This window comes from Ceratotherium simum, chromosome 33, assembly GCF_057802395.1.
Source record: "Ceratotherium simum simum isolate JZ-2026a chromosome 33, ASM5780239v1, whole genome shotgun sequence".
NCBI lineage: Eukaryota > Metazoa > Chordata > Mammalia > Perissodactyla > Rhinocerotidae > Ceratotherium > Ceratotherium simum.
In genome coordinates, this window is record NC_141932.1 from 15,125,700 (window position 1) to 15,407,672 (window position 281,973).

At 51.7% G+C, this 281,973-nt stretch overlaps 10 protein-coding genes, 1 non-coding gene and 2 pseudogenes across 15 annotated transcripts; 9 read left to right on the forward strand and 4 right to left on the reverse strand.

Annotated features, from left to right (window-relative positions):
• The first annotated feature begins 13,820 nt into the window (after nt 1-13,820).
• Nucleotides 13,821-13,882, forward strand: LOC147912838 (U7 small nuclear RNA). Its single transcript, XR_015549651.1, has one exon. It is a non-coding gene; the product is annotated as a U7 small nuclear RNA (small nuclear RNA).
• Nucleotides 13,883-29,557: 15,675 nt separating this feature from the next.
• On the reverse strand, nt 29,558-29,875 carry LOC147912839 (small ribosomal subunit protein uS8-like). The gene has a single exon (XM_087421919.1). The coding sequence runs from the start codon at nt 29,873-29,875 to the stop codon at nt 29,558-29,560; it is 318 nt and encodes a 105-aa protein (XP_087278045.1).
• A 16,196-nt stretch (nt 29,876-46,071) lies between these two features.
• Nucleotides 46,072-56,508, forward strand: SLC1A5 (solute carrier family 1 member 5). The gene is made up of 8 exons (XM_004440183.3): nt 46,072-47,262; nt 49,580-49,622; nt 50,046-50,093; nt 50,901-51,067; nt 52,874-53,107; nt 53,718-53,912; nt 54,039-54,173; nt 55,679-56,508. The coding sequence occupies exons 1-8, from the start codon at nt 46,700-46,702 to the stop codon at nt 55,911-55,913; spliced, it is 1,620 nt and encodes a 539-aa protein (XP_004440240.1). The 5' UTR covers nt 46,072-46,699; the 3' UTR covers nt 55,914-56,508.
• A 5,328-nt stretch (nt 56,509-61,836) lies between these two features.
• Nucleotides 61,837-70,069, reverse strand: FKRP (fukutin related protein). Of its 4 annotated transcripts, none has more exons than XM_087421480.1 (3): nt 69,526-69,889; nt 68,661-68,722; nt 61,837-64,573 (listed from the first exon to the last, which is right to left on the reverse strand). In XM_087421480.1, exon 3 carries the CDS (start codon nt 64,532-64,534, stop codon nt 63,047-63,049), a length of 1,488 nt encoding a protein of 495 aa, XP_087277606.1. In that variant the 5' UTR covers nt 64,535-64,573; nt 68,661-68,722; nt 69,526-69,889; the 3' UTR covers nt 61,837-63,046. The 4 variants fall into 4 exon arrangements, 3 of the variants coding, with proteins under 3 accessions (XP_087277606.1, XP_087277605.1, XP_087277604.1); XM_087421479.1 differs by having other exon boundaries at nt 69,033-69,889; XM_087421478.1 differs by having other exon boundaries at nt 68,661-69,889.
• STRN4 (striatin 4) lies at nt 69,962-95,163 on the forward strand. Of its 2 annotated transcripts, none has more exons than XM_087421476.1 (18): nt 69,962-70,270; nt 77,421-77,524; nt 78,082-78,155; nt 79,135-79,213; nt 81,071-81,268; nt 83,076-83,217; nt 86,043-86,202; nt 86,815-86,928; nt 87,266-87,381; nt 89,215-89,390; nt 89,473-89,520; nt 89,891-90,012; nt 91,159-91,326; nt 91,474-91,614; nt 92,043-92,141; nt 92,321-92,407; nt 93,722-93,956; nt 94,225-95,163. In XM_087421476.1, the coding sequence occupies exons 1-17, from the start codon at nt 69,977-69,979 to the stop codon at nt 93,889-93,891; spliced, it is 2,292 nt and encodes a 763-aa protein (XP_087277602.1). In that variant the 5' UTR covers nt 69,962-69,976; the 3' UTR covers nt 93,892-93,956; nt 94,225-95,163. The 2 variants fall into 2 exon arrangements, with proteins under 2 accessions (XP_087277602.1, XP_087277603.1); XM_087421477.1 differs by having other exon boundaries at nt 87,287-87,381.
• Nucleotides 95,164-97,704: 2,541 nt separating this feature from the next.
• On the forward strand, nt 97,705-130,863 carry PRKD2 (protein kinase D2). The gene is made up of 19 exons (XM_087421475.1): nt 97,705-97,941; nt 98,224-98,630; nt 100,741-100,879; nt 104,828-104,959; nt 108,430-108,584; nt 108,687-108,906; nt 110,166-110,243; nt 110,322-110,475; nt 113,673-113,790; nt 114,540-114,617; nt 115,906-116,164; nt 117,762-117,814; nt 117,948-118,020; nt 118,685-118,791; nt 119,630-119,791; nt 123,281-123,379; nt 126,952-127,219; nt 130,033-130,118; nt 130,453-130,863. The coding sequence occupies exons 2-19, from the start codon at nt 98,391-98,393 to the stop codon at nt 130,648-130,650; spliced, it is 2,619 nt and encodes an 872-aa protein (XP_087277601.1). The 5' UTR covers nt 97,705-97,941; nt 98,224-98,390; the 3' UTR covers nt 130,651-130,863.
• A 6,351-nt stretch (nt 130,864-137,214) lies between these two features.
• On the forward strand, nt 137,215-146,128 carry DACT3 (dishevelled binding antagonist of beta catenin 3). Its single transcript, XM_087422285.1, has 4 exons — nt 137,215-137,487; nt 142,539-142,635; nt 142,776-142,928; nt 143,867-146,128. The coding sequence occupies exons 1-4, from the start codon at nt 137,239-137,241 to the stop codon at nt 145,261-145,263; spliced, it is 1,896 nt and encodes a 631-aa protein (XP_087278411.1). The 5' UTR covers nt 137,215-137,238; the 3' UTR covers nt 145,264-146,128.
• A 7,124-nt stretch (nt 146,129-153,252) lies between these two features.
• LOC147912840 (uncharacterized) lies at nt 153,253-156,129 on the forward strand (annotated as a pseudogene).
• Nucleotides 156,130-156,148: 19 nt separating this feature from the next.
• GNG8 (G protein subunit gamma 8) lies at nt 156,149-157,001 on the forward strand. Its single transcript, XM_014795126.2, has 2 exons — nt 156,149-156,232; nt 156,799-157,001. Exons 1-2 carry the CDS (start codon nt 156,149-156,151, stop codon nt 156,925-156,927), a joined length of 213 nt encoding a protein of 70 aa, XP_014650612.1. The 3' UTR covers nt 156,928-157,001.
• A 6,680-nt stretch (nt 157,002-163,681) lies between these two features.
• On the forward strand, nt 163,682-165,833 carry PTGIR (prostaglandin I2 receptor). Its single transcript, XM_004440181.3, has 2 exons — nt 163,682-164,449; nt 165,444-165,833. Exons 1-2 carry the CDS (start codon nt 163,682-163,684, stop codon nt 165,828-165,830), a joined length of 1,155 nt encoding a protein of 384 aa, XP_004440238.1. The 3' UTR covers nt 165,831-165,833.
• Nucleotides 165,834-172,699: 6,866 nt separating this feature from the next.
• Nucleotides 172,700-182,188, reverse strand: CALM3 (calmodulin 3). The gene is made up of 6 exons (XM_004440399.3): nt 182,032-182,188; nt 177,649-177,679; nt 175,165-175,308; nt 174,923-175,029; nt 174,569-174,704; nt 172,700-174,448 (listed from the first exon to the last, which is right to left on the reverse strand). Exons 1-6 carry the CDS (start codon nt 182,032-182,034, stop codon nt 174,420-174,422), a joined length of 450 nt encoding a protein of 149 aa, XP_004440456.2. The 5' UTR covers nt 182,035-182,188; the 3' UTR covers nt 172,700-174,419.
• A 76,492-nt stretch (nt 182,189-258,680) lies between these two features.
• Nucleotides 258,681-260,625, reverse strand: LOC101403531 (paraneoplastic antigen-like protein 8B; annotated as a pseudogene).
• A 16,427-nt stretch (nt 260,626-277,052) lies between these two features.
• Nucleotides 277,053-279,849, forward strand: LOC101393496 (paraneoplastic antigen-like protein 8B). The gene has a single exon (XM_004440398.2). The coding sequence runs from the start codon at nt 277,396-277,398 to the stop codon at nt 279,280-279,282; it is 1,887 nt and encodes a 628-aa protein (XP_004440455.2). The 5' UTR covers nt 277,053-277,395; the 3' UTR covers nt 279,283-279,849.
• The last annotated feature ends 2,124 nt before the right edge of the window (nt 279,850-281,973 follow it).

Below are 281,973 nucleotides of genomic sequence, written 5' to 3' on the forward strand. Positions count from 1 at the left end.
GTGACGAGTGGTGTAGGTCCATGCCTGGGATCTGAACCCATGAACCGGGGCTGCCAAAGCGGAGTGTGCCATACTTAACCACTGTGCCACAGGGCCAGCCCCCAGAATCCTCGTTTTTAAGCAGCAGACCAGAGGTGGTTGCAGGGCTGGCGCTGGGCCTAGTTTGGTGGCCCTCAGCCACAGCGCTGCTGGCCGCGGGTGGGACAAGTCTTCATTGTGTGAGACTGCCCCAGGGTGGCCGGACTGTCAGCCTCAACCCACCCTCCAGCCATTGTGACAAGAGAAAACACCCTGCGTGTTTCTAGTGCGCTCTGGGGGGGCCGTGTCCCCCTCCCCCTGTGCCCACTGAGAGCAGAGTGATGGCTGCCGGCCGCACCCGTGACCCGCACCCTTGGCAAGCCGAGAACACGCCCAGCACGGCGTGTCAGCACTTGTTACACAGCCTCGCCTCGGTCTCCACCTGCGGGAAGTGGGAGCAGCCCAGCTCGGCCACACACACGCTGTGTGACCTTGGGTAAGTCGCTTAACCTCTCCTGCCTCTGTTACTTCATCTGGAAAATGGGTTGGTAATCATTCTGTCTCACAGGGTGTGCTTGAAGATTAAACGAGTTAATCATGGGAAGGTTCAGGAGGGTCCCTCCACAGACATTAAGTGCCTGCTGGGTGCAGGGCCCTGTCGGAGACACTGGAGATGTCTCCAGAAGGGGACGGTGAGTGCCGGCTATCACGATCGTTGCTTTGCACGTGGGCAGCAGGCTTGACGAGGTGAGTTCCTCCCTAATCGTTATAACAGTGTCGTTTCTTGTTGCTGCTGTAACAGGTCGCCACAAACTCGGACTTAAAACAGCAGGCTCTGAGCCTGACCGCCCGTGGAGGGTGAGGGTGGGGGGCGGCCGGGCGATGGTGGGGGGGTGAGGTCATCCGGAGATGGGGCCCAGGACAGAACAGGTCTGAGGAGTGCGCTCGGGTTGTCGGGACGTGGAGGGCGTTGGTCTCCTGTGGCGGCCGTAACGAACCTCCACACACCGGGCGGCTTAAAACAGAAGAGACGATTCCTTCCCAGGTCTGGAGGCCAGAAGTCTGAAGTCGAGGTGCGGGCAGGGCCGCGTTCCCTCCGCAGGCTGCAGGGGAGGGGCCTTCCCTGCCTCTTCCAGCTTCTCGTGGCTTCTGATGATCCTTGGCTCGTGGCTACATCTCTCCAGTCTCTGCCCCCATCTTCACGTGGCCGTTTCTTCTATGTCTGCGTCTTCTCTCTCTCTCTCTCTTTTTTTTTTTTTTGTGAGGAAGATCAGCCCTGAGCTAACATCCATGCTAATCCTCCTCTTTTTGCTGAGGAAGAATGGCCCTGGGCTAACATCCGTGCCCATCTTCCTCCACTTTATGTGGGACGCGGCCTCAGCATGGCCTGACAAGCGGTGCGTCGGTGCGCGCCCGGGATCCGAACCCGGGCCACCAGCAGCGGAGCACGCACTTAACCACTACGTCACGGGGCCGGCCCCTTCTCTATCTTTTATAGGGACACTTGTCACTGTATTTGGGGTCCACCAGGGTGATCTCATCTCAAGGTCCCTAATTACATCTGCAAAGACCCTTTTTCTGCATAAGGTCCCATTCACAGGCTACAGGATGTGGACGTTCCTTTTGCGGGGCTGCCATCAACGCACTAGAGTGAGTGAGCTCTCGGGGGTCACCCAGGAGGCCATGGGACCCGCGGACCTGAGGCCCCGAGAGGGAAGACGCAGGGAGCACTTGTTTATTGGTGTTTTCAACAGATGTCGCTTGGGCACCTGCGGTGTGCCAGGCATTGGGTTAGTACCGGGGTGCAGCAGTGAGGGGCAAATAAACCCCTGCCCTCAGGGAGCTCACATTCTCCTGAGGGTGCCGGGCACCGCGTCAGTCAGCAGTCCACATCTGGCGTGTGGGAAAGTGAGGAGTGCGTGGAGGCGGATAAAGCAGACTGAGCGGGGAGGGCAGCCTGGCAGAGGTGCTGCTGTTCGGGACGGGTGGTCAGGAAGGCCTCTCAGAGGAGGTGACATCTGAGCTGAGACTGAAGGAGCATGAGCCATGGGTAATTTTAGGGGAAGAGGATTCCAAGCAGAGGGAATAGCAAGTGCAAAGGCCCTGAGGCAGAACAGGCAAGGAAGCCAGTATGGCAGGAACAGAGTAGGCGAGAGGGAGAATGGAGGGGATGTGTTCAGAAAATAGTGGGATGGAGGGGGCGGGGAGGGCAGATCATTCAGGGCCTGACCACCTGTGCTGAGGACATTGGGTTCATTCTGTGTGAGATGAGAGCCAGGGGAAGGATTTTCTGTTGGGAAGGTTTGAGGGAGGATGGTAACAGCTTTATTTATTTTTTGCTGAGGAAGATTCGCCCTGAGCTAACATCTGTGCCAGTCTTCCTCTATTTGGTATGTGGGATGCCGCCACAGCATGGCTGACGAGTGGAGTAGGTCCACGCCCAGGATCTAAACCTGCAAACCCAGGCCGCCTAGGCGGGGCGCACTGAACTTAACCACTATGCCACGGGGCCGGCCCCGGCAACAGCTTTATTGAGACATAACTCACCATATAACTTACCCATTTAAAGTGTACAATTCATGGGGGAGGGTAGAGGGAAAAAGAAGTGACAGGGCACATGTGTATGGTGATGGATGGTAATTATTCTTTGGGTGGTGCACATGATGTAATCTACCCAGAAATCAAAATATAACAGTGTACACTTGAAATGTATATAATGCTATAAACCAATGTTACCTCAATAAAAAAAACCATACTACATGCATAGGCAGGAATTATATGCAGGCATATAATGAGATATACTAGTATGTTTATTAATCTAGCAAAAATGATTTATAAAGTATTAAGGCAAATTAAAAACTAAAAAAAGTAAAAATAAGAAAATAAACTATATAATTTGGTAGTTTTTAATATATTCACAGAATTGTGTTACCCTCATCACAATCAATTTTAGAACATTTTCATCACCCCAAAAAGAAACCCATGCCCTTAGCCCTAGGTAATCTACTAATCCACTAATCTGCTTTCCGTCTCTGTGGACTTCTGGACATTTCACAGAAATGGAATCATACTGTACGTGGGGCACAGGAATGTGTGAGCTGAGGAGGGACGATGATTTGCCACATCCGATACGAGGAAGTCAAGAGTGGGAGTGGGGAGGCCCTCGAGGAGGTGATGCCGGCTTGGGCCAAGGTAGAGGCAAGGCGATGGAAGGAGAGAGAAGCGACCAGATTCTGGGCACATTTTGAAGGTGGACTCAGTAGGATTTGCTGACAGTTGGGTGTGGGGTGGGAGTGAAGTCGAGGATCACTGCCCACTCTGCAACCTGAGTGTCTGGAGGACTGGAATCTCCTTTTCCAGAAGCAAGAAGACAGTGGGAGGAATATGTCATTCGGAAGTGGCCAGAACACTGACGGTATTTACCGCCATGAGGTCAGCTGAGGTCACCAAGGGAGCGGGCATGAAGAGAGAGAAGAGATCTGCAGACTGAGATCGGGGAAAAGAGGAGAAATGAGAAAATGAGACAGAGAAGGAGCAGCCAATGAGAAAGAAGGAAAACAATCTAGGGGCTGCCCGGCGGCGTGGTGGTTAAGTTCGGTGCGCTCTGCTCGGCGGCCGGGGGTTCACAGGGTCGGATCCAGGGCGTGGACCTACACCACTCATCAAACCATGCTGTGGTGGCGACCCACAGACAAACTAGAGGAAGATGGGCACAGATGTTAGCTCAGGGCCAATCTTCCTCACCACAAAATAAGAGTGAAAAAAAAAATCAAAAAATAAAATAAAAAAGGAAACAATCTAGTGCAACATCCTTGAATCGAGTGAGGGAAGTGTGCTCAGAGGTGAGAGCGTTCACATGTTAAATGCTGTCGCAATCACTACAACTCTGTGGCTGATTGAACAAGCACGCAGAGCAACTGGAACTCTCGTGCGTTGCTGGTGGGAACGCCAAATGGTGCAGCCTCTCCGGAAAACTCCTCTCTGGCAGGTTCTTACAAAGTTAAACATTACACTGACTGTGTGACTCAGCAATTCCTCTCCTCCTTGTTGACCCAAGAGAAAGGAAGACGTGTTCACGCAAAAACTTGTCCATGAACGTTCGTAGCAGCATTATTCACGTAGCCTAGAGGTGGAGACAGCCCAGATGCCCATCAGCCGATGAATGGGTAAATAAGATAGGCTATGTCCACACAATGGAATATTTTTCAACCATAAAAAGGAATGAAGCACTGACACGAGCTACGACATGGATGAACCTTGAAAACATATGCTAAGTGAAAGAAGCCAGTCACAAAAGACCACGTATCGTATGATTCCATTTATATGAAATGTCGGAACAGGCAAATCCATATTGACAGAAAGTGGATTAGTGGTTTCCTAGGGTTGAAGGGAATGGGATTTGGGCGTTGATAGCTAAAGGGTACAGATTTTTTTTTTTTTTTTTGCTGAGGAAGATTGGCCCTGAGCTGACAGCTGTGCCCATCTTCCTCTATTTTGTATGTGGGATGCTGCCACAGCATGGCTGACAAGTGGTATAGGTCTCCGCCTGCGATCTGAACCCATGAACCTGGGCTTCGGAGGAGGAGCACGCAAACCCAACCACCCACGGGGCCGGCCCCAGAGCTTCTTTTTGAGATGATGAAAATGTTCTGAAACTGTTTGTGGTGATGGTTGCACACTGTGAATATACTAAAAATCATTGAATTGTATACTTTAAATGGATGTATTGAATTGTATGTGAGTTATATCTCAATAGAGCTGTTACAAAATAAATCAATAAATGAAATTTACCTTGCGGTTGCAAACAGAAAAAAAAAAAAATCCCTGCATGTGACTGTTTATAGTGGCTTTATTCAAAATTACCCCAAACTGGAAACAACCCAACGTCCTTCAGCAGGTGATGGATAAACAAACTGTGGTCCATCCAGACAGTGGAATACTCCTCAGCACTGAAAAGGAACGAACCACTGACACAGGCAACCACATGGCGCGATCTCAAATTGCAGATCATTATGCTGAGGGAAAGAAGCCAGACCCAAAAGGCTACATGCTGTATAATTCCGTCTCTACAGCATTGTTGCAAAGGCAAAGCGACGGAGAACAGATCGGAGGTTGTGGGAGGCTGGGGGTGAGCTGGGGGGTCGACTACAGAGGACCACGAGGGAATTTTTGGGGGGGGCGATGGAATTCTTCTGTAGCTGTATTTGATGATGGTTACCTGAGCACACACATTTGTCAAAGCTCATAGAACTGTCTCCACTAAAAAGGGTGCATTGTAGTGTATGCAAATTATACGTCAATACTCTGACTTTTAATAATCCTTCTGAAGCCCGAACGTTCATCCACTGATGGCTGGGTAAACAAAACACGGTAGTTCCAGTCGATGGAATATTCTTCGGCCGTAGAAAGGAATGAAGTTCTGATCCAGGCTACAACACGGAGGAACCTTGAAAACAGGCTGAGTGAAAGAAGCCAGACATAAAAGGTCACATATTGTAGGATTCCATTTATATGAAATGTCCAGAATAGGCAAATCCGTAGAGACAGAAAGTAGATTAGAGGTTACCAGGGGCTGGAGAGGGGAGGAATGGGGAGTCACTGCTTAACACATATGGGGTTTCCCTTTTGGGTGATGAGAATGTTCTGGAGCTAGATAGTGATAATGGTTGCACAATCCAGAGAATATATGAAAAACGACTGAATCACGTGCGTTAAAAAGGTGAATCTAGGGGCCGCCCTGGTGGCACAGCGGTGAAGTTCGCGCGTCCTGCTTCGGCGGCCCGAGGTTCGCGGGTTCGGATCCTGGGTGTGGACCTACTCACCGCTCATAAAGCCATGCTGAGGCGGCGTCCCACATAGAAGAGCCGCAACCCTACAGCTGTGGTACACAACTATATATTGGGGCGTTGGGGAGAAAAAAGAGGAAGATTGGCAACAGATGTTAGCACAAGGCCAATCTTCCTTAAAAAGAAACAAAAAAAGGTGAATCTTATGAGAAGTGAATATATCTCAATTTAAAAAAGAAGAAACAAACGCTTCTGAGTGGTCAGAGAAGGGCTGAGAACCGGCCACTGGATGTGGAGAGCTGGGGATCAGCCGGGGGCAATGCAGGGCTGGCAGAGTGGTGAAACCACGGGAGCGGCTTCTGGAGATTCTGGGGGAGCGGAATGGGGCACAGCCCTGATAAACCCCGCGGAGGCGGTGTTGCTAGAAAAGGCAGAGGAGTGGAGCGGTACCTGGAGGAGGACGTGGGATCAAGGAGACCGGGATCGCTTTTTAGAATGGACAACATTGCGGCCTGTTTCATGTAGGTGGGGACGGTGCAATAGACAAGGGGGACCCTGAAGATGCGGGAAAGTTGGGGGCGAGGATGGAAGGGGGGATCTGGGCTCACTCCTAGGAACAGTTGGGAAGGCAGGATGGGGGGCACTGGGGCGGGTGGGGGTGGGGTGGTGATGGGAGCTCACAGTGGTTCTTCCGTCTTCTGGGTGACGCGGGAAGCAAGGCCACTGGCTGAGAGGGAGAAGGGTGGCTGCCACCGGGGCTGGTGCCGCTTCTGCTCGGCCTCAGGTGCTGGTGGCCATGGGAAAGTGTGGGCCCCGTGTGGCTGGATCTGATTTTTCAAGAGCTGTTGACAACTTCGAGTTTTGTGAATGTGAAGTCTTCTCATATTTTAAACACTTGCTTTAAAAAAATTTTTTTAACACTCTGGAGGGTCAAAGAAAACATTTCCAGCGGCCAGATTGAGCCCTCGAGGCACATGTTTGCAGCCCCTGCAGCAAGTGGACTGAAGCTCAGGTCAGAGTCAGTTGTGGGCTTTTCCAGAACTCCAGTGTTTAAGGGGGGGATGGAGAGGGGCCTGAGGCAGCAGCGACCACACAAGGAGACTTCTGAAATGTTATTGGAGAGCCTGCTTGAGGCTCAGCCATTCTAAGGGTTTTAAAGGTATAATTCCACTTAATCTTCATAGTGATGCTGTGGAGAAGCTACTGGCATCATCATGCAGACAGAGAGGGAAGACCATTTGCCCAAGGACTCAACAATGAGAAGCTGAGACTAGAACCTCGGTTTCTAGAATGCTGCAGCCAGGATGTTCCCATTCACTTTAAAGGGACAGATGTTAGAGAAGGGTCCCTCCAAAAGTAAGAAAGGAAGCAGGGAAGGATTTCAGAGATGGAGGGCGAGTTATCTTCTGTTTAGTGCAAGTCCACTCAGTATCCAGCCCCCACCCTGTCCCCTAAAGAAGTTCTTTCCGAGCAGAACAAGCTGATTGTCAAGCTGATGTGGCGTTATGGGTTGAATTGTGTCCCTCCAAAAACAGTCCTAAGCCTCAGGACCTCAGAATGAGACCTCATTTGGAGATCGGGTCTTTACAGAGGTGATTAGGTTAAAATGAGATCATTAGGGTGGGCCCTAATCCAGTGGTGTCCTTTAAGAAGGGGAATTCAGGGCCAGCCCCGTGGCTTAGCGGTTAAGTGCTCGCGCTCCACTACTGGCGGCCCGGGTTCAGATCCCCGGCGCGCACTGACGCACTGCTTCTCCGGCCATGCTGAGGCCGCGTCCCACATACAGCAACTAGAAGGATGTGCAGCTATGACATACAACTATCTACTGGGGCTTTGGGGAGAAAAAGGAGGAGGATTGGCAACAGATGTTAGCTCAGAGCCGGTCTTCCTCAGCAAAAAAGAGGAGGATTCGCATGGATGTTAGCTCAGGGCTGATCTTCCTCACACACAAAAAATAAATAAATAAGAAGGGGACTTCAATAGCACTTAGAGACAGACAGGCTCAGAGGAAAGATGAAGTGAAGAGACACAGGGAGAAGACAGCCATCTGCGAGCCAAGGAGAAAAGTCTGGAACAGATTCTCCCTCACAGCCCTCAGAAGGAATCAACCCCACGGCACCTTGATCTTGGTCTTCTGGCCTCCAGAACTACGAGACAGTCAATTTCTGTTTTTCATTTTTTTGATGAAGAAGATTCGCCCTGAGCTAACATTGATGCCAATCTCTCTCTATTTTGCATGTGGGATGCTGTCACAGCATGGCTGATGAGCAGTGTAGGTCTGCGCCTGGGATCCAATCCCGCAAACCCAGGCTGCCCAAGTGTAGTGTGCGACCTTAACCACTACACTGTGGGGCCAGCCCTAAATTTCTGTTGTTTAAGCCACCCAGTTTGTGGGACTTGCTTAAAGCAGCCCTAGGAAACTAATACACATGGGAAAACAAACCTACAAGAAAAGGCAAGATAAATTTGAGGAGGAATATGAGAGGGCTTCCCTAACCAGAATCCACATCATTATTATTCAGCCTTCACAACCAAGAGACCAGGTATTTGCATAAGATTAGAGGAGTAGACTAACAAAAAAAGAACGGAGAGCCCAGAAAGAGACCCAGACATCCATGGAGATTTGACGCAAGACAGAAGTTGCCTTTCAGATCATGGGGGAGGAATGTGGGTTATCCACATGGGATGGGAGATCAGATCCCTACCTCACACCATACACAAAAGTCATCCCCAGAGGATCAAAGCTGTAATGTTGCAAAACAAAATGTTTCAAAGAAAATGCAGGAGAATAGTTTTATGACCTTGGGGGCAAGAAGGATTGTTGCATTAAAAAAAATCTTAGTTCAGTTTTGAAAGAATACATTCCTATGTTTCAAAATTTGATAGGTACAAAAGTGGATACAGTGAAAAAAATTGTGCCCCTCAATCTTTACCCCCCAGCCACTTAGTTCTCCTCCTTGGAGTCAATTGGTGTAACCAATTTCTTGTTATCCTTCCAGAGATATATTATGCATAGAGAAGCAATATGAACACACACACACTCTCTCTCTCACACACACACAATCTCCCCCTCCCCCACTGTTGTAATTCAACGATGGCATATGGATCACACAATTTCCTCATTTTGGAGAGGATTCCAAAAGAGTACTTAAAGAACTTCCTTATTCCTTTTTTTTTTATTGTGAAATTTTTGTTGTACATTATTGTTTGTCAGTCACCATATAAATGCATCCCTCCACCCCTTGTGCCCACCCCCCACCCCCCTTGCCCCTGGTAACCACCAAACGGTTCTATCTGTCCGTGTGTTGGTTTATCTTCCACATATGAGTGAAATCATGCAGTGTTTGTCTTTCTCTTTCTGGCTTATTTCGCTTAACATAATACCCTCCAGGTCCATCCATGTTGTTGCAAATGGGACAATTTTGTCTTTTTTTCTGACTGAGTAGTATTCCATGGTATATATATACCACATTTTCTTTATCCAATCATCAGTTGAAGGACACTTGGGTTGCTTTCATGTCTTGGCTATAGTGAATAATGCCTCGATGAACATAGGGGTGCATAAGCCTCTTTGGATTGTTGATTTCAAGTTCTTTGGATAAATACCCAGTAGTGGGATAGCTGGATCATAACATATTCCTATTTTTAATTTTTTGAGGAATCCCCATACTGTTTTCCATAGAGGTTGTGCCAGTTTTCATTCCCAACAGCAGTGGATTAGGGTTCCCGTTTCTCCACAGCCTCCCCAGCATTTGTTGTTTGTTGTCTTGGTGATTATAGCCATACTAACAGACGTAAGATGATATCTTAGTGTGGTTTTGATTTGCATTTCCCTGACGATTAGTGATGTTGAACATCTTTTCATGGGCCTATTGGCCATCTGTATATCTTCCTTGCAAAGTTGTCTGTTCATTTCCTCTGCCCATTTTTTGATCAGGTTGTTTGTTTTTTTGTTGTTCAGTTGTGTGAGTTCTTTATATATTATGGACATTAATCCCTTGTCGGATATATGGTTTGCAAATATTTTCTCCCAGCTGGTGGGTTGCCTGTTCATTTTGATCCTGGTTTCATTTACCTTGTAGAAGCTCTTTAATCTGATGAAGTCCCACTTGTTTATTTTTTCTTTTGTTTTCTTTGTCTGAGTAGACAAGGGAATTCGAGAAGATCCCTTTATGGCCAATGACACATAGTGTACTACCTATATTTTCCTCCAGGAGTTTCATAGTTTCAGGTCTCACCTTCAGGTCTTTGATCCATTTTGAGTTAATTTTTGTGTATGGCGAAAGAATATGGTCTACTTTCATTCTTTTGCATGTGGCTGTCTAGTTTTCCCAGCACCATTTATTGAAGAGGCTTTCCTTTCTCCATTGTATGTTCTTAGCTCCTTTGTCAAAGATTAGCTGCCTGTAGATGTGAGGTTTTATCTCTGGGCTTTCAATTCTGTTCCACTGATCTGTGTGTCTGTTGTACCAGTACCATGCTGTTTTAATTACTATCGCTTTGTAGTATGTTTTGAAGTCAGGGATTGTGATGCCTCCAGCTTTGTTCTTTTTTCTCAGGATTGTTTTAGCTATTTGGTGTCTTTTGTCGCCCCATGTGAATGTTAGTATTCTTTGTTCTATTTCTGTGAAGAACGTCCTTGGGATTCTGATTGGGATTGCATTGAATCTGTAGATTGCTTTAGGTAGTATAGACACTTTAACTATGTTTATTCTTCCAATCCAAGTGTATGGGATATGGATATTTTTCCATTTCTTTATGTCATCGTTGATTTCACTCAATAATGTCTTAGAGAAGAACTTCCTTATTCCTTTTTATGGTGGTATTATGGGGTAGGATTTCTTACAATACAAAAAGTACTAACCATAAAGGAAAAGACTGCATTGAAAGTAAAACCTGTGGGCATCAAAAGACATCATAAAAAAAATGAAAAGAGCCACAAGTTGTGAGCAGATATTCGCAACATGTGTAACTGACAGAGGGATCCATATCCACAATATATAAAGAACTCCTACAAATCAATAAGAAAAAGACAACCGAATAAGAAAATGGGCAAGAGAGGGAGGGAAAACAGCTTCAGAAGTCCTGGAAGATGGGGAAAGGAGGCAGGTTATGCACATGGGGTGGAGATTGGATCTCTCCCTCGCCCCATACGCAAAGTAGCTGAGATGTAGCCTCTTAGCTGTTTCAGCAATCTGAGTGAAGACGGGCCTGGCAGGAGGGTGTGGGAGCCTCATTACCCTGGTTGAAAGTGAATTCAAGGTAGAGATGGGAGAGAGAATTTTTTTCTGGCCCGAGGAAGGGAGAGGCCGGCCCAGCCCAAAGCGGGAATGTGAGGTGGAAGACAACGCTGGCTCCGTGCCCTACACCTGCCTAAGTCTTGTCAAGGTTAGCCTGCGGGCTCGGCCTGGCCTTTCCTTCCCTGTGGTGCAACCCTGCACTGGGCTGACAACATCCTCCTTAACTGACATAGCACGGGGCAGGTACTTCTGTGTGCCGTTCCACGCCAAACGCTTTGAGTAGCCTATTTCTTTGAGCAGCATGGAAACCTTCTAGGCACTCAGGCTGTGGCTCTTATCTGCTTCTCACACCCCACATCCCAGCCTGCAGGAAATCCTGTTGGCCTGACCTTTGCAATGGATCCAAAGTCCGACCCCCGACAGCTCCCACCCTGGTCCACCTGCCGTCGTTTCCCACCTGGACTATTGCAGTCACCTCCTTGTTGCTTCTGCCCTTGTCCCTAACAGAAGTTCCCGACGTGGCAGCAGAATCCTTTTACGATAAGTGAATGCTGTTACTTCCCTCTTCAAATCCCTCCTGTGGCTCCCATCTCACTCAGCAGGATGCCCGAGGTCCCCGTCCCCTCTCTAACCTCATCTCCCACCCTCTCCCCCTCGCTCACTCCATTCCACACACACTAGCCTCTTTGCTGTCCCTTGATCTTACCAGGCACAGTCCTGCCTCAGGGCCTTTGCACTTCTGTTCCCTCTACACTCTTCCCTCAGATATTTGGTGGCTGACTCTCTCACCTCCTTCAGGTCTCTGCTCAAACGTCACTTCTTCAGTGGGCCTTCCTGACCTCACCATATAAACTAGTTGTCCTTCTCTTCATACACCACATCACCATATTTCTCAGAACCCTACTTATTTCTTGATTTCTTCCCAGTGCATTAACACCACTTGACATGTTATATGTATGTGTGTATATCTATGGCCTCGTTACTAGAATGTCGGCTCCATAGGGCAAGGGTAGCTGTCTTGGTCCCTGCTGTGCTTTCGTGCCTAAAAGACCAAATGCTCATTAATTATGCTTAGTAGATGCTCAATAAATATTAAATGAATGAATAAATCAATCCTCTCAATAACCCTAAAAGGTAGGTACTGTGACTATCCCATTTCACAGATGAGGAGACTGAGGCACACAGATCCCGAGGCCATCTCATTTGGACGTACAAGCTCTCACACAAGGTCAGGATTGTCTCCCGCACTGGGCAGGTGAGGGGCCTGAGGATCAGAGAGGTGAAGCCTCTTAGCTGGGGCCACATGGTCAGGAAGATGTAGGTAGATCCAGGACCAAAGCAAGTCTGTCTGTGGCCAGGGCCATCCTGTTGCCTTTAGTTGCTGGAGTCTCAGTGTGAAAGCCTTAGTCAAAAGATTGGGCATCTTCATTTCATTTGTTGTTGTTTTGAGCATATGTTTGTTTGTTTTTTCATTATCAACTCATTGGCTGACCCTGGGCCCTCTCTACCCCATCCAGTGCCCACCCCTGCGTTTATTCTGAAGCAAATCCAGGAGTCGTTTCACACGTCCACATGTTCCTTGGTCTCCAGGGAGCTTTAGAATTGCTGAATCTTTGAACCTTTTTTTTTTTTTTTTTGCTGAGGAAGATTGGCCCTAAGCTAACGTCAGTGCCAATCTTCCTCTATTTTGTGTGTGGGACGCCACCACAGCATGGCTTGATGAGCGGCGTGTAGGTCTGTGCCTGGGATCTGAAACCGTGAACCCCAAGCTGCCGAAGCAGAGCGTGCGAACTTAACCACTACACCACCAGGCCGGCCCTTCTTCGAACGTTAGAATCATGAAATTACAGACTTGTTGACCCCTGGAGGTGATGCCGTGGCTTCCGCGATGCTGACTCACTTTGTGGGATTTATTAGAGCTGTGACGAACAGTGAGGCTGCCAAGCTAGACGGCCTGGGTTCAGACCCACTTCCCCACTCACTGGCTGCACAGCTTCAGGAGACAGCTTCAGTTTTCCCATCTGTCAAGTGGGGGCGATAGTAACAGTCCCCGCCCCACAGGGCTGTTGGGAGGTTTAAATGAGTTAATGGGCATTGAGCACTTAGCATATGCACTTAATGAGAGTTAGCGAGTATTTGTCTTTGAGATTTCAAATATTCCTCTCTTTGAGCTGTAAAACTCCCAGCCGTCATGCAGTACAGACAGCAGAGCACCACTGGCAGCGGCACTGTGACAAAGATGACTAAACCAGTATTTTGGTACATATTTTGAAAAGGGCCAAAAAGGCATTATTGATACAAATATTGTATTTTAGTATGAATAAAAGAAAGATGGTGTTTGATCTCTATCTTCTCTGCTTTGTTTCAGACCTTAAGAGTCAAACCTGATCTATCAACTGATGAATGGGTAAACAAAATCTGGTATATCCATTCAGTGGAATATTATTCAGCCTTGAAAAGGAGTGAAGCACTGATCCAGGCTACAATGTGCATGAACTGTGAAAACATTATGCTGAGTGAGAGAAGCTAGACACAAGGGGCCACGCAGGGCGTGATTCCATTTACATGAAATGTCCAGAATAGGCAAGTCGATAGAGACAGAAAGTAGATTAGTTGCCAACGGCTGAGAAGGATGGAGAGATTGGGGAGTGAGGGCAAAGGGGTGTGGGGTTTCTTTTGGGGTGATGAAAATGTCTAAAATTGGTTGTGGTGATGGTTGCACAACTCTGTGAATATGTTAAAAACCATTGAATTGTACACTTTAAGCGGATCCCCCAAGTGTTACAGCTCTTTTAGAATTTGTCTAGCAGGTTTTCCGGTCCTTGCCGGAAGACCCCATGGCAACAATAAATAAATAAATAAATAAATCCCCCAAAGTTAAATGCTATGTGATTTCATTTGTATAACATTCTTGATATGACAAAATTCTAGAAATGGAGAACAGATTAATGGTCACCAGGGGTTAAGGAGGGAGTGGGAGTAGAGTGAGGGTGGTTATAAAATGGCAATGAGAGGGATCCTTGTGGTGGAAATGTCCTGTGTCTTGACCTTATCAATGTCAATATCCTGGTTGTGATATCGGACAGCCCCTCCTCATTATTTGTGGGTTCCAAATACAAAATAACCCCAAAATCGATCCTGGCGGCACTTTGTCGTTCTTCCCTGACGTGTACAGAGTGATGAAGTATTTGAGTCACACAGGTTCCCCGCGGAGATCAAACAAGGTGACGCTCTGCCATCTTCTTTCAACTCTCACGCTCTAAACAAGTGTCCTTTTTCTGGTCTGTTTAGTGCCGTGTTTTCCACACTCTTGTTCCCTTTTTGGTGATTTTGCTTTTTAAAATGCGCCCCCCACCCCCAGCATAGTGCTGAAGAGCTGTCTAGTGTGCTTAAGTGCAAGAAGGCTGTGATGTGCCTTATGGAGAAAATACAGAAAATATGTAGAATTTCTATGTGTTAGATGAACTTTGTTCAGGCGGGAGTTATAGCGCTGTTGGCTGCAAGGTCAATGCGAGCGAATCAACAGTGTATATGATACAAAGTGTCTTTAAATAGAAACGCCCATAAAACAAAGTGACATATTGATGGGTTCATGACAATGTCGCAACCAAAAGCTTGCAGGAACCTAGCCCCGTACTTCCTCAAGAGCTGTGGTTCAGTATTCACTAATTCAGTGTTCGCGGGGAATTTATAGAACATAACTGTCGGGAATAAGGAGAATCAACTGTATTATAGTTTTATAAGATGTTCCCATTGGGGGAAACTGGGCAAAAGGCACATAAGATCTCTGTATTATTTCTTAAAACTGCATGAGATAATCCACAATTATCTCAAAATAAAAAGTTTAATTAAAAAAAAAAAAAAGGAAGCAATGCTGGGCGCCCCTGGGGAGCCAGGAAAGGAGATATTGTTCATCAGTAAGATGCTTGTAAGGTTTCCAACAGGGGACAGCTGTGGTCAGAAGGCTTTCTGAATGAGTGAGCCTGGTTCCAAAGGAAATTACGAGGTAGCTGGCAGCCCTCTGGGTGCAGCTCAAGACGTAAATGATTCAAATGTCACATTACCAAAAAAATATCGCAGCACAAAAAATACCAGTATTTTGGTGATGAAAAATAGCACGCTATCCGGAATGCTGAAAACAGCTTTTGTAATCACTATACCACACACATACACACATATCCTGATTTTGGAGAATTATCTGTTTTTTCAACCAACACTCCCTGAGTACCTGCCATGTGCTCACCCTGTGCTGGGCAGTGCTGGGGACACAGAGGTGACCAAGACACTCCTGGCCCTGCCCTCATGGGGCTCACAGTCCAGTGGTCTAGACAGACCCATCCACAGACAGAGACAACCCAGACTGGGCAGGACTGGGAGAGGAGAGCCCAGGAGGCTGGGGGATCCCAGAGTGGGCATCGGACCCAGCCTGGAGGGAGAAATCAGATAGGGCTTCCTGGAGGAGGGGACATTTGAGCTGTATTATAAAAGGTGAATAAACACAAAATAAAGGCAAAAGGAAGAGGGGTAAGGGTAGAGTTCCAGGAGAGGGAGGCAGATGTGCGAAGGCCAGGAAGACAAGGATGTGCAGGTCAATCAGGGGAAATGACTGGATCTCTTTGGGGCTGCAATGTTATGAGGATAATAACAGCAAAGATTTTAAAAACATCTCCTTTGTTCCAGGCCTTGTTCTAAGCACTTTGTGTGAGCTAGCTCCTTCATGCCTTACCACCACACTCTGAGGAGGGCCCAATTCATAGATGAAACTACAGAGGCACATGAAGGGCAAATGACTCCACCAAGGTCACACCACCAGTAAGCAGTGGATCTAGGAATTACTTCCAGGCTGTCTGAGTCTGGCCTTTAACAGTGATGCTATACTTCAGAAAGTGCAAAGGGCATGGGGAGAGGACGGTTTACAGGGGTGCCTGGGGAGAAGGGGAGTCATAGGCCATCGTGGACAGTTTGAGCTTTGTCCCAAGGGTACTGGGGAGCCATGGAAGGTTTATTTTTTCTCAATAAACTTTATTGAGGTAGGGGCCGGCCCCGTGGCTTAGCAGTTAAGTGCACGCGCTCCGCTACTGGCGGCCCAGGTTCGGATCCTGGGCGCGCACCGACGCACCACTTCTCTGGCCATGCTGAGGCCGCGTCCCACATACAGCAACTAGAAGGATGTGCAACTATGACATACAACTATCTACTGGGGCTTTGGGGAAAAAAAAAAAAAAGGAGGAGGATTGGCAATAGATGTTAGCTCAGAGCTGATCTTCCTCACACACAAAAAAAACTTTATTGAGATATGTATTAGTTATCTGTTGATTTCCCCCAAATTTAGCAACTTAAAACAACAAATATTCATGATCTCACACAGTTTCTAGGGGTAAGGAGCCCAGGAGTGACTTAGGTGGGCACTTGCGGCTTCGGGTTTCTCGTGAGGTTGTGGTCAAGCTGTTTGCTGGGACCACAGTCATTGGAAGACTCAACTTGGGCTGGAGATCGGCTCCCACGGTGGCTCAGACGATTAATGGGAGGAGACCTCAGTTCCTCAGTGGCTGTTGGCTGGACCTGTGGGCCTCTCCTGAGGGTCCTCACGATATGTGTTAAATTAATTAAAAGAGAAAGCCATTAGACTGAGGTGGCTTTAATGCCTTAGCAGCCTGATAAGCAAACCCAAACCTAAGCCTGTAAATGCCTCAAGGTTAAGAAATCAAAAACTAAGGACCACCCATCACAGCCAATTAGACTTTCCCAAAAGAGGCAAATGCTTAAGCTACAGACAATCAAATACTCTCCTTGCTTTGCTTCCGTGTCTTCTCTACAAAGTCTTTCCCCTAGCCCCTGTTGGTGGAAGACTCCTCACCACTTCCGGTTTCGTGCTGCTGATTGGAATTGATTTTTGCTCCAATAAACTCTTGAAATTTTTAGTATACCTCAGTTTATCTGTTAACACATGGCAACTGGAGTCCTCCAGAGCAAGTGATGAGAGAGAGAGAGAGAGAGAGAGATCCCAGGACGGAAACCGCAATCTTTTTATAACCCAACCCAGGAAGTGACACACCTTAGTTTTGCTACATTCTAGTCATTGCAAATGAATAACTAAGTCCAGCCCACCCTCAAAGACCAGAGAATTGAGCTCCACGTCTTGGAGGGAGGGGGATTGCGGTCTAATAAGAAATACATTTGGGGGCCGGCCCCGTGGCTTAGCGGTTAAGTGCACACGCTCCGCTGCTGGAGGCCCGGGTTCGGCTCCCGAGCGCGCACCGACGCACCGCTTCTCCGGCCATGCTGAGGCCGTGTCCCACATACAGCAACTAGAAGGATGTGCAACTATGACATACAACTATCTACTGGGGCTTTGGGGGGAAAAATAAATAAATAAAGTTTAAGAAAAAAGAAATACATTTGGTCTTAGTCCCCTTTCCTGGCACGGAGCTCCTAAAACTCTTGGAATTTCCTGAATGATAGGAATATCTTTGCTTACTCATAAGGAGCCCTTTGGATCACCCCTGAGCTTGTACTAATGAGGTGACAGTGTGCAGTCCCTCGTGTCCACCAAGGGAAAAAATCGCTATAATTTAAACAGCAGATGTTTATTTGGGCAATTAGAATTGCAATTCGGGAGACAGATTCAGGCAGAAACCCAACACACAGTCTGAGGAAGACAAAAGATGCAAAGTCTATAAAGGCAAAAGGAGATACATTACACAGGCTGGGCTGCAAAATTTGTGACTGGTGCTGGCAACAATTGTTACTTCTTGGCTAGATGTGATTGGTTGCTAAGGCCATCTCTAAGGCAGAAAGTTCTTATCGAGGGAAGTAAGCAGATTGCTTGAAAGAAGGTCAAGACAGCAGAGCTCAAAAGTGACACTCCATCTGGGTAGAGAAGTGGTGGCTGGATAACCCCATTTCCTCAATAGCCTCCCAGCTCCATGTGAGAAGCTTTGACACGTCACTCCATTTTGTTAGTGCTGTCCACACTAGTAGCCTCGGGATGGAGCTGGTCGCCAGAAAGACCAAGTGATGAGAGGGTTGGAACTGTCGGCCCCGCTCACCCACCTCCAGGAAGAGGAGGAGGAGGGCACTGGAGATTAAACCTCCCCCTAATTTCCTTCCCATTCTAATTTAAGCGAATTTTACGTCAGTTAGTTTTTTCTTTTTAATCACAAATAAAACAGATTTAAAGTATTATATTGAGGATTTGGGAAAAGAAAGCCAACAGGACTCTCATGACTAAAATTGTGAATCCATTGTCATTTTCACTCTCTGGGAGAAATGAGTAATTTCAATATCAGTGGGGCATTATGTGGAGTTTAAAACAGTAATGAAGTTTTCTGTGATTTTGGTTATTTGGTTCAATTTTAATTGTTCTATCTTTGTGTATCTGTAGGTGCGTCTTCTGAAAGATTTCTATTTTGTTTGCAATGGGACCAAAGACGGGGCTGAAGGTTAAATTGTTAACTTTTGCCTTTTGGGGGCTTTTCTTTCTGGAATAGAAAAGTAGTTGCCATTCATTATGTCACAGTGCTCTTTACACAAGAGCCGTGTAATGCATTGCCTCTTGAATTTAGATTCTGAAATTCTCAGTGAGGACTTTTGCTTGTTGAATTTTGTTGGGCAGTAGATGTGTAACCCTGTGTATTGCCATCTGTGACTTTCCTTTTACAACAATTTAGTGTCTAACTGTAGCAGTTTATTCATCTGAGGTACATGGTGACATCTTACCCCAAGGCTCCTTTTAGATGTTCTATTTTCTTCATCCCCAATTAATCCTCTTTTCTATAAAAACTCCTGAACGACAGGATTTGATGAGCTTCCAGGTTGGCGAACGTATCCACGTGCCAGGAGGGTGGCGCATCCTAGTTCCACAGGGACAGAAGTGTGGGGAGTTTTCCGGACTTCACCCTATGTACCTCTTCATCTGGCTGTTCATCTGTGTCCTTTATAATAATCTGGTAAATGCTAGTAACTATTTCCCTGAGTTTTGTGAGTCATTCTAACAAATGATCCAACCAAGGACGGGGTTGTGGGAACCTCTGATTTAGAGCCTGTGGGTCAGAAGCCCAGGTGACAACCTGGACTTGTGATTGGCGTCTGAAGTGGGGACAGTCTTATGGGACTGAGCCCTTAATCTGTGGGTTCTGAGGCTATCTCCAGGTAGATAGTGTCAGAATTGGGCTGAATTTGTAGGTCACCCTACAAAGGGGTGAGAAAGTGAGGGGGGAAGGCCAGGAAACTCTCTCAGTCCAAGGGGGCCCGGAGGCCCGGAGTGGGGGGCCTTGGAAGGGATTTGAGCAGGGGAGGAACGTGAGCCCAGGAAAGAATACTGGCTGCCTTGCTGTTCCTTGACACAGCAGACATGCTCCTACCTCAGGGCCTTTGTACATGCTGCCCCACTGCCTGTACGTCTGTTCCCCTAGACAGCATCATATCTCGCCCTCTCACTTCCTTCAGGTCATCCTTCAAGGGTGCCCTTCTCCCCAGGCCTTCCCCAACCTGCCTTTCAGAATTGCACCTGCCCCACCCCAGCACTGCTCCCTTCCCTGCCTCCTCCCCCCTGCCTGGCACTTATGCCCATGTGGCTCACTCTGTATTTCACCTGTGGATTTCATCTCTGCCGGTCACCGTCCACTGCTCCCCAGGGCAGGGGTTCAGTCTGCTCACCGAGGCCTCCCCAGTGCCTGGAAGGGGTCTGGCCCATAGTAAGCACTGGGGAAATAGTGGCTGAATGAATGAATGAGCAAATGAATGAGTGAGAGAACTGGGGGCCAAGGCAAGGGAGCCTAGAAGGGAAATTAAAGAAAAACCTTTTCACTTAAAGGAAGTTTAGTTTACTGAACATAGTTACTCTGCGCCCAGAGGCAAAGGCAGTATATGGAGTCCTGGTAGTGGCCCCCAGTTCGCCCTCCCCGAGGAGTGGGAGGAGCCACTCGGTGGTCTGGGAGGTGCTGGGCAGCTCTGGGCCCTCCCAGGAGCCCCAGCGGGGCCTGCCCTCCCCTTGGGCTGGGAGAGGTTCCAGACCCTCCCCTCACGTTCTCTCATCTGGTGTTGTTTCTCCTCTCCCATCTTCTCTCTCCGTCTGACACCGCGTACCCCGCCCCAAACCTGGGGGGCTTCCTCCAGCCCATGCAATCATGGTTTGAACCATATGGAAGGTCCATTTTTAGTCGAAAAAGGGTTATATACATAATATATATGAATATTATTTAAGTGGAAGTATTATATATAAGAACACGAAAGAATACTATACATAGGATTATTGTATATAAGAACACTGTATATATATAGGAATGTCATATATATAAGAATATGTATGGAAATGTTTGTATAGGAATATTATATACAAAAACATATGGAGGAATAGTATATAAATGAGTATATTTTATTATGAATGCTATGTAAAGGAATACCACATATATAGACATATATAAATATATTTAGGAATATTTTATATAGCAATATTATATATGAGTGCATAGGAGTATCACACATATAAGAATAGGAATATTACACATAGGAATATAATATACGTATAATATACATGTATTATAGTAACATGTACAAATATTACATATAAATATACATGATATGTAAATAAATATATCATATGTAAATACTATATCTAGAAACGTATATAGGAGCATTATATATATATAAGAAGACTAACTATATAGGAATATAGACATAGGAATATTACATATATGACTATACATTTGAATACATATATATATTTGAATACATATAAATGTATATAAAGTAGCAATTAAGAACACAGCATAGTTTCTGGAACCAAATGGCCTGGGTTCAAATCCCAACTCTGCCACTTAATAGCCTGTGGCTTTGGGCAAGTGCCCGAACCATCTGTGGCTCAGTTTTTCTGTCTGTAACGTGGGGATGATAACAGTCTCACATCCTGGAGTTGGTTAGAGGATTAAATGCTTGAAAGAGTGCCTGGCACGTTGCTTGATAAACCAAGACAGAGGGGCTGTTGTTCCTTTGGGCTTGCGGTTCTCACACCTCTGCATCTTCCTTTTCTTTCTTTCTTTCTTTCTTTTTTTTTTTTTTGCTGAGGAAGATTGGCCCTGAACTAACATCCATGCCCATCCTCCTCTATTTTGTATGTGGGACGCTGCCACAGCACGGCTTGATGAGTGATGTGTAGGTCCACGCCTGGATTTGAACCTGTGAACCCTGGGCTGCGAAGTGGAACACATGAACTTAACCATTACGCCACCAGGCTGGCCCCCCTTTTCTTTCTTTATGTCACATAAATTCCTCAGTCAGTGGTTCCCACTCTGGGTGTGCTTTGGAGTCACTTGGGGGAGTCTTACACAGTACTGATGCCCTGGCCCCAGGACTCTGATCTGGCTGCTCTGGGGTATGGCTTGAAGGTCAAGATTTTTAAACACCCAAAGATTTTTAACATGCAGCCGAGGCTGAGGACCGCCAGACCAAGCCCTCCAGAAGGGATTCTAGCTTGCTCTTTGGAAAGGCTGCCTAAGAGTTCACAAAGTGGGTGGACCATCACTTATTCAACCCAGAGATAGGCTTTCGTCTTTGATTCCCAGCTTCTTGCGTCTCTAGTCCCCCACTGAGCAACCTTCCTTGGATGGCTTTACTTCCTTCTGTAGATTTGATTTCTATGGGCTGCATTCCCAGCAGTGGTGTTGCTGAGTCAAGGATAAAATGCATTTCTGATTGGAGTAGATGTTGCCAGATTCCCTTTCAAAAAGGCTGTAACAGGGGCCGGCCCCGTGGCTTAGCGGTTAAGTGCGCATGCTCCGCTGCTGGCAGCTCGGGTTCGGATCCTGGGCGCGCACCGACGCACCGCTTCTCTGGCCATGCTGAGGCCGTGTCCCACATACAGCAACTGGATGGATGTGCAGCTGTGACATACAACTATCTACTGGGGCTTTGGGGGAAAAAAAAAAAAAAAAGGAAGAGGATTGGCAATAGATGTTAGCTCAGAGCCGGTCTTCCTCAGCAAAAAGAGGAGGATTGGCATGGATGTTAGCTCAGGGCTGATCTTCCTCACACACACAAAAAAAGGCTGTAACAATTCTTATTGCCATTGGAGACATATGGGCGTGCACTTTTCCACAGATCCCACCCAACCGCAAGTGTGTGCCCCTCTGTAATTTGTGCCATTTGGTGGGTATAAAGAGATACTTCCATGTTATTTGAATATGCTTAGCCCTGCTTCCTGCAGAGGCTGTGTATCTTTTCATATACGTATTACCTGGTTCATTTTACTGCTCTGAAAATTATCTATTCAAATCCTTTGTCCATGTTTCTTTTGGAGTGTTCAGCTTATTGATTTACAAAAACTCATTACGTATGTTAAACCTTTATGCATCATCTGCATTGCAAGTATTTTCTCCCCATTTGTCATTTGCCTATAGGCTTTGTTTGTGTTTATGTTTTTGTTTTTTGCCACACAAATGTTTTTCGTTTTAATGTGGCCAAACACGTCTATCTTTTCTTTTAACTTCTGGCTTTCCCGTCTTAATTAAGAAGCTACGCTTGACGGAGGCTGTATTTTCTTGTAAGGCTTTACTCTCATGTTGTTTTACATTTAAATCTTTGATCTTTCTGGAATCTATCTTTTAATGTGGTGTGCGATAGAGGAACAACATTACTTTACCAGTTGTGTCACTACCATTTATTAAATAAATTATTTTCTCACTGAACTGAAACACCACTTTTATCATACATTAAATTCCTATAGAGGTGGGCTCCACTTGTGGACACTCTATTCTGTTCCCTCATCTTGTCCCTTCCTTTGCTCAAACCCTTCTGATTTGATTATTGTAGCTTCTTCGTTTGCTTTAAAATCTAGTAAATCCAGTCAGCACACACACCTCTTTTTTTATGATTACCATTCTTAGACATATCTCTCTCTCTAGGAACTTGACATTCATCTTGTTGAATTCCAAAATGAAATTCCATTAAGATAGATTGAACCCTACGGTTGCCGATATTTTGAGGTTTTTGACACAAAAATGGCAATGTTTGCATTTAATTTCCATATTACAGGTTGAGAGAATTAACATTTTAATTCTATTAATTCTTCCCATCCTAGATCATGGTAGTTTGTCCATTTCTCCAGATCTTGTTTTATGACAGAAGGGCAATTCTAACCTCTCTCCCTGCCCTCCCACCCTACTGCTAGTAAAATCTTAGAAATCTCGTTGTCTAACTCCCTCCATGTACACCTGGGGAAACTGAGTGTAGAAAGGGGATGCGACATACTAGAAGTCACACAGGGAGGTGGCAGAATGGAGCTCAAACCCAAGACTTGTACCTCCCATACATATTCATTCATTCTTTCATTCATTCATTCCATAAATCCGAATTAGGCACCTACCACGTGCAGAGCCCTGCCCTTGTGGAAACAGTGGACGAGAGATAAGGGCTCTGCCTTTGGCGTAATACACAGAAAACAACAGAGCAGCGCTGGAGATGAAAGATGCGAGGGCTCTCTGAGAAGCTGGCGTTTGCACGGAGGCCCTATGAAAGACATGAAAACAGCCATGGGAGGAGTGGGGGAAGGGTGTTCCAGCTTGGGGCCGGCCCGGTAGCGTAGCGATTAAGTGCGAGCGCTCTACTTCAGGGGGCTGGAGTTCACAGATTCGCATCCCGGGCACGCACCGATGCACTGCTTGTCGAGCCATGCTGTGACGGCGTCCCATATAAAGTAGAGGAAGATGGGCATGGACGTTAGCCCAGGGCCAATCTTCCTTGGCAAAAAGAGGAGGATTGGCATCGGATGTTAGCTCAGGGCTGATCTTCCTCACAAAGAAAAACAAAAAAAGAGTGTTCCAGCAGAAGGCACAGCAAGTGCAAAGGCCCTGAAGCAGGAGCAAGCTTGGATGGTTTGAGGAACCTAGAGAAAATGGTAGGGCTTGAGTGAGAGAGAGCATTGAGGTCTGCCCCACTCACTTTTTCCAGAAAACTTGACCCCTAAAACTTAGCCCACGTGGGGCCAGTTTGCTGCTGTGGGCATAAGTGGGTGGATCTGCCTCCCTCCTCAGATTGTGAGATCCCCAAGGTGGTGAAGCCGGGTACCTGAGGTCACTGTAAATATTAACATGATTACCCTTCGACACAGACTGTGTTCCCAACACAGACACAGATGGAAAGCAGTTAATTTTGTTAATCTGTATTTTCTTGTTTAACCTTGTGAGTTAAACAAGACTCAAGGGTCACAAGGATTTATGAGCTTGTTTTGCAGAAGAAAAAGAACACCTTTAAGGAAGTTACGACCACCAGATAACCAGCTCCCACCTGCTGTTGACACTCAGAAGTCTGATTGCCCAAGAGCTTATCTGGAGCGAAAGAAACACATATTTCCCCTTTGTTTCTCCTCAACTCCTCCTGCCAAGCCCCTTAGCTCTACAAAACCCCTGCTTTCTTCTCTTGTGAAGGTAATTTGAGAGAACATATCCTCCCACCTTCTCATTTTGGCCAATTTGAATAAACCTTTCTCCATCTCCACGCACTGATGTCTCAGTGATTGGCTTACTGTGCATCAGGCACACGAATTTGAAATTAAGAGGTTCGGCATCAGTGGGGTCCTTATCTCATCATCAGACAAAAGGCTTCCTAGTTTTTCTGGAATTTTCCTCAATGGGTCAAAGCAGCCTGTGGTAGACTGATTGCAAAAATGTTCTCAATTCTCCTCTCCATCAAGAGGGAGTGCCTCTTTCTTACCCTCGACTCTGGGCTGACCACGTAATTGACTTTGGCCAACGGAACGCAGTGTAAGTGACCATGGATGAGCCGCCTCTCAAGACGCCCCACGTGTTTCCTCTTGCTCTGTCTTGCTCCTCCCTTATGAGAACATGTTCAGGCTAGCCTGCTGGAGGATGAGAGACATTGAGGGCTGGCTGAGACCCACTGAAGCCCCAGACATGGGACAGCAGAGTTAGCAGGGCTACCCAGCTGACCCACAGACTCAGGGGCAAAAATAAATATATACTGTTATAAGCCACTGAGGATTTGTGGTCATTAGTTACTCAGCACTGTGGTGGCAGTAGGTAGCGACATGTGGACTTTCATAGTAATTAAGTAGGGACATCACTAGTCCTTGGAGCATCTTTGAGCAAATTAGCAAAGGGGTCCCTTCTTCGAGACACCTTACTTCCATTTCTCAGAAAATTGTCATAATTAGACCAAACCTCTTAATCTCAAGTGCCTGTGCCCAATGCACAATAAGCCGATCACTGAGACATTGGTGCTTGGAGATGGAGAAAGTTTTATTCTGAGTTGGCCAAAATGAGAAGGTGGGAGGATAGGTTCTCTCAAATCTGCCTTCACGAGAGAAGAAAGCAGGGTTCTTTATAGAGCTAAGGGGCTTGGGAGGAGGAGTTTCAGAGAAATAAAGGGGAAATCTGTGTTTCTTTCACTCCAGATAAGCCCCTGGGCAATCAGACTTCTGGGCATCAACAGCAGCTGGGGGCTGGTGATCAGGGGGTCATAACTTCCTTGAAGGTGTTCTTTTTCTTCTGCAAAACAAGCTCATAAATCCTTATGACCCTTGAGTCACCCCTCAGGTTAAACAAGAAAACACAAATTAACAGGATTAACTGCTTTTCATCTGTGTCTGTGTTGGGGACAAGGTCTAAGGGTAATCATGTTAATATTTATAGTGACATCAGGTACCCGGCTTCATTAATATAATAATTTTGTTAGCAGAAGACATTTTATTGTCATTTTACATACACGATGTCTACCCTGTGAATGTTGCCCTCTAGAGTTGTTCAGTGTCCAACCTGAACAACCATACATGGAGACCCTGGGAAAGCAGGAGCTTTGGAGTCAGACAGCCCTGGGTTCAAACCCCAGCTCTGGCATTAAGGGCTGAATGAACATAGTTCAATGACTTTATCTCTTTGAGTCTTGGTTTGTCCATCTGTAAAACTAGATCCAAGTAATATGAGGAATTTGACGAGCCCAAGCACCAAATGCATTTAGCACAGTGCTTGGTGCATAACGACCCCTCAATAAATATCAGTTACTAGTCACGGTAAGGGTTCTACGACTGTAATAGTTCTCGTGATTGTGGTTTTGCCTTCACAGTCTGTCCCCCACCCAGCAGTCACAATGATCCCTGTTAAGACCTAGGTTGATTATGTCTCTTCTCTGCTCAAAACCCTCCTGTGACTCCCGTGTCACTCAAAGCAAAAGTCAGTCCTTGCAGTGGCCCACAAGGCCCCACAAAGTCTGTCCCCTGCCTCGCGTCCCTGTTTCATTAACTGCCACTCTTGCCCTACTCACTCTGCTGCACCTGTTCGCTTCTTGTAGTGTAATCCTGCTTCAGGGTCTTTGCTCTGGCTGCCCCCCACCCCCCGCCTGGAATGCCCTTTCCTCAGCTGCTCCCACGGCTGGCTCCTCCTCACATTTTAGGTGTCTTCCCGAATGTCATCTTCCCTAACCGCCCAATTTATTTATTTTTTAAAAATTTTATTTATTTTTTTCCCCCAAAGCCCCAGTAGATAGTTGTATGTCATAGCTGCACATCCTTCTAGTTGCTGTATGTGGGACGCGGCCTCAGCATGGCCGGAGAAGTGGTGCGTCGGTGCACGCCTGGGATCCGAGCCCGGGGCCGCCAGCAGCGGAGCGCGCGCACTTAACCGCTAAGCCACGGGGCCGGCCCCCTAACCGCCCAATTTAAAATTCCAAACTATTCCCCTTCCCATCTACTCCCAGCCCTTCCTAACCTTCTCCCCCGCATTTCTCACCATCTGACATTCTGGGCCTGTGCTGTCAAATACGGGGGCCACTGAGTACCCGAAACGTGGTGAATCCAAGTTGAGATGTACTATACGTACAAGATACACATTGGACTTTGAAGATCTCACATGAAAAAGCATGCAAAATATCTCAATACTTTTTATGCTGGTTACACGTTGGAATGATAATATTTTGGATGTGTGAGTGTATTAGTTTCTTATTGCTGCTGTAACAAATTACCGCAAACCTAATGGCTCCATAGAAGTCGAATTTATTGTCTTACAGCTCTGGAGGTCCACAATGAGCCTTACAGCGCTAACAGCAAGGTGTTGGCAAAGCTGTCTTGCTTCTGGAGGGTCTAGGGAGGAGTCTGTTCCTTTGCCTTTCTCAGCTTCTAGAAGGTGCCCACGTTCCACGGCTTACGACCTCCATCGCCTCACTCCAATCTCTGCTTCTGTCATCACGTCTCCCTCTCTGGCACACCTGCCTCCCTCTTCCCTTATAAGGACCCCCATGATTGCGGTGGACCCACCCAGATGATCCAGGGTGATTTCCCCACCTCAAGCTTCTGAATCACATCTACAGTCCCTCTTTTTGTTTTTTGTGAGGAAGACCAGCCCTGAGCTAACATCCATGCCAATCCTCCTCTTTTTTTTGCTGAAGAAGATTGGCCCTGGGCTAACAGCCATGTCTGTCTTCCTCTACTTTATATGGGACGCTGCCACAGCATGGCTAAACCAGTGGTGCGTTGGTGCGCGCCCGGGATCCGAACCTGCAAACCCTGGGCCGCCACAGCGGAGCACGTGCGCTTAACTGATGTGCCCCCTGGCCGGCCCCTACAGTCTCTCTTGTCATGTTAGGTAACACATTCACAGGTCCAGGGAATTAGGACGAGGACATCATTGGGGACCATTATTCTGTTTACCATAATTGGGTTAAATAAAATGTATTATTAAAATTAATTTCACCTTTTTTTTTTTATTGTTTTTAGTGTGGCTCCCAGAAAATTAAAGATTGCCTATGTGGCTTCTATTCTATTTCTATTGGACAGCACTGTTCTATACGTTTTCCTTTATTATGTGTCTCCTTCCTAGTAATAGAATGTATGCTCTAAAAAGACTGGGATTTTGTTTTATTTACCACTATATCCCTGGTGTTAGTGCAGTTCCTGGCACATAGTAGGTCTTCAATAAATATTTGTTGAGTAAATAAATATGGCTGTTTTTCCTGATGATCTATCTCTCTCACAAACTCACAGACACCCCCTATTCCCAGCCCACCCCCGTGGCTTCCTCCTCCTCTCCCAAGATCAGGGATCTAGAGTAGAAGCCAGATTGGGCGGGGGAGGAGAGATTTGGAACAATCCTGGAAGGCTTCCTAGAGGAGGGAGTGAGGCTGGTAAGACGAGGAGTCCCAGGTCAGTAAAGGTCTTCCAGAGGATGACACTTTCCCTCTGGGATGTGGGCCTGGCTGTTTCCATGGAGATGGATGCCAGGCCCCCACGTCCTGGTCCAAAGTGCTGGAGATGTGGTTGCCATGACGACCCACATCCTCAGGATGGCAAGGTCTGTTCCGGCCAGATGCCCTTTGGGTGGAATTAGAGTGATGTGGGTAAAAATAGCAGCTCAGGGAAGAGCTAAGCCTTCCATTTTGAAACTCAGGGATCACTTTCTACCACCCACTGCACTGGCCCGTGACAATCAATGGCAGACCCTCAGCTCTCTGGCCCTTCATCCTCCAGCTTCCGTCACTCTTTCCTGCCCTGATTATTAGGCATGTCAAAACGCACAGAGATGATTGTTCCAGGGGCCTGGCTCCTCAGTGCTTTGACCTCGTCTCCTCCAAAGACCTTGCTGCCCATCCTCCTTCAGTCTCTCCCTCCCTCCCGTGATCAGAGCAGACATCTTGTCACAACCAACAACCACACTCGCTCCCTCCACAATCTCAGCTTCAAGCATCCCACACCAGCGCCACCATTTGGACCTTTCCAGCTCATTCTATCTGGAGTCCTCACTTCAAAACTCCTTCAACCCCACCAGGACCTCCATTCCATTCATCGGACCCCTTTCCACAGTCTCTGCCCCCCTCATGATCACGCTGCCTCACCCAGCTTAGAGCCCGTGGCTGATTATCGCTATCCTTTCCTTGCACCCGTCCTCAGCTCCCTTGATCCCTCTCACTCTTCGGTCTCAGAGGGAAGACCCCCAACTATCATTCTACGGTGGGCTGCACCTGCTCTGCTAAGTGGAAAAATCTATAACCATGTTGACAAGTCTCACTTTAACTATAGGACCTTGACCTTCAGGGGGCGCTGTGTTGTCTGGGAATTCACTCAGAACCCTGGCTCATTCGTTCTACCAATACCCCTAAATTTTTAAAAAATTGTGGTAAAATATCCATGGCATAAAATTTACCATTTTGACCATTTTAAAATGTACACTTCAGTGTCATTAAGCACATTCACAATGTTGTGCAACTGTCACCACTATCCTTTCCCAGAACTTTTTCGTCATCCCCAGCAGAAACTCTGTCCCCATTAAACACAGTTCTCCATTTCCTCCTCCCTCCAGTCCCTGGCAACCACTGATCTACTTTCAGTCTCTACAGATTGGTCTATTCCGGATATTTCATATAAACGGAAACATATAATATTTGTCCTTTTGTGTCTGGCTTATGTCACTTAGTAAAATATTTTCAAGGTTCGTCTATGTTGTAGCATGTGTCAGAATTTTATTTCATTTTTTTCCCATTGACGCATTTTATTTGTATGTATGTGTTACATCCCTAGAAAAAGAATCCCAGTACTTTCCTTCTTGTGTGTCTTTGTCTTGCTTCCTCTTGGTCCGCGATGCCACCTGCGGTCGTCAGTACAACGAGACCAAACGAATGGGACAGGCCTGTGAGGTTCATAACGATTTTCCCAGCTCTGTGGTCATTAATGATTTCAAATTCTGCGATGTAATCGTGCTCCATCATCACAATTAGAAACTGGAAAATGACTTTGGAGCACAGCCTAATAAGAACTTGGCACATGCCTCTCTTTTTAGCATTGTTGAGGCTCTTGAGCTCTTGAGAGCAGCGGCCAGGACATTCAAGCAGCATTGCGGTGATGCAGAAAGATGGTGGCTGAATAACGTTCCATTGTCTGGGTATACTGCATTTTGTTTATCCATTCATTCGTTGATGGACACTGGGTTGTTTCCTAGACTTTTTTTTTTTTTTTTTTTTTGGTGAGGAAGATTAGCTCTGAGCTAACATCCGTTGCCAATCCTCCTCTTATTGCTGAGGAAGATGGGCTAACATCTGTGCCCATCTTCCTCTACTTTATATGGGATGCTGCCACAGCACGGCTTGATGAGCAGTGCTTAGGTCCACAACCAGGATCTGAACCTGTGAACCCTGGGCCACTGAAGCAGAGCATGTGAACTTAACCACTACGCCACCAGGCCGGCCCTCTAGACTTTCCAACAACTTCTCCTCTCCCTTCGAAATCCTCCCTTCCTGCGCACTCTCCTTGGGGACCTTGCTTCCTACTTCACTGAGAAAAGAGAACCCATCAGAAGAAAACATCCCTGGACTCCTACCATCCATCTACCTACCTTTCCTCCTATTACTTGGTGTATCAGTTAGCTGCTGCTGCGTAACAAACAGCCCCAAAACTTAGTGGTGTAAGACAGCCCTTGGGTTATAGTTATGGATGCTGTAGCTCAGGAACTTGAACAAGGCCCAGCAAGGACAGCTTGTCTCTGCTGCCTGATGTCTGGAGCCTCAGCTGGCAAGACTCACAGACCAGGGGTGACTCGATGGCTGGGCACTAGATCAGCTGGAGGAGTCTTCACTCGTGTCCAGCAGTTGGTGTTGGTGGTTGCTGGCTGGGACCTCGGCTGAACTGATGAGACCTCTCCGTGTGGTGTCTCAGCGGGGGCTAGTTGAGCTTCCTCACAGCATGGTGGCTGGGTCCAAGCGTGAACGCCCCAAGAGAGCAAGTGGGAAGTGCCCGGCATTTGACGATGGAGCCTTGGAAGCCCCATCTTGACCATACTCTATTGGTCGAGGCAGTCACAAAATTCTGCCCAAGTTCAAGGGAAGGGAACATGACCTCACACAAAACACACTCAACGGGAGGAATACCAAGGTCACACTGTGTATGTGGGACGGGAGAGACTGTTGGGGCCATCCTTGGAAGACACACCTTCCCTACTAAAGACGAGTGATGCTCTTGAGCCTGGGGACTCTTTCCCTCTCGCCTCCTCAGTGACAACATTCCAGCCATCCTCCCCTGTCTCCTCTGCTTCTCCTCTAGAATTGAAGAATCTAGATGATCAGCAGCAGCACACACACTGCTGTTCAGTCTTCTCTGACCTTTTCTATCACAAAACTGGACTCCCCAGCCCCTATCTCGCACCCGCACTATATTTTTCTCTGCAGAAGTCTCACCATTTGACACACTCAGTATTCTCCTCGTCTCTGTCCATCATCCATCTCTTCCGTGAGAATATCATCTCCCTGAGCACTGGCTCTTTCAGCCCCTGTAGTTCACCATTTATCCTCAGCACCGTAACTTACCCATTCAAACTCATCCATTATATTATTTTAAAAAACTAGCCAGGGCCGGCCCCGTGGCTTAGCGGTTAAGTGCGCGTGCTCCACTGCTGGCGGCCCGGGTTCGGATCCCGGGCGTGCACCGATGCACCGCTTCTCCGGCCATGCTGAGGTCGCGTTCCACATACAGCAACTAGAAGGATGTGCAGCTATGACATACAACTATCTACTGGGGCTTTGGGGAAAAATAAATAAATAAAATTATAAAAAACTAGCCGGCACCTGGCGTGAAATGAGTCAGCAACTGGAGGTTGTGTTATTGTGAGGATGGGGAAGCATATGGGCCCCGAGGCTGGTTCCATGCCCCGCCCGTCTCCCCTCCATCCTGCGCCCCTGAAGGCTCGTGCAGGAACCTGCGTCTCCTCTGGGCCTCCCCGACGCTGGCCCGGCCCCAGGCCAGCCCTGTGGTGTTTGATCTGACCACTTCAGAGCCTTCACCTCGGGCCTGCCGCCCATCCCAGGCGGCTGGGGTTGGGAGTCCTCCCCAGATGCGCCTTTGAGGATGGGATGACAGAAGCTGACCAGAAGCCATGTGAGTGACCAGGTGGGGAGCTCAGGAATGCGGGGGCTGGGCCAGGAAGAGGTGTAGGTGAGCGGAGGCAGGGAGGCAGAGAATGCGAGCCTTCCTGGGGTAGCCAGAGTGTTTACCGAGCACCTGCTGTGTACCCAGGCACGTGATGGGCAGTTCTGGGGGCATAGTTGTGACTGGCTTTGCCCTCACAGGGCAATGGAGGAGACAGGCAAGTGACTACAGAGTGACAACCTAGAATGAACAGAATTGGGATGGAGTGCTTGATGCAGTCAAGGAGGGCTTCCTGGAGGAAGGGATGTTGAGCTCCTTACAGAGTCTATGACGCCCATGGAAACCTGCTTTTTTTGGCCACATCTGATGACGCTTTGCCTCGCTCCCTTGAATCTAGCCCTAGCCGCCCTGGGCTTTTCTCTGATTCCTGAATTCTCCAAGCTCATTCTCCCTTTCTGAGCCATCGCACTTGCTGTTCCCTCCGCCTGGTTCTCTCTTCTCAGTTCCTCCCCAGGCAGGCTCCTCCTTATTCAAACTGCAGACCACTTCCTGCAGCATGGAACTCTTTTGAAAAATGTCCTTGTTTCTAGTTTCTGTTGACGCCTTCATTTTCTGCCTTCGCAGCTGGGATGTGGCCTCCCCTCACCCCTGCCCCCTCACCCCTGGCAGGGTGCCTGGCAGAGAGCCGGTGCCCGGCAAATCTCTGTGTGGCCGTGAAGGAAGGAAGCAAGCCAAGATCTGCGGGGTAAACCGTGAAGAGGTGGGGGAAGGGCGTTCCAGGCAGAGGGAACGGCATGGACCAAGGTGCGGAGCAGAGAGAGAGCCGGTGTTTCAGAGGCGCTGGGGGAGGCGGCGCCTGGCTGGAAGGAGGAGGAGGAGGGGAAGGAGGAGGGAGGAGGGAAGAAGGAGGAAGGAAGAGGAGGTGGAAAGAGGAGAGAGGGGGCCCAGGGAGGAGGAGGGAAGAAGAGGCAGGAATATTGAGTGGGAAGGAAAAAGGAGAGGAGGAGGGAGGGAGGGGGGGAGAGGAGGAGGGAGAGGAGGAGGGAGGGGAGGGGGAGGGGAGGGGAAAGGGAGGAGGGGGGAGGTAGGGCAGGACGTGAGTCAGCTGTACCCTTACAGATGGGGTATGAGGGACCGCGAGCTTTGATCCACCGGCCAGCTGGAGGCTGCGGGATCTTACTGGGATCCTTCCACGCAGGGGCCAAGGTGGCCACAGTGTCTTTCTGGGCGACTCGTCTGGCTGGCTCGCAGAGCCCAGGCCCGAGGCACAGGCCTCGCCTCACAGCGCCTTCTAAGGGCTTCGTGCAGAACATTCCGTGGCGGAACTTTCTGGAACAGTCCATGATGGCTTGGCAGGCCCATCCGGTCCCTGCTCCCAGGTCACTGCCCCCAGGCTCACCCTCCTCCCTGTCCCTGCTCCCCACAGCAGCCCGAGGCAGTACTTTTTATAGAACACTTGAAAAACGGCTAATAGGAAATTAAAGGCACATGGCCCATTGCTGAAGTTGCAGGAGGGGACACAAAGAACGCTTTCTCTCCTCCCTTCCCTCTAGAGTCCTCTTGGGAGGCTCTGGGGCCACTGTTTTCTTGGATTTTCTCCCACATATTCTATCAGCTGTAAGCACAGAGGGTGAAATGCTCTTCAGGTTATTCACAGGATTCTGCACCTTATTTTTTCACTGAAGAGTAGATTCATTTATCCGACGCAGGTTTATTGAGCACTTATGGGATGCCAGACACTGAGGATACAGCAGAGAAGACAACAGACAAAATTCCATGCCCTCATGGAGCTGACGTTCTAGTGGGGGACACAGAGACATAAAATGACAAGTGCATTTTAACGTTACCCAGTAGGTCAGATGGCACAGTAAGTGCTAGTGATCAAATATAAAGCAGGCAAAGATGTTGGGGTGTCAGAGAAGCAGGTTTCTATTTTTTTACAGGCTGGTCAGAGATAAAAGGGGATATTTGCACAAAGGCCTGAAGGAGGGAAGGAAGTGAGTTATATGCTTATCTGGGGATAAGAGTGGAAACAGCTGGGGGAACAGCAAGTGCAAAGGCCCTGGGGTGGGAGTGAGTCTGAAGTGTTCCGGATCCAGGAAGGAGAGCAGTGCGGCTGGAGAGGAGTGAGCAAGGGAGAGAGTGGGGCAGGGCGAGATGCAGTCCTGGAGAGCCTTGTCCAAAAGTTGGCTTTTACTTTCTCATCTTGGAGACGTCTCAGGGGCTGGCTTGTGACAGTTTGTAAGAGCTGATGCCACACTTTTGGGAATTGTGCAAGCCAGTTGTTAAATATAGCCGTTACTACAAGTTACGTTACACAAATACAATTAAATAAATGATATTAAACACAAAGATAATAAGCAGTTAAAATTTTTCACTTCCGAATTATTATACTACATGTTACTGCTATCTCTGCTCTAGAAGTTATTTGTGTCTGTGTATGACACAATGGTGGGCTACTGTGGGTCTCTCCAGAACGCTGCCCTGAATGATGTCACATTGGTAGCTTAAAATCAGCCAAGATGGGAGTACAGGCAGATCTCAGAGGTATTGAGGGTTCAGTTCCAGACCGCCACAAAAAAGCAAATATCGCAATCAAGTGAGTACATGAATTTTTTGGTTTCCCGGTGCATATAAAAGTTATCTTTACACTATACTGTAGTCTATTAAGTGTGCAATAGTATTACGTCTAAAAAAACATTGTACATATCTTAATTAAAAAATATTTTATTGCTGGGCCAGCCCCGGTGGCCTAGTGGTTAAGTTCGGCGCCCTCCACTTCCGTGGCCCAGGGTTTGCAGGTTTGGATCCTGGGTGCGGACCTACACACCGCTCATCAGCCACGCTGTGGAGGCATCCCACATACAAAATAGAGGAAGATGGGCACAGATGTTAGCTCAGGGCCATTCTTCTTCAACAACAACAACAACAACAACAACAACAACAAAAACAGTATCTGTGAAGCGCAATAAAGCAAATCAAGATAAAGTGAGGTAGGCCTGTATTTACACCACAGACGTTGGCAGATGTGACAAATCAAGGCTATTTTGTCCTCCAGAGAGCCAGTGGTTAGACTGGTTTACCAGCACCCCGCCAGAATGCATATAGATCTGGCTCATTCTTTTGTAGCACTTCCTAGTACTCTGATGCGTGAACGGGCCAGAATGTATTTTGCTGGTGGGTGCTTAGCTTTTGTCCAGTCTCTCGCTACCACAAACAGGGCTGTGGGGATCCCCCCACCCCGCCCGTGTGTGACTATAGCTGTAAAATAAATCTCTCAAAGAAAAACTGCTGTGTCTGATGGTGTGGGAGTTCTAATGTTCGTGCCTGTTGCCCAATGCCTGTCCGTGCAGGCTGTACCAATTTCCACGCCCACCAGCTAGGGCGCAGAGTGCAGAGGCTGCGTCTAAAGGCACACTTTGTTCGTGATGCTCTGCTGATTAAACCCTTTGACAGCTCCCACTGCCCCCAGGACGAAGCCTTCAGATTCCCCCAAGCCCTAGGCCCCTCATAGTCAGCCCTTGTCTCTTCGTCGTGCACCAGGACCCCACCACGACCCCTCATAAACTCCATATTACAGCCGCCTTGATAATCTGCCCTCTGTCCCCTGAAATGAACCGAGTTCCCAGACATCCTTGTGTGCTCGTGGCTGTCCCTTCTCTGGGAGCTCACTTCCCAGCGTCTTATCACCAGGCTAACTCCCACTCTGTCAGTTCAGCCCCTGTCTGTGTCAAGCAGCTGAAATCCCCACTGTCACTGTCTTCAGCAAAGTCTGGAATTGACTGGCTCATCCGAGTGAAGTAGTCGAGTTGGCTGGCTTCAGGCATAGCTGGCTTCAGGAGCTTGCAAGACGCCACGAGGCCAGTCCTAGCCTGTCAGTTCTGTTCTCTTCCACATCGGCAGCGTTTGGCAGCCTCTGCCTTTAGAAATCCCCCTCGCGGTCACAGGAGGCAAACAGCTGGAGGTGGAGGGAAGGTTCCAGGCGGAGAAAACAGCCTGCTGTCTGCCAGACTGGTGTTAGAACCCAGATCCTGGCTGGGGCTTGTGAACAACCCAGTATCATCATCCTGCAGGCCTGACTCCAGAGAGAGGACAAGTTCTTGCCCACTCGCTAAATCCTTCAAGTGAGAGGCGGGGTAGGAATAGCTGTTTGAGCTCAAGAGGTGAACAATCTGGGTTCAAATCCCGCCTCTGCACCTTGGGGCAATGAAAAAGATTTGGAACCAGATGGTGGTGATGGTTACTCAACACCGTGAATGTGCTGAATGCCACTGAATCATATACTTTAAAATGGTTAAAACGGTCAACGTCGTGTTATGTATATTTTACCACAGTGCAAAAATAATGAGGCTGATGATGCTAAAAAAATAATAATAATAAAATAAAAATAAAAAGGAGAAAGAGGGGCCTGTCCCGTGGGGTAGTGGTTAAGTTCGGCACACTCCACTTCAGCAGCTGGTGTTCGTGGGTTCAGATCCTGGGCACGGACCTATGCCACTCATCAGCAGCCGTGCTGTGGCGCCGACCCACATTCAAAATAGAGACAGACTGGCCACAGATGTTAGCTCAGGGCAAATTGTCCTCAAGCGGGGTGGGGGGGTACGGGGTGGGGAGAGGAAGATTGGCAACAGATGTTAGCTCAGGGCAACACTTCCTCAGCAAAAAAAAAAGGAGAAAGACAAAGATCCTGGCTCTACCACTTGTCGCAGCTGTGCGACCTTGGGCAGGTCAGGCCACCTCTCTCTATCTCTCTTTACTGGGCTGTAAAATGGGGATAATAATAGGACTGCCCCCCCACCAGCTTGTTGAGAGGCTCAAACAGGTTAATACATGCACAGGGCTGGGAGCAGCACCGGGGGTATAGTAAGTGTTCAATAAATGTTAGCTACTATTATTGAATCAAAATGTTGGGTAGATCGCTAAGTGAAAGAAGCCAGATGCAAAAGGTCACTGCCTTAGTCCGTCTAGGCTGCTATAAGAGAACTCTGTAGATGGGGTGGCTTATACACAACAGAAATTTCTTTCTAGTTCTGGAGGCGGGAAGTCTGAGATCAGGTCCCAGTGTGGTCGGTGAGGGCCCTCTTCTGGGTCACAGACTTCTCACTGTGTCCTCACATGGCAGGAGGGGTGAGGGATCTCTCTGGGGTCCCTTCGTAAGAGCACTAATCCCATTCGTGAAGGCCCCACCCTCATGACTTAATCACCTCCCACAGGCCCCACCTCTCAAGGGCATCATCTTGGGGGTTAGGTTTCAACATATGCATTTTGGGAGGACACAGATATTCACATCATTGCAATCACATATCGTATGATTCCGTTGATATGAACTGTCCAGAATGGGCAAATCTATACAGACAGGAAGCAGATGAGAGCTCACCAGGATCTGAGGGGAGGGGATGGGGAATGACGGTTAATGGCTACGGGGTCTCCTTTGGGGGGTGATGAAAATGATTCGGGTAGAGGTGATGGTGCCCAGCATTATAAATGTATTAGATGTCACTGAACTGTACACTTTAAAATGGCTAATCTTTATGCTATGTGAATTTCACCTCAAAACAATTTTTTAAATTTGTACTTTGGAAAAACCCAAATTGGGTGGGATGTATCTTGCTCTCCTTTTCAGGCCGTGAGACCTGTGGCTTTGTTGTTCTGGATGGTTTGTGCCATTCTCTCTTCCAGGCCTGATACCCCACCCACACCCCGGGCCTTAGCTGGCATTGTTCACAGTTTCTCCCCTGGGTCTTTTGATAATTTGCTGTGGGACTTTGGGACTCAGTTTCCTTGTCTGTACCAAGAGAGGATAGGATCCATTTGTTTCTAATGTGTCCTCGAATTCCAGGGGCCTAGGCCTTACTTGAGCCCAAGTTGGCAAACCCCTTCACCCTCCTCTTCCCACCCCAAAATGCTGACCCTCTCCCTCGGCCCTGGCAAGACTTTGCCCAGGGCCTGTTAATCAGCCTCAGAGTGTCCCCCTCATCCTGGGCTGAAGTGCAAATTCTAACACCTCTCAAAGCCAGCCTGTGGCCCCACATTCCTCTCAGAAATCCAGACAGTCGGGCCTGGCCCCGTGGCATAGTGGTTGAGTTCGCACGCTCCGCTTTGGCAGCCTGGGGTTTGTGGGTTCGGATCCCGGGCACGGACTTACACCATTTGTCAAGCCATGCTGTGGTGGTGTCCCACATACAAAATAGAGGAGGATTGGCACAGATGATAGCTCTGGGCGAATCTTCCTCGAGCAAAAAGAGGAAGATTGGCAACAGTTGTTAGCTCAGGGCCACTCTTCTCACTGAAAAAAAAAAACAAAAAGAAAGAAATTCAGACAGTGGTTCTTTGGATCTTTTGCCCCGGATCTAACCGGATGCACACAGTGAGCAGAATTACTCAACACTCAAGGGCATCTCTAGCCCCGGGCCATCTGAAGTGGCAATGTCTCCAGACTCGCAACGTCCTGGTCCTTCAGGCCAGCTGCCCTCAGAGATGACACCCACAGAGTCACATGAACAGGCCGTGTGGTTATCTACCCTCAGAACTGGCTCCTGACAGGGCTGCGTCCCTTCAGACCACCAGGGCAGCCTGTGTCCCCTCAGATCCCCCAGCGTGTTGCCCGGCTCACTTCAGGCCAGGGCTCCCTGAAGGGAGAAGCTAATAATCACAGTAATAAACCGCCCCCATATTCTGATCTCCTATTACATTGCCCAGGCCGATGCTAAGGGCTTTTGTTACGTGCTTTTGTTTAATTCTGCCGTGCCTCTGGGGTAAACACTACTTTCATCGTGTTTCAGACATGAGGACACGAGACTTAAGTGGAATCCCCTTTTTTTTTTTTTGTGAGGAAGATCAGCCCTGAGCTAACATCCGATGCCAATCCTCTTCTTTTTTGCAAAGGAAGATTGGCCCTGGGCTAACATCTGTGCCCATCTTCCTCTACTTTATATGGGACGCCGCCACAGCATGGCTCGACTAGCGGTGCGTTGGTGCGCGCCCGGGATCCGAACCTGCGAACCCCATGCCGCCAAAGTGGAGCACGCGCACTTAACAGCTGTGCCACTGGGCCAGCCCCTTAAGTGGAATCCTGTGCCAAGGTCAGCTAAGAAGTGTGAGGGCTCATCTCTCTGCCCCTGCTCCCCATGCCCTGGACCATTATCCTCTCCCGCCTCCCGGGAGCATCAGATGTCTTTCTCTCCAGGTCACCCGAGTCCTGGACACCTGTGGGGTTCCAGGGCAGGGCCTGGAGTGGTAGCAGGGGCAGCTGCCCTGGAAAACGGCTCCCATGGCCTTGGCTGGAGCTGGGGGACAGTGAGGAGGGCAGCGCCTGACACCCCCCGCTAGGGGCCTCAAGGCCCAGAAGCTCGAGTTACTGTTGTCCCACAAGCCCCAGGGGCCTGCCAGCCTGCAGCTGAGGGAGGCGGTGCAGAGAGGCCCAGACAAGCCGGCTCTTAAATAAATAATTAGGAAGATAGGAAGGGAAGAGCTGGGCCGTCTCCAGTCCTCCAGTCCCCAGATTGCAGCCAGGCCAGAAGCTCCCCTGCTCCTTCTCCCAGATGTCCCCAAGCGTCCCACTACCTCCTTTCCTTTCTGTTTCTAAGAGTCAACCCACATTACCAGACTCCCCACTGCGTGCCTAGCCCCGAGCAGGGCGGTACTGGGGACACAGCGGTGGTCGAGATAGTCGACCCCCAGCCCAATGGAGCAGACAGATCCATCCCCAGACAGTGACCACCCAGAGTGGGCAGGACTCCAGGGGCGGGAGGAGCCTGGAGGGAGACCTGAGCCAGCCTGGGGGTCTGGAAGACTCAGGGGTTCCCTGAGTGGAAATCGAAGATCTTGCTCAAGTCAAGAGAAAGACCAGGGCTTTTCAAACTGTTTTGAACTTGAGACACTCGATACACAAGAGAATATACATTTTACTTGCAACACAGTCTGTACAGGTGTGCACAGACACATGTAAATTAAAGTTTCACAAAATAACTGCTTTTACAATATGCTCTGACATTTAATATTTTTTTAATTAACTGGTTGAGAGTCACTAGTTCATTTCACACCCTACTAATAGGTGGACACCTGAGGTTTGAAAATGGAGATGTATGGACCGTGCTAAAAACCCCCGGACTCCAGTCAAAAGAGTGGAATTCTAGAATCAGCAAGGGCGATGGTCTTCAGGGCTGTTCACTGATATTCCCGTTCTCCTCTCCTTCCGGGCATGTGGTCGGATTTTACTTCCCTCTCTTCTGAAGTTAGCCTTGGAGCCCAGGAATCTGCATTTTAACACGGGCAGGGAACCGTTAGATGGGAAGTTTAAGAAACAGTGACGTAGGGGGTAAACTCCACGAGGACAGGCCAGAGTCCTCCTTGGCCACCACTGTGACCCCTGCAGGACCCAGCACAGAGCTGGGTGCTTAGGTAAAGTGTGTTAAATGAATGATTTTAACTTCAGCCTTTTATTTCTATTTACCTGATCTGGCTCCTGCCCACTGCTCCCCTTGAATTTTCCCTTCTAACCAAAAGGAACAACTCTTGGTTTCCTAAATTTCTCACCTCCAGGTGTACCCTCTGCCTGTACCCTTTTCCTCTTCCCTTCACTGGTCAACTCTGACATCCTTCAAAATTCAGCTCAGATGCCCCCTCCTCCAGGAAGCCCTCCCTGACTCCACTTCCCAGGCTGGGTTTCCCCCCTGGGCTCCCCCATCCCAGCCCTGCTCACTCTGGGTCATCACTGTCTGTCTCCCGCACTGGACTACGAGCCCAGGAGGGCAGGAGCTGGGCCTGTCTCAGTCACGGCTGGGTCCCTGTACCACCCGCCGCAGGGCCAGGCACACAGGAGGTGCTCAGAAAAAGACTGCTGAACATGTGAATGCGAATCTGAGGGAGGAGGAGAGGCTGGATCTTCTGGGAGCTCCTAACCACAGGTCTGATGGAGGAGGCTGAAGCCCTGGAGTGTACTCCATCCCTCCCACTGACGGACTCCTGGTCCTCAGGGAGGTCACCATGCAGAACAATACCCATTTCTCAGGTGGCAGACTGAGGCCAGGAAGGGTCCAGATTCCCCACCACTCAGCCCAGCCTCCTCCTGGCCCCTCTCACCTCCTTCCCAGAGCCCCAGGCCTTTTTATTTTCCCCAATGACGAAATCTGAATCTGGGTGGGAGGTTTGGCCGAGCGGGAAGACAGCTGGCCGAGACCAGTTGGTGTATTTTCCTCTCCAGGCCTGAGAGGGCAGGGGGTGGGACACTTCCGGCCAATCCTGGACCAAACCCTCCAACCTTCCCCTCTTGGCCCAGACCCACCACGTTCCCCAACGGCCCTGGGATTCCAGGGTCCCCGTGAGTCCTGGAGGCCCCTTCCTCCCTCCTGTCTCCCCGTCTGGCCCCCCTGCACTCAGAGTGGGTGGGCAGGGACCAGGCTGAGCCCGGCCTACACTCGTGTTGCCCAACTGGCCTGGGCCACTTCTCCGTACCCAGGGCCCCGATTACCAGGAGGGCTGCCAGAAGCTTCCCCGCCCCCAGCCTAGCCACCAGAGGCCACAGCACCTGAAGCCCCACTACCAGATCCCACCTGGAGCCTCTCAGGCTCCTTCGCTCCGTGGGCCCCAGGGCCTGAACTCTGCCGGGGGAAGCATCAGCCCGTGAGTCTGTGTCTGGGGCGCGCACGCAGGAGGCCTTTTTCCCTTTTGCCTTAGATGTAACATAGATGTCCCAGGGTCACGACAGCCTAACGTACCAGGTACCCCGAGGCTGTGGTTCGCCGGGGCTTGGTGCACATGAACTTGACCCGCCCCTCCGTGATCACTGACGTGGATGCTCCGGTTCCTCGCCTTTCACAGCCCAGCCGACTGAGGCTGGAGGACTGGAGTGACTTGCCCGGGGCCATTTAGCCGATATGCAGTGAGACAGGAAGACGGATTCCGTGGCGCCTGTGCCGAACCGCAAAGCCACTGCTTTCCTTCCGGAAGGCAACCATGCCGGGCAGTTTCTCTGAATTCGTGCAAAGAGTCCAGACGCCGTTTTATCTTCACCTGTCTTCCCCCCAGATGTTATGGTGCCCCACCGTCTACACCCTGTGTTTTCCTCCTTCACAATATTTCTTGGCGACCTGATTTATTACTGAAACTTGCCTCCGCCCAGTTCTGCATTGTCTCATTCTTGTTGACGTTTCTGGGTGTTGTGTTTTGTGGATGTGGTTTGTTGAGTGATTGAAGGAATGAATTATTGAATAGACAGATGCTCAGCTGCGGAGTCTGGACTTTATCCCGAGGGAAGCCACTGGGGCCACTCAGAGGGTGGAGTGACTAGGTTAGATCTGTTTTGGGGAACATTCCAGGCTCTTCTCAACTCTGGGGCTTTGCATGTACTGTTCCCTTCGCCTGGAATACTCTTTCCCTGGGCTTGGTCCAACCTCTTCCTATCTTAGCTGCGAGGCCTCCTCCTCCAGGAAGCCCTCCTTGACCCCCAGGCCAGGTCAAGCATCCCTTCTGGGCTCCTCCATCCCAGCCCTGCTCACTCTGTGTGGTCACTGTCTGGGGATGGGTCTGTCTCCCCCTCTAGACTGTGAGTCCCCAGGGGACAGGGCCAGCTGTCTTGGTCATCACTGGGTCCCTGACACCGCCCATCACAGGGCCCAATAAATGATGGTCCCTTGAAGGAAATGTCTCTGGGGAGGAGCCGTGTGCAGGGCTAGCTGTGGGGTCTGATAGAGGTTGAGGGAGCAGGCCGGGGTCAGAGATGCCTGAGTTCAAATCCCCTGCCCAGGTGGGGGATTTGGATCACAACAAACCTCATTACCCCCATCTGCTTCTAAATCAGTAAAACGGAAGAGTGAGGTCTCAAAAATCAGCAGAGATAAGATAACTGCTGACGGCACTTCAAACAAGGCCGGAAGCCTCTCCTCCAGCTGCCTCAGGGCTCTGCACCTGCTTTTCTCTTTCACTAGAACGTTCTGCCCATACTGTCCCAGGGAGCTCCTTCTTGTCATTTAGGTCTCACCACAAATGTCCCCTCCTGAGAGTGGCCCACCCTGACCACCGCATCTCTCTCTGCCTGACAGCACTTTCTCTCTCTCCAGCGCTGATCCCCCTCTGAATGCCCAGGGTGACTTCCTCGTCCTCCCCTCACTAGAATGCTGGCAAGGAGTTTTGTCTGTTTTTTTCTTGCAGCTGAATCCCCAGCACCTTAAACAAGTGCTTGTCCCTTAGCAAGTGCTCAGGGAATGTTTGTAGAATGCATGGAGGGCTCAGGAATTGTCCCCTCGTGTTTTGTATCGAGGGTCACTGTGTGCACGATTGAATTTACGCTCACATTGACTCTAGGGCGACTGAGGAAACCGAGGCTCAGCTGGTAAGTGGTGGAGCCAGGATTCGAACCCAGGTCTGTGCCGCTTGAGGCCCACACTCTCAGCATCTAGCACGGAACCAAGCAGACCGGAGTTTAATATGAGTTTGTTGAGCGAATATGACTTCAGACTAGGAGGTTGGGATAGGGGATGGGGCTTTCTGAAGTAGCTGGTGTCAGGCTGGGAGGATTTGGGAGGGGGGAGTCTCCGAGAGACACGGGAAGGAGGGCCGCAAGGCCACATGTGCCTGAGTGGGGGGTCCTTTGGAATCTGGGCAGGCTCAGCTCGGCCTGGCCCCGCTGCCTCAGATCCTGCAGGATGTCACCACAAGATCTCAAAGCTGGGCCAGCCCCGTGGCTTAGCTGTTAAGTGCACGCGCTCCGCTGCTGGCGGCCCGGGTTGGGATCCCGGGCGCGCACCGCCGCACCACTTCTCCGGCCATGCTGAGGCCGCGTCCCACATACAGCAACTAGATGCAACTATGACATACAACTATCTACTGGGGCTTTGGGGGAAAAAAGGAGGAGGATTGGCAATAGATGTTAGCTCAGAGCCGGTCTTCCTCAGCAAAAAGAGGAGGATTAGCATGGCTGTTAGCTCAGGGCTGATCTTCCTCACACACACACACAAAAAGATCTCAAAGCTTCTTCCCAAGCGTGTCTAGGTCTGGGGTTGGCGGTGACCAGAAGGGAGAGCTCACCACTAGGGCCCAGGAGCCTCTGGAGCTGGTCTGGGCCCAAACCATGTTCTTCAATAATAACAATAAGAGTATGAGTTAACTTTATTAAGGGCTAGACTGTACCTTATCTAAATGCTTTGCACATATGATCTCATTTGGTCCTCAAGGAGGCATGAGCTATTATTCTTCTTCCCACTTTACAGATGTGGAGACTGAGGTTGATAGAGGTTGTGACTTGCCTGAGGCCCCATGGCTGCTAGAGGAGGAAGCTTCTGAGGTTATTGCTATCTAGAGTCTTCGAGCAAGTGTGAATACCTGAAGTGTTATCAGAGAACAGGACAGGTGGGGAAGGACTTAGGATTTCGACACAGCCAGGAGGCGTAGGGAATCATGACCGATTTGCTGGAAACCATCCAACTGACCACCAAGAGGGAATTTAGGGAAGTGGCAGAGCGGGCATGGTTAGAGCCTCCCCAGGTGTGGCCTCAAGGCGAGAGACTTCCTCTGGCCATCAGCCCCAGTTTTGCCCATCTGGAGAATGGGTATAATAGTGAGACCAAGCTCACCAAGCCATTATGAACATTCCAGTGAACCCAGGTATATGCATTGGTCAAAAATCAGCAAATGTCACTTAAGATTTGTGCATTTCATTGTATATAAACTTTACCTAAAAAGAAAAAAATGACTGTGTGCAAATATTGAACTCTGCTTAATGAATGCACACTGAAGTGTTTAGAAGGAAAGTGTACTAGGTCAACTTAAAGACAAATTCGCCAGTTATATTACTCTCAAAGTGAGTTTATTTGGGAATAGCCAAAGGAATTGCAATTCAGGACTTGCATGCTATGGCAAACCATAGGCAAATCCAGCAAACAAAGGAGGGGAGCTGCTTTTATAGAGAAAAAGGGGGAGTAGGGAGGGGCTGTTCTAAACCAAAGTCCATTGGGAGAAAGTGACAGTTCAGGGCCTCAATGGCTTCTCATTGGCTGAGGTGCAGCATTTCTCATTGGCCGAGCTGCGGCATTTCTCATGGGCTGAGCTGTGGCATTTCTCATTGGCTGAGCTGTGGTGTTTCTCATTGGCTGAGCTACAGCGATTCTCATTGGCTGGGCTGTTGCTGGGTGGGGAGAGAAATCTTCCTCCGGTAGTAAAGTAGTTTTACTTCCTGTCCAAGATGCAACTGACCGTCTCTTCCTGGTTGGTGTAATTAACGATGAATGATAGGGCGTGAGGCTCCCCCTACAGGCCTTCCTGACTCCAATTTAGTTAAGATTTCTTTCATTAATTTCCACAACTGATATCTGCAACTTATTTCAGCATGTATCAAAAAAAGATAGTGAACGGATGGGTGGATAGAGAGAAAATGGATAGAAATATGATAATGAAATATGGTGAAACAGTTGTAGACGCTAGGTGGTGGGTATATGGGCGATCGCTGTAAAATCCTTTAAACTTTTTTGTACGTCTGAAAATTTTCATAATAAAATATGGGGGAAAATATGTGGCGAAAGCATTTGTAAAAGCATTAGCACTGTCATTAAATTGAATTATAATTTTTAATGGATGAATTGGAAATGTTTACCTAGGGGGGAGTGGATTACAATCCTAATGTAATAACTGCCATTAATTGAAAAGTGTGGGGCTCTGACCCGGGAACACTTGTTTTAAAAATTATTAACACTATTAAATAAATAACTCCATCGCATTTAAATCTTACACCAATCACGCGAGGGATCTGCATTTTACATTGCAGGAACTCAAGTTCGGGGAGGCGACGAAAGAGCGAATTCAGGGCGGAGGAGGAGTTCCAGGCTGAGTCGATTTGCAAATGAGCCACCGCTGCAACACCTGCACTTTCCGGAGATCTTCGTGCCAGGGGACCGTGGCGGCTTAACGGCTCCAACCCACAGTCCCATTGCTTTGGCGGGAAAAAAAAAGCATCCTCTAACGCCCCGCCCCCTTGGGGCCCCGCCCACAAGGCCCCGCCCCCGGACAGAGCCATTGTTGCTCTGCCTTCTGTGGGCGACCTGGCGGCGCTCCGGCCGCAGCCCCGCCCCGCGCGCGCAGGAGGGCTCCGAGCGCCCCGCAGCCAATCGGCGGCCGCGGTGGGTCCCCGCCTTCTCGAGCCGCGCTCCCCGCCTTAATCCGCGCAGCTTCCGCCGAGCCGGCTCAGAGCCACGCGGCGGCCGCGAGGTCTGCTCGGGGAAAACTGCCGTCACCTCCCGGAATCCCAGACCGCGCTTTCCCCCCCAGGGACCTGGATCTCCTTTCTCGGACCCAAGAGCCTGGCTCTCCTCTTCCCGGAGCTCCGCCTTCCGGCCCCCCAGACTCAGGCTCCCCAGCCCTCCGTTTCCAGGACCCAGGCTCTCCGGGTCGCCGCCTCCCGGATCCAGGCGTCCTGGATCTGCGCCACCAGACTAGCCTCTTGAAGACCTCCGCCGCCTGGGCGCCTTCGGCCTTCCGGAGCCAAGGACCCCGGGTCCCAGCCTGAGAGACTCGCGTATTCCCAACACTCAGGGCCAAGAAACCCAGGTGCCCCCGACTCGCAGCCCTCGGGCGCCGGACACCACCTAGAAGAGCGGAGGAGCCCCAGCGCCCAGCCTCGGGATCTGGGACGCTCCGCTTCCAGGAGCCAAGGAGCCGAGGCGCGGTGACCTCAGAACTCCGAGGAACCCTGCAAAGTTCCAGCCTCCAGGCTCTGTTACTCAACTCCCAGTTCTAAGGAGCGTGCGCGCCCTGGGAAGGAGCCTCAAGGGCTCCCAGCTTCCAGGCGCCAAGGAACCCCCGGGGCGTTCGTCATGGTGGCCGATCCGCCGAAGGGGGACCCCAAGGGGTTCGCGGCGGCGGAGCCCACCGCGAACGGTGCCCTGGCGTTGGTCCCTCTAGAGGACCCAGGCGCGACAGGCGGCAGTTCCCGGGACAAGGTGCGCCGCTGCCTTCGTGCCAACCTGCTGGTGCTGCTGACGGTGGCGGCCGTGGTGGCGGGCGTGGCGCTGGGGCTGGGGGTCTCCGGGGCCGGGGGCGCGGGAGCGCTGGGCCCCGCGCGCCTGGCGGCCTTCGCCTTCCCCGGCGAGCTGCTGTTGCGCCTGCTCAAGATGATCATCCTGCCGCTGGTGGTGTGCAGCCTGGTCGGCGGCGCCGCCAGCCTGGACCCGAGCGCGCTCGGCCGCCTGGGCGCCTGGGCGCTGCTCTTTTTCCTGGTCACCACGCTGCTGGCGTCGGCGCTCGGCGTGGGCTTGGCGCTGGCCCTGAAGCCGGGCGCCGCCTTCGCCGCCATCAACGCCTCGGTCGGGGCCACGGGCGCTACGGAAGAGGCCCCCCCCAGCAAGGAGGTGCGCGATTCGTTCCTGGATCTTGTGAGGTCAGACACCGCCCGCCCGTGGAGAGGGGGGACGGGGATGCGTGTTAGCGGTGGCGGGAGTGGCCACGTGGACAGGAGGGGGTCTTTGGGTCTTCCAGGGCCGGGACATCCCCAGGGCCTCAGGAAGACGGCGACGGGATGGTGAGGGAAGCCCTGGCCCCTTAGGGGTCAGGGTACAGAAGGGTGAGGGCAGACTTCTGGGGAAGGAGGCTTCTAAATGTGGGGACCTGGGGACATAAGTGGGACCCCATGTGAAGGGGATAAGCAAGGAAGTCTTATAGAGCGAGAAGAAAGAGTAATGCTTTGCGGTTTTGGGACACATAAGAGGGTCTCTCCTGTGAGGGGTGGGGATTTTTGGACAGCTAAGGGCCCAGGATGGGGCTTCTGGATAAAGATTTGAGTCCAGGGCCAGAGGGCTTGAGACCTCTGGGTAAGGAGCCCCTGGAGGACCTGGGGAGATCCCAGGGACCCCCACCGAGCCCGCTTCCCAGTGCCAGGCTCCCCACACCATGCATCACCCTGATGCAGCCAGGTTCTTTCTCAGCCTCCCTTCCCCGCCCAGGTCAGCGGGGCTCTGGTGGCTTTCCCTTTTTATATGTTCCTGGTAAATCCTGCCGCCTCCACTGACTCTCCATCCCATTTCCTCTCTCTGTCTGGGCTTCCCCCAACTAGGCTGCCCAGAAGGGGGCTGGTTAGAAAAGGTGCAGATTCTTTTCCTTCTGGCCTCTGCTCTCCCCTCACCCCCCCGAGAATGGCTCTCCCCACTTTTAGGGAGGGCAGACTGCGGTGTCCACGTGGCCTTGCCTCGGGGGCTTGCTGATTCAGTGTATCCAGGTTGGTCGGGGACTTCCTGGAAGTGGGAGGAGGAAATGATGAGTCAGGGAACCGGGTTCCCCCAGCCTCCCGGCACATCAGTGCCGCAGAGGTGTGAGACTGGGGCAGGCTTGGTGTCTAGAAGTGGCAGTGGGTGGGCGCCTCCTGGCTGGGGGAGATTAGCTGGGTCGTGGCCCAGCCCTGGCTGGCCCGGGTGGGTCCAGGCCAGCCTGCAGACAGGCACACCCACTCAAAGGCTGTTTGTGTATACAGGCTTCCCCCGTGTGGTGCCAAAACAGACGTACACAACTCACGCTCAGCTAGCCGCTGGGAGACTTAGCTGGGAATCTCAGAGCCGCACAACCTTACAACTGACACAGCCGGACACAGGCACACAGACAGTCACGGCTGGGACATGTCACACAGACACATCGGTGTGCATCCACTGTCACACACACCCCACTGGATACTAACACCGCTTTAGCACAAACAGTCACTCACTGATACCACCGACCACACCAACACACTGAGCACTGCCTAAACACACGCTCAAGAGCACGTACAACCTCACACACCTGCGTGGCTGCACACCAACAGTTTTCCACTTCTCTGAAGACTAACCCACCACCCCCAAGCGGATACCAACACTTGACACCCTGTGTACGGACCCACGGCAACAGCTGTATACCCACATCTGTGGTGGGAGGGAGCATGCTCAGTGGTTAGGACTAGGCAGCCAGATGGCTGGGTTCAAATCCCAGCTCTGCCACTCCCTGGCCAGGCAAGCTTCTGTACCTTTTTGTGCCTCAGTTTCCTTTTCTGGAAATAGGATAATAGTGTGTACCCCTGAGGGCTGTTGTGAGCATTCAACGAGTGGATTTATGAAAAGCATTTACCACAGCGCCTGTAGGCGTGTTTGATGTTATTTTCATCTCACTCTGAGACACACGAGGCACTTGTTGACTCCCTCCCAGGCTCTGGGGTATAATGCATGCTGCTGCTCACTGAAGATGCACATTCATGACACACACAGCCATCCCTTGTCGCCCTCTCTCACCACCGCTTTCCAACACACCCACACCCTCCCACCCCCCAGCCAGCCCCCAGCCAGCCCTCTTCTCGGGCCACAGCCCTCCAGGAGGAAGTGGCTGATGCAAGACGGCCACAGTATTAAGTTTGCTGCTTGGGGTGGAGCTGAGGCCCCGGCTGACCCTGCCCTGGGCCGCCTTGGGAACCAGCACACCTCACCCCTGCTCTGCAATCCCCCGGGGCCAGAATGCCAGCCCGGGAGACAGCTCAGACCCCCCACACCCTGGAAAGGTGTGCGGGCCCAGGGCCAACACTGCGTGACTGAACCTGGCTGGGGCACAGGTGGGGGCCACATTTGGGTGCAAACCGTGCCTCCAAGGTTCTCCCTACCCCAGGAGGCCAACCCAGCCCCCCAGCATCCCCCATCTCCTCCCTCTGTGGTATCTAATAAACCCCCCTATGTCTGTCTCTGCAGAAATATCTTCCCCTCCAACCTGGTGTCCGCGGCCTTCCGCTCAGTGAGTCCTCAAGGGGTGTCCTAAGGGGGTGGGCAGGGAGGGAGACAGCCTGTTGCAGCCTCTTGGTGCCTGATTTTGGGGTGATACTGGAAAAACGCACATGCCCACATATTTACAGGCCATGATATTACAGGGTTCTTGGGTGACCTCTGAAACCCATCCATGCCCCTCATCGAGAACGGAGAATATGGGTTCCAAGTCCCCTCTGGGTTCTAATTCTAGCTGTGTGACCCTGGGCAAGTGCCTTTACCTCTCTGAGCCTTGGGGGTCTGAATAGTCCTGCCTCAGCAGGCCTGCTGGCCAGATGAAATGAGATTGTGTTTAAGGGATGCTTAGGGCCGGCTTTGAGCATTGTTAGTGCCAGCATGGGGTGGGGGAACCTTGATGACAATTGACACTGACTCTTCCCAACCCCACCCACAGTATGCCACCTCCTATGAACAGATATGGATCAACGGAACCCAGGTGAAGGTGAGAGCAGGAAAGGGCAGGGTGGGGCCCCACCCCTTGGCCCACTGTTGTGGTGTTTCCATTTGGTTCCTACCCCAGCCTTTTGGGCCCTCTGGGTCTTATAACATTTGCTGTGCAATGTGTTTTAAAACTCGCTGCAGCCCCTCCCTGATTTCTGTCTTCTCTGCCTTTCTGGAATCTTCATTTTGCCCCCTCTTCTCCCTACCCCACTTACACTCAGCCTGGCAGCCCAAGTGGTTTTTCCAAAGCGTGACCTGAGCCTGCCTCTCCCCTGCCTCAAGGCCTGTCATGCTCCCTAGTGCCCTCGGAAGAAAGCCCAGGCCCCTGCCCAGCCACCCGCCCAGCCTCATCTTCTGACTCTGCCTGGCTCGTTCCACTGCAGCCACAGTGGATTTCTTTGTGTTGTTTGAATGCCCAAGTTGCTCTCATTTCTAGGCTGTTGCACATTGTTTCCTCTTTCTAGAACCTTCTACCACCCCTTTTTACCTGGTTTACCCCTCCTGTTCTTCGGGTCTCAGTCTCTTCCTCCAGGGAGCTCTCCCTGGTTCCCTCTTACCCCCCAAGGTGGCATCCACCTTTTGGTTCCCACACTCCCCTGGGGCCCCCATTCCAGCCCTGCCCACTCTGGGTGGTCCCTGGCCACAGGCCTGTTTCCCCTGGGCCTGGACTGTGAGCCGTGGGAGGAAGGGGCCTGAGGAGCCGTCTTGTCTCTGCTGGGTCCCAGCAGTGCCCAGGACAGGCCCCCTCAGTGACTGTGCAGGGTGACTGAGCACGCCCCTCCCGGCGCCATCTGTTCCCTGCCCCAAGGTGCCCGTGGGAGGTGAGGTGGAGGGCATGAACATCCTGGGCCTGGTGGTGTTTGCCATCGTCTTTGGCGTGGCCCTGCGGAAGCTGGGACCCGAGGGAGAGCTGCTCATCCGCTTCTTCAACTCCTTCAACGATGCCACCATGGTGCTGGTCTCCTGGATCATGTGGTAGGTGATGGAGAGGGGCCGGGGCTGTGGGATAGGGCTCCATCCACTCCTTGGAGCCAGATGGCCTGGATTCAAATCCAACATCGACCATTCCCTCGCTGTGTGACTTTGGACAAGCGACTTACCCTCTCTGTGCCTCAATCTATAAAACGAGGACGATGCTGTATTCCGTGAGAGCTAAGACTGATACCAGCACCTTCTTGATCTTACTGGAAGGTGACAAAAAGACAGCCGAGCTGTGGCCACAGCCTGGCTAACCCATCTCAGTTTTAGAGATTTAAATGGAATCAAGCGTTTGCCTTTGGGTCAGTGATCTAAAATAGTGCTGCTTTATCGAGTTATCATGAAGATGAAATGAGTGACTGAGGTATAGGTAAGGTACTTAGAAAAGGCTTTAAATATCTGACACCTACTGGAATTTACTTAATGGTGGCTACGATTATTATTGTTATGAGCTTTGTTAAATGACCCCTGATGATCAGGGGGAAAAACCTGTGCAGAGGCCGCCACCGTTGTCCCCTCCCCCAGTCTCATCTCCACACCATCTCACACAGATGCTCGGGACCTACCTGGATCTAGAGGGTCAGAAATCAGGAGAAGGGTCAGGGTTGCTGCATTTTTAACGAATCCCACACCCCCACCCACCCCGATTCCAGGGCAGCCGACATCTAAGAGGCTGCTGTATGGGAATGGAATGCGCCTTGACTAATAAAAACTCTTTGATGCACAGGTAGGTGTGTGGGCACTTCCAGTCGTGTGCCCTACAACAAGTTACTTATCCCTCCGTGCCTCAGTTTCCCTATCTGGAAAATGGGGTTGGCAGTACCAGGCACAAATGAGTTCATACGTGTCAAGTTCTTGGGACAGTGGCTGCCCTATTGCATGCCTACAGTCAACAATGTTAGCTAATATTTATCAAGTACTTTCTTTGTATAACTTCTGGGCATGTCTGACTGGCCAGAACTCGGGCATTTGGCCAAAGCTAGCTGCACAGGTGGCTGGGGAATGGCGCCTTTCTTCTGTTGCTAAAGAGGAGAAGGAGTTGGGGGACAACTAGCCATAGCGAGCAAGCAGACAAGGAGGTGATCTTGGGGTGCCTCCTGGCTGGGAGACACGAGCACCCCGGGATCTTCCCTCCAGGAGAAGGCGCCAGTAACCCCAGCTGAAGTTTATAGATCACTTATTGTGTACAGAAAGCTCTCAAGTCACTTCAACTGGAGTCTCATGTCATCCTCCCCACATTCCTGTGAGGTTGGTGGCATTATCGTCCGTGGTTTACAGACCTATTAGGTTTTGTCTGATTCCATGATAGCTGCAGGAGATTCAAAATAGGAGCTCCCTCGTGGGTTTGTGGGGAAGATTCAGTCACGTTCAAGGGCACATAAATGGTTCACACCTGGGAGTTGTTAAGACATGAGCCACGGTCTTTTTATTTTTCAGGACGTGGTGAGAGGTTATTAGTTTAAGTCATACCAGCTGCTATAACAAACGAGCCCAGAAAATGTAAATGACTTATGCATGGTGGATGTTTCTTTCTCGCCCGTGTGTTAAGTCCAAATCTGATTGGTGACTCTACTCCAAGGGGCAGTGGATGAATCTCAGCTTCTTTGATCTCCCGGCTGCATTATCTTCAAGAGGAGAGAGCACGGGGGATGGCAGGGGAGGTGCCCAAACCTCAGCACGCACTGCTCTGGGCACCTCCTGACCGCGAGGGAGGCTGGGAAATGGTCAGGCCGTGTGCCAAGCGCAGTGCCCGGCCCTGAGGGGGCACGTGGGCAGTCAGCCATCTGTCTCCTGGGTAATTAGGTACGCCCCTGTGGGCATCTTGTTCCTGGTGGCTGGCAAGATCGTGGAGATGGAGGACGTGGGGCTGCTGTTCGCCAGTCTCGGCAAATACATCCTGTGCTGTCTGCTGGGCCACGCCATCCACGGGCTCCTGGTGCTGCCCCTCATCTACTTTATCTTCACGCGCAAAAACCCTTACCGCTTCCTGTGGGGCATCATGACGCCGCTGGCCACTGCCTTCGGGACCTCCTCCAGGTGCGGCCTTGGGGCAGACCCGGGTTTTTAAGCTAAGGGGCCTGGAGCGGGCATCAGATGTCTGAAGACCCCTGGAATTTTGTGTTGGGGACATTGGATCTGGGTACAGGGGCCCTGCTGTCATAAGTTTCTCATGAGGTCTTGGACCCCACCCACCAACTTAGGAAACCACTGCCTTCGAGATTTCTTCTTTCCCTTCCTGAGAACCCCTCCTCCCCCCAAGGCCCTGCCCTGGGGACTCTAGTGCTCCAGCCCTGATCCAACCTCTGGGAGCACCTCCCACCTCTCCTAGGTATTTCGTCCGTCTCTACGGGCCCTGTCCCCTCAGAACCCCACCCTCCCTGCAGCAGCATCCCCAAAAGAGCATAGTAATTCTTAGTCGAGGTCTCTTATTGGTGGATAATGGGAGGGGGTGTGGTCAGTGAGGGGATGCTGGGGGCAGGGCTCTAGGCTGGTGGGCGGAGCTTGGACCAGGGATGCTGGGCTGTGTGGGCGGGGCCTGGGCCAAGGACCAGGGAGGCAGGGCGGGGTGCTGTGGGCGGGGCTTGAACGGTGGGCGGGGCCAGGCCCGGGCGGCCTCTCGAGTTAACCCAGCTCTGGTCCCTCACAGCTCCGCTACGCTGCCGCTGATGATGAAGTGCGTGGAGGAGAGGAACGGCGTGTCCAAGCACATCAGCCGCTTCATCCTGCCCATCGGGGCCACTGTCAACATGGACGGTGCCGCCCTCTTCCAGTGCGTGGCCACGGTGTTCATTGCTCAGCTCAACAAGCGATCCTTGGACTTCGTGCAGATCATCACCATCCTGTGAGTGCGGGGTGGCTGCGGCTAGGACCTCCGACCCACCAGACCCTTCCCCTGAGAAGAGACACAGGTTGGGGGGAGCAGCGACCCCGTGGCAGCCTCTCCCTGACCTCCCCTCCCCTCCACCAGGGTCACTGCCACAGCGTCCAGTGTGGGTGCGGCCGGCATCCCGGCTGGAGGGGTCCTCACTCTGGCCATCATCCTCGAAGCTGTCAGTCTCCCGGTTCACGACATCTCCTTGATCCTGGCTGTGGACTGGCTGGTGTGAGTGCGGGTTTGGGGTTCAGGGGGGCTCCTGGGAAAGAGGATGAGCAAGAGGGTCATGGAAAGCCCCTGGGCAGAAGAGAAGAGGAAGGAAGGAATTCTAGAGGAAGGGGGATGGCACCTGGAACGTTCCAGTAAGAGGGCAGGAAGGGATCTTTGGGGTTCTACGAGGAACCCCAGGAAGGTAGCATGCCGGAGTGGTTAAGAGAGCAGACTTTGTCCAGGCTACTTGTGTTTAAATCCCAGAGCCACCATTACCAGCTATTATGACCTTGGGCACCTAATCCCTCTGTGTCTCAGTTTCTCTGTCTGTAAAATGGAGAGAATAGTTAGATGACTTAATACATGCAACCCCCTTAGAAAAACTACTCAGAACAGTAGTAAATGCTACATCATTGTTAGCTATTACGGTAAAGCTATTAAGAGCAGAAAAGATCAGAAAACAGTTTGGTTTCAAAAGTTACACATGGAGTTACCGTACGTCTCAACAATCCCACTCCTAGGCATATACCCAAGAGAATTGAAAACATGTCCACAGAAACTTGTACACGAATGTTCATGGTGGCATTATTCGTAATATGGAACAGGTGGAAACCACCCAAATGTCCATCAATTGATGAATGGATAAACAAAATGTCAAATATCCATAGAATGGGATGTTATTCAGCCGTAAAATGGAATGAAGCACTGATACATACATACACACTACAGCATCTATGACCCTTGAAAACATGCTGAGTGAAAGAAGCCAGACACAAGGGACCACATAGTGTAGGATTCCATTTCTATGAAATGTCCAGAATGGGGAAATCTGGAGACAGGAAGTAGATGAGTGGTTGCCTAGGGCTAGGGGAGGGGGGAATGGGGGCTGACTGCTTAATGGGTGTGGGGGTTTCCTTTTGGAGTGATGAAAATATTCCGGAACTAAAAAGTGGTGATGGTTGCACAACTCTGAATATACGAAGAACCACTGGATTGTATACTTTTAAAGGGTGAATTTTATGGTGTGTGAATTATAGCTCAGTTTTCTAAAATGGCACACAGACACACAGAAGTATGAAGGGAGAGGAAGATCCTTAAGATTCTGAGGAGGAGAATTTAGTATTTCAGGGAGAAGGGGAGGGCTGGATGGGTCTTTTTGGTCTCCAAGTAAAGGGAGGGATGACTTTTTGAGGTTCCAGAAGAAACGGATCTTGTGTTTTGTTGGAAGAAGGATGACTGGGGTCCAGGGATGGTGGCGGAGGAGGTCTCTGGGGTTCACAGGCAGAGGAAGTATGATGGGACACTTTGGGATTCCGGGGGAACGAAGGGAGGTAAGGAGCCTCTGGGGTTCTAGATGAAAAGATCTTTGAGGTTCTAGGAGGAAAGGCTATTTGGGACCCTGGGAGGAGGGAGGCGTGAGCTACTGGGTCTCCGAGGGTTCCGTGAAGAAGGCGTGATGGGGACTTCAGGATTCCAGGGTTGGGCCCTGACCCCTCCCCCTCCCTTCCTCGTCACTCCTGCAGGGACCGGACCTGCACCATCCTCAACGTGGAAGGTGACGCCTTTGGGGCGGGCCTCCTGCAGAGTTATGTGGATCGTACAGATTCGCAGAGCTCGGTCCCGGAGCTGATCCAGGTGAAGAGTGAGGCGCCCCTGGCTCCACTGCCGGTCCCCACCGAGGAGGGGAACCCCCTCCTCAAACACAGCCCGGGACCCGCTGGCGATGCTGACACTTGCGAGAAGGAATCAGTCATGTAAACCCCAGAAGGGACCTTCCCTGCCCGGATAGGGGGCACCCGAGAGACATTGGCATCAGGAGACACGGATAAACGGACAAACTGGGCCTCTGGGGGCCCTGCCCACACACTCCGGAGAGCCTCCCTCCTGGATGTCAGATCTGAGAGGCCTTGCTCCTGGGTGTATGTGTCTGTGTGTGTGAGTGTGTCTCCCCAGTCCTCCCAGTCCTCAAATCCTGTCCCTGTGCAAGGCTCGGAAACAGCAAGATGGAGAAATAGCGTCCTCCACGCCCCATCCCGGGAGCCTGCCTGGCCTCCCCGTCTCAGGACGTGGCACAGGTCACCGCGCGGAATTCTGCTCTCTTTAGAGGAAGGATGTTCTGACAGGTTGCCAGCTCTTTTGCTGGTTTTCTGGCGGCTGTGGCTCTAGTTGTGTGTGCGTGCGTGCGTGCGTGTGTGCGCTATGACTCCATGGTACCTCGCACCTGGTCCCCAGGCCCTCTGTTCCCTCCACAGTAACAGAAACGCTCCCAGAAACCCTGGGGGGAGACTGAGGACAAATATTACAGTCACTCCAGAGGATATTTTTTAGCAATAAAATTGTCAAGTATATCTAATCAGATGTTTGTAAGAATTTGACTGAAAGCACTAACCACACAGAAAAAAACAAAAAACAGATAAACTGGACTTCATTGAAATCTGTGTGTTCATCAACACCATTGGAAACCACAGTGAGATACCGTTACACACACCTGTTGGCCTGGCAACAACAAAAACAGTACCGAGTGCTGATGAGGCTGGAGCCAACTGGACAGAGCCCCTGCAGTGCCAGTGGGGATGCAAAATGGTCCAGTCACTTGGGAAATTGCTGGGCAGTTGCTTATCAAGTTAAAATATATACTTCCCTTGCAGCTCATGAGTCCCACTCCTCGTATTTACCCAGGAGGAATAAAAACTTCTGGTCACACAAAAACTGGTACATAAATGTTTATAGCTGCTCTTTGTGTAATTGCTAAAATTTGGAAACGAATCAATTGGATAAATTGGTATAATCATTCATGTGATGGACAGTTAGCCAAACAAGCAAGTGTTGGCATGCTCAACTTGGATCCATCTCGCAGATAATATTTTGAGTGAAAGAAGCTGGAAACAGTACATACTTTATAGCTCCGTTTATGTGAAGGTCTAGAACAGGCTGAATTGGTCTATGGTGAGAAAAATCAGAACGGTGGTGACTCAAGAGGGTGATTTATTAACTGGGAGAGGGCACAAGGGAACCTTCCATGATACAGCAAATGTTCTCTGTCTTGATATGGGTGATGCTTCCACAGATGTAAACACTTGGAATATGTAATTAACCTGTACACTTAAGATGTGTGCATTTTATCTTATGTATATTACCTTCAAGTTAAAAATATTTTACAACTCCAGATAAATCCATTTTCCACTGTAACCACCTCCATAGGAAGGTATTCCTTGATATCTTAACTCTCACAATTCAAATAGTCCCAAAAATGACTTGCTCTTTTTTTTTTAACCCAAAATTTGTTACTTCAATCCAAAACCTGCTGTGCAACTGTTTTAAGTCCTGTGGGAGTCCTGGATGTGGATGGCACCCGTGGCAGCTCCCCTGTTCTCGCAGGATCCTGTCTTGTGCATTGTTGAAGCATGTTAAACATAGCTGATATTATGTCCTGCACCCTAGGTCCCTGTGTAGACCTCTGCCAGGTGCCTGGAGGCTCCACCGATCCAGGGCCAATTATAGATGGTATCAAGTATGTTTAGCATCTTTTTTCAGTTTATTTAGTTACATCTCATGATCGTTGCAATTTGCAAGGAAAATATAATTTATATCTTGATTCTGCAAAATTGTTGTGTATGGCACACAGACATAGCCACTAATGAGTTCGTGAAGTGTTGAATAATTAAGTAATTGGTGTTTTCAATGCTTCTTATGCCAAAATCCTTGGGGGGTGTGTGTGATATAAGTGTTTAATAAGAGTGTTTAATGATATTTGGGGAAATCGGTTGGGGTTTTTGGTTGAAGCTGGGAGTGCACTATTTTCCCCACTTAAAGTAGTTTATCCCCAAATTTTCTATCTAATGCTTTGTGGGGAATGGATTAGATTTAGGTTATGAGGGAAGCCTGTTTAAAGAGATACATACCTACATATGTAATATACTGCATATACCATCTATATATACAATATGTGTATATACAAAGAATGTGTACGTGGGCCAATTTCCACCAAAAAATACTTACCCATTTTTTTCTATTCCATTTTTTAAATTTGTTGGGCACATGCCACTAATTTGCCTAAAACGCTGATCCGGGTCATATAGAAAGACTGGAACCATCTCAAGCCGCCTCGGTGTGGCCAGGGGCTTAAGTGGCTCCCAGACCTGGTCCCCACGGGGATGTGCACTCCACAAGGCCACCTTTGTCCCCTTCACTGCCGCATGCCCAGAGCACAGCAGAGGGCCTGGCGCTTAGTAGGTCCTCAATAAATATCTGCAGTGAATGCACTGGGTTCCAGCCGCAGAGCTGCTGGGCCGTAAGAGCCTGTTACCCTGTGTCAGGTCTCGCTTCTGCTACCTGCCAGCTATGTGACCTTGGCAGGCGCTGCCAAGTCTCACCCTCTGGTGACAATGGCCCTGACATGCCTCACCCAGAGGCCACTATGATGGTTTACATCAGAGCAGAAGAAAAAGCGCCTGGATGGCCACTCCCTGGGGCCTAGTTTCCACTTCCCTCTCCTTTCCCCACTGCCCCACCCGCGCCTATTATTGGGACGCCCCTTTTGCTCCTTCCAAGGAGGCTGGCTTGCAAGGGGGACGGCTCCGGCTGGCCCAGGATGGGGCTTGCGCCTGAGTTCCGCCGCTATGGGGTGGGGGGACGGGGGGCAGGTAATGACTCAGATTGTCTCTCCTGGAGACAGATCAACGTTCTAGGCCTGTTGGACTCCCCCCCACACCTGCCGTTTTGGGGTCAACCTTATTGAGGTATCATTTACACACAATACACTGCATCCATGAATCATTTACCAACAGATTAATAATCCACAGGTTCATGTTTTCATGTTTTAACCACCCGCATGGCCACGCCAGCGCACGTGCTGGCTTGAATGTCAGCTCTGGGAAAGTCCTCTTGGCTCTCCTGAAACGAAGTTCACAGATAATATAACCCACCTGCATGCGATTTTATTTATTTATTTTTGCAGGGGAAGATTCGCCCTAAACGTCTGTTGCCAATCTTCCTCCTTTTTTCTTCCTTTCCCCCCCAAAAGCTCCAGTACATAGTTGTGTGTAGTTGTAAGTTCTTCTGGTTCTTCTGTGTGAGCCGCCGCCACAGCACGGCTACCCACAGACGAGTGGTGCGGTTCCGTGCCCAGGAACCGGACCTGGACCGCCGAAGTGGGGTGCCCCGAACTGGAAATGGTAGGCCCTCAGGGCTGGCTCCTGCACGTGATTTTAAAAACAATCTCTAGGGCCGGCCCCATGGCTTAGTGGTTAAGCGCGTGTGCTCTGCTGCTGGGGCCCCGGCGCGCACCGACGCACCGTTTCTCCGGCCATGCTGAGGCCGCGTCCCACATACAGCAACTAGAAGGATGTACAACTATCTACTGGGGCTTTGGGGGAAAAGATAAATAAATAAATAAATTAATTAATTAATTAAAAAAAATAAGTGAAAATTATCCATTTAAAAAAAAAATAAAAAAAATAAAAACAATCTCTATATTGCCCTAACTGTAATAAAAAGGAAAAGTAAAAGGATAATAATTTATAACATGCACTTCAACATGCTAATACGTGGGGCCACCTCCCCAGAACCCACGGAGAAAGCCAGACCTTTACACCTGTACCATCAGCAGCTCCCAGCACGGATGGAGACCCACGTCTAGTTACCAAGAGCCGTACAGAATGTGGTTTTCTAAAATTGTTGACGATCCTTGGCCAAGTTTTGAACAAAACATACCAGCTCCCCTCATTTTGCATGGTAGTGGCACTTCCTGGAAAATTCAGAACCTAGTAAAACCTCATCAAAAGGACTTTGTGTTTGCATGACGAGAGAGCTAGGTTGTGGGTTCAGATAATTCTTAACCAGGTTTTTCCAAGTAAGGCTGAAATTGAGTTAGTATGCCCTAGTATGGATGTATTTCAAAATATTGAAATACTTCTCTTCTGGCTGGTGAATAGTACAAGAGTAATTGAGAAAGCAGTAAGCGGGTGGGGAGGGGGGAGGGCCGGCCCAGTGGCGTAGTGGGTAAGTTCGCATGCTCCACCTTGGCGGCCTGGGGTTCACAGGTTCGGATCCCAGGGGGGAACATACACACCGCTCATCAAGCCATGCTGAGGAGGCGTCCCACATACAACATAGAGGAAGATGGGTACGGATGTTAGCTCAGTGACAATCTTCCTCAAGCAAAAAGAGGAGGATTGGTAACAGACATTAGCTCAGGGCCAATCTTCCTCACCAAAAAAAAAAAAAAAGAGAGAGAGACAGAAAGCAGTAAAATTCAATAATATGTATTCTAATATAAACTCATTCATTCAAGTTAATTGTAGTGATGGGTTTTCTGTCGTATCATTACTTAGTCAATAATGAAGATATCGAATATACCAAATCGTCAGACAGTATAAAAGCTAGGCAAGTTCTTAAAGTAATTGCTGTTAGCTCAAGAACAGCAAAGAGAGGAGAAAATAAAACACCGTGGTCGATGCTAAGAGAAGTTATCTATTAGTGGAGGAAGATGGGCACGGTTGTTAGCTCAGGGCCAGTCTTCTTCAGCAAAAAGAGGAGGATTGGCAACGGATGTTAGCTCAGGGCTGATCTTCCTCACCAAAAAAAACAAGAGAGAAGTTATCTATTGAGATCCCAAGCCATCTAATGATTCTCAATTTAATGGGAAGTTGCTAGAAGTGTTTGGGTGGTTCTCGTATCAAATCACAGCTAAGGCATGGTTATTTTAAATAAATTAATATATATATATCATGTTATTTTATCTATATATATACACATACATGTATATACAGCTGTGTCAATCAAGAAATCACACAATTTCTAAATAAAACAAAATCATTCCAATAACCTGAGAATAATTTGAGCTCCAGCTTCTGTTCTTGGCAAATGATTTAAAGAAATATGTCTATGTAGATAGATCATTTCAATTATTTGGAGAATAAAAAGAGAAATATTTTCAAAATTTGATGAATATATTGATTTATATATTAATTTCTATGACTGTACCAGTTGCAAAATATTTTGGATGTCACCTGTCCTTCATGAATGTCCAATGGGACATTTTAAAACTGCATGTGACACGGGACAGGGCATATATTATAAGACATCTCCATCCCTGGGCCATGCCTTCCAAGAGCCAAGAGCACCGTCTGATCACAGCGATAACCCAAACTGTCCCCATATGTTTCCAGAATGCTCTATGGGAACCCAACAGTCTCTTTGGAAGCCATTCACGGGTTCAGGTGTTAAAAACAGAGGCTGGGTTACAAGAGGTCAGGACGTGGAGTCTCAGGAGATTGGGCCCAAATTTGCATTTATCTCGCCCTGCTGGTCTGTGAAGCCTCCTCCACGGGCTTTCCCCTTCTGCAATATTGCCTGGCCCCCCACCCAATCTATAGGTCCAGAGAGGCAGCCACTTGCCTAAGGTCACAAGGCAAGTTAGTGGCAAAGCCAGGAGGCAAGCCAGCCCTGACTTCCGGCCTCTCTACCACCCAAGTGCCTCCCAGCACCCTGGGGCTGAGGGCCATCGTTACCCCCATTTCCCAGGTGCAAAGCGGCAGAGTCATGCCGCCCCAGTTCACCCCGAGGGAGGAAGCAGCCGGCTGCGGTCTAAACCCGGGCCTCACCCACCACGGAGCCTGTGGTCTCAACAGACAGGTGCACACAGCCGGGGGTGTGGGACAAGTCACTGGGACGAGGCAAGTAAACGAAACCTCTATATTTATCTTTATTTTTAAAATGGAATAATTTAAGCCTGATTACTAATATACAGAATGATAGTAGTAACTGGATATAATTTCTAAATAAATACATATATTGAGGGCGCATGCACAAAGGGTATTTACTCTTAGGTGCATGATCACAAAAGGAAGGCTGCCATTGCTTTAGCTGCTCCGTGGTATGTACCGCCCCCCAAAAGCCCCTCTTTATATGGTTATTAGAGAGGGGCATAGTGGGCGACTCCAGTGTGGGCTCCAGACTGACCACCTGGGTTCAAGTCCCTGCTCTGCCACTTCCTAAGCTGTCTGACCTTCGGCAAGTGACTTTACCATTCTGGCCTCAGTTTCCTCATCTGTGAAATGGAAATAATAGCAGCTGTCACCTTGGAGGGTCGAGGTGAGGGATCAATCAGTGAATCCGTGTGAAACACAGAATGTTGCCTGGTATACAGTAGGTGCTCAGTAAATGTGAGCTATGATTATTGTGCACCCCGCTTTGCAAGTGGGGAAACGGGTGCAGAGCTAAAATAAGGAGGTTACACAGTTAATAAGAAGTGGAGCCGGGATCCGAACCCAGTTTCTAACCACCGCTGCCCCGCAGAGCTCTGAGCCTCCTTCCTCCTCTGCAGGACGGGGTTAAGAGCAGCATGCAGGTCACGGGGCTCTCCCAGAAGGGAAGGAGGTCGCAATCTGGAAGAGCGGCAGATCGTCAGCCTGTCCTAGACCACGCGCAAGCTACAGAGGTCCTGGCTTCCCGTCGCCTCGGCCCCACGGTAGGACAAGGGCGCCCTCTAGTGGCAGAAGCAACGCCAGCCGCCAAGCGTCCTGAGGCTCTTCATGTGCTAGACACAGGTACTCAGCGAATCCTGGAGGAAACTGAGGCACAGAGAAACCGGGACCCCTCGCGCAGGCCCACCTACCTAGTGAGAGGTAGAGCCGGGGTCTGAATCGCGACAGGCAAGCCCCAGAACCTACACCCTTCCTCCCTCTTGTTCCAAAACTCTGGCCCAGCCCTGGAGCCCGGGTTCTTGGAAATCTTGGGGTGGGGGGCGTCGTTGATGGCTGGGACTGTGCTGGGCCCTGCAGGGCGGCTTGGCATCCTCGGTCCGCCCACCAAATGCCGGTGGCACCAAGACGAAGGCCAGCTCCCCGTGCACGAATGTTCCCCTGGGGGCAGGCGCGGGCGCCAGGGCTTCAGCCGCCTCTCGCCAAACTCAGGAGCGCGGGGTTGGGGTACTCGGGGTTCTCGATGACCCCGGGGCCGAACTTGAGCTCCAGGAAGCGGCGGTAGTCGTTCGGCGCCTGCGCTACGAAGCCGGCGAAGGGCAAGGGCACGAGAGGCTGCAGGAAGTGCTCGGGGAACTCGACGTCCTGCCGGTGGTCCAGCCACGTGTCCTTGGTCATGACGCCGTTGCGGGGGTAGAAGGGCCACAGGTCCACGTGCAGGTGGTTGCTCTCGCTGTACTGCACGCGGAAGAAGTCGCCCTCCACGGCCTTCTCCCACACGAAGCCGCGCTCGTCCACCACCGAGCCCGCCTCGGCCCCGCGCAGCTGCTCGCAGTTGCCCACGTCCTCCAGGTAGATGCCCAGGTCCACGTCGTAGTCCCACGGGATGATGTCGCCGTGCCGGGCCGCCCCCAGCAGCGAGCCGCCCTCCAGCCAGTAGCGCACGCCGGCCGCCTCCAGCACGCCCACCACGTAGCGGGCGGTCTCCCGGAGCGCGCGCAGGCAGCACGGGGGCGTCCAGCGCTCCTCGTACAGGTAGGCCGGCGTGTCGCCCACCACGGTCCCGAAGCAGCGCGGGCTCTCCTTGCTGCAGCCGAACCACTCGAGCCGCCCGCCCTCCCAGCTCACCAGGCGGATGCCCAGCGCCCGCAGGAGCGCCGCCCGCCGCGCGCGCCCCTCGCGCTCCGCCTTCCAGCGCGCGTGGGCCGTGGCCAGCGGGGGCTGGTGCGCCGCGGGGAAGGGCGCGTCCAGCAGCTGCACGGCCCAGCCCCGGAGCGCAGTCTGCAGGAAGAGGCCGGTGCCCACGGGCCGGGCCAGGGGCGCCGAGAGGTTGAAGAGGTCGCGGGCGCGCAGCAGCACCACGGCATCCCCGTCCAGGGCATCGCAGTGGGGCGCGGCGGGTGCCGGGCCGTAGCGGGCCGTCCACTCCCGCAGGCTGACGTTCAGGGCCAGGCACCGGGCAGGGTTGGCCGAGGCGACCGGGGCGGCCACCAGGCGTGCGCCTCCCGCCCGGAGCACCTCCACCATGCGCTCCAGCTGGCCCCGAGCCTCGGCCCTCGCGCCGTCGGGCACCAGCGCCACGAACTCGGTGGCCACGTAGGTCTCGGGGCGCGAGGCCGCGGCCGGCCGGTCCAGGGCGGGCTGGAGCAGCGCCAGGCGAACATTGGGGATGCGGGGCAGGGCCAGGGGCGGATAGGGGAGGGTGTCGGCGGCCACCACCACCGGCTGGGCTGGGTCCTGCTGCAGAAAGGAGTCCACCAGCTCGGGCACCGCGTTGTCGAAGGCCTCGAACTCCCGCACCAGGACGGTGACGCGGGGGCCGGCGGCAGATCCACGGCGGGGGCCCCGGGCCCGGGAGCTCCTGGGCTGGTGCTGCAGCCACGAGACGTAGAACAGGACCAGGAGGTTGAGGGTGATGGCGGCTGCCAGGGCAGCCTGGCAGCGCGTGAGCCGCATGGGGCCGAAGTCAGGCCCTAGCTGGACCTCCAGGGTATCCTGGGGAGGGGGGAATGAAAGGGGAGGTTGGAGCTGGTTGCATCCTCAGCCTTGCCTTTCTCTCCCAGCCCTTTCCCTATTTGGTTTCAGCTCAGACCTCCCCTCCTCCAGGAAGCCCTCCCTGATCTCCCAGGTGGGGTCATGCACCGGCTCTGGGCTCCTTTAACCCTCTGGGTTCCCCCTGCTTGGCCCAACCACTCTAAGTCATTACTGAGTAGGGACCAGTCTGTGTCCTCACACTGGATTGTGAGACCCATGAGGGCAAGTCCTGAGCCTGTCTTGGTCACTGCTGGGTCCCCAATGGCACCCAGCACAGAGCCAGGGACACACTAAGTGTTCAGTAAGTTTTAATCAAATGAACCACCTTCCCTTCTTCCTTGTAGAGTCCCGCCCTTCTATTCACTGTCAACTTATGCAGATGCCGGGTCAGTTATAAACGCCCTGGACCCCATCCCCAAGCCCAATTTCCACCCTTTTCTCTTCCATTCTCTGCCCCAGGGAGCCACCCCTGATCTCTCCTTCCTTCCCTCCCACCCTGGCCCCGCTCCAGGGTGAGCCTGATGCTGCAGCCTCCCGCCTCGGCTCCCAAGCCCCTCCCGCACCGCCCCTCTCACTTCCTCAAATCCCGTGCCAGCTGGTCATCTCTTTCCTGACGGTCAGCCAAATCACTCTGGTTTTGCAAGAAAAGCCAGAAATGTTTTCTCACATCAGAATTATCCCAACTCTTAATGTTGGCCACTAATTAATTTTTTTTAATGGAATGGGTCAAATTCATAGCAACAGAAAGTAGAAAGGTGGTTGCCAGGGCTGTGGGGAGAGAGAAATGGGGAGTTTAATAGGTACAGAGTTCCAGTTTTGCAAGATGAAAAAGTCCTGGAGATTGGTTGCACAATAACGTGAATATACTTAACGCTACTGAACTATATACTTAAAAACTGTTAGGATGATAAATTTTATTATTGTGTATTTTAGCACAATTAAAAAAAATTTTTTTCAGTGGAGTGGCTGAATCAAGAGAGGCTGCCCGCCATAGGACACGCCCCTATTCATTGGCCACACTCCTAAGCAACCCCCAGGTGGCGCTGTCTCCCTGTCCCCATCAGGACGGGAAGATTTGGCTGGTCTCCAGCACGGGAAGTGTAATTAACTCTCTCTGGGTTCTGAGCAGATACTCAAAAAGTTTCCCCACGAGGGATTCTCATAGGTTTCTATCCCAACGGGGAGGGGAGCATCAGAGCCCCAGCTAATCTTCCTACCTCCTAAATACTTCTGACCCCTCCTCCCCATTCCCACAGCTCCCCTCCCTCAGCCTGGGTCCACCCACAGCCCCACTCAGCCTCCTCCTGCTCTCCTGACCAAGTCCCCTCCTCATGGCAGCCAGAGGAGTCTTCATAAAGCACAAATCTGACCTCTCCTCCCTGCTCAGAACCTGCCATGGCTCCCCAGTGCCCTGGGGAGAAACTTTAAGTATCTTACAACATCCCACAAGGCCTTGTGTGACCTGGCCCTGACCCCCCCATCATCCCAGCCCCATCTCCTGCCATGGCTCCTCAAACTCTATGCCTAAGCCACCTTGGACTTCTCCTCCAACACGTCTTATTTCTAAGCCTTTGTACATTTTGTTCCTTCTGCCTAGCAGAGTCTCCTCTTGAACATCCCTTCTCCCCATTCCTCTTTTCTCCTGGAAAGCTCCTACTCATGCTTCAGGCTTCAGCTCAGATGGCCCCTCCTCCAGGAAGTCCTCCCTGAACCCCTGGCTGGGTCAGAAGTCCCCTCTGGGCTCTCGCAGCCCCTGGGGTCCCCCCGTTCCAGGCCTGCCTATTCTGGTTCAGCACCATCTGGGGATGGGTCTGTCTGCTCCACTAGACTGTGAGACCTGGGAGGGTACAGCCAGGGCCATTCGATCACCGCTGTGTTCCTAGCACACGGCTGGGCACTGAAAATGCACTTGGCAAAAAACTGATGGCGAGGGTCAGGGTTTCTGTGTGTCTGTGAAGCCCACTCAGGTCCCCGGAGCCACACTCCACACTGTGGCCATGGGCCTGGGGCCCTGCCCTGGCCTTCCTGCCTCCTCTCTCTCCCACCCCTCTTCACCCATCCCAGTCCCGCATGCCCTTCTCTGCCCCAGCTCGGCTGGTACTTAAGAACCTGAGTTGTAGGGGCCGGCCCCGTGGCTTAGCGGTTAAGTGCGCGTGCTCCGCTGCTGGCGGCCCGGGTTCGGATCCCGGGCGCGCACCGACGCACCGCTTCTCCGGCCATGCTGAGGCGGCGTCCCATATAAAGTGGAGGAAGACGGGCACGGATGTTAGCCCAGGGCCAGTCTTCCTCAGCAAAAAGAGGAGGATTGGCAGATGTTAGCTCAGGGCTGATGTTACACACACACACACAAGAATCTGAGTTGCACCTTGAGAGTGACTTCTTAATCCTCAGAACCTTGGAATTGCCTTCTGGCCCTTAGCCTGATCCCTCCTTCCTTCCGTCCTCCAATGTCTATTTGTGGAGCTACTACAGCACGCCAGCACTGTTCTAGGCCCTGGGGACACGGCGGTGGACACGCAACACACAGAGACAGACAACACCCCTGACCTCACGGAACTCACATTATTACGGGGGAGGGGCCTTTGGAACCACAGAGTCTTCGAGGTCTTAAAAACCTCAGAATCTCAGAGCTTAGGTACACAGAAGCACAGAAGAGGGCCTTAGATAGTTTTAGAATTTTCTAAAGATTCTAAAGTGACCATCTTCTTGCTCTACTCTCATCCCCTATAACCTGTTCCCCACTCAGCACCAGAGGGATCTGGTTAAAACTCGAATTAGATCTTGTTCTGCATCTGCTCAAATCCTTTTGTGGCTCACAACTCACTCCGAGGAAAAGCCAAAGTCTTCACGGTGGCCCATAAAGCCCCGCATGATCCCCCGTCTTCTCTCACTCGTTCACTCAGCTCCAGCCACACACACCGGCCACCAAACGCATAATTTGTGTGGAATGAAGGAGGGACTCCCGTTCCTCAGATGGGGAAGCTGTGGCTCAGAGGCAGAAAGGAGGCAGGTGGCAGAAGCCGGGTCTCCACTTCCAGGCCCTGGCTCCTGCTGTGCTCTGTCTGGCTGACTCCGGGCCAGGAGGTGCCCAGCAGGACAAAGGACAGAAACCAGGTCCTTGGAGAGCAGCGGGTATGAGAGCCAGATGAGGAGGGGAGCGGACCAGAGAAGAGAGAGCAAGGAATCATCTAGTACCCCGACAAGGTCCGTCTCAGCTTCCCCAACTGTAAGGGCTCAAAACCCCTTCACTGGGGCAAAGTGGATGAAACGATGATTTTGAAGGTCCGAACGTTCGACATCTTTCTGAATCATGATAGGATGATAACAATATCAACAATTCTAGCCACTCATGACATGCCAGACTCAGTTCTAAGCACTTTATGCTATTAACTTGTTTCATCTTCATGTTACGATCACATTTAAAGATGAGGAAACTGAGGCACAGAGAGGTGAAGTCACTTGCTCAGGGTCACACAGCTGGGAAGAAGACCCAAGAAGCTGCTTCCAGAGTGGTGCTTTCAACCAATGAACTGCTGTCTCTCTTGGGTCCACTCAGACGGTCCAATTCTCGGTCCATCTTCAGTGAGCTTTCCCCCGCCCTAACCGGACAGGGGCTTTCAAAGCTGAAGATAGCACATTAAATAATTCATTCAACTCATTCACTCAACAAACAGATGTTTATTGAGTGCCCTCTGAGCCAGACCCTGTGATGAAGGAGGCAGTCATGGGGCAGGCCCTCCAGGGGTAGGAAGACAGACAGAACCACACAAACAACTTACAGATAGGGCAGGAAACCAGCAGGGGGCGTGACAGAGAAAAGGTGGTAAGTTAAGGACGGTTAAGCTATGTCTCTCCACTCCCCCCAAAACAATCTAAGTGGATCCAGATTCACTTCAGGCCTGGGTTCACCTGGCCTGAGCCTCAGTTATTGCATCTGTAGAATGGGTATGTGATGGGCAGAGAAAATAAGCGACATGTGGGAAAGCCTTTGGGGACAAGGAAAGGGCAGTTTCCATGTGACTGCTGGTGACACTGGGGGACTTCTTACCTCCTAGGTTGCAGGCTGGGGGAGCTCCAGGCAGGTGGTTCCAGCCCAGCTCAGCTGCACTGCTGAGGGAAGGAGAACCAGAAAACCTCAAATCAGCCAATTTCGCACAATAGAGCACAATTTCATCTTATCTACAAAAGTGGCAGTGAGAAGGTCAGGGAATCATTTCTTTTGAAGTCGCACAAGCTCGGGCACCACCTGGAGCATCTTAGGAGTGGGAGGGAAGGATGTTAGTTATCATAGCAACCTCTAAGCATCCCTCTCATGAATGTGTCCAGAAAGGTAGGACTGGAAGTGACAGAAGGTGTTACCATGACAACTCCTCCCCTAGACACACTCCATGCTGAGAGACAATCATAAAACATCCCGTACCTTAGTGGGCCTGGTTCCAAGGGTCACAGGAAGGGGGACTGCCCCCGTTACCATAGTAACCAGGGCTTGGCTTTGCCTGCTTCTCACGTCTCTGGGGATGGGCCAGGCTCTGTAACCATAGCAACTACTGCTCAGCAGAGCATCTTCTCTAAATAAAAACACCTGTTGGGTTTGGTCCATGGACCTCCCACGATGGGGAAGGGGGGAGATGGTTACCATGGTAATGCCAACTGAGTAGCTGGGGGGAGGGGTTAGGAAAGAAGTGTTTCCCTCAGCCATCAGTGTCCTTGGGGCTGGGGCCCTTTATACCTGAATGCTAGGTGAGGTTGTCATAGTAACCAATGAGGGTAGGGAAAGAAGGACCACAAGGGACTTAGGTTACCTTAGCAACCTCCTCCTGGTGCAGGTACAGGAAAGGTTTGGGACTCCATAACCACAAAAGTGGAGGGGAAGGGAGGGGAGGCTGGGGTGTTCCAGGCTGGGGAAAGGTTACCTTGACAACCGCCCCTGGCCAGGAATGAGAGAGGATGGTGGTCGCCCTTTCTCTCAAAGAGTGACAGACATTGACTGTCGACGAGAGTGGGATTTGGGTCTGGAGAGGGTTTGAATCTTTCTTTGGGGTGAAGAAGGAGGAGGGGGGCACATAGCGGCCCCTCCCCTAGTCCCGCTCTTCCCAGGGGCGACCCCCGCGCGGCGCCTGGGTCGCGTTTGCCCCCCTCGGGGCGCGCGCCCCCTTCCCGCCCCCCCCGCGCGCGCACGCGCGCCGTCGGGGTCGACCCGGGTGGGCGAGGCGCGCGCCGGGCCTCGTTCCCGTCTCCGCCCCCCCCACCCGGCCCCGGCGAGCGCGCGCGGAGGGCCGGGGGGCGGGGGGCGGGGTCGGGAGGTTGGCGCGGCCGCGCAGGCGCGCGAGGCACGGCGGGCGCGCGGGCCGGCCCAGGGCCTCCATGATGGAGGAGCGAGCGGCCGCCGCGGTCGCCGCCGCCGCCTCCTCCTGCCGCCCGCTCGGCTCCGCCGCGGGCCCCGGCCCGACGGGCGCGGCCCCGGCCCCGGCCCCGGCCCCTGCCCCGTCCCCCGGGCCCGGCCCGGCCGCTAAGGGAGGCGGCGGCGGAGGCAGCCCCGGGCCCACGGCGGGGCCGGAGCCCCTGAGCCTGCCCGGGATCCTGCACTTTATCCAGCACGAGTGGGCGCGCTTCGAAGCGGAGAAGGCCCGCTGGGAGGCCGAGCGCGCCGAGCTGCAGGTGAGCGCCGCCCCGGGACCCCCGGCCCCCCGCCCGGCCCGTCCCGGCCCGGCCTCACCCGCCGCCGCCGCCGCCGCCATCTTGGAGCAATGGCCGCCGGGACGGCCGGGGGGGCGGGGGGCCGCGGCGGCCCGAGAGGAGTGAGGGGCCGGCCCAGGGGGGTCCCGGGGGCCCCGGGCGGCTCGCGGCCGAGGGGACCCCGGGGCGGGAGGGTCCGGCCGGGTCCGGCGAGAGAAGGCCGGGGGACCGGAGCCGGCTGGAGTGGGAGTGGGAGTGGGCTGGCCGGTCGGGGGGTGCCGGGACGGGGGCCCCCCAGGGCAGCCTCAGAGAACTCAGCCCAGAGTGATGGAGGAGTTGGGGGCTGATGGAGGAGTTAGGGAGCGAAAGCTCAGAGGGTGCGGGGGTCTCCCAGCCCCGGCCCACCAGGTGCGCTTGGAGGTGGAGCCTGATGGGCTCCAGGTGGGAGAGACGGGGCGTCGGGGACCCGCCGGGTCCGGGGTAGGGGAACCGGCCTGAGTCGGGAGAGGAAGTCGGGGAGCCTGGGAGGGGGTGTGTTTCGGAGCGTCTGGAGACGGGAACTGAAAGACGGCTGTGGGAGGACTCGGGAGGAGCGGAGGCTCTCGAGGAGTCCCGGGATGGAGGTGTGTGTCTTCCTCTCCGAGGAGGGAGCTTTGGGGAGCCCTGGCATGTGTGCGTACCGAGGGCAGGGAAGGGTCCCTGCGGTGGAAGCACGGACGGGGCCAGGACTTGCCCTGGGAGCCTGTGTGGGAGAGCTTGAGAGCCGAAACTCCAGTTTGGGGGTGTGGAAGAGTGGGGGCTGCAGCCCCGAGATGGAGGAGTGTGTAGATGTCAGGTGGGGCTCTGAACTGGAGTGAGAGGGGTCAGGCTTGTCCACCGTGGGATGGAGACACTGAGGAGGAATCCGGGGGCCCCTGGAGGATGGCAGGGGGAGCGTGTTGCAGAGCAGGAAGGCAGCGTGAGGAAGCATGTCAGAACGACCGTGGGGGGCGGGGGTGTGGGTGGGAAGGATGTGTTTGTGGAAGTTTCCGGGAAAGGACCTCATGATTTGTGGAGTAGCTTGGGAGAGGGATGTGCACTGGGATGGAGTTTGGAAGAGCCTGAAGAGCTGGGCTGGGTTTTGTGACCTTGAGAAGTGTGGGTCCCTTTGCAGAGAGTGTCCCAAAGAGCCTGGGCATCAGCGTTCTGAGAGTTTGAAGGGGTCCAGGGACGGGCTGCCAGGAGTCTGAGCGTTCCTGGGCTGGCGTGTTATTAGCAGCAGTCAGCACTTGCTTCTAGCAGCCCATCTTTCCCTTTCTGATTTGAGGTTTCCTATCTGGTTGAGTTGGGGACTCAAATAAATAACTGATTAGAATTTTGTGAATAGGATGAATAAAGAGAGCATTCTACAGTTCTCCCAGCCCCACTAAGGATCTTAGCCGTCTGGCCATCTGAGGGTTGGGGTGGGAGAGGAATCCTTATGTAAGTGCTCCTCGCCTTTGCGTCCCGCTCTACTTCCGGAGCTCTTTCCCAGGGTACAGCTCATTAGATCTTCTCAATACCCCTTTATGTGGGCAGCACCAGTGCCATTGCCCTCTCAGCAAAAATGCCAGCAGCTGCTGTTTATTGAGCTCATGTTATGGGCCAGGGCCTGGACTGAGTTTTTTAGATACATGGTATCATTTAATCCTTGGAACATTCTGGAAAGGTGAGTGATATTACCGCCCCACCCCCCGGCCCCCATTTTTAAAAAATAATCGGAAGACGGAGATGGAGGCTTTGAGAGGGTCAGTGATTTGCCTAGGATCACAGCCCATGGGTGGCAGGGCTAGTCTGAGGGCTTTCAAGCTCATGCTCTGTAGCTCTCTGCCGCCCAGTTCAGATGAGCAAACTGCTCCCAGGAAGCTCGGCAGCCTCCCCAGGGTCATCCACGCAGTCGCAGCAGACCCGGGAGTGAACCCGAGGCTCTGGGACTTCACGCCGGTGCACCCTACAGCACCCACCACACCACCTTCTCATCTTTGAGACTGATGAGAGAAAAGGTGTGTGTTATTCCCTCCCTTAGTGGCCCTTCTGGGAGTCTGAGTGGAACTCGTGGATGGCACCCAGAAGGCTCTTCCTTTTCTAGGCTCCACATCATCACCGTCTCTGTACTTTTGTTTTTTTTTGTTCTGTGACATTAGTGAACATTCAGAGGTCTCAGAAATGTGTGTGTATGTAAGTATACATATATGTGTGTGTGTGTGTCTGTGTGTGAAAAAGGAAGTCCCCCTCCGTCCCTTTCTTCCTCTTCTCTCCAGCTCTCCTCTCCAACTTCATTGCTATAAAAGTATAAAAGTAGTGCAGCTTTGTTGTGTAACGTATGAGATCATATTATATGTATCCTTTTGTGACTTTTTCACATACTCGTGGGTCTTGGTGTCCTTTTCACGTTAGCACAGAGAGCTCTTCCTCTTTTTTTTTTTGGTGAGGAAGATTGTTGCTGGGCTAACATCCGTGCCCATCTTGCTCTATTTTGTATGTGGGACGCCACCACAGCATGGCTTGATGAACGGTGTGTAGGTCTGCCCCTGGGATCCGAACCCACGAACCTGGTCTGCAGAAGCGGAGTGGGCGAACTTAACCACTACGCCACAGGGCTGGCCCCTCTCTCTCATTTTTGATGACTATGTTCCGCTGGATGTTTGTGCCATAGCTCATTTAGTTGGACCCCTGTTCGTGGACGTTTAGGTAGTTTCCAGTTTTCCTCTGTCAGAAACGGCTGCCTTGAGTATCCTTACGTTCCGTGTGAGGATACGGCAGAACAGATGGGTGGAATAGTGGACGAGGTGTGTTTATGAACGGTGATTGGGTCTGCCGAGTTGCCCACGTTTACACCCCCATCAGCAGCACCTCTTTTTGCACACTTTTGCTCGAGCACTTAGTGCTGACAGAGGTGTGACTTCTCCTGCGGGATCCTTTAAGGGCCAGACTGTGTCAGATTTTCCTGATGATCTCTGAGTACCTTTTTTCCAAACCGCTGAGTGCAGCTGCTCCTGGCACAGGACCCGCTCTGCGGTCGGTGCTCAGAAAGTGTGTGTGGAATGGCGGAAAGGCAGCCCCTTGTGAGGTCCCACCAGGAGGCACCCGAAGATTGGAGCGGGGTGGGAATATAAGTATGGTCTGATGAAAGCAGGACTCTGTCAGGTGGGGGGATTCGGAGAAGTAGGCGATGTGGTCTCTGCCCTTCAGAAACTTCCAGGCTAACAGAGGAGGCTGGTTTGCACGGGAGGCTACAGAGAACTCTACACATTCGCACCCAATGTGTGTAGTTGATTGTGTGGCTCTGCCCGTGATCTGTGGCACTTCGGGGAAGGCGAGCTCTCTGAGGGCAGGAGGAACCTCTTGGGGGAATCTCTGGACATTCACGTGGGGGCAGTGACAGGGAGATGTGACGAGTATGAAGGCAACAGAGAAGGAGTGGAACCGGCCCCTCCCCACTTCCGGCCTCACAAGGGGCTCTGAGGGGTCTGTGGGGACTCACCCCTGCCAGGAGCTGCTGCGCTTGGGAAGGAGGAGTGTAGGAGACGCAGGGCTAGATGGGGCTGAATGGGAGCCCTTCCCTGGGGGCTGGGATGGAAAGGTGGGCAGCGGGATACAGAGAGACATCAGCTCCTGGGAGGACCGAGATGCTGAGGCTCCTCGGGAGGCCTTGTAGAGGTGCCTGGCTGGAGAGCGAACAGCTGGAGGAGAGGCGGCAGCCATGTCTCAGAACGTTCTGGAGGCGTGTGTGTTCTAACAGTCTGGCCAGGGGGAGTGGCAGTGGGTAGATAGGGTGCGGAGAGAACTTCCAGATCCCAAACATACCTGCCAGCCCACCCCGGCACTTTCAGATCAGGCAGTAGGGCTGACCCCCACACTTCCCCTCGAGGTGGGATTCCACCGACGTGGGGCACTCAACCACATGTTTCTGCTTCTCTTTTCTCTCTTTGCCGGAGGAACTGGGAAGGGGACATCAGAGCAGAGTGGACCGAGTGAGATTCTGGCATCATAATTCGGAGAAGGGAGACCAGGGCTCGGTGTGTCGGCAGATGGAGGGGAGGCTGAGCAAATGTGGGGGTGGGCGTGATTCTTGACGCTGCTTTCGTCCCCCTCAAGGAAGGTCATGGGTCCTGCCTCTTTCTTCCCTCATATCCACTCTTCCCTGTCCTAGTCTGGGCCTCTGTTGTTTCTCCTGGGATTTCTGGGGCTCTTCTTGTGGCCTTAGCTTTGTCCCGCTCCTCTCCAGCCACCAGTTCTCCACATCGTAGCTGGAATTACCTTTGTAACATGCAAAGCTCGTTACATCTCTCCTTTGCTTGAAACCATTCCATGGCTTCCCCTATGCTCTCAGGATAAAATAAACCCATTCACGTGGTCTGCGATCCTTCGTCGGGCCTGCGAGCTTCTTGAACTTTCCTCAGTAACCCTTTTGCACATTCTGATGTGGCCGTACTTTTTAGAGTTCTTTAAGCCGCCATGCAGCCCTTGTCTCTGTCCTGTGCCAGCAGCGCTCTCCACTCCCCTGGCTGCCTTCTAATCAGCCGTCAGTCTCAGCTGAACTGTCCCTTCTTAACCTCAAAAGTGGGTTGCCTGTCCCTCCTCCCATAGCATCCTTTGCTCCAGTCACATCGTACGTTAGTTGTCACAGCCCGTGCCTGTCTCCTGCACTGCACTGAGAGCCCTGTGGGGACAGGAACTGCTCATCTTCTCCATTCTCCTGCCAGAGCCTCTCACGGTCCCCAGCCCCTCATGGGCGGTCCCCACTGTTGGGTGTTGAACGACTGTGGGCCCTCAGTGGGCTGTGCTGGCGCCAGGAAGGAGAAACTCGCTAGTGGAGGCCAGGGAGGACCGTGAGGAGGTAACCAGGGCTTGTGTCTGGTGGCTGACCTTCTCTTCTCCACCTGTCCCCCCACCTTCTAAATGACTCATGGACAGAGTAGATTTGGGTGACTGAGAAGATACACAAAGGACAGAAACTCAGACTTCGGAGTTGTTGATCCCATGTGAGTCCACCTGGCTGGCCTCAGATGCTTCTGTACATACGTGTTGATTTAAAGTGTAGAGAGGGCCGGCCCCAGGGCTTAGCGGTTAAGTGCGCGTGCTCCGCTGCTGGCGGCCCGGGTTCGGATCCCGGGCGCGCACCAACGCACCGCTTCTCCAGCCGTGCTGAGGCCGCGTCCCACATACAGCAACTAGAAGGATGTGCAGCTATGACATACAACTATCTACTGGGCCTTTGGGGGGGGGGGGGGAAAGGAGGAGGATTGGCAGTAGATGTTAGCTCAGAGCCGGTCTTCCTCAGCAAAAAGAGGAGGATTAGCACGGATGTTAGCTCAGGGCTGATCTTCCTCACACACACACACACAAAAAGTGTAGAGAGAAAAACGTGTTAAGAACGGGAAAGAACCTGCCTCTAGAATGTAAACCTCATCCTGTGCAGTGCTGTATCCTCTGTCTGCAACTGTACTTCATACGTAGTTGGGGCTCAGTAAATATTTGTGGAGTAAATGAATGAACGAATGATACTTTCGTCATGCATTGGTGCGTGTGTATTTCTTTTTATTTTTTCAAAAGGAAGCCTACTATTACAGTTATGCCTGTAGGATAAATTCCTAGAAGTGGACCTGCTACGACAAAAGGAATGTGCATTTAGCATTTTTATAGATATGGCCAGATTGCCCTCCAGGAAGGATGTATTATTTTATGCCCCCACTAACAGTGTATGAGTGTGCCTGCTTCCCCGGTCCCCGGCCCATCCTGGGTATTACTTAGTGTGTGCTTGGTTCTCTGCTAACCTGAGGGAAGGACCTGGTCCCTGGTCCCCGGTCCCCAAGGAGAGGGAGAGCAGTGTAGGTGGCATCTGAGAGGCGAGAGTCCTGGAGCGAGGCTTTGAGAATGGGTGCAGCCGGGAAAGGTATCTGGGGCCAGACTGGGGCCTTCTGGTGGAACCGCTGAAGTTCTTCAGCAACATGTGATGTGCGGGGATCGGCTCCAGGAAGAAGCGGCCGCTGTGGGGGCAGCAGGCCTGTGAGCCACAGACATCCCTGCCTGGTGGGTCTCGGGTCTCAGGGGGATCCCAGCTCCCTTGAAGAACAGGGCCCATTGCAGCATTGTGGAAGAATGGACAGGGAGAAGAAAAACAGTCAGAAGTAGGAGCTGGCATTTATTAGCCTTTCTGTGCTAGGCCTTGGACTGAGAAGGACTTATACACGAGGGGCAAGCACTCTCATGAGCCCTGATTTCTAGAAGGAGAAAGGGCTAGGAGGCTCAGAGAAGGCCGATGACCTGCCTCAGATCATTGTAGCGAGTCAGTGGCCGAGCCGGTCCTGGAGCTCGAGTCCAGCCTGGAACAGTGGAGAACTTGGGGAGAAGCTGGGGACGAGCCCTGCACCCTGCTTTGGCACAGGGCTTCTGGAACATGGCCAGGGGCCAGGATCCTGCCTCGAAGGCCATTGGCCCCATGTCTCCAAAAGACCTGTTGACAGGCCAGAGCAGACGGCGGCAGCCCATGCCAGCAGACGGTGTGAAGTGGTTGGCGGGGGCCCTGGGTCGTGTCTGTGGCACGTCTCCCTCACCCTGGGCAGACTCCCGTGGGACGGCTGGTCCCCACGGAAGGGGTCGGGTGGTAAAGCTTTTGCAGTGGAGCGGGAGCCAAGCCAAGCCACCCACTCTTGTCCCCATGCTCCAGAAGAAGCTTCCTCCACCTGCCAGGGACAGATGCTCTGGTAGGAATAGTGAGACGCCACCTCCACCAGCAGCCTAGGACAGCACCTGCCTTGGGGGGGAGGAGGAGCCCAGGGCTGTTCATGCCTGCCTCCCCCACCTTCGTCCCCAATCCGACTTCTCCCCGAAAGGCTGGGACCAACTTAGTCCCAAGCGGGCCACGTTTTAATTTCAGGGGTTAAGGAGTCCCCTTCAGCTCTTCCATTGTGGGTGACATGGCAGGGGACTCTGGAAACAGACCAGTGTGCCCTGTCGGTGCTCCACTGGGCCCCGGTCTTCATGCCTGAAGAAATGGCTATTGCATGTCACTGTGGGCGTGGGGGCTGGAGCTGATTGTCCCTGAGTGAGGGAGGGACACACGTCAGTGAGCCTGAGCCCTGCTGTCTTCCTGTTCCCTCTGTCCCCCCAGGCGCAGGTGGCCTTCCTCCAGGGAGAAAGGAAAGGGCAAGAGAATCTGAAGACAGACCTGGTGCGGCGGATCAAGATGCTGGAGTACGCGCTGAAGCAGGAGAGGTGAGCGTGCGGGCCCCGCTCCTGCCCTCCGAGGAGTCGGTCTGAGCAGGGAGGTCGGGAGGCCGGTGCCCTCCCTGCCAGCCGAGGGAGGTTTGGGGTCAGGCCTTCTCGTCTCCATCACCCAATACTGTGTGGTTCTAGGAGAGGGGAACAGAATAGGACAGAGTAGGTGGGATTCAGGATAAGTACTGGTGAAAGTGTTCATAATGATGGTGGCCCCCTGGGCGGCAGACACCGCATATGCGTTGGCTCATTTATCCCTTCCAATAGCCTCCTGGGTACCAGTGAGGCTTCCCGAGGTGAGGACTCCTTCAGGGGCTCCTGGAGTTGGGATAGCAGCCATTCTCCCTGACTCCCAAGAGTGGGGTCCTCACGGTGCCGTCGGTGGCGCCTTCTCCTCCAGGGCTGCTTCCTGATGGGGGCGGGGCAGCTCAGCCTCGGGTGGGAGAGTGGAACGGGGGCCGGGGGAGTGGCGGTGCCCTGGGATTTGGACTTCCTGAGATGAGCGCTGGCCCTGTCTACTCCTCTGCATCTCTCATTTGTTCATCATTTTTTAGGGCCAAATATCACAAATTGAAGTTTGGGACAGACCTGAACCAGGGGGAGAAGAAACTAGAACTGTCAGAACAAGGTACCCACCCTCTGATGCTCCTCACCGGCCCCCTCCCAACAAAACTGACGTTGAGGGTGGAGTGCAGAGATGGGCCACCTCTCTCATACTTTGCTCCATGGAAAGCAGAATTGGCTGGGGAGGGGGCTGAATCTCACTCTCGGCACCCGTCCCCATGGGCTGCTCTGCCAGGTGTGGTGCTGGGTCCCTGGGGAGGGGTGATGGTGAAGGAGGCCGGTGAAGTAGAGACACACACACAAGGCCCTTATAGTCTAAGCTCCTTGAAGAGGGATCAGTTCACCAGCGGGACACCAGGGCAGGTGTTCCGGGCAGAGGAAGTCTGTGGTGTGTTAGAGGACAGGCCGTGAGGGGGTGGGACTGGCACCCGTGGTGTTGGTGGCTGGGTGACCCGTCGAGGCCTTCAGTGCTGGCCTGATGGTGAGTGTTGTTCTGTATGTCACGCTCCTCTACCGGAATGGGAGTCCCGCAGGGCAGGGGGCGTTGTTTACCGAGGGAGCCCAGGCGCCCTGTAGATGCCAGGTAAATATTTGATGGATAGAATAAACAGGTGATCTCATTTAATCCTCACAGCAGTCCCGAGAGGGAGGTGCTGCTATTATTAACTTCATTTCTCAGAGGAGGAAACAGGCTCGGATGGGTAAAGTAACGTGCGCAAGGTCATGCAGCTGGGAAGTGGCAGAGCCGGCCTTGAACCCAGTCGATCGAGTCTGCCCATTCTCTCAGAACTGGGCCGGCTTCCTCTGTGGGAAAATGACACAGCCAGATCCGAGTCTGAAGAGAGTCTGGAGGGTGGTTTGAGGAATGACAGGTCAGGAGACTAGGGATGAGCGCGCAGGGGAGAGGGTGGGCTTCAAACACTCTCCATCAGACCCGGGACGGTGACCGATTTGGGTTCGAGGGTGAGGGAGATGGAGGGGGTGATGGGTGTGGGGCGGCGCGCTGACTGAGCCAGCCTGCCTCCTTCCTCTCCGCCCTCCAGTCTCCAATGGCCCTGTGGAGTCCGTCACCCTGGAGAACAGCCCGCTGGTGTGGAAGGAGGGGCGGCAGCTTCTCCGACAGTGAGTGTGTGGAGGGACAGAGGGATGTGCGGGGGAAGGGGGACACAATTGGCTTGGGAGATAAGCCCGAAGATGCCGAGTCCTTCCTGTCCCCACTGGGAACATGTAACTATCAGGATCCTGCCAGCACAGCTGAGATGGCCTGTCACCCTGTGGGTGGAGCCCTGCCCGGGGAGAAGGAGGGAAGACTCGCTGCAGGAGGCAGATGGGGGACCCCACTCTTGGAAGGTGACCTCGACCGCCTCTGTGGCTTTTTTTCAAGGCTCATGTTAAATCATTTTTTATTACTAAAGAGATTTGTGTGTTTTAGAAAACTTGGGAAATAGAGGAAAACACAAGGAAAAGATATAAATCACTCCTAATTTCACCACCCAAGGAATTTCATGCCTCCGTCAATACTTGCATATATACTGTCAGTCTTTCCCTTGTGCGTTTGTGTCTGTGTGTCCCCCTCACAGTGTTTTGTAGTGCTTTCCTTTTGTTAAGGGTTGCGAGCGTCTTTCCATGTAAATTAGTTACGTTGCATCCTTTTAAGGACCGTATAATAGTTTGTCACATGGTAACTGTGACCTTCTACCGCCAATCCCTTGTGTATTTCATTGAAGGTGTTTTATAGACAAGGTGACAAACAGAAGTTATTTGTCCACATCCTTAATTTCCTCAAGCTGAATATCTGGAACACAGTTGCTAGCTTCAAGTGTGTGCCAACATGACAACAAAACGGTTATGACAGGCAGCCCCTGCCCAGTACCCATTACGTGCCTGGTGCTGTGCTGAACACTTTGCACACATCAGTTTCTCATGTTAATCCCTGTGCGGTGTAATGACGAGCATCCCCTCATTTTCACAGATGTGAAACGCGAGGGGCAGAGAGGGTATCTGTTTGCGCAAGGTCACACAGCTAATAAGCGGGGCTCTGAGATGTGATCTCAGGCGGTCCACCCCCGGAGTCCAACTTCTGCCCCCCCATGCTTCCCAGCCTGTGCCCTGAAGGGGAGGGGAGCCGCAGCTGCACGCAGGCCCCCGAGATGAGGCAGGCCCCTGAGATGAGACGGCAGTGAAGGCATGTGCGGGCTAATGTGCCAGGGGCAGCGGCCCAAGGGACAAAGTCCCAGTAAACAGAACAGACTTCCAAAGAAGCCTCCCGGGGACCAGCAAGGGACTCTTGTCTCGCATCTTTTGAAGCCACAGATACCCATAATGGCCTTTTTTCCCTTTTTTAGCTTATAAACAAGTCCCAGCTGGGCTCAACTTTTTAAATTGCAGAAGTGATAAATGCTTATTTGTAGAAGTGAGTAGAGTAAGTTGCAGAAGTTCCTCTCACATCCCTAACCCCGTTCTCCAGGGGTCTCTGCTGTCAGGTTCAGCATGTATCTCTCTAGGCCTCGTGGGGGCATACTGTGTGTCTATGTATTTGTGTATGTGTGTGTGTGTGGTCTTGACTTACACACAGTAACACTTTTTTTTCAGGCACTTGAATTGTACAGATCACATAACTTAGAGTTTTCCGTAAGCCGTTTATCGTGGCCGTCTTTCCTTGGCGCTCTGCCTCCTTTGTTTTCAGTAATTTGCTTCCACTGTCCTTGTCAGTGGCCGTACAGGTTGGCCCCTGCTTTTTGGCTCCCCTGTACAACGTCGTGGCGAGCATCTGTGTGACAGCATTGTGCCTGCATATAAAGGCTTCCACTGGAAATAGTCTTGAAAGTGAAACGGTGGGCTCAGGGATATACTTATTTCACATTTTGATGTGTAGTCTTAAGTTGCTCCTCCAAAAAGGCTGTCCCAATTTGCGTCGGCCCCCCAGTCTATAAAGAAGCCAGAAGACGCCTGACCCGCACTGGTTCTGCCTCCCTGCAGGTACCTGGAAGAGGTGGGCTACACAGACACCATCCTGGACATGCGGTCCAAGCGCGTGCGGTCCCTACTGGGCCGCTCGTTGGAGCTCAACGGGGCCATGGAGCCCAGCGAAGGGGGCCCCAGGGCCACGCCGGGCCCCGGGGGGCTCAGCGGTGGTGAGTCGCTGCTGGTGAAACAGATCGAGGAGCAGATCAAGAGGTGAGCCCTTGGACCTGGCGAGTCTGTCCCTCTGTGCCTCCCCTCTCCTGACGAAGGCCAGTGTCAGGAAAGTCAGCAGTGCTCCTTCGTGCTCTGGTGGCCACTTCCTCCCCAGGTAGTAAGAAAGAGTGACAGGAGATGGTGCGGCTTTGGGGCGGGCAGGGAGGGCCTCTTTGTGGAGGTGACATTTGGGCAGATAACTGCGTAAAGTGGAAGGGAAGGCACACAAGTAGCTGGAAGGAGAATGTTCTAGGCAGAGGAAGGAGCTGGTGTAAAGGCTCCGAGACGGAAGAGACGTGCTGTGTTCAGGAACCGGCCGCCAGGCCGGCGTGGCTGCCGTGGGGCGAGCACGTGGGCTTGTGGTCTGTGGTGAGGTTGAAATCTCAGGAGTCAGATCAAATGGGGCTTTACCGGCCATGATAAAGAGTTTGGATTCTACTCGAAGGCTTGTGGGAAGCCAGTGGTTTCGAGCAGGGCTGTGACCTCATCAGATAGACGTGGTCTGCTTCGAGAAGGAGAGGCGTTGGTGAGGCCAACGTGGGAGTGGGAGTAGGGAGCCGGGTTAGGAGAGGACTGTGGTGTCGGGGGAGGTGACGAACATCAGCGGTGGAGGGCGAGGATCGCTCAGCTTCTGGATAGGTTTTGAGGGTAACTGGACACTGTTTAGAGGGTTGGATGTGAGGGAGAGGAAAAGAAACTAGGGGTGACTCCAGGTGTGGTCGGAGCAGCGTTGCCGGGAGAAGACGAGCAGTGGGAGGTCGGGGGCATTGAGGGTGGGTGGAGCTGGAGGGGCCTGGAGCTCGGGGCGCTTGACTCCTGAACTCAGTCTAGGTCCCCAGCACCCGGCGGGTTTTGAAAGCCACGGGACCCCGCCATCACTGAGGGAGAGAGAGGAGGTCGGAGGACTGAGCTCTGGGGGCCTGCCCTCGTCTAGAGGCCGGGGAGAGGGCCAGGAGGATGCTGAGCCGATGCAGCCAGTGTTGTGGGAGGAGCCCTGAGAATGGCGTCTCGGCAGCTGGGCGCAGAGATGTTCTGCTGGGGCGCTGTGCGGAGGAGGCCAGGAGGCGAGTGCTAGGTTGGCATCCTGGAGGAGAGAGCGCTCTGCTGAGCAGTCAGCGTCTGCCTGGGCAGTGGACAAGAAATCTCTGGAGCCTCAGCCTAGCGGCCCAGAAGGAGGGTGTTTGCATTTACGTGAACTCTGAATTCCACCCCCTTTCTGCCGTGCCGTCGGGTTTGGCAGATACCTCGTTTGCTAGAACTTGTTGTCCAGTTGGAGGCGTGACCCGGTAGGCCGGGAGGTGGGAACAGGAGTGCCGTCTGTCGGGGGAGAGTGCAGGCTCGGCTGTGGGCTGGCTGGCAGGGGCCCGAGCGTTTGTCGGGTGACCAGTTCCTGCTTCCTGCCGGGGGGCCTCTCTGCCGCTCCCTGACCTGCGCTTGTGGTTTGACCGGGCCCTGGGAGCGGGGCTGCTGAGTCAGTGGCACTTTCTCATCCAGCTCTTCTGGCTCAGCACACGCTGGGAGACGCGTGGCCGGGTGGGGGCTTGTCCTCTGGAACTCGGCGGGGTGTGGGTCAGAGTTCAGTGAGGAGCTGGGACCAGTCTGGGGTCTGGACGAGGGTTCAGGTTGGGGCGAGCGTCTGCCCGGCGGAGGCGGGGATCGGAGCCCTGTGTGTGATCAGAGCGCGGCTCCTCTGGGGTCAGGGTGGGCTCAGCCCCCCGAGAGCCGAGTGCAGGCTCTGGGCGCCCTCCCATCTGAGCTTTGTCACCTGGCAGGACTAACGCCCCCTCTGCCCCCCTGTTGTGGGCAGGAATGCGGCAGGCAAAGACGGCAAAGAGCGCCTGGGCGGCTCGGTGCTGGAGCAGATCCCCTTCCTGCAGAACTGTGAGGATGAGGACAGCGACGAGGACGACGAGCTGGACGGCGTGCAGCACAAGAAGCCGCGCGTGAAGGTGAGCGCGTGCGCCGCGGGAAGTTCCCTCCCCGCCCTCCTCCAGGAGGGCCTCCTGCTTTGTGTGCCAGCACAGAGTACCCCTGTGGGTGCTCCCAGGCTACCTCCGTGGTCTGAGTGTGGCCTGATCGTGGCCCGTCCCAGAGTCCCTGTCTCCTTTCCTGCCACGCCCTTGCCTCAGGAACCTTCGGAGGTACCTAGGTCATTGCTGTCTGGGCCTGCCCCTTCTCCGCCTGTGCCCTGTCGTTCTCTCCCTCTTCCCCTCCTCAGCTCAGATGTTCCCCAGAGTCCTTTCCTGAACTCGCCAGACTAGGCCAGTCCCCGTGGTGCTCTCTCACAGTGCTCTCTCCCTCTGGCTAGCCTGATCACCCCATCCCTTCCTCCTTCAGACTTGCCGCAGACACCCCTTCCTCCAGGGAGCCTTCTCTGACTTGCCCTTGCTCCCCCTCCCCCCACAGGGTCAGGACCCTCCTGTGGGCTCCCCCGTCCTGACCCGGACCACTCTGGGTCCTCCGTGTTGGGTGTCGGGTCTCTGTCCCTCCCCACCATCCCTGTGGGGGACCGGGTCTGCACTGGCCTCTGCTCCATCTCCAGTGTCCCCAGCGTGGCTCAGCACAGGGTCGGCCAGATTAGAGGCTCAGTGAGTGTGCTGAGTGGAGTGAAACACACGGAGCCAGGACACTAGGATTGGGGAGACAGGAGAACCGGGATGTCTCTGAGTCCAGGGTCTCCAGCACTGTTCCCTGGTCCAGATGCCTGGTCCTCCCACCCCTCGGGTGTTGACCCCTTTCTCAGGTCTTACCCCGCCTCCTCTGGGGAACCTCCCCTCTCCTCTCTCTCCTTCCGTCAGAAGTCAGAAGTTGTCATGGACTTTTCATATTCGCTTGGGTCTTTGCCTCTGTCACTGCACTTACCCACATGCCCTGTGGGGGGCTCACTGCCTGTGGGTCTCACGCCTCCCCAGCCCCTCTGCCTCCACACAGCGGACCTTCAGTGACCAGGCTGTGATTGAGAAGACCTGCCCGTGGCTCCCAGAGTGGCCGATGGCCTGGCCACGTGACTTTGGGCACGTGGTTCTTTGTCTTAGCTTTAGTTTCGGGGGCGAACAGTCCCTGTCTCTGGTTGTTGAGGGTTTAATTAAAGTGAGTTCCCGCACAGAAAGCCCTTGGCCGCCCACTGGCCGGCCACGCCAAGTGCTCGGTAGTGGTAGTATTGGCACGGGCGGTGGGGTGGCACCAGCGGTCCTAGGCAGTGTCGGCAGAACGTAATTGCACAGGGCCCTCTCTCGTGGGGCCGTCAGAGCACCTGTTATGGTTCCGCGCTCCTGTAGAGCCCTGACCCCCACCATTGCCTCTGGCCATGCCGTCTGATCCGTGACCCTAGGTCTTCTCCAGGAAGGAAGGAGGAAGGCGCCCACGTCCCATCCCTCTGAGCCTCCCACACAGGCCAGAGGTGTTGCCTCCAAATTCATACTCTCCAGACCCAGCTTGGGTGCTCCACGCCCTCGAGGAGTTCGCAGTCTGACTGAGGCTGGCCCCGGGCGTACCCAGGACACGGTCCAGGCAGGGGACACCTGGGAGGGAGAAGGTACCCTGGAAGAGGTGGTGGGTGAGTCTGCTCGTCAGAATCCTAGTGCTGGGGGAGGTATGTTCTTAAGCCAGCACTTAAAGCAGAAATCAGATACCAAAATTGTTGTTGAAAATTCCAGAACTTCCTTGAGCCACTTAGGTGCAGTCTTTGAGGTTCTGAGTGCAGCCCCTGGGTGGTGCTCTGTGTGAAATGCAGTGATGCTTACACCACGGGAGGGTAAAGGGTCAGATGCGAGGTGTCATTTACAAGGCCATCTCTCAAAAGTGTCCGTGTGGGGACACGCAGGTGCCGTGCTGCTCCAGAATCCTCAAGGCTGGGAGGGGGTCCAAGTCTGCGACTGAGGAAGACGGTGACCTGCTTCTTCCCCAGTGCAGACCGAGCGCGGGGAACAGCAGGCCCAGCCTCCACCCGCCCAGCATTCTGTTTCTCCCATCGGAGGCGCTGTGCTGTTTTCTCTCCTTCTAAAAGTAGCGCGTGCTTGTTACGTAAGAAAGAAAAACGTGAGCCGGTCTAGGAAGTTGCCAGAAGTCTTGGCGGACCCCAGGCAGTCTCGCACCCCAGGGCTGCGTTAGCGCGTAAGGAGAGGCCTGGACCTGGTGACCTGGGCACAGGCTCACGCCGCTCAGCGGCAGCTTCCCCGTGTGTGTTACGGGAATAATTTCAATAATGGTCACTGTCCGCGTGGTGAAATCACGAGCGTGAAGCTCCTTCAGGGTGCTGAGTAACGCAGCGAGCTGCGCAGAGTGTTTGATGAGTGGCTGTTAGTGTTACTGCTGCACCCGAGGGGCTCTTCTCACTTGAATCGTGCGCCTCCATACACTCACACGCACACGTAGACACTCATCCATCTCCCCTCTCCCCCTGAAACAAGTTGTCATGTTATCCAGCTTTTCTCCCCGAGAAGTGCTGTGCTGGGGGCGGGGAGCGGGGAAGCAGGAACGGCCTGGGCACAAGCCAGGAGGAGAGTCGTGGGGGGTCACAGCTGGAGGCGGAGGAGGACGTGGTCTCCAAGGCCAGGTCGGGGGGTGGGGGTGGGGGGGGGGGTGGGGGGGGTGGGGGGGGCTGGCACTGCCCCTGGGCCTGGTCAGGAGCAGCCTCTGAAGGCTCCCAGCAGGGGGAGCACAGCTCTCAACAGTGGGGCTGGGGAGGGAGCTGGTGGCTAGTGCAGCACGCTTCCAGGCAAGGCGAGGCTGGGAACCCTGCCGCCTGATCTGTCTGCTTTCCTCCATGCCCCAGCTCCCCTCCAAGGCTCTGGTGCCTGAAATGGAGGACGAGGACGAGGAGGATGACTCAGAGGATGCCATCAACGAGTTCGATTTCTTGGGCTCAGGAGAGGATGGGGAGGGCTCTCCGGACCCTCGGCGTTGCGCTGGAGAGGGGACCCACCACGAGCTAGGTGAGCTGAGGGTTTTCCAGCCAGCCCTCCTCACCAGGGGTGCTGAGGGCAGACCTCGATCCTGCCCCTTCCACACACCGCCACCTGCAGCTGCTTCCTGCCCCGGGGTCTCCACCGGATGGATACACTTCCTGAGAGGAGGGTGGCCGAGGAGAGCAGGAGGCCTGTGCCGCGGTGCCGGGCCCTCACCCCTTCCCCGGAAAATCCCTGTGGGGCGCAGGCAGGCCCGGCTCTTCCTGAAACGGGGCCCCCAGCCCTCCATGTGAGAGCGTCCAGTTCTCGGCGGACCTCAGGGAGGGAAAGGGATGAGGACGCGGCAGGGAGAGGCAGAGCGGCAGTGCTGCGTCTTCCTCCTGCCCTGTGACTCTGAGCTAGGCAGCCCTCGGGTCACGTGGGGTGGCTGGGGACGGAGGTCCCAGCATGGGCAGCCCACGGAGGCTCCCAGTTCAGTCTGTCTCCTCTGCCCGGCCCTCTCCCCCACCCTGAGCCCCCGTGCACCCTGGGCCCAGGGCTCCCTGCCTCCTCACAGTTGCAGGAGGGGCGTTCAGGGGTGGGGAAAGCGTCACTTGTGTGGCTGCTGGCTGACCCCTGCCCTGTGCCTTGTCCCTGCAGAGAGCCGGCGGGTCAAACTCCAGGGAATTTTGGCTGACCTGCGGGATGTGGATGGGCTGCCCCCCAAAGTGACGGGTCCACCTCCTGGCACACCCCAGCCCCGGCCACACGAAGGTAAGAGGCCCCTCCACCCGGCCCAGTCCCCAGGGGCCCACGGCAGAGGGAGGCTGCAGAGCTAGGCCCAGGGCTTGTGTCCTCAGGGTCGAGGCCTGGCCTCGAGTCTGCAGCCTCCCTGTCCCAAACGTTCGTCTGTCTGTCTCTGTCTCCCTCTCTTTGTGTCTGTCCTGCCCTGTCTGTCCGTCTGTCTTTCGCTATCTCTTTCTTTCCAGCTGTGATTCTTGGTTTTGTCCTCTCCCCGTCTCTCCCCTCACTCCTTACCTCCCTCTGCCTCTCTCTGCCTCTTTCTCTCTCCCTGCCCCTCCCTGGCCCCTCCCTCCCCTCCCCCTACCAGGTTCCTTTGGCTTCTCCTCAGACGTTTTCATCATGGACACTATCGGGGGCGGGGAGGTGAGCCTGGGGGACTTGGCAGATCTCACCGTCACCAACGACAACGACCTCAGCTGCGATGTAAGTTCTCGGGGTGCCCCCCCAGGCCCCCACACAGTGCCAGCACTTGCTGAGCTCTGCCTGTGTGCCCGGTCCGCGCTCGATCCCCTACACGTGAGGACAATGTGCGGTCATTCATAGCTCACCCTGGTTTATGGAGGGGTATGGGTGCAGACAGCGGAGGGACTTGACTGGGGTCACCGAGGTGCAGGGCCTGGGGGACTCTGGAGCCTGTTCTTAATCTCGGTGCCAGGCTCCTTCTCTAGGCGACACTCCCTCCCGCCCCTGGCCTACACCCACCTCAAATCTGGGACCCACCACAAGCTGGGGGCAGGGCTGGGGGCCGGACGGAAATACAGCATCAGAGGAGGAAGGGGGCTCCAGGCTGGCGGCAGTGCAGGTGAGATGGTCTGTGCAGGAGGTGGGGACGGAGCTGACCTTTGAAGGGAAGACGGCCTCATGCCAAAAAACAGCAGCAAAATCAGGCCAGTCGGGTGCGGACGGGGGCTGCTGGAGCGGTCGGCCTGGGATGAAGGGCCACCTGAGGGCCCGCCTTCTGAGCCCAAGATCCATGGCCGGGCCTCTGGCCGTCTGGGGACCCCTGAAACGGGTGCGTGTGCGCATCTTCCTGTGGCAGAACGCTTATCACGGCTGTTGGCAGGGTCTCCAGTGGTGGGTGATGCCAGCGAGGTTCGGGGCACTGCTGTGGGATGCCGGGAAGGGAGGCCAGAGCGGAGGGTTTGCCTTGAGATGGGGCCCCGTCTGGGGGAGTGTGCCAGTGAGGGATCACCAGACGGCAGATCCTCTGGCCCTCAGAACTGTGGCAGAAGTGACGGCTGACGCAGGGACCTTGGGGCGACAGAGCCAGGTGCGGGGGTTGCTTGGGTGGGAACCTGATCATGGTGTGGGGCCCTGAGGCTTGCCTGACAGTCAGCTCACCTTCTTCCCTCCCCGGGACCCCACTCTGAGAGCGGCCCCACCGTGACCAGGGCGTGTGCAGTGTCTCTGGGACTCCCCCAGAGGCCTGTTGGGTCTGCTCCCCAGTCTCCCCACCGTGTGCACTGGTGCCCGTCTCCACTCGCCAGCGTCTGGTCTAAGCGCCCTCGCCTGTCCTGGAGAGACCTCCTCCTCTCTGCAGCCACTCTTCTCTTCCCCTAATCCCAGCCTCCCCTGGGGCGGCCCGAACAAGCCGTGGCGTTCCCCTGCTCTGCACCCTTCCATGGCTGCCTGTTTTCCTTAGGATGGCACACAGATGCCTGACTGTGGCTTGGCTGTTCTGGCTCTGGCCAGCCTTTCTGGCCTCATCTCCTGCCGCTCTGCCCCTTGCTCTCTGCATCACAGTGACGCTGGCCTCCTTGCAGGCTCTGGGTCTGCTCTTGCTCCCTCCTGCCTCAGGGACTTTGCACATGCACTTTCCTTCCTCAGCCCTTTCTCCATATCTGGTTAAGTCTTGCTGATTTGTCACTTCCTCAGGAAAGCCTTCTTGACTCCCGCAGAGGAGGTCAGGCTGCCTGGTCCTCCTCCCAGTGCATTTCTAATTCAGAGCACCACACGTAATTCGGGATCCCGTGCACTAGTGGCCGAGCTGATTGTCTCCCCTAAGCCCCCTCTGAACTGTGAGATCTGGAGGGTTCGGGCTCGCCTTTGTCTCTCCAGAACCTAGCATGGTGCTGCACACTAATGGAACTTGAGTGAGCAAGGGGACAGTGCCGGTTGAGGAGGGAGGGGAGAGCACCTGGGGGCCAGCCTGTGAGGTCCAGGTGGGGAGGGACACATCCTGGCGGTCCTGGCTGTGTGTGTCTGCGGGACTGCTGGGACAGGCGAGAAGAGGCTGAGGCGGCTCCCCTACTCCAGCTGTCCGACAGCAAAGACGCCTTTAAGAAGACGTGGAACCCCAAGTTCACCCTCCGCTCCCACTACGATGGCATCCGCTCGCTGGCTTTCCACCACAGCCAGTCGGCGCTGCTCACCGCCTCTGAGGACGGCACGCTGAAGCTCTGGAACCTGCAGAAGGCTGTCACAGCCAAGAAGTAAGGGCGCAGCCTCGGGCGTGGGGCGGGGGTCAGGAGCGTCACCAGGAGCCAGGCTGACGGGGGCTCTGTCTCCCCGCAGGAATGCTGCTCTAGACGTGGAACCCATCCACGCCTTCCGGGCTCACAGGTAGGGAAGTGCCCCCAAAAGCAGGCTGACCCCTGGCCCACTCACTGCCGTAGCCAGGGGCCGATGGCAGGAGGGCTCCGAGTCCTCGTGACCCTCTGCACACACGCTCCCGGCTCCTAGTGCCCTGCAGACACTTTCAGTGCCCCTGGCTGGTTCTCAGCTCGGCCCTCGGAGGCGGAAACAGATGAGGGGAGGAGGCAGGGGACAACAACTTTCCGGGTGGCACAACCAGAGCCCCAGATGCTGAATTCCTTTGGGCCACCCTTGAACAGTGCTGGTGGAGAGCTTCAGGGTCCCGAGGAGGGGGGTGGGGGAGGGGCGAGCACTGAGCTATTTGTCACCCCCCTTCCCCCACCTCCGTGTCCTCCAGGGGCCCCGTGTTGGCAGTAGCCGTGGGCAGCAACAGCGAATACTGTTACAGTGGTGGGGCAGATGCCCGCATCCACAGCTGGAAGATTCCAGACCTCAACATGGACCCCTACGACGGTTATGGTGAGCACAGCTCCGTCTCCCTGCCTTCCGTTCCCCCACCCATGATTCACCGGGGCCTCTTCCTTCCCTCAGCACGTATGGTGTCTGCTCATGCCTAACACTGCAGGCACTGGGGGAACACGAGAGCGCCCAGTCTGGTTAAGTGGGGAACACCGTGATTGGGCATGTGACTGAGGGTTGGACAGGTCGAGGCAGGAATGGTGGTGGCGCCGGGGGAGTGATGGTCCAGCTGACTCAGAGTCAGCGCTGGGGCTGGGGACCAGCACGGTGGGCCCAGCCAGCGTCTCCGTGCGGTAGAGCGGAGGGAGCCGGCGAGGAGGGCGTGGAGCAGGGGAGATGGGAGAAGCTGGCTGGGCCAGGTGGGAGGGAGTTTGAGCTTCATCCTCAGGGCACCTTTAAAAGTTACGTGCAGCAGCGACCAGAATGGCACTTCTGCTCACCGTCTGTCCCCCGCCCTCTGACACCTCTTTTGCTCACACCCATGGCTCTGTGCAGCATTCTGTCGCAGCAGAGGTTAGAGGTCTGAGTCTCTCCTCAAAGAACATCCACTGTTTTCCCGAAACAGTCTCACCCTGTGAAAGGTTGAGGGTCAGTCCCAGGCAGTATGCGATCCAAACATTGGGTGTCATCAGAGCACCCTGTTGGACTTGAGTGACCAGGCAGGCGATGGTGGGAACGACCAGAGGGCTTTGGAGAGACGGGGCCAGGCTTGTGCGTGGGGGCAGAAGAGACTGCAGGGACCAGGGGCAGGGCCGACCTGCAGGCGCAGGCTGTGGAGGGTCTCAGACCACAGAGCCACTGTTATTCCTTCTCCCCTTAAGTTCTCAAAATTACGTCTCAAGCACCCGCTTTGTGCAGGCGCTGCTGTGGGCCCGGGGGTGGGGGGGCAGCAGTGAGCAGAGGGAGATCCCTCCCCTCTGGAGCTCTCCCGTTTTGGGGTGCCTTCAGAGCCCCACAGTCTTCCCAGAAGAGCTGGTGGGCAGTTCTGTTGCTCACAGCTCCGAGGGCATAAGGATCCTGGATGTGAAGCTGGGTGATGGGGGCCCCAGCCCAGCCGCCTGGTCTTGGCAGAGCTGCTGCTCTTGGGCTGTCCGGGATGGGCTGCCGGCCCTGACGTAGCCCGTTTCCTCCCTTTGGGGGGTCCAGACCCCAGCGTGCTGAGCCACGTCCTGGAGGGCCACGGGGATGCCGTGTGGGGCCTGGCCTTCAGTCCCACGGCCCAGCGCCTGGCCTCCTGCTCCGCCGATGGCACCGTCCGCATCTGGGACCCCAGCAGCAGCCCGACCTGCCTCTGTACCTTCCCCACAACCAGCAGTGAGTCGGGGGACGGGGCGGCGGGGGACCCTGACACCTCACACAGGAGCTGCACAGAGCTGGAGGCCCTGAGAGGAGAGCGACTCCCGGCCCCCCCCAGGGTAGGACTGGGTCCGTGAGGCAGCCTTCCCTCCCCTCTGCTCTCAGATCACGGGATCCCCACCTCAGTGGCCTTCACCAGCACCGAGCCTGCCCACATCGTGGCCTCCTTCCGCTCTGGCGACACCGTCCTGTATGACCTGGAGGCTGGCAGCGCCCTCCTAACGCTGGAGTCCCGGGGGAGCAGCGGTAAGGGGCCCCTGGGTCAGGGGCCAGGATCTGAGGGCCTCCAGGGCCCCACTTCCTCCTGTGGCTTTGGTGACCCGAAGCCCAGTCAGTTGCAGAGGCCCCTGCTCCCTCAGGGGTGCTGAGCCGGAAGGAGATAAGGTCCCCCCCACTGCCCTTCTAGACAGCACGGGGCCCTTGGGAGGTCTGAGGGGAGGGGAGGGCTGAGGGGAGCGGGTCATGAGGGACTCGCCCGTTGGGCCCACTCAGTGCGGTGGATGGACCATTTTCATGTCTGCTGTCTTTCCTGCCCCACCCAAGGCCGGGCTCAGGACCCAGAGAGGGAGCGCGGGGTGCCCAGCCCTCCGGGACATCTAGGCAGGGGGTAGGGGTGGGGTCGTGGTCTCTGAGTTCCCCCTGACGTCCTGCCCTCTTGCCCCTTCCCCTCCCAGGCCTGACCCAAATCAACCAGGTGGTGAGTCACCCCAGCCAGCCCCTCACCATCACCGCCCACGATGACAGAGGCGTCCGCTTTCTGGACAACCGGACAGGTGAGGCTGCCCTCCCACTCACCTGTGCTCCTGGGGGCAGGGGTGGACCAGGCTCGGCTGGCAGGCCCCCAGCAGCCACATTGGAGGCCTCAGCGTCCCCTCTAGCCCCCTCACCTTCCTGGGCCAGGGGCAGAGGGGGAAAGTAACCTGCTGCCCCTCCCCTGTGCCCCCCCCCCCAGGAAAATTGGTGCACTCCATGGTTGCCCACCTGGACGCGGTCACCTGCCTAGCCGTGGACCCCAATGGCGTATTCCTGATGTCGGGAAGTAAGTCGGGACCCTCCTGGCTCCTGAGGAACAAGGGCGTGAGTCTTCCCCAGTGGGGCTGGGGAGAAGAGGAGGAGGAGACCTGGGCACTGGCCCCGAGGGAGAGCTCTGGGGGCTCCCTGTGGCTGGGGAGCTGGGACAGGGCGCCTGCAGTGCGGGAATAACACAGGCACAACAGTGGTGACAGCACAGCAGTGCCCACTCAGAGCCCGCTGTGGGCTCTTCCCTGCCTCATCTCATTTCATCTGAACAATCCTGTGAGGCTGGTGTTGTCCCCATTGTACAGACGTGGAAAGCGAAGCTCAGAGAAGTTAGGGAACTTGGCCACAGCGTAGTGAGCTGCAGGAACTAAGTTCGGTCTGTCTGACCCAGCGCCCACAAGGCCTTTAGCAGCTGGTCCCCTGCTCTCTGTGGGGGAGGGCGCCGAGGCCCAGCGCCTGGGGGCCGTGCCTGGAAGGGATGGATGAGATGGGCGCACGGAGAAGGGGCTGAAGCTCCCAGGGGCGAGGGTGTGCACTGGCCGTGAGGGGGGCCTGAGTGGAGCCGAGCCTGCCGTGGGGAAGGGGGCTTCCCCTCTCCTCTGAGGCCCGGCATCAGACCCCGGGTGGGGTGTCCGCGAGTGAGCGGGCAAGTGCAGAGGTGCCACGGTGGTAGAGGGCGTGGACGGGCCTGGAGCTAGCACGTCCTCTCCTCCCTCTGCCCCGTGGCACTAGCAGCTGTCTCCCAGGAGGATGGCTGAGGGGTCAGTGAGATCAAGCCTGGCAGAGAGGATTCAGTGCAGGGCCCAGGTCCCCCTAGAAGGGACAAGCAGAGAGAGCCAGCCTGCCCCGCAGCCAGTCCGACCCTTGTAACGCAGAAGTCAGGCCCTCCCTCCAGTGGCTCATGGCCCCCCAGGCCCGGCCCTGTCTGCTCCCCACGCCTGCCTCCTCTCAGTCCTCAGGACCTTCCCCTGGCTATCCCTGCTGCCCCCTGGCCACCTGGCGTATATGTTCTGTTTTCCTGTTGACTGTCCTTGCCACACGGGAGTGTTAGCACCACAGGGGCGGGGAGATTGGCCTGTTGTGTTCAGTGTCCCTGGGCCCAGCACACAGTAGGTGTTCAGGAAATACTTGGTGACTAGATGGATGGCAGGTTGGGACAGAAGGGCTCTCCCTCAGGCGGGGTGTCAGGAGGTGACTGGGCAGAGCTGGGCCGGGCAGAGGATCCAGGCCTTTGGACGAGGTCAGCCGAGGGGTTCAGGGGACGTAGCTGAGTGAGGAGCCGGGGTGCCCAGTGCTCCTGGGTGACAGCCCCTCTGCTCCCACCCCTGCACAGGCCACGACTGCTCCCTGCGTCTGTGGAGCCTGGACAACAAGACCTGTGTGCAGGAGATCACAGCCCACCGCAAGAAGCACGAGGAGGCCATCCATGCCGTCGCCTGCCACCCTAGCAAGGCTCTTATCGCCAGCGCGGGCGCCGACGCCCTGGCCAAGGTCTTCGTATGATGCCCGCCTGGCCCCGCCCTGGCCGCCACGCTGGCTGGGGAGCGGGGCCGGCAGGGGGGACTGAGGTGAGGGGCCGGAGGGGAGGGAGGCTCGGCCTGGGAGGGCAGAAGCCCCTGCATCCTCACCCCCACGGGGCCCTCAACCATGCCCCTTCACCTGGCCCTTCCAGAGGGGGATGAGTCCCGAAATCCTAGTCAGGACGCCCTGTGAGAAGCGCCGAGGTCGCCCCTGGGCGCTCAGAGGAGGGGCTGAGGCGGAGAGGGGCCCCGAGCTGCCCTACCTCTTGTACCCTGGAGGTCGTGGTCCAGCTTCTGTCCCTTCTCTCTCCCGCAGGTGACTCCCAGCCTCAGTCTAGAGGCCTGGAGGCCCGGCCTCTTCCCACTTGCCCGGAGCCTGGTGGTGCTAAGGGCCCTTTCCCCGGGAGGCCCTCCCCCACAGCCTGCCCCTCCCTGCGCCTGGGGGGTGGCCGCCTTAGGAACCACCCTCCAGGAAGGCCTCTGGGGCTGTCCGCTCCGCCCTGGTACCCACTCCCGGTCTCTGAGCTGCCTTCTCGGGGGCAGCACCACCAGCGCCGGGTGTCCTTGGGTATCAGCTTTTCCAAGACGCCAGAAGGTGCCAGTTTCTCTCTTTGAACCCCGACCCCTTGTCTCCATCCTCCCAGCCCCCAGTGGGAGCTGTGCTGGGAGGAACCCCAGAAGCCCCTGCTCTGGGTCCGCCGGGAGCCATGGAGCCAGCTGGAACCCAGGCTGTCCTCAGTGGGGAGCCAGGCCTGGCCCACCCCACGAGCACGCCCAGTCCACCACCTCCCTTCCAGGTCCCTCAACAAAGCTTTCCAGACACTACCCAGCGCCTCCAGGGCCAGTAACTGCCTGGGGAGCAGGCGATGCCCTCGGGGAGGCACCCGCCCCTACCTCCTCGACACTCCTCCGAGGGCAGCCCCCCGCCCCCCACAGGGTCACCCCTGGGGAGAGATGGCTTCTCTTGCCCCTCCCTGGGGCATGGAGGCTGAGTGGGGCCCCCCGGCCCCTATAGGCCTGTATATCTGTATAAATAAATGGGATTTTAATGGAGCCCCGCCCCCACGTCATTATCACTGTGTGATAGTCTGTTGTCTCCTCTCCTGGTCCTCCACTCTCTTCCTCTATTTATTTCACTCTTTTTTGGGTTCCCTCTGAGCCCTTGGGCCCCCTCCAGGTTCCTGTTTATAAGCCCCATCCCCTGTGCCCTGAACTTGTATGTGAAACTTGTCTCAATAAACCCTTTGGAGTAAGATGGGTGGCGGTGCTGACTGTCGAGGGGCCCGGGGACCTCATTGGAGGAGTAACCCGCTCCACCTGGGGTGTGTGGAGCTTGGAGAGGGGATCTGGTGGGTTGGGGTTTTGTGCTGGGGCCAGGAGGCCAGAGAGGGGCCCAGGGCTTGGGTGGGGTGTGGGTGGAGGGACGGAAGCAGGGGCACAGGACCGAATCTCCCAGGCCCCTCCTTTCTGTCCCTGTAAGCACTCCCTCCCCAGGGGCCGCTGCAGCAGCAGAGGGCAGAGCCCTGACGGTTCTGCTCAAGACTCCTGGCTCCCCACCCCCCCCCCCCGTGTGCTGGGTGGTGGTGAGGCCAAAGGGCCTCCCCTCCCCCCACGCCTGGGCCTACAGGGAGCCACCTGCAGGGAACAGCTCCGCCATGGTGGGAGTGCCCGACCCCTCACTGCAGGTGCCCCGAGTCCCTCCCCGTCTCCGAGGTGTCCGAATCACAGTGACCAACTGTGCGCTTGGCAGGAGCAGACCCCACGCGAAGCTCTTCATGTGCCATTTCACTGGGTCCCCAAAGCAACCTCAGAACGTGGGGAGCGTTATGCACGTGGTACAGAGGAGGAGACGTGGTACAGAGAATGAGACGTGGTACAGAGAATGAGACGGAGCCGTGGCGCGGGGGGCTGGCTCAGGGTCTCCAGCAGGCCGTCAGAACTTGTATCCAGTGCCGGTGACTCCTGCTCGCTGAGGCCTCCACTGCTTACCAGCGAGGCGTCCTTGGGCTGGTCCCCAGGCCTCTCCGGGCCTCAGCATCCTCAGTCAAATGGGCGTGGTGCTAATGGCCACCTCCTGGGTTGTCCAGGGCTGCGGCCCAGTGCCCACAACAGGGCATGGCCCCTGGCAGGCCTCCGTGGACACCTGAGGAGGGACGGCCTGGGAGCCGCACACTCGCGACACGTTAGCATCTCACCGTCTGGAAGAGGTGCAGGTGGGCAGGTGGCCATCAGGTGACACTGACAGCCCCAGACGTGGGCTCCACCTAGCCTCGCTGCCCCCTCATCCCTCTCGGCTCTGAGCAGCTTCCCCAGGTGGTGGTTTGGGTTTTCGCTCCAGCCTCAGACTTCCTTCCTTCCCCAGCCCCAGCCAGCCCCCGGATGTGGTGACAGAATCGCTACTGTGCCGACCTCAGCTGCCCCCAACAGCCCTTCACCGGGGAGGGGGGCTCATCTTGTGGCCCCCAGCCCCAACCAGCCCTGCTGATCCCGAGCCTTTGGAGGGTGGGACGGGAACCCTGCTGGTGGGACTGGGAACTCTGCTGGGATGCCTGCGGAGCTCAACCAGACCATGACCCCTCGATGGAGGGGGTGGCTGAGGGGGCGGGGTGGTAGCAACCGGCGGGGTGGACAAGTCATTTCGCCTCTCAGAGGGTTCAGCTTCCTGTATGTGAAGCCACTCTTTTATTATTAGCTGGGGAGGAGAAAACAAGTCTGAATCGCTCCTGAACCGGCTGGAAGAGGTGTGTTAGGACAGGCCTGGCACATAGTAGGCCATCAACTGATACCTGCTGGCTGACTGAATGAATGAAGAGACCCATCCCAAAACACCTGAGAGCTTGTGCCCACCCTTTATCTCTGCAGCGACCCCCACCATTTACTGAACTGCTGTGTTCCAGACCCCGTTATGCAATCTCATTAATCCCCACAAAGGCCCTCTTGGGTAGTAGCATCCTATTACCATCCCATCTGACAGATGGACAAACTGAGGCTCAGAGAGGGGGAGCCACATGCACACTCCGCCAGAACAGTCGGCTCTCCACCGGGGAAGCTGTGTGGGTGTGTGGTCCTCTCTGGTTGCTAGGGCCCATCCAGGCACCCCGGGGCCTTTGGCTCCTCACCCTCCCGAGGACTGGGGTGGAGAGGGGAGCGGACAGTAGGAAACGTCACCCTTTGTCCATCCGCCCTAGCCCAGCCCTGGCCCCTCCAGTTCGCTCCATGCACCTTGCCCAGGGGCGCTGGAGGCAGACCTGAGGCCAGGCCCTCCGCTCCTCTGGAGGCCTCGGTCTTCCCACCTGTGGAGTGGGCTGGGGCGCGGCGCGGGCAGGGGCGCCGCTCTGGCAAGAGGGAGGCCGAGCCCAGAGAGCGGGCCGGCCCTGACACCCCGTTTCCCTCCCTTTCCCCTGCGGTGGGCGCCGGATGCAGGCCAGGCGAGACGGCCCCCTTCCTTAAAGAGCCAGGCGCCTTCTCAGCCCCGGCCCTCGCGACCCGCGGTGGGGGTGAGGGTGGCTCGCCCCTCCCTCTCCAGCTCAGGGAAAAGTTGACTTTCTAGACTTGGGTGTGTTGAGGGACGGGAATCAGTCCCGCCTCCCTGCCCCGCAGCTCCCACCGCAGGCCCCCGGCCGCGGGCGGAGGACGCGCAGCCCCAATTCGGAGGCCCCGGGCCCGCCCTCCCCTTCCGCCCCCGGCCCCTCGACAGGCCCCGCCCTCTCTGACGTCACCGAGACCGACGCTGATTGGCCGACGGAGCCGTCGCTCCGGACACTTCCTTCTGGGCCGCCGCCGCGGAGTTAAACTTTGGAGGGGGAGCAAGACACACAGGCGCTCGGCGCCGGGCGACCCTCCCACCCCCACCGCCGCCGGGAACGCCCCCTTCTCCGCGGCCCCCGACCGAACTTTCCTCCAACTTCCGAGACCCTGAGATTCCCTCCTTAGCACCCCGGCCCTTGGGATCCCTCTGCCGCATCCCCGGGCCCGTCGATCCCCGGGATCCACTCGATCTCCGACTCAGAGACTCCTGCACTCCGCCCCCAAGGTCTGGTGGATCCCTCGGGCCGCCTTCTTAGTTGGATCCTTAGAGCCGCTGGATTCTGGGATCCCCCCTGCTCCCTTTTCAATCCCTTCTCTCTCCAAGGGGCCTTTGGATCCTGGGCTCTCTTGATCCCTGTGACCCCGACCTACTAGATTTTCTTTGATTTCTTGGAATCTCTCAATCGCTGGGTCCCCCAAACCATTAGATTTCTCCTTTCTGATCGTCTGTGATCCCTTGATTCCCGGGAGTCTGATCTACTAGATTCCTTTTTCTCTAATTTCCCAGGGTCCCGCCATCCTCGAGTCCCCTCAACGTGCTAGATTTCTCTTTTCGGATCCCCGCGCTCCCTCCACCAGCTTACGAGATCCCTCGGATCCAGTGACCCGGCTTCCCCAGACTCCTCCAGCCAGATCCCGGGTGGGTGCCGGGCGGCCGGTCCCGGGCCTCCCCCCATGGCCGCCGCCCCCTCCCATCCCTCCGGGCTCCCCGGCTCTCCGGGGCCGGGATCTCCTCTGCCCCCCGGCGGCTTGGAGCTGCAGTCGCCCTCACCGCTGTTGCCCCAGGTCCTGGCCCCGGGCCCCGGGGTCTCCTTCCACATCCAGATCGGGCTGACCCGCGAGTTCGTGCTGTTGCCCACCGCCTCCGATCTAGCCCACGTGAAGCAGCTGGCTTGCTCCATCGTGGACCAGAAGGTAAGGGCGCGAGTTCCCCCCACCAGCTTGGGGAAGAGTCAGGAGGAGTAGGGCACTGGCAGAGGCGACCCGGAGCCTGGCATAAGGGAGGGGGAGGAATGGGTCTAAGCCTTGGGAGACTGAGGGGTGGGTGTGGGGCATTGGCCCCCAGCTGCCTCTTCACCCCACTACCCGTTTGAGGGAGGCCTGGGCAAGGGTGGGGTGCCCTAGAGGCCTCCCCAAATTGCGTGTCCCTACGTGTTGTTGTTTTCTGCTGCAGGCGGGAGGAAGGGAGGGGCCCGCCAGGTGTAGAAGCAGGGAGGAAGGGGCAAGTGGGGGCAGCAGATGTGGGGGGACCTCCCTACCCTGGTCCATCCTTGACCTCCCATTTGGTGGAAACAGTAGAAATTGAAGCCGGGCTGGCCATGGCGATCGGGTGACGTGCATGTGTGTGTGTGTGTGTGTGTGTGTGTGTTTGCGCCTGCGCTAGCTGCCAAGGGCAACTGAGGTCTCAGATCCCAATACCTGCCCTCCCCCACGCCTGGAATGTGTGCAGGGGGGCCTCTTGGGAACCCCTAGAGGCTCTAGGGACTCTGTCCCCTCTTCTAATCACAGTGTTCCCACCCTACTCTCAGCTTCAGACACCAGGGTCACCAGGTGGGGGGCTGGGGGTCATGGCAAGAGGGAATCAGTGGGAACTCAATGCCTGAATTCTAGAATGTTAAAAGTTAGAAAAGTAGGCTTCTCTATTGTTGGGAATCTAGACTGTAAAAATGTTAGAATACTAGGATTCTAAAGTGTTGGAATATGCAACTGCTAGGTAATTGACCTCCTCTGATATTAAACTGTTCCAACATTATAATCCCCGGCTGTTGAAATACTAAAACATTAAAACCTTGGAATATTAGATTCCTGGGTTGTTGGAATCCTAGTATGAAAATGTTAGCATCTGGAGATGCTGCATTGTTGAAATCCTTTAATATTAAGATATTCAAATATTCCTAGAATCCTAGTTGGTCAGATTCCTAGAACAATAAAATATTAGACTACTGCTAATCTAGGTTGTTGAAATCCTAAAACGTATAATGAGAAGATGTTGGGACCTAGAATGTATAACCCTATAATGGGAGCATGTTGGAATCCCCAAATATCCGAATTCCAGAATCTTCTCAGACTCCTGGAAATGAATTCTTTGGGCTTCAGAGAAACATGGGGAACTGGGTCAACTCCCCCATTTCACAGACAAGGAAAGTGAAGCTTAGAGAAAGATCTCCCAGGCAGTCAGGGCCCAGGCCTGTGGACCCTCTTCCAGCAGGCAAGAACAGATAGGGCTTCCTTTGCCCCCCTGAACCCCAAAACTAGCAGGCCCAGCTTTCGAGCCCAACTCAGCCTGCTCCTTGGGAAAACCAGCTGGGGGGAGGGCAGAGTGTCCCCTGGGTGAAATTCTGTGTCCCATGCACAGATCTTCAGCCCACCACCTCGGGCCTCCTCAAGTTTATTTTCTGTCCTCTCCGTCCAGGTGTGGGGGAGCCCCTTTCCTTCCTTCCAGCTGCCCCACCTGGGCAGTTTCACTTTCAGTTCTATCAGGTTTCATTTCCTGCCCCCCCACCCCCAAGCTGGGGACCAGGACACCTGGGTCCTTTGGGCATTGGGTGGGGGCACCTTCCTTACCTCCAGCTCCCCTGAGCCCTAGCCGTCCCGCGTCCCCTGCCGCCCCTCCCCAGGAGTCCTAAATCCCCTCCTTCCAGCTCGGCCCTCCCCGATGCTGGGCCTGGAGCCAGGTAAGGAGGACAACAGATTCAGGAAGGAAGCTGAGGGGGTGGCATAATGGAGGGGTGCTCACTCAGCCCCCCCTCGTCCCGATCTCCGGAAAATTCTAGGTGCCCACTCTCCCTGCCACCCCAGTTGGCCAGTCCAGCCACCATACTCCCGCCGGCGCTCGCTCTCAGCACACCTGGGGCCCTGGCACCCGCCCGGCTCGAGCCGAGCTTGGGAGGGAGCAGGCAGGAAGCGAGGGGGTCTCTGAGTTTCCGGGGGAAACAGCCAGCCCTGGGCTGGCTCCAGGGCTCCAGACTGCTGCTGAAGGCAGTTCTGAACTTTTCCGCCACCACCTCCCTCTCCCGCCCCTCAGTTCCCCGAGTGTGGCTTCTACGGCCTTTACGACAAGATCCTGCTCTTCAAACATGACCCCACGTCGGCTAACCTCCTGCAGCTGGTCCGCTCAGCCGGGGACATCCAGGAGGGCGACCTGGTGGAGGTGGTGCTGTCGGGTGAGCGGCCGAGGCCCGCCTAGGGGCGGAGCTTCGAGCGGGGGTGGGGCATCTGGAAGAGGGGGAGGGGGGGCGGGCCCAGAAACTTGCTTCCTAAAGTCGCGGGCCAGCGGTTCTCAGCCTTGGCTGCAAATTCGAATCACCTCGGGAGCTTTTACAAACGACTGCCCCGGAATGGGTAAAAATATATTGGGGTGCATTGCACAGCAGGGAATTCGCACAGCCCTGAACATAAACGATCCGGAGCAATATGGATGAATCTCACAAACTAATGCTGAGAGGCAGAAGCTAGACATCAGGTTATATAGGGCATAATTCCATTTCTGCAGCACAAAGACAGATGCATTCACTCTATGGTGTTAGAAGCCCTGAGAGTGGGCGCCTTGGGGGAAGATGGAGTCTGGGTGGGGAGCACAAGGGAGCTTTCTGGGAACTGGAGAAACTTCCATTTATCCATCAGGATGCTGGGGACACGGTGTGCATAGTCTGACAATTCATTGAGTGGGGCGCTTCTGATGTGTCCGTTTCTAGTATGTTATATTTTGATAGAAAGTTAAAAATGTTCTGTCAGGGCCGGCCCTGTGGCTTAGCGGTTAAGTGCGCGCGCTCTGCTACTGGCGGCCCGGGTTCGGATCCCGGGCGCGCACCAACGCGTCGCTTCTCCAGCCATGCTGAAGCCGCGTCCCACATACAGCAACTAGAAGGATGTGCAACTATGACATACAACTATCTAGTGGGGCTTTGGGGGAAAAAAAAGGATGAGGATTGGCAATAGATGTCAGCTCAGAGCCAGTCTTCCTGAGCAGAAAAAGGAGGATTGGAATGGATGTTAGCTCAGGGCTGATCTTCCTCACAAAAAAAAAAAAAGAAAAGTTCCGTCAAGGAAATGAGACTCTGCAAGGTGTGATGACACCTGGGCACTTGTATTTGCAGCCAGAATCTAGTTACCCATTGGCCATTGCCACTTTATAGATGTGCAAGCTCTTAGCACCTTAGACGAGTCTACAGTGCTTGGTTCCTCCGGGAGGGTCGGGGGTGGGAAGTATCTGCCTTATTCACGCTGTATTTCCTTCCCCTCCTCCCCCACTTGCATACTGCAATGCTCAGTAAAATTTGTTGAATGGATGGATGACAATTAGAAGTTTGGATTTATGCCCCTGGTGACTTCATTCAGGTTTTAAATACCCTCGTATAGGCTTGCAACTCTTGGATTTTTATCTTCATCCGGTCTCTCCCCTAAACCCATGTCTTGTTCATGTAGCTGTCTTCCTGACTCTTTTACTTGGCGTCTCAGATTTGGCCTGTCCAAGACAGAAATCTTGATTTTCGCCTTCCAAACCTGCTCTTCTCCGTCTCAGTGAAGGGCAGCACTATTCACATAGGTGCTCATGCCCCCCACCTTGGGGCATCCTTGACTCCTCGTTTTCTCTCACCCCTTCCCTTGATCCGTCATCAAATCTATTGGTCCTACCTTTAACGTACATCCTAGATCTATTTCTTACTACCTCCACTGGTTGAAGGCGCCATCACCTCCTGCCTAGACTATTGCAGTAGCACCTAAGTCAGATCATGACACTCCGCTGCTCATGGGAATCCTCCCATGGCTCCCCATTACCCTTGGAATAAAATGCAAACTCCTCAACATGGCTTCAAGGCTGTCCATGATCTGACTGCTGCCAGTTCTCCAAATTCATCTCTTAACACTGCCCTCCTGACTTTCTTTGTTCCAGCGGTGCTTGCGCACCCTCTGTCCCTAAACAAACCAAGCTCCTTCCCACCTCAGGGCCTTTGCACTTGCTGTTCTTGATGCCTGGAATGCTTGCCCCTCATCTTCTCATAGCTACCTCCTTCTTGTCATTTGGATCTCTGCTTAAATGCCATTTCCTCCATTGTCTGACATTTCCTTGTTTATTTATGTGTTTATGTTTCTTGTCTGTCTCCCCAAAAGATGTCAGCTCCCCAAGAGTGGGGTGTAAATCTATTTTGTTCATAGCTTTATTCTGAATGGGTAAACAGTGCTTGCCACAGAGAAGAGAGTCCCTTTTCATTGCATAACACTAAGAAAAATAGCTTAATATTCAACTGAAATTTTGGGGGGAAAAAGAGGAACGAGACTTTATTTATTTGTTGCAGTAACATTGGTTTATAACGTTATATAAATTTCGGGTTTACATCATTATATTTCGATTTCTGTGTAAGACTTCATTTAAAATGAAACGTTTAAAAAAATAGCTAACATTTATTGAGCATTTCCTATGTACCAGGCACTGTTTTAAGAACGTTCCATATATTCATTTAACCCTTATTTTTTTATTTTTATTTTTTGTGAGGAAGATCAGCCCTGAGCTAACATCCATGCTAATCCTCCTCTTTTTGCTGAGGAAGACTGGCTCTGAGCTAACATCTATTGCCAATCCTCCTCCATTTTTTCCCCAAAGCCCCAGTAGACAGTTGTATGTCATAGTTGCACATCCTTCTAGTTGCTGTATGTGGGACGCGGCCTCAGCATGGCCGGAGAAGTGGTGCATCAGTGCGCGCCCGGGGTCCGAACCTGGGCCGCCAGTAGCGGAGCGAGCGCACTTAACCGCTAAGCCACAGGGCCGGCCCCATTTAACCCTTAAAAAAGAATCTATAAACAAGATACTGTTTTTTTTTTTTTTTTTTTGGTGAGGAAGATTGGCCCTGAGCTAACGTCTATACCAGTCTTCCTCTATTTTGTATATGGGATGCCACCACAGCATGGCTTGATGAGCAGTGTGTAGGTCCATGCCTGGGATCCAAACCCGTGAACCCCGGGCCACCGAAATGGAGCACACAAACTTAACCACTACACCACTGGGCCAGCCCCAGGAGATGCTGTTATGACACGGGGCATGGTCTTTCCTAGACACCTGCACGGCTTATTCCCTTACCTCCTGAAGGAGGCCTTAGCCTTAATGTCACCTTCTTAAGGAGGCCTCCCCTGACCGCCTATTTACAAGTGTACCTGTTGCCCCTTCCGTATCTCCCTTCTCTGCTTACTTTTTCTCCTGAGCACTTATTGACTTCTAACCTGCTGTATGTGTTATTACTTAAAAATTTCAGAGAAGCAGTGAGTCCAGTGCTAAAAGCATGAACTCTAGAGCCACACTGGCCTGGGTTCAAATCCGAGTTCTGCGACTCGCTAGCTGTGTGCCTTTGGGCAAGTTGCTTAACCTGTCTGTGCTGCAGTCGCCTCATCTAGAAAATGAGGATGTACCGCACAGGGCTCTTGAGAGGGCTAAATTCATGAGTATTTTAAAGGACTTAGAGCAGTGTCTGGCAGAGAGTAACTGCTAGATTGGGTGATTGTTAAATAAGAATATTTATTGTATTTATTTTGTCTGTCTGTCTCCCTCACTAGAGGCGGCAGGAGTTTTGTCTGTTTTGTTCTATGTGGTGTCGCTCGTGCCTAGAACAACGATCAGTAAATATTTGTTGGATTTCCCTTTGAAAGACGAGAAAACTGGGTTGCATAGGTGTTTTTTTCTCTTGATGCTCAGGCTGTACCCCAGACTAAGTAGATCAGAAACTCTGAGGGTGAGACCCAGGTATCTGTATGATTTTTATTAAAAAATTTTAAATTATGAAATATACATAACATAAAATTACCATCTTAACCATTTTTAAGTCTACTGTTCAGTAGTGTTAATTACATTGACATTGTTGTGCAACCAATCGCCTTTCATCTTGCAAAACTGAAACTCTGAACCCATTAAACAACTCCCGGTTCCCCCTTCCCCCCAGTCCCTGGCAGGGGTGTTTTGCCCGGGGGTGGAGCTGGAGTTTGAACCCACGTAGCACGCGAGTATATAAAGGCAGGAAAGCCCAAACCTTGCAGCTGGAGGGCGGTGAGACACGCAGGAATGTGGGGCCGGAGAGCCTCCGCTGGCCCCAGCTCAGCCACCCGCCCCTCCCTGCTGCCTGCAGCTTCGGCCACCTTCGAGGACTTCCAGATCCGCCCGCACGCCCTCACGGTGCACTCCTACCGAGCGCCTGCCTTCTGCGATCACTGCGGGGAGATGCTCTTTGGCCTGGTGCGCCAGGGCCTCAAGTGTGACGGTGAGAGGGAAGGGGCTGGAGGCGGGGCCGAGGGTGGGGCGGGGCCGGGGCGGGGCTCAGGGCAGGGAGGCGGAGCTTAGGAGGCGGGGCTTGGAGAGGTAAGAACCCAGAGGCAGAGCTTGGGGGTGGGGACAGGGGCGGGGCTTGGGCAGAGGGCGGGGCCTAGGTGGGGCTCAGGGCCGGGAGGCGGAGCTTAGGAGGCGGGGCTTGGAGAGGTAAGTACCCAGAGGCAGAGCTTGGGGGTGGGGACAGGGGCGGGGCCTGAGGAGGGGCGGGGCCTAGGAGGCGGGGCTTGGGCAGAGGGCGGGGCCTAGGTGGGGCTCAGCTCCGTGGGTGGAGCCTGGGAGGTGGCGCTCCGAGGGAGAGGTAAAGGGCAGAGCTTAGGGAAGGAAAAGGGGAGTGCGCAGGGAAGAGGGCGGAGTGTGTCTCAGTAAGGGATTAATTAGTAGGAGGTATATATACTAAGGGATTTTGGGAAGGAATTGGCTTACAGGATTGTAGAGGCTGGCCAGGCAACTCTGAAATCTGTAGGGCAGCTGGTCAGGAAGGGGCGGGCTGGAATTCGCAGGCAGGTGCTGCTATCCATAGGCAGAATTGCTTCATCTGGGACGGCTCAGCTCTGCTTTTTAAACCTTTCAACTGATTGACACAGGCCCACCCAGATTAACTAGGACAGTCTCCCACACTTAAAGTCCGCTATCTGTGGACTTGAATCACATCTACAAAATACTTTTACGGCAACACCTAGATTAGTGTTGAATAACTGGGGATGCTAGGCTAGCCAAGTGGACACGTAAAGCCGACCAGCAGAGTCCACCCTTTGTCACCATGGCACCTCAATCTGCTGGGGCTGCCGTAACAAAATACCACAGGCTGGGTGGCTTAAACAACAGACGCTTATTTCTCACAATTCCAGAGGCTAGAAGTTTAAGATCAAGGTTCAGACAGGGTTTGGTTCCCTCCTGGTGAGAAGCCTCTTCCTGGCTTGCAGATGGCTGTCATCTCACTGTGTGCTCACATGGCATGCAGAGAGAGAGCGATTTCTGAAGTGTCTTCCTTTTGTAAGGACGCCAGACACATCGGATCAGGGCCCCACCCTTATGGTCTCATTTAACCTTAATTACCTCCTTAAAGGCCCCATCTCAAATACAGTCACATTGCCGCTTAGGGCTTCAACATATGAATTTGGGGGTGTGGACACATATTCAGTCTACAACAAGCACCCAGACACATCTCCTTAAATCAGACTTAAAAATCATAGCCAAGGTGTCTCAAGGTTCAGATCTGCAGGTCCCCTGTTCCCATCTTTGATGCTTCTGAACGGGAATATCGAGATCTCGCCCTGCCTGCCTATGAAGGCCACGCCCCCGTCTTGGCTGTGCCCTGCACACAGCAGATGAGGACCGTCTATTCTGCAATGGCGATCTGCACCTCCAGTGTTTGTCCTATGTGCCCCGCTATTAGAGGCATCTTCTCAGATGTTCCATTGTCTAAGGATCTCCAGCTTCGTAGCTGTCATGCTCATCTGGAAATCCAGAGACTCGGATACCCTATGTTCTCGATGACATACAGCATCAACCAAGATTGTTATCACGCAGCCTTAAACCTACAGCATCAACCAAGATTGTTATCATGCAGCCTTAAATCTACTTGTGGTGTTATTTAAGGACCCCAGGGATAACAGCCATGTCAGGCCTGCAGAAAATCGATGCGATGCATTTAAAGGTGCTATCAATACGGCCATCACCCATACACTGTATCCAACTCTCCACATCTTGGCGTATGTAACCTTCGTCATGGTGCAGGCCTGGTGTCATCAAATTCTGGTGTCATCAAATTCTAATGGGCATTCTTAGCATGGACTTCATTGGCCCAGCTCACAGATGATGGTCCAAGTTCACATGGTTCCAACAGAGGCTCAAATGGCTGCACTGAATGCCATTAACACCTTCCTGTGGGAGTTTGGCTCTCCCTTTTTTTTTTTTTGTGAGGAAGATCAGCCCTGAGCTAACATCTGCCAATCCTTCTCTTTTTGCTGAGGAAGACTGGCCCTGGGCTAACATCTGTGCCCATCTTCCTCCACTTTATATGGGAGGCCGCCACATCATGGCCTGACAAGCAGTGCGTCGGTGCGCGCCTGGGATCCGAACCAGCGAACCCCGGGCCGCCACAGCGGAGTGCACGCACTTAACCGCTTGCGCCACCGGGCCGGCCCTTGGCTCTCCCTTGATACACTGGGAGTCATGGATGAGAGTCTGAAATGCCGTGAAGCATATGCGTGATTAAAGGCCAGAACTGGGAAGTGGTTTCTGTAGGCACAGGCCGTTTGCCTCCTGCAGCTCTTCTCGTAGCGCCAGTGGTGTTCCTCAGACTTGCCTCTGCAGCATTACATCACGCATCCAGCACGATGCTGTGATGAAGAAGTACTGGGCTGGAAGGCCTGTAACAGGCAGGCAACCCGAAGGCTCTGTGAAGTGTTGTGAAAGAAGCTTCCAAGGGCTGGAGGAACATTCTTCACTCCAGAACAAAGAGCGATCCTGGAATCATTTGGAATTCCTGGAGATGTCTTGGAGCAAGGATTCAGGAAGTCCAGCAGGAAATGACAAACAGCCTGATGCTTTCATGCACAAGGATTAAAAAAAGAAAAAGAGAAAAAAAGACAACAGTCATACTTCCACTTGATATGATACAACCATCCTGAGTATCACCGGAGACACACTAACCCTTTCCCCAGAAGACCATGCACGTCCTTGGGTGATATTCACTCTTCTCTCTCTCTCTCTTTTTTTTTTTTGCTTGAAGAAGATTGGCCCTGAGCTAACATCTGTGCCAGTCTTCCTCTATTTTGTATGTGGGTCCCCGCCACAGCATGGCCGCCGTGTGGTGTAGGTCCGCACCCAGGATCCGAACCCACGAACCCAGGCCACCAAAGTGGAGCGTGCTGAACCCAACCACTACACCATGGGGCCAGCCCCTACTCTCCTCTTTTGATATCCTGTAACTTAAACACCACGACACAAAATTAATTATCATTAATATCTTATGTTAGGTGATAAGGGGCTAGAAGAGGGAAGAAAACATGAGTATTTGGTAAACACACATATTCATTACAAAATAAGGAAGAAATTCTCCTAACTAGTACAGTCCTGCTTTCTGCAACTGGTCACGTGGTGTGGCTTCTTCCTTCCACTAACCACCCAGTCCATCTTCCCTTTGCCCTCAGTGAGCATCTCACCTGGTCTTGGTGCTTTGCCAGGTGCGTTGGCCCAAACCTTCGTTCTGGAAGGCGCTGGGCCCTTAGCAATTCTGCCTGAAGTAGGTTTTTGTAGTTTGACTTTAATCACAGTACTGAGAAGCGTCCTGAGAGATCTGCTGTAGCCCAGATCTCCAGAAAAGGAGGAAGGGAGGTGGAACTTTAGAGCCCAGGACGGGTGGAGGCTCTGTTTCTGACCGTCTGGCGCCCCCGACAGGCTGCGGACTGAACTACCACAAGCGCTGCGCCTTCAGCATCCCCAACAACTGCAGTGGGGCGCGCAAGCGGCGCCTGTCCTCCACGTCTCTGGCCAGTGGCCATTCCGTGCGCCTCAGCATCTCGGAGTCCCTGCCCTGCACGCCTGACGAGCTGGTGAGGGGCTGGGGAAGGGGCAGGTTGGTGGCTGGGGGGTGACGGGGCCCAGGAAGAGGGACAGTGCACTGATGTGTCCCTTCCACTCGCGCTGACCGGTAGAGCCGTAGCACCACGGACCTCCTGCCTCGCCGTCCCCACTCGTCCTCGTCCTCTTCTGCCTCGTCCTACACCGGCCGCCCCATCGAGCTGGACAAGATACTGCTCTCCAAGGTCAAGGTGCCGCACACCTTCGTCATCCACAGCTACACGCGGCCCACCGTCTGCCAGGCTTGTAAGAAACTGCTCAAGGGCCTCTTCCGCCAGGGCCTGCAGTGCAAAGGTGAGCTGGGCTGGGGGACAGACAGCGTCAGAGCGCCCAACGCACGCTCAGAGGCTTAGGATCTCCGCTTGGGTGTGTGGGGGGACACAGAATCTCAGTACGCTGATCCTTAGGGCCTCAGAAAGGGAGTGCCCTGAACCCGGGTATTCTAGAACCTTTGGAATTCTGGAATCCTAGAACCTCAGTCATTAGAACCTCGGAATCCTAGAACCTTAGAAATTTAGATTCATAAGACACTTAGCCTGGAATTCTAAAACTGTAGAACTTGAGAATTCTAGAATCATAGATTAGAAACATCAGATTCAAGAATTGGATCGTAGGATTCAGCTAAAAGAACCATAGAACTTTAGACTCATAGATCTTAGAACTACCAAGTTACAGATTCTCAGAATATTAGAACTTTAGAACCATGGGATTTGAGAATAACAGAATCCTAGAAGCATCAAATTCCAGTCTTAGAAGTCTAGAATCTTATAACCTTGAAATCACAGTTTAGAAATCTAGAACCCCAGAACTTTGAATGATGAAATTCTAGAATACCAGAAGTCTAGATCCGTAAAAACTTAGAGCCATCCAATTCTAGAATTCATTGGAACAATCAAATTCTAGAATCTTAGATGTCTAGAGTTAAAGAACCATAGAAACATTAAGTTCTAGAATCTTGGACGTACAGAATCCTAGAACCTTGGAATCATCAAACTTGAGAGCAACGATTGTCAACCAGGGACAATTTTGCCCCCCCCCCCGCCTGCCCCAGGGGAGGCTGGGAGACATTTTGTTTGCCATATGGGGATGATGCTACTAGCTTCTAGTGGGTAGAGGTGAGGGATGCTGTTAAGCATTCTATGATGCGCAGAACAGCCCTCCACAAGAGAATTATCCAGCCCCAAATGGTGCCAAAGGTTGAGAAACCCTGCCCTTGAGTGTTCAAAGTCTAGAATCATAGAATGTTAGAGCCCGTTACATTCTAGAATTTTGGAAGTCTAGGGTAATGGATATTTGCACTGTTTGAACTTTAGACTCTTAGAGTCACAGGGCTTTAAAGCCATAGACACTTAACCTGGCCCTCCTCTTGAATCGAGCCTCTCTGCAGCTGGGGACACTGGCTCAAAGAGGGGACGACCAGGGAAGGGTCAGCCAGGTTTCCTGCCGCAAGAGCAGACTCTTTTGAGCCTGAGAGTTAGGAGTCAAGATTCAGCCCTTGCAAGTGACCTCTCTTCCCCCTCCCACCTGTCTCCTCCTCCCTGTTCATCTACCAGACTGCAAGTTTAACTGTCACAAACGCTGTGCCACCCGTGTCCCTAATGATTGCTTGGGGGAGGCGCTCATTAACGGAGGTAAGAGGCTGGGGGCTGAGCGGGAAGGGGGCCGGGTAGGACTGGGTGGAGGCCCCTCTGATGCCCCTGTCCCCCCAGATGTGCCCATGGAGGAGGCCACTGATTTCAGCGAGTCTGACAAGACCGCCCTCCTGGATGAGTCGGACGACTCCGGCGTCATCCCAGGCTCCCACTCGGAAAGCGCCCTCCACGCCAGCGAAGAGGAGGAAGGCGAGGGAGGCAAGGCCCAGAGGTACCCGGGGCACCTTCCGGCACCCTCCCCGTCTCCACAGTGGGTTGACATCATTCTGTACTTGTAAATTTCCCAGGTTCCCAAGGTGGACCTTTTGAAGCACCCACACTTTATTTTTTAACTTAACTTTTTTTCCTGATTTACATTTTTAAAAAGTTTTCATAGAGGCAGATTTTAATTGATGTTGTATTTCTTTTTTGAAATTGATAATACAGTCAATCAAGAGGTATATAGTCAAAACCTCTGGCTTCCCTGCCTCCCAACGGCTGGCTCCTCTCCGTGGAGGATGCCACTGGGGTCAGTTTCTCGTGGGGCCTTCCAGAAACAGTCTGCATTGCAGAGTGACGGTACAAAGAATGAGAGAACATGGACTCTGCAACAAAGCTGCTGTATGGCCTTAGGCAAGAGATTAACCTCTCTGGGCCTCAGTTTCCTCATCAGTAAAATGGGGATAAAGCAGTACCTACCTTATAGGGTTATTGTGAGGAGGAAATGAATGAATACAAATGAAGTACCTAACACAGTGCCTGGTATACAGTAAGTGTTAAATAGTGTCAGCTCTTATCACAGAGCACTAAATCTTAAAAAGGAAGGGAAAATATCCATTTCGTTCAGCTATTTTGGCCTCAGATCGACTTATATGGCCTTAAACAAGTCCTTTCCCCTTTTGATGCCTCAGTCTTCCCATCTGTAGAATGGGAACAGGGAAATATTCCCAAAGACCCGACAGGCAATGGCTGTCTTTGGGCATGGAAGCTCTGAAAAATAATAACAACTTTTACTTAATTATGCATTTTATGTGATAAATGGAATTCATATTTCTTCACCTCCACTAGAATGTGAGCTCAAGTGCTTAAGGGCAAGGCTATTTGTTTTCCAAGTGCCTAGGACAGGGCCTGGCTTCATACATGAGTGTGGAAGGAATGTTCATGGAGGAGGCAGGAAGACAGCAGGCCTGAGAGCTCAGGGTGCTGGGGGCGCTGGGGGCTGACAGATGGGAGAGCCGGGTCCAGGTCCCAGCCCCGTCACTTAAACTGCTAGTCACGTCTCTGTGTGCCTCGGTTTCCCCCAGGGGCGATGATGGCACCTGCCTCACAGGGATTGTGCGAATTTCATTAGATCCTGTAGGTGGAGCGCTTGCTGGGTTATAAGTGCTCAGAAAAGGGAAAAAGAGGGCCAGCCCTGTGGTGGAGTGGTTAAGTCTGGTGTGTTCCGCTTCAGCGGCCTCGGGTTCACAGGTTTGGTTCCCAGGCATGGACCTACACCACTTGTTAGCCATGCTGTGGCAGCGACCCGCATACAAAATAGAGGAAGATTGGCACAGATGTTAGCTCAGGGCTAATCTTTCTCAGCAAAAAAAAAAAAAAAGGGAAAAGGAGTCCTCCCTAGTATTTCAATCTTGAGTCCCCAGAGTGGGGAGGGAGAGATGATCCATTTGGGGGATGGGAAGACACTATTTGAATTTCCATTTCTCTTTATTTTTTTAATCTCATCCTTTCAATGTTTTTACTTTTTTGCATATGTTTTAGAACAACATAAGATATTGTATTAATACAATAATGCATGTATAAATAAATATGCATGTATTAAGGGTATATACTCAAAAATATTTTTGGGCTGGCGCCATGCCGTAGTGGTTAAGTTCTGTGCACTCTGCTTCAGTGGCCTGGGTTCGGGTCCTGGGTGCAGACCTACACCAGCCGTCAGCCATGCTGTGGTGGCAACCCACATACAAAATAGAGAAAGACGGGCCCAGATGTTAGCTCAGGGAGAATCTTCCTCACCAGAAAAAAATATATATATATACACATATATTTTAATAATGAGTGCATGATTTTTTAAAAAAATCGTGGGCTGTGGAGCTCATCATTTTAAGCATCTGTTCTCGAACAAAATCCTTCCCTTAAGGATCATTGTCCCCATTTCTAGGTTAGAAGATAAAGGCTGAGAGGCTTCAGCCAATGATTAATAAGGGAGAGGAGCTGAGCCCGCACCCCAGAGGCCAGGGCAGCGTAAACAAGGGGGGGAGGTGGCCACTTCCACGGTGCCTCTAGGAATGGCTAGTGACCACCTGCTGGGTTCTAGACCCCAGACACAGCTGTGAACAAAACAACCTCTCTGCCCTCACGGAGCTGACATGCTCTTGGGGGAGACAGCTAATAAATAAATGCACCCATAGCATCAGGTATTGAAAGCTGCTATCAAAAATAAAATAAAAATAAAGCAAGAAGAGGGGATAGAGAATGGAGAACGTGCTATTGTAGCCTGGGTCATTCAAGGAAGCATCTCTGAGGAGGTGACATTTGAAGAGATCTGAAGGAGGGGTGGGAAGGAGCCATGTGGGAGATATCTGGGGGAAAAGCCTCCCAAGCGGAGGGACCACAGCATGTGCAAAGGCCCTGAGGTGGGACCAAGCATTTTCCAGGAACAGCAAGGAGCCGAATGTGCCTGGAGCAGGGAGGGCCAGGGGAAAGGGTGGGAGACAAGGCCCGAGCGGGGATGGCTTTGCAGGTTTCCACTGCTGCCACCTAAGCTGAGCAGCCTGGAACCTCAGATTCCCTTTCTCCCATGTCTTTTCTGGGAGTGTTTAGTAACAGACTAATAGGCTATCAGAGTTGGACCTCGAAGGACTTGGGGGAGGGGGGTGTTGGGAGAGGCAGCTATTTCACAGATGAGGAAACCGAGTCTCAGGGAGGGAAAGGGAAGTGCCAAGGCCACCCGGGTCCTGGTTTAGTGCAGGGATCCAGAGGTTGTTGGTTCTGGAGTCGCGCAAGTCACTGTAATAATAGCATGTGCACAGATGAGGGAAATGAGGCACAGAGAGGTTGAGTCACTCGCCCAATGTCACACAGCTGGTCCACATCGCTGGGCTGGCTGTTAATTAGCACTTATTGGAGGCCCCCTGTGTGCCAAGCTCCTGAGAGGTTTTCACTCCTCACAGCGACCCCTTTGGGTGGAGAACCTGAGGCACAGAGAGGTAGGGTCATCTGCCGGGCAGCCTGACTTCGGGAGCCAGCCTCTTCATGTGGCCCTCTCAAGAGTCCCCTTCCGCATTGTGGGGAATCCGGAATCCACAGGGGAAAAAATGTGGCCAAAAAACCCCCACTTGCCCCTGCCCAGAGATGCCCCGTGACTGCAGAAGCTATGGTTCTTTTCTGCTGGTAACCTCTCGCCCTTTCCTCTCCCCCAACCCTCAGCTCCCTGGGGTACATCCCCCTAATGAGGGTGGTGCAGTCGGTGCGACACACGACACGGAAATCCAGCACCACGCTCCGCGAGGGTTGGATGGTTCATTACAGCAACAAAGACACGTTGGTGAGGGGGCGGGGCGGGGCCAGAGCGAGGGGCGGGGCCGGATCGGGGGAGGAGGCAGGGCTGGGCGGGGCCAGAGTTAGGGGTGGGGTTAGGGTGGGCGGGGCCATTCTGGAGGCGGGGCTAGAAGTAGAGGGGCGGGTTATAAGGATGGGGCGAGGGGCGGGGCAGGAGTTAGAGAAGAGGCGGGGCTAAGGGCAGGGTCAAGGGAGGGTGGGACCAGGAGGCAAGAAGCTGGAGTTAGGGGCGGGTTGAGAAGGGCTGGGGCTATAGAGGATGGGATCAGGTGGTGCTGGGCCGGGCTGGAGGCATAAATACAGTTAACAGAGAAGGGAAAGGTATGGGGTGGGGCCAGGTGGGGCGAATTTGGAATGAAAGGAGGGGAGGGGAGGGCTTGTAGCGGTGCGGCCGGGTCTGGGCAGGCAGGAGAGAGGGGTGGGGCAGGGTTAGAGGCGCGGAGGGGCCAGGCTGGAGGCTGACCTAACGTTAGAGAGGGTTATGGGGCGCGGCAGGGTGGGGTGGGGCCAGAGCTAAGGAGGGAGGGGCAGGATTAGTTTGAGGGGGGGACGAGGTCGGGGGTGGGGCCGTGTGGAGGGAGAGCTAGAATTAGAGGGGTGGGTTGTAGTGATGGGAGGGGGCGGGGCCTGTGGGCGGGGCTAGCGCTAGGGGCGGGGTTTAGCTGGAGGACCAGCCGGCGCCCAGGCAGCGTGGCGGGCGGACCGCCTCACCGTCTCAGGCTCCTCTCCCGACAGAGGAAGCGGCACTACTGGCGCCTGGACTGCAAGTGCATCACGCTCTTCCAGAACAACACGACCAACAGATACTACAAGGTGGCCCTTCCCGCTCCCGGCTCCCCCACACTTCCCGGCTTTGCCCGCCGCCTTCTCCACTCCTCTCCCAGTTACTCCAGCCAAACGCCCGCCCGCCCATCACACCCTCTCCCCACCCGCTGCTTGCCTGCTCCCATCCCATCAGGTGCCCCCACCTGGCCGCCCTGCCCTTGGGTTTGATCCCGGCCCCACCGCTTTCCAGCTGGGGGACCCAGGGTGACTCACCTCACCTCTCTGCGCCTCACGTCTCTCACCCTTCAAAGAGAGAATCTACAATTAGCTTAGGGCCTGGCGTGTGTTATCATTATTCCTCTATAGTTAATGTATTGGGTTATTTATTTGTATTCATCACCACCTCCCAGGCCAGCACTGTGTATCCCCCCTGGGTGGTTGTAGCCGCGTCCTCACTGGGTCCTTCCTTCTGTCCCCACAGTCTTTTCCCACAGAGCAGCTAGAGGAATTGATTAAAACCCTCAGAGCCCTCCCAGGGCTCCCACTGCCGTTAGAATAAACCCCAGACGCCTCCCTGGTAGCATCTTCCTTGCACTGCCCGTGGCTGGTTCCTTCTCATCCTTCACATCATGCTCAAACCCCCCTAAAATGCCATCCCCACTGCCTCGTCTCTGTCTCCTGTTTATTGGCTACATAAGTCTGTGCCTCTTTCATTCTTTTGTTCTTTCTTTTCTTCCTCTCTCCCTCCCTTTCTCGTTCAACACTTTTCAAAGCACACTCTTTTCCCCGCCTATAGACCCTGCACCTTCTCTCCCACCCAGGTCCCTTCAGCCTCCTCCTTGGTCTCCTGTCTCAGTCCCATCCTCTCCCATCCACCCTCCACACACACCCAGAAAGAACTGCCCTTCCCTTGCTCTAAAGCCTTCCATGGCTCCCCAGCGCCCTGGAGACAAAGCCCTGGCTCCTTCCTGTGGTCCATGAGGCCCTACGTGGCCTGGCCCTAGCCTCATGTCCTTCATTTATTCATCAAACATGGCACACCTACTGTGTGCCAGGCACCATCCATGTGATGGGGATATGACGTGTTCCTTGAACGTAAGCCTGTCCCACCTCAGGGCCTTTGCACACGCTGATTCCTCCATTCCTCCACCAGCTGGCCTCTTCTTACCTTTCTGTTCTCTGCTTCGGTGTAACTTCTGCCAGGCGGCCTTTCCTGACCCCTCTGTGTGAACCAGGCCCTTCCCCACTGACACTAGATTCCTCAGGCTCTTCTGAATAAGGGGAGCCTCACAGTCTGCCTGGTGTCCTCACCTGTGCTGGCTTTGTGTCCTGCCAGGAGATTCCGCTGTCGGAAATCCTTGCCGTGGAGCCCGCCCAGAACTTCAGCCTCGTGCCGCCAGGCACCAACCCACACTGCTTCGAGATCGTCACTGCCAATGCCACCTACTTCGTGGGCGAGACGCCTGGCGGGGCCCCAGGAGGGCCCAGTGGGCAGGGGGCTGAAGCCGCCCGGGGCTGGGAGACGGCCATCCGCCAGGCCCTGATGCCCGTCATCCTCCAAGACGCACCCAGTGCCCCGGGCCACACACCCCACAGTAAGTCCCCCACCCCGGGTCCCTGAGAGGATGGGTCTGGGAGGGCTTGGGCAGGGTCCTGGGGGAGGGAAGAGCCAGGGGAAGGCAGGGAATGGCACAGTGGTGAATGTGGCTTCTAGACTCAGCGGGCCTGGATCCAAGCCTCCTTTAAGCCCTGGATCTCATGTGTGGCCTTGGGCATGTCACTTCCCCTTTCTGAGTCTTGCCACAGGTGGTGACAACTCCTCTGAACTGTGAGTTCAGACTTTTTAATTCATACCTTTGCTGAGTGCCTTCCCTCTGCCTGGCCTGTGCCAGACAGTGCTGGGGCCACACTGTGACCAACACAGCCCAGAGCCTGCCCTCACGGGGCTCACAGTCCAGTGGGGGAGATGGAGCTGCCCTCAGATAGTGATGACTCAGAATGAGCAGGGCTGGGACATGGGAGCCAGAGGGCTAGGGGAGCCCAGAGCAGGTGCCTGACCCAGGCTGGGTATCCAGGAGGGCTTCTTGGAGGAGGCAGTGTCTGGGCTGAGACCAGGAAGCTGAGGGGGGTGAGATGGGGAAGGCAAATGGGAAATCAGGTCAGGCAGAGGCAGAGGGCGATCGGAGGGGGCCAGGCTCCCGACCTTCTGGAGCTTGTAATCTCATGTGGGTGACAGACATTAATCAGATCATCCTGTACGAATGACAAGTGTGACGTGGAACACGTACATGCTGGAGTCATCTGACGTTGCCCCGAGTGGGACATTTGAGCCAGGACTGAAGGACGAGGAGGATTTAGCCAGGTCCAGACTGAGCGAAAGAGAGCCTTCCTGGCGGCGGGACCAGCAAGTGAGAGGCCCGGAGAGAGGAGAGAACTTGCTGGATTTGAGGCCCAGCAAGGAGGAGGCCGGTGTGTCAGGATACGCAACAGCATGGGAGAGGGTGAAGTCAGAGAGGTAGATGAGGGGCCAGACCCTGCCTGATAGGTCATTTAAGGGGCTTGGGTTTCCCCTGAGGGCACTGGGGAGCCATGGCAGGCTTTAGAGCAGGGAAGGGACAGGGTCAGGTTTGGCTTCAGCAAGATCCCTCTGGCTTCCCTGTGGAGGGTCAAGAGGAAAGAGCAGGGCAGGGACAGGGAGACCAGGGCGGAGGCTGAGGGGCAAGGACCAGAATGGGGAGGGGAGCGATGTTCACATGGCAGAAGGATCAGGACTTTGGAAATGTCTGGCTCTGGTTGGGTTGGCAGGGGAGCAAGTTCAGGGGAAGATGCTGGAGCCAGTTCAGACCTTCCCCCTGAGCCTCAGTTTCCCCCTCTGTGAAATGGGATCAGCCTGCCTCCCTTGGCTCTGAGATCATAACATGAAATCGTTCGTGACATCACTCCTCAAGCCCCCTCAGCACACCTCATTTACTCCTCCCACGGGCCCTATGAGGGAGGTCGTTTTATTATCCCCGTCCTCTAGATGAGGAAACTGAGGTTCCTAGTGGACAAGTGAGTAGCCTGAAGTTACACACTGGATTACTCGGGTGGATTCGAACCTGGTGGTCTGGCACCAGAGGCTGCCTCTGGAGTTATGGGTGAAGGTAATCCTGAGCCTGGGATCCCCTCACCTCCACTCTCCGCTCTCCCCAGGACAAGCTTCTCTGAGCATCTCTGTGTCCAACAGTCAGATCCAAGAGAATGTGGTGAGAGCCCCGCCCACACCCCATGGCCCCCAGGGTGTCCTCCGCCTCCCACCCAGCCTCCCGGCTCTCCCGCCCTCCCCGGTCTCCGCAGCCCCCCATCTCCATCTGCACCCTCCCTGTCCCCACCCCGCAGGACATCGCCACCGTCTACCAGATCTTCCCGGACGAGGTGCTGGGCTCGGGGCAATTTGGAGTGGTCTATGGCGGTAAGGACCCTTCAGAGTGAATCTGAGGGGGTCTTGGGGTTTCTGGGCTCCAGACCTTTTCTTCTGATTGGCCACACACTCACCTCTATCTCTCCTGATTGGCCACTTGCTCGTGTCTTCTCTTCTGATTGGCCACACGCTCGCCTCTTCTCTTCTGATTGGCCACATGCTCGCCTCTTCTCTTCTGATTGGCCACACGCTCGCCTCTTCTCTTCTGATTGGCCACACGCTCGCCTCTTCTCTTCTGATTGGCCACATGCTTGCCTCTTCTGATTGGCAAGAGGCTCACCGGGGGCACATGGTTGCAGGCTCTCCTTTTCTCATTGGGAAAAGCCAATGGGCTTCCTGCCATTGTGAATAGGGGTAAATTCTGCACTCTGATTGGCCACAGAGCTAGATCCTCGATCCTGATTGGTTATAAGTCTAGTTTCCCTTGTTCTAGATTCCCCTTCTCAGAGTTCTGTCTTTCTCTTCCTTCAATCCACCCTCGCTCCCAGGGCCCACTGCCCCTCACATCTCTCCTGGGGGCCCCTCAGAAACACCTTGATGGCCTTCCGTCTGCCTGTGCCCGACTCTGGCTGTGTCTGTGTGGTGGGGGGGTCCTGTTGCCAGGACTTGAAGACCCTGCTCCCCTCATCTTCCCCCTCCCCTGTCCCCTGCCCAGGAAAGCACCGGAAGACGGGCCGGGACGTGGCAGTAAAGGTCATCGACAAACTGCGTTTCCCCACCAAGCAGGAGAGCCAGCTCCGGAACGAAGTGGCCATTCTACAGGTGACCCCCGTGGTCTGTGGCCCAGCTCTGCCCCAACCCAGGGAGGGCCTTCCCTTCCCGCTTCCCCCTTTTGGGGGCCACCTGACTCAGTCTGGGGGTGGTCACAGACGGCTTCCTGGAGGAGGGAATATGCATGTTGAGACTGAAGGGGTGGTGATGGTGTTCTGAGCAGAGGGACCAGGCTGTGCAAAGGTCCGGAGGTGAGAGGGAACATGAAGTCTTCTGGAACTTGAAGGAGTTCAAGGTTACTAGATGGTATATGTGTAGGGAGGTGGTGGGAGGTGAGGCCAGGACCTGTGGGCTTTCTCCTGAGGGTACTAGGGAGCCATGGAAGGATTTTGAGCAAGGAAGGGACAGAGTCAGGTGTATACTTTAGAAAGACCCCTTGGGCTGCCATTGGAGGGTGGGTGGAAAGGGGGTGGGACTGGAGCCTGGGGCCCAGGGAGGAGGCTGGGTGGGGACCTGGGGGAGAGATGGGGTTCAGCCAGGCCAGGGCTGGGGGAAGAAAGAGGGCACGGATTTAAAGGATACAGATGTACAAAGCTCCTTCCCATTTCTCTATGCTCTCCCTCCCTCCTTCCCACAACGCTGGGCCTGCACCAGAATTTCAGGATGTAAAGATCCTTCTGGACACCTGGTGGAGCAGGGGAGGTGGTTCTGTCTGGCCCTGTGGGACGCCCCTTCCCCTCACCCAGTGCCACCCCAGGGAAGAACGTGCCGACCCTCCAGGGACATCCTTCTTCTTGTCTGTCATCTACCTGCTCCCATGGCTTCCCCTCTGGGGTCCCAAGTTCGTCGGGGACCTGGGCCCTGACCGCCCCCCCCCACCCCGCCCCAGAGCCTGCGGCACCCGGGGATCGTGAACCTGGAATGCATGTTCGAGACGCCCGAGAAGGTGTTTGTGGTGATGGAGAAGCTGCACGGGGACATGTTGGAGATGATCCTCTCGAGCGAGAAGGGCCGGCTGCCCGAGCGCCTCACCAAGTTCCTCATCACCCAGGTGCGCCCGCCCACCGCCCCCCTCCCCCCACCCCGCTCCCCACCTGCCCTGCGGCAGGCGTCCCCTCCGAGAGGCCCCGCGTGCCCAGAAGGTCAGGCAGACACTGGGAGGGAGTCATAATAGCAATAATAGAAAACATAACAATAGAGTAATAATCATAATAATAGAAAAAATAATAGAGTGATAATTTAAAATAATAGAGTAATAATAGGACAGATAGTGTAATAATAATAGAGTGGTAATAATAGAAAAATAATAGGATAATTAAAAAAATAATAGTTGTAATAGTAATAGTTATTATAAAAACATTAAGTGATTATTATTTTATACTACTTATTATTTTATATAACGAGTCAGGCTCCCTGGGCGTGACTTTATTCATGTAGAAAATGGGAAGGAGAGGGAAGCCTTTCTGTGGGAGCCCATTCGTTCATTTATTAGATGGTTCAACAGACACTTGCTGGGCCCCGTGCTGGGCAGTGCTGGGGACACAGCGGTGACCAAGACAGCCAGCCCTGGACAGTGATCACCCAAGGTGGGCGGGGCAGGGATGGGGGATGCTAATAATGATGATGATAGTAATGTGGTCACCAGTCTTGATTGAGCACTGACTGTGTAGCAGGCACTGTTTTAACTCATTTACTCTTCATAACAACCTATGTGGTAGCGGCCATTATCACTGTCATTTTAGAATTGAAGAAACCGAGGCTCAGAGACTTTAAGTAACTTGCCCGGGGTCACACAGCTGGTGGGATCTGAACTTAAGATCTGTGCTTTTAACTAGTAATGTTAAACTAATTTGTGTTATATCCAAACAGACTTTCTGTGTTTGTTCTGTGTGCGTGTGTGTATTTTGATTGGTTTCACATCTTCTATAACACTGTGTGTTCTGCCTCTTACTCTCTTCTGGAAGACTGTTCTATTTCAATACATAGTTAGCAGAAATGCCTCTTTTTCTGAATTGTATCCCCATGATGGATATCACCAAATTCCCCAACTGCTGAGCATGTAGGTTGTTTTCACTTTTCCACCGTCACAGACAACATCCTGTGAATGTCCATCTACAGACATCATTGGGCTGGTGGGGGAATTTCAATAGAATACATTTCAAATAGTATACTCCTGAGTCCAGGGCAATGTGCTTTAAATTCTTTTAAATATGTTGCCCAGTTATTCTCTCAAATCCCCTTCAATCTTCGCTCTCACCAACAGAGTTTGGGGGTGCCTACTTTCTCACTCCTTACTAACACTGGATAAAATTATTGCCAATCTTATAAGAAGAAAAATGATACTTAATGTGTCTTCGTTTGGCAGTTTAAAAATTATGGATGAGGTTGAGTATATTTTCATATGTTTCTCAGCCTGTGCTTTATGAACTCTTTGCCCATTTTTCAATTGGATTATTCTTATTGAATTGTAAGAGCTCTTTGTATATGAAGGACATTGGATCTTTGCCGTTTGTGTTGTTCAATTCTTTTATCCAGTATTTATTTCTTCATTTCATTCATGGCTTTTATTTGCCATAGAGTTTCACTTTTACAATGTTAAATGTTGCCTTCTGTGGCTTCTGGGTTTCACAGCCTTCCCAGAAAGGCCTTCCCATCTGGCTGGTCCCTCACCTGACTCTGTTGGTTGCAAAGTCCCCTGTGCTGTGCTTCCTTGATCAGGCCCAGCACCCTTGCTCTCCCAAGCTGTGGGCCTTTGTCAGGCTGGCTTGCGGGGTGAGGACAGAAACCCATTAAGGGTTTCTGGCTCATCTAGACTTCAGGGGGGACAGGGAACTGCCTGCCTTCAGCAACTGAGGCAGATTCTCTTTCTTTCTGGTCTTCCATCTCTTCCTCTCTTTCTGCCTGCTTTCTTTCTCTCTCTGCAGATTTCTGCTCTCTGGCCCTTGCCTGCCCTACCCTGTGTCCTGTACTAAGCCCTTTACCTCATGAGCTTGTTTAGGCCTCACAGCCACCCCTTGAGGTAGGTATTCCTATAACCCCATCTTACAGATGAGGAAACTGAGGTGGAGGGAGGTTCCTGTGTCTCGCTCGGAGTCACACAGCGAGGTAGTGGTCTGGCAGAGATTCGAACCTGGGTCTGTCTAGCTTCCAATCTGCTTTCCTTATTCCCCACATTAACTAGGGGCGGGGAATCAACAAACAGGAAATCTGGAGAAGATGTACACGTACACTTTTGGATCTCGGTTTCCCCGTCTGTAGAATGAGGAGGTTGGACCTCAACAGTGGCTTTCAAATAGCATTTTCGTGCTCAAAAGTCATGGCAGCGAAAACAATGAGGAAAAGTACAAATGTTTAAGTTCTAGGATATAGATTACAACTTCGTGCTTACATCACTCTGTTCTTCCAGTGTATTCGGGATTTTGTTTGGGTTACACAGAATCAAGAAGAATCATGGTTCCCACAGATAAGTGGGTAGAAGTGGTATCAGTTTTTTTTTTTTTTTTTTTTAAATCAGCTCACCTTGCCATCCTGAACAGATACAGCAGGAGAAGCTTTCTTTGAAACAGGCACAAAAATACGTTCGCCAACAGGCCATCACAAAGATAACCAGTAACAACAACAATAATAATAGCAGACATATAGTGCTTGCTCTCTGCCAGACACTGTCCTAAGCATTTTATATGCATCAACTCATTTAAACTTCACAGCAACCCACGAGGATGGGTACTGTTACTACCCCCATATTACAGACGAGAAAACTGAGACCCAGACAGGTAAAGAGACTTGCCCAAGGCCACAAGGTAGTAAGTGGAGGGCCAAGTTTTCCACCGGGGAAGGCTGGCTGTAGAATCCCCCCGCCTCTTTTTTTTTTTTTTTTTTTTTAAAGATTTTATTTATTTATTTTTTCCCCCAAAGCCCCAGTAGATAGTTGTATGTCATAGCTGCACATCCTTCTAGTTGCTGTATGTGGGACGCGGCCTCAGCATGGCCGGAGAAGCAGCGTGCCGGTGGGAGCCCGGGATCCGAACTCGGGTCGCCAGCAGCGGAGCGCGCTCACTTAACCACCAAGCCACGGGGCCGGCCCCCCCCCCGCCTCTTAAGAGTATTACATTTGATAGATAACACGTGTCCTATAGGTATTGCCTGTGTTGTTTTGTATTACGATTTTTTAAAAAATGAAAAATAATTAAAAAAAAATTGAGCCACACAATAGTACCTCCTTGAAAGCCACTGCTTTACTAATAGCTCTTTTTTATTGGGGGCTTACCGCATGCCAGAGGGTCTCAGGATCTTCCTAACCCCACTGTTTCAGTTCAGCCTTTCTAGAATTATGTGTCCAGCTCCTATCTCAGGTGTAAATGGTTCTGGGGTTCTGAGATTCTTCTTTGGTGCCCCAACGTGCCCCCTGGCCCCGGGGGGCATCTTTAGGGGTGCAGGAAGGGGCATGGATGGGGTTTGGGGAGCTGGCTGCTGAAGGCGGAATCTGGGGCAGGCATGTTTCTACATTTCTTACCCCATCTTACCCCATCTCCACCCTCAGATCCTGGTGGCTTTGAGACACCTGCATTTCAAGAACATTGTCCACTGTGACTTGAAACCAGAAAACGTGTTGCTGGCATCAGCCGACCCGTTTCCTCAGGTCAGTTATGTTCCCTCCTGATTTTAGGAAGTCCAGTTGTAATCAAGATAAAGGCTTGTTTCTCACTTGTGGAGCCCAGCGTAGGCATTCTGGGGCTGAAAAAGCAGTTCCATGGGGTTGGGGACCACAGCTCCTGCTGCCTTGGTGTCCTGGCCTCTCTGTGGAGTTACCTGGTCTTCATGGTCCACGGTGGCCCCCACCTTGTGAAAGATGATAGGAGGGGGAAGGAAGAAAGAAATAAGGTAGAGGAAATGGACACACCCCTTTCCTTCCCTAAAGCAGTACTGGGAAGTTGCACATATCTTCTCGTCACATCCTATTGGCCGGAACGCGATCACATGATCATGGCCGGCTGCAAAGGAGCCTGGGAAATGTAGTCTCTTCTGGGTGACCATGTGGCCCGGTCAATTTCAGGATGTTTATTAAAGGGAGAAGCGGAGAACAAATACCGGGGGACATCTGGTCATTTCTTCTGTGGGTCTGTTAGGAAAACAGTTTTGACGAGCCTGACTGGGCACTGAGAACCCCCTTGGGGGCAGGGGTGATGATGAGAACAGCTCTGATGTATTGAGCGCCTGCTATGTCTAAGGGCCTTTAGTGGCAGGTTCTCCTATAGCCCTTCCGCCTCCCTGTGAAGTTTTTGCTTTATTATCTCTTTTCCGATCATTTTGTTCATTTCATTTCAAAACTAAGTAATTTTTAGTCAACTAAAAATTATTGTGTGCCAACTATGTGCCAGGCCCCGTGTTAGGGTGTTAAGAACTGTGGTCAGCAAAGACATTCCCATCTCTGTGCCCGGGAATATCCATCTATAGCAGTGGTTTTCAGCTGGGGATGATCGTGCCCCCCACGGGACGTCTGATAATGTTGGAGACATTTTTGGCTGTCACAGCTGTGGGGGGGGCGGGGACGGTTGCTACTGGCCTCAAGGGATGTTGCTAAACATCCTGTAATCCTACAGTGCCCAGGGCAGCCCCATAACAAAGGATTATCTTGCCTTAAATGTTCATAGTGCCGAGCTTGAGAAACCCTGATTCAGAACAGTCATATCTACTAGAAATATAATATGATCCATATCTGTAATTTCACATTTTCTAGTAACCACATTAAAAAAAGTAAAAAGAAACTGGTGAAATTAATTTTAATAATACTACTTTATCCCAGTATATCCAAATGTTAGCATTTCAACATGTAATCAACATAAAAATTATTAATGAAATATTCTTTTTTTTTTTTTTTTTTTTTTGGTGAGGAAGATCGGCCCTGAGCTAACATCTGCCAATCCTCCGCTTTTTGCTGAGGAAGACTGGCCCTGGGCTAACATCCATGCCCATCTTCCTCTACTTTATATGGGACACCACCACAGCATGGCTTGACAAGCGGTGCATCGGTGTGTGCCCAGGATCCGAACCTGCGAACCCCAGGCCGCTGAAGCAGAGCGTGCGCACTTAACCGCTTGCACCACCGGGCCGGCCCCTAATGAAATATTCTTTTCATCCAAAGTCTTCAAAATCTGTTGTGTGTTTTGCACTTACAGCATATCTCATTTCAGATGTTAAATTTTCCTCAGAAAGACTTAATTTGTATTTAGATTTCATAAAATTAACAGTTGGAACAGTAGATTGACATACCCAAGTTGTTCCAAACATATTTAAAAGTTTCCCAATACTGGATCAAATATCAGATTTTAAATGTAAATTAATTAAAATTAAATAGAATAAGAAGTCAGTGCCTCAGATGCACTTGCCACATTTCAAGTGCTGAGTAGCCACATGTGGCCACTATATTGGACAGTGCAGATCATAGAGAGAAGAGCAAATGTTGATCAAATTGTCACAAAAATGTCATTATATCTGTGGTGAATTCTGTAACTTGGTTCTGTGAGCTGACATAACCAGAAGATGTATAGCCCAGTTGGAGGGTCAGGGAAAACCTCTCTGAAGAAAGAGTAGGAGTCAGTTTTTCGGGATGGACAAGTGTTCTAGACAGGAGAAATAGCCTGTGCAAAGGTCCTGTGGTGGGAAGATCTGTACTTTTGTTTTTTTAACAGCTTTATTGAGATATAATTCACATACTATACAATTCAAGCATTTCAAGTATACAGTTCAGGGCCAGCCCTGTGGTTTAGCGGTTAAGTGTGCACGCTCCGCTGCTGGCGGCCCGGGTTCGGATCCTGGGCCCGCACCGATGCACCGCTTCCCCGGCCATGCTGAGGCCACGTCCCACGTACAGCAACTAGAAGGATGTGCATCTATGACATACAATTATCTACTGGGGCTTTGGGGGAAAAAAATAAATAAATAAAATTTAAAAAAAAGTATACAATTCAGTGGCTTTTAGTGTATTCACAGTTGTGCAACCACCACCAATCAATTTTAGTGAATTTTGAGGGTGAATCATTTTCATCACCCTCAAAAGAATACTCCTTAGCCACCATCCTCCAATCCCACCTTCCCCCCCACCCCCAACCACCAATCTACTTTCTGTCTGTGGATTTGCCTATTCTGGACATTTCATATAAATGGAATATACAATAATATAATATGTGGTCCTTTGTGACAGGCTCCTTCATTTAGTTGATGTTTTCAAGGTTCATTTATGTTGTAGCATGTGTCAGGAATAATATATTCCATTGTAAGGTCTGTAGAAAAGGGTGGATCTTAGAAAAAGAAAGGATCTATAAGTTCTGTGGAAAAGGAAAAGGACCTTACGATACGGTGGTATGGCTGTCACGTTGAGGTTTGGGTCACGGGTTGGGGTGTGCTTGGTTTTGAGGGCAAAGCTTGGGGCTTCCAGGATTTTGGACTCTATCCAGAGAGCAATAGTGAGCCAGAGAAGGGTTTTGGGCAGTGGTGGTGCTGCCTATGGACTGCTAGGGCCCATAGAATCTAGGTCTTGCTGGCTCCAAATCCCGTCCATGACCCTAGAATCCCTCCACCAACAAGGGAGAGGTAGGCACACACCTGTTACTGTGTGCTTGATACCACCGTCAGCAGTTTACACACCTGTCCCATTTAATCCCCAGGGAAGCCAGAGAGGACGCTGCTATTAACATCCCCGGTGCAGATGACAAAACTGGCGCTAGGAGAAGTCAGGTCCCTCCCCTGAGATCACCGAGGCTCGCTCTGTGCCGGATTCTGCTCCTCACACTTCACGTGTATTTACTCTTTCCATCCATACAACCACCCTTTAAGGGTGGGACTTGTAGGATCTCTGTTGTGCAAAGGAGGAAACAGAGGCGCAAGGTGGTTAAGAGACCTGTTCCATGTGGCAGAGTATAGGGGCAGGTAGCATTTATTAAGCGCTCACTGCATGCAGGGCCTATATTGTCCTGTGAGCTTTAAATGGATTAACTCATGTAATCCTCATGACCACCCCTTGAGATGGGCGCTGTTTTGATCCTCCTCGTACAGATGAGGAAACTGAGGCACAGAGAGGAAGTCACGTGCCCGAGTGAGTGGAGAAGCCTGGACTAGAACCAGCATTGGATTTTCCCTGGAACACGGTGGGTGGGGGAATGCGGCCTCAAAGCCTCAACATCCCTTCCGACCCTCCACCCTTGCCTTGGGCAGGTGAAGCTGTGTGACTTCGGCTTCGCGCGCATCATCGGCGAGAAGTCGTTCCGGCGCTCGGTGGTGGGCACGCCGGCCTACCTGGCGCCCGAGGTGCTGCTCAACCAGGGCTACAACCGCTCGCTGGACATGTGGTCGGTGGGCGTGATCATGTACGTCAGCCTCAGCGGCACGTTCCCCTTCAACGAGGACGAGGACATCAACGACCAGATCCAGAACGCCGCCTTCATGTACCCGGCCTGCCCGTGGAGCCGTATCTCGGCGGGAGGTGTGCGGGGCTGGGATCCTGTGGGCGTGGCGAGGGGCGTGGCCGCAGGTGGAGTGGGCGGGGCTTCGAAGGGAGGGCGGAGTCTGGTGTGGGCGTGGGCGCGGAGTTGGTCATTTAAACAGTGATGCGCTGGGACCTAGAACCTTAGGGCAGGGACTCCGGCGTGTGTGGAACTACACGGGATTCAGGCCTAGACCAGATTATGTGGATTGGAGACGAAGTGCCCCAGAAGTGCTAAGACAGACCCTTGGGTGGCACTTTGGGGGCTGAGTGAGGCTTGGTCTGTCTAGGGCCAGACCTGGAGAGGGCCTGGACCTGAGGAAGCCAGGCTGGGGTGGCCAGAAGAAGGGGCCGATCCTCTCAAGGCGTTGCCTGGGGCCTGGAGTCTTTGGGGTTATGACCTCGAACGGGTTAGCCCTGCCAGAGCGGTGGCGCCATTGGGCAGGGTTGAGGAACAAGGGCTTGGTTAATATGCCGGGTGCTGGGGCGGACCTGGGCCTCAGGGCCCGTCCAGTGACGGAGGGGGCTGGTTTAGGGGCATGGGGCTAGAAGAGAGGCAGGGCCGTGGAGGGTTTCGGAAGCTGTCCAGGAAAAGACGGGCCCTGAGACCAGAGTCACACCTGGAACCTGGTTGCTGGTGGTGGGGAGAAACGGGGGTGGGGGCACTGCAAGGAGAGGGAAGCCCGGACCGAGGCGGACCTTGGGATCTCTGCATATACGGGCTTTGGCGTCGTGGCCAGGGAGTGGCACTGGGCTTGTGACGTGCCTGCCGCCTGGGGAAAGATCCTAGGAAAATTAAGTCCTCAGGCCCACAGCTCTGGGGCGGAGCTAGGCGTGAGGATGGACCCAGGGCAGGGCTAAGATGTGGGGGTGTATCAAGAAGCTGTGAAGAAGTTAGAACACAGGGCAGGTCCTGTAGCCAGGAGCTCAGGAAGACAGCGAGAGTATGAGAGGGAGGTTAAGAAGATGATCACTTATTCATAACAATTTATTCAACAGGTACATGTTGAGTGCCCAGTATGTGCCTGGTCCTGACTATCCTAGGTTCTGGGAATACTGGGATGAGTTGGACAGAAGGGATCATGTGAGGAGAAGGTTGTTGAGTGGTCTCTGAAGAATTGGAGGGGCAACGGCCCTAGAGGGTGTGACCTCATGGAGTGGGCAGGGAGGGGGGCGACATTATGCAGTGCAGGAAAAGGTATTGGTGGCGTGTCTAAGATAGGTGAGCAATGAGCCATGAGAATGTGGATTGACTTGAGTCCTGGAGTAATTCTGGAGATCTCAGGGTTGTCTTTGGGGACCTGCTCAGAAGTGCCTCAGTAAAAGTGAACGAAGTGTGCGTGAGTGAATTTGAGTGTGGATGGACGTGTGTGAGGGAGCCTGTGGGTGTTGACCAGAGCAGAGCGCCTGTGTGGACAAGGCCTGTACTCAGAAGGTCCACACAGTGAGGCCTTGTCCCTCAGGGTTTCTGATCAAGGAGAGAGCCTCAGACAAGTGCTGGCTTGTCTTGAATGCCTGCCACTTGCTAATCCTCCTTTTCATAAAGAACAGCCCTCAGTCTCTAGGCCTTCTTCAGGAAATCCGTGACTCACTACCATCTAACATTGTTTTCTTTCTTTTTTTTTTTTTGTGAACATGGCAAGTGATCTTTGGATTTCCCTCGACCAGAATGATGTAAAATTTCCCTTTTATATAAATTCATTTTCACCTTAAAAAGTGAATTGAAAAAAAAAAGTCAATTGGGGGCCAGCCAGTGGCACAAGCAGTTAAGTGTGCTCGCTCTGCTGTGGTGGCCCGGGGTTCGCCGGTTCGGATCCCGGGTGCGCACCGACGGACTGCCTGGCAAGCCATGCTGTGGCGGTGTCCGATATAAAGTGGAGGAAGATGGGCTCGGATGTTAGCCAGGACCAGTCTTCCTCAGCAAAAAGAGGAGGACTGGCAGATGTTAGCACAGGGCTGATCTCCTCACAAAAAAAAAAAAAAAAAAAAGTCAATTGATTTAAAATGAAATTGTATCGATTTTTGCATAGGTTATGCACATGGTTCAAATTTTTAAATATACAAAGGGGTCTACAGTGAAAATTCTCTCTCACTCTTTGTCTGGCATCCTTCCCAAAGGCAATGACTATTACGACTCATATATATGCAAGCAAATATGTGGACATATATTCTCTTGTTTCCCCTTTTTACACAGATGACAGCATATAATACATGATGTTTTTCAACTTGCTTTCTCCACATCACAGTAATCCTGGATAAGTGATTTGGCTTAAAGAAAAATACTGGGCCAGCCCTGGTGGCCTAGTGGTTAAGTTCAATGCGCTCTGCTTCGGTGGCCTGGGTTTGGTTCCCGGCTGTGGACCTACACCACTTGTCTGTCAGTGGCTATGCTGTGGTGGCGGCTCACATACAAAAAGAGGAAGCTTGGTGACAGATGTTAGCTCAGGAGGAATCTTCCTCAGCATAAACAAACAAACAAACAAACAAAACTAAGTGAAGAATAGTAGAGGTGTACCTGTATGTGCCCGTGTGTGACAAAACTTATGAAGGTGACATAGGAATGGGAAAACTGAGGTAGCGACTTGAAGAGATGTAAGAGCTAGTATGTGTGCCATGTGTGGGGGGGAGAAGGAGACAAATTTGTAGTTTTATGAGGAAATTGGTGGGTGAGTGATTGGTGCAGGTGAGGCTTCAGAGCCACCAGGGCCAGTGCAGAGGGAAGGCCTGGATGGCAGGAAGGTAGGCTGGGGTGGCCTGTTGGAGGAGGGGCGGCCCTCACCCCGCAAGACTTAAGCTGTCTCCTTCCCGCGCAGCCATCGACCTCATCAACAACCTGCTGCAGGTGAAGATGCGCAAGCGCTACAGCGTGGACAAGTCTCTCAGCCATTCCTGGTTACAGGTGATGCAGGGGGCGGGGCTTGAGAGTGAAGGGGCGGGGCTGGCCCAGTGGCTGGGGTGGAGGAAGGGGTGGAACTAGATCTCTTATTGGCCGCGCAGGTAGTGAAGGATGTTGGTACGGTGTCCTGGATCTGGCTGAGCCTCCCATTGGCTGGGCAGTAGGAGGGGGTGGAGCTAAATCTCTATTGGCTGCGCAGGTTGGGAAGGGCGTGGCTTCACCCTCCTTGGTACCCGGCCTTTCACTGACAGGGCCCGTAACGTGGGGGCGCAGCTGCAGCTGCCCTTGGCCGCCCTCCGTGCAGTCCCCAAGCTAACCTGTGTTGTCCCGGACCCAGGAGTACCAGACGTGGCTGGACCTCCGAGAGCTGGAGGGGAAGATGGGCGAGCGGTACATCACGCACGAGAGTGACGACGCGCGCTGGGAGCAGTTCGTGGCAGAGCACCCACTGCCCACCGACGGGGAGCTCGGGGGGGCCCTCCCGCCGCAGGACCACGAGATGCAGGGCCTGGCCGAGCGCATCAGCGTCCTCTGAGGCCCCGTGCCGCCGCCCCCGTGCTGGCCTCCCGCCCTGCGCACCATCCCAGCGATGAACTGTTCCAGGGGAAGCTCTTCCTGCCCAAACTGGATGGGACACGCCCCGGGGGCGGAGCATGGGCTGCGGGCATTGGGGGAGTTATTTCCAAAGTTAATTCCCCAACAATTAAAGTGGACTCATCTCAGGCCCCACGGCCTCGGTCTCTGGCCACACTGCATTCTCGTATCATTAGTCTCGTTCACCGAGAGCGAGTTCACCGGGAAGGAGGATTACCTGAAAAGGAGGCGGATGGAGGGAGGACGGGACAGGTAGGGAAGAGGGGACTGAAGGGGGAGGAGGACTAACTGGGGTGGAAAATAGAGAGAGGGAGCACTGCCTGCCAGGAGGGAAGACTAGAAGCAGGGAAGGTATGGAGGTAGAAGTAGGTGGGGAAGAGTTGGAAATGGAGGAAACATGGAAGGAATATGACGAGCAGTGGGGGTGTAGGGAAAATCAAGTAATCTTATGGCTTGTTTGATTCATCTCTTATTTGGTGGTGTTAGTACTACTCACAACTATTAATAATGCAGTTAGCACAAGTCGGCCCATAGTAGAAACCTGATACACAATATTTAGTATTTTCTTTTAAATTGATGTGATGACCTCTCTACATACTGAACATGCTCATTCACTGGTTCATCCATTTGTCACACTGCTGGGTGATGCTGGGGACACTGGTGACCGAGACAGCCCAGGTCCCGCCGTCAGGGGGTTCAGCATCCAGTGGGGAGACAGCCCTGTTTCCGGACAGTGATGACCCAGAGTGGGCAGGGCTGGGCTGGGGGAGCCCAGGAGGGTGGGGCAGCCTAGAGGGATCCTGGGGGTCTATGAGGGCGGCTCTTCTGAGCTGACTTATTAAGTTTCATCTTGGCCCTGGGGTTGTAGGCAGAGAGAACCTCTCTGCACCTTCCATCCCTGCCCTCCAGCTCCCTAGCTTCCCGTTGTCACCCAGACTTTTGGCCCCACAGCTGACGGGGGCCATCCAAGCACACATCTGGACAAGTTCTCTTTAAACCTTGGTCATGCGTAGACTTAGACGCCATAGTTAAAGACTTTCCTGAGCCCCGTAAAAACAGGGCAATATTTAGCAGCCAATTTAGGCCAGTATCAGCCACTTACTGTCTGGGACTTCCCCATTTATAGCAACGAGTTCACCTGCTGGTTGGTTCCGGAGCTGCAGCTCTTTGATTTGAAAACGCTAAATGAGCCTCCATCAATGAAGATCTCCAAACGAGCCAGAACACCTCCGAGGCAAAATCTGAGCTCTCCTCTTGGGGGATGTCTCTTAGAGTCCATCATGAGTGCCTCTCCCTTCAAAACTGATTGGTCTAAGATCCATGAGTGTAGACGACAGAGGTTTGAATCCGTCTCCAATGGCAGACCCAGACTAGGAAACGTATGGAAAGACTCCTCAGGCCCGATCCTTGACAATCATACTGTTTCTATCTTGGCCACTAATTTTATTAACAACCTGAGACCAGAAATTAGAGACACGATCAAAAACATAATGTTAACTGGCCGCATGCCTCAGTTACAGAGCCCCATGAGCTAGCTCAACATCATTTGGGACGCCATGGCAGATAAAACCAAATCCACACAGTGCAATTTAAGGTCCCACAACTTAAACAATTAGAGGTTAAAAAAAAAATCCATCCTATCAGGGCCATTGGATACCCCGACACCTAATCTTTATAGAGACACTTGGGGGTACTGTAAAGAAAAGGGCCAGTGGACTTTTTAAAAAATTTTTTATTGAGGTCACATTGGTTTATAACATGTAAATTTCAGGTGTATTTCATTATTTTCGACTTCTGTGTAGACTACATCATGGTCACCACTAAAAGTCAAGTTTTCATCCGTCACCCTAGAAATATGCCCCTTTACCCATTTTGCCCTCCTGCAACCCCCTTCCCCTCTGGTAACCACCAGTCTGTTCTCTGTTATCTGTGTGTTTGGCGGTGGTGGTGTTTTATCTTCCACATATGAGTGAAATCATATAGTATTTGGCTTTCTCTGTCTGGTTTATTTTTTTTAATACCCTCAAGGTCCATCCATGTTGTCACAAATGGCAAGATTTCATCTTTTTTTTTATGGCCGAGTAGTATTCGACACTGGATTTTAAAACACAAAAAGGAATTCAAGTGTGAGATTTAGTCTCCCCAGTGATTCCCTTCTGGCAGACTTTCTCCTCTGTGCTCATAAATACCCCTCAACCCACAGGGGGAGATGACTATCCCCATGAATGGGCAGCCTTTTCAGTACACACAGGAGCCACACCCTCCCCTACAAATATCTCACAGTCCCCCCCCTCGCCCTCCCTCAGTTCACAGCAATGATCATGATGAAATGGCATAATGTGCCACACGGCTTACGCTTGTCTAAGACACTCTCCGTTTCGTTAGGTCCCTTCCTACCCCGCACAGTTTCTTACTCAAACTACTCCAGTAAATATTTTCAGAAGGGCTATTCTATCAATCTGGAACGTTAAGATTTCACATTTACAAGAGAGCCTATTTTTTATGGTCCCTGACTGCTCCTATCCATCTAAGATGGTCCACTAACCTTCCTCACCCTCCCCCCAAAAAACCCATCAGCCTCTCCCTCAGGCCCACATGGTCAAGATATGTTGACCCACATTCCTGCTTCTCTTTGGGCCTCCAACTCAACAGAGGGTGCATCTCGGAGCCTGAACCTCTTAAAGTGGAAACAGATCCTTTCATGTTCCTCCTGAAACACAGGATCTGACACCAGAGGCCTCCAGGCCTCACTCAGAGCCTCCTAATGCCTGCTCCAGCCCCTGCCACACTCCCATCTTGTCCGTCAAGAACCCCAATGTTACCATGGGGATGCCGGCTAGTCCAAGACCTGTAGGCCGTAAATCAAATAGGTTCTCGTGAGCTCCCAATCCAAACACCGCCCTGGCCTCCATCTGTACCTTCAACACCGCCCACTCAACTGTCTTCACACCTCCTCTGCTTTCTGTCACATTCCTCTACATCCCCGCTTACAATCCCTTTTTGCTTTCACCTGGGAAAGTCAACAATACACAGGGACGGTTATGCCTCCAGGGGTCACTGAAGCCTGACTTTTCTGGGACTCTGAATGTTCATTGGAGGGATTAAGTTTTCGTCTGCAATTTCTCTCGAATCCACTATATGGATGAGCTTCTCGTCTGCTCGCTTCATTTCAATAGCTCACTTGCTGACGCTCAATATCTCCCCCAACCTCTTGCTTATAGGGACACAAGGTATCTAGGGACAAATGACAACTCTGTAAGTCACAAGTACACTATTTAGGACATGACCTTGCACCTGAAGGTAAAACTGAATCCGCAGAAAGCATTTATCCCATCATTAATTTCATCTTTACCCAAGACTAACGCAAGTCCAACAGTTTCTGGGCTAAGAGTTTCTGTTATGGGTTGAATTGTGTCCCCCCCCAAAAAAGACATGTTGAAGTCTTATCCTCCAGTACTGCAGAATGTGACCTGATTTGGAAATTGGATCTTTGCACATGGATTGAGCATTGTCCCACATACCCCCCTCAAAGATCCCTCCCAACTCACTGCTGATTGTCACAGGAACCTCCTCTGATCCTTACTAGGGATGAATCAGGAGTTATGTGCTTCTTCCCGACTTCTCTAACAGCCCCTTCGTGGGCCTCAGTCTCTGTAATCACTGGACCTTCTATGCGGCGAATGACACCGTAACAACCCTAATGGCGGGAACCACCTCCTCACTGAACTCACTCGGGGGTTCTGGCTACCAAAATATTACCCATCCCGAGTCTACCAATGCCGCTGACAATTTGTCTTAGGATCAGTGGCTTCACTCCTCTTGTGACTCATCTCACGGTCCCAGTCCAGGGCCCGTATCTTCTCCTTGGTTTACCACTTTTAATCATCATTTGTTTTCTGACAGCTCAAATAAATAAGACAATTATTTTTATGAGTCTTGAATTGCCCCCAGTGATGCAGACTTTCTTTACTCGTGGAGGTTTCACAGACTGGTATCTATCTACCAGCCAAACTGGTTCCGGTTATCCTGCCAATCAGAGTTGCAAGTCTCCTTCACCCTATCCATCAGCTGCACTCTTTCTCCTCTCAAGCCCCCAGCTCCTCACAGATGTAAGAGATCTGCCAAGTCCTGTGGCAGCTGAAGAGCACCCACAGACAGAAGATCCAGGATGACTGTGATCTCTTTTTTCATTAGGATCTAAAGGAACAAGAAGCCAAATGCTTGGGAGTAAATCCAGGGATTTAATATGGCCTCTCACCATATTTGGGCAGCTTCTGTACCCAGGCTAGGGGCTTCCAGGGGAGGGACTCGTGTGCTGTGTTGGGAGCAACTGCAGCCCGCTCATTCCCAGGAACTCTTCAGACATCACCACCGTGAATAAGAACATCAAGAAACCAACAGGGAAATCTGCAGAATTGCTACCACTGTTCTGACTCCACCGACTAAGGATCTCTTTTCACCTCCTTCTTGGAACCCTCTCAACTGGCTGCCCTCTGGCCTCAAATCTTGGTTTTACACCCTTATTCAACCATTGATAGTTCTCTTTTTATTTATCTTCCTAGGAATATTCATCTTCAAATGCCTGGTGATCAGAACCCTAAACCAGCTCCAGATCCAAAATTTTACACAGCAAATGGTCCAACTGGCTTTGCACAAACAACAGGGATGACAAACCAATCCTGACATCACCCCCGACACTAACTACTAAGAAAATCTTGTTTGAGAGCGAGCTCTCCGGATTCCCCTAGCATCCGTCCCATCATCTCCCCATTGTTGGAAAATTAAGGCCATTTAAGGATAGTGCAGGTCTGTCTGAAACAAGAGGGAGGTTGTATAAAGTTCGTGTCTACTAAAGTCTGGACTCCTTTTTCTCCTTGGGATTCACTACATTATTTTTTGCTTATTTTTCGGACCTTTTTTGGCTTTTTATACACGGAAGACACTGCTCCAAGCACTTGACAAATATCTCATTTAACCCTCATAACAACTCTATGAGGCAGGCAGTATTATGACACCCCTTATACAGACGAGAAAATTGAGGCACAGAGAGGTTAAGCAAGTTTCCCAAGGTCACCCAGCTGGAAAGGGGTAGAGCTGGGGCTCACCCCCAGGCAGTCTGGTTCCAGAGTCTTTGCTCCATCACTGCCATTGCCTCTCCAGCTTATGACCAGAAGGTCGCCTGGTGCACAGGAGGTCATAAAATAGGGAGGTTCTCACATGATGTTCTGGGCCCTGGCTTTTAGAGAGTCAAGATCTGTCTGAGAAATGGGTATGAATCTTGGAGCTAGATGAAGAAGGAGCTAGATTGGAGCTCCTTGGAGGTTGTAGGGACGCACACTCGGCGTAGTGACACAGGCTGGCCGCCTGAGGGGGCGCCAGCTCTGCTCGCGGAGCCAGGGGAGGGAGGAGGGAACCTTGGAAACGAATGGCAGGCTCAGACTCTTAGGACCACAGAACGTTGAGAACAGAGCATCTTAGAAGGCTGAGAACAAAGCCTCTTAGAACGTAAAACAAAGGCCCCTGGAATCTAGAATGGTGAGCGCCAAGCCTCGCAGCATCTGGGAGACAAAAGACGCTTAGATTCCGTTCTGGTCGAATCACAGAATCTTCCATCCAGGGTCTTATAATTCCAGAATTTGGGATGTAACCGATCTTATACTCTTAGAAGCAAAACTGGCTACAGAATTTGTGGGACCCAGTGCAAAATGAAAATGTGGGGCCCCTTGTTCAAAATATAAGAATTTCAAGACAGTAACAGCAGATCATTAAACCAAGTGCGGGGTCCTGCTAAGCCGGTTGCACGCCCGTGAAGCTGGCCCCGCTCAGAAGCATAATTTTATAGGAGGATGTCGGTCTTAGCTGGCTTGGACCTCCAGTTTTACAGCTGAGTGCTGGGAAGACTTCGTGGAAGAGGAGGCAAAATCAGGGCTCTACTCTAACCCCTTCCGCCCCCTGCGCAGCCTCAGAAGCGAGGGTCGTGAAGGATGGGGGGAGAACCGCAGCTGCCAAGCGGTCACGTGGACCCATTCTCTATTTATGGCTCACCCCTTCCGCTCCCCGTGGACAGTCCAATGGTAGCCGGAGTTCGCCCGCAAGGGGGCGGAACCAGCTGCGGGACCGAATAGGCACGGGCCAATGACGTTGGGGCAAGGGCGGGCTTGTTTCCACTGTGGGGGGCGTGGCCACGGCCCAAAGGCAGGCGAATGGAGAGGGCGTGGCGAAGCCGCCCAGAGCGGAGCGAGTAGGCAGCTACGAGCATGCGCCGCGTTGTGGGCAGCGGGCGCACAGCCGAGCATCTTCTTGAGAGAGGGTACTCGCCAATAGGCGACTGTTGCTCTGTCTCCGGGGGCGTGGCCATGCAGATAAGGCGCGGAGGGGCGGCCCAATGGGCGGGCGCCTATGCAGATGAGACGGTGACAGCCGGGCCAGCGGGCGGGCGGGCGGGCAGGCGGGCTGTTGGGGCGGGGAGGTGGGACCGGCAGAGGGGTGGCCGCGGGGCCCGGCCGGGCTGGGGCGGGGGGCCGCAGCCATGATCCGGGCCTTCTCGTTCCCGGTGAGCCCCGAGCGGGGCCGGCTGCGGGGCTGGCTGGAGGGCAGCCTGGCCGGGCTCTGCGAGTTGCACTGGCTCCGGGAGAGGCAGGAGTACCGCGTGCAGCAGGCGCTGCGGCTGGCCCAGCCCGGAGTGGGGGGCGCCGAGGCCGAGGACGAGGAGGACGCCGACGAGGACGAAGATGCGGCGGCGGCGCGGCGGGCTGCAGCGGCCCTGGAGGAGCAGCTGGTGAGGGGTCGCCTGTCCGTCCATCCCTCCGCCCCCGTCTGTGTCTGTCTGTCTGTCTCGGTTGGATGCTCAGACACCCGTCCCAGTGGGGGAGGGAAGAGGGGGAAAGGACAGGGGGTGGGGCTGGAGACCCCGGAGTCTGGGCAGCGGGAGGGATCTGGCCTCCCCGCCCCCAAACTGGGAAAGGGGACCGCATCGCCTTTGCTGCAGCCTCGTGAGATGCACAGGCCCCATCCCCTACAACCCTTCCCCAAAGAAAATCCTTCTGGGCGCCAAGTATGTGTTAAGCCCGGCGCCGAGTATTTGGCAGGCGTTGTCTTGCATCTTGGGAGACAAGGGGTGATAGTCCCCGTTTCACAGAGAAAGAAACTGAGGCTTAGAGAAGGCAAGCGACTCACCCAAGGTCACACAGCCAAGATCTAAGCATGCCCCCCTCCGGGCCCCCTGCTACCAGGGTTCCATCTTCCTCAAGTCCTGGTGTGCTTGGAGATCTCTGGAGGGGGCGGGGTGGGGGGAGGGGATCTTAGGGCCTTTTGAGGGAGGGATCACCGTTGAGAGGAAGCTCACAGTCTCTAAGGATCTCACAGGGCTTTTGACCCTCTGGTGACACGATCTCTTCTTTCCTACCTGGTCCCAGCCAAGAGGAGGCAGGTAGAGGGAGCACGGGATCTGACTACTGGACTCCCTGGGTGCTCGAATGGTGGAAGACGAGGCAGAGGTCTCCGGAATGACTTAAGGAGCACCATCCCTCTCTCCCTCTCTCTGTCATTCCTTGATTCTCCCGACCTCCTCCTGGGTTTCTCGCACCCTCGCTCCCTACCACCACAGCTCTGTGACTTTCTGTGTGCTTCTCTTTCTTAACCCTGTCTCTCTATCTCTGTCTCTCTATCTCTGTCTCTCTGGTCTTCCCTTCTTGTATTTCTGCACCCCTCTCTCTTCCGACGTCCCACGTCCCTGTCTCCATCTCTCTCTTCCCCTCCCCCCAGTCCGCCAGGCCCCAGACCCTGACTCCCGCTTGCAGATCCCATCCCCAAGCCTGTGTGTGGTCAGAGCTTCCCGTTTGGGGAAACCTGAGCCGAGGTGGCGGGGGAGGGGGCTCTCCCTGCCGCTGACCCCGACTGCCCCCTCCCCAGATGCGGAGTGGGGAGGGGGACTGAAGCCAGACTCCGGGGCTGCACGCCCAGCCCCTCCCCCGGCCGGGAGTGGGACCCTGCACATTCTTCTCTGGAAACAGAAACAGCTGTGGGAGGCCCCACCCCCTCCCAAAGTTAGAGACGCATTGTGGGGGCCTCCACCAGCTCCCCCCCCCCGACCCCCAAGCTGGTTGGGCTTGGGGACGCGCCTCCCACCTCTAGGAGGAGAGGGAGACGGCATGGGGATGGGCATGCTGTGTCCTTCCTCCCTGTCCCTCAGTCTCTCCCTCTCTCTGCCTCAGTCTCCCCTTCTCTTTACCCCTCAGCTTCCCAATTTCTGCCCTCAGTTTCCCCCTTCTCTGCCCCTCTGTCTCCCCGCCCATTCCTCAGTTCCCCTTCCCCAGGAGGTGGTAGTGGAGAGGCGTCTTCCCCCCAACAGTCTCCAGGCAAACTCCGTCCCAGCGTCAGGGAGGGGGCGGTGGCAGGCAGCGGGAGGGAGACAGCGGCACGGAGGGAGGAGCGCAAAAGCGCTAAATATAAACTCCTCTGGTGCTGGGGGTTCCTGGGTCCTTCTGAAGAGGGGGTAGGGGCCTCCTCTGATCTCTGAGCCTCTTATGATGCTTACCCCTCCCGCCTCCCACCCAGGAATACACTACTCCCTTTGAAGCAAGAAAGACGGAAGCCAGACTTGATTAGTTTCTAACAGAAATGATGGGGATGCGGGTAAAGACCAGGGGTATGCCAGAGAAGAGAGGCGAGAATCCTGGATGGGGTGGGGGCCCTGTTCTCTCCCACCAAGGAAAAAGTTTCCCTTTCAGCAAGAAGGACTTAAGTTAGACTTGCAGAAGGACTTCCTAACAGAGATAAAGGGAATTGGACACAGACTAGGGGCATGCGAGGGGAGGAACAAAGGTCTGGGAAAGTTGGGGCAAAGGGGTCTCGAGGGGTCCTGTCCACACTCATGTGAAACCTGTCTGAACTGGACGGCCTCAGGCTCACTGGCAGAAGCGCTTGCAAAAAAACAGATGAGGGGCATGGCACTGTGCGCGGGCAGGGAGCCAGATTTAGGCCAAGGGCCTTCTGGTCTTTTAAAGATTCATCCCTTTGCAGCTGGAAGGAATGAGGTCAGACTTACAAATAGCGGAGGGTGTAGACTGAGAGGGTGTGGGGGGTCCAGGCTCGGGGGAGGAGGCCTCTCCTTTCTGGCCCCCTGACTCCTGCCTTCCCTGCAGTGGAAGAATTGAAATTAGACCAGCAGAACTTACCAAAAAAAAAAAAAATCCATCCTTTTATGTTTATTTTTAATTACACAAGTAAAACATGATTTTATATTTTCCTTGTTAGAAATTCACAGCTTTCATGTAATAAGAAAAGCTAGCATTTATTAAGTGCTTAAAAGGAACTGCTGTTCTAACTCATTTAATCCTCACAACCACCCCATAGAGAGGCAGTCAGATGACGCCCGTGTTGGAGATATGGCAACCAAGGCCCAGGGAGGTGAAGCAGCATGCTGAAGGTCACACAGCTGGGAAGTGGCAGAGCTGACTTCGAACCTTGGCAATTTGGCTCCGAGCAATGGCTCCTTAAACACTTCATTTTACTATCCAGTCCCCTCGTCCCTCCCTTGACCCCCCCGCCCCCCGAACAGACCCTTTCCCCTGAGAGCACCACCATTGATTGTCACCTTGCTGTGAGTCCCTCCAGACCTTTGCCCGTGCATCTACTCCCAGAAACAGTTTACACTCCAAGAAACGGAGAGTTTTGCTTTGCTTTTTACAAATTCCAGTTTCTGGGGTGAGGTCCCAGAGACTGTGCCGGGGGTTCTCAAAGTGCAGCCCGCTGGACCAGGAGCATCACACGGGAACTTGTTAGAAATGCACATTCTTGGGCTCCAGGCTGGAATCAGAAGCTCTGAAGGTGGAAATTTAGGTTCTAACACACCCTCCAGGTAATTCCGACTCACGCTTATACATGTTTCTTTTTCCGCTCAACGCTGTAGCTTGGTGTTGGTTGGTTCTATATAGAAATCGCCTCGTTCCACGTTAACAGCTGTATAGTATTCTGCTGTATACATTCATTCCTTCATCAGACATTCCTGAACACCTACTTTGTGCCAGGCACTGTTCTGGGCACGGAGAGGGGGGCGCAGCAGAGAACAAAACAGAAAAATCTCTGCCCCCTTCCCCCACCCCCCGGGGCTGACATTCTAGTGGGAGAGACAATAAACAGATGTCAACCTGATATATCGTTTTAAGCCAAGAGGTCATTACTGCTATGTAGGAAAAAGAAGAAGGGCACAGGGGTGCAGAACGACAGGGGTGCATTTTGGAAAGAGTGCTCAGAGAAGGGATCGGGGAAGTAGAGAGCTGAATCAAGCAAGGGAGTGAGCCAGGATATGCTGGGGAAGCATCCTACCGAGATCGGAGCACGCGTGGCCAGTGTGGCTAGAGCAGAGTGAGCAAGGGGGCCATCGGTGGGGGACAGGACATGGGGTACCTAGGCCATCTGTGACTTTTTTTTAGCCACCCCTGATGCTGCACAAGTCGGCTGCTTTCCTGAGTTCTGCTCCAAGATGACGCCACCCTGAGCATCTCTGTACACCCCAGGGCAGCAGCCCAAAGCTCAATGATTTGTTGACTTTCCTCCCATAAACAAGCCCAGATGGGGGCTTCTGTTGTGGGGGAGAGGGGGGAGGCCGAGGCCCGGGAGAGCAGCCGCAGGAGTCGGAAGCTGGGGGTGGGGGGTGTCTGCAGAGGAGCCGGCCCGTCTTTCTGCCCTAAATAGGCAGGGCTAGGCGCCTGCCCTCCCAGCCCCTCCTCCCTCCTCCCTCCTCCCCTCCCTCCCGCCCGCCAGACAAGCCGCTTTTGTCTGAGGGTCAACCGTCAGCCAGCCGAGGCTGCCGCCACCTCTGGCCTCTCGAAGACCCATCTGAGACTCTTCCTGGCTCTGGCCCCGTTTTTCCAAAACGGGATCACGTCCTAACGTCTTGGAGACCCCATCTGTGTTGTTTCAGCCCCTACACCCACCCCCAGTCACTGTCGCCCCCCTAAAAGAGTTTCACCTTCATTTATTCATTCCTGATAAGAAGTGGTCTTTTCCTGCAGCAAGAATGATCCACGGTAGACTCAACAGAAATTTCTTATGGGGATGAGGAGCGGTGGGCAGACAGTGGGGGCTTCTGGGTGGAACAAGGGCAAGAGGAAGATGTGGTCCCTGGCACAAAGGAACCTGCTAGGGCTCGTTGCTGCAGTACCACTAAGGCTAGACTCACAGAAGCACTTTCCAGTAAGCTTGGGGGGTTCTTTCTGAGGGGAGGAGCAAAGACTTATATCAGTCATGGTCAGCTTATTTTATCCATGAGGGAAAGAGTCAGTCTGCAGCAGGAAGGACTTAGGAAGACTTGCGAAAGCACTTTCTGCTGGTAGATAAGGGGCAGTGGGGGAAAACGGGAGTGTCTGAGAAGGGAAGGGCAAGGACTAGGAGAAGGCAGACCAATGGCTAAGGAATCTGCCAGGTTCTGGACACCAACTTCTGGCAGTGAACTGCCCTTACAGCAAGAAGACCTGAAGTTAGACTCCAAGAGGGACATTCTAATCGGGGTTAAGGGGTCAGGAGCACAGATGGAGGGAACAGCTGATAGGGAGGAGGGAAGGGATGGGGACTTTCAAAGCTTAGCACATCTAAGAGGGAAAGAGGTGGCTGCAGCATGAAGGACTGGAGTTAGACAGCCAGAAGGACTTGCTAATGAGATGAGGGACAGAGATCTCGAGGGGGATCCTGGGACTCAGGTCCTGCTTTTACCTTTCAAAATCAGAGCCTCGTTGTCCAAATGAAACTGCCCATGAGCTCCTAAAATAGGGGACCAGTCGGTGGAGAACTGGGGGCCTTCTGACCATCCTGCTCTCCCCACGCCCACAGGAGGCCTTGCCCGGGCTCATCTGGGACCTGGGGCAGCAGCTGGGAGACCTGAGCCTGGAGTCTGGGGGCCTGGAACAGGACAGCGGGCGCAGCTCTGGTGAGCACGGGTGGAGGGAGCGGGGTCTGCCTGGGACACCCCAATCTTTCCCACCGTCCCCTATCTCTCAGGCTCCCCCTCCCCCTGGGTCTCCCCACCAGGCCCTCCTGATGGTCTCTCCCCTTCTCCCTGGCATCCAGGCTTCTACGAAGACCCCAGCTCCACAGGAGGTCCTGACTCACCACCCTCAACCTTCTGTGGGGACAGTGGCTTCTCCGGCTCTGGCTCCTATGGACGCCTGGGTCCCTCAGAACCCCGGGGCATCTATGCCAGTGAGAGGCCCAAGTCTCTAGGTAAGGTGGGTGGGGCTGGGGCCCTGAGAGCCAGGGAATAGACAGTATAAGCATGGTTTTGAGCACAAGCTTCTGAGTCAGACCGACCTGGATTCAAATTCTGGCTGTGACATTCCTTTTTCCTGTGATTTTGAGCCTGTCACTTCTTTCTGGGCTTCTGTTTCTCCATCTGTTCATTTCGAGTATTCAGTGAGCCTCTGCCCTATGGCATTGGACTTGGCACATGGCGGCCACTCAGTAAACAGAAACTGCTGTTATTCGTTTACACAAGTAAGTTTCTGAGCACCTACTCTGTGCCACCCTAGCACTATCCTTGGGGTGAGGGATACAGAGACGAAAAAATCCTTGTCCTCATGTAGCCGACATTCTAGTGGGAGAAACAGATAATATACAAGATAAATAAGTAAAATACATAGGGCATTAGATGTTTACACGTACGCTGAAAAGAAAATTAGGGAGGGGGACTAGCGTGTGTCCCTTTGAGTTGGGGGGGGGACTGCAATTTTAGAATATATGGCCAGGGAGGGCCTCACAGAGGCTGTGACGTTTGAGTGGCGCCCTGAAGTAAGTGAGGGAGTGGGCCAAACAGATGTCCTGTGGGAAGAGCAGTCCAGGCAGCTGGACCAGCAAGTGCAAAGGCCCTGAGGCTGGAGCGTGACTGGTGTGGTGTGCATCCAGGAGGTCACGTGGCTGGAGACCTATAAATATAGAGGAGAGGAGTTAGGGATAGACGTCAGAGAAGCAGAGGCAGGACAGACCATGCAGGGTCTTGTAGGCCACAAGGACGATTTTATTATGAACCTGATATGAGGGAAGGGATGAGAGCAGGGTTTTTGATGGGAGGGGAGAATGGGGGCAACCTGCCCCTCCTAGGCCCACTGAGAAAGGGCTTTGAGGGCCTCTCCACTCTCTTCCCTTTTTTTGCTTCCCTCCCCTAGGAGACGCCAGTCCCAGCGCTCCCGAAGCGGTGGGCTCCCGGGCAGCCGTGCCGCGCTCCTTCTCTGCGCCCTACCCAACGGCAGCGGGCTCGGCGGGCCCGGAGGCCTGCTCCTCGGCGGAGCGGCGGGCGCGCGCGGGGCCCTTCCTGACGCCCAGCCCCCTGCACGCCGTGGCGCTGCGCAGCCCGCGGCCCTGCGCCCGCCCTCCCGCGGACTCGCCGGACGCAGCGGGCGCGGGGCGGCCCCTGGACGGCTACATCTCGGCGCTCCTGCGCAGGCGCCGCCGCCGGGGGGCGGGCCAGCCCCGGACGAGTCCCGGGGGCGCGGACGGGGGCCCGCGGCGCCAGAACAGCGTGCGCCAGCGGCCGCCCGACGCGTCCCCGCCCCCCGGAGGCGCGCGGCCCGCGCCCGAGCCCCCGGTGGAGCGCGCGGGGGGCCGTTCCGCCAGCCCGGCCGCCTTGGGCCGCGGCTGGGCCTCGCCGTGGGAGTCGGAGGCGGCGCCGGAGCCGGCCGCGCCGCCCGCTGCGCCCTCGCCCCCCGACAGCCCGGCCGAGGGCCGCCTGGTGAAGGCGCAGTACATCCCCGGCGCGCAGGCCGCCACCCGCGGCCTCCCCGGCCGCGCGGCGCGCCGCAAAGCGCCACCGCTGACCCGGGGCCGCAGCGTGGAGCAGTCCCCACCCCGGGAGCGCCCCCGGGCCGCGGGCCGCCGCGGACGCATGACCGAGGCCTCGGGCCGCCGGGGCTCTCCGAGGGCTCGCAAGGCCGCGCGCTCCCAGTCCGAGACCAGCCTGCTGGGCCGCGCCGCCGCCGCCGTTCCTCCGGGGCCCCCCAAGTACCCCACTGCGGAACGGGAGGAGCCGCGGCCGCCGAGGCCCCCCCGCGGCCCTGCGCCCACGCTCGCGGCCCAGGCCGCGGGGTCCTGCCGCCGCTGGCGCTCCACCGCCGAGATCGACGCTGCCGACGGGCGCCGCGGCCGCCCCCGCGCCCCCGCGGCCCGCGCCCCGGGCCCCGGGCCGTCCCCGTGCGCCCCGCGGCGCCGTCTGCTCTACGGCTGCGCGGGCAGCGACTCCGAGTGCTCGGCCGGGCGCCTGGGGCCCCTCGGACGCCGGGGGCCCACAGCCGTCGGCGGCGGCTACGGGGAGAGTGAGTCGAGCGCCAGCGAGGGGGAGTCGCCCGCCTTCAGCTCCGCCTCTAGCGACTCGGACGGCAGCGGGGGCCTCGTGTGGCCGCAGCAGCTGGTGGCGGCCACCGCGGCCCCCGGGCCAGGCGGGGGTGCAGGTGGAGGGGCGCCCGCGGGCCCCGCCAAAGTCTTTGTGAAGATCAAGGCTTCCCACGCGCTCAAGAAAAAGATCCTGCGTTTCCGTTCGGGTTCTCTCAAGGTCATGACGACAGTGTGAGTTTGGGGGTCTGCGTGGGCTCCCCCTTCATAGCCTCTGCACCACCGCCACACTCCCAATCACTGGCCCTTCCACACCTCCCTTCCAAAGACCACCATTTTCTCTGCTTCCAAAGACCCTCGCGCACTGCCCGCGTCCACTGCAGCCTTGGTTGAAAAGGCTCCCCCTCCACCATAGGGAGGAATGGGGGAGGAGCCCTGTCTGACCCAGTTCAGCTTGCTGGCTCTGCCGCCTGTGGGCAAGAAAGTTCCCTCTCTCTAGGGCTCACTTTCCTCATCTGTACTATGGGTGTACTATGGTATGCAGAAGGGGTAATTCAATTTGAATTTCCCCATTTTAGTTTAGACACTTAGTCTGTTTGTTCCCCTTCACTTCTCTCGCTGAGCCCTCTTATTCCTCCTTCCCATGCTCAGATGTGGCCCTCCTCTCATTCACAAAGTGCCCCCCTCCATGTCCCTGGACCCCTAGGATATCCCCTTGGCACCCGGGTTGGAGACTGTGTCTGACCCAGATGGTGCCTGCAGAGTGCCCTGGGAAGGGAAGGAGCACTGACTTTGGGGTTTTGAGGGTCAAGTAGGAGTTGGTAACACCTGGAAAGAAAGACTCTTTTACCTCTATTCCTGGACAATTATGGTGGATTGGGAGGTAGAAGAGGGGAAGGAAGATGGCTTCTATCTCGTGCCCCCCACCCCATGGGAGGGAGTGGGGGAACTCAGGATGACCCTCAACTGTTCCAATCCAGTATTTTTTTTTCTTTTTTTAAATTACTGTATTTATTATGACGATGGTGACTCCCCGGCGCACAGGGGGGCCAGATTCTCTGTGTTTCTCTAACCTCTTTGTAAATAAATGCACAATGACATACGTGGTGGATTCTCCTTCTGTTTTAAAATGAGAGACATGCTTTTCCTTTGGACTAACATTTATTGAGCAACTACTGTTTGCTTTGGATATGGCAGTGTCCAGACCCAGATGGCAGATCCCAGGGTGGGTCTCAACATCATTTTCCTACCATTGGCTATTTTACTTCAGTGAATCTGACCTTCGATTGAGCTTTGTTTGGTCATAAATATGGTTTTATGAAAACGGAGACAATATAGGTAGACAGCCCCCAATCCCCTCTCTCAGAAGTCACGATCAGCTTGATGTGCATCCTTACATATTTTTCTGTATGTGTTTGCATACATATATGAATCTAAGTAACTATATAAACTATATGCATATACATATAGTTATATATGCAAAACTATATATTTACATAAATTGAACTATGTATACATTATCTTTTTTTTTTTGGTTAAGTCATCTGTGCCTGGAGATTTCTTTATGGGAAGGATTTTCATTAAGATTGAACTTTTTCTTTTTGAGGAAGATTGGCTCTGTGCTAACATCTGTTGCCAATCTTCCTCTTTTTTTCTTTTTTCTCCCCCAAGCCCCAGTACACAGTTGTGTAGCATAGTTATAGAGTTGTAGCTCTTCTGTGTGGGACACCGCCTCAGCATGGCTTGATGAGTGGTGAGTAGGTCCTCGCCGAGGATCTGAACCGGTGAACCCTGGGCTGCTGAAGCGGAACGCATGAACTTAACCACTATGCCACCGGGCCGGCCCCAAGAATTGAATTTTGATGATGGTTATAGTACTACTTAGCTTTTCTGTTTCTTCCTGTGTCAGTTTTACTGAGTTGTATCCTTCTAGGAATTTGTCCATTTCATCTAAATTTAGATGACATTTTCCATTGTGGGGGTTCCCTTCATCTAACCCTCTTGTCAGCTCTCCAGTTCCTTTGCTGTTATGGACTTGGCTGTAGTGACGTCCTGGTCTGTGCCTCTTTGGTCTGGATGTATGCATTTCTGTAGGATCCACTCCTAGAAATAGAATTGCTTGGTCATTAGAGTATGCCCTTTTAAAAACTTTTAATTGAGGCTGCCACCCTGCCTTCCACTAAGACTGCCCTCAATTGACATTTCCAACAGCACATTCTGAGATGCCCATTTTCCCACCCCTCCACCAAACAACAGATGCTATTAATCATTTTCATTTTGCCAATCTTATGGGGCAAAATTGTTATTTTAATTAGCATGTCTCCCTCCCTATTTCTTTGAGGTGAGACATCATTGCCTATTGGCCCTCTTGTATTTCTTCTGTGAATTGTCTGTTCACATCCTTTGCCCTTTTTTCTATTGGGTAAGCCCATTAATTATACTAATTTCATGGATGGGTAAATAGAGGCTCAGAGAGGGGCCATCATTTGCCCTGGTCACACAGCAAGAGGGAGGCAGGACGGGGACTCAAACCCCCACCGACTCCACAGTCTGAAGAATGTGTGTTTGTTGCTGCTTTGAACTTTGTGTCTATATGGCGGGTCCACCCATGGGAGAGCAGGGACCAGGAATACTGTGCTCACCTGCGTCTCTAGTGCCCAGTCAGGCACTCACTGGGGAAACAGCGAGGAACAAGCCAGAAAAAAGTTCCCTGCCCTCTGGAGTTCCCATTCTTGTGTGTGTGTGTGTGTGTGTGTGTGTGTGTATAAACATGTATTTCTTTTAGAGTAACAATAAAAGCTATTTTTAAAAATTTGCCTGGAAAAGCCATTGCTTGTCAGGCCCTTGGGAATATGTGCCCTATCTCCATTCCGTAAAAGAGGAAACAAGCCAGACAGGGGAAGAGACTCTGAGGCTGCACAGGCCACACATGGTCAAAATGGTTGAAATAAACATGGATGACCTTCCTTTTTAAGATTTTAGTGCTTATTCATAAAAAGCAACAGCTGACATTTCATTGAGCACTTGTTAATGCCAGACTCTATTCTCAGCACTTTCTATATATTGACTCATTTAACCGCCACAACCTCGAGGGCGGTAGATACTGCTATTATGCCAGTTTTACAGATGGAGAAACTGAGGTACAGAGAGGTTAAGTAACTTTCCTGAAGGTGTTAAGTAGCAAAGCCAGAATCTCAGTTCATGCTGTGTAAGAGTCTGTGCTCTTAACCACTGCCCTACATGGCGTATTTGCCGTATGGATTATCTCTAGAAGGATGCACAAGGAACTGGTCACAGGGATGGAGCTGGGGGGTGGGGGTGTTGACATAATAAATAAATTCCATAATTTTTTAAAGGTGATAAGGACAATGGGGAAAAACAGCAGAGGTCTGAGGGAATAGGGTAGGATGAGGGAGCAGGGAGTTTGTGATTTCAAGTAGAGTGATCAGGGATGGTCTAATTATGAAGGTGGCATTTGCACAGAGACCTGAAGGAGTGAGACTTGTGGATAGGTTGGGGAAGAGCATCTCAGGCAGAGGGGTCAGCCAGTGCAAAGGCCCTGAGGCCAAAACAGTGCCTGGTTTCTTGGCAAAATAACTAGGAGTCCAGCGTGTCTGGAGCAGTGAGTGAGGGGGGGAGTAGGGGTGAGGACAGAAAATGGTAGGGACCACCACATCATGTGGGGCCCTGGTGGGGGATTTTGATTTTGATTCCAAGGGAAGTGGGAGCCATGGGAGAATTCTGAGCAGAAGAGGGACTTAGGTTTTTTTTTGGGGGGGGAGGGGGTTACAGCTCTATTAAGATATAATTCACGTACCATAAAATTCATTCATATAAAATAGTATAGAGTTCAATGCCTTTTTTTCAAAAAAAATTTTTTTCTTGTGATGAGAATTTTTAAGATCTACTCTCTCAGCAACTTTCAAATATGCAATATAGTAACAAAATTATTAACTACAGTCACTATGGTGTATATTACATCCCTATGACATTTATTTTATAACTGGAAGTTTGTACCTTTTGATGGCCTAGACGCATTTTGCCCATCCTCCATCCCCCGCGTCTGGCAACTACCAATCTGTTCTCTGTGTCTATGGTCGGTTTTTTTTCCTTTTTTTTTAGATTCCACATATAAGTGAGATCATACAGTATTTTTCTTTCTCCATCTGACTTATTTCACTTAGCAGAATGCCCTCAAGGTCCATCCGTGTTGTCGCAAATGGCAAGATTTCCTTCCTTTTTATGGCTGAATAATATTCCATTGTATACATATACCACGTCTTTATCCATTCATCCATTGATGGACACTTAGCTTGCTTCCATATCTTGGCTGTTATAAATACTGCTGCAATGCATATAGAGGTGCGTGTATCTTTTTGAGTTAGTGCTTTTTGTTTTCTTTCAATAAATACCCAAGAGTGGAATTGCTGGATCATATGGTAGTTCTATTTCTCATTTTTTGAGGAACCTCCATACCGTTTTCCATAGTGGCTGCACCAATTTACATTCCCACCAACAGTACACAAGGGTTCCCTTTTTTCCACATCCTCACCAACACTTATCTCTTGTCTTTTCAAGAATAGCCATTCTGACAGGTGTGAGGTGATAGCTCATTGTGGTTTTGATTTCCATTTCTCTGATGATTAGTGATGCTGAGCATCTTTTCAGGTACCTGTTGGCCATCTCTGTCTTCTTTGGAAAAATGTCGATTCAGGTCCTTTGCCCGTTTTTTAAATCAGATTGTTTGTTCTTTTGCTATTGAGTTGTATGAATTCTTTATATGTTTTGGATATTAATCTCTTATCAGATATATGATTTGCAAATATTTTCTCCCAGTCAGTAGGTTGCCTTTCATTTTGTTGATGGCTTCTTTTGCTCTGCAGAAGCCTTTTAGTTGGATGTAGCTCTACTTGTTTAGTTTTGCTGTTGTTGCTTTTGTTTTGGTGTCAAATCCAAAAAAATCATTGCCAAGACCAATGTCAAGGAGCTTACCACCTATGTTTTCTTCTAGGAGTTTTATGGCTTCAGGGCTTACATTCAAGTCTTTAATCCATTTTGAGTTGATTTTTGTGTATGGTGTAAGATAATGGTCCAGTTTCATTCTTTTGCATGTGACTGTCCAGTTTTCCCAAAACCAGTTATTGAAGAGAGAGTCCTTTCCTCATTGTGTATTCTTGGCTTCTTTGTCGAAGATTAGCTGTCCATAGATGTGTGGTTTTTTTTCTGGGCCCTCTATTCTGTTTCATTGATCTATGTGTCTGTTTTTATGCCAGTACCATACTGTTTTGATGACTATAGCTTTGTAATATAGTTTGAAATCAGGGAGTTTGATGCCTCCAGCTTTGTTCTTCTTTGTCAAGATTGCTTTGGCTATTCAGGGTCTTTTGTGTCTCCATACAAATTTTGGGATTGTTTGTTCTATTTCTGTGAAAAATGCCATTGGAATTTTGATAGGGATTGCATTGAATCTGTAGATTGCTGTGGGTAGTATGGACATTTTAACAATATTAATTCTTCCAATCCAAGAGCAGAGAATATCTTCCATTTATTTGTGTCTCCTTCAATTTCTTTCATCGCTGTCTTATCAATGGCTTTTAGTATAGTCACCGAGTTGTGCAACTACCAGCACAGGAAATTTCAGAACATTTCCACCACCCCAAATAGAAACTCTGCACCCCTTAGCTTTCATCTTCCAAGCTCCCCTGCCCCTGGCAACCACTAATTTACTTTGGTCTCTATAGATTTGCCTATTCTGGACATATAAATGGACTCATGAATATGTAGTCTTTTGTGACTGACTTTTTTCACTTAGCATCATGTTTTCAAAGTTCATCCATGTTGTAGCCTGTGTCCATACTTCACTTCTTTTTATTGCCACAGGATAATCCACTGTTTGGATCTACCACATTTGGTTTATCCACTCAAGAGTTGATGGACACTTGGGTTATTTCCATTTTCAGGCTATTATGAATAACGCTGCTGTGGACATTCATGTACAAGTTTTTGTGTGGACGTATGTTTTCATTTCTCTTAGGCAGACATTTAGGAGTGGAATCGCTGGGTCCCGTGGTAACTGTTTAACCTTTTCGGGAACTGCCAGACTGCTTCCTGAAGTGGTTGCACCATTTTACATTCCCACCAACAGTGTTTGAGGGTTCTGATTTCTCCACCTCCTCACCAACACTTGCTATTATTTGGGGACTTTGTTTCAAACAGGGTCCCTCTGGCTGCTCTCTGGGGACCAGGCTGAAGGAGACAGAGGTAGAAGCTGGGAACCCAGTGAGGAGTGACTGTAACAGTGAGGCAGGAGAGCGTGGTGGCTGGACTGGAGTGCTGGAGCAGAGGAGGTAGGAAGCGACTGGATTGTGGAGAGACTTTGAAGATGGAGTTAATGGGATTTGTTACTAGATCAGTTCTGGGGTGCAAGAGAGGGAGGAGAGTCAAGAATGACCCGAAGATTCTCTATCAACTGAGACAGGTAAGACTGCGGTAGGAGAGGGTTCGGTGGGTGGAATCAGGACCTCAGTTTCGGACACCTTGAGTTTAAGATACCCACCAGGCATATATATATATCACATCTTCTTTATCCATTCATCCACTGACGGACACTTAGGTTGCTTCCGTATAATATTCCAGGTGGGACTATTCAGTAGGCATTGGGTATTCGAGCCGGATCCTAGCATTAGTTGGCGTTCATTGCACGTTTCTTGAATAATTAAAGACAGGACTGAATCCGAATCCAGGGTCCCAGTTGCCCCCTCCAAAAAATGGGGACAATACTTCCACTGACTACCAGGTTGTCAGCAGGCTGGGGCGAGTCTTGTGCAGCACGGGGCAGGACTGTACACCTGGAAACTAAGGTTATGCGTAGGGTGGACAGACGGCTGAGGCCCGCAGGTCGGCAGAGAAATGGAGGTTACGCTGGGTTCAGGCAGTGTCGTCCATCCGTCTCCCCCGCCTCCCAGCCTCTGGCTGCCGTCGGGGAGGAGGAGGGGAGATTGGGTCGTCACCCTGTCTTCCCTCGCTTAGGCTGGGTTTCCTCCTCGAGGGCCGCCCAGGCCAAAACTGCTGATGGAAACCAGCTGCAGGAGGCGCCCAGGCTCGGCGCACGCCCAGGCCCCTCCCCGGCGCCGGCAGACCCCGCTGGGTGGGGGGGGATGAGGGCGCCCCAGCTCCCCTACCCCCTTCCGCAGCCGGGCCCCGGGCCCTGGCACGTCCGGCGCGCCTGATGCTTTCCAGATGTGAGCCTGGTTCCCCTCCCCCACCTGGCCCTGATTCTCCTGCGAGGGACGGGGGAGGGGAGCCAGGGTCCAATACCCCCCTATCAAATCGCTACTAAGGACCCAGGCCGGTGTCCCCTCCCTGCCTGTCTCCCTTCCCTGTCCAGGCGGTAAAAACCGAACTGGGATGGGCAGACTGCGGTAGAGACGCTCCTCCCCCACCTCCGCCTCTTCCCAGTGCTTCAGCCTCCGCCCCCCCCGCAGCGGGCTCGGGTGGCCTTGTTGGGATCCAGCCCCAAGACCCGCCCCTCGGGGCACGCCGCACCCAGGCCCCGCCCCTAACAGCCCGCCCCTGGACACGCCCCTTATAAACCCCGCCCCCGGACCACGCCCCTTCGAACGCGGGCCCGCGCCCCCGGCCACGCCCCTGGGACGCGCCTCTGCAGACAGGTCCCCTGCGGAAGGCTGGGTCTGCGTGTCTGTCTCTCTGCCCGCGTCTATCTCTGTCTCTGGGTGTCTGTGTTTCTCGGTCCCTGCCTCTGACTCTGTGTGTCTCTCCTGCCCCCTGCATGTCTCTGTGTCTCTCTCTGCAATCCTCTGTCTCTGTCTCTCTGAGTGCCTAGGTCTCTCTCTCTCTCCAAATTTCCGTCTCTGTGCCCCTCCGTCTCTGCGGCTCTCTGTCTCTGCCTACATCTCCGCCTCTGTCGGAATTTCTCTGTGTCCCAGTCCATCTTCAGTGCTCTCCCTCCAGTCCCCTCCGCCTCTCTATGTTTCTCTCTCCGCTGCCTGCATCCCCGGCCGGCCCGCGCGGGGGCGCCTGGCCCTCCCGGTTCCCACCCATCCCTACGGCTTCCGCGCCGGCGGGATGGGCGGCTCGGCGGGCCGCGGGCGCCCCCGTGTGGCTGGCCGGGGCTGTCCAGAGAGGCCAGAGAGCTGAGTGTGCGCTCCCGAAGGGCTGTGCCCCGTGCAGGAGGGACACTGTGGGTGTCCGGGGGTGACCCCGGGAGATGGTGTGTAACCCCAAGAGACGGTTTGAGTGCGTACCACTGTGAGATTGTGCGTGACGCCAGAGGTTGTGTGCTGCTGTGTGACCTTGTGAGATTTTGTGTGACAATCAGAGATTGGGTGTGACTGTGGGAAATCGTGTGTTACACCGAGAGGATGTGTGTGACTGTATGTGAGATGAGAGAGATGACGTATAGGGGACTGTATGTGACACTGAGTTTGCATGTGCCTGAGACACTATTTGGGGGACTCTGTGACATGCAGAGACCATATGTGAGTGAGAGATTGTGAGTGTGCAACATGGTGAGGACAAGAGCGCTGTGTGTGTCACACGAACAGGTGATGTGTGAGAGAGAGTGAGACTGAATGAATGTGATACACCAACAGATGGTGTGAGAAGGCAGTGTGAGAGGCTGGGGGGACTGGGTGTGACAGAGAGACTGTGCGAGTACGTGTCAGCCACACTGATGAACTGTGACACACTGTGTGTGACAATGTGTGACACAGGTCGTGTGGGCTACTGAGAGACACACTGTTGTGACAGTGCATGAGAGAGTGTGTAACTGTGCAGGGCGCTCAGAGCTCAGAGTACAAGAGAGACCATGTGTGTGTAAGTGTGCAACACTCGAGATTGCTGTGTGAGGGTGACAGCTGTGTGCGACAGACTGCGTGAGGCTCAGCAAGAGATTCTGTACACGACAGTGTGTGTGGTGGGACAGACTGTGTGTGAGGGAATGTGTGTAAGATTGTGTGTGACAGCGGGAGATTGTGCAAGAATGAGCGTGGCTGTATGTGGGAGTCAGTGGATGTGTGACTATGTGTTGCTGTGTAAGACTACAAAATATTGTGTGACAGTGCTTGACAAAGAGGTTTGAAGTCTCAATTCATGTAAATGTGTGTGACACCTTGAGAGATTGTGTGTGACACTGTTTGTACATTTGACACCCTGAGATGGTATATCTGACTGTGGTTGTGCAAGACGTCATTGGTGATGATGTGCCATGCTATGAAAGATAGTGAGGGACCACGAGTGACATTGTGAGAGACCCTGTGACTGTGGCGCTGTGGGAGGTTGTGTGTTGAGCACAGGTTGATTGTGAGACTGTGTCGCAACACTGGGTGCCCCAGCGAGATACTGTGCATCTCTGTGCGAGGGACGGCGAGTGTGAGTCTGTGTGCTGAGAGGGGTCGTCTGAGCTGGGTGACACTGAGGTGGTGGGTGTGACAGGGTGGGAGAGCATGTGTGATGGAGTGAGAGCCCATGTGGGACACACAGGAGAGATTTGTGTGACTGTGCAATAAGTGCAGCAGGGTGTGGGGCACGCCTTGAGAGACTGTGTCTTTGTGTGTCTGTGTTTGTGTGTGAGACAGAGACAGGGATAGAGAGAGATGGCTAGGGGAGACTGGGAGAGAGAGAGAGAGACACAGACAACACAGGAGACAGAGACACAGAAACAGAAAGACGAAGAGGGGGACGGACAGACATAGAGAGAGGACCCAGAGAGACAGACCCAGTGGTGGCGGAGGGAGGAGGCGGGTCCTCAGGGGCTGCGCCCTGGGGGAGGGGGCGGGGCGGGGCTGGGGACAGGGGACCCAGACGCTGCCTCCCAGCCTCTGCCACCCGTCCGCCATCCCAGCCCTGAGTCGCAACAGGTAGGAGGCTCCAGTCCTGCCCCAACAGCTAGTCCCTCTGCCCATCCGGCCACAGTCTGTCCGCCTGGGAATGAACGAATGCATGAGCGAATGAATGACTTTATACCTCTGCGTCTCCATCCGCCTGGCTCTCCCCCAGCCCCTCCATCTCCCTCTGTCTGTCCCCTGCTCCTTCTCTCCTCTGTTCCTGTATACCCCCGTGCCTCTCTCTCGCCCTCTATCCCGTCCCTTCCTCTACCCCTCCATTTGTCCCTCTCTGTCCTCTCCCACCCCATCCCTCCTGCACCCCTCCAGCTCCCCTTCTCTGACCCCTCTGTCACTTTGTCCCCCCTGTGCCTCCATCCCCTGTATCATCAGTCCCTTCCTTTGCCTCTCTATTTGTCCCTCCCTCTACTCCCTCCATCACTTCATCCCTCCCCCCATCTCTCCATCTCTCCTTCACCCTCCTCAGTCTCTTTATTTTCCCCGGTGCCTCAGTCTCTCCCTCTGTCACTTTGTCTCTGCCCTTCCGTTTGTCTCTCTCTCCATCCTCTCTTCCCCTCTCCCAGTCATGGCCGGTGTGGCCCCACCCCCCGGGTCCCCCCAGCCCTCTCTCCGGCTGCTAATGAGCAGAGGAGCCTTTGAGGTGGCCAGGTCTGGGGTGGGGGGGCCCCCGAAGGGGGTGGAGGGGGCAGCTGCTGCCAAGGCCCTAATGAGGCCCCCTCTGCGCCCCTCCCGCGGCGATCTTAATTCTTTGTTCTCCCTGGAGCCGCCGCTAATTGGCCTGGGGAGGGGCCCCCTCCTGGCTCATGCTCTATCCCCGGGGGCCCAGGACACCTGGGTCCTCACCCAGCACCTGTGGCCCTGTCCCTCTGTCTCCCTCTCCACCTGCCTCTCAGCCTCCCATCTGTGCTTCCCTCCTGCCTTCCCTCGCCCCTCTCTGTTCCTCCACCTGCCTCTAGGTACCCCATCTGTGCACCCCTCCAGCCCTCCTCTTCCCCCTCTCGTCCATGTTCAACTGTCCCTCCTTCGGCCTGCCTCTTGGGCCCTCATCTGTGCGTCTCTTCACCCCTCCCCTTTTCCCTCTGCTTTCCTGTCCCTCTCTGCACCTGCCTCTGGGCACCCCATCCGTGCGCCCTTCCACCCACGCCCTTGGTACTGGGGCCCACCACCACCGCCACCCTTACCTGGGGACCCAGACTTGCCCTAGCCCACCCCCTCAACGCCCACTCCCGCCCGGCTTTTAACCCCTTCTCCGCCGCAGCCATGTCCAACAACATGGCCAAGATCGCCGAGGCCCGCAAGACGGTGGAACAGCTGAAGCTGGAGGTGAACATCGACCGCATGAAGGTGCCGGGTCAGGGTGGGGAGGAAGGCGGGGCCTCCGGGGCCAGGGTCTGGACAGGGCGGGGTTGGGGGTGGAGCCCGGAGCCGCGGTGGGAAGATCCTGTTCCCAACAGGGCTGGACCCGGGGCGGGGCCCGGGGGAGGGGCCTTGGGACGGGGCGGGGCCGGGCGAGGGGAGGGAGCCCGGACAGGGGCGGAGCTGGTAACGGGCGGGCCCGGGGCGGGGCCCGGGGCGGGGCCGGGCGAGGGGAGGGCACCCGGACAGGGGTGGAGCCTGATAAGGGGCGGGCCGGGGGCGGGGCCTTGGGATGGGGCGGGGCCGGGCGAGGGGAGGGAGCCCGGACGGGGCGGAGCCTGGTAAGGGGCGGGCCCGGGGCGGGGCCTTGGGATGGGGCGGGGCCGGGCGAGAGGAGGGAGCCCGGACAGGGGCGGAGCCTGGTAAGGGGCGGGCCCGGGGCGGGGCCCTGGGGCGGAACCGGGAAAGGGGCGGAGCCGGGACAGGAGCAGGCCTGGAGGGGCCCGGGGGCGGGGCCTCGGGGCGGGGCGTGGACTTATCCTGGGCACCCGCAGGTGTCGCAGGCGGCGGCCGAGCTCCTCTCGTTCTGCGAGACGCACGCCAAAGATGACCCGCTGGTGACGCCGGTGCCCGCCGCAGAGAACCCCTTCCGTGACAAGCGCCTCTTCTGCGTCCTGCTCTGAGCCTTCCCGACAGCTTACCTTCCCCTGCCACAGTATGAAACCAATAAACGTGGTGACTCTTGTGGTACCTGTGCTTTCGGGGAAACTGAGGCATGCGCAGATTTGTGTTCCTTCTCATTCCTTCTGACTGCGTGTGGGATGTGGAGGGGTGGGGGTGAGGATATGCTGGGTGTGTTGGCACCCAGGAGGTAATGGGGTGAAGACTGTGGACTCCAGCGCTGATGGAACCCTCAGCTGGTCTCGCTCCTCTGCTCAGTCCTGGGCTGGAGACTCCTGGGAGGCCCGGTGCCGGTCCCACTTTTCTCATCCCCTGAATGACAGGACCCCCTTTTTTCCCATCTGGCTGCCGCCTGCTGCAGGGCTACCTCTGTCTTTAAGCACTGAACTCTGTTCATTTATTCCTTCTTCCAAGTACTCCCTGAGTACCTACTCTGTGACCCACCCTGTGCTGGGTGAAGCTGGGGACAGCTGTGGGAGGCTGTGACGGGGACAGCCTGGCTGCTGTTCTCCTGGGGCTCAGAATCCAGTGGGAGAGACAGATCTGTCTCCAGATAGTGACACCCAGAGTGGGCAGGGCTGGGGTGGGGGAGCTCAGAGGGAGCGCCTGACTCAGCATAGAGGGCTTCCTGGAGGAGGGGACATCTAAGCTGGAACATGGTGGTAATAAAACTTGGGGACCCGGAGAAGAGAGAAGCTTGGCTAGAGGTAGAGACAAATTAATGGGTACATTTCTTCCTTCAACAATAATTTTCTTTGTCCTGGGGACACCGGGGTGACTGTGACAGCTCTGGTTACTGCCCTGTGTTTTCCACTTCACATATTGGTGGCCTACGGAACATAGATAGCCTGCAGTTATATTTTTTTGCTTCTCTTCTTTTGGCCTACATAATGTTTAAAAATGTTCTTGACTTGGTTGCCAGATTGAAAAATAGGAGTACATCATATAAAAGTCCCTATTTCTAGCTTCTCCCGAATTGGAAAGTCTGGTGACCTCAGACCTGCACAGCCCCACAGGGTGACCATAGGCTATGAGATGGGACCTGGACTTTCCAGCTCACCCAAGTCCCCACCATACCCTATTGTCTCCCGGTTCAGGAGGCTGAGGGCCAGTTGTTATTTATCATGGAGCCCGTGTTGGGGGCTTCTTAGGGTGGAATGAGGAGAAAAGTGACATGTCTGTTGAAAATGAGGAAATGCAGACTGGGTGAGCTGTGGGTTTGGTTAATTATTTTACCTGGTTGGCCTGAGGGCCTCTGAGTTCGCGACCCTGTCCCCTCTCCTCACCCCCACCTCCTCTTCTCTCAAGACTAACACCTCTGCTCCCCAGCTTGGGGCTGACTGAGGCTGGACCCCTGGGTCTGGATGGAGCCGGCTCACCAGGCCTCCCCTCCCCAGAGGGGGCTGTGCATGCGTCTGGCAAGTGCTCCATTATTCACATCGGATTAGGGTCCCCTGGGTCCCCACTCTGAGCTTCCTGTTGCATTGATCAGGAGCAGCTGTAATTACATCTCTCTCCTGCCTCCCACCTCTCAGCTGGCTCCGACCTAGTTGCATCATGTCTGGGGGAGCCCCGGGGGAGAGAGGGGGACAGAGAGAGCCAAGGATGAGCTGGGGGGCGGGGGAGGCTGGGAGGGAAGTTGCCGGAAGGATTCTGGAATTTCTCAGGCCCAGCACCCTAGAACTTGAAATGCAAAGGAATCTAGAATTCCAGGGCCTTGGAGGGCTGGAATTCTGGAGTCCTTCAATCCTGTGGGGCCAGGATTCTGGGGTCCTGCGGCCTTGTCCGGCTAGGACCCGGAGCTCGGCACTTAAATCCTGGACTGTGGGAGTGGGACCCTGTCAGCCCTGGGGTCTTGGGGTCGGGTAGCATAGATTCCTCCTCCTGCGCCTTCCTGGTCTTGAGGAATGGAATCCAAGGAGGAGCGAGCAGAGCTGGCTGACCTGATGTGGGGAAGGAAGGGCGGCCGGAGGACATGTCTGCCTGGAGGAGGAGGGAGAGGGAGGAGGGGGGCTGAGCGAGCCTGGACCTGGTCACGACTGAGGCTGGGAGGGAGGAGAGGCCAGAGGGACAGGGCAGGTCCCGAGTGACCAGCCTCCACGCATGCAAACCCAGATAACCTTGTTAGTGGGTATGACTCTGCAGCACAAGCTTCTGGTCGCCCGCTGCTCTTTCCTGCCACCCCCAGCCAAGAGGTCTCTGGGGTCAGAGCCAGGCCAAGAGGCAGAGAGGTGAGCGCCCTCAGCGGTGCCCTCCCCCTTTACCCCAAACCCTGAGGGCGTTGGCTGCCCCTCCCAGGCTGTCTCCCATCTGCACCCCACACGCTCAGAGCAGTGCTTGGCACGGCTGGGGGGTTGGGGGGCTGGGGGAGGGGTAGGCCAGAGCTGGAATGAGGATTCATCATGGTCCTCGCTTATCAAGAGTCTCATTTCACATTTCACTTAATTCTCTGATAGCCAAAGGAACTCTGCTTATCCCCATTTTACAGACACGAGACATAGGCACGAGAGGTGACGCCTCCTGGCCAGTTGGGGCTTGAATTTGCAGTAGGAGCCAGTGCATGAGTGGGCAGGAGGGCTGGATGTGTTCGGGGGGCTTGAAGGATGGACGTGAGGGTGTCCAAGGTGAGGGCCCCCGCCAGGCAGAGGCAGGGCAGGGACGACCCAGCAGAGCCCCCTGGAGCAGGGGCGCGAAGCAGAGGCCGGCAGGTAGACCGGGCCCGTGGGGGTGGAGAGAAGGGTGTGGCAGAGAAAAACGGCCTTTAGCTGTAGGTGCTGGGACCTGCCGAGTAGGGGCAGGTCGGGGTGGCACACGGCAGCTTCCCGAAGCAGGGAGAGGGCACAGGCGGGCAGCGGGCTTGGCAGGCGTGAGCAGCTGGTGGCGCGCGTGTGGGGGACGAGATGGGGCCAGCTTCTTCCCAGGGCACGGCCAGGAGGACGGAAGCCAGACCGTCAGCAGAGGGTCGGGCCCAGGGCAGGCCGGGATCTTAGGTCAGCGGTCCAGATGCAGGCCTGGGCAGGTGGCTGGAGGCGCTGGCCGGCAGGCGTGGGTGAGTCCCATTAGGGCCCCATTTCCTGGCCGGCTTTGGTGTTTGCCCTCTTGAGGACACCGACCCAGATGGGAATCTGGGCTGGTGTGGAATGACTCAGCTGAGGGCCTGCCTGCCCAGGCTCCGGCTACCTTCCTACCCCATCACTCGTCGAATGTCATTTGGGAGCAAGCCCCCTCTGGCCCTTCAGCATCCCCGGCCTTTGGAGCACAGTAAGTGGGTTAGGGTTTGTTGAATGAATAATAAGAAGAGGAGCAGCTCTTTGAGGGCTTGCTGGAGGCAGGCAGGGTGAACTGCGTCTCTCGTCTTCACACACGCTCCAAGGGTGAGGCAGCCGTTCGATGAAGAACGTCACGGCTGAGATAGGGGAAGTCATTTTCCAGTGTCACACAGCATGTGGCTGTGAGTGGTGGAGGGGACGTTCCAACCCCACTGTCTTTCCCCTGCACCAGGCGGCCCCTCCACATGCAAACACACCTGGGTGGACACAGCCACAAAGCAACACGTGAGCCCACAGTAAACACACGTGCACAGACACACAAAAAGACGCACAAATAGACCTTAGAGAACATGATGCTCACCCACTGTCACAACACACATACACACTCATCTTGCTGATAAAGCGCTCACTTTCGACCCCCTGGCGTAGTGGTTAAGTTCGTGTGCTCCGCTTTGGCGGCCTAGGTTCATGGCTTTGGATCCCTGGCGCGGATATACACCACTTGTCAGCCATGCTGTGGTGGCATCCCACATACAAAAATAGAGGAAGATTGGCACAGATGTTAGCTCAGGGCCAATCTTCCTCAGCAAAAAAAAAAAAAAAAGCTCACTTATGTCACACAGCCCCAGTAATCCCACACAGACCCACACATGAAGTTTGCACATCCACAGTCCCTAGCACACCCCTTCCCGGGTGCCCATCCCCCTCCCCTCCTGGGTGCTGTGTGTCCATTTCCAGTTGTCTCTGGGCTGTCCTCCCTCTTCTGCCTACTGCTCCGGGGTCCCTCTGGGGAGGCCCGAGTCCTGTTCCTAGCAGTGGGTGAGGGACGAGAGCTGCTGACTTACCCACCCAGAGCAGTTCCTTCCCACAGCTCCCCCTACCCCTGGAGGCCACCCCCACGGGAGCCCAGCCGGGGTGACTTCTCACCCCAAGGCACCTGGACTGAAGAGGAACGCTTCGTGGGCTTTGCTGTGGGCTTGGCCTATGGGCCTGGCTGGGGCCACCGTTGGGCAGGCGGCTGGGGCTCCCTGCAAGGTGAGTGGAGGTGTGTCTGGCACTGGCATGGACCCCAGGAGCCCTTAGTCCTCTCGATAGGAATGAGGGACTGTCACTGCCACCCCTGCCTGCTCTGGAGCACAGAACTGATGCCAGGGTTGCAAAGGCTCTTGGCACCCACTGGGACAGGTGGGGAAACTGAGGCCTGGAGGAGGCAGGGGCTTGTCTGAGGTCTCACTGGTCATGGGAGCAGAGTGGACTTCCTGAATGCTCAAGGGTCCCTGGTGGGGACAGGAAGCCAGTGGGAGGGAGGCTCCGGGAACCAGAGCTCCCCCTACACCCTGCAACTCCCCGATGCTGAGACAGGATGCGAGCCTGCCAGGCATCATCCCTCATTAATATGATATAACTTCCTGAGTTCCCCCTGGTCCGCCTGGGGACTGGAGAGCATGGGGGTGGGGGGACCACGTGGCCAGGAGGCCCAAGACCCGCACACACAGGCACCCACACAGGCTGGAGCTGGGACATCCATCCTGCCGGAAGCTGGGGGTGCCAGCTGGCCATGGGTGATAGGGACACGGAGGGAAGGGGCAAGGGGTTGTGGTCACCAGGACCACACGGGGACGGAGAGGGGACGTCCGTGGCTGCTCACTCATCCAGCCCTTGGAGTCGGGAGTGTACCTCTGGCCTAGGATGTGACACGACATCCCCACAGGCTCTCTTCTTGTTACAAGGAGGGCTCTGGGATGGGCCACTGGCCACGGTCGGCCACGAGGCCTGTGAAGCTGGTGTCACCTCATTATACAGAAGAGGAAACTGAGATAACCCATCCTCACCTGGGACTATCACACAGCAGCGAGGTGGTTGAATTGGGACAGGAACCCAAGTCAGATGGAGCGAGACCCTGAGTTTACTGTAATCTCTACATTTAAACCGCCTCCCTGAAAAATCAGGGGTGTCTGAGAGGGTCTCCGCGGTCTCTTCTGGCCCTTATGGCCAGTGAGGCTGCATGGGAAGCCGTGGGCTGAGTGGCAATGGGGACTGGTGACCACCATGCTGGCGGCTGGGACACGCAGGCTGACCACGCTGGCCCGAGGGCAGCGGTGGCGGTGGGGGTGTGTTTGGGGCGGGGTGGGAGAGATCAATGTGATGGAGATGTCGGAGCCCTGGACGGCTGTCTGTAGCCAAAATATTATTCCTGGAGCTCAAGGTCACCAGAGCTTGGCCTAGGGCCTGAGAGGGCTGGGGTGAGAGGCAAGAGGGCCGGAGGGCACTTCCCTTTGATTCCCTGGAAGTTCTCGGGGCCTGTCCCCTGACACCGAAGTCCCTCCTCCCCCGCGCCCCCTTCCCAGGCCCCAGCCAGTGAGCGTGGGAGCTGGGAGCCTGAGGACAGGCTCCAGGGACTGGCATGTTCCCTCTGGCCCGGTCACCTCCTTCCCCAGCCTTCTGGAAGGAGTGAATTGTGTTTAGGGAACAAAAATCTCGGTAGTGCCTGGAAAACACTACATCAGGGAGGAATTTCCTGGTCATTTCTCAATCCCTGGGTAATGTCCTAACCCTGGGGCTTGGAGCCCAGAATAGCTAGATCCCAGAGGCCACCCCCGCCAGCCTCGCAGACCGCTCAGCTGTGCCCCTCAGGTCCTATCCGGGCCCATACTGGTGAGCTCCAGACTCCAAGTGTAATGACTCAGTGATCCCTACCCAGGGCCACTGGGAGACTCTGGGGAAGGCAGAAGGGTGTGAGGAGGAGACAGGTGGCTCCACGATGGGGACCGTGAGAGGACGCAGGGAGGGGAGGCAGAGGCCTGAGATGGATGTCCTGGGCAGGGGGAACGGAGGGAGCGCGCCAGGGAAGCCGGGAGGGAGCCCAGGGGGCCTCTGGAGAAGGCAGGGAGAGGGAAGGCGGGGCAGAGAGAGGAAATGAAAAAGCTGGGGCGAGCAGGCAAGATGAGTAGAGAGGGAGGAGGGGGAGAGTAGGGAGAAGCTGACACACGGAGACGGACACGGACGGGAGACCTGGGCGCGAGGGGACACAGGAGGGGTTGAGAGAGACTGCAGAGGTGCGGTGAGGAGGGCTGGGCAAGCAGAAAGCAGAGACGGGGCTAGAGGGCTGTGGGGGGAGAGAGAGGGAGGGAGAGGCAGAGGGGGTGGACAAGGGAGGGGACAGAGACAGAGAGAGCGAGAGACAGAGACAGAGAAGGAAGGAACCAGGGAGGCGGAGAGAGAAGGACGAGACAGAGAGAGACAGATAGCGAGAGAGAAACAAACGGGAGAGAGAGAGAAGACAGAGGGGAGAGAAATACCATCAGACAGACAGACAGACGCACAGCAAGAACTGTGTGTCCGCGGGGAGACCCCCAGCTGCCGGGAGGACATGGGGACGCCGGTGGCGGGCATCTGAGCCGGCCGCAGGGGCAGACCAGGCTCGCCCTCACCCCCCACCTCCCACCCTTGGGACCCCTGCAGTCCAGGCCGGCAGACGGAGGCGAGGATGGCGGATTCGTGCCGGAACCTCACCTACGTGCGGGACTCGGTGGGCCCGGCCACCAGCACCCTGATGTTCGTGGCGGGCGTGGTGGGCAACGGGCTGGCACTGGGCATCCTGGGGACGCGGCGGCGGTCGCGGCCCTCGGCCTTCGCGGTGCTGGTCACCGGGCTGGCGGTCACCGATCTGCTGGGCACGTGCTTCCTGAGCCCGGCCGTGTTCGTGGCCTACGCGCGCAACAGCTCGCTGCTGGGCCTGGCCCGGGGCCGCCCTGCGCTCTGCGACGCCTTCGCCTTCGCCATGACCTTCTTCGGCCTGGCCTCCACGCTCATCCTCTGCGCCATGGCCGTGGAGCGCTGCCTGGCGCTCAGCCACCCCTACCTCTACGCCCAGCTGGACGCGCCGCGCTGCGCCCGCCTGGCGCTGCCCGCCGTCTACGCCTTCTGCGCCCTCTTCTGCTCGCTGCCCCTGCTGGGCCTGGGCCAGCACCAGCAGTACTGCCCCGGGAGCTGGTGCTTCATCCGCATGCGCTCCGCCGAGCCGGGCGGCTGCGCCTTCTCGCTGGCCTACGCCAGCCTCGTGGCCCTGCTGGTGGCCGCCATCGTCCTCTGCAACGGCTCCGTCACCCTCAGCCTCTGCCGCATGTACCGCCAGCAGAGGCGCCACCAGGGCTCGCTGGTCCCCGGGCCCCGCGGGGGCGAGGACGAGGTTGACCACCTGATTCTGCTGGCCCTCATGACGGGCATCATGGCCGTGTGCTCCCTGCCTCTCACGGTGAGTCCGCTCTGCAGCTGGGGTGGGTGGTGGGAAGGAGGGCGGCGCTCGGCTCTGCGCTCCATTGGTGGTGCCCATTTCACGGATGGGGAAACTGAGTCTCAAAGGGGTCAGAGGCTTTGTCCACGGTCAAGCAGCTCCTTTCTGGAAAGTCTCTCTCCATTTGCTTCTTCCCCGTTTGACTCGTCTTGACCCCTTGTCTCCCCCTTCCACGTCTTTAGTCCCCCCAAGATCAAACACGCCCCCAACCTTCCCCTACCCCTGTAATGATAATACGATCCACCATCCGTTAAGCACTTTCTCTATGTCCCCCCCATGCTCAGATAATCTTCACAATTACTTTACACATTCATTCAATTAGCGTGTAGCAAGAAAGAGACAAATCCCGGTCCTGTCACCAGACAAGCAGTGATGTCTCTTGCCCACGACCACACAGAGCCAGGTCTGGCCCCTGGGCTCCTGATTCTAGAGTCTCATTTCCCGGCAATGGAGTTCCCCACTTCCCCAAACAGCCCCACCCACCATCTGCCCTTGGAATCTCCGGGCCTCGCCCCTTTCCCGCAGGAGCTCCTGCCCAGCCTCTCCCGAATTGTAGCAGGGCAGACCCTGCTACTGTGGCACCGGGTCACCCCACCTACTCTCTGGGCCTCAGTTTCCCTTTCTGTAAAATGCAAGGGCTGGGCTAGATTTGAGGGTCGTCAAACCTTTTAGGGGTTGTGGATGACTCAGAGGCTAGAAGCCGTGGACAGACACAGGCACAGCCCCAGGGCCCACTCACACGGCCCCGTCTCTCCCTTTGCACCTCTGCTGTCTGTTTCCTGGGGCTTTCTCTCCCTCTGTTCCCCAGGTGCATTTGTTAATTCGTTTCCATCTTAGGTCCTTCCCATTCTGACAGCCCCCCCCCAATTCCTGCAGGCAAGCAAGTGGGAGGAGGGGAACCGGGGTGATGTGTGTAGGGGGTGGGTGCTTCCTGACACCCTCGTCCTGCCCCCAGATCCGCGGCTTCACCCAGGCCATCGCCCCGGACAGCAGTGAGATGGGCGACCTCCTCGCCTTCCGTTTCAACGCCTTCAACCCCATCCTGGACCCCTGGGTCTTCATCCTTTTCCGCAAGGCAATCTTCCAGCGCCTCAAGCTCTGGTTCTGCTGTCTGTGCCCCAGGCCTGCCCACGGTGACTCGCAGATACCCCTCTCCCCGGTCTCAGGGAGGAAGGACCGAAGGGCACCCACTGCTCTTGGGGAGAAGGAGGGGAGCTGGGTGCCTTTGTCAGCCTGGGGTGAGGGTCATGGGGCGCCCTTGCCTCCCGCACGGCGATCTGGCGCCAGCACCGTGGGAACGCCGACCAAACTGGGGACCGCGGCCGCCTGCTCACTCTGCTGACATTTGCCCTGTGATCTCCCGCCTTGTCTTCCGGGAGCGGGAGCCAGATCATCAGGGGCATGGCCGGGAGTGGACAAGCAGAGAGATGACTCTTCTGCCCTCGCCTGCCGGAACCTTGACCCCCTGAGTTCAGGGGGCGACCTGCTGCTATTTCTTCTCCTTCTGGGTGGCCATCACAGGCTCCGGGAGGAGAGGGAGGGAGACAGGGAAGGTTGATCCTGGAGCACAAAAAGAACAGTTCTCTCAAAATAACCAGTGGCCTGGCCGGCCTGGTCTGGCCCTGGCTTGCCGCTCCATCTCACTGTCTAAATATTTAGAAGGCGGAACAGTTCCCAGCGGCTCCTGTACACTGGGGTCTGCTCTGGTTAAGGTTCCCGCTCTGATCCTCATCCGTTCAGGGGACCCCAGCTGCCCATCCCAAATCCCCAGGGGTCCTGCCCTCTCCTAGGTCGCTCCAAGAGCCACCCTCTCTTGCTTCCTGCCTCCCCTCACTTCTGACTCTTCATCAGACCTGGGAGCCCCCAGGAGAGGCGGAGGAAGGGGAGACTCTGGCACTGTGGGCGACACTGCTGGACACGTCTTGGGGAAACTGCGACCCAGGCGTGGGAGATGTGGATCCCAGGGACCACCAAGAATGCAGAGCTAAGTCCTGTGTCCGTCCCTGAATAAATAGCTGCCTCCTTCTAGAGCCTGAGCTCATCTCATAGGTCCTTGGAGCCCTTACAAAAATTTCATTCATTCATGCAACAAATAGTGGGGCTGACTCTGCCAGGTGTTGGGGACACAGACCAGTCTCTGCCCCACCCTGGACTCAGGGGTGGGGGTGCGATTTGCAGCCTTCCACCTCTCCCCACTTCTCGTTGCCATCCCCTGCCTCAGAAAGGCCCAGAATCACTGGTGCTCGGGAATAAGCCGAGTGGCGTGAAAAGAAGTGGTGCTTAGAGTGGTGGCAGGGTGAACAGGAAAGGTCCTGCCAATCCCCCCCTGCCGGCCCCAGTTCCCCTTTCTCACTTGCTCCTGGGTTAAAACAATAAACCCCCACCTGGGGAGGGGTGGGGTAGGCGAGGCACGAGCCTCCTGTGAAAACAGGCGTCGCTAACTTCAGTGAGTCCTCCTCCACGTGAGGTGCACCCTCTCCATCCAACCTGCTATTATTGGAGCCTTTCCACAGAGGCTGGCATCCAGGCCCAGAGGGGGCAATCGCCAGCCCCCAGGCCACACAGCGAGGAGAAAGCACAGTCCAAGTGGGGAGCTGATCCATCTTTCTAGCCCTGGAGGCCAGCTCGCTTGTCTGGCTGGTGACTGTCTCTCTGGACCTCGGCTTCCTTTTACGTAGAATGGCGATCATAATCTAGTATTTAGCTTACGGGGCTGGGCTGAGGATTATAGGATTCACTCTGAAAAGCAATTTGGCACAGGGCTTGGAATAAAGCCCACAATATCTGTTACTGTTATTGCCGTTGTTATTGTTGCTGTTGTTTCTGGCTCTCTGTGCAAACGTGGTTTGAAAAAAAGCAATGCTTTGCTCTGTGGTTTTGACTTTTGTTTTCAGTTTCTATGATTCAAATCACAGTAAAGAAGAAGAAGGGGCGTCTGGAAGAGTTCAAATAGGTCAAGATGACGGCTTCATGTGTAGGGGGTTTCCTTTTGGGGTGATGAAAATGTTCTGGAACTAAATAGTGTTGATGGTTGCTTAACATCTTGAAGGTACTAAATGTCTCTGAATTGAACATTTTCAAATGGTTAAAATGGTAAATTTTATGTTATGGGTATTTTACCACAATAATAAAAAAAAGCATGTAATACTGAAAAAAATTGAGTGTGTGTAGAAACTTTTATAGCAGTCTTGACCGAGTAATATATTGGTTGAATTTAATAATAAAAAAGTTGACTTGGGGCCGGCCCGGTGGCGTAGTGGTTAAGTTCACGCGTTCCGCTTGGGCGGCCCAGGGTCCACCGGTTCGGATCCTGGGCGCGGACCGTACTCACCGCTCATCAAGCCATGCGGAGGCGGCGTCCCACACAGAAGAACTAGAAGGACCTACAACTAGGATATGCAACTATGTACTGCGGCTTTGGGGAGAAAAAAGAAAAAGAGGAAGACTGGCAACAGATGTTAGCTCAGGGCCAATCTTCCTAAAAAAAAAAAAAAGTTGAGTTGTACAAAAACAGGTCAAGAAACTACAGGTGGGGTCTGGACTTTGTCACCAAACCTGGCCTGGCCTGGGTGGGAACCCAGCCCTGGAGGGCGGTGGGGAAGGGATGGGGTGGAGGGGCTGCAGAGGAGCATTTCGGGCTGGTGCCAAGGGAGAGGGGCCTGCCTGTCCAGGCAAGACCCCCAGGGGGCGCTCGCCTCCTCTCTCTGTGCCGTCCCTGCAGGTGGGTCAGTTCGGTCCATCTGGCCTCCTAGGGCTCACTAAATGCCAGGCAGGGCTGGGCGTTTGAACCCATAGCATCCTCACCCGAGGTGGGTGCTATTATCATCCCACTTTTCAGATTCAGGTTAAGGGGAGGAGAGATTAAGTGCTGAAGCTGGTTTTCTGCTGGCTCTTACCTACTAGGCCTAACATCTCAAGAACCCGCCCCCTCCTCTGCCTCCCACTGTTTATCTCAGACCCCCACCACCTCTGGCCTGGATGTCTACACTGGATGTCTACACTGCCTGCCAGGTCAGGGGTTTTCAGACAACTCCTGCCCCGTCTACCCGCAGCCCCTCTGGGATGATTTCGAGACTCCTCTCCTGGCTGGTGTCCTGACTCCTGATTCTCTGCGTATCTCTCTTCGAGCTGCCTTGATCCTGTTCGGAAGGTCCTGTCTGGACGGTCACCCCCCGCCTGCAAAGCTGCAGGGGCTCCTGCTGCCTGGAGCCCTGGGGCCAACTCCTACTCTCCGCTCAGCCCCAGCAGACAACTGGGGTTTCCCTGAACGGCCTGTGACCTCTGGACCTCCACCTCTTGGCTTCTTGAGCTGGCCCTTCCTGGAACAGCGTTTCCCCCTCTCCATTCGTCAAACACCCGCGCCCTTTAAGGTCCTGCTTAGACTACCTGTCCTCCTTGGAGACTTCATCGCTCGTCTCTCAGGCCCCAGGATGGCACTCTGCAGCCCACCTCGCAGACATTTGTCCCTTCATTCAGCAGGCTCTTCCTGGGGGCTTGCTGTATGTATGTCAGGGCTTATCCTTGTGACGCTGGGGACACGCCAGTGACAGGGACAGCCCTGGCCCTGCTCTTCTGGGGCTCACAGTCCAGAGTGGGCAGGGCTGGGGGTCAGGGAGGGTGGAGTCTAGGGGGACATCTGGGAGGGCTTCTTGGAGGAGGGGATGGCTAAGCCTGGGGATTGGAGGAAAGTGAGCCAAGTAAAGTGGAGCGTTTCTGTCGTGGTCGTGGTTTTGACTCAGGTCTCTAATGCCTCCTTTCTTTGGCCTCTTGTTCATTCATGAATTCAACATAGAATCCCTTGAACCCCCTCCTTGGGCCCAAGGCTGCTCTGTGTCTGCTGGGGATACAGCAGCAACGGACACCCCCTTGGCCCTACCTTGCTCACGATCCATTGGGTGACAATTTAATAACCACAGAAATATGTATTACGATAAGCAGCAAAAATACAAAATTACAAACTGTAATACGTCCCAAGAGAGCACAGTGCAGAGATCTGAGAACATATATGAGGCCTGCCCTCGTCTGGGTCAGGGGTCAAGAAGGGACATGCTACTGACGGGTCTGACTTCCTCAAGGAGACTTCATTCATTTTTCACTTAATTTCTTTACTCATTTCTGTATTCCTAGCACCGAACCTGGCGCAGCGCTGGGATTCAGCACACACATTCACACCATGGCTGGTCCCGAGTTGCAGGGCTCTGGGGCCGTTTGTAGTCATTGCCCCACCTGCTGGTCACACTGGGAGTGACACTTAGCGTGGCGGCCACTGTTGGGGAAGTGAGGGGAACCTGCGTTTCCCTTGTGTGGGCCCTGGTTGGGCACCCCCGGTGTGTCCCCTTCTTAGGACAGTTTTGACCTGGTCCAGCAGATCTGAGAGCCTGAACTGGGACTGATTCCCACTCGAAGCATCTCTGCTTTGCGCAGAGTCGGCTCCCCTCAGCGCCCGCCCCGCGTCCATTAGGAGCTCAGAGAGCCATCTCTGTCTTCGATTAATAAAGAATGGGAAAGGGAAGTCATGATTATTTAATACTGCAGCCTGTCTGAGAGTAAAAGTCTTTCAACACATACAGCTCAAGGGGGAACATAATGATAGGCAGCGGAGAAGTGCGGGCAGCATGACGCGGTGGTTAAAAGCGTGGCTGTTTGGGATCCGAATGATCTGGGGTTTTGAGACCCAGCTCGGCCACTTCCGAGAAGTATGGCGCGAGAGGCTGTACCTGCCTGGGCCTCCAATCCTTCACTGTCACATCTCGATGATAATGTATCTCATGCCCACATGCCCGCCGCAGAGTGCACACCATACTTGGGAGCTGAATTTCATTATGGCTCCTCCGGCCTGGACAAGAATTAAATGAGATTTCTAGAAAGTGTTTGGAGCAACCCTCTGAGGTGGCTATTTTTATGACTCTCCTTCTACAGATCATTATTCTTCTCCATTTTGCAGACTGGTAAACTGAGGCCCGGAAAATGAGGTCACTCAGGTGGACCCTGAGGCTTAGCGACTGCACAGACTCCCCGCAGCGAGTGGTCACACTGGGCTGGGAGCCCAATCCTGTGGGTCACCAATGCCCGTCTTCCTCTCCACTATGAGACCAGAATTTTCCACGGGTCTCCTGGCTGCTAAGAGGGTGGCTCCCATCTCAGATCCCATGACAGTGACCCCAGCCTTCACCTAGCCTTCCCACTGCTCTATCTCTGGCCTGCCTCAAGTCAGGTTTTTAAAAAGATGACTATTTAGAGGCCAGCCTGCTGGCATAGTGGTTAAGTTCACAGGCTGTACATCGGTGGTCTGGTGTTTGCGGGTTTGGATCCTGGGTGTGGACCTACACACCGCTCATCAAGCCATGCTGTGGCGGCATCTCACATACAAAATAGAGGAAGATGGGCATGGATGTTGGCTCAGGGCCAATCTTCCTCAGCAAAAAAAAACCCAAAAAAACCCATTTACTCCAAAGTCGGGCAGCTGAGAGCATGGACTCCTTGGGGTCAGATCTGGCTTAAATTCCAGCTCTGCCACTTTCTACTTGATAACCTTGGAGTGGTATCTTCACTTCTCTGGGGCTCGGTTTCCTAGTCGGCAAAATGGGGATAAAGAGCATCCAGCCCAAATGGTTGAAGGATTCAACGAGCTCACGGAGGCAGGGCTTAGAAGAGAGCCTGGGGAGCAGGAGGCACCGGATGAAGAACGGCTCATGCAAGAACGGCTCATGCTCGCTGGGCCCTCCCTGTTCTGCAGGCCTGGTTCCTGCGCACTCACCTGATCCTCAGCGAGCCTCGGGGGGCAGGTGCTGGAGCCGTGGTCTACCCAGACCTCGAGCTCTTATCCGTTACGCTCAACCATTTTCATCAAATGCCAAACCACAACCAGATGGAGGAAAAAGGGGGTCACGGGAGCTCGGCTCTGGAAAAACGGCCTGCTGCTCCCATCTTCCCCTCCCACAGTGCTGGGCCCCGGCCACGGCCTCGCACCAGGAAGATACAGCCCAGGCCTATCTCCTGTCTGCCACAGGAAGGCCCTGAGGGTGGGCCCTGCCAGGCTTCTCCATCCTTCCAAGGCCAGGCCAAGACGAGCGGAAGGCAGGCTCTTTTTTTTTATTTATTTATTTTTTCCCCCCAAAGCCCCAGTAGATAGTTGTGTGTCATAGCTGCACATCCTTCTAGTTGCTGCATGTGGGACGCGGCCTCAGCATGGCCGGAGAAGCAGCGCGTCGGTGCGAGCCCGGGATCCGAACCCGGGTCGCCAGCAGTGGAGCGCGCTCACTTAACCACCAAGCCACGGGGCCGGCCCAAGCAGGCTCTTTATTCCACTGAATTCTCGCTGCTCGACTCCTGCCCAGGCCCGTGGCTGTGTGAGCAGCTCGGAAGTTAGCCACCGTCTAACTGTGCTTTCCCCTTGGAAAGGGAGCGGGTGGGATTCATAGTGTGGGGCGGGGCACGTGTACTTTGGGGAAAGCCCCCCAAGGCTTCTGCTGCGCCCCTCCCCTGCAGCACCACTGGACCGCAGGCCTTCGGTCTTGACACGCCCACTTCCGGCGGGGAAGGTAAGGAGCCTAAGGTAGTTTGCAATTGTTTGGGCTTTTGGCTTCAAATCTCCCTAGGTCCTGTGCCCTGTCCCGGAGTTGACTGGTGCCCTGTCCTGGAATTGACTGAGGCTCCGAGCTCAGGACTGCACGGTACACTTAGGCTGCCTGCCTGACAGTGACCCATTCGGTGAATGCCACCCCTTCCCCGGACCACCCTGTGGAGCATCCCCAACCTGGCCTAGGCCCCCAGGTCTGACCCTGCCTTCTCGCTGTTCCCTCGGATGACACCCTTCCTTCCCCTGGGGCAGCAAGGTGACGGCTCATCTTTCAGGTCTCGGCTCAATTCTGCCTCCCCCCGCGCTCGGATGCTCTCGTGGCATGATGGACCTGCCTTGGGCCTTCTCAGTTCTCTTCTTACCGTCACCTGTGTGACCGATACAAGCCCTCCAAGGGTGGGGGTGGTCTCTCTCGCCCCCGTGTGCATCCTCCGAGCTGCTGCCAGGACCCATCCCGCCTTCATCAACCACGAAATCTGGGTGGGATGGGAACTCTGGCCCAGAGCCCCCACCTGGCTGCAGTGACGAGGACAAGTCTCTCGAGCAAGCACAGACAGGCTCTTCCAGGGCAGGGCTGCGGGACCCACGCAGGGAGCAGGCCCAGAAACCGAGACGAGAGGGGAAGCCCCCAGTCAGGTAGTCACTGTATTTTATTGGAAAACATTGATATATATTTTTCTTCACAGCTTGAACTGAACACAATATTGCCCGGTTTAAAAAACAAAACAAAACCAAAACCGAAACACTCCGAAAACGTCCACAGCCTCACGCCTACCTGCCCTTACCCTCAGCTCTTGGCGGGGTCTCCCACTACGCCCCTCCCTCAGAGGCTGGGTGCCAGAGGGTGATGAGGAGAGACTCTCAAAGCTGGCCAGGTCCCAGGAGAAGCCACTCGATCAACTTGGGTTGGCGGGGAGGGGGGCAGATGAAATGAACAGAAAAAGGAAAAAAATCCAGACGACCGAACTGCCCACGTTGACTTACTTGTCCCAGAGGCGAAAGTCAGAAGCAAGGCCGCGGATCATGCTCTCCGCGCGGGGGTGTGGGGGCAGGCAGGTGGGCGAGGGGAGAGGCAGGGAGAGGCGGGCAGAGACAGCACAGATGGCGGAAGCCAGCCAAGTCGCCACAGAGAAGCGGGAGAGGCCGGCTGCCGGCCCTCAGGGCAGCTAGCCGACAGGGTTGTTTTATTGCAGGTGTGTCCTCTCGAGAGCGTGGTGGGGCGCATCTTCCCTCTCCCCACCCTTCAGCTAGCCCGGCATGGTTTTGGACAAAATGCAAGTTTGAAGGCGCATAAAGAAAAAACAAAAGGACAACCAAGACATGACAAAGCAACCGTCCCCACATCCGTCCCCCCGAGGGGATCTCAATGTGGGTGGGCAGGTGCGTCGTGAGGGGGTGGCACGGGATGTTAGCACCAGGTATTCACAGACCAGCTCGCAAAGATGCTTCAGGAACGTGGGCACAGACAATTTGCAGAGTGGCCACTGGGCAGCCCCGCCCCCGCCAGCCCACCCTCAGGAAGCCAATCCCATGGTTTCAGAAGAGCAGCCACGGGATCCAGGGGGGTCCACTCTGGCTGTCCCTTAGCGTTGGCCTCCTCAAGCGGTACAAGAATGCCAGCTTCCAAGACTCCCGTGCCCCTCGATCCCGTCCTGGGCCACATCCAGTCAACACCACGACTCCTCAATCCCCCTCGGTGCTTCTGGAATGCCTCTCTTGGCACCCCTGCCCCCCAAGGCTGCTGGGATTTGCACGCGGGATCACAGGGCTGGTTGCATGCAACACGAAAGGCATGCTCTTCCGGCCGGGTGAGGGCCTCGGCCCCTCCCTAGCAAGTCCCGGGCCAGGGCTGGCAGCCACCCCAGCACCCGACGTAAGATGGCAGACGAAAGGAAACAAACCGAGACGGAGGAGAGCCACCCGGGCTGGGGGAGGAGGGCAGAGGCTCCCCGGCGGGGGACGGGGCTCGTCTCATGAATGCATCAGGCCTTGGAAGATGCGGATGGAGGGGGAGGGCGGAAGGAGGAGGTGAGGGCGCAGGAGGGGACTTGGAAGATGCGGATGGAGGGGGAGGGCGGAAGGAGGAGGTGAGGGCGCGGGAGGGGACTTGGAAGATGCGGATGGAGGGGGAGGGCGGAAGGAGGAGGTGAGGGCGCGGGAGGGGACTTGGGGGGGAAGGAGAAAGAGCAGTCATGCAGCTTAGGACACATCTTTTGTTGCTTTATCAGATTCTCAGTCAATCCGGTGGTAATTGCTAGAACCGGGGGACGCAGGGGAGTGTTGAAGAGAGACAGTGCGCGCGCGAGAAGAGAGAGATGGAGAGAACGGGCATCGCCAGCTGCCCGGGGGCCTTCACTTCGCGGTCATCATCTGGACAAATTCTGTGAAGCGAAACAGAGAGGCAGGAGGTCAGCGGGTGGGCAGGGCTGAGCGGCGAGCGGCCCTCCCTGGCACGAGGGACCCGGGGGCTGGCTTCGGCGACGAGCCCGGCATCGCCTCACCTTCATAATTGACCTGGCCGTCGCCATCGATGTCAGCCTCTCTGATCATCTCGTCCACTTCCTCGTCGGTCAGCTTCTCCCCTAGGTTCGTCATCACGTGACGCAGCTCTGCGGCGCTGATATAGCCGTTGCCGTCCTGGGTGCCGGGGGACAAAGGCTCTGAGCTGGAGGCGTTCACCCGGGGACAGCGGGCCAAGGGTGGCAAGGCTGGGGCTGTCGGTCACCCCCGCTCAGCAGGGGAAGGGGGCTTCCTCAGGTTGCGGAGCAGGCTGCCACTGGGACCCAGGCCCCCCCCCCCACCAGCCATCTCTGTCTCTGCCGGAGTCGGCGAGCCCCCGGGAAAGGACTGCTTACTTTGTCAAAGACACGGAAGGCCTCTCGGATCTCCTCCTCACTGTCCGTGTCCTTCATCTTCCGGGCCATCATGGTCAAGAACTCCGGGAAGTCAATGGTCCCGTTCCCTGGAGAGCGGGGAGGGAGTTGGGAGTGCTCCCGGCCTGGGCCCCGGGAGACCACCCCAGAGCCCTGGGGGAGGAGAGCCTGGCCCATCATCGCCCCGAGGAGGGCTCCCCGGGGTGAGTGGGGGTGGGGCTCACCATCTGCGTCCACCTCGTTGATCATGTCCTGCAGCTCCGCTTCTGTAGGGTTTTGTCCTAGGGATCTCATCACTGTCCCCAACTCCTTCGTGGTGATGGTGCCATCTCCATCCTTGTCGAAGAGGGAGAAGGCCTCCTTGAACTCTGGGGGAAGAAAGGAAGGGAGGCAGAGGTCGAGGACCGCAAGGAAGTCCTGACCCGGGATGCGGGCCTCAGTCCACCTAGAGAAACCAGAGCAAGACTTCACCTCCAGTCCAAGCCCCCGCCTCCGTGCTCAGGGCAGACCTCCTTCCTCCTCAGTCAACACTTATGAGCCCCTGCTCTGTGCCAGGTAAAGCCACCCGTGCAGCCAGCCTACCCCGGTGAGCACAGAGGGCAAAAATGGGCTGAGAGCTGTCAGATAATTCTACACTTCTTTTTGATCCCTGGCTTCGGCTTCTCTCTCAAAGCATGAGGACCAATGTCATGGAGTGGAAGAGGGCCAAGAGAACTTTCCATCTGAAGGATGCCGGCCAAGGTCAAGTGGCCGGGAAGTGTAGGGAACGGGAGGCTGCAGAACGCCTTCGGTTGCCACTGAGTGCCTCCCGACTGGCACCGCCAGCCCAGTTCCCCGAGCTCGTGCTACCGGCTTCCAGAAGAGCCGAGCGAGCGGCTGTGCGTGGAGCGTGGGGGTGGTCGGCAGCAGAGCGCGGCTGACGGACGGTGCGTGGGGCGGCCGGGGGGATGGAAGGAGAGGGGACGGCTGCCAAGCCAGGAGGATGAGGAGCTAGTGGTGCTGAGTGGGCAGGCCACAGCTGGGGCCGCGTCAGGAGTGGGGAGAAAGCACGTGGCTCCTGCCCTCCCACTGGGCCCATTTTTGCACCTGGTGCTCCCTACCCCCAAACCCTCCGAGAACAGATGCCTGGCAGCCTATTCCCAGAGGGTGTGGGCTGGGGTGAGGTAGTGGACAGTTTGCTAATGGGGACGGGGGGAGAGTGGAGTGTGTGTTTGTGTCACCCAAGGGCAGGGAGTTGGGGTGTGGGTGGCAGGTGCAGTGGGAGCCAAACACAGCTGACAAGCTGTGCCCCGAGCCTCTGGGCCCTGGGGAGTTAGTAAGAGTCCCCTTGGGGATGCTGGCACCTCCCTGTGCTGAGGCCTTGTTGTTTGGGGGGGGAAGGGAGCAGGGCATGTGGGCACCCCGAGCTCATGACCACTGAACAACAGGGTATTCTCTGGCTTGCCCCGGTGGGTCTCCAGAGCCACCTGGGGCCAAAGTTAAGAAGCTGCAAGTGTGACTGTGTGTTGGGGGGGAGGGGAGGAAAGGAGAGAAGGCAAAGCCTTCTCTGCAAAACTCCTGCCTCCTCCCACTTCAGCAGCCAGGCATTTAGTCCTTGTCACACAGCCCAGCGGACCTGACAGCAGAGCTGGGGATGGGTAGCTGCTGGGGCCCAGGGGCCCATTCTCTGCATCCTTCCTCCTGTCTCCTGTGTGCTTGCCTGTGGCTTTGCAGATACAGTGGGAGCTGCTCTCTGTCCTCAGGCAGCCCACAGTCTGGGGAGATGGGGACACGGGCGCCCACTCAGTCACACAATAGGTCCTACAGCTGTGACCTTTCTGGGCTTTGGGGGGGCTATAAAAATGAATCTGATGGGACCCAGGATTTCTTGTAGCTTACGGGGAGATATGTGATGGTTCCTATGTGCATTTATTTAGCCAACACAAATTTAGGAAGCATCTACCATGTTCTAAGCACTGAAGACAAAGTGGGGACCACCAAAACCCAAGCCCCAACTCCAGGAACTCACATCTAGGGACAGGAGACACAGCGGGTAAAGACAGCACAAAATAATTTCAGATAGTGGGAGAGGCTACAGAGGAAATGAACAGGGTGACCTGATGGAGAGCAGAGCAAGGGTGTCTGTTTGGGAGGGAGTCAGAGAAGGCCTCTCCCAGGTGACACGTGAGCTGAGACCCGAAAGATGAGAGGAGCTGCTCTGCAAAGAGCTGGGGGAGCCGCTCCTCTGGCAGAGGAGAAAGCCAGGGCAGGCACGCGCAGACGGAGCACAGAGCACAGGGGACAGCAGAGGTGGGAGTGACGAGCCATCTCCTGGGCAGCTCTAAAGTGGGGCAGGAGCTCTGCAGCCCCACGGGGAGGCAGGGAGCTCACCTTCTGAGCCTAACTGGCAGCAGCTGAGACAGACAGCCGGCTTCACCCTGCAGCCACGGATTAAAAGGGCCCCGGAGGACCCAGGGCCAGGAGGGGAACACAGCCTTTGCCAGCTGGTGACGGCCTGCCTCAGGACCTGGGGTTTGGGGGTACCGGGGCACTGGTGTGCTCTTATACACAGTTACCAACGTTCTGAGCACAGGCATGGTGTTGGGCGACGTAGGGGACACACAAGTTTATCTGTCAGATGTCACTCCTGGCCAGAGGCAGTAAGACTTCGCTGGGGACGCAGAGGCCCTCCCGAGGCAGGAGGAGGGGGGTGGGGTAGGCAGGCTCACCTGCGATCTGCTCCTCTGTGAGCTGGTCAGCCTGGAAAAGCAGAAGGAGAAAGTTAGTCACTGGGCTAGCTGGCCACCATGGAGCCCTCCTCCTTGCTCGGCCCAGCCCCCTCTGGTGAGGCTGGTTCCACATGGCACTCTATGCACCTGGGCAAGGGCCATGCGTGCCAGAGACAGCGTGTGAGGCAGAGCCAGGGCCTGGGATCAAGTCTGGTGCTTCGGGAAGCTGGAGACTTAGGCGGGCTGGAAACCCAGGCCTGCCTGATGCAGGGCCCGAGGAGGCTGCCCAGACCCCAGGGTCTCCAGTCTCATTCTGGTGCCTGGAGCCACAGTGGGCAGAGAGAAACGGCGCTCCGGCCCGAACCAGCTGCTCTGGCACAGCACGGTTCCGTCTCGGTGTCAGCCCTGCTGCTGGGAGCCCGGGAGGCTGAGTGAAGGGAGCAGTTGCCCTAGAGGCCTAATCAAGCAGCTCTAGAAGGCTCCACACTGAAACAGGCCAGTCCTCGGGCAGGGCAGAGGGAAGATGTCCGGGGCTCTTTGCTGGTTTCTGTGTCACCTCTTTGGAGGCGCTGGGTCCAAGCGCGGTGGACCCAACTGGCCAAAATTCGAACTGGTGGCTCCGCGTTGCTCTGAGTGCCGGACAGAACCCTGGTCGGGTCACTCTGTCCTGTTTCTTTTGGGCAGGAGGGGACTAGAGCGGGCAGCAGCAGTGATGGCCCAGGTTGGAGGACTGAAGCCAGCCTCCCCAGCGGCACTGCGGTTTTTAACCCTTTCCAGCCCTAGCCACTCTGTGGACTGGCCAGTCGTGGCTGGCAGCCCTTGCTGCATGCGGGGTTTGGGGGTGGGGTGGAGGAGAGGCAACACCAGCTTCTCCTGCACGGGCGTGCTGGGAATCTGCCAGGTTTAGGGATCTGCTGGAGGAGGACCTGGGGGGGGGTGGTATTGAATCCGAACATTTAGCTTTAGGCAACAAAAAGATGAATTTCCCCTGGTTTTCGGGAATGCCGCCAGGAAGGCACCACCGTCCCAGACATTGTGGGTCCAGAGGCCTGCTGCCCCTCCTTTACTTCCTTTCACAATTAGGGGACAGGGGCCCCAAGTCCACAGCAGGGTTCTAGCTAGTCGGAGAGCCCCCCCAAAGTAATGCAAACTCTTGGGTGTATTTGCATTACTCTGCCTAGCGGTTCCACAGCTTCCACTGGAAGCTGGCAACAGGCCCCCACCCCCACCCCGTCCCAAATATTAAGAACTGCTCGCATTAGAACTGGACTAAAATGTCCTTTTTTCTTTTTCTTTTTTTTAAATCTAAGGGAAGGAGAACTTGAGGCAAAGCCCCAAATAGGCAGAATGGGAGGGGAATTCAAGTGATGGTGACACAGGGGAGATGGCTAACGGAGGGGGAAGAAGGAAAAACACCACACGTGCACGTTCTGGAAAAGTCCAAAGTCTGAAGGGAAGGTGAGGAGGCCAAATGGAAACACGTCTGCATTGCCTTCAAAACAGACTGCTGGGCCCCTAAATGACAACCTGGTGGCCCCGGGCCCAGGAGCCCCTCACTCCCCTGCCGCCCTTGGCTACTGTGGCCAAAGACGCCTGGGTGGATCCCCCAGGTCCTGATACCCGAGGAGGCTGCTCAGGGAAAGCGAGAAGAGGGGACGGGCTTCTGGTTACCAAAGCCAGGCAATGTGGGGGGGAGGGGGCAGAGGAGGACCGGAGGAGAGACAAGCAGCCTGGGAGGAGGGCTGTCGTTGCACCTGCTTTCGTCCTCTCCCCTGGCCTAGATGGAAAGGGCTAGACCAGTCAGGGACCTGCCACCCGGACGGCACCACTCTGCAGAAGCCCAACAGTCCCCACCGTCGGGCAGCCCCATCAGAGGCTGAGGCTGGGCCAGGGCAAGGAGGCTGGGACAGGGTGCAGAATGCCCAGCAGGGGCTCTGCTATGCCCCACCAACAAGCTGGAGGGCGCAGACAAGGCTCCGCCACACTCTGTTCACGGGGCTGCTGCAAATAGGCGTGGCTCTGCCTGCAGGGCCTGTCAGACTCTCTCTCCCTGTTAGGAGACCCCCTCCCCTGCTCGGTGAAGGCCAGGTCCCAGCTCCCAGCTATCCATCTCAAAGCACGGCTGCCGCCCAGAAACCTGACCACCTGAGACGCAACCATCGCTGGGGACCCCTTCTTGGGACTTCTTCCCTTTCCAGATCTGAAGATTTTAAGCTTTCACCAAAAACTGTCTCCAAAATAACCCAGTTGGTCTCCTGCTTCCTTATGCCTCATCTAGGGCTCCAGCAAAGGGCTGGATAAGAAAAAAACAAATCTTGGGGTGGGGGAGGGAAGAGGGTATAATTTCTCGGCCTTGCCCCAACCCCCAGCTGATGCCAGACAGCAGTGTCAGATGAGATCAGAAACCAAGCCCAGGGCCCCTCACCAGGGCCAAGGAGGAGCCACAGAGCTCAGGCCAAAGTCCAAGGCCACTTACCAGTGACTTGTCCCACCCATAGCTTGCAGCTTACATATGGAAAGATCAACTAGGGCCTATGTGGGAGGTGGGCGGCCTCCGGGCCCCTGCCAGTGCTCCGGGGCCCCTGCAGCAAGGTTCTGCTGGGGGAAAATGGGGTGGCCGCAAGCAGAGCCATCAGGTCTGTGTCAGCAAGTATGAGATCTGATACACGGCAGCGGCTGCCTGTTCTCCCCAGCCTTGCCAGGGAGGACGGCTGCGCACAGTTCCGAGGCTGAGCCTGGCGGGGCTGTGGGTGTTGTGGGTGGCAGGGAGGAGGAAAGAACGAGTCTGCTGGTTTTCTGTCAAAGGCCTGGCTGTGGGAATTAACAGAAGCGCTCAGTGAGGGCCCTGAATGGAACAAGTGGCCCTCGGGCCAATGAAGGGGTCCCTCCGGAGGTCCTCTCTGGTCAAACTCTGCAGCCCCCACCCTGAGGCCACAGGGACAGGCGTCCGATTGTCACCGACGCCACACTGTACTGCACTGTCATCTGGCACAAGTGAGGGGATGCAGAACAGTGAGCGAAGCTGGAGATGAGGAAACCAGCACTCCCGTTTGGAAAAAGCATCTCTCCTGGTCTGAAAGGGGCAGCGAGGGGTGAGGGTCTGGGCTCCAAAAGCTGGCTCATTTGATGCACGCCAAACTTTGATCCCCCACCCCCATTTCATGCGGCTTCAGTGCGCAATAGGGGCCTGAACAACTCCGCCCACCTGCTCCCACTGCCCGGTGCCTGCAGCCCAGCCCCATTCTTCCCGGGGAAGGGGGACCGTATAGCCACTCCCTCTGGCCTCTGCAGCCCACTCCCCATCCAGCCTGAACAGTCTTTGTCCCGGCTTTTCCCTGGAGACTTCCAGAAAGCCACCCACATCCACTCCAACCCTAGGCCCACCTCGCCTGTCTCCTTCCACCTCACCTCCCCCCACCCAAGCCAAAGTCCTCTCCCACCCCTCACCTTCTCACGGACCCAAACACAACACTCCTCCTGACCCCCCAAAATAATCCAACCTCCCTTCCTAGTTCAACAGCCTTAAGCCACCAGTAACCTCAGAACCTTTCCCGGCTGCCCCCCAAACCCACCCTGAGGCCCCCTGTTCCCCCACCACTGGCAAGCACCAGTCTCACCAGCCCCTTTGAACCACCTGCCTGACCCCAATCCTTTTCAGTCCCCACAGGCTTCAAGAGCATCTTCTACTCTCCGCTGCCACCCACCCTAGGCTGGTCCTCCCTGAAGCTTCCACCTCACCCTCCTGCTTCCTCCGCAATGCTGGTCGTTCGAGAAGCCCCTCTCCACCCTCAAGGGTCTGATCTGCGGAAGTGACCCCCATCCCTGCCCTTCTCCTCTGGCCCCCAGGAGCACCCGTCCCCACGCAGGCCCAGCTACCCACGGCCCCCTCTCGGGGAGCTCCCCAGCCCCCGGCCGCCCTCCGATCCCCCTTCCCTGCATCCTCTCAGGACCCCAAGGCTCCATCAGGGCCCGAATCACCCCCTTCCTCAGCCCAGGTTTCTCGTCCCGCGCCCCTGGGGTGCAAACAGCCCACCCCAGAGACCAAATGCCCCATCCTGGGTCCGAAAGCCCTTTTGGGGTCCAAACGCCGCCTTTGCAAGTCCAGATGTTCCATCCCGAGTTCAAACCCATGCTTTGAGGGCTCAGGTGCCCACTTTGGGGTCTAAACACCCTATCTGGTGCTAAAAGTCGCTTCCGGAAGCCCCCAAACCCCCTTGTGGGATCCAAACGTCCCGCTCTGGGTTCGGATGCCCCCGACAGGGGGGCAGCGAGGGGTCCAGAGGCGCTGGCCGGGGCCCGATCGCCCCCATCCCGGGTCCACTCGCCGTCTCAGGGGTCCCGCCCCGGAGCCCCCAGCCTCGGCCGCCCCCCAGCCTCACTCACCATGGCGAGGCCCGGGGTGTCCGGAGCGCGGGGATGAGGTTCCTCCGGCGGCGGCAGCAGCTGCAGCAGCTCAAGCTCCGCCGCGCGTCCGCGCCTCCACACTCACTGCCCGCAGCGCGCGCAGCCGCCGCCGCCGCCGCCGCCGCCGCCCGCCCCAACGGCCCCCCAACGGCCGCCGCGCGCGCCCCGCCTCGCCCGGCCCCGCCCCGCCCGGCCCGCGCCCCGCCGCACTGCGGCTCCCGCGGATCCCTCCGCGCCCCTCGCCGCGCCGCCGCGCCCGCGATCTCTCGCTCCCACCCCGCGCAGGTCCCGCGTTCGCCGCCGGCCGCGCGCGCGCCCCCGCCGCGGGACTACTTTCCGTCGCCGCGTCCCGCCCCCTGCTCCCGCCGCACTTTCCTCCCCGGCGGAGGGGCACCGCTCGGCGGCGCGTGACGCGTCCTTGTGTGAGCCGCGCCGCTATTGGGCCCGGGCCCGGGCGGAAATGAGAGCGTGGCGTTGATTGGTCCGGCCTGCCCTGCAATGCGTCAAACTGGGGCGAGCCACTGCGTTGTGGCGGGGGGGCAGCCTGCAATGTGTGGCTGCGCGGAGCTGCGGGGCGTAACGAGGCGAAGGGGGAAGCCGAGAGGCAAAAGCATCGTCCTTGTGGCCAGAGAGTGGTAAAAGGGATGGCAGGAGAGGCAGAAAGACTTGCTCGGCTCTCCCCTCTAACAGATGGAAGATGGTGCAATCCAAAATGCTGGGGCCTGCAAGCCCCGCCCCCAACTGGGCCTACGAGGGGGCGGGGTCTTCAAGGTTCTTCTGGTCCGGGCAGGTGTCTGCGCCGTGAGACATTCCAGAGGTGTACGGGACTCACTATCTCTGCTTTGCTCCTGATCGGCTCTGGGTCCATGAAATTGGGGCCGTCCCAGGACAGCCTCTGGGAACAGGACATTCATTCAGTCATTCATTTAATAAGCATGAATTGGGTGCCTGCTGTATGCAGGGACCTGGCTTGGCTGGGCTGGGAAGACCTTACTTCCCAACCATTATCCTGTCATCTCCTAGACCACCTGACTCTTGCTCTCCTTGTTCCAAGGTTTCAGCCATAGGAGGAAAAGGAATTAACGCGAAGGTTAGCCGAGACTATTTGTTTACTGGAGCTCAGAAAAGCTCCTGTTTAGAATAAGAGCTGCGTTTGCTTAAGTGTCCCTCCCCCCCCCCCCCCCGTGATTGGCTGAGGGATAAGCAGGTGAGTCAAGCTGGGCCAATCATTATGGTCCACCTGGAACAGAATGTAGCCTGAGCCAATGAGAGTCCTTCCCTGGGTTTTTGGATCTGGAGCTTGAGGGGCAAGAAGTCTTTTCCCTTTGGGTGGTGAGGCTGTGAAGGAATAGTTCCAGAACTGTCCGTGGCCATTTTCCCATCCCCCCACCCCCTCCACCTCGGGAAAGAAAGTGTCTAGAGGAGGGCGAGAATAAAACTGACATGAGGGAGAAGCAAAGAAGAGATGGAGTGAGAGAGTCCTGTTGGACCTCACTTCCCTGCTTCCAGTACCCTAGGGGCCAGCTGCATCCCATTAAGCCAGAATTTTGATTACATGAGCCATTAAAATTTCCCTTTTACCCCAAGCTGGTTTGAGTTGAATTTCTGTCACTTGCAACCAAAGAATTCCTGATGGATATGAGCTGGGCTAAACTCGGTCTTGGTCATCAGCACTGGCCCTGGAACAGAGAAGGCCAAGGACCCTGTCAACATTTGCCAAACAAATAAGGAAAATGAAGGCAGGCTCGTGCTCTCTGCCCCTTCTCTTTGTTTGATTCGCAATTTCTACCCGGCAGATCTTAACTTCTGAATTACTTAGGGCTATGAAATAATAAATATACTACTGCTAATGCTTTTGAGCACTTACTCTGTTCCAGGTACTGTTCCAAGCACTTTGCATGCATTAGCTGATTTAATTCTCACAACCTCCCTGTAGGTTTGTACTTCCATTTTCCGCCTGATGAAACTGTTTTATTGCCTAAGGAATTGGATGAGACCATGGAGTAGGAAGGCTTGACCAAGAACGGAGAAGTGAAGTAGCTTGCCCGTGGTCACACAGTACGAGGTAGAGTCAGGATTTGAACCCAAGCAATTTGACTGAAAACCCCACACTCCTCAGCACCATTACACTACCAATGGCAGAGACTGTATTTGTTTTCCATGATCCATTCTCCCTATCTTCCAGAGTAATAGAATTTTAGCTGGGCACATTACCACTCTGAATAAAAACTACATTTCCCAACCTTCCTTGCAGTTGGGGGTGATTATTTGATTTAATTCTTGCCAAAAAGGATGTGAGCAGAAATGACATATGCAACTTAGGGGTATGTTTGTAAAGGGAGGAGACAAGCCCTCCGTCTCCTCTTTCTTGCTGGCAGAACAGCCATCACGGGCATTAGATGAGAGACCGATGGTGAACGTGCTCACTTGGGACCTTTATGATATCCTTGGGCAGAGCTCATTCTTCAGCCCACAGTGCCAAACTTTTATTTAAGAATAAACTTCTATGTTGCTTAAGCCCCTGTTATTTTGGATCACTTTGTTATAGCAGCCAAACGTATACTTGCCCTGCATCTCCATATACTTGCCCTCTTTTTGGTTACTGCCTTTGTTTTAGTGGAAACTGACTCTGGTGCCTAGTTTAGTGAGGGGATGTGTGGTTCAGGCATAAACCAATCGGCATGTCCTACTTCCACACCTCTGACTGGTTCAGAGCCAGCTGCGGGACCCATTTTTTTTTTTTTTGCATGTGTGGCATAATTTACATTTGATAAAATGCCACAGATCTTAAGTATTCAGTTCCACGAGTCTGACAATTATATACACCCCTGTAAACACCACCCAAGACAAGCTATAGAACATTTGCGTGATCCCAGAAGTTAGCTCCCTGAGGCCCTTTCCAGTCAATTCCTGTCCGCCTCAAGCAACCACTGTTCAGGTTTCTGTCATTAGAGATTAGTTTTGCCTGTTCTAGAGTTTTATAGAAATGGAATCTTATAGCATGCATTTTTTTGTCTTCAGCTTTATTTTGCTCAACTATTCCAGTGGGAGTTTGATTCTCTCACTGGAATATAAGCTCCATGACCTCTCACCTTCCTGTCTGTTTTGTTCACTGTTGTATCTCTGGTGCCTAAAACAGAGCCAGGAACATAGAAGGTGCTCAATAAATATTTTTTGAATGAATAAATAAATACAAGGAGATGGAATTCTCCTACAATGCTGGTGGGAGTATGTGTTGATACAATCATTTTAGTGAGTGTATCATTTAGGATAGACTAGGTTATAGTGTAGTCACAACTACAGAAATCTCAGTTTACACAATTCAAGTTTATTTGTCACTCACACAAAGTCCACTGTGTGTCTCGGTCCCTCTGCAGGACAGTGTCCTCCATATCGTGACTTAGTGACCCAGGCTCTCTCATCTCTCTGAAGGTCTCTATGTTGCCACAGCGGGGGAAGAGAGAGATTGGAGAATCTCCCAGGAAATTTTCGTTGCCCTACTCTGGAAGTGACACGTCACTTCTTCTTACTTTTCATTGACCAGACCAGCCACGTGGTCCCACCTCACTGCTAGGGGATGGAGAAGAGTATTTCTCCACCTGACCCGGAAGAAGAAACAGGTAACAGAATTTGGTGGCCATACCATGGTCATGATCACAGAGAGCCATTTGACAATCTCTATAGGCAACTTGACCATGTACATTTGCTAAGACCTAGCAATTCTACTCTTAAATATATCCTTGATCGGTCGTTTTCAAACTCTGGAATGATGTTCACAATAAGAACTACGTTTTACATCATAACCCAGCCACATATGTGTATTCTTACAAAAATTTCAGAAGCAGAACTTAGTCTTACTGGGTGCAAGGCACTCGATTTTCTTTCTATTTCATTTCACGTTTCATAAATGATGCTCGCTCTGATCTCCTGATTCCACCAACCTCTAATGGGTTGCAACTCACAGTTTGAAAAATACTGCCCTAGACAGAACTCTTGTGAACGTATATGCACAGGAGCCACGCCCTTTTATCTTCTTGATTTGCAGAAATAATTTTTATCTTTCTTGATATTTACTTAACAATCCCATAAAGCATTTCCAACGTGCCCAGGACTGTTCTAGCACTTTAGAGCTCTGTTGTCCAATATGGTAGCCACTAGCCGCACACAGCCATTGATCCCCTGAAATGGGGCTAGTGCTGCATATTGGAAATATGGTATTTTGGACATATTGGGTTAGATAAAATATATTATTAAAGTGACTTTCATCTGTTTTGTTTCACTTTTTTTTACTGAGGTCATAATAGTTTACAACATTGTGAAATTTCAGTTGTACATTATTATTTGTCAGTCACCATATAAATGCGCCCCTTCACCGCTTGTGCCCACTCTGCAACCCCTTCCCCCTGGTAACCACTAAACTGTTCTCTCTGCCTGTGTGTTAATTTATCTTCCACATATGAGTGAAATCGTGTGTGTTTGTCTTTCTCTGTCTGGCTTATTTTGCTTAACATAATACCCTCAAGGTCCATCCATGTTGTTGCAAATGGGACAATTTTGTCTTTTTTTATGGCTGAGTAGTATTCCATTGTATATATATGCCACATCTTCTTTATCCACTCATCAGTCGATGGGCACTTGGGTTGCTTCCACTTCTTGGCTATATTGAATAACGCTGCAATGAACATAGGGGTGCGTAAGTCTCTCTGAATTGTTGATTTCAAGCTTTTTGGATAAGTACCCAGTAGTGTGATAGCTGGGTCAAATGGTATTTCTATTTTTAATTTTTTGAGAAATTTCTGTACTGTTTTCCATAGTGGCTGCATCAGTTTGCACTCCCACCAGCAGCATATGAGAGTTCCCTTCTCTCCACATCCTCTCCAACATCTGTTATTTTTTATCTTGATGATTATAGCCATTCTCACAGGTGTAAGGTGACATCTTAGTGTAGTTTTGATTTGCATTTCCCTGATGATTAGTAATGCTGAACATCTTTTAATGTGCCTGTTGGCCATCTGTATATCTTCTTTGGAAAAATGTCTGTTTGTTTCACCTTTTTAAAGTGGCTACTAGAAGACAATATTACACATGTGGCTTGTATTATATTCCTGTTGTCAGCACTGTTCTAAATATATAAATTCACTTAATTCTCATATTCACCCTATGAGGCAGGTACTGTTATCATCTCCACTCCAAAGATGAAGAAACTGAGGCACAGAGAAGTTAAGTTCTTGCCTAAGGTCATACAGCTAGGAAGTGTTAGAGCATGCACCAGACAGATTGGTTTTAGATTTCATACTCGTAACTACTACATTGTACTTCCAATCAATGGTAGGTTTTTGTCTAAGATAAGCATTTAAAGCTATACATTTCCCTCTAAGCATTGCTTTAGCTGCATCCCTTAAATTTTGCTATGTTGCATTTTTTTCTATTGAGTTCAAAATATTTTCTAATATCTCTTGTGATTTTTTCTTTGATCTCTAGATTATTTATAAGTGTGCTTAATTTCCAAATATTTGGAGTTTTCCCATCTATCCTGCTATTGATTTCTAATTTAATTCCATTATGATCAGAGAACATATTCTTCAGTCCTTTGAAATTTATTGAGACTTGTTTTATGAGCCACTGTATGGTATATATTGATGACTATTCTGCGGACACTGGAAAGAATATGGTTGTTGTGTGGAGTATTTTTTTCCTTTTTTTTTTTTTTAGTTATCTTTTTTTTTAAACAGCATTTATTTATTTATTTATTTTTGTGAGGAAGATCAGCCCTGAGCTAACATCCATGCTAATCCTTCTCCCTTTGCTGAGGAAGACTGGCTCTGAGCTAACATCTATTGCCAATCCTCCTCCTTTTTTTCCCCCAAAGCCCCAGTAGATAGTTGTGTGTCATAGTTGCACATCCTTCTAGTTGCCGTATGTGGGACGCAAGGCCGGAGAAGCGGTGCATCGGTGCGCACCCAGGACCCGAACCTGGGCCGCCAGTAGCGGAGCATGCGCACTTAACCGCTAAGCCACGGGCCGGCCCTCCAGACTCTTTTGTCTTCTGCTCTGATATCCTGGATATTTGCTGTCTTCAGGCTCATTGCTTTACAGTTGCAAGGTGCCTGCCACAGCTCCAAGTATCACTTCCCAAGACAATAACCCAAGTCAGGATGGAAAGGAGTAGGGCTCTTCCATTTTTTTTTTTTAAAGATTTTATTTATTTATTTTTTCCCCCCAAAGCCCCAGTAGATAGTTGTGTGTCATAGTTGCACATCCTTCTAGTTGCTGTATGTGGGACGCGGCCTCAGCATGGCCGGAGAAGCGGTGCGTCGGTGCGCGCCCGGGATCCGAACCCGGGTCGCCAGCAGTGGAGCGCGCGCACTTAACCACCAAGCCACGGGGCCGGCCCTCTTCCATTTTTTTTTATCAGAGAGAATAAACCTTTCCCCAAAACCTCTTCAACTTTTATTGGCCCCAAATGGGTCACATGATCACCCTTACACCAATCCCTAGCAAACAGGAACAAGGTTTAGACCAATCAAGGTTCACCTTTTGGGGCAAGGCCCACCTTCCTTGAGGACATTGTTACCTGGTATCTGGACAAAACTGGGGTTGGGTTAGCAAGAGAGAAGGGTATTTGTTAGGGAAAAGGTCTGCCACGTGGAAAAGTCTAGATTTTTCTTAGAAAATTCCTGGGAAAAAAGAGGAGAGTTAGGTTGTCCACCATGTGAGAAAACATTCTTTTTTTATTTATTTATTTATTTTTTATTTTTTATTTTTATTTATTTTTTTTTTTTTAAATTTTTTGTTTATTGCAGTAACATTGGTTTATAACATTGTAAAAATTTCAGGTGTACATCATTGTACTTCTATTTCTGCATAGATTACATCATGTTCACCACCAAAATACTAATTACAACCCATCACCACACACATGTACCCAATTATCCCTTTCACCCTCCTCTCTCCCCCCTTCCCCTCTGGTAACCACCAATCCAATCTCTGTCTCTATGTTTTTGTTTATTGTTGTTATTATCTACTACTTAATGAAGGAAATCATACGGTATTTGACCTTCTCCCTCTGACTTATTTCACTTTGCATCATGCCCTCAATGTCCATCCATGTTGTCACAAATGGCTGGATTTCATCGTTTCTTATGGCTGAGTAGTATTCCATTGTGTATATATACCACAGCTTTTTTATCCATTCGTCCCTTGATGAGAAAACATTCTTAATTCCCTTCTTTACTCGTTTCTATTCTTCCCTCAAAGATTTTTTTCCCCAAAGTGGCTTCATAAAACCTCACTTTTCTCCCCCAAAATTCATCTCCTGCTGCTGATCCAACTCCAGCATTGCTGCGTGAGGTCCTCCAGGGCTGGGGGGCCCTGCCATCCTCCACATGTGGCTTCCATGTCTTCAGCCAAGTGGCTGCTACAGCTGTTGTCACTTCCCAGTGAGCAGGAAGGTGAAAATAGGGAAAGAAGGGCATTTACTGTTGTCGCTAAGAAGATACAGTAGTTAGGGTAAGTGACAGGAGCTGCTGTAACAAATAAGTTCCCAAGTCTCAGCGGCTTAACACAATGAAAGTATACATACTTCACTCACACAATGTCTAATTGTGGCATTTCCTTTTGGGGAGACGCCTCCAGGGACCCAGGATCCTTTTCTTTTATGGCTCTGCTATCCCTTGCACACTCAGCATTCTCTTCTGGATCCTCTGTCCAGCCAGAATTTGGAGGACGAGAGAACATGAAGGATCATGAGGGTGACTTGCCCTGCATGTAGCTCGTGTAATTTTTATTGCATTTCATTGGCCAGAACCCAGCCCCATGGGCAGACTCAACTGCAAGAGAGGCTGGGAAACGCATCTAGCTGTTTGCCCACGAAGAACAGGAAACAAGATTTAATGAACACCAGATATTCTCCGCCACAGGCGATGGCCCAGACATCACAAGTATCACTTCTGCTCACATCCCATTGACCTAAATACTGTTCATGGCCACTCCTAGCTGTAAGGGAGGCCGATATTGCCAACCTGATATTTTATAGATATTTTTATTATGATGGTCCTAACTTTAAGGATTAATTTGGGAAGAATTGGCACTCCTCATTCTAAATTTCCTCATATGACTCATTAATTTTGGGTGGGTTTCTTCCTAGGTATTTTAAAGTTTTTGTTGACAATGTGAATGGGATCCAATTTTCCACAACATTTTCTAGGGGCCTGGTGTGTATTAAAGTTATGACTTTTTATAAGTGATCTTGAATCCAGCCTCCTATTGAAGTTTGTTCTCATAGTATATCTGTTTGTTCTCTAGGACTATTTTTTTTGACATTTTTTTTTCTGTGAAATTTTTGTTGTACATTATTGTTTGTCAGTCACCATATAAGTGCATCCCTCCAACCCTTGTGCCCACCCCCCGTCCCCCTTGCCCCTGGTAACCACCAAACAGTTCTATCTGTCCGTGTGTTGGTTTATCTTCCACATGTGAGTGAAACCATATGGTGTTTGTCTTTCTTTTTCTGGCTTATTTCGCTTAACATCGTACCCTCTGGGTCCATCCATGTTGTTGCAGATGGGACGATTTTGTCTTTTTTATGGCTGAGTAGTATTCCATTGTGTATATATACCACATCTTCTTTATCCAGTCATCAGCCGAGGGACACTTGGGTTGCTTCCATGTCTTGGCTATAGTGAATAATGCTGCGATGAACATAGGGTTGCATAAGCCTCTTTGGATTGTTGGTTTCAGGTTCGTTGGGTAGATACCCAGTAGTGGTGTAGCTGGATCATAGGGTATTTCTATTTTTAATTTTTTGAGGAATCTCCATACTGTTTTCCATAGAGGCTGCACCAGTTTGCATTCCCACCAGCAGTGGCTTAGGGTTCCCGTTTCTCTACAGCCTCCCCAGCATTTGTTATTTTTTGTCTTGGTGATTATAGCCATCCTAACGGGTATGAGATGATATGTTAGTGTGGTTTTGATTTGCATTTCCCTGATGATTAGTGATGTTGAGCATCTTTTCATGTGCCTATTGGCCATCTGTATATCTTCTTTGGAGAAGTGTCTGTTCATTTTCTAGGGTTATTTCTAAGCAGATACAGAGACACTTTTTGCTCAGGTCTGTTGCTATTCAATTTGTTGTTCTTTGTGCCATCAAAGTGTTAGTGACACAGCATTTCTTAAAGACTGTTCTGTTTTTGTCTCCGGGATTTTCTTCCAAGCCATTGTCACCCATTGCTCAAATTTTCATATGCCTGGACAGCCGATGACACCTACATGCTGACTGCTGCCTGGCTGACAGTAGTTGAGGATGAAGCCTGCACTCAGATATGTTAAAATGAGCAGTTGAGAATTGATTAGACATGGCATTATTATTTCTATATATGTTTATATATAATTTTCCTGAATTATCTGAGAATAAGTTGCAGCCCTCAGGCCCACTCCACCTCTAAATACTTAAACGTGAATTTCCTAAGAACGAAAATATTCACCTAAGAAATCACAGTATATTATCAAAATTAGGAAATTTAGCATTGATACAATTATCTAATCTAAGGAATTTATTCAAAGTTCGCCAATTGTTCCCATCATGTCCTTTGAAGCAAAAAAAAAAAAAAAAAAAAAAGGTTTTTTCCTTTTTTTATCCAGCCAGGATCAGAGATTCCATTTAGCTGTCATATTTCTTTAGTTTGGAACAGTTCCTCAGTCTTTCTTTGTGTTTTATGACATTGAGATTTTTGAAAATTTCATGTCAGTTATTTGGTAGGATGTCCGTCAATTTGGGTTTGGCTGACATTTTCTCATGACTAGATTCAGGTTATACTTTTTTTTTCTTTTAAAGGAATATCATAGAAGTCACTCTGTGTCCTCAATGCATCCTATCAGGAGGCAGAAGATGTCAGTTTGTCCCATTACTGGCGATGGTGAGGTTTCTCATTGTAAAGTTACTCTTTCTCCTTTTGTGATTAATAAGTAATCTGTGGGGAGATACTCCAACACTGTGTAAATATCAGTTCTCACCAAACCTCACCCACTAGCTTTAGATTACTTCCTTTTTCACAGATTGCTACTCCAGAACTATCCAGTCTGAACAATGGGGTCCTCAAATTACAGACCTCTTCAAAGGCAGGGTTGTCATTAATGCCTTTCTGTCTTTAGGTAAGTTAGTTGTAACCCTCATCATATCTCTTCACCCCAGAAATGGGGGACAGCTTAATCTCCGTCCCTCACTGGCCCTCTCCCAGCACAGAAATGGCAGGGACCATATTCAGCAAAGATGCTTCCGGGGCCCCCATTCATGTCTGTAACCAGTAGATTGCAGTGCCTGGGACCACTTGCACAGGTTTCTGCCACCTTCTTCTCCTTCCTGGAAAGGGCGTCACAGACACTAGCTCTCTGGAGGGGTGGCTTTGTACTCTCTGAGCTCATGGCTTGTTCCAACTTGGGCTACGGGTCGTTCTGGGTTACAGTGATGTAGTTTATTCCATTCACATTGTGCCAGCCCCAGCTTGTGGGCAGTTCTGATAGGGACAGGGACTGTGAGCCTGGATGACCCAGTTGTAGCAGCTCATGCCCCCAGAGGGGCAGGCAGCAGCTCTGGCACCAATGGAAATAGATGCTAGCCGCTGAGGGCTTTAGGCACCTGCCAGCAACACCAATACTGGTTCTTGCTTCGGATCCTGCTGTGGTCCACACACCTGGCACCTAAGGCTTCACCTGACCCCCACTGGGTATTCTTTTGATGCCCATTTTACAGATGAAGAAACTGAGGTTGCAATGGACCAAGGATATACAGATAGTGGCAAAGCCGGGATTTGGACACTGGCCTGCGGGGCTCTTGGGGGCTGGAATCTTGACCTTGGTGCTCTTCTGTCTCCAGAATTACCCACCGAGTTAGCTGGAGGTCTTTGCTAAGTCATTCAATAAAAGGCAGGTGCAGTCCGTGGATCCTTAAATATCCCCCAAAGAGATACCCTCTCCCCAAATGACACTTTTTGTCCTCAAAACAATTCTTAGATTCTTGGATTCTTAGAGCTGCAAGGTCAGGGCTGTGCAGGGTCTTCAGCCTCCCATCTTCCCCCAGTAAGACATCCCCTCCTCCCAGAGAGTCTGCAAGGAGAGACCGAGTGGGGGATTTCACTCTACGCTATGGGGCTGCCTTTAAGAGCATGGCAGATTTTATTTCCCAAAGGAGGCCACAGCAATATCTTCCATCCCACATGCCCTTCTAGAGCCTTGCCACTCCTGTTTCGAGAGGTGGAGTCTGGTCCCCTTTCCTGGAAGCTGAGTGGACTGTGGTGACTGCCTGATAAAGTGGAAGTGATGCTAATGAGACAGGAACCAGCCTAACGAGACAGGGCCACGTGCAAGGCCCCTGGCCTAACAAGATAAGGCCCCTAGCCAATCAGCAAGCTAGGAGAATCAGATGGAGACCAAGATCCACATTCTGCAGTTTGGGGACTCTCCCGGGCTTACACATGCGCCCTAGCACCCAGGAGTTGTCTGAAGGTGACCCTAGACCCATTAGCATAGTAAAAATCACACCCACGGGTGGAGAGCTAGCACGCTAATGATACACGCAGTGCATGTGTGGCATGTTGAACAACAGCGCAGGCGCAAGACAAACCCCACCTCTACCTGCCATGACAAGGCATCCCTCCCCAGCCTTTGCCCAATAAAATCCCCACGATCCCGCTCCCTAACGAGCAGATCACCTGTCCGCACTGGCTCCTTTGTGCCTCTCCTGTGTACAAGCTAATAAACTTTTACTTTTTTACTCCCGTTTGTTGTCTCTCTTGATTTCTGTCCTGGGAGACGACAAGGGCCCAGTGCACCAGTAACACTATGTGATTCCCAAGCTAGCTCGTAAAAATGCCACGTACCTCTGCATTGTTCTTGTGGGACGCTGGCTCTGGGAATCCAGCCACCATGCTATAAGGAAGTTCAAACAGCCAGAGGAAAGGGCCATGTGGAGAGGAGATGAAGCTTCAAGGCTTCCGTTCCAGCCAAGCTCCCAGCAGACAGCTCACACGAGGGCACCATCTTGAAAGCAGATTCTGCTGCTATCCAGCTGACAGCATGTGGAGCCGGGCTCTGTCACTGCATTCTCCAAATTGCAGAATTGTGAGAAAAATAAATAATTGTTGGGGGCTGGCTTCGTGGCCTAGTGGTTAAGTTTGGTGTGCTCCTCCTTGGCAGCCCAGGTTCAGTTCCCGGGCATGGACCTACACCACTCATCAGCAGCCGTGCTGTTCTGGTGACCCACATACAAAATAGAGGAAGATTGGCACAGATGTTAGCTCAGGGCCAATCTTCCTCAGCAAAAAAAAAAAAAAATTGCTGTTTTAAACCAGCAGGTTTGGGGGGTGATTTGTTATGCAGCAACAGATAACTGAAACAACAAAAAACCCAAGCAGATAATCAGAAAATGACACAGCTGTTGTCCGGGCCCAGAAAGCACTTTCTGCACTGAGTCAGGCCCATGCTCCTATCCTGTCTCTCTTCCTACATAGTGTAGTGCAGAAGAGTGGAAGCTCTGGAGCCAGGCAGACATGAATTTATAACCCTGGTTCTAATACTTCCCAGTTGTGTGACGTTGAGCAATTTAATGGGCCTCTCTGAACCTCAGGCTCTTCTTCTGTGAAACAGGCACAACAGTAATTTTTCTCCCTAAATTTGTCAGGAGGATTTAGCGAGGCTATGTATCTCCAGTGCTTAGCCTAGAACATAGCACATAACAAGAGCTCAGTAACTATTAGCCACGATTTACCATGACTGTCATATAGCTGGATGTTGAAATCCTCTTGCTGACAAATCCAATCGATAGTGGATATCCTCTCTTGAGGGTAGATTAGGAGCCTTCTGGGCCCCACCACACTTCATCTGTGCCGAATTTCTCTGCCTAGATTCAGAGAGACCTGGCTTTAAAGAACTCATGGCTCCTCCTTGTATGACCTTGGGCAAGAGACTTAACCTCTCTGTTCTTGCAGTTCTCATCTGCAGAATGGGGGGAGGTGATAATTCCATGCTTAAGAGGTTGCAGCCAGGATGGAGAGCGTAGAGGGCATAGCACAAGGCCTGGCACACAGTAGGTGTCGATAGTGTGTACTGAGAGAGGGAGGGGATATTCCCCCACCCTCTGCAGAATCTCCGTGCATCTCTGTCCTCGTTCTGCCCTGCACTGCAAGGCTGGCCAGGTGGGCGGTGGGGAGCGGTCCGCAGAGGACAGGAGGGGAGGGGGGTCTCCTAGCGGGGCCAGCCCTGTTGTTCTGTCATCTCCCACCAGCGGGCGCTCTGCTGAAGTTAACCTTACAGCTCACGGCTCTCGCGGTGACCACACCATTGGCGCAGATCTGCCTGCGCATGGGGCTGAGCGCTTTGGTTCATTTAAATAAGACAGGACTCTCAATGTCTTTGTTAAAAATAAGAAATCTAGCAGAGCCACAGGCTTTTATTGCCAATCTGCTTGTGGGAGAAAAGTGCAACGATCCTCTCCTGATTGAGAGAGAAAACCTACAAGCATATATTCCTTTTAATAATAGAGAGATGATGTTATCACCATGGCAACAGATGATCAAGGATGACAACCAATCAGAATCGCAGGCTTCTCTGGGAGGTTATTTTTCTCAAGATACGGCAACAATTTCTAGGAGAATCTCACAAGACTCTTTTGTTCAAATCACCCTTCCAAGGACGGTTTTAAATGAACAGACCAGGTTGGTGACAGGAACTCAAGCCTCCGGATTGCACCGGAAAACAAGACGGGTGTTCTTGGGAATGTTCTGTTTGTTATCTTATTGGGACAGATTCTTTAGATGGGCTTTATTATGCAAAACAGTATCTCTCTGTGTGTAGCTGCAAGGAAGCAAGGAAGAGAGAACATCTTCATCTCTTTTTTACATTAAAAAATTATTTTTATTAAAATTTCTTTTTATCACTTTCTGACACTCCCTTTGTTAATAGCTGGGGCCTTGTATTTTAAAGAGCTGGCTCTGAATTTCCTTGATTGGCTTCACAGGCCAAAAGGCAGGCCTGGGGAGCTCAATTTTATTGGCGGAGTGTTGAGCATTTTCTTTCATCAGTTTATAGACACCCAGACAGCCATTCCTCACTGTCCTCACAGTTCTTCTGAGCAGCTGCGCTTAGCGTGGCCACAGGCAGAGATGCCCGATAATGTGAGATGCCATAGAGTGTGGACTCTGGAGCCAGACTGCTTGGGTGTGAATCTCAGGCTGTGTGATGTTGGGCAAGTTACTTAACTTCTCTGCGCCTAGTTTGCTTATCTGTAAAATGGGCATGAAATAGTACCTACTTGTGAGGATTTTAAAACGTGTTCATAGATTCTTTACAGTCTTCCCATTGGAAGGTGTATTCTAATATTCCCATCCCTTTGAATGTGAGCCGGCCCTATTGACTTGCTTTCCATGAATAAAATGCAGTGGACGTGGTGCTGAGTGGCTTCTGAGGCTAGATTAGAAAAGGCGGCACAGCCACTGCCTGGGTCCCTCTCTCTTGGGATTTGTGCCTTGGGAGCCTTGAACCACCATGCTGGAGAGACCTCATGGGGACAGAAGAGAGGCCAAGGAATTTCTGGCATGAGACATGTGGATTAAGAAAGCTTTGGGGCCAGCCCCGTGGCCTAGTGGTTAAGTTTGGCACACTCCACTTTGGCAGCCCAGGTTCAGTTCCTGGGCGCGGACCTACACCACTCGTCTATCAATGGCCGTGCTGTGGCAGTGACCCATATACAAAAACAAGAGGAAGACTGGCGCAGATGTTAGCTCAGGGCCAATCTTCCTCAGCAAAAACAAAAGAAACAAACAAAAAAAACCAAAAAAAAAAAAAATAACACAGAAACCCACACACACTAAAAAAACAAGAAAGCTTCAAGATGATCCCAGACCCAGCCACCATCTGCCTGCAACCTCACGGGAGACCCTGAGCTGGAACTGCCTGGATGAGCTTCTCCTGAATTCCTGCCCCACAGACCCTGCGAAGGGTGATAAATTCTTGTTGTCTTCAGCCTCTAAGTCTTGGGCTGGTTTGTTATGCAGCAAGAGATAACTTATACACCACCTCAGGATTGTGGTCAATGAAATCATGTATATTAACTGTCTGGCACATAGAACATGGACTGAAAAAATGAATTACTATTATCCCCACTTTCTGCTTGCTTGAGTGTTATGGACTGAAGGTTTCTGTCCCCCTCAAATTCATATGTGGAAGCCTTAACCCCAACGTGATGGTATTTGGAGGTGGGGCCTTTGGGAAGTAATTAGGTTTAGGTCTTGAGAGTGGGGCCCCCGTGATGGGACTAGTGTCCTTATAAGAAGAGGAAGAGAGACCAGAGCTTTCTCTCTCTCTCTTTGCCACGTGAGGACGCAGTGAGAAGGTGGCTGTCTGCAAGCCAGGAAGAGGGCCCTCACCCAGAACCGAATCTGCCAGCACCTTGATCTTGGACTTCCCAGCCTCCAGAGCTGTGAGAAATAAGACTGTTCCTTAAGGACCCAGTCTGCGGTGTTCTGTCTTTGAAGCCTGAGCAGACTAAGACATTGAGCTCCCTTCTTCTGCCCATAGGCTCAGTGGCCCACAGAATAATACACACTTCTCCGCCCCACCCCCCACACACTCTGCAACAAGGGTCTTTTTGTCCCAGATCAGCCTAAGTGAGCAGGGATTGAAAATAAGTCCTGTTGTTCTAGAATTCTTCTTTGGTTTTGGCATTGGCATAACAACCACCCTTCATCTTGGTCCCTCTCCAGCCGTGCTCTGCCTGGAAGAGAGATGCGAGTTGAACTCTGTAGAGCTGAGGCTTCTCGACAGGAGCTACCCGAGGGATTTCAAACGGAGGGAGTTTAACGCAGGGGATTTGTTACAAAGGAGTTGGAGGGGCTGGGAGAGCGGGAGTGAGAAGAGGACAGAGGGGGAACAAAAAGAGGCAGGGATTCCCAGGGGCCGGGAGCTGCTGAAACAATTGTGCTACCGGTGAAACCATGTTTTACAGCCACAGCCACAACTCTGCTCCAGCCGGGTGCCTCCCACTGGGAGAACAGCCCTTGTAGTTGCCAGATCCTCCTGTCTTAGTGACATCCCCTAATTTTAAAATTAAAAAAAAAAATTAAAAACACTGTATGGGCAAAGAAAACTCATCTGTGGGCCATCTCTGGGCCACGATGCTGCAGTGTGTGGCACCTTCGTCAGAAGGGGAAGCCTCCGGAAGGGGCTGCCCTGGGGCTTCCTCTAACTGGAAACCAGAAGGTCACTGGAAAACCCTGGATCTGACTGGATTTGAGGAGGAAACTCCCAGGCTGTGAAGTGTTCCTCTCCCCTACAGCATTGTGGTCGCTGAAGCTCCCCGAAGGGGTATAGTTGGTTAGAGTTCAAATAATAATAACAACAAGAACGGCAGCCCCTTGCTGATATAGAACTTGCTAGGTGCCAGGCTCTACACTGAGATTAAAAATGAAGCTGCCGTTAAGACAGAAAGTGGAACAGTGGTTGCCTAGGACTTCGGGAGAATATTGGGGGTGAGTGGAGAGCCACTGCTAATTTCACAGTGTTTCTTTTTTTATATCGTGAGAAGGTATCTATAACACAACACATATAATATAACCTGAGTAATGTAAAAGAACATAAAATTTATCATTTTAACCATTTTAAAGTATACAGTTAATTGTCATTAAGTACATTCACAATATTGGGCAACCATCACTACTATCTAATTCTAGAACATGCTCATCACCCCAAACGAAAACCCCATACCCACTAAGCAGTCACATCCCCTCTCCACTTCCCCCAGCCCTTGGCAACTGCCAATCTACTTTCTGTCTCTATGGATTTGCCTATCCAGGACATTTTGTGTAAGTGGAATCATATTTTATGGGTCTTTTGTGTCCGGCTTCTTTCACTCAGCATAATGTTTTCAAGGTTCATCCATTTGTAGCACGTGCCAGAACTTCATTCCTTTTCACGGCTGAGTAATATTCCATTGTATAGATATGCCACGCTTTGTTTATCCACTTATCTGTTGATGGATATTTGGGTTGTTTCTACCTTTTGGCTATTGTGAATAATGCTGCTATGAACACTGATGTACACGTTTTTGTTTAAACATCTCAATATTTCTGTTTTGGGGTGATGAAAATGTTCTAACATTTATTGTGGGGGCCAGCCCGGTGGTGTAGTGGTTAAGTTCGTGCACTCCACTTTGGTGGCCTGGGGTTTGTGGGTTCGGATCCTCGGGGTCTATGCACCACTCATGGAGCCATGCTGTGGCGGTGGCCCATAGACAAAAAAAGTAGAGGAAGATTGGCACAGATGTTAGCTCACGGCCAATCTTCCTCAGCAAAAAAATAAATAAAAAAAACTGTGGCAATGGTTACTCAACTCCGGGAACATACTCAAAGCCATTGAATAGTACACTTTAAAAGGGTGGATTTTATGGTATGTGAAGTAACTATCAATAAAACTGTTACAAAAAAACCACAGATTGCTTTAATTTAATTTTCCTTTTACTTATATAAACTTATGCTAGGAGGGAAGGCACACGGATTCTTTTCATAACTCTAGGAGTTTCTCCCCTATTTCTGTACCAGGCGAGTTAATTATAACTGGACTAGTGATGATATCATCAGGGATCAAATATTACAAGCTTGAGGAATAAATTCTATTTCCTGTCAAAAACACACAATAATTAAACACACCTCCCAGCAGCAGACATGTAAGGCAAATTTTGTGGTCACCTTGGCCTTAAGGTTAAAGATGAAATTCCAGCAGAGATGAACACAGACTATTTTGGTGAAAGGTATCTCTTATTGGCAAACTGTTGGCTAAGACAGTAGCCAGGAAACACTATTTTGTCGCAAAAATGAAATCACTTGTATAGACCCAACTTTCATTCGTTCCTTACTTCCAGAAATACTTTTGCAACTCCTGTGTGCCAGGCATAGTGCTAGGCCAGACTTTCTCAACTCCAGCTCTACTGACAGTTGGGGCCTGTGTTAGTTTCCTATGGTTGCTGTGACAGAAGACCACAAATTTACTGGCTTGAAACACAACACTTTTTATTCCCTTACAGTTCTAAAGGTCGAAAGGCCAAAATGGGTCTTCATGAGCTAAAATCAAGATGTCAGCAGGGCTGTGTTCCTTTATTTGGGGTGGGGGGGCTCTAGTGGAGAATCTGTTGCCTTTTTCAGTTTCTACAAGCCACACAGGCTTTCCTTGGCTCGTGGCCCCTTCCTCCATCTTCAAAGCCAGCAACATCAGCATCCTTCTCATGCTGCCATCTCTGTGGGTCTCTTTTCCTATTCTGTCTTCCACTTTTAAAGATCTGTATTATCATATTGGGTCCACCCAGATAATCCAGGATAAACTCCCGATTTTAAGGTCAGTTGATAAGGCAGCCTTAATTTCATCTGCAGCCTTAATTCTCCTTCATCGTATAATCGAACACATCCATAGGTTCTGGGGATTAGGACGCGGACATCTTTGGGGGCCATTATTCTGTCTACCACAGGCGGGATCATTCTTTGTTGTGTGTGCGCGTGTGTCGAGGGGGTTGTGCTGTGCACTGTAGGATGTTTAGCATCATCCCTGGCCTCTACCCACTAGATGACAGTAGTTGTGACAACCTGTCTGGACCCTAGTTGTGACAGCCAAAAACATCTCATTGTCAAATGTCTCTTGGGGCGCATAACCGCCCCCATTGAGAGCTGCTGTCTAGGCCCCAGGAACCCAGAGGTGAGCAAAACAGACAAGTTCTTGCTCTTGTGGATTTTCTGTTTTTACCATTGAACCAGCACCTTTATCAGATCTCAGTGGGAAACACAGTGTCCCCAATCTCTTCATTCAAGTTTCCCTTTTATACATCCGGAACTTGCAACCTATCGTTTCCACATAATTGCTACTAAGATGGAAAGATACCTGGGGCTCCAGGGACAGGGCTGGGTGGGAGAGCTGCATGGGGAAGCCATCAGCACAGAGGTGACCTTGGGACCTTCCCTGAGAAGTGGGAGCTTCCCGCTGACTACTTGAGTGACAGGCGTCAGACCTGGGGCTTTGTCCTTGCGCTTCTGTCATCTCTCTGATTGCTTCTTACCAGCCTCCCTCGGGACCTCCTCCTCCGTGGTCTGTGCGTGGTACTCAGGCCCTCTGGCGTCTCCACCCTTTCGCCCTGACCTCGTTCATTCCCACGCCTCTATCTCTAATTACTTTCCCTCCCTGCCTACTTGTTTGCCCTCAGCCCAGCTGTGTTAGTTTCCTGTGGCTGCTGTAACAAATGACCACAAACTTAGTGGCTTAAAACAACACGTATTATCTTGCCATTCTGGAGCACAGGACTCTGAAAAGGGTCACACGGGGCTAAAATAAGGCGTCAGCAGGGCCATGCTCGTTCTGGAAGCTCTAGGGGAGAAGGCACTTCCTAACCTTTTCCAGCTTCTAGAGGCTGCCTGCCTTCCTTGGCTCGTGGTCTCTTCTCCATCTGCAAAGCCAACAGTGTAGCATCTTCAAATCTCTCGCTCTCTGACGTCTGCTTTCATTGTCACATCTCCTCTCTCTCTGCCATCCCTCTTTTCCTTATTGTAGTAGTTTTCCAGGGCTGCTGAAACAAAGTCCCACAAACAGGGTGGCTTGAAATAACAGAAACTTATAGTCTTATGGTTCTAGAGGCTAGAAGTATAAAATTAAGGTGTTGGCAGGGCCGTGTTCCCTCTGACCCTGTAGGGGAATCCTTCCTGGCCTCTTCCAGCTTCTGGTGGTGGCCTCGGCTTTCCTTGGCTTCTGGCTGTGTCACTGCGCTCTCTGCCTCTATGCTAACATGGTGTTTTCCCTCGTATCTTCACCTCGTCTTCTTATCCAGACATCATCATATTGAATTAAGAACCCACCCAACTGCAGTAGGACATCATTATATTTTAAATTATAATTTAACTAATTACATCTACAACAACCCTATTTCCAAATAAAGTCACATTCTGAAGTCCCAGGGGATAGGACTTTCACATATCTTTTTGGGAAACCCAATTCAAACCATCGCACTTGTAAAGACCATTGTGATTATAACAGGCCCACCCAGATAATCCAGAATAATCTCTCAATCTCTACAGCCTTGATTTAATCACGGGTGCACATTCTCTTTTGCATGGAGCATAAGATATTCACAGGTTCCGGGGATCAGGATGTGGATGTCTTTGGGGGGGGCATTATTCTGCAGACCGCACCCCCTCTCTCTGAGCGCCAGGCTTGGATAACCACAGGCCTCCTGGAGGCCCCTCCTTGGATGTTCAACGAGTTCTTTTTAGTATAAGTATGTCCCAAATGTTGCATGGGACATACTTATACTAAAAAAAGTATTTGTTGTTTTTCTGAAATTCAAATTTAACTGGGCGTCCTGGGTTTCCTGTGGCAACACAACCATGGAGTCAAAAATATTAAGAGTAAAACTTCCCAGGGGCCGGCCAGGTGGTGTAGTCGTTAAGTTTATGTGCTCTGCTTCAGTGACCCGGGGTTTGCAGGTTCGAATCCTGGGTGCGGACATACGCACCACTCATGAAGCCATGCTGTGGCAGCGTCCCACATACAAAATAGAGGAAGATGGGCACAGATGTTAGCTCAGGGCCAATCTTCCTCACCAAAAAAAGAAAACTTTCCACTTTGTCACATACTCTGTTATTTGCCATCCTTTCCCACCAGATGGAGCCACGGTCACATTTATAACCACCCTAACTTGACTACTTGTGATAGGCAACTGCTAAGATGGCCTCCAACTATCCCTCATGTTCCAATGTATTCATGCCCTTCTGGGATCTACTCCCCTTTGCCTGTAGGTTGCACTGGCTTCTAGCAAATAAAATATGGCAAAAGGGATGGAATGTTGCTTCCGGGATTAGGTTGCCCACTGCCCACTGCCATGTCAGTGAGTTTGGAAGTGGGGATCGTCCACCTTGAGGTGGCTGCAGCCCGAGCAGCCCCTTGCCCGCAGCCTTGGGAGGGACCCAGAGCCACAGGCACCCGCTGGGACCCCCAGTTCCTGCCCACTGGAAATGGAGAGGTGACACATGTTGGTTGTTCTCAGCCGCTAAGCTATGGGGTGATTCGTTATGTGGCAGTAGATAACCCACACACTTGTTTAGGGTCCTCCTCCCCTACACTGGGCTGTGTGGTCTGTGGGGCAGGGAGGGTCATAATGTCATCTCCGTGTCCTCGGACACAGCCCAGCAAGGGCCCGCTTGTGCTGGGGGTTCAAAAGTTTGTGGAATAAATGCAGGATTGAATGAACACGAGTTATTAGTTCACGGTGCCCACTTTTAAAGACACAGACACTCAAGAGCACATGGGAAAATAATTTATCGGCAAAATAAAATCTCTTCTCTGGTTCAGCATATATAGAGCTTTCCCTCTTCCTGGCAAAAGTTGTCATCACAACACTCTGTTTCCTAGGAGACCACTGAGCTGATTTCAGTCTAGTTGAGCAGAGGATAGGGATATGTCCTGTTTCCCTTCAGTCAGGGAAACAGGACATAAGAGTGAGACCCATATATCATCAGGGGTCTTCCAGGGACACTGAGCCGGGAGGATATATACACACACATATGTGCATAGGTACACAAACATGTATGTGTGTATGTGTGCCTACGTGTGCGTGTGTGTTTACTTATTTATTTATTGCAAAGAATTGGCTTATGCCCTTTGGATGGCTGGCCAGATAAGTCCAAAAACCCAGAGGGCCAGCTGGAAACCCTCAGGCAGGAGCAGATGTTGGACTTCAAAGACAAAATTTCTTCTTCCTCAGGGAAACTTCAGTTCTGCTTCTCTTTTGTTGTTAGTGCCATGGAATCTATTCCGACTCCTAGCGTCCCTGAGGACAGCAGAGCAGACGCCTGCCCGGTATTTTAGTGCCATCCTCTTACTTTCCTGCCCTCTATCAGACAATGCTCCACTGCTATTCAGAGGGTTTTCATGGCCAATTTTTTTTAGAGGTGTGTGGCCAGGTCCTTCTTCCTAGTCTATCTTAGTCTGGAAGCTCCACTGAAACCTGTCCACCATGGCTGACCCTGCTGGTATTTGACCTACCAGTGGCATAGCATTCAGCCTCACAGCAACACGCAGCTGCCACAGTATGACAACCAACCGATGAGTGGAGTGGTGCCTTGACCAGGAAATGAACCCAGGCCACCGTGGTGAGAGCCCTGAATCTTAACCGCAAGACCACTGCTGCTTCTCTTAGGGCCTGTCCAATGATGGAATCAGGTCTCCCCAGATTATCTAGGAAAATCTCCTTTACTTAGAGTCAATAGATTTTATCAGTAATTACCTTTAGAGATAACATGATCTCAGGGGCTCTGTGCAGGGAAAATAATCAAGACTTAAAAAATAAGGTTAAAAGATGATTTCCAATGTGATGCTAGGGAATTTGTAATGTGTACCTTTGAGGGTCTCTCTGGAAATGGAACTTTTTAAAAATTTACTCTTCGCAATTGATACGGGCCCAGGTGTTTTATAATTGTGTAATGTTAGGTTAAGCTGCAGAAAAATAAGATTTGAAAATTTTTTCTTGTCAAATAGGAAGAACCCCATAGTTAGAGTTGAATTGCCCTGTAGGACATTAACCACTTCTGTATCTTCCTCAGCAATTTTATTTCACCATCATTTCCCACTGGCTCTATAATCTCAGTCTCTCATATCCCCTCTGAACAGCTTGTCATCCTTCTGGGTCCTTCATGAACAAGTTCAATAAAATTTGAAATGCACTCATGACCTATTTGAATGAGAAATACACTTTTTAAAAATTTGAGGATTACGCTTACAAAAACCGTGGAGGCAGATGAGTTCATCCAGGGGAGAGGGTAGAAAATAGTACCAGGGGTCAAGGACCAAACCTGCAGAATAGCTCCATCAGTGAGGAAAGGGGGAGATGCAGCTCAGAAGGTGAGAAAAGAGGATCATCAGGAGGACCGGGGTAGTACAGGGAGAGATACTAGAGGCTGAAAGGAAGGTAGTCACGGAGAAGGAGGGTTTTCATACATTAAACAATCCAACAGACATTGATCAAGTGCCTAAAAACTAGGGAAACAGCGAAAAAAGAGTAAAATCCCTTCCTCCATGGAGTTACAGTCAATGGATTATGACAATCCCTCACTCAGTGCCCACTGCCCCGGGATCTCCACTCAACTCATTGCCATCCATCATCCATCCTTCCCTGAAAACCACCAGTACCTTACCTGGCTCCTCCTGGCTCTTGGAGGAGACTGAATTCACTCAGAGAATGGGGAAAACAGGAGGCAGAAGCCTATTAGAGGAGAGAAAGAAGTGGGGACCTGAAGTCGAGGCAGGGTGAGGATGAAGGAAGGGACAGAGAGGGTTAAGTTAAGGACAGATAGGATCTGCGAATAGGGTTGGTGATGGTGATGAACTGGGGATAGAGGAGAAAGAGAGGGATAGGATGCTCAGATGGGGTAGGGGTCGGAGATGCAGTTGGGTTGGCAAGGGGTTTAGGTTTGGGGTTGAGGATGGAGTTGGGAGAGTGGGTGAAGCTGGGTTGGGGGTGTTTGAATGGGACCGGAGGTGGAGATGAGTTTGAGGTAGAGATGAGTTTAGCTGGGGGTAGGGGCTGGGCCTGGGATGGGAAAAGTTGGAGCTTGGACCACCATACCAAGGAGGAGCAGGACTATGGCCATGGGGCTGGAAGCAGGGATCGTGTAGGGCCAGGACTTCTTGGGAGTCCGCCTGAGGTGGACTCAGACCACCATGCCTTTATATGGGAAAAGGGACTGTGACATATTTAGCCAAACCCTAAAACTCAATGACTGGTGTCTTCATGAGGGAAAAGAGAAGATTTGGACACACATGTATTCAGGACTCCTTTATACTCTTAAAATTATTGAGGGCCTCAAAAAGCTTTTGTTTATATGCATTATATTTACATTATATTTATTTATATTTGTATTTATACAAATATTTTTAAATATACTTATTCATCTTATATTTACCATAATAAAAATTAAAGCGAGAAATTTGAGAAATATGTTTATTAATTCTCCTAAACATAACAATGATAAATCTATTACATATTAACATAAATAATATACTTGTATGAAAACATAACTATATCTTCTGAGAAGAAAATATCTGTGAGAGATGTGGTGCTGTTTTACATTTTTTCAAAATGTCTGGCTTCATAGAAGAAAGCTAGATTCTCATTTCTGCTTCTGCATTCAGTCTGTTATGTAGAAGGAGAGTAGAAAGGACAAGTAACATCTTAGTATTATTAGGAAATTGTTTTCATGTCACAGACTACTCACTGGAAAGAGCCTTAAGATCCCCCCAGGGTTCCCCAGAGCACACTTTGAGAATCACTCTCCTCCATGGCAATCCTTGGACAGTAGTGACTTCTCACACTCAGTCACGTCTGTTGGCTTTCTCCATGGGGTCATTCATTGGACAGGAATCCGGAACTCACACAGAATCAAATTCATCAGCATTTTGCCTTAGGGATTTTGTTTTTGAGATGTGGATTAAAAAGTCCTTCCCAGGAGAAGTTAAACTCTCGCTGTTTGCAGATGACATGATTCTACATATAGAAAACCCTAAAGAATCTGTCGGAAAACTGTTAGAAATAATCAACAACTACGGCAAAGTTGCAGGGTACAAAATCAACTTACAAAAATCAGATGCATTTCTATACTCTAATAATGAACTAAGAGAAAAGAGAGCTGAAGAACACAATCCCATTTACAATTGCAACATAAAGAATAAAATATTTAGGAATAAACTTAACCAAGGAGGCAAAAGACCTATACAATGAAAAGTATAAAACCTTATTGAAAGAAATCGACGATGACGTAAAGAAATGGAAAGATATTCCATGCACATGGATTGGAAGAATAAACATAGTTAAAATGTCCATACTACCTAAAGCAATCTACAGATTCAATGCAATCCCAATCAGAATCCCAAGGACGGTCTTCACAGAAATAGAACAAAGAATACTAGCATTCATATGGGGCAACAAAAGACCCCGAATAGCTAAAGCAATCCTGAGAGAAAAGAATAAAGCTGGAGGTATCACAATCCCTGACATCAAAATATGCTACAAAGCGGTAGTAATCAAAACAGCATGGTACTGGCACAACAACAGACACACAGATCCATGGAACAGAATTGAAAGCCCAGAAGTAAAACCACACATTTACAGATAGCTAATCTTTGACAAAGATGCTAAGAGTATACAGTGGAGAAAGGAAAGTCTCTTCAGTAAATGGTGTTGGGAAAACTGGACAGTCACTTGCAAAAGAATGAAAGTAGACCATTATCTCACACCATACACAAAAATTAACTCAAAATGGATTAAAGACTAGGAGGTAAGGCCTGAAACTATAAAACTCCTAGAAGAAAATATAGGCAGTACACTCTTTGACATCAGTTTTAGAAAGATCTTTTCAAATACCATGTCTACTTGGGCAAGGGAAACAAAAGAAAAAATAACAAATGGGACTACATCAGACTAAAGAGCTTCTGCAAGACAAAGGAAACCAGGATCAAAACGAAAAGACAACCCACTCACTGGGAGAAAATATTTGCAAATCATATATCCAACAAGAGGTTAATCTCCAAAATATACAAAGAACTCACACAACTCAACAACAAAAAAACAAATAACCTGATCAAAAAATGGGCAGAGGATATGACCAGACATTTTTCTGAAGAAGATATACAGATGGCCAACAGGCACATGGAAAGATGTTCCACATGACTAATCATCAGGGAAATGCAAATCAAAACTACACTAAGATACCACCTTACACCCGTGAGAATGGCTATAATCACCAAGACAAAAAATAACAAATGTTGGAGAGGTTGTGGAGAAAAGGGAACCCTCATACACTGCTGGTGGGAGTGCAAACTGGTGCAGCCTCTACAGAAAACAGTATGGAGAGTACTTGAAAAATTAAAAACAGAAACACCATACAACCCAGCTATCCCACTACGGGGTATTTATCCAAAGAACTTGAAATCAACAATCCAAAGAGACTTATGCTCCCCTATGTTCATTGCAGCATTATTCACAATAGCCAAGATGTGGAAGCAACCCAAGTGCCCATTGACAGAGGATTGGATCAAGAAGACGTGGTATTATATATACAGTGGAATACTACTTAGCCAGAAAAAAAAGACAAGATCGTCCCATTTGCAACAACGTGGATGGACCTTGAGGGTATTATGTTAAGCGAAATAAGCCAGACAGAGAAAGACAAACACCGGATGATTTCACTCCTAGATAAACACACTGACAAAGAGAACAGATTAGTGGTTATCAGAGGGGAGGGGGTGGGGGGAAGGTGAAAGGGGTAAAGGGGCACATATATATGGTGACTGACAAATAATAAGGTACAACTGAAATTTCACAATGTTATAAACTATTGTGACTTCAATAAAAAAATTAAAAAAAAAAGTCCTTCCCATTTCAAAGGCAAAAAGATTTTCTGATACTTTCCTTCTATTCCCTTCATAGTTTTGCCTATCACATCTTGGTCTTTAATCCATTAGGAGTCCCCTCTGACGGTGTCAAAGAAGGAGCCACCACGTCTCTTGTCCCTTACAAGAGGCCAGTGTCCCAGTCTAGATCGGGACGCCCCCTCCACGGTGTATACCACCCCCACATACACAGGAATCTGTCTCTGAGTGTGTTTTTTTGCATCAATTGAAATAAAAACAGGATTTTTCTCCTTGACTCTACTAATGTAGGGAATCATCTTGACAGATTTTCTGATGTGGGGCCATCCTGACATTCCCTGTCATAAACCCAGCTTGATCATAATATGGTTTTTCTGGTTGATAAACCATTAGTTTCCATTGCCTAATGCTTTCTTTTGGATATTTGCATCTCTGGTGTGATGGCTAATTTGATGTTCCACCGTGGCTAAGTGGTGGCCCAGTTGTTTGATCAAGCACCAGTCTAGATGTTGCAGGGAAGATGTTTTGTAGACGTGATTAACATTGAAATCGGTTGCCCTTGAGTAAAGCAGAGAACCCTCATAATGTGGGTGGGCCTCATTCAATCCATTGAGGGCCTTGAGAGCAAAGACTGAGGTTTCTAGAAGGTGAAGAAATTTTCCTTCTTTATTCTGTATTATTTGAATTTTTACAATGAGCCAGTATGGCTTTAGTAATATTTAATAAAGAAATAATGATGAAGCAAGAAAATAAGTGAGAAGATCATAGGTGGTTGTTAGCATGACTTCTATCAGGAGGGAAGAATGCATATTAGCCAATAGGGGAGGAGGTGGAATGAAGAAGCTACATTTCCAGTTTTCTTAGCTCTGAGCAACAGGGCTGGGGTGCTCATAGCCCAGGCTGCCGAAGCTGATGTGCACATTGAGAGTGGGTAGTTCAGTAATGCAGGGACACCGTGGAGTGAAGGCTGGGGCCCTGAGGACATGCCAGGAGCCCTCGCAAGAGATCACGATGACCTCTCTGAGGCCCACCAGAGAGATCCTTGGGGACATCTGAGGGCACAGGTCAGAGGACAGGAATCTCAATTTGTTCTAAAACCAGGACCTATGACTACTTTTAACAATAAAATATGGCAAAAGGGCTGGGATGCCCCTTCTGGGATTAGGTTACAGAAACACTCTGGCTTCTGTCTCGCCCGCCCTCTCTCCCTCCCTTGCTCGCTCTGTGGAGGCCGGCTGCCATGTTGTGAGCTGCCCCATGGAGAGGCCACAAGGCCTGGACTGATGCCTCCCACCCCCAGCCGGCTAGCGCCTGATCCTGCCCACTGCCCGCGAGTGAGTTTGGAAGCGGATCTTCCACCTTGAGGTGACTGCAGCCCCAGCAGCCCCTTGACTGCAGCCTTGGGAGGGGCCCAGAGCCACAGGCACCCGCTGGGACCCCCGATTCCCGACCGCTGGAAATGGAGAGGTAACACGTGCTGGTTGTTCTCAGCCGCTAAGCTGTGGGGTGATTTGTTATGTGGCAGTAGATAACCCACACACTTGCTTAGGGTCCTCCTCCCCCACACTGGACTGTGTCGTCTGTGAGGCAGGGAGAGGTCATAATGTCATCTCCATGTCCTCGGACACAGCACAGCAAGGGCTCGCTTGTTCTGGGGGTTCAAAAATTCTGTGGAATAAATGAGGGATTGAGTGAACACAAGTTCTCAGTTCTCAGTGTCCACTTTTTAAAGACAGAGACACTCAAGAGCACGTGGGAAAATAATTTATAGGCAAAATAAAATCTCTCCTCTCGTTCTGCATATATAGAGCTCCCCTCTTCCTAGAAAAAGTTGTCATCACAACACTCTGTTTCCTAGGAGACCACTGAGCTGATTTCAATCTAGTTGAGCAGAGTGTAGGTGAGGCTTCAGTCATGGAACCCGGACACCAGAGTGAGACCCAGATATCATAGGGGTCCTCCAGGGACACAGAGCTGGGAGGATACACACACACACACGCATATGTACACAAACACGTATGTATATGTGTGTGTGTGCGTATATATGTATGTATTTATTTATTGCAAAGAATTGGAGTATGCTCCTTGAGGGGGCTGGCCAGACAAGTCCAAACTCCATAGGACAGGCTGGAAACTCTCAGGCAGGATCAGATGTTACACTTCCGAGACAAAATTTCTTCTTCCTTACGGAAATCTCAGTTCTGCATCTCTTTTGTTGTTAGTGCCGTCAAGTCGATTTTGACTGCTAGTGACCTGTGGACAGCAGAGCAGAACCCTACAGGGTCTTTCTGCGCCATCTTCTCACCTTCTGGCGCTCCATCAGACAACGCTCCTCTGGTATTCAGAGGGTTTTCATGACCAATTTTTTTCAGAAGTGGGTGACCAGGTCCTTCCTCCTAGTCTGTCTTAGTCTGGAAACTGTGCTGAAACCTGTCCACCATGGGTGACCCTGCTGGTATTAGAAATCCTGGTGGCATAGCATTCAGTATCACAACAACACGCGGCCACCACAGTATGACAACAGCAGACGAGTGGTGTGGTTCCCCAACTGGGGAAGAAACCCAGACCACGGTGGTGACCAAGCCAAATCTTAACCACTAGACCACCACTGCATCTCTTAGGGCCTTACAAATGATGGAGTCAGGTTTCCCCAGATTATCTAGGAAAATCTCCTTTACTTAGAGTCAGTAGATTTTATCAGTAATTACCTTTAGAGATAACATGATCTCAGGGGCTCTGTGCAGGGAAATTAACCAAGACTTAAAAAACAAGATTAAAAGATGATTTCAATGTCATGCTAGAGAATTTATAATGTGCCTTTTTGAGGATCTCTCTGGAATTGGAACTTATTTTTTAACTGACTCTTCACAATTAATATAGGTCTCCAGGTGTTTTCTAACTCTGTAAAGTTGGGTTATGCTGTAGAACAATAAGAAGATTTTATTTAAATTTCCTGTCTAGTAGAGAAGGTAACCCCATCAGTTAGAGTTGAATTGCCCTCTAGGATCTTAACTACTTCTGTATCTTCCTCAGCAATCTTATTTCACCATCATTTCCCACTGGCTCTATAATCTCAGTCTCTCATACCCCTTCTGAATCAGCTTGTCATCCTTCTGGGTCCTTCAGGAACAAGTTCAATAAACTTTGAAATGCACTCGTGACCTACTTGCATGAAAACTATGCCTTTTACCAATTTGAGGAGTATGCTTACAAAAGCCGTGGAGGCAGATGAGTTCGTCTAGGGAAGAAGGTAGAAAATAACATCAGGAGGTCAAGGGCCGAACATGGAGAAGAGCTCCATCAGGTGAGGAAAGTAGGAGATGGAGCTCAGAAGCTGAGAAAAGAGGATCATCAGGAGGACCAGGGGCAGCCGTGATGCAGAAGTGCAGGGGGAGATACCAGAGGCCAAAAGAAGGTGGCCGTGGAGAAGGAGGGCTTTATACACTAAACAATCCAACAGACTTTTATCAAGCGCCAGAAACTAGAGAAACAGTGAATAAGGAACAAAATCCCTTTCCCCATGGAGTTACAGTCAATGGATTATGACAATCCCTCACTCAGCGCCCACTGCACCAGGATCTCCACTCGACTCATTGCCATCCATCACCCATCACCCCCTGAAAACCGCCAGTACCTTACCTGGCTCCTCCTGGCTCCTGGAGTTGACCTAAATTGGCTCAGAGAATGGGGAAAACAGGAGGCAGAAACCTATTAGGGGAGAGAAAGGAGTGAGGACCTGAAGTCTGGGGCCAGGTGACGATGAAGGAAGGGCAAGTTAAGGACAGATAGGGTCTGAGAATTGGATTAGTGATGGTGATGAACTTGGGATGGAGGAGAAAGAGAGGGATAGGATGCTCATATGGGGTAGGGGTTGGAGATGGGTTGGTTTAGCAGTGGGGTTAGGTGTGGAGTTGGGGATGGAGTTGGGAGAATGGATGGAGCCGAGTTGGTCAGGTGAGATGAGATTGGAGTTGAGACAGGTTAGAGATGGGTTTAGGCTGGGGGTAGGGGCTGGGCCTGTGACAGGGGAGATTGGAGCTTGGACCACCATACCAAGGAGGAGCAGGACTCTGGCCACGGAGCTGGAAGCAGGGATCGTGTGGGGCCAGGACGTCTTGGGAGTCTGGCTGAGGTAGGCTCATATCAGCACCCTTTTATACTGAATGAAAGACTGATATATTTAGCTACACACTAAAACCACAAACCCAGTGAGTCATTCCAGTTAAACCCAGGAGCTCAAAGTCCTCCTCATTTGACAGAGTTTTGCACAAACCAAGCAGCCCCGGGGGATTGGAAAGAGTGAGGGCAGCAATCGTGGTTAGAGTGTCCTTAACCTTGGGGTATAGAGGGTTGAGTAGTGTTCCCCCAACATTCACGTCCACCTGGAACCTCCGAATGTGATCTTGTTTGGATAGAAGATGTTTGAAGATATAATTAGTTAAGGATCCCAAGATGAAATCATTCCAGATTTAGGGTAGGACTGAACCCAATGACTGGTGTCTTTACGAGAGAAAGGAAAAGGAGATTTGGACACACATGTATTCAGGATCCCTTTATACTCTTAAAAATTACTGAAGACAACAAAGAGCTTTTGTTTATATGCATTATATTTATGTTGTATTTATTTATATGGATAGAAATATTTTATTCACATATTAATTCATCTCATATTTACCATAATAAAAATTAAACTGGGAAATTTGAGAAATATGTTTATTAATTCTCCTATATATAACAATGGTAAATCCATTACATATTAAAATAAATAATATACTTGCATGAAAACACAACTACATCTTCTGAGGGAAAAAACCTGTGAGAGAGGAGTAGTATTGCTTACATTTTTGCAAAATGTCTGGCTTCATACATGATAGCTAGATTCTCATATCAGCTTCTGATTCAGTCTGTTATGTAGAAGGAGAGTGGAAAAGACAAGCAACATATTAGTATTATTAAGAAATTGTTTTCACATCACAGACCAGTGGAAAGAGTCTTGAGAACCCCCCAGGGCTCCCCAGAATACACTTTGGGAACCACTATCATCCATGGCAATCCTTGGGCAGCAGGGACCTCTCACACTCAGTCATGTCTGTTGACTTTCTCCATGAGGTCATTCATTGGACAGAAATCCTGAGCTCACACAGAATCAAATTCATGAGCATTTTGCCTTATGGGTTATATCTTTGAGCTGTGGGTTGAAAAGCCCAACCCATCTCAAAGGCAAAAATGTTTTCTCATACTTCTCCTTCTGTTCCCTTCACAGTTTTGTCTATCACATTTGGGTCCTCAATCCATTAGGAGTCACCTCTGATGGTGTCAAGGAGGGAGCCACCATGTTTCTTGTCCCTTACAAGAGGCCCGTGTCCCAGTCTAGATTGGGACGCCCCCTCCATGGTGTATACGTTCCCCCCACACACATGGGATCTGTCCCTGAGTGTGTTTTTCTGCGCTAACTGAACTAACACCATGATTTTTCTCCTTGACTCTACTAACGTGGAGAATCATATTGACAGATTTTTCTGACGTGCGGCCATTCTGGCATTCCCTGTCGTAAACCCAACTTGATCATAGTATGGTTTTTCTGGATGATAAACCCTTAGCTTTCATTGCCTGATGCTTTCTTTTGGATGCTTGCATCTCTGGTGTGATGGCTAATTTGATGTGTCATCATGGCTAAGTGATGATGTCCAATGGTTTGGTCAAACACCAGTCAAGATGTTGCTGGGAAGATATTTTCTAGATGTGATTAACACTGAAATCAGTTAACTTTGAGTAACGCAGAGAACCCTCCATAATATGAGTGGGTCTCATTCAATCTGGTGAGGGCCTAAGAGCAAAGACTGAGGTTTCCAGAGGATGAAGAAATTCTCCTTCTCTATTCCATATTATTTGAATTTTTACAATAAGCATGTATGCCTTTAGTAATTCTTAGTAAAGAAATAAAAAGATAGGTCCCGAATACAGTTTTGTTAATCTCAAAGAGAGTCAGGACAGATATTAGGAATGGAGTTGAGGATGACACAGGAGCTAGTTAGGGGGGTTCCTGGGAGACCACTGTCCCTCTGAGAACAGTGTTACAGGGAAGAGATGAAATCCGTAGAAGTAGAATTGGAAGGTTTCTTCCAGCTTTGCAGCTCAGAATCTTCTCTGGAGAGTAGCCATCACCTGCTTCTGGGGATTTCTGAATCTACAGAGGTGAGCCCCATGATCTGACATTTTCCCTGCATTCATTCATGCGCTCGGTGGTGCATTTGGCAAGCATTTATGGTAGGAATCACAGGTCCCTTTCTGGGTGATAGAGACATTGTGATGACCAGAAGTGATGAAGCAAGACAATAATTTGAGAAGATCATAGGCGGTTGTTATTGTGAGTTCCATCAGAAGGGAAGAGTGTCTGTTAGCCAACGAAGGAGGAGGTGGAATGAAGAAGCTACATTTCCAGCTTTCTCAGCTCTGAGCCACAGGGGTGGGTGCTCACAGCCCAGGCTGCCAAAGCTGACGTGCAGATTGGGAGTGGGTAGTTCAGTAATGCGGGGACACCGTGGAATGAAGGATGGGGTCCTGAGGACACCCAGGCACCCTCCCGGTGGCCCACCAGAGAGTTTCTTGGGTTCACTCAGTGCACAGCCAGACAATATGCATCCTAGTTTATTTACAACACCAAGGCCTCTGCAAACTCAGAAAACCCAGGGAAGAAACTCCAGAATGCTCAGGAATGAGGACTCCGAAAACCTGCAGAAGACACATAAGCATTCAGTTATTTATCTGCCATGATCTCTTCCTCTTGTTTAGATCCAAGAGCCCCCAGAGAGGACGACTAAAGCAGGCAGGGACTCCCATCATGGTCTGGCACTGCTTCTCCTATTGATGGCCCTGGGGGTGCTGGACCCATGCGATTGGTCCCAGACTCTGAGGACATTGACACTGTCACTGATGGGACAGAGGGCCTGGGGGGTGCACACACTTGTACAAGCCGAGGAGAACCCCTTTATGATTTCACCAGTATTCATGGAGTACCCCCTCTGGCTACCCTCCCACAGGCCCCGGGGTCCCATCCATCACCACACAGAGTCCAGGCTCAACCAGGAGCTTCCGTTCCACAGGGATAAGTGGACACAAAATCAGTAACTGGAAACACAATTATTCCATGGAGCAGAGAAGTGCTGCAAAGAAAGTCCAATGAGCTGATGTGGTGGGAAGCACCCACAGGGAGAGGTTGCTCCTCCAGGGAGCAGGGTCCTGGAGGTCTCCTGGGTTGGTGATGCCAACTGAGAGGAGGATGCAAAGGAAGTGGCCATCTGAGGGGAGAGTCGTGACAAGAGGAGAGGTCAAGGCTGGCAGAAGAGAAGATGCAGAGGGCCTCAGAGGGGAAGGTCTTCAGAGGAGAGGAACTTGGGGGACCGGAGGATCTGAGAGAAGCTAGAGGAGGGGTGCCCTCAGTGAGCACGACTCCAGGGAGGCCTGAGATGGAGCCAACGTAAGACCAAGGTATTGAGATTTCTCTGTATTCCAAGCAAAATGGGGAGCCATTGGAGGGTTTTCACTGGGGTGACCAGGTTTGCGTTTTCTTTAGGAAGATCACTTTGGCTGAAGGTGGGGAGTGAGTTCCAGGAGAGCAAGCGTGGCAATGGGGCTCCAGGTCAGAAGGTTGTTTTCTCAAGCAGGACAGACAACATGGTGGCTTGGATTAGGGTGGGAGCAAAGGGAGATAAGTTCAGATTTGGGATTGAGTTTAGAGGTAGGATCAACCTGACTGTGTTCTCATGCAAACACATTTGTCCCCAGAGCCGTTACAAGACTATACCTCAGAGTTCACAAGACAAGAGAACCCTCAAGAGAAGAATAAGGCCCAATAAGAGAAAGGGTGTAGATGGGAGAGTCCCTAGAAGAAGGTAGTGGGCCCTAAAATCTAGAAGTTCTGGTGTCACAGGTCAACATGGTCTCACCCACATTGTCAACCAGCACTTACACTCTTTGGGTTTGGTGTCGGTTCTTTATGTGGTGGCTCTCTGCTCCATTCCCGCCCATCAGCATCCTCCTCTGTACCACCAGGGCTAGAAGCTTGGCAACTTCATTCCTAGACCTCCTTGTGCAATGACCTCCTGAGAGCTTCTGCCTGTGAGAGGCACAACCTCCAGTTGGTTTTTGCTCTGGTGGGGCCTCTGACCACAGCAAAAGGGGAGTCGGGGGTCCTGGTCCCACCAGTGGCAGATTTGCAATGTGTCAACGTAGTTATGCTGAAGTATGCATCCCAGAATCCCTTCCTTGAGTAGCTCCACGTTAGTGTGGGCCCAGGAGACATTGTGCAGGAGATTTGGGACAGAAGGGAGCAGAAGCCACAATCCTTTACACTCGGCACCAGCCGCCATGCATTCTTGCAGCACCTGGGCTGTTGACTGTCTGGCTTCCCTGTGGATGTGGGGCAGCAGCCAGACCCTCAGCTCTCCTGGCTTCCACTGGTTCCTCCCACAGCTTTGCCAACTCCTGAGCCAGAAGAACGTTCAACTCCATCACAAGAGGCAGGAGATGCCCCAGCAGGACACTCGCTTCAAAGGAGTCCCGGAGGCCGTGAGTGACTGAGCGGGTCCCGTCTTTCCTCACGTCTTCCAGCAGATCCTCATGGACTCCGGTCTGCCCTGCCTTGCCTCCATCGTCCCTTCCTGACAACCCGCCCTGCTGACTTCGGGCTCCACCAGCAGATGCATAGAGAGCTTCATATGGACGGTTTAACCAGCTCCTGCAATTGCGTAAGGTCGAATTCCTAGAACAAACCCTTATGAATGTGATGTTCAGCATATGTGGCAACTCGGCTCGACTCCTGTCCCCAGTTCTTCAACCAAACTCTGACCTCGGTGTCTCTGTGAAAAGATGTTTTGTAGATGTGATTAACATCTACAATCAATTCACTCTAAGTAAAGGAGATCTTCCTAAATAATATGGATATACCGATGCAATTATTTGAAAGGCTTTAAGAGAAGCAGAACTGAGGTTTCCCTGAGGAAGAAGAAATTTTGTCTTTGCAGCATAACCTCAGCTCCTGCCTGAGAGTTTCCAGCCAGCCCTGTGGATTTTGGACTTATCCAGCCATTCCCCAAAGGGCATAAGCCAATTTTTGTGATGAATAAATAAGTAGACACATACATACACACACGCCCACATACACACATACACATACATACATGTTTGTGTACATCTGCACGTGTGTGTGTGTGTGTGTGTGTGTGTGTGTGTCTATCCTCCTGGCTCTGTGTCCCTGGAGGACCCCTGACTGATATCTGGGTCTCACACTGGTGTCTGGTTTCCCTGACTGAAGCCTCACCTACACTCTGCTCAACTAAACTGAAATCAGCCCAATGGTCTCCTAGGAAACAGAATGTTGTGATGACAACATTTTCCAGGAAAAGGGGAAGCTCTATATATGCAGAACCAGAGCAGAGATTTTATTTTGCTGATAGATTATTTTCCCATATGCCCTTGAGTGTCTGTGTCTTTAAAAAGTGGACACTGAGAACTAGTAACTCGTGTTCACTCAATCCACCATTTATTCCACAAAGTTTTTGAACACCCAGCACAAGCAGGCTCTTGCTGGGCTGTGTCCGAGGACATGGAGATGACATTATGACCTGTCCCTGCCTCACAGACATCACAGTCCGGTGTGGGGGAGGAGGGCACTACATCAGTGTATTGGTTATCTACTGCCACATAACAAATCACTCCATATCTTAGCAGCTTAGAACAACCAGCAGTAACCATTTGTTACCTCTCTATTTCCAGTGATCATGAAGCCGGGTGCCCCAGTGGGTGCCGGTGGCTCTGGGTCTCTCCCCAGGCTGCAGTCAATGGCTCCTGGGACAGTCAAGGTGGAAGATCTGCTTCCAAACTCACTCAGGGGCCGTGGGCAGGATCAGGCACCGGCTGGCTGGGGGTGGGAGGCGTCAGGCCTGGCCTTGTGGTCTCTCCATGGGGCAGCTCACAACATGGCAGCCGGCCTCCACAGAACGAGCGAGGGAGGGAGAGAGGGCGGGCGAGACAGAAGCCAGTGTTTCTGTAACCTAATCCCAGAAGCAGCATCCCATTCCTTTTGCCATATTTTATTGTTAGAAGTAGTCATGGGTCCTGCTTTTACAACAAATTGGGATTCCTGTCCTCTGACTTGTGCCCTCAGATGTCCCCAAGGATCTCTCTGGTGGGCCTCAGAGAGGTCATCATGGTCTCTGGGGAGGGCGCGTGGCATGTCCTCAGGGCCCCAGCCTTCACTCCACGGTATCCCCGCATTACTGAACTACCCACTCTCAATCTGCACGTCAGCTTCGGCAGCCTGGGCTATGAGCACCCACCCCTGTGGCTCTGAAGCTAAGAAAACTGGAAATGTAGCTTCGTCATTCCACCTCCTCCTCCATAGGCTAATATGCATTCTTCCCTTCTGATGGAAGTCATGATAACAACCGCCTATGATCTTCTCAAATTATTGTCTTGCTTCGTCTCTCCTGGTCGTCACGATGTCTCTATTGCCCAGCAAGGGACCTGTGATTCCTACGTGCCCCAGAAATGTTTGTCCACCACCCAGCATGTGAATGAATGCAGGGACAACATCAGATCATGGGGCTCACCTCCGTAGACTCAGAAATCCCCAAAAGCAGGTGAGGGCTACTCTCCAGAGAAGATTCGGAGCTGCAAAGATAGAAGAAACCTTCCAATTCTGCTTCTATGGGTTTCACCTCTTCCCTGTAACTCTGTTCTCAGATGGACAGTGGTCTCCCAGGAACCCCCCCTAACTAACTCCTGTGTCCTCCTCAACTCCATCCCTAACACCAGTCCTGACTCTCTTTGAGGTTAACAAGACTGTATTAAGGACATATCTTTCTATTTCTTTATTAGATATTACTAAAGCCATACAGAATCATGTAAAAATTCAAGTAATATGGAATAGAGAAGGAGAATTTCTTCATTTTCTGGAAACCTCAGTCTTTGCTCTTAAGGCCCTCACCAGATTGAATGAGGCCCACCCACATTATGGAGAGTTCTCTGCTTTACTCAAGGGCAACTGATTTCAATGTTAATCATGTCTACAAAATATCTCTCCAGCAACATCTAGACTGGTGTTTGACCAAACAACTGGACACCGTCACTTAGCCGCGGTGGCACATCAAATTAGCCATCACACCAGAGATGCAAATATCCAAAAGAAAGCATTAGACGATAGAAGCTAATGGTTTATCATCCACAAAAACCATATTATGATCAAGTTGGGTTTATGACAGGGAATGCCAGAACGAACCCACGTCAGAAAATCTGTTAAGGTAGTTTCCCACATTAGTAGAGTCAAGGAGAAAAACCATGTTGTTAGTTCAGTTGATGCAGAGAAACACACTCAGGGACAGATTTCTGTGTATGTGGGGGTGGTATACACCGTGGAGGGGGCGTCCCCATCTAGACTGGGACACTGGCCTCTTGTAAGGGATAAGGGACGTGGTTATCCCATCAGAGATGTTTCCAAATAGATTAAAGACCCATATGTGATAGCCAAAACTATGAAGAGAATAGAAGGGAAAATATGAGAAAATCTTTTTGTCTTTGAGATGGGAAGGACTTTATATTTTATTTTATTTTTTTTGTTGCAGTTGTAATAGTTTATAACATTGTGAAATTTCTGTTGCACATTATTATTGGTCAGTCACCATCTATATGTGCCCCTTTACCCCTTTCACCCTCCCCCTCCCCTCTCCCCTCTGGTAACCACTAATCTGTTCTCTTTGTCCGTGTGTTTGTTTATCTTCCACATACGAGTGAAATCATACGGTGTTTGTCTTTCTCTGTGTGGCTTATTTTGCTTAACCTAATACTGTTGAGGTCCACCCATGTTGTTGCAAAGGGGACGATTTTCTCTTTTTTTATGGCTGAGTAGTATTCCATCGTATATGTATACCACATCTTCTTTATCTATTCATCAGTTGATGGGCACTTGGGTTGTTTCCACATCTTGGCTATTGTGAGTAATGCTGCAATGAACATAGGGGAGCATAAGTCTCTTTGGATTGTTGATTTCAAGTTCTTTGGATAAATACCCAATAATGGGGTAGCTGGGTCATATGGTATTTCTATTTTTAATTTTTTGAGAAATCTCCATATTGTTTTCCATAGTTTGCATTCCCACCAGCAGTATGTGAGGGTCTCCTTTCCTCCACAACCTCTCCAACACTTGTTATTTTTTGTCTTGGTGATTATAACCATTCTAACGGGTAGAAGATAATATCTTAGCGTAGTTTTTTTTTTTTTTGTGAGGAAGATCACCCTGAGCTAACATCCATGCTAATCCTCCTCTTTTTTTTTTTTTTTGCTGAGGAAGACTGGCTCTGAGCTAACATCTATTGCCAATCCTCCTCTTTTTTTTCCCCAAAGCCCCAGTAGATAGTTGTACGTCATAGTTGCACATCCTTCTAGTTGCTGTATGTGGGACATGGCCTCAGCATGGCCGGAGAAGCGGTGCGTCAGTGTGCGCCCGGGATCCGAACCCGGGCCGCCAGTAGCGGAGCGCATGCACTTAACCGCTAAGCCACGGGGCCGGCCCCCTTAGCGTAGTTTTGATTTGCATTTCTCTGATGGTTAGTGATGTTGAACATCTTTTGATGTGCCTGTTGGCCATCTGTATATCTTCTTTGGAAAAATGTCTGGTCATATCCTCTGCCTGTTTTTTGCTCAGATTGTTTGTTTTTTCGTTGTTGAGTTGTGTGAGTTCTTTATATATTTGGGAGATTAACCTCTTGTCAGACATACGATTTGCAAATATTTTCTCCCATTTAGTGGGTTGTCCTTTCGTTTTCTTCCTGGTTTTCTTTGCCTTGCAGAAGCTCTTTAGTCTGATGAAGTCCCATTTGTTTATTTTTTCTTTTGTTTCCCTGGCCCAAGTAGACACGGTATTCGAAAAGATCCTTCTAAAACCGATGTCAAAGAGTATACTGTTTACATTTTCTTCCACAAGTTTTATAGTTTCAGGTCTTACCTCCAAGTCTTTAATCCATTTTGAGTTAACTTTTGGGTATGGTGTAAGATAATGGTCTACTTTCGGTCTTTTGCACACGACTGTCCACTTTTCCCAACACCATTTATTGAAGAGACTTTCCTTTCTCCATTGCACGTTCTTAGCTCTTTTGTCGAAGATTAGCTGTCTGTAGATGTGTGGTTTTACTTCTGGGCTTTCAATTCTATTCCATGGATCTGTGTGTCTGTTTTTGTGCCAGTACCATGCTGTTTTGATTACTATCGCTTTGTAGCATATTTTGAAGTCAGGGATTGTGATGCCTCCAGCTTTGTTTTTTTTCCTCAGGATTGTGTTAGCTGTTCAGGGTCTTTTGTTACCCCATACGAATTTTAGGATTCTTTGCTCTATGTCGATAAAGAATGTTATTGGGATTACGATTGGGATTACATTGAATCTGTAGATTACTGCAGGTAGTGTGGACATTTTGACTATGTTTATTCTTCCAATCCATGTGCATGGAATATCTTCCCATTTCTTTACGTCATCATCGATTTCTTTCAATAATGTCTTATAGTTTTCATTTATAGGTCTTTCACCTCCTTGGTTGAGTTTATTCCTAAATATTTTATTCTTTATGTTGCAATTGTAAATGGGATTGTGTTCTTCAGCTCTCTTTTCTCTTAGTTCATTATTAGAGTATAGAAATGCAACTGACTTTTGTAAGTTGATTTTGTACCCTGCAGCTTTGCAGTAGTTGTTAATTATTTCTACAATTTTCCAACAGATTCTTTAGGGTTTTCTATATCTAGAATCATTCTATATATAGAATGTCATCTGCAAACAGCCGGAGTTTCACTTCTTCTGGGAAGGACTTTTTAGTGCATATCTCAAAAACATAACCTCTGAGGCAAAAGGCTGATGAATTTGATTCTGAGTTGAAGATTTCTGTCCAATGAATGACCCCATGGAGAAAGCCAGCACATGTGAGAAGTCACTACTGCCCAAGGATTGTCATGGAGGATAGTGGTCCCCAAAGCTCTGGGGAACCCTGGGGGATTCTCAAGATTCTTGCCAGTGAGCAGTCTGTGACGTGAAAATGATTTCCTAATAATACTAAGATATTACTTGTCCTTTCCACTCTCCTACATAGCAGACTAGGTGCAGAAGCTGATATGAGAATCTAGCTTGCTTCTATGAACCCAGACATTTTGAAAAAGTGTAAAACAATGCCACTTCTCTCTCACAGATTTTTTCTTCTCAGAAGACATAGTTATGTTTTCATACAAGTATATTATTTATGTTAATATGTAATGGATTTATCATTGTTATGTTTAAGAGAATTAATAAACATATTTTTCAAATTTCTCAAGTTTTTATTATGATAAATATAATATGAATAAATATATTTACAAGTATTTGTATTAATACAAATATAAATAAATAAATATAAATATAATGGATATAAACAAACCCTTTTTAATGTCCTCGATAATTTTTTTTTGAGGAAGATTGGCCCTGCACTAACCTCTGTTGCCAATCTTCCTCTTTGTCTTTTTTCTCCCCAAAGCCCCAGTACATAGTTGTGTATCATAGTTGTAGAGTTGTAGCTCTTCTATGTGGGATGCTGCCTCAGCATGGCTTGATGAGCGGTGAGTAGGTCTGCGCCCAGAATCCGAACTGTCGTACCCCAGGCTGCCAAAGTGGAATGTGCGAACTTAACCAACACACCACCAGGCTGGACCCTGTCCTCAATAATTTTAAGAGTATAAAGGAGTCCTGAATATATATGTGTCCAAATCTCCTTCTCCTTTTCTCATAAAGACACCAATCATTGAGTTTTAGGATGTGGCTAAATATGCCACAGTCCCTCCTCCAGTATAAAGGGATGCTAGTGTGAGCCCACCTCAGCCAGACTCCCAAGAAGTCCAGACCCTGCACAATCCCTGCTTCCAGCTCCACGGCCAAAGTCCTGCTCCTCCTTGGTATGGTGGTCCAAGCTCCAATCTCCCCCATCCCAGGCCCAGCCCCTACCCCCTGCCTAAACCCATCTCTACCTCAATCTCATCTCCAACTCCAATCTTATTCCAACACCACAACCCAGCTCCATCCATTCTCCCAACTCCATCCCCAACCCCAAACCTGACCCCATTGCCATCTGCATCTCTGACCCCTACCCCATATGAGCATCCTATCCCTCTCTTTCTCCTCCATCCCGTGTTCATCACCATCACTAACCCTATTCTCAGACCCCATCTGTCCTTAACTTGCCCTTCCTTCATCCTCACCCTGCCCCAGACTTCAGGTCCTCACTCCTTTCTCTCCTCTAATAGGCTTCTGCCTCCTGTTTTCCCCATTCTCTGAGCCAGTTCAGGTCAATTCCGGGAGCCAGGAGGAGCCAGGTAAGGTACTGGCAGTTTTCAGGGGGTGACGGGTGACGGATGGCAAAGAGTTGAATGGATGTCCTGGTGCAGTGGGCGCTGAGTGAGGGATTGTCATAATCCATTGACTGTAACTCCATGGGGGAAGGGATTTTGCTCTTTTTTCACTGTTTCTCTAGATTCTAGGCACTTGATAAGTGTCCGTTGGATTGCTTAATGTATAAAACCCTCCTTCTCCACGGCCAACTTCTTTTGGTCCCTGGTATCTCCCCCCGCACTTCTACAACACAGCTGCCCCTGGTCCTCCTGATGATCCTCTTTTCTCACCTTCTTGAGCTCCGTCTCCCACTTTCCTCACCTGATGGAGCTGTTCGCCAGGTTCGGTCCTTGACCCCCTGACATTATTTTCTACCCTCTTCCCTAGACGAACTCATCTGCCTCCATGGCTTTTGTAAGCATAATCCTCAAATTGGTAAAAAGCATAGTTTTCATGCAAATAGGTCATGAGTGCATGTCATATTTTATTGAACTTGTTCCTGAAGCACCCAGAAGGATGACAAGCTGATTCAGAAGGGATATGAGAGACTGAGATTACAGAGCCAATGGGAAATGATGGTGAAATAAGATTGCTCAGGAAGATAGAGAAGCAGTTAATGTCCTACAAGGTAATTCAACTCAAACTATGGGGTTACCTTCTCTATTAGACCGGAAATTTAAATAAAATCTTCTTATTGTTCTACAGCTTAACCCAACTTTACAGAGTTATAAAACACCTGGGCCTGTATCAGTTGTGAAGAGTAAGTTAAAAAAAGTTACATTTCCAGAGAGATCCTCAAAAAGGCACATTATAAATTCCCTAGCATGACTTAGAAAATCATATTGTAATCTTATTTTTTAAGTCTTGGTTAATTTCCCTGCACAGAGCCCCTGAGATCATAAGTTTTCTCTAAAGGTAATTACTGATAAAATCTACTGACTTTAAGTAAAGGAGATTTTCCTAGATAATCTGGGGAGACCTGATTCCAGCATTTGAAAGGCCCTAAGTGAAGCAGTGGCATTCTAGTGGTCAAGATTCAGCATGGTCACCGCCACGGTCTGGGTTCATTTCCCGGTCAGGGAACCACACACCTGTCTGTTGGTTGTCAGACTGTGGTGACTACGTGTTGCTGTGATGCTGAATGCTATGCCACCAGGATTTCAAATACCAGCAGGGTCAGCCATGGTGGACAGGTTTCAGTGGAGCTTCCAGACTAGACAGGCTAGGAAGAAGGATCTGGCCACCCACTTCTGAAAAACTTGGCCCTGAGAACCCTCTGAATAGCAGCAGGGCACTGTCTGATGGAGCGCCGGAAGGGAAGAGGACAGCGCAGAAAGGCTGGGCAGGGTTCTGCTCTGCCGTCCACAGGGGCGCTAGGAGTTGGAATCTACTCCATGGCACTGACAACAAAAGAGAGGCAGAACTGAGGTTTCCCCTAGGAAGCAGCAATTTTATCTTTGAAGTACAACATCAGCTCTTGCCTGAGAGTTTCCAACCTGTCCTCTGGATTTTGGACTTGTCTGGCCAGCCCCCCAAATGGCATAAGCTAATTCTTTGCAATAAATAAGTACACACATACATACGCACACATATGCACACATACATACATACATGTTTGTGTACATATGCTCGTATGTGGGTGTGTATATGTCTTTCCAGCTCTGTGTCCCTGGAGGACCCCTGACTGACATCTGGGTCTCACTCTGGTGTCCGGTTTCCCTGAGAGAAGCCTCATCTATCCTCTGCTCAACTAAACTGAAATCGGCTCAGTGGTCTCCTAGGAAACAGAGTGTTGTGATGACAACTTTTTCCAGGAAGAAGGGGAGCTCTATAAATGCAGAATCAGAAGAGAGGCTTTATTTTGCCAAGAAATTATTTTCCCACGTGCTCTTGAGTGTCTGTGTCTTTAAAAAGTGGACATGGAGAACTAATAACTCGTGTTCATTCAATCCTGCATATATTCTGCAAACTTTTGAACGCCCAGCACAAGCGGGCCCTTGCTGGGCTGTGTCCGAGGACACGGAGACAACATAACTGACCTCTCCCTGCCCCACAGACATCACAGCCCAGTGTGGGTGGAGGAGGGCACTGCACCAGTGTGTGGGTTATCTACTGCCACATAGTGAATCACCCCATAGCTTAGCGGCTGAGAACAACCAGCATGTGTCACCTCTCCATTTCCAGTGGTCGGGAATCGGGGGTCCCAGTGGGTGCCTGTGGCTCTGGGCCCCTCCCAAGGCTGCAGTCAAGGGGCTGCTGGGGCTGCAGTCATTTCAAGGTGGAAGATCCGCTTCCAAACTCACTCAGTGGCAGTGGGCAGGATCAGGCGCTGGCTGGCCGTGAGCGGGAAACGTCAGTCCCAGCCTTGTGGCCTCTCCATGGGGCAGCTCACAACATGGCTCCACAGAGCAAGCAAGGGAGGGAGAGATGGCAGGCGAGATAGAAGCCAGTGTTTTTGTAACCTAATCCCAGAAGTCACATCCCATCCCTTTTGCCATATTTTATTGTTAGAAGTAGTCATGGGTCCTGCTTTTACAACAAATTGGGATTACTGTCCTCTGACCTGTGCCCTCAGAGGTCCCCAAGGATCTCTCTGGTGGGCCTCACAGAGGTCATCATGGTCTCTGGGGAAGGTGCCTGGCATGTCCTCAGGGCCCCAGCCTTCACTCCACGGTATCCCCGCATTACTGAACTACCCACTCTCAATCTGCACGTCAGCTTCGGCAGCCTGGGCTGTAACTACCCCACCCCTGTTGCTCAGAGCTAAGAAAGCTGGAAATGTAGCCTCTTCAATGCTGCCTCCTCCTCTGTTGGCTAATATGCATTATTCCCTTCCGATGGAAGTCATGATAACAACCGCCTGTGATCTTCTCAAATTATTGTCTTGTTTCGTCACTCCTGGTCGTCACGATGTCTCTATCGCCCAGCAAGGGACCTGTGATTCCTACGTGCTCCAGAAATGTTTGTCTACCACCCAGCACATGAATGAATGCAGGGAAAACGTCAGATCATGGGGCTCACCTCTGTAGACTCAGAAATCCCCTACAGCAGGTGAGGACTACTCTCCAGAGATGATTCTGAGCTGCTAAGCTGGAAGAAACCTTCCAATTCTGCTTCTGTAGATTTCATCTCTTCCCTGTAACACTGTTGTCAGATGGCCAGGGGTCTCCCAGGAACCCCCCTAACTAACTCCTTGTCATCCTCAACTCCATCCCTAATATCTTTACTGACTCTCTGAGATTAACAAAACTGTCTTAAGGACATATCTTTTTATTTCTTGATTAAATATTACTAAAGCCATACAGGCTTATGGTAAAATTCAAATAATATGGAATGGAGAAGGAAAATTTCTTCATCTTCTGGAAACCTCAGTCTTTGCTCTTAAGGCCCTCAATGGATTGAATAAGGCCCACACACATTATGGAGGGTTCTCTGCGTTACTCAATGTCAACTGATTCTAATGTTAATCATGTCTACAAAATATCTTTCCAGCAACATCTAGACTGGTATTTGACGAAACAACTGGACACCATCACTTAGCCACGGTGGCACATCAAATTAGCCATCACACCAGAGCTACAGATATTCAAAAGAAAGCATTAGGCAATAGAAGCTAGTGGTTTATCATCCAGGAAAACCATATTATGATCAAGCTGGGTTTATGACAGGGAATGCCAGAATGGCCCCATGTCAGAAAATCTGTCAAGATAATTGACATTAGTAGAGTCAAGGAGAAAAATCCTGTTGTTAGTTCAATTGGTGCAGAAAAACACACTCAGGGACAGATTCCTGTGTATGTGGGGGTGGTATACACCGTGGAGGGGGCCTCCCCATCTAGACTGGGACACTGGCCTCTTGCAAGGGACGAGAGACGTGGTAGCTCCCTCCCTGACAACTTCAGAGGTGATTCCGAATGGATTGAGGACCCAAATGTGAGAGACAAAACTGTGAAGGGAAGGGAAGGAAAACTGTGAGAAAATCTCTTTGCTTTTGAGATGGGAAGGACTTTTTAATCCACATCTCAAAAATAAAACCCATACGTCCCAATGCTGATGAATTTGATTCTATATGAGTTCAGGATTTCTGTCCAATGAATGACCCCATGGAGAAAGCCAACAGAGGTGACTGAGCGTGAGAAGTTACAACTGTCCTAGGATTACCGTAGAGGACAGTGGTTCCCCAAGTGTGCTTTGGGGAACCCTGGGGGGTTCTCAAGACTCTTTCCAGTGAGTAGTCTGTGACATGAAAATGATTTCCTAATAATACTAAGATGTTACTTGTCCTTTCTACTCTCCTTCTACATAACAGACTGAATGCAGAAGCTGATATGAAAATCTAGCTATCTTCTACGAAGCCAGACATTTTCCAAAAATATAAGCAATACCACTTCTCTCTCACAGGTTTTTTTTTCTCAGAAGATGCAGTTGTGTTTTCCTGCAAGTATATTGTTTACGTTAATATGTAATGGATTTACCATTGTTATATTTAGGAGAATTAATAAACATATTTCTCAGTTTAATTTTTATTATGGTAAATACAAGGTGACTAAACATTTAAATAAAACATTTCTATCAATATAGATATACACAAATGCAAGATAAATATAATGCGTATAAACAAAAGCTCTTTGTTGTTCTCAATAATTTTTAAGAGTATAAGAGGTCCTGAATATATGTGTGTCCAAATCTCTTTCTCCTTTCTTTCATAAAGACACCAGTCACTGGGTTTAGGCCTATCCTAAATCCAGAATGATTTCATCTTGAGATCCTTAACTAATTACATCTTCAAGTACCTTATTTCCAAACAAGATCACATTTTGAGGTTCCAGATGGACATGAACTTTGGGGGAACACTACTCAACCCACTATACGACAAGGTTAAGGACACTGTAGCCATGACTGCTGTTATTCTTTCCTATGGAATAGGGCCTGCCCTGTTTATGCAAAAGTCTATGTCATAATGAGTACTTCTAGCTCCAGGGTTTAAATGCAATGACTCACTGGTTTTGTTGCTTTAGTGTGTGACTAAATATATCTTATCAGTCTTTCATTCAGTATAAAGGGATACTTCTCTGAGCCAGACTCCCGGAAGTCCACGCCCTGCACGATCCCAGCTTCCAGCTCCATGGACAAGGTCCTGCTCCTCCTTGGTATGGTGGTCCATGCTCCAACGTAAAGTTGGTCCCTACGCCCAGCCTAACTCCGTCTCTAACCCACCTCAATTCCAATCCCATCCCACCCCACCAACCCGGATCCATCCATTCTCCCAACACCATCCTCAACCCCAAATCTAACCCATTCCCAACCCAACTGCATCTCCAACCCCTACCCCATCTAAGCATCCTATCTGTCTTTTTCTCCTCTATCCCCAGTTCATCACCATCACTAACCCAATTCTCAGACCCTAACTGTCCTTAACTTGCCTTTCCTTCATCGTCACCTGGCCCCAGACTTCAGGTCCTCACTCCTTTCTCTCCTCTAGTAGGCTTCTGCCTTCTGTTTCTCCCATTCTCTGAGCAAATTCAGGTCAACTCCAGGAGCCAGGAGGAGCCAGGTATGGTACTGGCGGTTTTCACGGGGTGACGGGTGATGGATGGCAAAGAGTTGAGTGGAGATCGTGGGGCAGTGGGCGTTGACTGAGGGATTGTCATAATCCATTGACTGTAACTCCATGGGGGAAGGGATTTTACTCTTTTTTCACTCTGTCTCTAGATTCAAGGCACTTGATAAATGTCTGTTGGATCGTTTAATGTATAAAACCCTCCTTCTCCACAGTCACCTTCTTTTGGTCCCTGGTATCTCCCCCCGCACTTCTACAACACAGCTGCCCCTGGTCCTCCTGATGATCCTCTTTTCTCACCTTCTTGAGCTCCGTCTCCCACTTTCCTCACCTGATGGAGCTCTTCTCCAGGTTCGGTCCTTGACCCCCTGACATTATTTTCTACCCTCTTCCCTAGACGAACTCATCTGCCTCCATGGCTTTTGTAAGCATAATCCTCAAATTGGTAAAAATCATAGTTCTTATGCAAATAGGTCATGGGTGCATTTCAAATGTTATTGAACTTGTTCATGAAGGACTCAGAAGGATGACAAGCTGATTCAGAAGGGATATGAGAGACTGAGATTACAGAGCCAGCGGGAAATGATGTTGAAATAAGATTGCTGAGGAAGATACAGAAGCAGTTAATGTCCTACAGGGCAATTCAACTCAAACTATGGGGTTCTTCCTATTAGACAAGAAAAATTTTTTAAATCTTCTTATTGTTCTACAACTTAACCCAACTTTACAGAGTTAGAAAACACCTGGAGACCTGTATCAATTGTGAAGAGTGAGTTAAAAAATAAGTTCCAATTCCAGAGAGATCCTTAAAAAGGCACATTATAAATTCTCTAGCATGACATAGAAAACCATATTGTAATCTTATTTTTTAAGTCTTGGTTAATTTCCCTGCACAGAGCCCCTGAGATCATGTTATCTCTAAAGGTACTTACTGATAAAATCTACTGACTCTAAGTAAAGGAGATTTTCCTAGATAATATAGGGAGACCTGATTCCAGCATTTGAAAAGCCCTAAGAGAAGCAGTGGTGGTCTAGTGGTTAAGATTTGGTACTCTCACCACGGTGGCCTGGGTTCATTTCCGGGTCAGGGAACCACACCCATCTGTCAGTTGTCATACTGTGGTGGCCACGTGTTGCTGTGATGCTGAAAGCTATGCCACTAGGATTTCTAATACCAGCAGGGTCACCCATGGTGGACAGGTTTCAGCAGAGCTTCCAGACTAAGGCAGACTAGGAAGAAGGACATGGTCACCCACTTCTGAAAAAAATTGGCCATAAAAACCCTCTGAATAGCAGAGGAGCATTGTCTGAAAACCCTCTGAATAGCAGAGGAGCATTGTCTGAAAACCCTCTGAATAGCAGAGGAGCATTGTCTGAAAACCCTCTGAATAGCAGAGGAGCATTGTCTGACAGAGTGCTGGAAGGTGAGAAGATGGCACTAAAGACCTTGTAGGGTTCTGCTCTGCTAGACACAAGATCACTAGGAGTCGGAATCGCCTTGATAGCACTAACAACAAAAGAGAAGCAGAACTGAGGTTTCCATGAGGAAGAAGAAATTTTGTCTTGGAAGTGTAACATCTGATCCTGCCTGAGAGTTTCCAGGCTGCCCTATGGAGTTTGGTCTTGTCCGTCCAGCCCTGGGGGGCATAAGCCAATTCTTTGCAAAAAATTAATACATCCATAAATACACACACACACATACATACATATGTGTTTGTGTACATATGCACGTATATGTGTGTATATATCCTCCTGGCTCGGTGTCCCTGGAGGACGCCTGACTGATATCAGGGTCTCACTCTGGTGTCCGGTTTCCCTGACTGAAGCCCCATCTATACTCCGCTCAACTAAACTGAAATCATCTCAGTGGTCTCCTGGGAAATAGAGTGTTGTGGTGACAACTTTTTCCAGGAAGAGGGGAAGCTCTATATATGCAGAACCAGAGGAGAGATTTTACTTTGCCAATAAATTATTTACTCACGTGCTCTTGAGTATCTGTGTCTTTAAAAAGTGGACACCAAGAAAAATAACTCTTATTCATTCAATCTTTCATTTATTCCACAAACTTTTGAACCCCCAGCACAAGCAGGCCCTTGCTGGGCTGTGTCCGAGGACCCAGAGATGACATTATGACCTGTCCCTGCCCGGCAGAAGTCATAGTCCAGTGTCGGGGGAGGAGGGCACTACAGCAGTGTGTGGGTTATCTACTGCCACATAACGAATCACCCCATAGCTTAGCGGCTGAGAACAACCAGCGCGTGTTACCTCTCCATTTCCAGTGGTCGGGAATCGGGGGGTCCCAGCCTGTGGCTCTGGGTCCCTCCCAAGGCTGCAGTCAAGGGGCTGCTGGGGCTGCAGTCACCTCAAGGAGGAAGATATGCTTCCAAACTCACGCGCAGGCAGTGGGCAGGATCAGGCGCTGGCTGGGGAGGGAGGCATCAGGCCTGGCCTTGTGGCCTCTCCATGGGACAGCTCACAACATGACAGCTGGCCTCCACAGAGCAAGCGAGGGAGGGAGAGAGGACCGGCGAGACAGAAGCCAGTGTTTTTGTCACTTAATCCCAGAAGCAGCATCCCAGCCCTTTTGCCATATTTTATTGTTAGAAGTAGTCATGGGTCCTGGTTTTAGAACAAATTAGGATTCCTGTCCTTTGACCTGTGCCCTCAGATGTCCCCAAGGATCTCTCTGGTGGGCCTCAGAGAGGTCATCATGGTCTCTTGGGAGGGCGCCTGGCATGTCCTCAGGGCCCCACCCTTCACTCCACAGTGTCCCTGCATTACTGAACTACCCACTCTCAATCTGCACGTCAGCTTCGGCAGCCTGGGCTATGAGCACCCACCCCTGTTGCTCTGAAGCTAAGAAAACTGGAAATGTAGCTTCGTCATTCCACCTCCTCCTCCATAGGCTAATACGCATTCTTCCCTTCTGATGGAAGTCATGATAACAACCGCCTATGATCTTCTCAAATTATTGCCTTGCTTTGTCACTCCTGGTCATCATGATGTCTCTTTCACCTGGCAAGGGACCTGTTATTCCTACGTGCCCCAGAAATGTTTGTCCAGTGCACCACCGAGCACATGAATGAATGCATGGACAACATCAGATCATGGGGCTCACCTCTGTGGACTCAGAAATCCCCAGAAGCAGGTGAGGGCTACTCTCCAGAGAAGATTCTGAGCTGCAAAGCTGGAAGAAACCTTCCAATTCTGCTTCTATGGATTTCATCTCTTCCCTGTAACACTGTTGTCAGATGGCCAGTGGTCTCCCGGGAACCCCCCTAACTAACTCTTTTTTTAAAAAATAATTTTATTTATTTTTTTCCCCCCAAAGCCCCAGTAGATAGTTGTATGTCATAGCTGCACATCCCTCTAGTTGCTGTATGTGGGACGCGGCCTCAGCATGGCTGGAGAAGCGGTGTGTCAGTGTGCGCCCAGGATCCGAACCCCGGCCACCAGCAGCAGAGCGCGCACACCCAACTGCTAAGCCACGGGGCCGGCCCCCTCTAACTAACTCTTGCGTCCTCCTCAACTCCATCCCTAACACCAGTCCTGACTCTCTCTGAGGTTAACAAGACTGTGTTGAGGACATATCTTTTTATTTCTTGATTAAATATTACTAAAGCCATACAGGCTTATTGTAAAAATTCAAATAATATAGAATAGAGAAGGAAAATTTCTTCATCTTCTGGAAACCTCAGTCTTTGCTCTTAAGGCCCTCAATGGATTGAATGAGGCCCACCCACATTATGGAGGGTTCTCTGCTTTACTCAAGGGCAACTTATTTCAATGTTAACATGTCTACAAAATATCTTTCCAGCAACATCTAGACTGGTGTTTGACCAAACAACTGGACACCGTCGCTTAGCCACGGTGGCACGTAAAATTAGCCATCACACCAGAGATGCTAATATCCAAAAGAAAGCATTAGGCAATGGAAGCTAATGGTTTATCATCCACAAAAACCATATTATGATCAAGTTGGGTTTATGACAGGGAATGCCAGAATGGCCCCATGTCAGAAAATCTGTCAAGATAATTCCGTACATTAGTAGAGTCAAGGAGAAAAATCATGTTGTTATTTCAATTGATGCAGAAAAACACACTCAGGGACAGATTCCTGTGTATGTGGGGCTGGTATACACCGTGGAGGGGGCGTCCCCATCTAGACGGGGACACTGGCTTCTTGTAAGGGACGAGAGATGTCAGAGGTGACTTGGAATGGATTAAAGACCCAAATGTGATAGGCAAAACTATGAAGGAAATAGAAGGGAAAGTATGTTAAATCTTTTTCTTTTCAGATAAGCACTTTTTAGTCCACATCTCAAAAATACAACCCCTAAGGCAAAATGCTCATGAATTTGATTCTATGTGAGTTCAGAATTTCTGTCCAATGAAAGACCCCATGGAGAAAGCCAACAGACGTGACTGAGTATGAGGGATCTCTACTGTCCAAGGATTGCCATGGAGGATAGTGGTTCCCAAAGTGTGCTCTGGGGAACCCTGGGGGTTCTCAAGACTCTTTCCAGTGGTTGTGACATCAAAACAATTTCCTAATAATACTAAGATGTTACTTGTCATTTCTACTCTCCTTCTACGTAACAGACTGAATGAAAAGGCAGATATCAGAATCAAGCTATCATCTATGAAGCCAGACATTTTGCAAAAATGTGAGCAATAGCACTCCTCTCTCACAGGTTTTTTTTTTTTCCTCAGAAGATATAGTTTAGTTTTCATGCAATTATATTATCTATTTTAATATGTAATGGATTTATCATTGTTATATTTAGGAGAATTAATAAACACATTTCTCAGTTTAATTTTTATTATGGTTAATATAAGATGAATAAATATATAAATAAAATATTTCTATCAATATATAAATACAACATAAATATAATGCATATAAACAAAAGCTCTTTTTTGTCCTCAATAATTTTTAAGAGTATAAGGGAGTCCTGAATACATGTGTGGTCAAATCTCCTTTTCCTTTCTCTCATAAAGACACCAGTCATTGGGTTCAGTCCCACCCTAAATCTGGAATGATTTCATCTTGGGATCCTTAACTAATTATACCTTCAAACACCTTATATCCAAACAAGATCAACTTCGGAGGTTCCAGGTGGATGTGAATGTTGGGGGAACACTACTCAACCCTCTCTACCCCAAGGTTAAGGACATTCTAACCATGACTGCTGCCCTCATTCTTTCCAATTCCCTGGGGCTGCTCGGTTTGTGCAAAACTCGGTGTCAAATGAGGAGGACTTTGAGCTTCTGGGTTCCACTGGAATGACACACTGGGTTTGTTGTTTTAGTGTGTAGCTAAATATATCAGTCTTCCATTCAGTATAAAGGGCTGCTGGTGTGAGCCTACCTCAGCCAGACTCCCAAGACATCCAGGTGCTGCACCATCCCTGCTTCCAGCTCCATGGCCAGAGTCCTGCTCCTCCTTGGTATGGTGGTCCAAGCTCCAATCTCCCCTGTCGCAGGCCCAGCCCCTACCCCCAGCCTAAACCCATCTCTACCTCAACCTCATCTCCAACTCCAATCCTATTCTAACTCCCCCAGCCCAGCTCCATCCATCCTCCCAACTCCATCCCCAACCCCAAACCTATCCCAGTGCCAACCCAGCCACATCTCCCACCTTTACCCCATCTGAGCATCCTATGCCTCTCTTTGACCTCCACCCCCAGCCCTTCACCATCACTAACCCTATTCTCAGACCCCATCTGTCCTTAACTTGCCCTTCCTTCATCCTCACCCTGCCCCAGACTTCAGGTCCTCCTTTCTCTCCTCTAATAGGCTTCTGCCTCCTGTTTTCCCCATTCTCTGAGCGAATTCAGGTCGACTCCAGGAGCCAGGAGGAGTCAGGTAAGGTACTGGTGGTTTTCGGGGGGTGACGGGTGACGGATGGCAAAGAGTTGAGTGGAGATCCCCGGGGCAGTGGGCGCTGAGTGAGGGATTGTCATAATCCATTGACTGTAACTCCATGGGAGAAGGGATTATGCTCTTTTTTCACTGTTTCTGTAGTTTCTAGGCACTTGATAAGTGTCTGCTGGATTGTTTAACGTATAAAACCCTCCTTCTCCATGGCCACCTTCCTTTCGGCCTCTGGTATCTCTCCCTGCACTTCTGCATCATGACTATCCCTGGTCCTCCTGATGATCCTCTTTTCTCACCTTCTTGAGCTCCGTCTCCCCCTTTCCTCACCTGATGGAGCTGTTCTCCAGGTTCTGTCCTTGAGCCCCTGATATTATTTTCTACCCTCTTCCCTAGACGAACTCATCTGCCTCCATGGCTTTTGTAAGCATACTCCTCACATTGGTAAAAACCATAATTCTCACGCAAATAGGTCATGAGTGCATTTCAAATTTTGTGAACCTAGTCCTCAAGTTGTTCAAAAACACAGTTCTCATGCAGATAGGTCATGGGTGTGTTTCAGATTTTATTGAACTTGTTCATGAAGGACCTGGAAGGATGACAAGCTGATTCAGAAGGGATATGAGAGACTGAGATTATAGAACCAGTGGGAAATGATGTTGAAATAAGGTTGCTGAGGAAGATACAGAAGTAGTTAACGTCCTACAGGGCAATTCAACTCAAACTATGGGGTTATCTTCCCGATTAGATGAGAAAAAAATTTTAAATCTTATTAGCGTTCTATAGCTTAATCCAACTTTACAGAGCTATAAAACACCTGGACCTGTATCAATTGTGAAGAGTAAGTTAAAAAAAAAAAAGTTACATTTCCAGAGAGATCCTCCGAAACGCTTACTAGATAATTCTCTAGCATGACATTGAAAATCATCTTTTAATCTTATTTTCCAAATTTTGGATTATTTATCTGCATAGAGCCCCTGAGATCGATCATAAGTTATCTATAAAGGTAATTACTAATAAAATAAAGGGCTAGTCTAAATCAGTTTTGTATTCACATCATTCATGGAAACATTGGAGGACCCACAGCTGTTACAGGAAACAGAAAACAAATTGGAGGTTAATTTATTGCATATATTCCCAATCCCAATGACCAGCAATGTATACTATTTATATTATGGCAGAGATTCAGTAGTGGCTATTTCATGTGGTCTCTGAACTGTACCTTTATACAGCATATGATCCGTCCTATTTGGCCTGATAACTTACATAGATAAAAGTAAGAAGTGTTAATTAGCACACATAAGCCTCCATGGTGTATGGCTGATAAATCTAGAATCATATGGTGTTCAATGCTGCTAAGACCAGACAATTAGCTTTTGTCTGGAGATTATGTAAGGAATTAGGGTTGTGTGTCTGGACCGGACGCTATTGGTCTGGAACTCTTTCCTTGATTGCCTACAATTGTGGGTGAATTCCTCCTTCCTCGAGATCCTCGAAACCTGCTGAAATTCCTGGTTCCACGTATTCCTTCTGAGGCTGGGATCCTGTAAGCCACCATACAGGTACTGGTTTAGTTTAGGGCTTTGTAGGATCTAGTTCTACATACGAATTTCGACATATCAGCCCTTGTCAATAATGATTGGTTTGGTCATATCTGACTAAATGAACTTGGTGCTCAGATATGACACTCCCAGTATGGCCTTGGTTGTGCAATTGATTTGCCCAATTATATCCTTGTGAAAAGGAGGGCTGATTCTTATCGAAACTGTGCAAATAGCTACGTTGCCATGAAAGATGAAGTTATCTGTCATAATATCTGCTCACAACACTAAGCAGTTGTGCAAGCAGGGCCAATTGACATCTCTCATATTTCCAGCAGAATCATTATAGATTTTACTAGAGACAATATCTATAAATATGGTTTGTTATTTATTGATGTATTATAAGCAGAATTAGTAAAATTTAAGATCAATCCAATGTTTTTTGTCAAGGAGCAGTTATGATTTTTCTAAGCTTTACCCATCATAAAAACATTCATTTATATCCCAATTATTAAAATCATTACAATATTTACAAATAAAAATTTCCTCTGATGACTTGTTTATATTGAGATTTGACACAGGATGCTTTTCCAGAATCCTGAGGGATCAGATGGAAAAATACTATTGAGAGACTTTCATTCCAATTTCTACAAGTAAACCTGTTAAACTGAGAGCAGTAGGTCAAGAAGAAAGGAAAGGAACTTTCTGTTTTCATAAGAAGATAGAGATTTGACAAAAATTCCCAATAATATATATATTTTTTTGTGAGGAAGATCAGCCCTGAGCTAACATCCATGCTAATCCTCCTCTTTTTGCTGAGGAAGACCGGCTCTGAGCTAACATCTATTGCCAATCCTCCTCCTTTTTTCCCCCAAAGCCCCAGTAGATAGTTGTATGTCATAGTTGCACATCCTTCTAGTTGCTGTATGTGGGACGCGGACTCAGCATGGCCGGAGAAGCGGTGCGTCGGTGCGTCGGTGCGTGGCCGGGATCCGAACCCGGGCTGCCAGTAGCGGAGCGCGCGCACTTAACTGCTAAGCCATGGGGCCGGCCCGTCCCAATAATATTAAAAAATAAACAATCACAAGAAGATTCTTTCATCATTTCCTTCGTCACAGTTTCATTTCATTCTGTGTAAAAAAAAATCCGTTCCATCAGATGTAGGATTAGCTGTGGTGTAAGAATTCTGGAAATCTTGGCTCTGCTCCTGGTTCAGTCTGACAGGTGTCTACTTGTGGGGACGATGCCAGTTTACATGGGAAACCTGTACCCATGAGTCTGTTCCTTGGAGTGCCAAGAAGTCAGAGTACCAGGTAAAGTCTATTCATTGGGTTCTGAGATTCTCCTTTGTAAAGACCCAATTTCTGGCCTTTGGCTTCCAGCTGACCCTTCCAGAAAGCAGAAATCACCTATTTCTGATGATAGGACTAAATAGTGCTAGGGAATCTACTCCAGTGACTAATGCTACCTAATTAGAATAAAATAGAATGCTCTATTAGGGCCTACTATATAACCATTCCAGGAGGACAGGGTCAATGTTTCCCCTGAGGGCAGGAAAAAATTATGAATGCAGAGGACATTAACAAATCTCCACCACATAAAAGTGGACAATCTCAGAGACGTATTTATAATAACAGCATTTAATCCACAAAATGAATCTGAGGAAGGCTGAACCCCTCTTCTTAATTTGGTAGTGTTTTCCACATTGTGGATTCAAAAACCAGGGAAATTCTTACATTAGTATTGAATCATTAAAAAGTTTGAAGCATGTGAAATATACTTATGATTTCTAACACCTTTCCTGCTTGCATATTTCCTATGGTGGGTTACAAAGTGAGAGAGAAGGGCTTTGATGCTTTGGCCACTTAGGAGATGCCAAAAATTATCCTGAATGTATAAACATCTTGACAGTTTTTTATTTTTCTGAATTTAGGATCTGATCTTAGGAAAGCCAATGTCAAAAAGAATTGTCAGAGATGCTGGTCACCTTATTAAGATAGGGACCTATTTGCCTAACATAAAGGAGTCATAGCCATGTAGCTTTGCTATCCTATTTACCATAGTGACAGTCAAGATATTTAAAACTAAATATGATAGAAGACAACAGTAAGTAAATTTAGCTCTTCCTAAGTGAGGACCTTTCATGGTTTAAAAAAAAAATAAACAATTTAAGAACACGACAAAAGTTATCATGAAGGCACAAGAAGTTAAATCCTATAGCAAGAGAACTTTGGTAAGCCAAGAAACCTCTGCTACCTGGACACATTTTACGGAAGATAAAGAATAACTTTTTACTACTTCTTGTTAAGAGCAGACTGAATAGGTTGAAATCATTTTGTCATTTTAAAAGACAGAAAATCAATTTCTTTCTTTGTTTTTTTTTTTTTTTGGTGAGGAAGATTGGCCCTGAGCTAACATCTGTTGCCAGTCTTCCTCTATTTTGTATGTGGGATGCTGCCACAGCATGGCTTGATGAGCAGTGCGTAGGTCTACGCTCGGGATCCAAACCCGCAAACTCCGGGCTGCTGAAGTGGAGTGCACGAACTTAACCACTACAGCACTGGGCCGGCCCCAGAAAATCCATTTCTAGTTTTACTGTTTTTGCCCGTCATCCATGTAGCTTGATGGAGTAACGGGTTCACAAGTCTGTCCTTCTTTTTCTTTCTTTTTTTATCTTATGTATAAACACACAGTAAGAAACTGGCCGGGTGTTCAAAGAGCGTTCATTAGGTAACTCAATATTAGTTTGAGGTCCTAAAATTAAATAAGAATCTTGGGTAGTATGTTTAAGCTGGCACCACAGAACATCATAATCTTATTTTCACTGAGTATATATTTTTAAATTGACAGTTACTTTTTTCCAGCGTTTTAAAGCTGTGATTCATTGTCTTCTGGTTGGGAAATCAGCTGTCAGTTTTAACATTGTTATTTTGAAGGTAATGTGCCTTTTTTAATCTGGCTGTTTTTAAGATTTTTCTCTCTGGATTTGGCTTTCAAAGTCTTACAATAATGTGCCCACGTGTGGTTTTCTTTGTGTTTATCCTTGTTGGGCTTTGCAGGGCTTCTTGGATTTGTGAATTTGTTCTTTCATTAGTGCTGGAAAATCTGTAGCTGTTCTATCTTCCAACGTTGCTTCTGACCCATTTTCTCTCTCCTTTCCTTCGGGAACCCCACTTACACGTATGCTAGACCTTTATGTTGTGTTCGACATATTTCTAGTGCTTGTTTCCTTATTTTCAATTCTTTTTCTTTTGATGCTTCAGTTTGGATATTTTCCTTTGACACGCCTTCTGGTTGGCTAACCTTTTCTTCTGTGGTGTCTAATCTACTGCTAAATCCACCTGGTAAGTTCTAAATTTCAAATATTGAATTTTTCAGTTCTAGAATTTCCAGTTGAATCTTTTTACATATTCCAATTACTTAATAAATGTATTCATCTTTTCATCTATTTTCTCTATCTTTTCTTCCATTTTCTTGAGCATATCGATTACAGTTATTTTAAAGTCTTTGTCTGATAACTATAATATTTGGATGATTTGTGGGGCTGTTTCTAGTATCTGTTTTTTCTTTCAATGTTGTCATATGCTTCTTTCTTTTGTATGTTTAATAACACTTGATTGAGTGCTGGTCATGGGGTGTAAAAATTGTAGATATTTTAGATAATTTTTCTTCCTTCAGAAGACGTTCAATCTTCCCTATGCTACACTAATTAAATTGTAGATGCTCACCTTAGTCCAGTCAGGAACTGTGCTAAGTCAGGGCTGGGCTGCAGTCTTGGTAATACTTAGTCTATCCTTCCAGCTTTTCATCTGAGAATCTGGTATCTATGCCAGGGCTCTTCCGCAACGAATCATGAACTCTAATCTTCACCTGTGAGACCGTGGAAAATTCAGCTTTGCTTCTCAGAGCCTTTCTGCTTAGGTTTTAAATCTCTTGCATCACGTAGATCCGGGTTTCGAAAATAGCCTAAGGGAAGAACACCTGTGTCCTTGAGACATCCTGAGTCTCTGCCACAGTGTCTGATTACAGCCCGGTGCCCCAACAGTGGTTCTCTGTTGGTGCAAAGCCCAGGTGCTCTGTCTCCTGCTCACTCCCAGAATTGGCAAATGCACCAAGGTAAAAGAAACTCAGAAGTCAGCTCACTTCTCCGAGATATCGAGCAACTATGGTCTCTTTTGTTTTTTTTTTTAAGCCTTTAAAAGTTTATTTATTTACTTATTTACTTATTTATTTATTTATTTGAGAGGAAGATCAGCCCTGAGCTAACATCCGTGCTAATCCTCCTCTTTTTGCTGAGGAAGACCGGCTCTGAGCTAACATCTATTGCCAATCCTCCTCCTTTTTTTCTTCCCCAAAGCCCCAGTAGATAGTTGTATGTCATAGTTGCACATCCTTCTAGTTGCTGTATGTGGGACGCGGCCTCAGCATGGCCGGAGAAGCAGTGCGTCGGTGTGCACCCGGGATCCGAACCCCGGGCCGCCAGCAGCAGAGTGCGTGCACTTAACCGCTAAGCCACGGGGCCGGCGCAATGGTTTCTTTTGTAATAAAATTTCTCCAAACGCTTGGTGGGTTTTCAGTCAGCTCCGTGTATGAGTCCCACACCTTAAAATCCCTTCTAGTTAAAATTTTTAAGCATGTGGATTTTTCTTTCTCTCTTTTTTTTTTTTGGTTATGGTATTTTTAAAAATAATTTTTTAATTTAACTTTTTTTCAGTTATTTTATTGAGGTCACAATGGTTTACAACATTGTGTAATTTCAGGTGTATATTATTATTTATCAGTTTCTGTATAGACTGCAATGTACTCACCACCCATAGTCTAATTTTTATCTGTCACCGTACCTATGTGCCCCTTGACCCCTTTCACCCACCCCCCAACTCTGTTCCCCCCTGGTGGCCAAAATCTGTTCTCTTTGTCCATGTGTTAGTTTATCTTCCACATATGAGTGAAATCATGTGGTGTTTCTCTGTTCGACTTATTTTGCTTAACATCATACCCTCAAGGTCCATCCATGTTGTTGCAAATGGGGCAATTCTGTATTTGTTAATGGCTGAGTAGTAATACATTGCGAATGTATACCACATCTTCCTTATCCGTTCATCAGTTGGTGGGCGCTTGGGTTGCTTCCACGTCTTGGCTATTGTGAATAATGCTGCAATGAACATAGGGGGGCATAAATCTCTTTGAATGGTTGATTTCAAGTCCTCTTGAAATATCCAGTAGTGGGATACCTGGATCATACGGTATTTCTATTTTTAACTTTTTGAGGAGTCTCCATACTGTTTTCCATAGTGGCTGCACCAGTTTGCATTCCCACCAGCAGTGTATGAGGGTTCCCTTTTCTCACATCTTCTCCAACATTTTTCATTTTTTTGTCTTGTTAATGATAGCCATTCTGATGGGTGTGAGGGGATATCTCAATGTAGTTTTGATTTGCATCTCCCTAATAACTAGTGATGTTGAACATCTTTTCATGTGCCTGTTGCCCATCTGTATATCTTCTTTGGAAAAATGTCTGCTCATATGCTCTGCCCATTTTTTGCTCAGGTTGTTTGTTTTTTTGTTGTTCAGTTGTATGGGTTATTTATATATTTTGGAAATTAACCACTTGTCAGATATATGATTTGCAAATATTTTCCCCAGTTGGTTTGTTGTCTTTTCATTTTGTTCATGGTTTCCTTTGTCTTGCAGAAGCTTTTTAGTCTGAGGTGGTCCCATTAGTTTATTTTTTTCTTTTGTTTCCCTTGCCTGAGTAGACACCGTATTCGAAAAGATGCTAAGACCGATGTCAAACAGTATACTGCCTATATTTTCTTCTAGGAATTCTATGGTTTAAGGTCTTACATTTAAGTCTTTAATCCATTTTGAGTTAATTTTTGTGTATGGTGTAAGATAATGGTCTACTTTCATTCTTTTGCATGTGGCTGTTCAGTTTTCCCAATGCCATTTATTGAAGAGACTTTCCTTTCTCCATTGTATCTTCTTGGCTCCTTTGTCAAAAATTACCTGTCCATAGACATGTGGTTTTACTTCTGGGTTTTCAATTCTGTTCTATTGATCCGTGTGTCTGTTTTTGTACCAGTACCATGCTGTTTTGATTACTATCGCTTTGTAGTATATTTTGAAGTCAGGGATTGTGATGCCTCCAGCTTTGTTCTTTTTTCTCAGGATTGCTTTGGCTATTCAAGGTCTTTTGCTGTTCCATGTAAAGTTTAGGATTCTTTGTTCTATTTCTGTAAAGAATGTCATTGGGATTGCATTGAATCTTTAGATTGCTTTAGGTAATATGGACATTTTAACTATGTTTATTTTTCCAATCCATGAGCATGGACTATCTTTCCATTTCATTATGTCTTTGTAAATTTCTTTCAATAATGTCTTATAGTTTTCAGTTTATAGGTCTTTCCCTTCTTTGGTTAAATTTATTCCTAGATATTTTATTCTTTTTGTTGAAATTGTAAATGGGATTGTACTCTTGAGTTTTCTTTCTGTTAGTTCATTATTAGAGTATAGAAATGCAACTGATTTTTGCAGTTGATTTTGTACCCTACAACTTTGCTGTAGTTGTTGATTATTTCTAATAGTTTTCTGATGAATTCTTTAGGGTTTTCTTTATATAGAATCACATCATCCACAAACAGTGAGTTTCACTTCTTCCTTTCCAATTTGGATACTTTTTATTCCTTTTTCTTGCCTAATTGCTCTGGCCAAAACCTGCAGTACTATGTTGAATAGAAGTGGTGAGAGTGGGCACCCTTGTCTTGTTCCTGTTCTCAGAGGGATGGCTTTTAGTTTTTCACCATTAAGTATGATGTTGGCTGTGGGTTTGTCATATATGGCCTTTATTATGTTGAGGTATTTTCCTTCTATACCTATTTGATTGAGAATTTTTATCATAAAAGGATGTTGTATTTTGTCAAATGCTTTCTCTGCATCTATTGAGATGATCGTGTGATTTTTATTACTCATTTTGTTAATGTGGTGTATCACATTGATTGATTTGTGGATGTTGAACCATCCCTGTATCCTTGGTATAAATCCCACTTGATCATGGTGTATGATCCTTTTAATGTATTGTTGTATTTGGTTTGCCAATATTTTGTTGAGGATTTTTGCATCTATGTTCATCAGTGATATTGGCCTGTAATTTTTCTTCTTTGTGTTGTCCTTTCCTGGTTTTGGTATCAGGGTGATGTTGACTTCATAGAATGAGTTAGGAAGCGTTCTGTCTTCTTCAATTTTTTGGAATAGCTTGAGAAGGATCGATATTAAATCTTCTTTGAATGTTTCACCGAATTCTCCAGAGAAGCCATCTGGTCCCGGACTTTTGATTTTGTTTGTTTCTTTTTCTTTTTTTTTTTTTTGAGGAAGATTGGCACTGAGATAACATTTGTTGCCAATCTTCTTTTTTTTCTTTTTTCTCCCCAAAGCCCCAGTACATAGTTGTATATGCTAGTTGTAGGTCTTTCTAGTTCTTCTATGTGTGATGCTGCCTCAGCATGGCTTGATGAGCAGTGAGTAGGTCTGCACCCAGGAACTGAACCGGTGAACCCTGAGCTGCTGAAGCAGAACGTGCAAACTTAACTGCTATGCCACCGGGCCAATCCCTGGGAGGTTTTGGTTACTTTTTCAATCTCTTTACTTGTGATTGATCTATTCAGATTCTCTATTTTTTCTTGATTCAGTTTTGGGAGGTATGAGTATAAGAATTTATCCATTTCTTCTAGGTTGTCCAATTTGTTGGCATATAGTTTTTCATGGTATTCTCTTATAATCCTTTGTATTTCTGTGGAATCTGTTGTAGTTTCTCCTCTTTCACTTCTAATTTTATTTATTTGATCCTTCTCTCTTTTTTCTTGGTGAGTCTGGCTAAGGGTTTGTCAATTTTGTTTATCTTCTCAAAAAACCAGCTCTTAGTTTCATTGATCCTTTCTACCATTTTTTAAGTCTCTATTTCATTTATTTCTGCTCTAATTTTTATTATTTCCCTCCTTTTGCTGACTTTGGGCTTTGTTTGTTCCTCTTTTTCTAGTTCTGTTAGGCGTATTACTTATTTGAGATTTTTCTTGTTTGTTGAGGTGGGCCTGTATTTCTATGAATTTCCCTCTTAGAACCACTTTTGCTGCATGCCATGAGTCAGTATGTTGTATTTTCGTTTTCATTTGTCTCCAGGAAATTTTGTCTCCAGAAATTTTTAAATTTCTCCTTGGATTTCTTCATTGAGGCATTGGTTGTTCAGTAGCATGTTGTTTAGTCTCCGCATAATTGTGACTTTCCTAGCTTTTTTATTGTAGTTGATTTCTAGTTTTATAGCATTGTGGTTGCAAAAGATGCATGCAAGATTGATGATTTCAATCTTCTTAAATTTATTGAGACTTGCCTTGTTTCCCAGTGTATGATCTATCTTTGAAAATGATCTGTGTGCAGTTGAGAAGAATGTGTATTCTGCTGTTTTTGGATGGAATGCTCTATATGTATCTATTAAGTTCATCTGCTTAAGTGTTTCGTTTAAATACACTATTTCCTTGTTGACTTTCTGTCTAGATGATCTACCCATTGATGTAAGTGTGGTGTTGAGGTCCCCCACGATTATTGTATTGCTGTTAATTTCTCCCTTTAGGTCTCTTAATATCTGATTTACATACTTTGGTGCTCTTGTGTTAGGTGCATATATATTCATAAATGTTATATCCTCTTGGTGGAGTGTCCCTTTTATCATTATATACTGTCCCTCTTTGTCTCTCATTGTCTTTTTTATCTTGAAGTCTGCTTTGTCTGATATAAGTATGGCAACACCTGCTTTCTTTTGTTTGCAATCTGCTTGAAGTATCATCTTCCATCCCTTCACTCTGAGCCTATGTTTGTCTTTAGAGCTGAGGTGTATTTCCTGGAGGCAGCATATTGTTGGGTCTTGTTTTTTAATCCATCCCGCCACTCTGTGTCTTTTGATGAGAGAATTCAATCCATTTACATTTAGAGTGATTATTGACATATGAGGGCTTAATGCTGCCATTTTCTCTCGTTTTCCAGTAGTTCTATATTTCCATTGTTTCTCTTCCCTTGTATTTCTGACTGTCATTTCAGTTTAGTGGTTTTCTGTGGTGGCTTGCTCATTTCACTCTTTATTTATGAATTGTGGCTCTGCTCTGATTTTTTGTTTAGTGGTTACCATGAGGTTTGTGTGAAAGATCTCACAGACGAGATAGTCCATTTTCTGATAGACTCTCATCTCCATTAGCCTAAGCAGGTTCCATCCCCACCCTCTTCCCCTTCTGAGTTGTTGTCATCACAAATTATTCTGTTCTGTGTTGTGAGTTTGTGACTAAATTGAAGTTTTTATAGTTATTTTTGAGGCTCTCCTTCCCTTTATCTTTTAAGTTATAATTAAGGGTTTGCTAACCTGTTCTGATAGAGAGCTGCAGTTTTCTGATTTTGTCTGTCTATTTATCTCCTTGCTCAAAGCTTTGTAGACCTCTGCCTTTTTATTTCAGGTATGAGGGCATCCTTGATCATTTCTTGTAAGGGAGGTCTAGTGGTGATGAACTCCTACGGCTTTTGTTTATCTGGGAAAGCTTTTATTTCTCCATCATATCTGAAGGATAGTTTCACTGGATAGAGTATTCTTGGCTGAAAGTTTTTGTCTTGCAGTATTTTGAATATATCATTCCATTCTCTCCTAGCCTGTAAGGTTTCTGCTGAGAAATCCACTGAAAACCTGATAGGGGTTCCTTTGTAGGTTATTTTCTTCTGCCTTGCTGCCTTTAATATTTTTTCTTTGTCATTGACTTTTGCCAGTTTTACTGTTATATGCCTTGGAGAAGGTCTTTTTGCATTGATGTAAATAAGAATTCTATTGGCTTCATGTATTTGTAAGTCTGGTTCTATCCCCAGGTTTGGGGAGTTCTCAGCTATTATTTCTTTGAGCAAGCTCTCCGCTCCTTTCTCCCTCTCTTCTCCCTCTGGAATACCTATAATCCTTATGTTGCTTTTCCTAACTGAGTTGGATATTTCTCGAAGAATTCCTTCATTGTTTAAAAACTTTAGTATTCTCTCTTCTTCCACCTGAAGCATTTCTATATTTGTATCCTTTAAATTACTAATTATGTCCTCCATAACATCAGCTCTATTTTTTAAGGATTCTAGATTATTTTTTATCTCATTCATTGTGTTCTTCATATCCAGAATTTCTGGTTGTTGTTATAGTTTCAATCTCTTTGGTGAAGTATTCCTTCTGCTCATTAATTTTATTCCTGAGTTCAATGAACTATCTTTCTGAGTGTTCTTGTAACTCGTTGACTTTCTTTCTGACAGCTATTTGGAATTCTCTGTCATTTAGTTTGTAAATTTCTGTGACTTCAGTGTCGGTTTCTGGACACATCATTTTCCTTTTGCTCTGAATTGTTACTGTAGTTTTTCATGGTGTTTGATGAAATAATCTTTTGCCGCTGTGTTTGTGGTAGTGTCGGGTCACAGATTCCACCTGATACCGCTGGGGGGAAGCAGGAGCTGTATTTTTGATCCCACCCCATCTGCTGGAAGTTGTCCAGGTATGGTGGGTATTCCTGCAGGCTGGGATAGTGTTCCCACGTGCACTGGGCTGCCTCTGCCTCTGCTTACAGTCATGCCAGCTGCTGTACTTGGTGGGTAGGGCTTCTTTGTGGGGTCTGAGCCAGGGCCACTTGTTGGGGCTATGGTGGCACAGTGGGAACTCTCAAAGGCCAGGAAAGCTTTTGCATGCATGCACAGCAGCAGCATGCTGCTGCCTCCTCTTACAGTCATGCTGGCGCATATTCCCCCCGGTGGAGCCACCACAGCACAGTATGAGTTCCCATGGCATTCACCCACAGTCTGGGCTGTCCCTGCCTCCTCTTAGAGTAATGACAGCAGATATGTGAGGACCCGCGACCTGGCTCAGAGGGAACCTGCTGCCAGGGAGGGGTAGAGGAACGCTCACCTATCTCCACTGCTTCCTGGGGATCCAGTCCATCCATCTTCAGATGTATAGCTGCATGGGTCTCTCAGGCGTCCTGTTGTGCTGTGTACGTATCTTCTGTTGGTCAATGAACATCCATTTAGTTGTAATTCAGAGGGGGAGAGACAAAGGGAACGGCTCACTCTGCCGTGTTGCTGACGTCACTCCTATGGAAAATTTTAAACTATCCCAAAGTAAGGAGAATGTATAATAAGCCCTCATGTACCCATCAGCCAGGTTCAACAATTGTCAATATATACCAATCTCACTTCATCTATATCTCCTCTACTTTCCCTTAGATTGGATTATTTTAAAGCAAATCCCAGACATAGTAATTAAGCTTTAAACACTTCAGTATGCATCTCCAGGAGATAAGGACTACTAAAAAATTATTGTATACCATTATCACACCTAAATATTAATAACATTTTCTTACTCTGACCAAGTATCTAGTCATCAGATTTTTCCAATTGTCTCATAATTTTAAAACATTTTCAATCAGGATCAAAAAAGAGTCCACATAGTTTATTTGATCAATATGTTTCGAGTCTCTTAGTCTAAAGCTTCCCTTCCCTTTCTTTGTCCTTGTGATTTATTTTTTAACAGCTTTATTGAGATAAAATTCATACACTGTATAATCTACCCACATAAAGTATACAATATAATGGTTTTTAGTATATTCACAGAGTCGTGCCATCATCACCACAATCTAGAACATTTTCATCACCCTGAAAAGAAACCCCATGCCTGTTATCAGTAGCTCCTCATTTCCCTCTTCCCTCAGTCTCTGGCAATCACTAAGCTACTTTCTGTCTTTATAAGTTTGCCTATTCTAGGGCCAGCCCCGTGGCTTAGTGGTTAAGTGCGCACGCTCTGCTACTGGTGGCCCGAGTTCGGATCCTGGACACGCACCGATGCACTGCTTCTCTGGCCATGCTGAGGCCGCACCCCATGTACAGCAACTAGAAGGATGTGCAACTATGACGTACAACTACCTACTGGGGCTTTGGGGAAAAAAAATAATAAGTTTGCCTATTCTGCATATTTCCTATAAATGAAATCATACAATATGCAGCCTTCTGTGACTGATTTCTCTCACCTAGCATAATGTTTTTGAGATTCAGCCATGTTGTAACAAGTATCATTAATTCCTTTCTTGCAATTTACTTTCTGAAAAAACAATTCATTTGTCCTGTAGCTTTTCCACATTCTGAACTGTGCTCACTGCATCCCTGTGGTGTCTTTTAATGTAGTTCTGTATTCCCTGTTTCTCCTATAAACTACTGATTAGAACTAGAAGCTTGATCAAATTTAGATCCCATTTTTTGGCAGATGGTACAATGAGCTTCCATCAGAGCTCTATACGCCATTGCTAGCTTCTGTATCACCCCATCTTTACAGCAGCTACTGCAGCCATTGTAAACAACTATATTTAGTGGAACAACAATATACAGAATCTGATCTTTGATACTGGTCTGATTTCTCTTTTCAGGCCATGAAATCTTAGTGGTGTGCTCAAAAAGGCTTGGAGACTATCTCTTGCTGTTTGGGTGCACTGAAACAGTGACCTTGTCAGCCCTCAAGACTCCACATCTCTGGACTCATAATAAATTTAGATTTCAGACTAAAGGAAGAAAGTGCCTTTTCCCTTTGCTGAAGTCTTCTTCTGTCCATCTCTGTTTGCAAAGTGTCCAATTCTTGCCTGGGATAGTTTCTGACCTATGACTTGCTAAAAGCAGCAGGAAGCAGCCAACATACACCCATATCCTGCCTTTTAAAAACTATTTCCCTCACAGACATATAGATCAATGGAATAGAAATAAAAGTCCGGAAATAAACCCATACACTTATGGTCAATTGATTTTTGACAAGAGTTCCAAGACAATTCAGTAGGGGAAAGACTAGTCTTTTCAACAAATAGTGCTGGGATAATTGCCCATTCACATGCAAAAGAATGAAGCATCACATACCTCACATCATATATAAAAATTAACTCAAAATGATCAAAGACCTAATTGTAAGAGCAAAAACTATAAAACTCTTAGAAGAAAACAAGAGTAAAACTTCACGGCCTTGGACTGGGCAATGGTTTTAAAATATGGCCCCCAAAGCAGAAGCAACTGAAAAAAAGATAGATAAATTGCACTTCAACAAATTTAAAAACTCTTCTGCTTCAAAGGACACCATCCAGAAAGTGAAAAGACACCATAACAGAACGGAAGAGAATATTTATAAATTACATATCTGGTGTGAATCGAGTATTCAGAATATATAAAGAACTCTTATAACTCAACAACAAAAAGAGAAATATTCCAGTTTTAAAATGGGAAAAAGATTTGAATAGACAAACATCCAAAGGAGATACACAAATGGCAAAGAAGCACAAGAAAAAATGCTCAATATCATTAGTCATTAAGGAAGTGCAAATCAAAACCGCAATGAGGGGGGTGGGCAAAATGGGTGAAGGTTGTCAAAAGGTACTAACTTCCGGTTATGGGATAAGTAAGTCTTGGGGATGTAATGCATAGCAGGGTGACTGTAGTTAACAATATTGTATTGTGGGGTTGGCCCAGTGGCATAGTGATTAAGTTTGTGTGCTCCACTTCAGCAGCCCGGGGTTCACGGGTTTGGATCCTGGGCGTGGACCTAAACACAACTCATCAAGCCATGCTGTGGCAGCATCCCACATACAAAGTAGAGGAAGATTGGCACAGATGTTAGCTCAGGGCCAATCTTCCTCAAGCAAAAGGAGAAAGATTGGCAACAGACGTTAGCTCAGGGCCAATCTTCCTCACCAAAACACAAAAAACAAAACAATACTGTATTGTATATTTAAAAGTTGCTAAGAGAGTAGATCTTAAAAGTTCTCATCAAAAGAAAAAAATCATAAATACGTGTGGTGATGAATGTTAACTAAACTTATTGTGATAATCATTTCATAATATATACATATATCAAATTATGTTGTACACCTAAAACTAACACAATATTATATGCCAATTATGCCTCAATAAAAAATTTTAAAAACCACGATGAGATACTACTTCACATCCAGTAGGATGGCTATAATCAAAATGACGGACAACAAGTTTTGGCAAAAGGTTGGAGAAATTGGAACTCTCTTACATGGGAATGTAAAATGGTGCAGCCACTTTGGAAACCAGTTTGGCAGTTCCTCAAAAAGTTAAATATAGAGTTACCACATGACCCAGCAGTTTGGTTCCTAGATATATACCCAAGAAAATTGAAAACATATGTTCACACAAAAATTCATACATGAAAGTTCATAGCAGCATTATTTATGATAGCCCAAAGTGGAAACAACAAATGTCCATCAATTGATGAATGGGTAAATAAAATGTGGTAGATCCACAGAATGGAATATTACTCACCCACAAAAAGGAGTGAAGTACTGATCCGTGCTATAACATGGATGAACCTTGAAAACGTTATGCAAAGTGAAAGAAGCCAGACACAAAAGGCCACATACTGTATGATTCTATTCATATGAAATATCCAGAAGTCAAATCGATAGAGACAGAAAGTAGATTAATAGTTGCAAGGGGCTAGTGAGAGGGAGGAATAGGGAATGACTGTAATGAGTACAGGGTTTCTTTTTGGGGTGATGAGAATGTTCAAGAATTAGATAGTGGTGATGGTTATACAACATCATAAATGCAATTAATGTTACTGAATTATACACTTAAAAATGGTTAAGATGGCAAACTTTATGTTATATATATTTTACCACAATAAAAATTATTTTTAAAAAGTCCCCTCTGCCACAAACTTCATAAGCACACAGACTGTCTTCTATGTCATCACAGATGACTGTTCTACCAAATGGTTTTACATAGCCTTAAAGGGGTCATTAGCCTTGCAGTCTTCAATATCTTCGTTTTATGTGTGTGAGGAAGATTAGCCCTAGGCTAACATCCGTGCCCATCCTCCTCTACTTTATATGGGATGCTGCCACAGCACGGCTTGACAAGCGGTGTGTTGGTGCACGCCCGGGATCCGAACCTGTGAACTCCAGGCCACTGAAGCAGCGTGCGTGAACTTAACTGCTATGCCACCAGGCTGGCCACAATATCTATTTTTTTTTTATTGCTGCTGCCTGATTGTTAAACCAATGTCAAATATTTTAGGTTTTTGGTACAGTAGTGCCCCATTTCCAGGTGTCAATTTCTGTATCCGTTAGGGTAGAGGCTAAGTTATTAATACTAAGAGACCTTAAAGTACATTGACTTGTGCTTCTGGATATGACGCAGTAGTTTGTAGAGGGCCAACAGTGCTGCCAAGAATAATACAACAAGCCAGTGAAAAATGCTAAAAGCAACAATGTTTATCCCAAATCATCGGTGAGCTGGTGAGGCAACCAGGAGTTGAGATAACAAAATCCCAGATAAAGGGGAATGGTACAGAGAGCCGGGCTGACCCAACATTCTTCAGTCCCCCTTGTCTTCAGGGTATTTGATGCTTCTGGGCATGAGGCAGGAGACTGAGGATCTAGGAAAAAATTATTGGGCAGAAGAATCCTTCTAAGAGGCAGAGAAACCAGCAGAACGTTAGATGTCTCAGGGCTGGAGAGACAAAATTAGAGACTCAGAGGACTAGGATCCTGGTGAGAAAAGAGCAGTGAAAAACAGGCTAATGGTCTTCCCTTTCAGACATTGCAGAACTCCAAAGCTACATGTGGTGGAGTCTAAGAAGTCACTGAGAAAGCCTCTGACAAGCAGAGTGGAGTTTTCAGCAGACTCATAATGCTAAGGGGACAAGGAGTAGAGTTCAAGAGCTGCCAGCACTGTGGAGCGGCAGTTAATATCCCAGGCTCTAGGTTGGAAATCCACAAGCAAGTATGAACTAGATATACATGGAGCCTTCCAAAATGCAATCCAATCTAGATTCAGACCAGTTTTTGACTGGATTAAAGTGATCTTCCCCTTTCTATCTGCATAGAAGGGAAAGGGAAAACTCTCTCTGGAGGAATGTTCTCCAGAGCCTGTACAATTTTTCATATACAATGCCTGGCATTCAATAACCAAGCCTGCTAGAGGCAAGGCCAAATGACTGAAAATCAAGAGGAAAAACAGATAGTACAAACAGACCATGGGTAGTTCTGATATTGGATTCAGCAGACAAGGATCTTAAATCACTGTAACTAACATGTTCAAGACAAAAGAGGAAAAATGCAGACGTTAGATGAAGGGACGGGTCACTTCACCAGAGAGGAGGCAATTCTAGAATGGAAAAGCACCATAACTGAAATGAAGAACTCAGTAGACGTGTTTAACCGTAGATTAGACACAGTAGAAGATAGGATCAGTAAACTGAAATTCAGACCACTAGAAAATTCCCAGACTGAAACAGAGAAAATAAAGGATGGAAAATACAAAAGAGAGTTGAAGACAGTGAGAAAGTCTAACAAAACACTGTGGCTTAACTAAGATAACCTCTTTTTTTCTCTTTATCTGTCCAAAAGTAGGTGGCTGGTCTGGGGTGGGTAGACACCTTTGCTTCATGAGGTCATTCAGGCTAGTGAATTGGCTTTGATATCTTCAATGAACAGCTTCTATCTTTAGATATGCCCCTGTTGTAACTGTTCCTCAGCCAGGATAAAAGAAGAAAGAAGAAATCAAGGGTCATCTTCATTTGAAAGGAGCTGACCTTTTAAATGTTGTACAAAAGTTGTACACATCACTTGAGTTGTTGAAGGCCTGAACTTATGCACATAGCCATGCCTACCAAGGGAGGCTGCAGATGCTGTTTCTAACTGGGCCATCATGAGCATCTTATTACTAAGGGAGGAAGGGGAGAATGGATTTTAATGAACAGAAAGTGGTTTCTGCCACCAGTTTGGATTGCTACTCAGAAGCTAGACATACAGGGCTTTGTAGACCACATAAATAAGTGTGAATTTGAGCCAAGGAAGGAAGAATTGGGAGTGCCGCAGAAAGGCACTCACAATTGTCCAGACTAGACCTCGCCTCTTGGATCTCACTCTAGCTAAAGTTTTCCATTCCCAGGTTGGGTGCTGGCGGTCAGATCCCAGAGATGGCGAGTCTGTGGTATGGTGGCCCTTGGCACCAGTGACTCTGACTTGAGCTGCTGTGGGTCATACCTGGTCTTTCACAGACCCACCCAGCGGTGCTGCTCTATGGCAAAAGGCTTCTTTGTCATTGGCAAGGACCCAGAGAAGACTGAGGCTGAGGACTGCCGGAGCTACACCAGAAAAGGCCCCAGGTAATACCCCTCATCCTCTTAAAGTCTCCCCCTGCTAACATCTCTCTTCCCGGACCTGTGTTTCCTGTCTCATTCCAGCCTTGTTTTTTGTCACCAAATGGCTAAAGGGGTGTTGGGTAACAAGGCCTTGAAGGATCCTTTTGGCAGGGCACTGGGAAGGTGTTGATGAAGACTACTGGTACCTGGGAATCTTTTTTTTTTTTTTTTTTGTGAATAAGGTTAGCCCTGAGCTAACATCCACTGCCAATCCTCCTCTTTCTGCTGAGGAAGGTTGGCCCTGAGCTAACATCTGTGCCCATCTTCCTCTACTTTATATGTGGGATGCCACCACAGCATGGCTTGATAAGCAGTGTGTAGGTTCGGGCCATCGAAGTGGTGTGTGCTAACTGAACCACTATGGGGCTGGCCCCCTGGAAATCTTTTATTTCTGCTTTCAGGTCATCACGAAGAGCTTAAGACCCAGAGGAGTAGGGATGCTGCTGTCTCAGGCTTTGGTCCACCATAGCCCATCTCTGCTTCTCCCTGGGCATGTGGCTGTCTGGCTGGTGGACTACATTTCCCAGCATCCCTTGAAGCTGGCTATGGACACGTGACTGGATTTTCCCCAATGGCATGCAAGCAGAAGCTATCTCTGTAACTTCCATTCTATGTGCTTACCAGGAAATCTCTTGCTCTGGACTTTCTCTTTTCTCCCTTCCACGAGGCTTCCTGGAGGAGGCAGTAACCTAGCTTTGATTATGCAGATGATAACAGTGCCCTAGGGCAGTGGCTCTCAAAGTGTGCATTAGAATCACACGAAGGGCTTATTGGAGCACAGTTCACTGGTCTCTATATCAAGAGCTTGTGACTCAGTGGATCTGGGGTGGGACCTGGGAATTTGCATTTCCTACAAGTTTTCAAGTGATGCTGCTGGTCCTGGGACTATATTTTGTGAAACAACCTGGAAGAACATGGGTCCCTGAACGATTGCCAGGTGCACAGCTACCCTGCTGCCCTGGACCATTCACCCTGGAACTGCTAAGAAAAAAATCAACTTTTTTTTCTTAAGCCATCAAATTGCCTTCCAATAACATAGGCGGTGAATCTCCCATTCTTTTTCAGCTGGTTTGATTTGGATTTCTGTTGCTTGCAACCCAGAATGCCCTGATCAGTGGAGATGACACTTACTGATTGCATAGGATTCATTTATTCAGTAACGATTTATGGAACATTCCCTGCCAGGCACTCTCGTAGACTCTGAGGATACAGCAGTGAATGAAACAGGTGAAGATTCCTGTCTTTTCGGAGTTTCTGATCTTGTGCCAGATGGTGCACTATTACGGTGCTTTAATGGCAAAATATCAAATTCTCATAGCAACTCTGAGAACTAGGCATTATTTTGAAACCCCACTTTACAGAGATGAGGACACTAAGGCTGCAGTGATGAAGCTGGGGTTTGAACACAGGTCTGTGTGAGCCCAAAGGCTGAACTTCTGACCACCAGGCTATACAGTATCAAGAAGCCCTAATGCAGAATACACATGCTTTTCAAATGCACACGGAACATTCCCCAGGATAGGTCACATATTAGGCAAAACAAAACAAGTCTCAATAAACTGAAGAAGATTGAAATCATATCAAGCATCTTTTTTTTTTTTGTGAGGGAGATCAGCCCTGAGCTAACATCCGTGCTAATCCTCCTCTTTTTGCTGAGGAAGACCGGCTCTGAGCTAACATCTATTGCCAATCCTCCTCCTTTTTTTTCTTCCCCCAAAGTCCCAGTAGATAGTTGTTATGTCATAGCTGCACATCCTTCTAGTTGCTGTATGTGGGACGAGGCCTCAGCATGGCCGGAGAAGCGGTGTGTCGGTGCGCGCCCGGGATCCGAACCCGGGCCGCCAGCAGCGGAGCATGCGCACTTAACAGCTAAGCCACAGGGCCGGCCCTCAAGCATCTTTTCTGACCACAATGGTATGAAACTAGAAATCGACTACAGGAAGCAAACTGGAAAAGTGATGAGTATGTGGAGATTAAACAAAATGCTACTGGACAATGATGGGGTCAATGAAGAAATCAAAGGAGAAATAAAAAGATACCTAGAGACAAATGAAAATGAAAATACAACATACCAAAATCTATGGGATATGGCAAAAGTGGTCCTAAGAGGGAAGTCAATTATCCTCCTAGGGAGATAGAGGATCTGTCATCCTCAGTCTGTTAGCTTGTTTTATTATTTTTCCCCTTTTCTCTAATCACCCCCCCCCCAAATCCACACCTGCACTGCATGAGACCATCACCAACTGGACGCCCCATTGGAGTCAGTGGTGGCTGAAGAAGACACGATCCAACCCACCACCCTGACATTGACCAGACAAATCAGAGACACGTGTCTCCTGCACCTCCCTCCACCCAGTCCATCAAAACAAAGAGCCAGACCCCAAAAGAGGAGGCTAAGGAGGAAATGAGACTGTGCCCCAGCCCACCATGAGTCCCAGGGCCAGAGCTGGGGCAGGAGAGGGAGGAGGATGGAGTCTTAGACAGGCCTGGAGGGACTTTTTTTCTCGCCAAATGTGATTGCGCGAGATGTCACTGAAGGATGGGAAAGGAAGGTTCTAGTTGGTTCTTATAGGTGAATGACGGAGTAAAGCTAAAATGTTTCATGTCTCCCCACTCTCTGCACCCACCTGATTTCAGAGCTCTTGATGAATTAGTTGTGCTCCAAAGTGTCACTGTGTACGCCTCCAAGCAGAAGAGGCCCATACCCAGCTGGATATCTCTGCCCAAGTAGTAGTTGGGAAGGAGATGGGCCCCTTCTGCGAAATCTGCTTCTTCTGAAGAACACGGCTGGAGACGGAAGCGACTTCAAAATATTTAAAACCAGTATGCCCAGGACCCAACTGTCAGAGGAAGGCTGGCTGAAATCCCTAGACTAGAGCAGGACCAGGGACCAGGGATCCAGGTGGATGATCAGCCTTGACTGTGGGCTTCTTAGCTCCAAGTTGCAAACACACCCCCGCTCTGGGCCTGAGAGGGCTGAGCTGGGCCAAGGCATGTGCTGGTGAGATAGATGATGCTGGGGTAGGGGCTGAGGGCCCGGGTGGGGGGCACAGATACTGAAGCAGTAAAGGATACCAGGTGTAAATCAGTGACCGGGCAGTTCCAGGGTGTTCTGGCCAACATCAGCCGTGACGGGTGGGGCATGTGTTGCCCAATCTCAGACACTCCCCTCCCCCATTGCCCAGAGCACAGAGACCAGGCGGGATGCTTAACTCACTTTACTGAAGGACCCCAGGTGACACAGCGCACAGGAGAGAAGCCTACATCTACGGGGAGAAGTTACACGCGGGGCCCTCCCCACCCCGGGCCAGGCCCCGAGCTCCATCAGCCCCCAGGGAGGAGGGGCTTCCTCCCCAGCCCCAGGCCCACCCTGCTCTGCTCCACGGTGAGCTTGTCTCTGCCCAGGGAGGTCCCTGCAGCCGGGAGGGGCCCCTCCAAGCCCGGCCACAGCGGCTCCCACATCTGCTTCTGCACTGGGGTCCCGAGATGGGGCCCCGACAGTCCAGTCGGGCTGTGAGGACGCGCCCAGGCCCCTGCGCCTTCCTGAGACGGGCAGGGAGGGCCCTCCTGGCACGATGGGCCGTCACCTCCTGGGCACAGGGGCTTGGCACAGACGCACACAGCCCCAGGACGAGAGGACTTGGAGGGGCGTCCAGGGGAGACGGCTGTTTAGGGAAAGCCTAGGGGAGCCTCAGGTCCGCAGGAGGGGCGCTGCCCGGTGCCGCCACAGAGAAAGGCCAGGAACCTGGATTTTAGGTGAACTGTCGCGCGCTGAAAATGGTGCCAAATAACTCGGGTTTTTGGACAACACTGCAGTCTGAGCGGCAGATTCAGCCTGGGGACACTGGCAGGTGGGCTTGGCCTGGAGGAGCTGGTTCATCTGTACCAGCTGCCCCTGGGGGGGGGGCTGCTGCGTCTCCCCCTTTCTTCCTCCTCCCCATCCCCTGCTCCTGGTCACCGGTCCCCACCCCTCCCCTCCCCTCCCCCACCTCTCCCCTCTGCTCCCCTCAGGCCAGTCCCCTCTGCTTCTCAGGCTTCTCTTTCTGGAATCTTCTCCTCCCCTAGGAAGGGAGGTTCAGCCTTCAGAGCTCAGCTACACCCTGACACCCGCTGAGGGGCGGGGGGGCCGAGCCTCCATCACAGACCCCAGCCCCCAGATTGAGGTGGGGGGACAGTGACCCACAGACGCTGGCCAGAATGTGTCTGGAACGATCGGGGGCCCCATGGGGAACCACGAAGAACTCACTGCCACCGCTGGCCTCCCCGGGTGCCTGACGTCCACGGACACACCCCCCGCGTGCTAACCGGGGGCGACCCAAAGCCGAGCCGTCGGGGGACCTGAGACGCCGTCCCATCACCTGGGGCTGCCGCCTCCGGGGCCCGTTTCTCTCTCCTTCTTCCATCAGGATCGCTCGCGCCACCTGCCAAGGAGGGGCTGGAAGGGGAAGGCGGGAGCAGCAGGGGGCGCCGCGGCGCACGGAGCACGGGTCGCGCGGATAAGCGGGAGACGCCTCCCCGGAGGGAGCGCCGAGGGGGCGCAGGGGCCTCGCTGTCCCCGGTTCCACTAGCGGCACCTGGGCGGCAGCCTCCTGCCCCCCCGAGCCTTTTTCCCGCGGGCCGCCTTGGAGCCGCTGGGCGGCTGCCCCCCGGCCTCGCCGGCCTTGGCGCGGGGCCCGGCGCCCACACGCCCCTTCTTTTTCTTGTGTCCCGCCGCCTCGTCCTGAGCCTTCTTCTCGGGAGTGACGCCCCCTCCGCCGCGGCCCCGGCCTCCCCTTCGGGGTTTGCGGGCGCCCGACGGGGCGGGGGCGCCGGCCGCTCCCAGGGCCCTGGAGGCCGTGCGCGCCCGCTTGGCGCGGGGCGTCCTGGACGCCCGGTGCTCGCGCTCCGACTCCTCGCCCTCCGTGTCCTCCGACGCCTCCTCCTCGGAGCCTTCGTCCGAAGCCCCCTCCGCGTCCTCATCCGACTCCCTGCCCCCTCGGGCCGCCAGGAGCGCCAAGACCTCACCCAGCTTGCCTTTGGCGCATTGGACCTTCTCGCCCTGCCAGGCCTGTTGCTTGTCCTCCTCCACCACCTCGGCCGTGTCCTGGGCCGCCAGCAGCGCCACCAGCTCCAGCAGGCCCCCCTCAGCGTCCTCGCCGTCGCCCTGGCCCGCGAGGGGGCCCCGCGGAGACTTCCTCCCCTCGGGGCGGGTCTGGGGCTCAGCCAAGGCGGAAATGCATTCCTGAAGGTTCCCGTCGTCCTCGGCCTTCCGCAGGACCATGGCGTCCACCTGGCGGCCTGCCTCCTCCACCTGCACGCGGGGGTCTTAAGTGTCCTTGGCCATGAGGGACAAGACCTCGGGAAGGGCATCCCTTTTGTCCTTCTTGTTGCTCCAGCCCAGCAACCCCATCAAGGAAGCGATTTTCAGCATCTCTTTCCGGGTTTTGGTGCCTGATGCGCTCGTCTAGGCCATGATGGCCACCAACTCGGGGTTCTCGTCACCCCCTCGGTGACCTGGTTGTTGCATTCCTGAACTCACCTTTGGGTGCATCGCTCCCCTTGGGCATCTCGTCTGGTATGTCCTCACGGCCAGGAGAGCCACCATGTTGGGGACACCGCCCCTGGCTTCTCTGACTGTCAATCTCACCAAACCTGGGAGCCCCTTCTCCATCTCCTCCTTCTTGGCTTTGTCTGTGGCCGTCACCAGGGCCAAGAACTCCCAGGGGCCCTCTGCCTTGTCCCTGTTGCTCTGGAGGGCCCACTTCTTAAGGAGCTCCCCTGCGTCTGTCTGGAGCATCGTGCACAGCGCACTGTCATTGTCATCTTCGCCCGAGTCCTCCTGGTCTACCTCCTCCATCTGGCTGCCCAGGCTCTCGAGGGAAGAGTTCTTGGAACTACTCTTTGCAGAGGTGAACGGCCGCCCTCCTTGGCCCCTCTTCGTGCCCTTCTGGGTCACCCTGTTGCCTCTGGCTCTGTTTCTGTGACCCCCCACGGCCCCTCCCAGCCCCGCTGGCTGCACCAGGAGGGGAGCCAGCCTTCCCGGCCGCCTGCTCTGACCCCTGGGCCTCGGTCTCCGAGGCGGGAGGGCTGGGCGTGCCCCCGGGGGCCCCGGCCACTGCGGCCTGAGTGGGCCTTTCATCCGCCTCAGGACTCTCGTGTCCTCGGCGCGGTCCTTGCACAGAACCCTCCAGACGCCGTCCTGGCCCGGGATCTCCCTGGGGATGGCGGCATGATCAATGTCCTCCGCGAACTCCACCAGGGCGGCCTCGGCCTCCCGGTTCCTCGCGGCCCTCGTGTTCCGCAGCCTGAACGCGCCCAGGGGCAGGAGGGCCGGCCGCAGGACGGCCTCGATGGCCGCCCGCTCCAGGCGCTCGGGGATGCCGGTGACCAGCAGGGCCCTGTGCTCGTCCACGTCCAGCCCCCGGCACCAGTCCCGCAAAAGGCTCCTGGCCATGGTGCCGCCCGCTGCCGCCGATCGCGGGGCAGGAGGGGGCCCGAGGCGGACGTGGGCTGCAGCGCCCCGTGCAAATTCCCCCCCTGGAACAGCGCCGCGGGGCTCAGAGTTCAGGCTCAGGTGGGTGTGGTGGGGCTTCGGGCTGACGCAGCAGCCTTTCCCGGAGCCCCCTCCCCAGCACTGTCGGAGATCCCGCGGGGAGCTTATGTGTCTGCTTTGGGGTCAGGCCAGACGGGATGGAGCCCTCTGGGAGCAGGGGCTCCCTTCCCGGAGCTGTTGGGGACCTCCTGGGTGAGGAATCACTGCTCCCCCTCCTGCTCGGGCCAAGTATAAACACCCCCTCCTTCATCCTCGCGGGCTCTCCGCGCCGACATCGGAGTAGGCTGCGGGCTTTGGCTCCTGGGCACGGGCATCCCTCCCTCTCCTATTGGTTACCTCTGTTTCCATGGCAACCGTTTTTAGCCTGTTGCTAGGGGCTGAGCATTTGTTTTAAGGAGCCCAAGGAAACAGAGAATATGCATCTTGCTGATTCACTGGGCTCTTTCCTGACTCAGGGAGGCAAGAACTAGCTCTCACTCGCTCTCAGGGGGACCAGGGGTGACTCCAGGTCTGGGGCGAGTTTAACGTTTAGGGCCAGGGGCGGGGTCTGGACCGAAGCTGAGGCTGGGTGTGGGGGTACAAGGGGCAGGTCCATGTCTGGGCAGGGCTAAGGGGACAGAGGTGACCGGGTGAGATGGAGGCTGTGCGGGGGTCATGCAGCGGGCCAGGCCTGGTGCAGGGGCACGACCGCTGTCTGGTCCCGTAGACCTCTGGGCGGCTGCTGCTACCAGGACCGTGGTGGGACCCAGCGGGCGGGTGCTCAGAGGCCAGGACTGCCCATGGGAGGGGCTTCAGGCTTCCAGAGGAGCCCCTGGGACACCACAGACTCTCATATCATAGTCACCCCTGGGAGGTCATTTTAATGACGTCTCAGTAACTCCCCATGGACACCTCAAGTGCTGCCCCAGTATCTGCCAGGGTTGCACCGCATGACGCCTCGGAACTGTCTCCTTCGTTTCCCAGGCCTCGCCCCTCTCCGCCCCTCCTCCTCCCTCCCTTCCCCTTCCCTCCCCTCCTCTTCTCTCCCCTCCCCTCTGCCTTCCTCCCCTCCTCTCTCCCCCCTTCCCTTCCCCTCCCCTCCTGTCCTCTTTCCTTCTCCTTCTCTCCTCCCCTCTCCTCCTCTCCTTTTTTTTTTCTTGTGAGGAAGATCAGCCCTGAGCTAACATCAGTGCTAATCCTCCTCTTTTTGCTCAGGAACACCTGCTCTGAGCTAACATCTATTGCCAATCCTTCTCCTTTTTTTTTTCCCCCAAAGCCCCAGTAGATAGCTGTATGTCATAGTTGCACATCCTTCTAGTTGCTGTATGTGGGACGCGGCCTCAGCATGGCCAGACAAGTGGTGCATCGGTGCGCGCCCGGGATCCGAACCCGGGCTGCCAGTAGCAGAGTGCGCGCACTTAACCGCTAAGCCATGGGGCCGGCCCTGTCCTCCTCTCCTCTTGCGATCTGGGCACACTGTGGTGGGGAGCCCCAGGTAATGATGTTCGTTCATCCCCGCCTTCCATCCAGGCAAAATATCAGAGATAAAATCAATGGTTTCTTCCTTCTCAGCCCACCTGGTGGCTGAGCTGCCGTTCTGCGCAAGCGCGGCTCTGCCCCAAATGCAGTGACTGAGAACTCGCCTGCCAATGGGCTGGCTTTGGGGCCAAAGAGACCACCTTTACTCATCCCCTGTTGGCAAGACTCGGGGCCCCAGGAGCGAGGCAAGAAGCTTCAGGAACCTATGGCAAGTGACGAGAAATCAGGAAGACTCTTTCCTTGTCCCCCCAAGCCCTGCCCCAACCCTTGGAGCCAGAGGTACTGTCTGGCAGGGCACTGAGAAGCCCCCTGTGACCTTCCCTTGGCGGTGGGGTGGGGGGCGGCTTGGAGAATGCTTTGCCGGGTAGATTACACAGCACCCTTTGGATTCCAGTTGCAGAAACCCCAGTTATCCGGGTATAAGCAGAAAGAGGAATTCATTGGCTCATGTTAATATAAAGTTCAGGATCGAGTTGGCTTCAGGCATGGCTGGTTCCAGGGCCCCTTCATTCCTCTATTCAGGGCTGACTCCCATTGGATCATCTGGGTCATGTGTCTGCTTGTGCACCAATCACAGTGACTGGAGAGGGAGTGAGTGCTCTGATTGGCCAGGCTCTGGTCCGTGGGGGTTAGTGATCTCCACAGGAACCACCTGGAGGGAGGTGGGGGAGGTGGTTTCCCAAAGAGAAATGGAAGCAAATCACTCAGAAAAGGGGGTGGACCCTCGACTGGAAAGCAGGAGATTCTGTCCCCTGGGGGATGAAGGGCAGTAGTGAGACTCGGATCGGGGAGGGATGGAGGCGGAGTATGGGACCCTCTCCTCGGCTGGGGAGAATCTCTGGATCCCCAGCTGGGGGAGGAGAATTCACCCATTCAGGCGCTGGCTTGCTCAGCCCGAGGAGACTTCATTCATTCACTCCATGTTTCTCTAGCGTTGGTTCCGGCCTGGCCTATGCGGGTTGCTGGGGGACACAGCGATGCCTGAGGCAGGGCCCGCCTCCTGGAGCTCGAAGCCTCCTGATCACGTGGGGAAGGGAGCGCTGTGGGGGAAAGGCCCGGGTTCTCAAGGGAGGGGGGTCGGGAGAGCTGGAGCTGATTCTGGATCAGAGCAGGCTTCCCGAAGGAGGTGGCATCCATCTGAGTCTGAAGAGAGGAGGTGACCATCTGTGGGGTAGGGAAAGGGAAGAAGCGCTTTCCAGGTGGTTGGTGTGCAAAGGCCCCAGAGGCTGCATGGAAGACCCCATATCTGAAGCACTGAGGGTAGTGGGGGGTGGGCGAGTGGGGGAAGTGGCAGGGCCAGGCCCACGGGAACTTGTGGGTGGGTCACACCAGGGATCTGACCAAGGAGTAGAAGGCTGTGGGGTCACCCAGGCCAGAGCTGGAAGCTTCTTTGCAGTTTAAGCACTGTGTGACACTGGGAAAGTTAAACAACCTCTCTGAGCCTCGCTTTCCTCTTGTATAAGATACTCTCAGAGTCGCTGTGTTGAATTAGGCACGTGGAGGGTTTAGCACAGGTCCTGGAGCGCAGCGGGGCTTTAAGTAGCGGTTTTGGATGTTAATCATCCTCCTTATGATCATAATTTTTTGTATGTAGAGCAGGCTGAGGGCTCCATTAGAGATGTGCTGGGTCAGAGCGCCCTCTGGTGGGCACATGGAGACATAGCTCAGGGAAGAAAGATGGGACCCGAGGTTTAATTATTTTAGAGATCATTCCTTACTTCTTCCCTCCCTCCCTCCCCTGGTCCCTCCCTCCCTCCTTCCCTTCTTTCCTTTCTTCCTTCCACACTCATCTTCCCAGGACCTGCTCCCGCCTAGCTGGGGACCCAGGGATGACCAGGACAGCCAGGGCCCTGCCTTCCTGGGTTCATAGCCCGAGTGGGGGGCGGGGGTGGTGGTGGACACAGGAATCCCTCCCAAGTAGAACTTAACAGGGGAGCCAGGCGCTTTGGAGTGCAAAGACACCCGGGAGGAGGGCAGCCCACAGTGTGCAGGCCTCCCAGGCTACGGTGAGCAGCCGGTGCTTTTTCCCGAGGGCGCTGGGGAGCCACAGACAGGTGTAGAGTAGGCGGGCGGCGGGGTCAAGTTTGTGATGTCTTGTGGAGGATGAAGGGGAAGGGCGAGAGTGGGGCTGGGCCCAGGGAGGAGGCTGGATGGGGGCGGGCTGGGGTGGGGTGGGGCAGGCGTGGGGGGAGTAGGAGGGAGGCTCCAGGGAGCACCTCCTAGTTTGAGGGAGGAGTCCCCCTCCCACCCCCGGAGGGTGTCCCCAGTCTGGTAGTCTGATGGGGGCTCCCCGTCACACACCTCCGGGCCTGGCCCAGTCCTCCAGCCCCAGTGTCCCCATGCAGAGCTCCTGTCGGTGGTGGTGCCTCTTCAGCCCCGGGGGTCCGAGCTCCATGTCCCCAGGGCAGGTTCGGGTGGGCTCTGGTGGGCTTGAAGGAGAACCTGGCAGGCCACTTGGGGCGGGCTCTGTCCCTGCATGGACAGAAGTGACCTCCTGGGTCCCACAAGGGGGTGAGAGTGGGCGAGGGGCGGGGGACGCTGGCTCCCTGGTCGCGTGTCTGGGGTCTCCCCATGGTGGCGGTGGTTTTGTTCACATACCTGTAGATGTGGATGCGGGTTTTTCTCTGTGGGGCTGAGGGGGGTGTAGTGTGTGTGCTTTGTGAGGGTCTGCGTGTGAGGGTGACTGTGTCTGTGTGGGTGTGGGTGGGGCGAGTCTCCGGGTTTGTGTCAGTCTGTGTGTGAGTGCAAGTTGAGAGTGTGTGAGCAAGCGTGTGTTGATGTCTGTGGGAGAATATGTGTGTGGAAATGTGTGTGAGTGTGCGCGAGGGTCTTGTGAGTGTGTTGGTTTCTGTGTAGTCTGTGTGTGTGTCCGGGTGTGTGTGACTTAGTGTGATTGTGACACGGGCTGACACGAACCTCATGCCACATCTTGAACCTCCATCCCCAGCTCCCTCAGTCCCGGAGGCGAAACAGATCTGATCCCGGAGCCCGAGGCCGTGGTGTCCGGCTCGGGACGCCCCCTCAACTCCCTCTCCCACTCAGGGATGCTCCAGGTCCTGTTAGGGCGGGGAGGGAAGAGTAGGGGCTCCCGGCGCCCCGCGACCGTCGAGGGGGCGTCAGCCCGCACGAACTGCGGCGCCCGCGGTCCCCACCAGGGGGCGCTCCAGGACGGCTGGTGAAAGACGCACCTGCGACGGCGCATCCTGAGCGCGCGGGTGCGCGGGGCGAAACAACCCGCCGAGCTTGATTCAGCTCGGAAGTGAGGAGCTGGGATACAACGCTAACAGCAAGAGCAACAACAACTATTATTTATACATCTCTTACTACATGGGCTCTGATGGTTTTAACGCAAGTTTAGGCGCTCTTATTGTGCACATTGTACAGATGGGGAAACTGAGACCCAGAGAGGGTAGGTGATTTGCTCAGGGTCACAGAGCGCGGGAATCTGAACCCGGGCGGTCTAGCGTGACTCAAATCACGTCCGTGTGACTCCAGAGTCTGTGATTGGACCCATTCCTTGCCATCCCCCCAACCTCCAGGCAGGAGGAAAGCCAGACGCAGAGGACCGAGGGCCAGGGGAGCGGCCAGGGTGAGCTGGGGCAGATCACGGGGGGCCTGAGGCGCCGGGATGGGGACAGTGCACCATTCTGGGGCTCGCAGTGGGCTCTGCACCACCTCCCTTCACCGCAGTCACAGTCAGGTGGGCGGTGGTCTATAAGTGACGGCCACCGATTAATAACCTCAATAAGACTTGTTGAGTACTGTGGGGGGCTCGCTGGGGGCCGGGCCCACTCTAAGCATCAGCACGTCACAGCCTCGTGCATCTTCCCGATGACGCTAAGAGAACACGACCCCCATTTTCAGGTGCGTAAATGGAGACACCGGGAGGTAGGGAACCAGCCCAAGGTCGTAAGGGACAGCGCAGGGGTGGGGTGAGGGGGTGGAAGTGAGCCCAGGCAGCCCCACTCCAAATACCCCTCTCCCTACCACACCGTGTCTGCATCTCTTGTCAACCCCTCCCCCCTCGACCCTAGGGGACTGGAAATGTCCCCCACCTGTCCCCCTCCTGGGACAGCCAGGCAGCCTCTGTCCCCTCCAGGTCTGCATTCTGTCGTTTTTCTCTTTTGATGGGGCAGCTGGGCCGGTCCAGATAAATGCTGATTTGGAGTCAAAACCCCAGTTCTCTGAGGCGACCGCCTTGAAAATCCTGCTGAGTCTGAAACCACAACCCCAGAGGCATCCACGGGCTGAATTTTGGGGACTGGGCCCTACAGGCACCATTTAAATTCTCCTTGCCTTAAAAATAATGAACATTCTTGCTGCCGTCTCCAGGTCCCCAAAGGGTCCACTCCACATCTGAACCCTCAGCGGATACTCACGCTGGGGTCGGAGGGCAGAGATGGTTGTGTCCACTCTGGAGTGGGTCAAACTCAGACTCCAGGTCTCTTCTCTGCCAGCCGCCGCGAGAGGGCGCACTGCGCGAATTGTCTCCAAAACTGCTACTACGGATTCTTCCCCTCCCTCTGTGCGCCTAGTATTTCTCCCATCAAGAGGTGGTCTGCTTTCCCTCTGCTTGAATCTGGGATGGCCTTATGACTTGGCTTGACCCACAGAGTTCAGCACAAAAGACCTTGTGCAAGTTCCAGGTGTAGCCATTAAGAGACAAGGCAGCTTCCATTTCCTTGCTTTTAGAAGCCAGTTCCCATTGAACTGACAAGTTCCCACAAGAACTGACTCCCATGATACCGCCATGATGGGAGGAAGCCCAAGCCAGCCACGTGGCCGGGCTGTTTGAAGAAAGGGATGTCAGACAGTCCCCAGCCATCAGAATCATCCCATGTGACTGCCAGCCATGGAAGTGAAGGAATGGTGGAGATAAAAGAAACCTTGACTAAACCGCAGTCGGGAAGGCCTGTAGGGGGAGCTCTCACCCCCATCACACACCATCAATTACACTAACCAGGAAGGACAGATGCTTGCATCTCCCACCGGAAATAAAACTACTTTATGACTAAGGAAGATTTCTCTCACCACCAGGCAACAGCTCAGCCAATGAGAAATGACACGGCTCAGCCAATGAGAAATGACACGGCTCAGCCAATGAGAAATGACACGGCTCAGCCAATGAGAAATGACACGGCTCAGCCAATGAGAAATGCCTCGGCTCAGCCAATGAGAAATGCCTCGGCTCAGCCAATGAGAAATGCCTCAGCTCAGCCAATGAGAAATGACACGGCTCAGCCAATGAGAAATGCCACAGCTCAGCCAATGAGAAGCTGTTGCTGCCCTATACTGTTACTTTTCCCCAAAGGTGTTTCCTTTAGAAAAGCCCCTCCTTACTCCTCCATTTTCTCTACAGAGGCAGCTTCCCTCCTTTCTTTTCCAGGTTTGCCTATGGTTTGCCATAGCGTGCACATCCTGAACTTTAATTCTTTTTGCTTTTCCAGAATAAACTCATTTTGAGGCTTTTCAAGTCAACAAAGGATATGTATTTATCAAAAATCTCCAGATTTGTGCTGGAGATTTGTGTGCTTTTGTATGTAAATTTCACATCAAAAGCAGCTAAAACTAAACAAATATTAAACCCTAATTAATGATGTGCAGGTTGAAGCTTTTGGAGGGAAGTGGGCAGGGGTCTGCAATGTTCCTTGAAATGCATAAAGAATAATGTGGCTTGGTACAGAACATTCCATCATTCTAGAAAGTTCCCTCATGTTCCTTTCCAGCCAATCCCCACCCCGCCCAGAGGCAAGCGCTGCTCTGGTCTTTTCCACCATATAGTTTTGTCTGTTTTGAACTTCATGTAAATGGAATCATAAGGATGTACTCTTTTGTCTCATGTTCCTTTCACTCATGCAGCTGATCTTGAACTCAAACCAGAGTCTTTTTTCCAAGGACAGGATTTTCTTGGCTTCAGCTGTCTCTTAATTATTTCCTTCCTTCTCAGGCCAGTATCCCGAGGTCGGGTTATGGGAATGATTTAAAAAACTGAAGACATTTTTATGTGGTCCCTTGGGATTCCTTGGTCTTTGAAGGGGACAGGCAAGGCCTCCTCCTTCCTTGTCCTAAAACAGGCCGCATCTGGCCTCTGGAGACCTGGGTCTCGAGCCGCTTCCTCCCATGACAGGGCTCTCACCCCTTGGGAACTTGACGCTGCTCCTCATGAGCCTCTTGCCTGCAGCCCGTTCAGAGCCATCACCCCTCCCACAGAACCTCATATGTCTCTTCCTTGGTGCATGTCACAACTTAGTTATTGAATGCTTGCTTCTACTTTTTTTTTTAATAAAAAATTATTAATTAACAATATTACTAAATAATGTATAATTGTTGGAACAAGTCAAGCAATAAGGACAAATGAGAAAAAATTCCATATTCTCTTCATCTAGGTCTGCTTCCCTGTCCCTACATGGGAAACACAATGGTGACAGTTTGGAGTGTATCCTTCTGTACTTTTTTCTAAGCTTTGCAAATACACATGTACATTGGTGTCATTCATTAATTCATGCAGGCACCATCATTTTATTTTATTTGTTTATTGTTTTTGTGAGGAGATCAGCCCTGTGCTAACATCTGCCAATTCTCCTCTTTTTTTTTTTTTGCCGAGGAAGACTGGCCCTGGGCTAACATCCGTGCCCATCTTCCTCCACTTTATATGGGACGCTGCCACAGCATGGCTTGCCAAGCAGTGCGTCGGTGTGCACCCGGGATCCGAACCGGCAAACCCCAGGCCGCCGCAGCGGAGCGTGCGCACTTAACCGCTTGCGCCACCGGGCCGGCTCCAGGCACCATCATTTTAAAAGGCAGTGGCCAGGCTTAAGAGCTTGGGCGTTGATTGGATCAAGTCTGCCTTGGTTTCAATTCCAGCTCTGCCAATCCTGTCTGTGTGACCTTGGGCAAGTTAATTAGGCTCTCTCTGACTCGGTTTCTCACCTATAAAGTGGCAGCGATAATAATAGGTTCTGCCTTGTAGGGCTTTGGGGAGCACTAATGAGAATCCCAGGTTGGCCTGGCCCCTCTTGCTGGGGGCCTGGCTTAAGTCACCCCAGGCCTGTCCACCTCCATCTGTAGGGATTTGGTTAAACAAATTATGAGCCAATCCGTGGAGTTTGAAGCAGCTGTGAAAAAAATTGAGGCAGGTCTAAATGTCCTGACGTGGAATCCTCTCGAAGGTGAACTGTTATAGGACAAATTGAGGGAGCAGAATGGTGTGTAAAGACGTCAAGTGGGGACATACCCATGATCCCCTGCTCAGGGCTTTAGCCCCAGCCTCCCCGTCCTTTCCCTGGGCCTCCCCCCCGGGCTTATCCCCTATTCCCAGGAGGGGCTTCTCCACTGAGGGCCCCCAGAGTCCTCCTTTAACTCCAGTGTGTGTTCTTTGCCCCCCAAAACTAACCACTTAACACGTGACTTTTCATTCTCCCCCTTCTTCCTCTCTCTTTCCTCCTCCTCCTTCTCTGCTTTCATATCCCTTAAAAGTGTTTCAAAAAAACTGTCCCCCTCACCGTGTTTTAAGTTGACATCCATCATTTTTCTTTATAAGAGTTGAAATAAGCTTTTCGTTTTCTTTTGCTCATAGGAGGTTAAAAATGTTTAAACATTTTCTAAGGTGGAACGTGATGAGGCTTGACTGAGGGTGAAATAAATATTTCGCCATCCGTTTTGATGCGAACGGAACCGCGTTACATCCTTCGCCCTGTAGCTTGCTTTCTTCCCCCTCAATAATAGAACGTGGCCCTTTGTCAGGCCGTTCACTGGGGCCTGCTCGCTGTTTTTCATCGGCACAGGACAGCCTGCAGAAAGGCTGTGAGTAATTTCTTTACTCGTTTCACCACTGGAAATTAAACAGTTATTTGCGGGTTAATATCTGATCTCTGCACTGTCAGCTGGGCCCTGGTCTGACTTCATCCCAGCTGTGTCCCAACAGGCTTTGGCTCTCTCTGTCTGGAGAATGGATGAATGAGTGGTTAGGAGGGACCGGGCTGCTGAGAGTCTGCCTATCATAGCTGTTAGAATCAGGGGTTTGGGGAAAAAAAGCGAAATCAGAAACAGAGAGTAGAATGGTGGTTACCAGGGGCTGAGGCTGGGAAAAGTGGGGAGATGCTGAGGTCAAAGGGTGCAAGGTTCCCGTTACCAGATGACTAAGCTCTGGGATCTAATGTACCGAATGGTGGCTATAGTTAATCATGCTGTGTTGTGTACTTGAAATTTGCTAAGAGAGTAGAATTTAGGCATTCTCACCACACATACACACACACACACCACACACACAGCCTCAGATTTCTCATCTGGAAAATAGACATAACAACGGTGCTGATTTTACATGGTTGGGGTGAAGATTAAGTAAAGGAATATACTGAAGGGTTTTATATCCAGTGTCTGGCAGAGAAGGAGCTCTCAGCGTGGTGTGTGTTATTCCTTCTTTCCTTCATTTGTTCAATAAAATATTTATTGACCACCATATGCCTCTCTTTATGATAAAAAAGTATTCATATTTACCAGAGTCTTGATTACTGGAGCCACGAGAAGAGCTAAATTGCCTTTAGGAATTGCAACTGTGAAAGAATTATGAGCCTTTTAAAAAGTCTGCAATTCACCCCTATTTTCATTGCAGCATTATTCACAATAGCCAAGACATGGAAGCAACCCAAGTGCCCGTCAACTGATGAATGGATAAAGAAGATGTGGTGTATATATACAATGGAATACTACTCAGCCATAAAAAAGGCAATATCATCCCATTTGCAACAACATGGATGGCCCTTGAGGGTATTATGTTAAGCGAGATAAGCCAAATAGAGAAAGACAAATATTGTATAATTTCACTCATATGTGGAAGATAAACAAACAAACATAGATAAAGAGAACAGATTGGTGGTTACCAGAGGGGTAGAGGGTGAGGAGGAGGGCAAAAGGGGTAAAGGGGCACATATGTGTGGTGATGGATGGAAACTAGACTATTGGTGGGGAACAGGATGCAGTCTATACGGACGCTGATATATAATAATGTACACCTGAAATGTACACAATGTTATAAGCCAATATGACCTCAATAAAATAATTTTTTAAAAAGTCCACAACTGTAGTGGTAAAGTCAGCAATCACAATAGAAAAATGGGCAAAACCACTAACAGGCAATTTACAGATGGGGATTCCCAAAAAACTAACAAAGAGATGTGCAAACTCATTTGTAGTCTGAGAACAACTAGCAACTTTGCACTCATTAGACGGGCAAATCTTAGCATGCTGGATAGTGTCCAGTGGTGGAGGAGGAGTTGGGGGCACAGGAATCCTTGGGCACTAGCAGTGGGATTGTGAACAGGGAGTCAGTGCAGAGGGCAACTTGCAGGACTTGGGAGAGCTAGAAATATGCAGCCCCTCCCTCCCAGCAATTCTGCTCCTGGGACATTTGCCAAGGATGGTTTCAGCATCATAGGATGTGTGAGGATGTTGATCATCACGTCTTTTGTGGTGTGTGTAGGGGAGAAGGAGATGGAGATGGGACTGTACTGGTTACTTCCACTGCGTAACAAAGCATCCCAAACTTAGTGGCGTAAAACAACATTTCATTAAGCTCATGGATTCTGTTGGTCGGCGATTATGAAAGGGCGCATTAGGAAGTTTCTTTCAGCTTCACAGTGTATGGGGCCTTAGCTGGGGCGACTCCAGTGGCTAAGATGTGAAATCATCTGGAAGCTTCATCACTCATATGTCCAGTGCCTGGTCTGGGATGACTTGAAGACTGGGCTTAGCTGGAGATATTGACTTGAGTGCCTCCTTGTGGTCTCTCCGTGTGAGTTGGGCTTCCTCACAGCGTGGGGGCTAAGTTTCAAGCAGGAATGTCCTGGGAGAGAAGGTCCCAAGAGCAATTATTCCAATAGGACTTTCATAAGTGGCCTTGGAAGACCCATAGCCTCATTTCTGCCATACTTGCTGAGGGCGTCACAAGCTGGCCCAGATTCAGATTCAAGAAAAGGGGATGCAGACCCCACCTCTAGAGGGCTCAGAGAAGCTGTGTTTTACAGCTGTCATTGGAATCTCTCCTTGGAGGAGTGGACAGTAAAAAGTGAAATGTGACGAATGCCTCTGTTGCAGCCCCACTCAGCAGGTGGAATTACAGACAAGATATATAACTGAGATCACTTTGAGGCGTGTAACCACCGAGTGTTAAAAAAATGAGAAACAAAACAGGGAAGCTACTATAAAACAAATTATGCAAATTTAGCATAGATGCTCCCAAATAGCAATGCACATTTTGCAAGAACTCACGGAAATAAGAGGACAGACATGAAAAAATGCAAAGTGCAAAGAGTTGCCCAGGGCGGGGGGGGGAAGAAATAGGAAAAGGGGTTGAGGAACAAATGGTGTTTGAAAGACGTGGAGGCAGGCAGAGAGGACAGCTCCTTGGGTATAAGGTGTGCACGGGCACCACGATCCAGACACAAGGGAGTTAAGTGAATTTTGAGTTGAGGATGTGCTGATGTGGTTTCCCTGGCAACGATGCTGGAGAGGCAGAAGACAGGGGAGCAGAAAGACAGCGGAGCGGGGACAGCCAGGAGACCACTTCACGCCCACGATTCAATTATAACCTGCTGGAGAAAAACACCAGCCCCCAAAATCCTTTCATTATTTGGGGGCCCCAGGGAACATTGTGTTGCATCTCTAACACAGAGGTTCTCCAACTATTTGATCTTAGGACCTCTTAAATTATTAAAAATGATCAAAGACCCCCAAAGAGCTTTTGTTTATGTGAGTTCTATCTGTCGATATTTACCATATTAGGAATTTCGACAGAGAAATTAAAAGAATATTTCGTTATGAACTCTTTTAAGCATAGCAATAACAAACATAGGTGACATGGTCACGCAAATAACGTTTTTTTTTAAAAACCGATATTTTCCAATACAAAAACAAATTTGCGAGAGGAGTGGCATTGTTTAATGCTTTTGCAAATCTCTTTCGTGTCTGATTCAGCAGAAGATGGCTCATCCTCGTACCTGGTTCTGCCTTCAGTCGGTTGCCATATCGCACACCATATAGCAACTGGAAACTTCCATTGAACACTTGTGAGACAACGGGAGTAAAAAAGGCAAATAATATTTTAGTGTTATTATGAAGATGGATTTGGTCTCATAGATCCCCTGAAATGTCCTTGGGGACTCCTAGGGGTCCCTGGACCACACTTTGGGAACCCCTGCTCCAATAGCACTATTACTAGTTAACAGACAGGCTCACTTGTTTTTCTCAAACCCAGGGAGGGGGAGGGGAATTTTGCAAAACATTTGATATACCCTTTTCTTCCAGCTGTTTCCATGGGAACCTCAGAGGCAGCGGTTAGGCCACTGATGGGTCACATCTCCATCCAACATGGGCCCATGATTCCAGGCCGAACACCCAAAGAGGGGCTAGGCAGGACATCTTGGGGTTCCCACTGCCCTGCCTGGCTGGTGCCCATTTGATCTTCTGCTCACAGGGCTCAGAGTTCAAGGCCTATCGTATCCTCCGCCCTGGAGCTTGTGCCATGCGTCAGGGACCCTCAGATTCTGGGACGCCATGCCCTGCCTCTGGAAGTTCCTGGGAGGCTCTAATCCTCTACTCGGCTTCTGGGACCACGTCCCCATCCTCTGCTCCCACACCCACCCCACCAGGAGAGAAATGAATGGGGGCTTCCTCTGGGGGACAGAGAGGCCAGAAAACAGGACAAAGAGGACAGATCGTTGCACCTGCTTTTCGTGAATAAATGTGGACTGAAGTAGGAAGAGGAGAAGCTGGATGGAATTACGCAGGAAGTATGGCCGGGGCCCTAGAATAAAAGCTGGCAGGGTCAGTGCTGACTAAAACCATGTTTAAACAGACGCTCTGTGTTTGTATGTAAAACGGAGTTAGGTTCTGGGCGTGGATCATTGGAAACTGATTCTTCACAGACGTGAAGGCCTGGAGGGATATCCAAGGGGAGGATGTGGGACAATTCACAGCTCAGGACTGTTCCTGGGTGTCCCAGACGTTGGGCATCCCCAGATGGCCCACTGAGCACCTGGGGTGCCCAGATCATGTTTGCAAACCAGCCCCCAGGAGGTCAAACGGTGCCCAGTAGGAGCTCCTGAAATATACTTCAGGGAGCGGGACCTGCCCCTGTGCCTGTAGGTGCCAGGCGCTCTCCTGGGGTGTCCCCTCCGTAGTCTGCAGCCCTGTGGTCACGCTATCCTGTCCGCTGGTGAGAATGAAACCTTAGTACCATAACACTCAAGGTTCCAAACCTCACACACATCACCTCTTGAGTCCTCCACGCCTCATGATAAAGTGGGGACACCAAGGCAGGAAGAGACAAAGTGACTTGTGGGTTAGAGAATGGGACTGCCAGGTAGCATTTACAGCACCTTTGTGGGAAGTAGAAAAAGGCTCCAGCTCTGAACTGACTATTGTAAAAAGGGCCCCTTCTGTTCCTTGAATGGTTAAACATAGAGTTACCCGATGACCCAGCAATTCCACTCCTAGGAATTTCCCAGGAGAAATGAAAGCATGGGTCCACACAGAAACTTGTACACAAGTGTCCAGAGCAGCATTATTCATGATAGCCAAAATATGGAAAGAACCCCAACGTCTATCACCTGATGAATGGATAAACCAAAGGTGGTATAGCTATACGATGGAATATTATACAACAATGAAAAGGAATGAAGCACTGACATACGCTACATCATGGATGAACCTTGAAAACATCATGTTAAGTGAAATAAGCCAGACACAAACTCACCACATGTTGCATGATGCCATTTATATGAAATGTCCAGAACAGGCAAATCCATAGAGACAGAAAGTAGATTAGTGGTTGCTGGAGGCTGGGGGGAGAGTTGGAGGATGTTGGCTAAGGGGTGTGGAGTTTCTTTTTGGATTGATGAAAACGTTCTAAAATTGATTTTGGTGATAGTTGCACGCTCTGTGAATCTACTGCAGCCATTGAATCGTACACTTTTTTCTTTTTTTTTTCCCTTGGTGAGGAAGATTGGCCCTGAGCTAACATCTGTGCCAGTCTTCCTCTATTTTGTATGTGGGACGCTGCCACAGCATGGCTTGATGAGCAGTGTGTAGGTCCACCCCCGCGATCCGAACCTTCGAACCAGGGGCCACAGAAGTGGAGCTCATGAACTTAACCACTATGCCACCGGGCCAGCCCCTGATCGTGCACTTTAACTGAGTGAATTATATGGTATATGAATCTTCATTTTCAAAAGCACCTCACCCATCATCATCCACACCAGAAAAGTGCCAGCTTCCTCTTTCTCTTTTCCTTATTGGGTTTTCCAATCTTGCAGGATTATAAATACCACAGGAATAAATACACTCGTGCTGAGCATGTCAGTGTACAGACACACACACACACACTCTTACACACACATCCCTGATGTATTCCTCAGAATAAATTCCCAATGGCCGCTTATGGCTGCGGAGCCCTTGAAACATGTCTGCTCCAAAGGGTTAAGGAAAAAAGAATATTCAACATCTCATTAATAATTGTTTTATATTGATGACACATGCAAATGATAATATTGTGTATATTTTGGGATAAATGAAATCTACCCTGAAAATTCATTTCACCTGTTTTTTAGTTATTGAAGGTGGCCCTTAGCAAATTTAACATGATACCTGTGGCTTGCATTTGGGTGTCCTGTTATAGTTCTGTTGGGGGGGGGGTGGTAGGAGGCCGAGTGAGCTGTTTGGTTTGCCCTAGGCCCAGTTGCCATGGTAACTTTGCAATAAACTCTCTTCCTACATAAAAAAAGAAAAAAAACTGAAGTGTTTTGGTTCCTTATTTATTTATTTAACAAATGCTTATATAATGATAAGTTCTCAGTAAATCATTCCCATAGTCTCCCTGTATGGAGCACCACGTGTGGGCCAGCCTCTCTTCCAAGTCTTTCATGGATCATCCCCTATAAGGATTCTGCGAGGTAGGGTTAATGGTTAACTCCATTTCACAGAGGAGCACACCCAGACCAGAGAAGCTCTGGAACCTTCCCAGAGTCACAGCGGCGGAAGGCAGAGATAGAAACCCAACAGCTGGGCCACCGCGCCTGATTTGCATAGAGTGGGGAACAAAGCTGGCGAAGGAGATGTGTGTTCAGAGTAGCTGCGACATTCACGCGACACAGGGGGAACGCTTTCTTGCAGAATGCATGTCTGATCTCGCCGACGATCACACACATGCACACACCACATACAAAAACGCAGGATTAACGGTACGTGCATCGTTGCCATACAGAAACACACACACGAGTGAGGACAGGTCTCACTGAATGAGGCCTGCACCCCCTTAAATCAGGCCTGTGTGCCCTGAATGATGCCCGCACCTCCCAGGCGAGGCCTGTGTACCCACTGATGCCTGTTCCCACTGAGGGCGACCCGTAAACTCTGAGCGAGGCTTGTACCCCAAGAATGAGTGCGGGCCCACTGTGTGAGGCCGGAGCCCGCTGGTTTAGGTCTCTACATCCTGAATTCCCCTCTACACTGTGCAGGGGATTATAACCCTGGCTGAAGCCTGTACTCTCTCGAAGGAGGCCTCCATCCCCTGACAGGGGGCTGTCTTGTCCCCTCTGCACATGGCCTTTTTCGGGTTCATCACTGAAGGTGGTCTGCCAACCCCCACAGGCTCCTTTCGTCGGGCCCTTTAAGAGCGGCTCCTGGGACCCCAGCCACGCAGACCCCGGCTGCAGACCGCAGTGTTGCCATGGAGACCCGGCCCAGCTGGGGGCGGGGGTGGGGGGGGCGAGCCCTTGCGCGCAGGCGCAGGCCGGAGCAGCCAGGGCGCAGAGGAACGGCTGAGATTGGAGCGGAGGGTGCGCGCCCAGACCCGCGAGCGCCCGGCGAGCGCGCCCCTTCCCCGTCGCCCCAGGTGCAGACGGCGCCGCCCCCCCGCACCTGCCCGGGCGCCGGTCCCTCAGCCTCTGTCAGGGACGGAGGGCGGAGCGGCCAGGCCGGCGGCATCCCCGGGCCTGACACGTAAGCCCCCTGCGGGATCTGCGACAACCTTGGGGAGGGGCCCCGGGAAAGGCCGCTGCGTCAGCCGGCCAGAGCAGTGAGAGCACGGAGCCCGCGCCCTGGCCTCGCCACATCCACCTGAGCCTGAACTCTGAGCCCCGCGGCGCTGTTCCAGGGGGAATTTGCACGGGGCGCTGCAGCCCACGTCCGCCTCGGGCCCCCTCCTGCCCCGCGATCGGCGGCAGCGGGCGGCACCATGGCCAGGAGCCTTTTGCGGGACTGGTGCCGGGGGCTGGACCTGGACGAGCACAGGGCCCTGCTGGTCACCGGCATCCCCGAGCGCCTGGAGCGGGCGGCCATCGAGGCCGTCCTGCGGCCGGCCCTCCTGCCCCTGGGCGCGTTCAGGCTGCGGAACACGAGGGCCGCGAGGAACCGGGAGGCCAAGGCCGCCCTGGTGGAGTTCGCGGAGGACATTGATCACGCCGCCATCCCCAGGGAGATCCCGGGCCAGGACGGCGTCTGGAGGGTTCTGTGCAAGGACCGCGCCGAAGACACGAGAGTCCTGCGGCGGATGAAGCGCTTGCTGCTGGAAGAAAGGCCCACTCAGGCCGCAGTGGCCGGGGCCCCCGGGGGCACGCCCAGCCCTCCCGCCTCGGAGACCGAGGCCCAGGGGTCAGAGCAGGCGGCCGGGAAGGCTGGGCCCCCTCCTGGTGCAGCCAGCGGGGCTGGGAGGGGCCGTGGGGGTCGCAGAAACAGAGCCAGAGGCAACAGGGTGACCCAGAAGGGCACGAAGAGGGGCCGAGGAGGGTGGCCGTCTGCGTCGGCGAGGCGTGAGTCCGAGGACTCTTCGGACGAGAGCCTGGGCATCGTGATCGAGGAGGTGGACGGGGAGGACCTGAGCGCGGATGAGGAGCAGAGCGCGCTGTACGCCACCCTCCAGGCCGCCGCCAAGGAACTGGTGAAGAAGGGGGCCCTCCAGGGCGAGGCAGACGACGGAGACGGTCCCCGCGAGTTCTTGGCCCTGGTGACGGTGACGGACAAAGCCAAGAAGGAGGAGATGGAGAAAGGGCCCCGTGGGGCCGAGTCCATCAGCCTGGACATCGCAGAAGACCGGAGCGGGGTCCCCGACTTAGTGGCGCTTCTTGCTGTGAGAGACGCGTCGGACGAGGAGACCACGGGCAGCGACGCTTCCGAAAGTGATTCGCAGGAAAATGGGGACCAAGAGGAAGAGGGGGTGGACAATCCCGAGTTTGTGGCTATTGTGGCGTATACAGACCCCTCGAACCCCTCCGCCCAGGAGATGCTGAAAATCGCTTCTGTGATCAGGTCGCTGGGCTGGAGCGACAAGAAGGACAAAAGGGATGCCCTTCCCGAGGTCTTGTCCCTCATGGCCAAGGACACTTCGGGCCCCCGCGTGCAGGTGGAGGAGGCAGGCCGCCAGGTGGACGCCATGGTCCTGCGGAAGGCCGAGGACGACGGGAACCTTCTGGAATGCATTTCTGCCTTGGTTGAGCCCCAGACCCGCCCCGAGGGGAGGAAGGCTCCGCGGGGCCCCCTCGCGGGCCAGGGCGACGGCGAGGACGCTGAGGGGGGCCTCCTGGAGCTGGTGGCGCTGCTGGCGGCCCAGGACACGGCCGAGGTGGTGGAGGACAAGGAACATGCCTGGGAGGGCGGGAAGGTCCAATGCGCCAAAGGCAAGCTGGGTGAGGTCTTGGCGCTCCTGGCGGCCCGAGGGGGCAGGGAGTCGGATGAGGACGCGGAGGGGGCTTCGGACGAAGGCTCCGAGGAGGAGGCGTCGGAGGACACGGAGGGCGAGGAGTCGGAGCGCGAGCACCGGGCGTCCAGGACGCCCCGCGCCAAGCGGGCGCGCACGGCCTCCAGGGCCCTGGGAGCGGCCGGCGCCCCCGCCCCGTCGGGCGCCCGCAAACCCCGAAGGGGAGGCCGGGGCCGCGGCGGAGGGGGCGTCACTCCCGAGAAGAAGGCTCAGGACGAGGCGGCGGGACACAAGAAAAAGAAGGGGCGTGTGGGCGCCGGGCCCCGCGCCAAGGCCGGCGAGGCCGGGGGGCAGCCGCCCAGCGGCTCCAAGGCGGCCCGCGGGAAGAAGGCTCGGGGGGGCAGGAGGCCGCCGCCCAGGCGCCGCTAGTGGAACCGGGGACAGCGAGGCCCCTGCGCCCCCTGGGCGCTCCCTCCGGGGAGGCGTCTCCCGCTTATCCGCGCGACCCGTGCTCCGTGCGCCGCGGCGCCCCCTGCTGCTCCCGCCTTCCCCTTCCAGCCCCTCCTTGGCAGGTGGCGCGAGCGATCCTGATGGAAGAAGGAGAGAGAAACGGGCCCCGGAGGCGGCAGCCCCAGGTGATGGGACGGCGTCTCAGGTTCCCCGACGGCTCGGCTTTGGGTGGCCCCCGGTTAGCACGCGGGGGGTGTGTCCGTGGACGTCAGGCACCCGGGGAGGCCAGCGGTGGCAGTGAGTTCTTCGTGGTTCCCCATGGGGCCCCCGATCGTTCCAGACACATTCTGGCCAGCGTCTGTGGGTCACTGTCACCTCCACAATCTGGGGGCTGGGGTCTGTGATGGAGGCTCGGCCCCCCGGCCCCTCAGCGGGTGTCAGGGTGTAGCTGAGCTCTGAAGGCTGAACCTCCCTTCCTAGGGGAGGAGAAGATTCCAGAAAGAGAAGCTTGAGAAGCAGAGCGGGCTGCTCAGAGGGGAGCAGAGAGGAGAGGTGGGGGAGGGGAGGGGAGGGGTGCGGACCGGTGACCAGGAGCAGGGGATGGGGAGGAGGAAGAAAGGGGGAGACGCAGCAGCCCAGCCCCCCCCCAAGGGGCAGCTGGTACAGATGAACCAGCTCCTCCAGGCCAAGCCCACCTGCCAGTGTCCCCGGGCTGAATCTGCCGCTCAGACTGCAGTGTTGTCCAAAAACCCGAGTTATTTGGCACCATTTTCAACTCGCGGCAGTTCACCTAAAATCCAGGTTCCTGGCTTTTCTCTCTGGCAGCGCCAGGCAGCGCCCCTCCTGCGGACCTGAGGCTCCCCTAGGCTTTCCCTAAACAGCCGTCTCCCCTGGACGCCCCTGCAAGTCCTCTCGTCCTGGGGCTGTGTGCGTCTGTGCCAAGTCCCTGTGCCCAGCAGGTGACGGCCCATCGTGCCAGGAGGGCCCTCCCTGCCCGTCTCAGGAAGGCACAGGGGCCTGGGCGCCTCCTCACAGCCCGACTGGACTGTCGGGGCCCCATCTCGGGACCCCAGTGCAGAAGCAGATGTGGGAGCCGCTGTGGCCGGGCTTGGAGTGGCCCCTCCCGGCTGCAGGGACCTCCCTGGGCAGAGACAAGCTCACCGTGGAGCAGGCCAGGGTGGGCCTGGGGCTGGGGAGGAAGCCCCTCCTCCCTGGGGCTGATGGAGCTCGGGGCCTGGCCCGGGGTGGGGAGGGCCCCGCGTGTAACTTCCCCCTGTAGATGTGGGCTTCTCTCCTGTGCGCTGTGTCACCTGGAGTCCTTCAGTAAAGTGAGTTAAGCATCCTGCCTGGTCTCTGTGCTCTGGGCGATGGGGGAGGGGAGTGTCTGAGATTGGGCAACACATGGCCCACCCGTCACGGCTGATATTCATCCAGAACACCCTGGAACTGCCCGGTCACTGATTTACACCTGGTATCCTTTACTGCTTCACTGTCTGTGCCCCCCACTCAGCCCCTGATCTAACTCCACCCATAGACGTTCTCCAGCCTTAGCTTCTACCTGCCCCTGCCCCTGCCCCCTCCGCCCAGCTCCAACCTCAGCTGTCTCCTGTCCAGTCGTCTCTCCCAGGTCCCAGCCTTCCATCATCTTTAGGTCTCTGCCGCCAGACCCCCTTTCCTGGCCCCCGAACTGCATTTTCTGGGGCCCCAGCCCTCACTCCTAGTCCTGGCCCCTAGCCCACCTCCCTCCCCTCAACCTGGGTCCTATCTCAGCCTCATTCTCTACCCACCCAACTGTCCGTCACCAGGCTCTGGAATGATCATGCCCTCACCCCTGCGCAGCTCCCTAGCCCCCACCCCTCCTGGGGCCCTGCTCTGAGGCTCAGCCAACTGGACCCCCATTCACCCTCACCCTGGTGCTCACCTGGACACTTCGCCCTGCTCTGTGCCCCGTGACCCTCCATGCCCAGCCCCCAGTCCCATGCTTGACCTCCAGAGCTGCCCCACCAGCCCTTGCCCCAGGCTCTGCCATGGACCCCAGGCTAAGGGGCCCCACTCCTACCCGGTTCCTGCCTCCTCCCTGCCCCACCCCCATACAGGGCTGCAGGGCTGCCAGAGGGGTCCTCTTAGACCTCACGTCTGATGTCTGATCCAGTCCCTCCCCTCCCCAAACCCTTTAAAGGCTTCCTATGTCCCCACAGGTCAATAATGGTCCAGACCTGCGGTGTCCAATAGGATAACCACTGGCCACAAGGGGCAATTTAAATTCAAATGTAGTTAAAATTAAATAAGATTGAACATCTGTCTTCTCAGTCGTACCAGCCGCATGACAGGTGTTCAAGAACCACAAGTGGCCAGCGGCTACCCTACTGTGCCGTGTGAGGATAGGACATTTCCATCATCACAGAAAGTTCCCCTGGACAGCAGTGGTCTACGCACTCTGTCCCCACGTTCCCTCTGCCTCACTGCCCACCACCCCCACGTGGCTTCAGCCACCAGGTCTCCCTGCTGTTCGGGGAACACATGGAGTGTATTCCTGCCTCAGGGCCTTTGCACTTGCTGTTCCCGCTGCCTGGAGGCCCCTTCCCCAGGATATTTGCACGGGTCTGTCCTTGGCTTCATGCAGTTCTTCCCTCAAATGTCACCTTCCCAGGGAGGGCTTCCCCGGCCACC

Bases quoted from the DNA above. Each gene is read 5' to 3' on its own strand.
- LOC147912839 (XM_087421919.1), bottom strand. From the start codon at position 29,875: ATGCTGCTTGAATGTCCTGGCCGCTGCTCTCAAGAGCTCAAGAGCCTC.
- SLC1A5 (XM_004440183.3), top strand. From the start codon at position 46,700: ATGGTGGCCGATCCGCCGAAGGGGGACCCCAAGGGGTTCGCGGCGGCG. The intron at 49,623-50,045 runs GTGAGTCCTCAA...CCCCACCCACAG, and splicing joins TGTCCGCGGCCTTCCGCTCA to TATGCCACCTCCTATGAACA. The intron at 54,174-55,678 runs GTGAGTGCGGGT...TCACTCCTGCAG, and splicing joins CTGGCTGTGGACTGGCTGGT to GGACCGGACCTGCACCATCC.
- FKRP (XM_087421480.1), bottom strand. From the start codon at position 64,534: ATGCGGCTCACGCGCTGCCAGGCTGCCCTGGCAGCCGCCATCACCCTC.
- STRN4 (XM_087421476.1), top strand. From the start codon at position 69,977: ATGATGGAGGAGCGAGCGGCCGCCGCGGTCGCCGCCGCCGCCTCCTCC. The intron at 78,156-79,134 runs GTACCCACCCTC...TCCGCCCTCCAG, and splicing joins ACTAGAACTGTCAGAACAAG to TCTCCAATGGCCCTGTGGAG. The intron at 90,013-91,158 runs GTGAGCACAGCT...TGGGGGGTCCAG, and splicing joins GGACCCCTACGACGGTTATG to ACCCCAGCGTGCTGAGCCAC.
- PRKD2 (XM_087421475.1), top strand. From the start codon at position 98,391: ATGGCCGCCGCCCCCTCCCATCCCTCCGGGCTCCCCGGCTCTCCGGGG. The intron at 113,791-114,539 runs GTGAGGGGGCGG...CTCTCCCGACAG, and splicing joins ACAGCAACAAAGACACGTTG to AGGAAGCGGCACTACTGGCG. The intron at 117,815-117,947 runs GTGAGAGCCCCG...CCCACCCCGCAG, and splicing joins GTCAGATCCAAGAGAATGTG to GACATCGCCACCGTCTACCA.
- DACT3 (XM_087422285.1), top strand. From the start codon at position 137,239: ATGATCCGGGCCTTCTCGTTCCCGGTGAGCCCCGAGCGGGGCCGGCTG. The intron at 137,488-142,538 runs GTGAGGGGTCGC...CCACGCCCACAG, and splicing joins CGGCCCTGGAGGAGCAGCTG to GAGGCCTTGCCCGGGCTCAT. The intron at 142,636-142,775 runs GTGAGCACGGGT...CCTGGCATCCAG, and splicing joins GGACAGCGGGCGCAGCTCTG to GCTTCTACGAAGACCCCAGC.
- GNG8 (XM_014795126.2), top strand. From the start codon at position 156,149: ATGTCCAACAACATGGCCAAGATCGCCGAGGCCCGCAAGACGGTGGAA. The intron at 156,233-156,798 runs GTGCCGGGTCAG...GGGCACCCGCAG, and splicing joins TGAACATCGACCGCATGAAG to GTGTCGCAGGCGGCGGCCGA.
- PTGIR (XM_004440181.3), top strand. From the start codon at position 163,682: ATGGCGGATTCGTGCCGGAACCTCACCTACGTGCGGGACTCGGTGGGC. The intron at 164,450-165,443 runs GTGAGTCCGCTC...TCCTGCCCCCAG, and splicing joins TGTGCTCCCTGCCTCTCACG to ATCCGCGGCTTCACCCAGGC.
- CALM3 (XM_004440399.3), bottom strand. The intron at 175,309-177,648 runs GTGAGCCTGCCT...TTCTTCCCCCAG, and splicing joins CACAGAGGAGCAGATCGCAG to AGTTCAAGGAGGCCTTCTCC. The intron at 174,705-174,922 runs GTAAGCAGTCCT...CCCGGCACCCAG, and splicing joins CCTTCCGTGTCTTTGACAAA to GACGGCAACGGCTATATCAG.
- LOC101393496 (XM_004440398.2), top strand. From the start codon at position 277,396: ATGGCCAGGAGCCTTTTGCGGGACTGGTGCCGGGGGCTGGACCTGGAC.